The sequence below is a fragment of the Suillus fuscotomentosus genome, assembly GCF_016647785.1.
Source record: "Suillus fuscotomentosus strain FC203 chromosome Unknown F5891scaffold_76, whole genome shotgun sequence".
Taxonomy (NCBI): domain Eukaryota; kingdom Fungi; phylum Basidiomycota; class Agaricomycetes; order Boletales; family Suillaceae; genus Suillus; species Suillus fuscotomentosus.
In genome coordinates, this window is record NW_024539588.1 from 1 (window position 1) to 254817 (window position 254817).

At 47.0% G+C, this 254817-nt stretch overlaps 72 protein-coding genes and 1 non-coding gene across 73 annotated transcripts; 45 read left to right on the forward strand and 28 right to left on the reverse strand.

Annotated features, from left to right (window-relative positions):
- Positions 1-297: 297 nt before the first annotated feature.
- On the forward strand, positions 298-3108 carry F5891DRAFT_1194952 (uncharacterized protein; the record flags this gene model as incomplete). Its single annotated transcript, XM_041368023.1, has 7 exons — positions 298-465; positions 513-679; positions 730-835; positions 886-1305; positions 1356-1613; positions 2106-2752; positions 2805-3108. The coding sequence occupies 7 exons, from the start codon at positions 298-300 to the stop codon at positions 3106-3108; spliced, it is 2070 nt and encodes a 689-aa protein (XP_041220226.1).
- A 457-nt stretch (positions 3109-3565) lies between these two features.
- F5891DRAFT_1194953 (uncharacterized protein) lies at positions 3566-7136 on the forward strand (the record flags this gene model as incomplete). The annotated part of the gene is made up of 18 exons (XM_041368024.1): positions 3566-3659; positions 3722-3783; positions 3839-3862; positions 3914-4018; positions 4069-4158; positions 4220-4634; positions 4685-4737; positions 4783-4956; positions 5008-5184; positions 5235-5419; positions 5479-5488; positions 5615-5678; positions 5738-5784; positions 5827-6009; positions 6058-6313; positions 6362-6651; positions 6705-6969; positions 7018-7136. 18 exons carry the CDS (start codon positions 3566-3568, stop codon positions 7134-7136), a joined length of 2613 nt encoding a protein of 870 aa, XP_041220227.1.
- Positions 7137-10413: 3277 nt separating this feature from the next.
- Positions 10414-11358, forward strand: F5891DRAFT_1194955 (uncharacterized protein; the record flags this gene model as incomplete). Its single annotated transcript, XM_041368025.1, has 4 exons — positions 10414-10710; positions 10770-10961; positions 11015-11111; positions 11165-11358. 4 exons carry the CDS (start codon positions 10414-10416, stop codon positions 11356-11358), a joined length of 780 nt encoding a protein of 259 aa, XP_041220228.1.
- A 1729-nt stretch (positions 11359-13087) lies between these two features.
- Positions 13088-15029, reverse strand: F5891DRAFT_1281489 (uncharacterized protein). Its single transcript, XM_041370473.1, has 6 exons — positions 14546-15029; positions 14351-14469; positions 14272-14298; positions 14161-14219; positions 13885-14113; positions 13088-13828 (listed from the first exon to the last, which is right to left on the reverse strand). The coding sequence occupies exons 1-6, from the start codon at positions 14556-14558 to the stop codon at positions 13526-13528; spliced, it is 750 nt and encodes a 249-aa protein (XP_041220229.1). The 5' UTR covers positions 14559-15029; the 3' UTR covers positions 13088-13525.
- A 34-nt stretch (positions 15030-15063) lies between these two features.
- F5891DRAFT_710677 (S-adenosyl-L-methionine-dependent methyltransferase) lies at positions 15064-17313 on the forward strand. The gene is made up of 11 exons (XM_041372909.1): positions 15064-15578; positions 15630-15810; positions 15869-16092; positions 16148-16162; positions 16221-16281; positions 16333-16472; positions 16521-16625; positions 16679-16775; positions 16832-16893; positions 16942-17066; positions 17124-17313. Exons 1-11 carry the CDS (start codon positions 15336-15338, stop codon positions 17203-17205), a joined length of 1335 nt encoding a protein of 444 aa, XP_041220230.1. The 5' UTR covers positions 15064-15335; the 3' UTR covers positions 17206-17313.
- Positions 17314-17556: 243 nt separating this feature from the next.
- Positions 17557-18086, forward strand: F5891DRAFT_984816 (uncharacterized protein; the record flags this gene model as incomplete). The annotated part of the gene is made up of 3 exons (XM_041377501.1): positions 17557-17631; positions 17744-17923; positions 17976-18086. The coding sequence occupies 3 exons, from the start codon at positions 17557-17559 to the stop codon at positions 18084-18086; spliced, it is 366 nt and encodes a 121-aa protein (XP_041220231.1).
- An 840-nt stretch (positions 18087-18926) lies between these two features.
- On the reverse strand, positions 18927-20212 carry F5891DRAFT_1194958 (uncharacterized protein; the record flags this gene model as incomplete). Its single annotated transcript, XM_041368026.1, has 3 exons — positions 18927-19872; positions 19925-20126; positions 20179-20212. 3 exons carry the CDS (start codon positions 20210-20212, stop codon positions 18927-18929), a joined length of 1182 nt encoding a protein of 393 aa, XP_041220232.1.
- A 1336-nt stretch (positions 20213-21548) lies between these two features.
- F5891DRAFT_1254799 (uncharacterized protein) lies at positions 21549-23485 on the reverse strand (the record flags this gene model as incomplete). Its single annotated transcript, XM_041369964.1, has 3 exons — positions 21549-22391; positions 22453-23359; positions 23444-23485. 3 exons carry the CDS (start codon positions 23483-23485, stop codon positions 22039-22041), a joined length of 1302 nt encoding a protein of 433 aa, XP_041220233.1. The 3' UTR covers positions 21549-22038.
- Positions 23486-23529: 44 nt separating this feature from the next.
- Positions 23530-24871, forward strand: F5891DRAFT_1281493 (uncharacterized protein; the record flags this gene model as incomplete). Its single annotated transcript, XM_041370474.1, has 6 exons — positions 23530-23764; positions 23819-23860; positions 23916-24065; positions 24118-24290; positions 24364-24549; positions 24611-24871. Exons 1-6 carry the CDS (start codon positions 23632-23634, stop codon positions 24869-24871), a joined length of 945 nt encoding a protein of 314 aa, XP_041220234.1. The 5' UTR covers positions 23530-23631.
- A 73-nt stretch (positions 24872-24944) lies between these two features.
- F5891DRAFT_1194961 (uncharacterized protein) lies at positions 24945-25784 on the forward strand (the record flags this gene model as incomplete). The annotated part of the gene is made up of 5 exons (XM_041368027.1): positions 24945-24974; positions 25030-25179; positions 25230-25409; positions 25469-25650; positions 25703-25784. 5 exons carry the CDS (start codon positions 24945-24947, stop codon positions 25782-25784), a joined length of 624 nt encoding a protein of 207 aa, XP_041220235.1.
- Positions 25785-27764: 1980 nt separating this feature from the next.
- On the reverse strand, positions 27765-28871 carry F5891DRAFT_1194963 (uncharacterized protein; the record flags this gene model as incomplete). Its single annotated transcript, XM_041368028.1, has 7 exons — positions 27765-27812; positions 27865-27891; positions 27950-28049; positions 28099-28377; positions 28455-28468; positions 28531-28689; positions 28824-28871. 7 exons carry the CDS (start codon positions 28869-28871, stop codon positions 27765-27767), a joined length of 675 nt encoding a protein of 224 aa, XP_041220236.1.
- A 674-nt stretch (positions 28872-29545) lies between these two features.
- Positions 29546-33248, forward strand: F5891DRAFT_1194964 (uncharacterized protein; the record flags this gene model as incomplete). The annotated part of the gene is made up of 12 exons (XM_041368029.1): positions 29546-29747; positions 29836-30024; positions 30084-30466; positions 30527-30745; positions 30822-31001; positions 31064-31260; positions 31311-31512; positions 31562-31722; positions 31777-31873; positions 31929-32108; positions 32162-32743; positions 32799-33248. 12 exons carry the CDS (start codon positions 29546-29548, stop codon positions 33246-33248), a joined length of 3042 nt encoding a protein of 1013 aa, XP_041220237.1.
- Positions 33249-33843: 595 nt separating this feature from the next.
- On the forward strand, positions 33844-36389 carry F5891DRAFT_1175948 (uncharacterized protein; the record flags this gene model as incomplete). The annotated part of the gene is made up of 7 exons (XM_041365745.1): positions 33844-34020; positions 34074-34442; positions 34499-34559; positions 34695-34741; positions 34802-34930; positions 34990-35628; positions 36193-36389. 7 exons carry the CDS (start codon positions 33844-33846, stop codon positions 36313-36315), a joined length of 1545 nt encoding a protein of 514 aa, XP_041220238.1. The 3' UTR covers positions 36316-36389.
- A 1613-nt stretch (positions 36390-38002) lies between these two features.
- F5891DRAFT_961232 (uncharacterized protein) lies at positions 38003-38784 on the reverse strand (the record flags this gene model as incomplete). The annotated part of the gene is made up of 2 exons (XM_041375798.1): positions 38003-38560; positions 38620-38784. 2 exons carry the CDS (start codon positions 38782-38784, stop codon positions 38003-38005), a joined length of 723 nt encoding a protein of 240 aa, XP_041220239.1.
- A 943-nt stretch (positions 38785-39727) lies between these two features.
- Positions 39728-41307, reverse strand: F5891DRAFT_1194967 (uncharacterized protein; the record flags this gene model as incomplete). Its single annotated transcript, XM_041368030.1, has 8 exons — positions 39728-39812; positions 39866-40035; positions 40088-40282; positions 40334-40342; positions 40397-40484; positions 40571-40956; positions 41018-41194; positions 41251-41307. 8 exons carry the CDS (start codon positions 41305-41307, stop codon positions 39728-39730), a joined length of 1167 nt encoding a protein of 388 aa, XP_041220240.1.
- A 988-nt stretch (positions 41308-42295) lies between these two features.
- On the forward strand, positions 42296-45512 carry F5891DRAFT_1254818 (uncharacterized protein; the record flags this gene model as incomplete). The annotated part of the gene is made up of 7 exons (XM_041369965.1): positions 42296-42777; positions 42801-42811; positions 42834-43021; positions 43076-43363; positions 43423-44350; positions 44473-45108; positions 45160-45512. 7 exons carry the CDS (start codon positions 42296-42298, stop codon positions 45510-45512), a joined length of 2886 nt encoding a protein of 961 aa, XP_041220241.1.
- Positions 45513-48311: 2799 nt separating this feature from the next.
- F5891DRAFT_961189 (uncharacterized protein) lies at positions 48312-49828 on the reverse strand (the record flags this gene model as incomplete). Its single annotated transcript, XM_041375796.1, has 5 exons — positions 48312-48778; positions 48824-48892; positions 48947-49136; positions 49190-49385; positions 49452-49828. The coding sequence occupies 5 exons, from the start codon at positions 49826-49828 to the stop codon at positions 48312-48314; spliced, it is 1299 nt and encodes a 432-aa protein (XP_041220242.1).
- Positions 49829-54177: 4349 nt separating this feature from the next.
- Positions 54178-54399, reverse strand: F5891DRAFT_917385 (uncharacterized protein; the record flags this gene model as incomplete). Its single annotated transcript, XM_041373730.1, has 2 exons — positions 54178-54277; positions 54329-54399. Coding segments are annotated over 2 exons (171 nt in total), but the record flags the coding sequence as incomplete, so codon positions are not given.
- Positions 54400-54930: 531 nt separating this feature from the next.
- Positions 54931-55281, forward strand: F5891DRAFT_1194973 (uncharacterized protein; the record flags this gene model as incomplete). Its single annotated transcript, XM_041368031.1, has 2 exons — positions 54931-55120; positions 55175-55281. 2 exons carry the CDS (start codon positions 54931-54933, stop codon positions 55279-55281), a joined length of 297 nt encoding a protein of 98 aa, XP_041220244.1.
- A 499-nt stretch (positions 55282-55780) lies between these two features.
- On the forward strand, positions 55781-58423 carry F5891DRAFT_1130867 (uncharacterized protein; the record flags this gene model as incomplete). The annotated part of the gene is made up of 10 exons (XM_041364580.1): positions 55781-55912; positions 55966-55990; positions 56036-56340; positions 56388-56545; positions 56598-56974; positions 57033-57255; positions 57312-57625; positions 57678-57808; positions 57854-58017; positions 58090-58423. The coding sequence occupies 10 exons, from the start codon at positions 55781-55783 to the stop codon at positions 58421-58423; spliced, it is 2163 nt and encodes a 720-aa protein (XP_041220245.1).
- Positions 58424-60507: 2084 nt separating this feature from the next.
- On the forward strand, positions 60508-61293 carry F5891DRAFT_1194976 (uncharacterized protein; the record flags this gene model as incomplete). Its single annotated transcript, XM_041368032.1, has 5 exons — positions 60508-60566; positions 60623-60701; positions 60809-60858; positions 60934-60994; positions 61048-61293. 5 exons carry the CDS (start codon positions 60508-60510, stop codon positions 61291-61293), a joined length of 495 nt encoding a protein of 164 aa, XP_041220246.1.
- Positions 61294-64428: 3135 nt separating this feature from the next.
- On the forward strand, positions 64429-65416 carry F5891DRAFT_984830 (uncharacterized protein; the record flags this gene model as incomplete). Its single annotated transcript, XM_041377502.1, has 5 exons — positions 64429-64503; positions 64813-64892; positions 64941-65101; positions 65224-65315; positions 65375-65416. The coding sequence occupies 5 exons, from the start codon at positions 64429-64431 to the stop codon at positions 65414-65416; spliced, it is 450 nt and encodes a 149-aa protein (XP_041220247.1).
- A 542-nt stretch (positions 65417-65958) lies between these two features.
- On the reverse strand, positions 65959-68512 carry F5891DRAFT_1194977 (uncharacterized protein; the record flags this gene model as incomplete). Its single annotated transcript, XM_041368033.1, has 12 exons — positions 65959-66153; positions 66209-66355; positions 66404-66589; positions 66648-66681; positions 66735-67093; positions 67139-67192; positions 67244-67261; positions 67315-67439; positions 67489-67775; positions 67830-68104; positions 68150-68202; positions 68302-68512. 12 exons carry the CDS (start codon positions 68510-68512, stop codon positions 65959-65961), a joined length of 1944 nt encoding a protein of 647 aa, XP_041220248.1.
- Positions 68513-69252: 740 nt separating this feature from the next.
- Positions 69253-75342, reverse strand: F5891DRAFT_984832 (uncharacterized protein; the record flags this gene model as incomplete). Its single annotated transcript, XM_041377503.1, has 11 exons — positions 69253-69951; positions 70004-70164; positions 70221-70254; positions 70312-70750; positions 70800-71229; positions 71275-71972; positions 72197-72539; positions 72592-73435; positions 73535-74446; positions 74499-74789; positions 74845-75342. The coding sequence occupies 11 exons, from the start codon at positions 75340-75342 to the stop codon at positions 69253-69255; spliced, it is 5349 nt and encodes a 1782-aa protein (XP_041220249.1).
- A 1848-nt stretch (positions 75343-77190) lies between these two features.
- F5891DRAFT_1130869 (uncharacterized protein) lies at positions 77191-78600 on the reverse strand (the record flags this gene model as incomplete). The annotated part of the gene is made up of 8 exons (XM_041364581.1): positions 77191-77305; positions 77357-77502; positions 77553-77681; positions 77735-77846; positions 77926-78119; positions 78164-78272; positions 78324-78467; positions 78521-78600. 8 exons carry the CDS (start codon positions 78598-78600, stop codon positions 77191-77193), a joined length of 1029 nt encoding a protein of 342 aa, XP_041220250.1.
- Positions 78601-79183: 583 nt separating this feature from the next.
- Positions 79184-81418, forward strand: F5891DRAFT_1254821 (uncharacterized protein; the record flags this gene model as incomplete). Its single annotated transcript, XM_041369966.1, has 13 exons — positions 79184-79242; positions 79295-79680; positions 79729-79759; positions 79823-79860; positions 80025-80030; positions 80121-80131; positions 80189-80436; positions 80531-80600; positions 80642-80734; positions 80797-80853; positions 80903-80968; positions 81022-81166; positions 81324-81418. 13 exons carry the CDS (start codon positions 79184-79186, stop codon positions 81416-81418), a joined length of 1305 nt encoding a protein of 434 aa, XP_041220251.1.
- A 365-nt stretch (positions 81419-81783) lies between these two features.
- F5891DRAFT_1130870 (uncharacterized protein) lies at positions 81784-84301 on the forward strand (the record flags this gene model as incomplete). Its single annotated transcript, XM_041364582.1, has 8 exons — positions 81784-81846; positions 82231-82302; positions 82350-82613; positions 82661-82735; positions 82782-82857; positions 83012-83150; positions 83201-83285; positions 84281-84301. The coding sequence occupies 8 exons, from the start codon at positions 81784-81786 to the stop codon at positions 84299-84301; spliced, it is 795 nt and encodes a 264-aa protein (XP_041220252.1).
- Positions 84302-87091: 2790 nt separating this feature from the next.
- Positions 87092-88001, forward strand: F5891DRAFT_984837 (uncharacterized protein; the record flags this gene model as incomplete). The annotated part of the gene is made up of 5 exons (XM_041377504.1): positions 87092-87240; positions 87292-87380; positions 87455-87575; positions 87806-87870; positions 87898-88001. The coding sequence occupies 5 exons, from the start codon at positions 87092-87094 to the stop codon at positions 87999-88001; spliced, it is 528 nt and encodes a 175-aa protein (XP_041220253.1).
- A 4842-nt stretch (positions 88002-92843) lies between these two features.
- Positions 92844-95286, forward strand: F5891DRAFT_1194985 (uncharacterized protein; the record flags this gene model as incomplete). Its single annotated transcript, XM_041368034.1, has 11 exons — positions 92844-92906; positions 92956-92964; positions 93016-93096; positions 93145-93261; positions 93312-93398; positions 93451-93843; positions 93890-94187; positions 94241-94494; positions 94553-94744; positions 94795-94997; positions 95049-95286. 11 exons carry the CDS (start codon positions 92844-92846, stop codon positions 95284-95286), a joined length of 1935 nt encoding a protein of 644 aa, XP_041220254.1.
- Positions 95287-95982: 696 nt separating this feature from the next.
- F5891DRAFT_1254828 (uncharacterized protein) lies at positions 95983-97247 on the forward strand (the record flags this gene model as incomplete). Its single annotated transcript, XM_041369967.1, has 4 exons — positions 95983-96123; positions 96529-96673; positions 96727-96942; positions 96997-97247. 4 exons carry the CDS (start codon positions 95983-95985, stop codon positions 97245-97247), a joined length of 753 nt encoding a protein of 250 aa, XP_041220255.1.
- A 1653-nt stretch (positions 97248-98900) lies between these two features.
- On the reverse strand, positions 98901-102559 carry F5891DRAFT_1254829 (uncharacterized protein; the record flags this gene model as incomplete). Its single annotated transcript, XM_041369968.1, has 10 exons — positions 98901-99235; positions 99283-99920; positions 99971-100109; positions 100162-100742; positions 100799-100947; positions 101000-101165; positions 101211-101404; positions 101455-101829; positions 101878-102090; positions 102143-102559. 10 exons carry the CDS (start codon positions 102557-102559, stop codon positions 98901-98903), a joined length of 3207 nt encoding a protein of 1068 aa, XP_041220256.1.
- Positions 102560-102822: 263 nt separating this feature from the next.
- Positions 102823-103538, forward strand: F5891DRAFT_984840 (uncharacterized protein; the record flags this gene model as incomplete). Its single annotated transcript, XM_041377505.1, has 4 exons — positions 102823-102889; positions 102939-103046; positions 103098-103356; positions 103412-103538. 4 exons carry the CDS (start codon positions 102823-102825, stop codon positions 103536-103538), a joined length of 561 nt encoding a protein of 186 aa, XP_041220257.1.
- A 102-nt stretch (positions 103539-103640) lies between these two features.
- On the reverse strand, positions 103641-104380 carry F5891DRAFT_1194989 (uncharacterized protein; the record flags this gene model as incomplete). Its single annotated transcript, XM_041368035.1, has 3 exons — positions 103641-104040; positions 104091-104249; positions 104301-104380. 3 exons carry the CDS (start codon positions 104378-104380, stop codon positions 103641-103643), a joined length of 639 nt encoding a protein of 212 aa, XP_041220258.1.
- A 2437-nt stretch (positions 104381-106817) lies between these two features.
- F5891DRAFT_1061675 (uncharacterized protein) lies at positions 106818-108258 on the forward strand. Its single transcript, XM_041362930.1, has 4 exons — positions 106818-106911; positions 106963-107280; positions 107454-108075; positions 108133-108258. Exons 1-4 carry the CDS (start codon positions 106872-106874, stop codon positions 108149-108151), a joined length of 999 nt encoding a protein of 332 aa, XP_041220259.1. The 5' UTR covers positions 106818-106871; the 3' UTR covers positions 108152-108258.
- Positions 108259-110277: 2019 nt separating this feature from the next.
- Positions 110278-111049, forward strand: F5891DRAFT_1061677 (uncharacterized protein). The gene is made up of 3 exons (XM_041362931.1): positions 110278-110325; positions 110383-110935; positions 111029-111049. The coding sequence occupies exon 2, from the start codon at positions 110443-110445 to the stop codon at positions 110737-110739; it is 297 nt and encodes a 98-aa protein (XP_041220260.1). The 5' UTR covers positions 110278-110325; positions 110383-110442; the 3' UTR covers positions 110740-110935; positions 111029-111049.
- F5891DRAFT_710866 (uncharacterized protein) lies at positions 110957-112305 on the forward strand. The gene is made up of 4 exons (XM_041372910.1): positions 110957-111535; positions 111596-111793; positions 111845-111950; positions 112015-112305. Exons 1-4 carry the CDS (start codon positions 111311-111313, stop codon positions 112182-112184), a joined length of 699 nt encoding a protein of 232 aa, XP_041220261.1. The 5' UTR covers positions 110957-111310; the 3' UTR covers positions 112185-112305.
- A 2180-nt stretch (positions 112306-114485) lies between these two features.
- Positions 114486-115724, reverse strand: F5891DRAFT_710976 (uncharacterized protein). Its single transcript, XM_041372911.1, has 9 exons — positions 115601-115724; positions 115518-115542; positions 115429-115461; positions 115291-115367; positions 115174-115234; positions 115037-115123; positions 114863-114979; positions 114765-114805; positions 114486-114708 (listed from the first exon to the last, which is right to left on the reverse strand). The coding sequence occupies exons 1-9, from the start codon at positions 115634-115636 to the stop codon at positions 114667-114669; spliced, it is 519 nt and encodes a 172-aa protein (XP_041220262.1). The 5' UTR covers positions 115637-115724; the 3' UTR covers positions 114486-114666.
- Positions 115725-117889: 2165 nt separating this feature from the next.
- On the forward strand, positions 117890-119607 carry F5891DRAFT_1061703 (uncharacterized protein). Its single transcript, XM_041362932.1, has 6 exons — positions 117890-118481; positions 118540-118655; positions 118704-118847; positions 118905-119075; positions 119129-119497; positions 119587-119607. Exons 1-5 carry the CDS (start codon positions 118109-118111, stop codon positions 119453-119455), a joined length of 1131 nt encoding a protein of 376 aa, XP_041220263.1. The 5' UTR covers positions 117890-118108; the 3' UTR covers positions 119456-119497; positions 119587-119607.
- Positions 119608-122105: 2498 nt separating this feature from the next.
- Positions 122106-123103, reverse strand: F5891DRAFT_1061712 (uncharacterized protein; the record flags this gene model as incomplete). Its single annotated transcript, XM_041362933.1, has 2 exons — positions 122492-123103; positions 122106-122439 (listed from the first exon to the last, which is right to left on the reverse strand). Coding segments are annotated over exons 1-2 (877 nt in total), but the record flags the coding sequence as incomplete, so codon positions are not given.
- Positions 123104-129172: 6069 nt separating this feature from the next.
- On the reverse strand, positions 129173-130031 carry F5891DRAFT_1061735 (uncharacterized protein). The gene is made up of 3 exons (XM_041362934.1): positions 129974-130031; positions 129687-129921; positions 129173-129602 (listed from the first exon to the last, which is right to left on the reverse strand). The coding sequence occupies exons 1-3, from the start codon at positions 130024-130026 to the stop codon at positions 129570-129572; spliced, it is 321 nt and encodes a 106-aa protein (XP_041220265.1). The 5' UTR covers positions 130027-130031; the 3' UTR covers positions 129173-129569.
- A 1467-nt stretch (positions 130032-131498) lies between these two features.
- Positions 131499-134038, reverse strand: F5891DRAFT_711211 (quinon protein alcohol dehydrogenase-like superfamily). Its single transcript, XM_041372912.1, has 5 exons — positions 132616-134038; positions 132444-132560; positions 132308-132394; positions 131892-132248; positions 131499-131836 (listed from the first exon to the last, which is right to left on the reverse strand). The coding sequence occupies exons 1-5, from the start codon at positions 133633-133635 to the stop codon at positions 131579-131581; spliced, it is 1839 nt and encodes a 612-aa protein (XP_041220266.1). The 5' UTR covers positions 133636-134038; the 3' UTR covers positions 131499-131578.
- Positions 134039-135000: 962 nt separating this feature from the next.
- Positions 135001-135512, forward strand: F5891DRAFT_1061768 (uncharacterized protein). The gene is made up of 2 exons (XM_041362935.1): positions 135001-135212; positions 135269-135512. Exons 1-2 carry the CDS (start codon positions 135066-135068, stop codon positions 135431-135433), a joined length of 312 nt encoding a protein of 103 aa, XP_041220267.1. The 5' UTR covers positions 135001-135065; the 3' UTR covers positions 135434-135512.
- Positions 135513-136408: 896 nt separating this feature from the next.
- F5891DRAFT_984848 (uncharacterized protein) lies at positions 136409-138295 on the reverse strand (the record flags this gene model as incomplete). Its single annotated transcript, XM_041377506.1, has 7 exons — positions 136409-136591; positions 136723-136926; positions 137036-137179; positions 137642-137846; positions 137871-137925; positions 138040-138195; positions 138283-138295. 7 exons carry the CDS (start codon positions 138293-138295, stop codon positions 136409-136411), a joined length of 960 nt encoding a protein of 319 aa, XP_041220268.1.
- Positions 138296-144994: 6699 nt separating this feature from the next.
- F5891DRAFT_961219 (cytoplasmic protein) lies at positions 144995-146717 on the reverse strand (the record flags this gene model as incomplete). The annotated part of the gene is made up of 3 exons (XM_041375797.1): positions 144995-145647; positions 145737-145855; positions 145915-146717. The coding sequence occupies 3 exons, from the start codon at positions 146715-146717 to the stop codon at positions 144995-144997; spliced, it is 1575 nt and encodes a 524-aa protein (XP_041220269.1).
- Positions 146718-149863: 3146 nt separating this feature from the next.
- F5891DRAFT_984850 (uncharacterized protein) lies at positions 149864-150489 on the forward strand (the record flags this gene model as incomplete). Its single annotated transcript, XM_041377507.1, has 4 exons — positions 149864-150104; positions 150151-150185; positions 150277-150327; positions 150397-150489. The coding sequence occupies 4 exons, from the start codon at positions 149864-149866 to the stop codon at positions 150487-150489; spliced, it is 420 nt and encodes a 139-aa protein (XP_041220270.1).
- Positions 150490-151574: 1085 nt separating this feature from the next.
- Positions 151575-153331, forward strand: F5891DRAFT_711584 (isoprenoid synthase domain-containing protein). Its single transcript, XM_041372913.1, has 6 exons — positions 151575-151628; positions 151690-151737; positions 151798-152455; positions 152510-152798; positions 152854-153210; positions 153274-153331. The coding sequence occupies exons 3-5, from the start codon at positions 152034-152036 to the stop codon at positions 153187-153189; spliced, it is 1047 nt and encodes a 348-aa protein (XP_041220271.1). The 5' UTR covers positions 151575-151628; positions 151690-151737; positions 151798-152033; the 3' UTR covers positions 153190-153210; positions 153274-153331.
- A 4872-nt stretch (positions 153332-158203) lies between these two features.
- On the forward strand, positions 158204-158559 carry F5891DRAFT_1195004 (uncharacterized protein; the record flags this gene model as incomplete). The annotated part of the gene is made up of 2 exons (XM_041368036.1): positions 158204-158226; positions 158280-158559. The coding sequence occupies 2 exons, from the start codon at positions 158204-158206 to the stop codon at positions 158557-158559; spliced, it is 303 nt and encodes a 100-aa protein (XP_041220272.1).
- Positions 158560-162117: 3558 nt separating this feature from the next.
- F5891DRAFT_711685 (ferric reductase NAD binding domain-containing protein) lies at positions 162118-164875 on the reverse strand. Its single transcript, XM_041372914.1, has 11 exons — positions 164327-164875; positions 164151-164270; positions 164076-164101; positions 163936-164021; positions 163741-163884; positions 163648-163689; positions 163080-163597; positions 162984-163032; positions 162869-162933; positions 162508-162816; positions 162118-162451 (listed from the first exon to the last, which is right to left on the reverse strand). Exons 1-11 carry the CDS (start codon positions 164691-164693, stop codon positions 162324-162326), a joined length of 1854 nt encoding a protein of 617 aa, XP_041220273.1. The 5' UTR covers positions 164694-164875; the 3' UTR covers positions 162118-162323.
- A 969-nt stretch (positions 164876-165844) lies between these two features.
- F5891DRAFT_984854 (uncharacterized protein) lies at positions 165845-167015 on the forward strand (the record flags this gene model as incomplete). The annotated part of the gene is made up of 6 exons (XM_041377508.1): positions 165845-165996; positions 166047-166077; positions 166138-166150; positions 166272-166403; positions 166821-166891; positions 166947-167015. 6 exons carry the CDS (start codon positions 165845-165847, stop codon positions 167013-167015), a joined length of 468 nt encoding a protein of 155 aa, XP_041220274.1.
- A 1122-nt stretch (positions 167016-168137) lies between these two features.
- F5891DRAFT_984855 (uncharacterized protein) lies at positions 168138-170710 on the forward strand (the record flags this gene model as incomplete). Its single annotated transcript, XM_041377509.1, has 10 exons — positions 168138-168371; positions 168782-168813; positions 168865-168940; positions 168965-169245; positions 169298-169333; positions 169386-169809; positions 169935-170083; positions 170109-170141; positions 170276-170334; positions 170568-170710. The coding sequence occupies 10 exons, from the start codon at positions 168138-168140 to the stop codon at positions 170708-170710; spliced, it is 1467 nt and encodes a 488-aa protein (XP_041220275.1).
- Positions 170711-172051: 1341 nt separating this feature from the next.
- Positions 172052-177412, reverse strand: F5891DRAFT_984856 (uncharacterized protein; the record flags this gene model as incomplete). The annotated part of the gene is made up of 14 exons (XM_041377510.1): positions 172052-172272; positions 172305-172544; positions 172580-172825; positions 172878-173068; positions 173123-173405; positions 173456-173511; positions 173593-173639; positions 173692-173925; positions 173981-174297; positions 174347-175512; positions 175559-176698; positions 176850-176867; positions 176938-176989; positions 177043-177412. The coding sequence occupies 14 exons, from the start codon at positions 177410-177412 to the stop codon at positions 172052-172054; spliced, it is 4581 nt and encodes a 1526-aa protein (XP_041220276.1).
- Positions 177413-183826: 6414 nt separating this feature from the next.
- F5891DRAFT_711995 (uncharacterized protein) lies at positions 183827-185825 on the forward strand. The gene is made up of 15 exons (XM_041372915.1): positions 183827-184226; positions 184284-184293; positions 184352-184371; positions 184422-184454; positions 184507-184603; positions 184651-184673; positions 184727-184751; positions 184806-184838; positions 184897-184958; positions 185021-185081; positions 185131-185214; positions 185265-185375; positions 185431-185471; positions 185532-185557; positions 185615-185825. Exons 1-15 carry the CDS (start codon positions 184179-184181, stop codon positions 185787-185789), a joined length of 849 nt encoding a protein of 282 aa, XP_041220277.1. The 5' UTR covers positions 183827-184178; the 3' UTR covers positions 185790-185825.
- Positions 185826-186021: 196 nt separating this feature from the next.
- Positions 186022-188146, forward strand: F5891DRAFT_712150 (uncharacterized protein). Its single transcript, XM_041372916.1, has 2 exons — positions 186022-186572; positions 186626-188146. The coding sequence occupies exons 1-2, from the start codon at positions 186163-186165 to the stop codon at positions 187998-188000; spliced, it is 1785 nt and encodes a 594-aa protein (XP_041220278.1). The 5' UTR covers positions 186022-186162; the 3' UTR covers positions 188001-188146.
- A 2357-nt stretch (positions 188147-190503) lies between these two features.
- F5891DRAFT_1061875 (fungal-specific transcription factor domain-containing protein) lies at positions 190504-193739 on the forward strand. The gene is made up of 8 exons (XM_041362936.1): positions 190504-190651; positions 190711-190728; positions 190784-190894; positions 190945-191592; positions 191649-191718; positions 191773-192772; positions 192826-193029; positions 193088-193739. The coding sequence occupies exons 1-8, from the start codon at positions 190578-190580 to the stop codon at positions 193597-193599; spliced, it is 2637 nt and encodes an 878-aa protein (XP_041220279.1). The 5' UTR covers positions 190504-190577; the 3' UTR covers positions 193600-193739.
- F5891DRAFT_1152204 (aspartic peptidase domain-containing protein) lies at positions 193729-196411 on the forward strand. Its single transcript, XM_041365162.1, has 8 exons — positions 193729-194103; positions 194153-194205; positions 194262-194556; positions 194604-195048; positions 195102-195215; positions 195268-195536; positions 195708-195856; positions 195906-196411. The coding sequence occupies exons 1-8, from the start codon at positions 193892-193894 to the stop codon at positions 196130-196132; spliced, it is 1764 nt and encodes a 587-aa protein (XP_041220280.1). The 5' UTR covers positions 193729-193891; the 3' UTR covers positions 196133-196411.
- A 1226-nt stretch (positions 196412-197637) lies between these two features.
- Positions 197638-199791, reverse strand: F5891DRAFT_712325 (mitochondrial carrier domain-containing protein). The gene is made up of 8 exons (XM_041372917.1): positions 199297-199791; positions 199209-199244; positions 199138-199148; positions 198914-198991; positions 198208-198299; positions 198069-198153; positions 197935-198015; positions 197638-197879 (listed from the first exon to the last, which is right to left on the reverse strand). Exons 1-8 carry the CDS (start codon positions 199652-199654, stop codon positions 197715-197717), a joined length of 906 nt encoding a protein of 301 aa, XP_041220281.1. The 5' UTR covers positions 199655-199791; the 3' UTR covers positions 197638-197714.
- A 4070-nt stretch (positions 199792-203861) lies between these two features.
- F5891DRAFT_1061903 (uncharacterized protein) lies at positions 203862-205383 on the forward strand. The gene is made up of 9 exons (XM_041362937.1): positions 203862-204185; positions 204251-204296; positions 204349-204489; positions 204541-204606; positions 204666-204734; positions 204789-204835; positions 204894-204990; positions 205060-205067; positions 205123-205383. Exons 1-9 carry the CDS (start codon positions 203907-203909, stop codon positions 205153-205155), a joined length of 786 nt encoding a protein of 261 aa, XP_041220282.1. The 5' UTR covers positions 203862-203906; the 3' UTR covers positions 205156-205383.
- Positions 205384-207015: 1632 nt separating this feature from the next.
- F5891DRAFT_1166109 (ferric reductase NAD binding domain-containing protein) lies at positions 207016-209532 on the forward strand. The gene is made up of 11 exons (XM_041365416.1): positions 207016-207537; positions 207595-207711; positions 207762-207787; positions 207837-207922; positions 207975-208118; positions 208172-208213; positions 208264-208772; positions 208820-208868; positions 208920-208984; positions 209047-209340; positions 209397-209532. The coding sequence occupies exons 1-11, from the start codon at positions 207168-207170 to the stop codon at positions 209522-209524; spliced, it is 1830 nt and encodes a 609-aa protein (XP_041220283.1). The 5' UTR covers positions 207016-207167; the 3' UTR covers positions 209525-209532.
- Positions 209533-210490: 958 nt separating this feature from the next.
- On the reverse strand, positions 210491-211854 carry F5891DRAFT_1061916 (Pex19 protein). Its single transcript, XM_041362938.1, has 4 exons — positions 211759-211854; positions 210939-211678; positions 210713-210880; positions 210491-210651 (listed from the first exon to the last, which is right to left on the reverse strand). The coding sequence occupies exons 2-4, from the start codon at positions 211371-211373 to the stop codon at positions 210541-210543; spliced, it is 714 nt and encodes a 237-aa protein (XP_041220284.1). The 5' UTR covers positions 211374-211678; positions 211759-211854; the 3' UTR covers positions 210491-210540.
- Positions 211855-212278: 424 nt separating this feature from the next.
- On the reverse strand, positions 212279-220245 carry F5891DRAFT_712861 (P-loop containing nucleoside triphosphate hydrolase protein). The gene is made up of 12 exons (XM_041372919.1): positions 218534-220245; positions 217601-218483; positions 216977-217545; positions 216600-216927; positions 215828-216546; positions 214873-215775; positions 214708-214817; positions 214506-214658; positions 213967-214456; positions 213030-213916; positions 212368-212967; positions 212279-212301 (listed from the first exon to the last, which is right to left on the reverse strand). The coding sequence occupies exons 1-11, from the start codon at positions 219990-219992 to the stop codon at positions 212497-212499; spliced, it is 6972 nt and encodes a 2323-aa protein (XP_041220285.1). The 5' UTR covers positions 219993-220245; the 3' UTR covers positions 212279-212301; positions 212368-212496.
- A 594-nt stretch (positions 220246-220839) lies between these two features.
- On the reverse strand, positions 220840-229089 carry F5891DRAFT_712886 (P-loop containing nucleoside triphosphate hydrolase protein). Its single transcript, XM_041372920.1, has 11 exons — positions 229073-229089; positions 227396-228992; positions 226472-227345; positions 225851-226416; positions 225463-225799; positions 224518-225413; positions 223565-224467; positions 223400-223509; positions 223197-223349; positions 222651-223140; positions 220840-222596 (listed from the first exon to the last, which is right to left on the reverse strand). Exons 2-11 carry the CDS (start codon positions 228843-228845, stop codon positions 220924-220926), a joined length of 7452 nt encoding a protein of 2483 aa, XP_041220286.1. The 5' UTR covers positions 228846-228992; positions 229073-229089; the 3' UTR covers positions 220840-220923.
- A 700-nt stretch (positions 229090-229789) lies between these two features.
- Positions 229790-231021, forward strand: F5891DRAFT_1195019 (NAD(P)-binding protein; the record flags this gene model as incomplete). Its single annotated transcript, XM_041368037.1, has 9 exons — positions 229790-230050; positions 230105-230150; positions 230210-230362; positions 230413-230478; positions 230535-230603; positions 230655-230722; positions 230784-230880; positions 230933-230940; positions 230989-231021. The coding sequence occupies 9 exons, from the start codon at positions 229790-229792 to the stop codon at positions 231019-231021; spliced, it is 801 nt and encodes a 266-aa protein (XP_041220287.1).
- A 124-nt stretch (positions 231022-231145) lies between these two features.
- On the reverse strand, positions 231146-232594 carry F5891DRAFT_712831 (Cerato-platanin-domain-containing protein). The gene is made up of 3 exons (XM_041372918.1): positions 232435-232594; positions 231549-232378; positions 231146-231496 (listed from the first exon to the last, which is right to left on the reverse strand). The coding sequence occupies exon 2, from the start codon at positions 232106-232108 to the stop codon at positions 231572-231574; it is 537 nt and encodes a 178-aa protein (XP_041220288.1). The 5' UTR covers positions 232109-232378; positions 232435-232594; the 3' UTR covers positions 231146-231496; positions 231549-231571.
- A 1151-nt stretch (positions 232595-233745) lies between these two features.
- F5891DRAFT_984869 (uncharacterized protein) lies at positions 233746-235104 on the forward strand (the record flags this gene model as incomplete). Its single annotated transcript, XM_041377511.1, has 1 exon — positions 233746-235104. One exon carries the CDS (start codon positions 233746-233748, stop codon positions 235102-235104), a length of 1359 nt encoding a protein of 452 aa, XP_041220289.1.
- A 992-nt stretch (positions 235105-236096) lies between these two features.
- On the reverse strand, positions 236097-236312 carry F5891DRAFT_903883 (uncharacterized protein; the record flags this gene model as incomplete). Its single annotated transcript, XM_041373514.1, has 1 exon — positions 236097-236312. A coding segment is annotated over one exon (216 nt), but the record flags the coding sequence as incomplete, so codon positions are not given.
- An 820-nt stretch (positions 236313-237132) lies between these two features.
- Positions 237133-240018, reverse strand: F5891DRAFT_1061939 (nucleoporin protein Ndc1-Nup). Its single transcript, XM_041362939.1, has 7 exons — positions 239527-240018; positions 239298-239478; positions 239053-239194; positions 238701-239003; positions 237922-238651; positions 237618-237872; positions 237133-237564 (listed from the first exon to the last, which is right to left on the reverse strand). The coding sequence occupies exons 1-7, from the start codon at positions 239840-239842 to the stop codon at positions 237452-237454; spliced, it is 2040 nt and encodes a 679-aa protein (XP_041220291.1). The 5' UTR covers positions 239843-240018; the 3' UTR covers positions 237133-237451.
- A 351-nt stretch (positions 240019-240369) lies between these two features.
- F5891DRAFT_1061940 (uncharacterized protein) lies at positions 240370-241860 on the forward strand. The gene is made up of 5 exons (XM_041362940.1): positions 240370-240760; positions 240813-240957; positions 241005-241293; positions 241355-241473; positions 241515-241860. The coding sequence occupies exons 1-5, from the start codon at positions 240492-240494 to the stop codon at positions 241596-241598; spliced, it is 906 nt and encodes a 301-aa protein (XP_041220292.1). The 5' UTR covers positions 240370-240491; the 3' UTR covers positions 241599-241860.
- On the forward strand, positions 241824-241905 carry F5891DRAFT_t108. The gene has a single exon. It is a non-coding gene; the product is annotated as a tRNA-Arg (tRNA).
- Positions 241906-243600: 1695 nt separating this feature from the next.
- On the forward strand, positions 243601-244083 carry F5891DRAFT_1061949 (uncharacterized protein). The gene is made up of 3 exons (XM_041362941.1): positions 243601-243685; positions 243751-243967; positions 244019-244083. The coding sequence occupies exons 2-3, from the start codon at positions 243774-243776 to the stop codon at positions 244071-244073; spliced, it is 249 nt and encodes an 82-aa protein (XP_041220293.1). The 5' UTR covers positions 243601-243685; positions 243751-243773; the 3' UTR covers positions 244074-244083.
- A 1015-nt stretch (positions 244084-245098) lies between these two features.
- Positions 245099-247496, forward strand: F5891DRAFT_961247 (ferric reductase NAD binding domain-containing protein; the record flags this gene model as incomplete). Its single annotated transcript, XM_041375799.1, has 11 exons — positions 245099-245456; positions 245504-245623; positions 245673-245698; positions 245755-245840; positions 245887-246030; positions 246081-246122; positions 246174-246706; positions 246763-246811; positions 246867-246931; positions 246987-247313; positions 247369-247496. The coding sequence occupies 11 exons, from the start codon at positions 245099-245101 to the stop codon at positions 247494-247496; spliced, it is 1878 nt and encodes a 625-aa protein (XP_041220294.1).
- Positions 247497-250182: 2686 nt separating this feature from the next.
- Positions 250183-251842, forward strand: F5891DRAFT_1281528 (uncharacterized protein). Its single transcript, XM_041370475.1, has 4 exons — positions 250183-250736; positions 250792-251224; positions 251281-251543; positions 251601-251842. The coding sequence occupies exons 1-4, from the start codon at positions 250467-250469 to the stop codon at positions 251733-251735; spliced, it is 1101 nt and encodes a 366-aa protein (XP_041220295.1). The 5' UTR covers positions 250183-250466; the 3' UTR covers positions 251736-251842.
- Positions 251843-251992: 150 nt separating this feature from the next.
- On the forward strand, positions 251993-252742 carry F5891DRAFT_1281529 (uncharacterized protein; the record flags this gene model as incomplete). The annotated part of the gene is made up of 4 exons (XM_041370476.1): positions 251993-252210; positions 252260-252274; positions 252333-252441; positions 252497-252742. 4 exons carry the CDS (start codon positions 251993-251995, stop codon positions 252638-252640), a joined length of 486 nt encoding a protein of 161 aa, XP_041220296.1. The 3' UTR covers positions 252641-252742.
- An 810-nt stretch (positions 252743-253552) lies between these two features.
- Positions 253553-254809, forward strand: F5891DRAFT_1061979 (FMN-linked oxidoreductase; the record flags this gene model as incomplete). Its single annotated transcript, XM_041362942.1, has 6 exons — positions 253553-254064; positions 254135-254221; positions 254256-254304; positions 254325-254496; positions 254525-254543; positions 254598-254809. Coding segments are annotated over exons 1-6 (816 nt in total), but the record flags the coding sequence as incomplete, so codon positions are not given.
- Between the last annotated feature and the right edge of the window lie 8 nt (positions 254810-254817).

A 254817-nucleotide genomic window follows, 5' to 3' on the forward strand; every position in this document is an offset into this window, starting at 1 on the left:
ATGCGCAACTCACTGCCACAGAGAATTTTTTCACGCGCAGTGGAAGATTCTACTGGACGACGAGTTTCTCGAGGCATACGAGCACGGTATCGTAATTTGTTGCTGTGATGGCATCAAGCGCAGATTCTACCCGAGGATTTTCACTTACTCTGCGGACTATCCAGAGAAGTACGCAAACTCCTATTTGATATTGAACACTATTGATATGATTTCTCCAGGGTGCTTATAGCGACAGTTCGGAACTTAGGAGGGTGTCCGTGCCCTCGATGTCTGATACCTAAACATCGGATTCAGAATATGGGTAAGCCTCAAGATCGTCGACAGCGCGAGACTCTGGCTCGCGATGATGAAAGAAGACGAAATATCGTGGGCACTGCACGTGAACTGATTTACGACAAGAACTTAGCGGTCGGCAGTGCGCCAGTTGAACGTATCCTTAAACCACATTCATGGGTGCCTACTTCGGTGAGGCTGGAATCATTTGTAACAGACCATGGCTAATCATTTTTTAGAACGCATTCTCGGATCGCCTTGGTCCCTTGGGGTTCAATATTTTCCGGGCGCTTGTTGTCGATCTCTTACATGAGTTCGAGATCGGCGTCTGGAAGTCCCTTTTTACTCACTTGCTGCGCATCATTTTGGCGCATGATAAATCTCTTATCCATGAATTAGACCGGAGGTGTGTGTATCATCATAGCGGTGCTTCATTTATCTGATTTCTACTACTAGATACAGACAAATTCCAACGTTTGGCCAGGCGACCATTCGAAAATTCTCTGCCAACTCCTCAGAGATGAAGCGGATGGCGGCTCGCAATTTCGAAGACTTACTCCAGGTATTAATTCATCTTCGTTGGTGCAGATCAGTATCTGACGCGATGTGCAGTGTTCTATCCCAGTCTTTGACTGCCTTCTTCCGGAACCGCACAACACGATCGTCCTCAAGCTGCTATTTACGATGGCGCATTGGCACGGGCTAGCCAAACTTCGGATGCATTCCGATCTAACCCTTGACATTATGGACCTCGTCACTTCAGCAGTTGGGCAACAGTTCCGTGAATTCAAAGCCAAGGTTTGCGCCGCTTACACCACCCGCGAACTTAATCGGGAAGTCGAGTCTCGCACGCGACGCCATGCAAGACAAGCATCCAAACAAAATGGTGCGCGCAAGGGCAAGCAAGGCGCTCTGAATCATGGGCAGCGCACGAAGGTTTTCAACTTTCAAACATATAAATTCCACGCTCTAGGCGATTATGTATCTACAATTCGGCGGTATGGCACGTCCGACTCGTACAGCAGTGAACCAGTCAGTCCCTGCTCCTTGTGTATGAACATAACTAACTATTCAGCACTCAGGGTGAACTTGAACACCGGTCCCCTAAGGCCAGTTATCGCCGCACAGATCGCAAGTTCTTTGTGAGACAGTTGACTCGGATTGAACGCCGCCAGACTCGTATTCGTCGCGTGGGTGACAGGATTGTCCATCGCCCTCATATCGAAATCACGGAGTTAGCGAGAAGCCCGGACGTTCATCACCATATAGGCCTGACGCAAAAGCATCCTATACATATAGGATCCTACTTGCGCCTTCATGAAGGCGATCCTGCTATTAAGGTCAGTCTCATTATGACCACGCAAATATCCTTGACACCTGCTCTTGCAGAATTTCATGTCGAAACTCAAGCTTCACTTACTACGTCGAATAACGATGTCAAGGAATGTTGCAGAGCCAGATAACACCAATTCAATCATCATCAAAGACGAGCGAATGTATCATCACAATACTGCCAGGTTTAACTATACCACTTGACTCGTGCATGCTGCACATTGTATCATTTACCGTTGGCTCGTTCCAACGTTTCTCGGTCTCATTCCGCATTCAACCTTACATCACTAATCAGGCTCTGCCACCATCGTACCTATACCCTTTCCGTTTCCCCTTTGCCCTTACCCACAGTACGGTAGCCTTGCCCTTGACCCTTTCCACTTAGTATAAGTAGTCGGTCACTCTGTACTAGATTCCCTAACTTGAATCTACTCAATCTTCCCTCGAACATACTTCCCTCTGAAGCCCCCTCAGCTTCAGTCTCTAGTATCTTTTCTTAGGTGCTCATCGCGCCTAAGTCCACCTCGATCGACTACTCATCGTTCGGACAAGACTGTCCTTACTTTGAGATTGTCAGTGACTTTGAAGACATCCGTCTTAGAAGTCACGTGACACGCGCGTCTCTGATATCTGTCGACTCGACGTCGCCAGTCTCAGTCGCTACACCGGACCCTTCCGGTTACGTCACGAACGTTAGCGGACGACGCCCTTACGATGTTCGTCGAGCCCAAGACGTCATCAACCCGCGAACTTCCCACTGCAACATTATGGTCCTCCGCGCCGAAAACGATATGGGACCCCGAGGTCACAGATTTATTTATGGCAAGGTACTAGGTATTTATCATACTAATGTAATTTTCATTGGAGTCGGTATGATCGACTATACACCGATTCGAATGGAGTTTCTATGGGTTCGGTGGTACGAGCCCATAGATCGGATTTCTACCTGGGACACCTCAACCATGGATCGTGTTCGATTTCCGCCTATGGCCGATGAACACTCGTTTGACTTTCTGGATCCGACCGACGTCCTTAGGGGCTGTCATATCATTCCTTCTTTTGCTCGCAAAAGGCGACGGCCTGATGGATCAGGTCTTTCAGCATGCGCAGGAGATAAGGATGATTGGTGCGCATACTACGTTAACCGGTGAGTAATGCTACCGCTTCACGCATGACTTGTATTTAGTTCGTAATTTTAGGTTCGTGGACCGCGATATGCTAATGCGGTTCCACTTCGGTCTTGGAGTGGGGCATACTTACTCGCACCACCGTACCTTACAAGCTGAATCTCACGATGAATGCCTTGCGGGGTTTGAGCATAATGTTCAAGATTTAGGAGATGACGAGGAAGTTGAAAGTCACGATGAAGACGAAGAGGAGGATAATTCCAATTGTGATCGGGACGAGCTCCCTGAGCAAGAGTTCGGCTCCAGCAGCGAATCGCTGTCATCCGAGTTTCACGAGATGTACGATAGTGACTTAGAATTAGATTACGAGAACTAATATCTCAAGAGTCACATTACGTTGGCGTGAACTTAGGCCAACTCCCTGGCGCAGCCAACTTGAACAAGGTAGTATTGTACCGCCCCAATGGCGCACGTAATAAGGGCGGCGACTTCTCGATGGCACTGTCATGACCAGTCCTCGTTCGGGGCCTCGTGTCAACAATCTAACTTAATCCAATGTAACACCTAATAAGCCCTACTACTTCCATGACACCGCGCCGACCAATTGAAGTGCTAAGTGTAATAAGGTCGGCTAAATTAAGGTATGCCTATGTTGTCGCTCTAACAGCCTAATTCATACTGAATTCAGCAGGAACTATTCGACGGCAATATACAATCAGCATTCTCAAAATACAGATGATCGTGTAAAACTTCCGCTGGGGCCGTGCGCAAGTATTCCTTCTCAATAAGCCTTAAAAATGCATCATACTGATGTGTTTTTTTATTCCACCGCAATGTCTACCTTCGGTAATCACTCAGAGAATACGATGAACACCGATGCTTGTTATTTCGACCCCATGCTCTCTGGGTTCTTCTCGTTCTCTGCAAGTTTTCTTATCTTGCAACGCTGGATAACTTTACTCACTGGTTGCTTCAGGGTGTCCCTTTAGCCACTGTTGAGCTTGTAGGGTACTTGGCACTGGGCCATCAACCCATTGTTTTGCCTCTCTACGTAAGTACTATTCGATTTGCTTTACACCGCAATCCTCATCTATGTTATGGTTCAGTGTCCGCCTGTCGGTCTTGACCTTGTAGGTGGATTTTATCTTTATACGTGCTATGTACTTAGTACCTGCTCCCAGCTCAAGCAAGAGTTGTGTCTGTTCGCATATCTGCAAACCCCGATGGTGCATAGTACGGCATACGAGTTACTACCAAGCATCGAGGTCCCGGTGTATGTTTTAGCGGTAAGTTCCACCTCTACTGCACCACGCCTTCCCACTGACTTGCTGTGCAGCTGCAAGAGCTCGCTGCGCCGTTCTTGAACTTGCCGTGGCTGAAAGGTAAGACAGGCAATGATGAGATGATGCAGGGCGTCTATAACTATGTACGTCTGACTCCGCCTGCAATCATCTAATGTATCCTATCCTCATCCTATAATATTGTAGGTTGGTGTGGGCCAGGTCGACCTACCTTTGACCATCATCCATCTCGCGCAATTTCCTTTCGGGTACCAACACCTTCCGGAGGAAGAGGCAATCGACGAATTAGAGTCCGTCCTCCAGACTACCTGGGTCGAGTCGTCAGCCATGACCTCAGCACCAGGAGTTGAGCGTCAGGTCCGTGCCAAGAAGGTTAAGGCTGAACACAGCCTCCACAGAATCATGGCGGCCTGTCCAAACTGGTGCAGGTCCCTCGCATACCTGCGTATCTTTATGAGGATCTTTATATCCTGCGGTCACTCCGACAATCCTCACCTTCTCACTAATGCCGATTATGGCGAACGCAGACTTGAGCTCATTCGCAGTCTCTGGCCTGGGTGCTTAGATCGTGCAAACATCGCTTCCCATGATTTGGAAACGGGTGGGTGACTTACTTTTTATCCCTTTTTATATAGACTGAATCTTTTCTAGTGCTAAGCAAAGACTGCAAGCTTCCGATGACACACAACGAAGTATTGGCACTCGTACGTGTAACTCCTGTTTTCATTTCGTTGTCTTATTTCAAATAGGCGAGTCCGTGGATCACGCAGTTTCTCTATGATAACCGTCGGGTGATCAGCTACGCTATGAACGACGCTCGCATCTTTGGGCTCGGCAACTTCTTTGGCTTGACTCTAAAGCACAGCATCTTGAACCTCCTGCAGATGTTCACGCGGCCGCATGCACATTTGCTCCCAATCCGAGTGAGTTCTCCAAATTTTCTTTCATTATCATACTCTGATTGTATCCTACAGATTAATGGGTTTTACGTCTTCTTGGTTCATCAAGCAGCAAAAGAGATGGTTTATCATATCGCATACAGGACGACCACAACAAATCGTATTCGTCTCACTCTCGCCGATCTGGAGCCAGCAATTTTTAGACACGCTGCTCACTTGCCAGTAGATTTTTTGGCTTTGGTGGGGTCGTGTGTAAGTACTCCCTATTATATATGTTTCACTTGCGTTTATCGTCACACTAGTGCTACCAATCGTTTCTTACAAAGCTCTTGAGCATTTGGGGTACCGCAGAGGCCATGCCACACTATCCGCCTGTGAGCCAAGTGCACAGTGAACTCCGCGAGACTGCTGTGATGCTCCTCCAGCAAGATCAAGACCCTGACATTGCCACGTTCAGGACTCAAATGAGAGCTTTGTGCACTCTCACGTAAGTTGACATGATATGATTTCTATCATTACTGTGGCTAACGGGAATGCAATATGCAGTGAGACCGATGTGTTCCGCATCAGCCGGCCCAGGGGACCTTCGACCTCACACAGTTGAAAACGAGTCCTATATAGATCCGTGTTGTATATGTAACATCTGCTCCAATGAGCGTTCTGAAATGTACTTTGTTTTCAGTCGGACAAACATTTTTGTGATCGTGAAGTCATTGCCCGCGCTGCTGATTCCAAATATTTGCGAAGTATTTCCCGATTAGTCATTCAGGATACGTACTGATTATGTGCCTTTGCCGTTTTTTAGAGTTTGATCGTTTGATCGCCATCGTACCGTTTGATCGCCATCGTATCGTTTGATCACTATCGCTTCTTAAACGACTGAATAGGTTGTAGGCATCTAACGCTCGCGAGAACATCCCTCTAGCCTCTCTCTTACTACTCTCTAACTTCAACATGGTGAACACCAATTCCCCCGTTCCTTTTACATTCGAAACGTCTTCCTACTCTCATTTTCTGGGGACTGAACAGACTGAGACAGCCATGATACGTTGGCTCCAGAAACAGGGGCGTGACACTGTGAGCGTTGGCCATATGATTATTGTAGTATTCTAACTTTACTTCCAGCTTCCAGAGTCCCTCTTTGTCACAGCTTCCGTGCTGTTTGGATGGATTGACTCCCACGATCTCATAGCTCTCCTTGACGTGAGCCTCAGGGAGGTGGCAATGCAGCTCGAGCGAGAACATGACTGTTGTATCATATCCTGTTCGCAAGGGAGATGTTGGTTGGAGGACCGGATGCACCGGGCTCAAACTGAAATCTCATTGTTTAGTACTGCTATTGCTAACTTGTGCGAAGAGTTGGAACGTAGAAGTTCTCCAGGTGAGCAACACCTTACAAATTTTTATGTCGCTCAATATTTGTTCTCAGAATGTCCAAAGAAGCCACCCACAGTGGGTGATGTTACGTGTATAACATATGTATTGCCCAGCCCGGTCAATTTCGACGATGTCCGACCTTTTCAATACGCAACGCCCATCCCGGTCAATTTCGACGATGTCCGACCTATACAGGTCATGCCCAAATGCGATGTACGAGACAAATGCAACGCATGGCTTCTTGTGTTGCAAAGCAATGGTCTGGATGATTCTGACGCAAGCCGAATACCATTCGGTTCTCCACGTCCAGAAGCTGTTCATTTCCACGAATACCTTACAGGTGTGAGTGCTATTCATGCTAAGAGGGGGAGGGGTTCTAACGCGACGCTTTGCAGCCTGACGATCAATTTCTCTCCCTACCTCGCTTGTTGAAAACATGGGTCGATAACACCACATATCGTGCGTACATAAGTGCATCCTTGGCAGAATTCAAGCCCTCGTGCAATAACGATGGCTTCAAAACAAAGGATTGCAAGAGTCTGGTCGTCCTCAAATCCGATATTCATATCCTGGGCCTGAAGAAGCAGCGTGCGCAGGTCGAGGTGGAGATGCTTTCTGAAGCTATAGCCCGTATGTCTGAGTTCGAGCACACCGACGACGGTAGGCATGCAGCTGTACTTCTTTCTTTCGACACTAACGTCACTGTAGGTGTATCTTCCGGAAGTTCAATGGCGTGTGCGTCACGTCTGCCTGAAAACGACGTGGGCTCGTTCGATGATTGGCTGTCGACTTCATATACCTCTTCTGACATATCGTCACTCATGTGATACTCTTACTTGTAGTTGTACCCCCCTTTCCCCCCTTGTAGCCGTTCCCATGTCGCTCAAGTTGATTGTAAGTCAAACTACGTTATGTATGCTACTCCTATTCTATTTCTTGATAACCAATGCTATCTATCTTGTTGAATGTGTATGTCTCGACAGGTAATGACGAGGCCGGGTGCAATCTACAACTAGTATGTGCCAGACGCACGCTAACTGTCGCTTTCTAGGTCTCGTCCTTCACGCTCATATGCAATATCACAGAGCTGGTAGTTGAACAACAGCCATATCTAGTACGCCGTCCAGTGGTGAAGCTCTACTACGCATGCGGTTGTGAGTCAGGACATACAAGTTTTCAGGCACATTGCTATGTGCTTATCCGCGAGTCAACGATGGTTCTCATCACGGAAGTTCTCTCGGAGGTAGATGTTTGCACGCTGCTGCTCAAAGTCTTTCATGTGCGTGAACCTTCAAATTATTCTATCACCGAGTCATTAATCATCCGTAACCTACAGTGTAGATATCATCAAGCCATATCCCATGTTTGCACGCTGCTGCTCAAAGTCTTTTATGTGCGTGAACCTTCAAATTATTCTATCACCGAGTCATTAATCATCCGTGACCCACAGTGTAGATATCATCAAGCCATATCCCAAGAGTGCGTTTTTTATCCTGCATACCTATGTACTGTTTCTAATTCATTACCCTCGCGATCCTCGCCACGCACATGCACTTCCGTATCAGGCTATGGTATACAGACCGACATGCACGTGGCTCTAGCTCCCTCGTATTCACTCCCATGTCCGATATTTTCTGCCTCTCGACCAAACGAAGACGAAGTATAGTACTCGTCTGACGATATGAGTCGCAGCGGCGATGAGTCTGCAAATTTACATAGTGTCTCTTCCATTTCGATATTTACTCGTTCAACTCCATTTTCACATTGATAATGACAATCCGTTTGTAGTGGACGTTCTTGCTTCTGATGGCCCCCACCATGCTGGTCCGAAGTGAAACTTTAAAGCCCTGGGTATTTAATTGCATGCTGCAGCTCATGGTGCTTCTCCCAGAGGACATCAGTGACTTGGACGGGCTGATTGTGCACGACGAGGATGGGAAACTCACCAGTGTGTTCGAATTTTTTTTCCAAATCTTCGGGAGTCCTGCTCTTAGTGACGCGCTCACCATGAGTTTCAGCATAGCTAGTACATATTGATTCATATATTTGTCACATATTTCTAAGATGCAATCAAAATGATATACCCAGCATGGTTATATATTCCTTCATAAATTTGTTGCATACATGTAAGGTGTACCTCAGAATGTGATATCTGGCATAGTCATACGTTCATTCATAAACTTGTTGCATATTTGTAGAGTGCCCTTCAAAATGATGTATCCCTGGCATAGTCATATATTCCTTCACAAACTTGTTGCATAATTGTAAGATATACCTCAGAATGACATATCTCTGGCATAGTCATATATTCATTCATAAACTTGTTGCATATTTGTAGAGTGCCCTTCAAAATGATGTATCCCTGGCATAGTCATATATTCATTCATAAACTTGTCACATATTTGTAAGATGTACTTCAGAATGACATATCTCTGGCATAGTCATATATTCCTTCACAAACTTGTTGCATAATTGTAAGATGTAACTCAGCATGACATACCTCTAGCATAGTCATATATTCATTCATAAACTTGTTGCATATTTGTAAGGTGCCCTTCAAAATGATGTATCCTTGGCAAAGTTATATATTTATTTCATAAACTTGTTGCATATTTGTGAGATGTACCTCAGAATGACATATCCCTGGCATAATCATATCTTCCTTCACAAACTTGTTGCATAATTGTAAGATGTAACTCAGCATGACATATCTCTAGCATAGTCATATATTCCTTCATAAACTTGTTGTATATTTGTAAGGTGCCCTTCAAAATGATGTATCCTTGGCAGAGTTATATATTTTTTCACAAACTTGTTGGCCACTTGTAAGATGTGTATCATAATTACATGTTCTTGGCATAGTCATATATTCCTTCATAAACTTGTTGTATATTTGTAAGGTGCCCTTCAAAATGATATATCCTTGGCAGAGTTATATATTCTTTTCAAAAACTTGTTGGATACTTGTGAGGTGGACCTCAGCATGACATTTCTCTGGCATAGTCATATATTCCTTCATAAACTTGTTGCATACTTGTAAGATGTGCATCAAAATTACATGTTCTTGGCATAGTCATATATTTGGTCATAAGCTTGTTGTGTACCTATAAGGTGCCCTTCAAAGTGATGTGTCCTTGGCATAGTTATATATTTTTTCATGAACTTGTTGCATAATTATAAGATGTGCGACAAAATGACATGTCTTTGGCATAGTCATATGATCTTTCATCAACTTGTTGTGCAAAGATAATTCTAAATCTGGATGTATCATGATGGGTTTTATTTGTCAGCTCTACCTGGTCATATCAATTCCGAGTTGATTTCCTGATGACAGTGAGTTTGGTTATGGTAACCTAGAGGAGCAGTTGTTATCAGATGACAGCTCAGAAGAGGAAGGCTCGCAGGATGAACTAGATGATGCCGTTCTTGGTGCTGAGGACGGAGAGGGTGCCGCAGATACCGAAGAGGATTATGGTGACTATGCCGAGTATTAGAATGCATTGGAAGGACTTGTCTTTCAGCCGTGTGAGGGAAGAAATATCATATTACATTACTATTGTGTTGATAATTCTTGCATACATACATGTGCGAGTGACGTGGTTATAACATTACTTTGTGAGCATCTGGGAGCCTTACAATGCCTGGCACGACGCCTGTAAAGGCCTGTAGCCATGTTTGGAACTCTACGCAAGGCTTACGGCATTTGCCGAGGCCTTGTCAGCTTGCGCCACTTTTGCTGATGTCACTCAGTACGCGCGTATTTTCTTTCCTTGAGAATCTTATCACCACCTTGGAATGTACATGCCATCAGCATATGTGCCTTTCCAGTGTATATTTCTTCCATCCCCTATACTCATTGTATGTCCATTATAATATCACATTCTAGGTTCTGCTGAGCGCGCGAGTTCAGTTCTGTCCAGGAAAATGGCGCTGGCGCTTCTGCTAACCCCCCAATTGACACCACTTTAACTCTTTATGTAACGTCCAGTGCTACATAGCCTTGCTTAAACCCCGGTACGTATCAATTACATACTTCCCTGTGCTTACAGGCATGCATAAACCCTTTTCATTGCCTATATAACCTCATAAGTGTTCCTCTCAGGTATGTCGTCTGCCACCTTACCGCTACTTATGCCCAGCCCAAATCAGAGTAATCGAGTTGCCAGTGGGTACTCGCAGTTATCACAACTGAACACTCCCCCAGATGATTTTTTCGACGAATTTCCACCCAAATGGAATGCTCCAAAACCCTTTATTTCTCGGCATATCTTCCAAATATGCTGCTTCATATTCACCTGGCGCAGCGATCTGCACTGGTTACACGACCTCTTGAAAGAAGGAAACTCCTGGGAAGAGCTGCATAGTCGATATCTGACCCAGCTCAATCAAGTGAGCACAGTGGTAAGTCGATGATGGGAGTCATTCATTCAAATTGATCGTATTGATGTGTTCTTGCGCAGCAAGGACTCGTGCTTGCCACTGCGGCGGTCTTTATCTCCTCAAATCCGCCACTTGCGAAAGATGTCAACTATATATCTAATTCATCTTACGCCTGTTTGGCGGAGTCGCTTATCTTCTCGTTGTTTGGGCTATTGTTCCAGTTAAAGGTATCTGCCTCCGGAATCATTTTTCAACAACGTAGTGCTGCAAAAGTACGTGTCGTTCGTTGTCGGGGTGGCAGGTCAGAGTTGACCTCTCACCACAGATCATAATCGAGAGGCGCTGGAGAATATTCTGGCACCTCCTGGGTTTGGCAGTGCCAATCATCATCTTTACCATATCAGTGGTACTTCTGCTCATATGTGCGCAGTTCACCTCGTAATACGTGATCGCGACTTACACAGTTCCTCATCAGCCATCGTGCTCACGGGATTCGCATCTCACTCCGAAACTGTTCAAATTTATCTGAGCATAACATTCGCTTTCCTTGCCACTTGTCATTTGGTAGCGATTCTGGGTTCACCATTCTATCACCATTTTTCAAACTTATGCTTCTACATTCTTCGCACCGAGAGTGGCGAAAGACTTCAGGAAGATGTCGATGCTTGAGGATTCGGTGCTAGAGATTCCGCAAGGGCACTGGCCGGTGTTCTAGTAGCCATCGATCACTCCTGGATCTACATTCTTTGCACTCACCTGCCTCTCCCTTTTCTCTGATATCCTGTTTCACAGCCATTCGACTCTTTATCGCGTTCACTTTATATGCGTTTCATAGCATATTATTAGTTATCCCTTGAACACAATTCGACTCCCATTCCCAGTCAACCGTCATGTTAGCCGTAAACGTCAGCTTCCTCAGTGTCGAACATGAACATTGGCCAGTCACGGTCGATTGGAATCATTGCTTCCTGCCTCTCGATTATCATCATCACCAGCTCCTTGACCGCCTCGATCGATCCTTCTGGCGCGTCAGAATCAGATATACGGTTTTGAATCAGCCAACAAAGCGGCAAGTTGTTGCCCTTGCGTCCATTTCTGCCACGCTAACCAATCTGCTTAGGCACGTTTTTTGGAGTGAAAACCCTTGCCATCGTTCACAGTTTCCCATATGCAATGCTTATGTGGCTGCTGGGGGCAATTGATTAATGTGCCCTTCACCAGGATGATCCGCTTCACAATCGAACTTCTGTACAACGTGCTAAAGCTTACGACGAATATTGGTGGGTGTGTGGTTGTTATCATGTTCATATCGTGGTTCATCTAGGCAGTGAGACGTTCATAAGCATTTCCAAACGACTAACTGAGTCTGTTCTTCTGTCACTACCAAGAGATAGTAGTATCCAATCTTAGCGCTTTGGGTACCCTTACCACGTTGACCATGCCGTAGCACTGTTATTGAACGAGTTTTCAGCAAAAGCACATAGTAATGCGTGAACTAGTGCACCGTACACATTGGTTTATCAATAGCTCAAGTGCACATGTGCGCCACCTTGGTGTCCAAATTTGAGCCAAATCTTTCCAAGTCATGGCGTTTTCCAGTAAGAACCTGTGCCGCATCAGAAGCATCTACGGATTCTCAACGTTCAACAGCAAAGCGAAGTCATGCTGCCACACGGCCTTCGAGAGTTCATTTGTCTGAGTCTTCGATGATATACGGGCTACTTAAACACCCTGACACTACTCAATCACCAGACGATGAACTGGAGACATTGCTGACAAGCCCCCCAACTGGAGATTGACCGGGACCCGTGTCACCACGTTGCAAGAAAACATTGCCTATCCACCGTCTGGCGTCTTTGGCATCCTACCCACCAAAAATTTGTGGCAAAATGCCGCTGTTCCCGTTGCGCATCGCAGGCTACAATTGCATTACACCACATTCTCAGTCATCGAAACAGACCGTCCACGGTGGTATGATAAAGACCTGGAGATATATCTCACATATGACGACAAGACAGTCTCGCTCCGCGATCTGCTGATCATTATGGAAGATAAATTGATTCAGTTCTCGGGGACAAGGCGTACTCGGTGAACATTCATAATTGTTCGTTCGTTCGTAGAATCGTTCTCTCCTCGAGCTGCCTGACTCTCCAGACGATACGCCGAGCGTAGTAAACTGGTCTGTGGCCAGGTGTTCATTATCCAATTTCCCTGGGTCTCGGTCGGAAAGATCTTCATCGCGTTGAATATTCTAATTTCTCCTAGTAGGTGACGAGATTGAGTTGCGAAACGAAGATCTAGACGGAGAATGGATTGTGTACGAAAACAAACCATCATCTGTGCTAAGTTCCAGGCTTTCATCCTTCTAATTGATCTTACAATGCTTTTCTCGCAACGGTTGGTGTCGAGTTCGATGCATTACTCGAGTCTTACGACAAGGAAACAATGTTAATATACGTAGTTGCGAAATGATATGAAGAAAGAGATAAGAGTACAGAAGAATCAGAAACTAGTTCTGTGTCTATGTTTATGACGTTGATGTGTGTGGGAGTTGCACGGCAAAAAAAAGAGAACGAAACGACTCTTCAATGGAACCGTGGCTAGCTCTCTACCACTGACAAAAATGTTGGAACAAGATACTCATGCCTTTCAAACATGAAACATCGTTGCGAAGAACAAGTCCGAGGAAATGGTTTTGCAACGACAGGGTCACCCAAAAGGTGGCAGCGCCATCCTTCATTTTGTATTCAGGTGCTGCTGCTATGCATACCTGTCGCACGTCAGGACTCTAAGCTTGGACACAGGTATGACATTTTTGTCGCGACTGTTAGCATGATTAGACTAATGTCCCGATAAGGAAACAAGATTGTTGGAAGAGCGGAAGACGTGAAGAGTAAGATGATTGTACATGTGCTGCTCCTGTATCAATGACCATTGACGTGCGGGGAGATGCGCAACAGATAGACAAAACAAAACGAGCCCATAATGGGATGGGCGGTGACTGCGCAGTTGCTGCACCTGGTGCGGCAGTCCTGGTACCTTGAGCAGGTGTGGTAGTAGGCTGAGATTGCGACGACGAGCCTTGGGCATGCAACTGCCTTTGCTGCTGCGGCCGCGGCCGTGGAGCAACATACAATGCCTAGACAGAAATAGTTGAACCAGGGCAATAGGAAATGGACGAGGAGAAAGAAATACCTTTCTGTCCTGTACTGCAGCAACTTCGACGATACGAAGTCCACGAGAAAAGATGGAGCGCCTTGGGTGTTGCTGAAGTTCAGTTGCTCCATCGACATCGGAATGAGAGTGGTGGAAGAACGACGAAAGGTGTTCGAGAATGGCACGTGGAATGGCAGAAGGAGGATGGGTTATGAATGCGAGAATTGTGCGCAGAAAAGAGGATATGGATACCACGTGCTGTGGAGGACTGATAGAGATCAGAAAAAGAGCTGGTCAAAAAGGTAGAGGACTCACTTGGGTGTCGTCGAAAAAACCTGGTGGTATTCGACGGGTGGACGTCTGGTAGCATCAGTCTAGAATTCGATCTTAAAATGGTTGAACAGGGTAAAGAAATGTGGCACGTACGTCCTTTAACGACTTTTGAGTTGGGACCTGCAAGTGAAAGATTAGTGTGGTTCGAGAAGCACGAGGGACCTGGACTCACATGAGGAATGAATAGTAGGTCCTCAAGGCTAGCGTCTATGAGGATGGCGTGAATGTCCCATACATATGCGTTTTTGTCCCGGCAACCAGTGACCAGCACTTTTCCATCAGCGGAAAGGGCTGCATAGTTTCAATGAACTTCATGCTGGAGGGGTGAACCGACTGGGAGGTTGGTGTCCAGATTCCATCGACGTACCATTCCATCCCATGATGCACTCACAAGGAGACGGTCGTTCTGAAGCAAGGTGATGGCTTCGACTCGGTCTGCGTGACCCTCCAGAATGACGATCTGCTCTCAAGTGGTTGTCTCGTATATTCTGATCGGGCCAATATATCCCGCGGGAAAAAGTTTCTTTCCATCTGACGTCTAGGCCACGCTAGGAACTGTCATATAATCATGTTTGAGTGTGGCGATGGTAAGCGAGTGCTGAGCGGATCCTGGGACGGGGCAGCAAGAGTAAGCTTTCAAGACCGGGCACAAGTATGTGCACGGCGCCCGATCACAAATTGGGACAGGAGGATATCTAGGATGGAAAGACGGGCGAACTGCTCGCTACCGTATCACTAACTAACCTCAACTATCGGTTACGACAACCAACCAGTGTTTGGAAACGCTGCCTGTGCTGGCCATGGATGCCGAGCGGAGCTTGTCTTCGGCGGATGTGACTGTCCGAAGTCCGAAGTTGTGGTAGCCGATAGTACCTGAACGTTAACCTTCGGCTTATCTACTTGCTCGGATGACATTCAGGGTTAGATGTGCCGGCTCTTAGCGTCTGATACCGTTACACGAGTAGCAACCAGTATCATCCGAGTTGGAAGCGAGTCAGGGTTTGTGGGTGGTCAGATCTCAGACTAGGTTTAGCTTCGCTTCCACATGTCCATTGTTGAATGTCTTCGCCGTGGCAAAACAGCTAGATGATATATGGCCGAGGAATATAAAACCTGAGGCCTGAACGGCTAATAAGGAATCACGCACACTCCCAAATATGACGGAGCCAAATGAACTCAAGGTTGAAGCCCTCTTGGACATCATCAACTCCTCCGCACGCAAAGCAATGGCAGAATACAAGAACACTGAACATGGAGTCCCTAGTGTCGATGCAGGCACCTTCCACCCCCTCGACTTTGCGACAGATACACTTGCCCTCAGAAAGGCAATCAGGCTGCTCGAAGGTGCATGCGAGCAATTGAACACAATACTGGCTCCCCCCCAAAACACGGTATATAATGTACGTGCCGATTTATAGATCGCCCTGTATGCCTTTTACTGACCATCCTAGCTTGTTAATAATCACAATTCGGCATGCATAGACGTCGTTATACAATCACGTATTGCAGACGTCTTGGACAAACACCCGGAAGGTCTTAGCCTGGATGTGTTGGCTGACGCAGTCAACCTAGATAAGACCAAGATCGCACGTGTGTTGCGCGTTTTGACCCTCAGGGGTTGCTTCAAGGAAGGTAATTTGCATCATACTGTCCGTTGACAATTCTCTCTGAGGCCTTTCGTGTTCCGCAGTTAAGCAAGACATATTCGCAAACACACGACTCTCCCTCATGCTCAAGGCAACAAACAACGTCGGGTGTTATATAAAAATTCAGCGAGAACTCCCACAATATGGTGCGGTTCTCTATGAGACTATGGTCGACCAAGAATTTGCAAGGTCGGACAAGGTCGACAAAGCCCCTCGGATATTTACTCTCAGAAATGAAAGTAAAAAGGACAGCTTCTGGGTGATGGACGTGAGTTTGAGTCATCGTACTGGCCTTTCATGCCTTACCTTACCATATTGTACAGGATGAGGCACGCGATGTACGTGCAGATCTATCCGCTCATAACTGATTGGAGGCTCATAGAATCTCATACACAGGTGTTTCAAAAAAGCATGATGGGCTATTCTGAGATCCTGAGCTTTTCTACGGTGCTGCATTGTGAGTGACCACCGTTTTTTAACCGTCGGCATGACTGAAGCGGGCCATAAGATTACCCTTGGGACAATGTATCCTCTGTGGTGGATGTTGGATCTGGAATCGGAGCAATGTCCATTCCTCTGGCGAAAATGTTCCCTCGTCTCAGAATAACCAATCAGGAGCTCCCAGAAACTCTAAAGCTGGCAATAAATGTGAGTCCGGACATCCACAGCAGACAAGTTAAATTTATATTTGATCAGACATGGGAGAAGAACGCTCCTGAGGTGCTGCTCGATGGGCGTATAGAGTTCGTGCCACTGAATTTCCTGGAGGAGTTACCTGTCGTCGGAAAGGATGTTTACTACGTACGTGCTAAGTTTGTTCCCATTCAGCATAGACTGCTCAATAATTGATGAAGTTAAGGAGCATCATTCATAACTGGCCGGACGAGGAGTCAAGGGTGATTCTCCGTAATGTTCGCAAAGCAATGGGACCAAACAGCCGAGTGTTGATTCGTGAGTCCGCTGCATTTTGAAGTGAGGTTTACTCCAGAATTAATATCGTGTGATAGATGAGTGCGTACTCTCGCGCGCATTCGAAGAGCCTGATGTAGAGGCTAACGAGTCCAGCAAGGTAAGTTTAGAGTTCAGCTTGCTGGTTAAAGTCTGATCATACATTCAGGATCATAAGGCGCCCGAACCTACGTTACTGAACTTCGGTAGTCACCTAACACACAAAATGGACATGATCATGTGGTTTCTTTTCAATGGCAAGGAGCGAACCTTGAAGGAATACAAGGCCATTGGGCAAGTTCTTTCCATGCCTGAATACATTGACGATGTTTGATTTGTTATAATTTGCAGGGCCAGTGCAGGTCTAGTGCTCACCCAGACCTATGATCTTGTAGAGACAATGCTAATGGAGTTCAGAATCGCTCAGGACTGATGCGGAACATATTTTGTGATCTTCTGCTATTGTACTTTTACCCTCCCCAATCGATTGTTCCATGATTTAATCAAGACAACAATAATTCTATCCCAACGAGATATGATAGGGAATCAAAATCATCCAGATCAACTGGGGTGTTGTGAACGTCATTGCCTGCCGCTATGAGCGCTCAGCGTTCGACTGACGCTCCTTGAGAACTCAAATTTGACAGGTAGAGCGGGTAACATAATAGCTTATCTTCGGGTCTCTGCAGGTCACTCAACCTTCACATGCATTATACAAACTCTGCGGACACTGTTGCAGCGACTAAATTCCAGGCAGGTCTAAACTTTTCAAGTTACGCGCACGATGCCTGTTGGCAACGATGGCAACTTTTCTGACAGAGGCCAGCGAACATACTCTGTTGTGTTGGAAATGCAGCATGTGAGCTTTATGTACATCTTTTGCGCCGTCATGTAACACTCATGGATAGAAATCGGTGAACACTCTCAAACTTGTTGTCCACTGAGACATCATCCAGCTGCTCTGTGATCAGATTCTTGTGGAAGGTCTCCTCGACCTCAGACTCTTCAAAGGCTCAAATGGCAGCATTCTGCGCTTTGGAATCTGCGCAGCCTTTTTCCCTTACGGAATTGGACATTCGCTCGGGATGGACGTGCGCGTGTCCCGAGTCGGAGTGCAAGTAAACCACCAAACCGCGATTATTGTTCGACTGGTAAGTTCAAACCTTAGGCTTGCGTTGACTATCCACTTGCTTACTTGGATAGACTGCTGAGTTGGGCAATGGGGATCTACTTCCCTGGTCTCGTCACTACATTTACACCGCCCTGCTCAGCCCCACAATCAACGTACGACTTACAAAATTTAGTAGCTACTAGCACAATGGATCGCCTCGCTCCAATAATAAACGAAAGCAGTGTATTTTCGAGATTCTTGTCTCGATATGAAAATAGCTGTAAAGTGGGCTCGGTGGCTATTGCCAATCCACGACGTCATGCGGTGCGGACGCTGCGCTTGCTCGATTGCTGTGTTGCTGAGGGAGATTTTCTGCGGGAGTCCTCGGAGCATGAGATCTAGAAACAGCACTCTGGCGGCCGACACCCATGAGTGAAGTCATGACCAAATATTCGCATCTCCAGCCAATCCGCAGCGGCCGCAGCATCGATGACTCCCAGTTCGTGGCTTTGATGGATCGCATTCAATGGAGAACACTCTCATGGCAGCGACCAACCATTGTCTTCCTTTTCCCACCACATATTCTCTCAAGACGAGACGACCAAAGGCGTGTCCTTGTGCATAATATTATGCTTGCTTGGCTTGATCAAAGGCATGCCATCTAAACCACACTAAAATTGACAACAACTATCTCAACTATTGTATCGTATTAGTATACGAATACCCGAAACTAAACATCAACTTCAAGGGAAATCTTCACAAGAGTAAAGTATCCCCTAGTACCTAAACGCGAAAAAATCGATCATATCATAAGTAACAAAATAAGACGATCATACATAGATATTTTTGTTGACTTGATGTCGTGGAAAACAAGTAGTAGGTAGCCGGTATCGAGGGCGGGAATAAGAATAGGAATAGCGAAAGATATGCATAGAACGAACGACAGATTAGTACAGCGTGAAATCGTAAGATATCATTAGTTTCATGTCGGGCTCGAGTCAAAAACGCGGGACTGTTTGACTTCCGCGCCTCGAGATTTAGATTTATGCTTTACTAGGGACGATCATCAAGGCCTCTAATCTCTCTTCGAGGCCTCGTCCAAGACCCTCGCGCTGCCATTCACCACCGATATCATCGAGCATGGCGATGCTGTCACGCTCACGACCACTAAGACTCGCAGCATCATGTTGGTTGAGGGCGTAACCTTCCACACCAGGAATATGAGGTGGCGGTTCAGGAGTTGCGCAGGTAGTGAATGATGACAACGGAACCATTGATGCCGGTGTTGATGCGAGCAGATCGGCGTAACTCATGAACGAGAGACGCTTAGTGGGTCCGTGCGTTGGAGACGGAGGGTGGGAGATGGTGATGGGACGTATGTAAGGTGAAGATGTGTACGTTGATGAAGGCGAGAGTGTTGATATGGCGATAGGGGGGAGTGCAGAGGAAGGATGCTCCGCAGTTGTGGTCGTGGGTGATGGTTCAACTGATGAGAGCGTGGAGTAATATACAGATGCAGGCGTGCTGATAGAAGGTGCGGCAGACGCCTTGCCACTTGTACCCTGTTTTGAGGGGAAAGCGAGTGGGCTCGTCTGGATGCTCAACCGCTGCGGACTGCCCGCTCCCACACCCGGCGTAATATTAAGGGGAGTAATGGGCCCCTGCTGAGATGGGATGCTCAGCAACAAGCTCGTCCTTCCTGATGGACTTGGGCTTCTGCTTCTCAAGCTACCGATTGGGCTAGCGAAACCGCTGGTAGTGAGGCGATCACGATCTCGCGAAGGACTGAGGACAGAAATGTGATCTTCCTCCATGGGAGAGGAGGCTGCGAGAATTGAAGCAGCACTATCGAGCACAGAAGGTACACTGTGCTCGAGCTGTTCAGTGCCTTTTGCACGCGCAATGCGATGGGGATTAGGGTGAGAAGGGGGGGAAGGAGGGTGCATGGGCTCAATATCACGCTCAAAAATTGCGGATGACGATGAATGACTGTAGTTGCGATAAATATAGGTGAGTATTTGATGAAAGTGGAGTGGCTTACGCAGATGTCGGCGATGAAGGAATTGAAGAAGGTGAGCGAGAGCCCATCCTTGTTGTATTCAAGTGCTGAGAAGTATGAGTTGAGAGTCTATGTTCCCTAATTGAATCTTTCTGGGGAGTAAGCAGCGTCGAGTTGGACGCCATACGTCTGAGATCAACAGGGGGCGAGTGTTGCACACTAGAAGATGGCGACATAGTCATGGCTACCAACGAACGTCAGGTTTTTAAAGGTAAGAACAAAAGATAAAAACCTACGTTGAAATGGGTCTGGAGAAGGATGGGTGGACATTATACTGTGGATGTTGTCGGAACTGTGACTGTGTTGGATGAGTGAACAAAACGTTCGTTGAGTGTGGTTATAACTTTACCAAAGGCGCTGTGCAATGCCGCCGAAATGCTTCCGAAGGTCCACTACAGACCTCTAAAACGGTCCTTGGAGACCCTTCCGTTGGTCCCGCTAGTCCGGCATCTTCGATGATACGCATCAGTGATCACACGTTCTCCACGGCCACCCCAACAACTTGAATTAAGCGTACCCGGCCGCATGCCATCATTCATTCATCACCAACCATCGATCCCTGACCTCAGACCTACCGGATCTTCTCGTTCACACATTTAGCAGTGCTTTCGGAGCATAGCCCACTTCGTCCAGCCTGATCTCCACACGAGTTTCATGCAGGGCACTGGGTTTCTCAGCACCTTGCTTCGCATTTCTCATTTACAAGGGTCTGCTGACTGACGCATCCATTCTTCCGGCGTTCTTCGAGTCCATTGCGTGAAAAGAAGTCTTCTCTACACAAGGATGTGGTTATTTATCAGACCCACATGAGCTCATTATTGTCGATGATACTTCGCTATCATGATGCGTCTGTGTGTTGGTCGAATGCTAGCCACTCCGTTTTACATCATCGCGATTAATCCAGAACCTGCCCCATGGCCAGCAGTTGCTGTTGCTGTGCTTTCTGAAAGTTTGTTCTGACTTGTGAAGGTCGTATCGATATCAGCGGCCCCAAACCAGTGATACAGCCCATTCTAAGGCATTCCGGTAGTTTCGATTCCCGTATCTCACAGAGCCTCCAACATACGTTTACGACATGATCAACGTTGCTTGTTGTCACATGTTGGTTGCATCATTCTATCATAGAACGCGCAGTGCCTTCTTCTCGAAGTTTAGGTCGGCGCGCCGAATAACAATTTTTCGGGGGTGTGTTGATGTCACGATCACGGTCATAAGAATCTGGTGTCATTCCTATAGGGAATGGTCGCCGGACTCCATCATCATGTGCCCATTCAGTATCCAATCGTCGTACAGAAAGGTTGATCGTCATCATTGAACGTTGAACGTTAAATGACAAGCAGAGCTTGTACGAGCACCATCAATCTTGTGGCTGAAGCATTTAAACCATTGATGAACAGCCTGAGGAAGCCATGGATGGTCGCCGATTTTGCCCCGACTGATCAGTGGACATATGCGCCGTTCAACGTTTTACGACTACAAACAGTTGTTGTAGCGGTCAGATCTTTAGACGATGCAAAAAATATTTCTTGCACCTGAAAGATCTAGGGATGCGTTCTTTTCCATCAAGAAATGGCATGGGTTCGTAGTCCGCTTTCGGATGCGACACTATTAGCTGATAGGATGAAACTCATAGAACGTCAGGACAGGTACATCAGAGAGAAGAGAACTTGAAATGAAACTCATGCAGGACCCCCTACCTTCTTCATACTACGCTCCTTGTCCAATTCATTGTCATCGTCGACATAGTCCGTTGTCCTCCACATCTCATAAAACCGCGAATAAAAAGGCGACGGTAGGATGGTGGTGTCGAGCTGCTGACCGAAGACGTTCACGAGGTCACCATCGCCACTGACTTGATCATCTAATTGAGTCCACTCGTACCTTTCCAGTACATGAATGTACGTTACTGTAGTAACCTGTGGCGGACAGGAATCGAGGGGAACAGGTGATGGATGTGTAGTTCATCAGGGAAAGCCTCTGCCAGGAAATTCACCGAAATATTCAAACTCGAGCTTAAAACGGTTGAATTCCAGGAAATGTAGTATTTTCACAGAAATCATTGTATTTCAGATGAATGTAGTCGATTCTAGTACTAGTCAGATAATAGTTAAATAAGCATGCCTGTCGCTGAACGAGTTTACGAAGAAGGTAGAACAAAGCTCCAGAACGGTACTACTGGTCCATTCACGAGGTGCTACAGGGCCGAATTTTGGAATAAGATGTACACTCCTGCGAATATCAGAAATGTCAATGATGCTTGCCAGACGCTCTCCATTACGAATGAGGCGGGAAATTTTATACAAACCATGGTTTGCTTCAGGCTGCCCGAATGGCGTGAACCATTCCACATATGCAAAGTGGGTAGGCAAAATTCCAGGTGTGCGAAATAAGGCAGCTGTAGCCTGGCTTGTCAGCATGAAGATGATGCGCACTTGTGCAACACGATACCCTGATATTGATGATCAAATATTAGCATGATGTTACAAGGGATTAGTACAAAAAACATGCACCATCAACACCTGTCGTCCCACCACCATCTTTGTTAACTAAAACCGTGTCGAAGCGCGCAGGAACTATCTGCCTTCTTTTGTCCTTTCGTGGTGGCTGACAGTGCACTGAATCCATGGTAACGGTTGAATCACGATGTCCGTGAGCATTGATTGCGTGGAACTTGACCCTATGGAATGCGGCAACAGTCTGGAAGGGAAGGATGACATGGGAAGCTTCTTGTTCAAGTTGCGCTGGAGAAAGGCCAGGTTGATTTGTGCGAACGACATAACAAGCTAATGCTTCAGTGAAAAAAGTGGCGCCATAGTCGCGAACTACACTATCCAATGGAACATGTCTAATAGTTGGGTGTTTCGTCATCTTGATCGAGCGACGATAGTCCATGTCGGGCGGTAACCTGTCTTGTGGAGGAGGATCACCAGCAAGGCGCCATTGGACGAAATTATTGTGCCATAACATCTTCTCGCGTCTTTCAAGCCAGAGTGTCATTTGCGTATATTCGTCTTTATGGTTAGTAGCTCTGTAAGCATCCTTTGCGAGATCAATATGTAAGCGTTCGGTGTACTCGGTGTTGTAGTTGTCAGTCGTGCCATATAGTTTGATCATATGCACATAATGACGGAAGAAATGGAGTTTTGGAAGGTTGAAATTCGCTCGAATGCCGAGATCGACAAAGATGCTTTTGTTGTCATGAAAGCGAGTCAGGGCTTCAGTGAGAAGCGCGAGAGTTTGATTGGTGTGGCAAGGGTACTGAGCGAGGTAAAGGAAGTCGAGGATGGCACGAACAGCACGAATAAGGCGACCACTGTCAAGATTTCCAGGCAATCGGATATCAATGATACCGAGCAAAAAGCGGCAGATTTGGTTGTGTTCTGTTCCACTGACACGAGAAAGGCCACTGAGATCATTCTGGTGGTAAAAAAACAAGGGCCGTAACAAAGACAACCTACAGCCACAAACAAAGCTTCAAGCAAAGTTCAGCAGACTACGAACTTTGTCAACCCTGCCCCAGCGCAACCCTGCAACCCTGCCCATGCAAAGTTCAGCGGACTATGAACTTTTTTCTTTAACACTGCCCACCAACTTGACCACTACATTCTTTTTACCCTCAGCGTCCTGTATCATTCAATTTCGTAGCAGTACACTCTTTGAAAAGAGAAAACACTCATTCACCTTTTAAAATGCCTCCCCATCCATCTGAGATAGCTGCTCAGAAGCGGAATGCTAAAAAGAAAGAGAAAGTAGCGGCGAGACAAGTGTCTTCCGGCGCTGAGGTCATAACCCCAGACATAGCTGATGACATCGCAGATAGCAGTGAGTACAGAGGCTGTCATAATCAGACCCAAAAAAACTCACATTCTCGCAAAGAGCTGCAACGGTCTTCAAAGAAAAAAGCACTGGAGCGCAAAGGTGAGCGCCTAAACCCATATTGTGCAAAAAAAATTATGCTATATACCTATGTCAGTCTGGAATGATACAACCAGCAATAATCGCAAGCGTGCACCAACGGTGACTGAGCTTCTGTCTGCGCCTGCAACAAAGTCAGTAAGGAAGACACTGAAAGCAGTCGAAAAGACACAGAAAGCAGTTGAAGGTGGTGGTCATGAGAGAAGCAGTATGTGTGGCCTCTTTAAAACCGAGTCGAAGTGATACTCAACTTAAAATAGGTGTAGCTTCCACTCTCACGAGTCACAATGGTGTGTCAGTTGACACCGACGACTCTGCGAGTGAATATGGTATCAGCGACTCTGAATCCAATAAGTCAGATGTCAATGTGGAAGTTGAAGACGACAGTGATATCTCAGACTTACTGTCTAAAACCCCGGAGAATCTTCATGAGGTACTAATGAAAGAGGTGCATGAGATTTCAAATTTACTAGCTGATAGTCACTTACAAATTGGTACAATGTCAGATTCCGCGTTTTGTTCCACCCCGCCTTGCTTCACGTTACAGTGATAGTTCAGCCGCTGCATCAACATGGGATGATGATGATCCGGTGGGCCAACTCGTCACGGTCACAGCTGACTCAGTCAAGGTCAAATGCGAGCCTGACGAGAAGAAGAAAAGGAGCAAGCTCGAAGGACGACAACAGATTGAGGTGACCTAACAATCCCTTTCACTGGCCCGATTCACGATTATTTCTGATTTTTGCTTTGTAGAGACCACAGTTTGCACAGCCGTCACATGACTTAGATGATTCCATCGCTGTCACAACCCCCGGACTGGAACCACGTGACACATCCAACACTTATGCGCCTTTCAAATGGCCTGAGTTCACTAATCTAGTTTACGAAGCAGACAGCTCCATCAACCTCAAGGCTCAGAACACACGCGTACAGATGGTTTTGAAGACGGCTGTCTTTGAACTCAAGAAATCTGCTATCTTCGAGAATGCATTCCCTACTATCACCGAGAAATGAACCAAGGCTATGCAAGCAGTCAGTAATGCTGCCTACAAGCATAAAGAAAGGGCTATATTGAAGAGGCTTAAACATGACACTGACTTTGCAGTTGCTCTTGCTAGTATTGTTCGTGTTTGTTTTTGGTATGAACTCGACGCTGATGCTCTTGCTTGAAGCCTGAGGGACGGCTTAGTGCTTTCCGCACTGGTATCAAAAAGCTCGCTCATCAAATCGTTGTGTCTCGATTCGCACTTCGGAGAGGTTGTTCCAATGAGGTCGAAGAGCTCCTGAAAAGTCACAAGTATATTTTTCCGACTAACCAAAATGTGAGTGGTTAGTGTCATGTTTCATTGTCGATATTGATGTCACTGCCCAGGGTAAAGTCCTTGGTGATCAACCTTTCTGCGACGAGGCCATGATCGATACGCTACATCAGTCATTGTTCGACGGCGAGAACTCGATCGGAGTTCAATCACATGAAGATTTTGTGTCGGTCTTAGATGGCAATGATGAGCTGGAGCTCCCCATAGCTATGGTTGCCTTGATTGCAACTGTTGTATGTTTTTTATTTGTATTTTCTAGATGAATACTTACTAAATGTGACGGTTGTTGCAGATCTATGCCATACTGATGGACTGGAGGAGCGGCAATCCACCGTCAAGCTCTCAAGTCAAATCATTCAATGCTACTGTCTACATTAGCATTTACAAAGCCCATGAAGCAACCCTCACTCGGATCTTTGAAGGCGGTAAAAAGAAGTATCATGCGCTGATGGCACGGCTTTACAAGGCTGTCTGGTGCGTTTCATCATCCTCTGATTGAATGCCTGCCATTAACATACTATGTTAGTGTGTCGGACAATGTGTTGCTGCCATCTGGTGCGCTGAGCAACTTCGACTACCTCGATCTCAGTGCAATGTCCGAGGATTGAACTAAGGTTGTTGTGCCATGTGCACCCGCGGATACCCATGTATTACTGATCTCACTTTGTACATTTTGATAGTTGTTCGTACATACTGACAGGCCATTCTGATCCAATATAATGTTGATTTTCGTGTATTTTGACAATGACCGACGAGTGAATTCGAACTAATTCGTTGAAACTATGACCGGACTTAAATAAAACAGTAAAACATGATTTCGCTGAAAATCAAAGGAAAACCAGGGATTTACTGGAAATTACCTCGATTTCGGGGGGAAGGCTTTCCCTGATGTTCTTCTGCCCCCGCTGTACAGTGCCACTCACTCAAACACGGCAACTTTCCTTAGGCCGCAATTTTGACCCGTGTGTTAGATTGAGACTTTGATAAGAACCAGTGCAAAGGAGTGTAAGAATGTGCTACCTTTGGTAGGCGTGTTAGTTTCGGGACGTAGAAGGCAATGGCAAGGGCGCCGTTTGAGCTCCCCTGCACCATCCTAAGTCACGGGTATAAGCTGGATATATATATCAGCTCATGTTTCCACCATTCTTACCTGAGTGCTGAGCCACGGGCGATGGTTTCTCCTGTACTGAACCTTGAAGCTTGACTCTTCCAGGTAGTGTACGGTCAAATAGAGGGGTGTAAATTTACAGGCGTAAATTTACACCTGTAAATTAGTGTTAATCAGCATGTGAATCTCGAAGGGCATTTTGGGGGTGTAAATTTGGGTGAATTTGGAATTTGCCAATCCGATGGGCGTCTCCGTGGTGGTGAATCTGTGAATCTCGCAAAGTATCTGCACTAGGGCTAGGGCATAACATTCGCAACCATGAATTGTGAAACGAGAAATAAGCTACAGTTACTATCTCTTTATCTTCAAAATCTCCCCGAAACCATTCCTTTGATTCTAATGTGAGTAACATTTTTTCGCATGTTAAGTTCTCAGTCTCATACTGACTACACAGAAACTAAAAACACCATACAAACCTCTCGTCAAGTGGCATGATATGGAATCCACTATCCTTGGCAAGCGGTCCGCTGAAGATTTGCCTCCTGCTGGTCGAATGCCTCCTCCACCTGAAGCAAGGACAGTGGACTTGGACTCGGACTTGGACTCGGACTCGGACTCAGCAGAGTTTGACAATGACGCAGATTGGTTGGATGGTCCAGCTGCTCTTTCAGAGTTTAGGACAGTGAAGAAAGATTTGTTCGTGCTTGCGGCATCCAGCAGTATTGATTTGTGTGCACCAGTCGGGTTCTGCACCAACAAAGAAGGCCGCAAAAACCTTGTCTCCGTCCGTCCCTGACCCTTCTGCTTGGGACGAGTGGAAAGTTGAATAACTCACCTAATTCACTGTAATTCACAGTACATTTGACCTGATTCACCTGTAAAATAGCGTTAATTTACAGACATGTTAATTTACGGTAATTCACAGTGGTGAATTTGAAGGCCTTTGGGCGCACTGTAAATTTACCCTGTGAATTTCGGACAGTTCCAAATTGACCGTACACTACTTCCAGGCCATCTCGCCTGATTAGGATATTCGACACTGCCACTTAGCAGCTAGGCTCGTGACCAGCCTAAAGTTGATTACGAGTTTACTTAGAAGTTAGCGGCCATCGTTGAAACCCAGTGAAAATCGACAAGAATCGGGTAGATATACATATATAGATATCTAAAAAATAAAGGCCCATGAAATCTATCGATGTATTTCAATGTATTTAGACAAATGAGACTTTTCGAGACAGAAAAAGAATGACATCGAGAAACAATTTAGACATTTAGATACGATTCTCAATCTGTTTAGACCTACCGATACACATTTACATACGAAATATCACTTGATTTGATCCAAAAACAAATCTAATGAGAGCAAATGACATTATCTATAGGTATCGCTATCATTAGGTGAGTAGGGTATCGCTGTGCACCTCGTCCGCCATCCCGCCATCCCACCATCCCGCCATCCCACCATCCCGCCATATGCCCTCTAGTCATCGTGGTTGTCGTCCACTTGAACCAGTCCCGAGGAAGCCACCTATAGGACACTTGGTCAGTACATGTGATAGAATGCAGGCAACAGAACTCACCTGAACAGATACTTTGCGCTTGTATAACTAGAACAATTGTAGACAGAATTAAATAGATGTTAACATAAGAAAAAAAATGATGCACCTCTTTGTCGGCAGTAGACAACCCATTCCAGTAAGTCGCAAAGACGCTCGCTGGTTCCTTTTGAATGCCATTTGATTGCCACTTGAGGGCGCAAAGATTCCTAGAATGATAGAGTTAATCTTGCTATGAAAATAATATATAGAACTCACCGCGCCGTGATCTTGGGGCTCACGCGCATCGGCTTGGTACTTGGCTGTTGCTTCTTGATGGCATCAGGCTTCAAGTCGATCATGGGTTTCGTTTGTTCGGCATGGGTCACTCCAACGAGTTCCATTTTTACAGCAAGGGAAGCTGAATCAGAACTCGATGAGATCTCTGGCCTGGAGATTGGTGTGATGTTGGTGGAGGGCGGCACTACAGCAGGGTTGGATCCTAAACTTGAGGAAACAATAGAAGGTGGAGGGGGGTTTCTGTGAAATGGGTCTGGGCTGAGGTTTGAGGACAAGATTAGAGCTAAATGAATTGATCGCATCAGTGTAGCGCATCAATAGAATTGATGACTTACAGAGGGTTTTTAACCTGTAAGATCAGACACGTGAAATTAGTGCCAGGCACAACATGTACTACAATGAGAGACTCACCTCGACAGCAACAACTTCCTTCTCTTTGCCTTTGTCCATTCGTGGTGGAGGGGTTGGCTCGCGGTCGGGTGTAGTGCCAACGATGCGCTTGATGAAGATAAGTAGTTGAAGAATATTAATGAATTTGTAGAACACACCCGCAGTACAGAGATCAGAAGGCTGCTGTATATTAGTTTGACGAAGACAAAGAGGTTTTCGGGGCGCTATGCTATTGGGAAGCGCAGGGGACGAGATTAGTTCAAGCAAAGTAGAGAAATCTCAGGCTCGTGGTTGTCGAGTTGTGCTAGAAACACAAGGGAGTGATTGTGTTGAGCAGGGGTCGTGGCGGGGATGAATGACATGGTGGGCGGAGGAGAAGATGCATGTGGTTCAACTGCACCGACTCGGTCACTCGGATATGATAAAGTTAACATATGTGCAAATGCAAGAAGTTATGCACCTACAATATGCATGTACATGTGCAATATTGCATGCATATGCAAAGTTTGTCAAAAGTTCGTTACAAAGTGTGCAAACAAAGTTTGACATGCTTGCTTTTTTACCTTTGCAAAGGTTCTTTGCATTTTGCACAAAATTAGAGTTTTACCATCTCGAATTTCTTAGATTTCTATCTATCTCATTCTGTACTTAGACGTCTATTGCTACCTATGTCGGAAATTTCTAAAGGGGGCTTGGAAGGCTGCTATATTTGGACTGAATTGTGATGCCTTCCAACCTCATTGCATCCGAGTTTCAAGTCGGACTGAGTCTATTTCGAGTGTCTGGCAAAGGCACCGACTTCTTTTGGTGCCTCGCAAGATGCCGTGCTGCGTTTCAACAGGCTGACAAAGGTCCAAGGGGCTTGGAATTGGCTTAGAAGGACTATACAGTTTATATTAATAATCAGCCGCATCAACGTTCTTGGTGACATATCATAATATCATATTGCCCTTAGACTGCTGCATCACACTTGCAATCACTGATTCGCCTTCGATCATCAATCATCAATCAATCTCTTGTTATTTCTGTATTTTAGATGTCATCTACACAAGGACGGGCCTATGTACAGTCAACAACTCAATCCTCTGCACAGGTCCGATGTAAGCTCTGTCAGAGATCATTTTCTGCTCGTAGCATCAAGTCACACGAGGGGAGCTGTTCACGCAAGCGGGAGAAGAAACGGCGCGACAAGGAGTTTGCTGATATTGCAGCTCAGGTAGTTGAGGCCCAAAGGAAAGGTACGCCATCGTTCCAATTCATTTACTTAGTTCGTTGGACTTCAAACGTTACGATGCGTCAGATTTTATATTGACATATGTTGATCAGAACATCGAAAGGATAAACGACACCTCCGAAATGGACACAAGGTAGCTGTGGCTGACACTACTGGACCTTCACAGCCAGTGGATGATCAGCATGCCAATTATGACATAGAAAATGTCGAAGGTGCCGACGACAACGCGTTTGGTGACGTGGAGGATGGTGTTATGAGCATTGGGGGGGATTCCTGTCTACGTATGTGTATCACTCTTGCACGTTTTGTTTCTAACTTACATATAATGTTTTATTATTAGGATCGGGCTCAGACACAAGCATGTTGACAAGCAGGTCTGCGGTAGCAACTGCAGTCCCTATCGCTTGTGATACATTCAAAACTGAATATCACCTAAACAGTGGACGTGCCCCTGCCATTGAGACCTTTTCCACCTTTGGACACCCTGTTGAGGCAGAGGCCAGTTCCACGCCCATCGTCGACAACACACCTTGGCAACCCTTTACATGCCGCGCAGATTTCGAATTCGCAGAACTTGCCCACCAAGCGGCACTCAATAAGGATCAAACCGACAAAATGCTGCAGTTGATATGGCAGATTGCTGAGGGACAAGCGAAGTTTATGTTCAGATCTCACACTGAAGTGTCGAAGGCCTGGGATCGAGCAGCCACTCAAATGACGACTGTGAGATGTTTTAAATTTCATTCACTCTGCTTACTGAGTATTCAGGTATAATTCGTACAGTTCGAGAAGCACGTCATCTCCGTCCCTTACAAGAAGGAGGAAATCGAATTCGACGTACATACACGGCCGCTGTGGGATTGGGCTATGGACTTGTTGCAAGATCCCCTGTTGGCACCGCACTTCGTTTGGGACGCGCAACGTTTGTACAAGCACGATGGTACTGACTTTAAACGGTTTATTCACGAGCCTTGGACCGCAGATCGGTGGTGGCGAATTCAAGTATGCACTATTATGTATTCATGTTTTGTAGTATGCTGCTAATATATGTGTTATATCTGTACTCGATCTATCATAGTCATCGTTGCCGAACAACGGTGTTCCATTCGCCTTCATCCTCTACGCCGACAAAACACATCTCACTTCATCTGGGCACGTGAAGGCATACCCAGTGATAGCTCGTTGCGCAAATCTTCCCGTTCACATAAGAAACAGTGACGGAATTGGAGGAGGTCGTGTGGTGGGCTGGCTGCCGATTGTGAGTGTTCGAGTATCAATCATAATATTAGTAGGTCCGCATAACAAGTTCTAATTCAACAGGTTCCTACAGATTCCAATGAAGATGGAAAACTCAATTACACGAACATGAAACGCGTTGTCTGGCATAAGGCGTTCATCAAGTTGTTGGAATCCATCATCCTGTACTCCAAAACAGGCTTTGCGCACAGATGCTTTGACGCCATCATGCGATGGCTATACCCACTAATCCTACTTCTGTCCGCAGATTATGAAGAACAGTGTGTATTCTTGAGGCTTGTATTACATCATGCTAACTAACATTTTACAGATGCGTGATGGCATTAATTCGCGGGCTACATTCAAATTGTCCCTGCCCTGTCTGTTGTATTCCCTCGACGAAACTTTCTGACCTCAACGCAACATATCCTACTCGAACTGTCGAAGACGCAAAAGCTTTTTTAGAGCTGTATTTGAGGGACCGCATTGCTGGGGCAGAAGTCCTGAAGGTGCATGGTTTACGCCCCATTGCGGTTTGTGTTTTGATTTCGTTCATAAGCTCACTCAATTGACTACCATTAGAATGCGCTCTGGGAAGTCAACAACTCCGATCCTCATGAGACGCTCTCATTCGATCCCTTACATGTCAATGACATTGGTAACTGGGGCAACCACCTTTTCGGGGAGCTCAAAGTCTGTGCAAAGGCACTTGGTCGTGAGGCCGAGGCGAAAATCGATAAACAGTAAGTATATTTCATATTACCTTCTACATTAATATCGCTTACAAGACTCTGCAGGTTCGAAGCGTTTCCAAGATGGCGTGACTTGAATCATTTCAAGTCCGTCATGACAATATCATTTAGCGATGGCAACAAACTCAGAGATATTGCGAAGGTACACTATTCGACATTGTATATCAATATACCTACTAACATTCTCTGGACTCTAGCAAATGCTGTACTCAGCACAAAATGTGTTGAAGCGCAGTGAAGATCCTGTTGGCTATGCCCTAATGCAGTGTATAGGTAGCTACCTGCGACTGACTATGTACATAGCGCTCGATGTGCATACCGAAGCAACACTCACTGCTGGCGAAGCAGAGCTTCGAGTATTCGGGACATGCTTACATGTATGTATATACCATTTTCCTTTGACTTTTAGTTGTATCTAACATATTTTCAGGCATATATCGACATCCAGGGCGAAGATTTGACGAAGAACTGGAATTTCCCTAAGGTGCATGCTCTGACACATGCTTTCCCCGACATTCGTGCGAAAGGAGCGGTCCGCAACTTCAGTACTCGACCGAACGAGAAACAACATGGACCATTGAAGCGAGCATATTTACGCCAAACAAACCGCAAGGATGTTGCCAATCAGGTGCACAATTGTCCCTTAATTAAAACTGCCCGCAACACCAACACCAACACACAGGTCCTCAAGCTTGATCACATCAGTCTGGTCTCCGAACTAATCTGCAGTCGTATTTCCTACCTCGATGAAGATCGGCACAAACGCACAATGTCACAGGGACAACTTGAAGACGAGGATACACTAGACGATCAACCATTCGCAGGCCATCTTCATATTGGCGCTCCTCAAGTTCCTGTCACTCTCGCTGCAGTGGAGGAAGGCAACACATCTAACCGTGCCTTCCAGGATTTCCGAAAGAAATTCACCAAGTTTCTCAACACTTTCGTTGCATCAAACGATATTCCTTTGGCCGATGGTGTTACATGGTTGCGGCCTACAGCTAACGACAAGGTTCGTTCATTCACCCGCATCGTTCTGAATATCTGCTAATTATGGTTTATCATAGCTCCAAGAACATCGCTACCTCAAAGTAAACTATGAGTCTATTGTCGACTGGAAACTGACTACTGACTACCTCCGATGTAATCTGAACTTCCATGGGTGCGAACGTCGTGATTGTGCCTTGATCCGCACTCTAGACAAGGATGGGATCGACAAGTGCATCTTTGTTCGGCTATTGTTCATGTTCAAGTTCACGGTCAGCAATCACACTTTCGAACTCGCATTAGTCCTACCCATGGATGCTCCCACTGGTTCCAGAGGTGGTGTGGATCGTGATCTGGGGCTGACTCGCCTTCGCACACGACCTCTAGCCTCCTCGGAATTTATTTCTCTGCAGTCTATCGTTCGCGGCGCCTTACTTGTGCCAGATCATGATCATGATCGTGATTTCTTTCTTGTCGATCTCGTTGACACGGACATGTTCCTCCGTGCGAAACTTTTGAGGTCCTTCTAGGGTAATGGAGGCCCACACTTTCCTGCGCCCCCACCCCCAATCCTCATCTAACTCACAAGGTCAAACTCCCTCATGCCATCCCCAATCCTTGTCAAACTCCCTCTTTCATTAATACACCTTACACCGCACGAAACGGCGCTCATCCTTCTCCAGCGCCCAGATTCTTGTTTTCCCGGAATTCCACTGCCCAGGGATCCCCGGGTCACCACTTGTTCGTATCCGCTATCCTTGCCTCCAAAGTCACACGAACAATGACGTACAACTCTTCCTATTTGTTGCTCATTTGATGCAGTGTCAAGGTGTGTGATCCCGTATCTACAACTGCAGTCGTGATGTAGTAATAATCTCTGAATCCGCCAGGCACCCATCAAATCTTCAACACCCTCACCTAAGTATCGATTACGTCGTGCTTCCTCCTGCCAGCGATAAGACGTGTCTGGTCTAGACTCATGGAGGTAAGTAATAGGGTGTGCGTTTACATTACATTCAATGGACCACGAGCCTCAGTACGTGTTTGTATATTATACTGTATATAAACATCTTATGGAAAAATTGATAGTCTCAGGCCAAGTTGCACCTCATCGCCCTTTGAACCATGCCTCAACCACAGCGAAACCAATTTGCTGAAGATGATTCAGACTTCGAAAGCAATTCACACGCCAATGAGGACTCGACCGATTCTGACTCCACTGACTCGGATGAAGATCTCGTGGAGATACGCGCTGCTATTGCGCCTGCTAGAGATGGTGCAACTATTCAGGAAGTCCGACAGGTGTGTCTTGTGGTTGTGACCGGTGTCGTTTCCCGCTACTCACATACATACAGGCGCTTGAAATGGCACAGAATCTGCTGCTGAATATGCGTGGCAAATGTCGAGAACTATTGAAACGAAACGCCCTTCTCGAAGCTACTACAGCCAAAGGACGACGGGGGAAAAACTTGACTGCTAAGGATCTTGCACTCTCTGCCAAAGAAGACACTATACGGGCTCACGGGCGTAAATATTCTATGACGCACTGTCTATGGATTAACGCCGGGATTTTTCCTCTGCATGTGCCTCCTAACATTGAACTCTTTGGTAGCGAGCGTTGGCTGTCGCCACAGTCAATAGAGGACGGCGTAAAGGCTGAGTTATTCAAGTTCATCCCAGAAATTGATCATGAGTTGATGGGCTACAAGAACTTTGCACCGCATGTAGGGAATGTCTCAGCTTACTTCAATTAACTTGCAACTAATTTCAATTCTGACAGTTTGCAAAGGGTGTCAGTGGCATTCGCTCAGAGATGGTTTCAGACGTCAAGTCTTGCGCAGGTGCTATTTTCGGATTGAAATCTGAATTTTTTGTCCGAGGCTACCCTTGCGATACCCAGCCAGAGTGCTGAACTTTGCTTGTAAATCCCCACGGCGAATACACAAAGTTTGCGCCGGTACTCTTTCTTCATCCAGAGCGTCCCAACAAAGACGAGTTCCTCAAAACGGCTAAGCTTGTTCGGGTGCGTGTGTTATTCTATGTACATTAACGAAGTCCTGATCGCTTCTACAATTACACTTAGGTCTTAAAGGTAGCACTTTTCGGGAAATCCTCCCTCTCCGCCACCTACGCTCCAGCCCCAAAGACCAAGGGCAAACTTTGGCAATTATGGAATACGACTCCAGGTATGATTGCTGCTGCTGCTGTTGTTGTAAGTATTCATTTAATGTCGTATCTCTGAGTGTGTGCTGATTAATATTCCACTGATAGGCAATATTTGTTCTTTCAGGTGACAAGGATCTGTATGCGAAAGGCGAAAAAAGCAACATACTGTACCAACAATATCACAACTATTATCGCCAACGTCTAATGACTGGAGGTGCCTGGGCGCGAGACATCACAAACTTTTTCAACAACGCCCTCTTTCCTGAAACCTCATCCTCACATGCCGCTCTGGATGTGGCAGATACCGGCACCTCCTACAACAGCTGGGAAGAGGAACTCGAGCGCGCTATGGAAGAGGGAGGTGAAGGGCCTGCTTTTCCATTTGATACTGCCATCATTGCACCTCAGGATATTGCGCAATCTTCCTCTGCTGCGTACCCACCATCTGCCTCTGCTGCGCACCCGCCATCTGCCTTGGTCGCATGCCCATCTGCCTCGGTCGCACTACCAGCATCTACTCCTGTCACCACCCCTGACACACTGCCACCTGTCTCTGCGACAGCTCCCGTCATCTTGCACTCGCCTACTCCTATCATTGGGGCACAAACTCACTCCATTTCTTCGGCAATGCAAGATCTTGCGTTGGCAGACGAGGCTATTGCGGTTGGTGCTATCCCTCCAAAGCCCAAACCAAAGCCAAGGCATACTAAAGCCAAGGCGGTCCAGGACGAAACAGGTGCTGAGGTCTGTAGGTCTGGCCGCAAGAAATGATTCATTCTGATCACACGCTGTTTATCTCAATCTTTTTCTGCACGCTCAAATATCTTCTTTACTATGATACGACGTCAGTCAGAATCACTACTAAATTAGGTTAGAAGTACATACAACCAAACAGCTGAATAAGCAGCTACATTTCCAGTCATGCCAAGTTTACCTCGTCTCTTGAAATCCAACTACCACAATTTCTCTAAGTCCATCGACAATCATTATAATCACTACGATTTCGCTCAACGTCAACGTCGCTGCAGCTCTGAATCATCAATGTGCCTCTAGACTGGACCATCCACCAACAAACAACAGTCTAAGCAGCAGCACAGTCTACTGTCTTAAAGGTACTGTTAATTTTTTTTTAAATTTATCCCGTCGCCTCTGACCTCACCATTGTCCACCCGCTCTCATTGCCATCACCACCAGTCTGTGAGCGGTATTAGGAATCTGATTCAGCTCCAGCTCCAGCAACAACAGCAATAACAAAACAGGTATTTTTTCGTTTGAATTAATATTCTGCCTCTGACACTCCCGATTCAGATCTACACCCTCTCGTTGCTGTTGCTGTTACTCCCAGCTGCCCTCAATCATTTCTGGCGCTGGTGCACTCCATCATCATTATATCTTCCTATCCGCTCTCCTGCTATGTCTACCATACCATAAACAACTAGTCTATTAGTAAAAACCATTCTGTATTTTGAACCACCCGCAATTCAATTCTGAGAGTTTCAATGTGATTTCTATAGTTTGAATTTTACCGGTCGAATTGAAACTAGCGCTGCATGTCGAAATTCTCTTGAAATAAAAATAAATTATTGGAAGACACTTTAGCGCTTGAAACTGTCTTTCGATGCCTTGCAAGGCATGTCACTTAAAATTTTAGCACTGCCTTGGAAGGCAGACACAAGACCAAATGGGTCACTGCCAACCGGCTTATGGCAATTTCGGGTGTTCTTGCAAGTCAATCGTAATGCTGCCGGCAAATTGAAGCCTTTCAATCTATTTTAAGGAATGGCAACCCAAAATATGTATTTCCGACATATCTACCTCATTCTTGTCGATTTTCACTGGGGTTGAAAGCTTGAAGCTTGAAGCTTTGAACAAATTGAAAGTTACACATGCCGTCACTGCCATCTACTTGTATTAGAACAACCACCCAGTAGCAAGTGCTTCATTCGATAAAACAGCGCGTCTATGGAATCTCGTCATCAACCTCCCAGACTCCCAGTCGGACCACGCCTCCAAGCACAAAGAGGTTTTGCGCTCTGTAGCTCTTTTTTCCGATGGAAAGATGCCAGTGACTGGCTACGCAAATGAAGATGCGTACACATGGGATGTTCATGTTATCCCTAACAAAGCTGGCCTTGAGGACTTATTTCCTGTCGGTTTCAATCCTGTCAGTGACAACATATCACCTGCTTTCCCTTATTGATGATGTCTACTGTTAGGTACCAAAAGACAGATTAATAGGAGAGATCTCAAGAATACAGCACACGCACCGCTCTTCGCTCAGTGACAAGTCATTTTTGGAAGTGTGCACTGTGTTTGCATTCATTATAACAGTAGCATTTCAGGTTGATGCTACACGATGTCCTGGCCAGTTTGGCGGTGTCGATGAGCTCTCACTACTGTTTTTTGCTGAAATGGAAGCTGATGCTGATGTGCGTAATCAGTATTTCAATTTTTAGTTCTTATCTAAACCTGCGTGCTCTCAGGCCTCTCCAATGGGTGGTACCCACCCACATTCCCCTGCAAATGCACTCATTGCTCGCCTTTGTCTTCCCCACTGCTTTCGATCCGACAGTGGTGAAGTGACCAAATTTCCGCAACCCTCGAGGCCTTCGGCATTCCATCCACATGCACTCTTCACTTGCATGTCATCATTCATTCACTGCTCTTCATGTGAGAATAATGCACCAGATGCACTTCAGCAACCCTCCATGCCTTGCGGGTAGATCCACATGCTCCTAGTCCGCCTTTGCTCATTTTTATCTTGACCTCAACTCAACACTGACAAAGAAACCAAATATCATTCCACCATGCCTTTGAGTTGATGTCCAGATGCACTCCCCGGCCGGCTATTCTCACTCTTGTCAGTCAGTGTCACATAATAACAACTCAGGTTCAACTGCAATGAAGAGCGAGCAAGGAACTAAGTAAAGTTATAAAATGTCATAGCATAATGGCCCGTTAGGGAAAGCTGAATATAAGAGATTTGGGAAAAGCAGCAAACGAGGATAGCAAAGGTGTGTAAACGAAAAGAAAACCGTATATCATAATGGACTGTGTTGAAACAGGTTAATTTCCAACAAACACACAGTGCCTATAGCTAGTACCCACATGTGTGTAATCAATAAATTCCAGGAACAAGCCGATATCTTACTTTCTTTGCCCAAGTCTCCCATTCTTCTCCCAGAGCGCCGTGCAACATTTGGTCCTCCGGTGCAGGACGGCTGAGGGAAATCCAGGTGTGGATTATGACAAGTATGAAAGTGATACTCGTTAATGCTTTGATGAAAGGCACTTGCAAGATCCTGGACTGCCTCATCCATGATCCTTGGCTTCCGTACGCGACAATGGTCCCAGCACTTTGGAGAAGGAGACCAGCGTAGCTTGGGTGGCGCACCACTGAGTACGGCCTGCTTGTCACAAGCCTGTGCTCTTTTCTGACGCTGAGATTGAAGCTCCAAAGTTTTCCTAACGTCGAGATACAATGGAGCCTTAATGCGCCACCAAGCGCGATGGCAATACTGCCGACGAGGAAAGCGGGGGTGATTGGTGTAGGGTGGAGGGCATGCAAAAGCTGCACAGCTCTAGCACCACTGATGCCTTCTGGAATATCCGAGGGACCCATACGCGTGGCCAATATGTTTGCCACTTCAACAAGCGATATTGCCCATATATTGATCTGTTATATTTTCTACAGATTAATACAAACAATGACAGGTATTAAGATGGTTGACCCACCTTCATTAACTCCGGGCAGCGAAGTTTTATACACCATTTAATGATGAATTCGAACAATGATGGCACGACACTCTCTTTAGATGATGGTGATGGAGAAGGGGAAGTGAACGATACATGAGTTCCAATGGCCGAAGCTAGGATGAAGGGGATCTTCAATAAACTCATGGTGCTTGACCTGGAGGCGCTATGAAGATGTTGATAGAAACTGATCAAGTTGCGGGGGGCAGGTATGAGTTTTATATTGTAACGGTCTCAGTTACTTGCACATGATACTCATTCTTACCTAGTACAGGATGGAGTATCTTCGGGTCGATGTTTCTGCGCATGAACACCCGAAATTATCATATTATACATCAATGTCAGTGTCAGGATTTTGGATTGTTTGGCATAGCTCACCTGGGGTTGCTAATACGAACTTAATGTCGCGGTGAACTCGGGTTTGACCGAACACCAAGACAAATATACATGATGTACATCCACCGTCTCGAAGTAATTTTACAATATAATCCCGCTACTGGAACCGGCAAAGCTTTTACACCCTAATTACTAGGTCAAGGGATGTGACATTTTGTATACTGTCCTCTCTGAGCATTGAGCAAGCTGAGATATTTCAAGAGCTGTCCTGTGCCGTTCAAACCACCAGAATACATCAGGAAAACCCTCCCATGTAAACTTAGGTAAAGCTGCTTGGATTAGATCTTTTTTCGTGCAGTTAGCACATATTAGACAGTATTAGACATATTAGATGGGCTAGACTAAATGGCCAGACTATATTGCTGATTTTTAATTAGCCATACCTTGCTGTCATTTAAAACAATTTGACGTGTCCTAGTAGACACCTAGGAAAGCCTTTACGTGCCCTAGGAAACACTAATAGGAAGACTTTCACACTTTGAGTACATGAAAAAATTAATATCATTAAAATCGGGTATCAGGCTGATGCAGTAATGTACGACTCATATGAGCAAAACAAGCACGAGAAAACATAGCGAGTGGTGAGATATAGCGAGTAGTGAGATATAGCGAGTGGCGAGATATAGCGAGCAGTGGGGTATCGAAGATTAAGTCCTATGTCCTGCAAAATATGGCACAGCGTCAGTGAGGTATTCTACTCGTCATCCATTCCCTCAAGGTCCAAGAATGCTAGATCGGTATCAGTGCCATAGACTCCAATTGCGTCACGACAGAAATGCCTGTAAGCAACAGTAAGTCAGCAACATGTATACCAAATTGGATGTGGACTTACTGGACCTCCTCGTAAATATCGGCCATCATTTTATGAAATTTGACAGGAGCCATCCTTCGGATTCTCTCCAACAATGCCACGTGGTATGTATAGATATCACAGAATTGGTTACCAGTGAACTTAAAATCTTCACCTGCCTTGTTCTTCTTTGCAATGAGAACAGCGTGGATCTAACAACAAAGAAGTGAGTCAATGGACAGATGAGTGCGAACACGAATTTACAGCTGTGCTGACCATGGCCAACATGGGGATAGGGATTTCTGGTTGACCAGTTTTGTTCTCCGCAATGTCAAGAAAGCGCTGAGCAAACTGCAAACCAACTGACTTCGAGTTTTTGAAGAATGTCTCGTATAGAGTGTCGACTATGGGCTGCCCTTGATATGGCTTCTGTCGTTTTGGAGAAGGAAGACCCTCAGTCTTGATGCGAGGTGTCAGTGGGATGTCAAATTCTTGTGCAAAAAAACTAACATCAAATGTCTGCGGAAAAATGTAGGAATGACCCGCAAGGAGACAGTCAAATGATAGCCTTACAGTTACGGCCGAGTCGAAAGTAGCCTGGGGTATATTTATAGGCGACGTCCTTGATTTCAGTGTGGAAGAGGCTAGCACGAGCATCAATCTATAGCAGGTGTCAATATTAAATCAAAGTAAGACAGATTACTTACTAGATTGGCGAGTGCCGACAAATACTCATCATCAACATACATCCGTTTCTCAATTGGCACTGTCTCGTGGTGTTTCACAGCCTGAAGTAAGATTTCCCGCGCATATGAGTTCTTGGCCACAATTTTGAGGTACCCGTGAGTGAAGACAATGTATGCTTTGACTTCGAGGATACCATGTTGGACCACCTTGCGAAGCTCCACGTTCTGGTCTGTAAGTCGCACTGACCCAGTCTTCGTGTAGACAAGATCAGCCATCGTGTCAACATGCGGGGGCACATCAGGCTCAGGTTTGATATCGAGGATGGAAAGGTCTTCCTCATCTTCCTTGACTTGTATTATGGGAGAGGGTGTATTGCTCTTGCTACTGTGTTTGAGAGGCTGCGGTCCAAAGGATGACCTCGTCATTGGAGAGTCCCACATGGGGATCTATTGAGCGAATTTTGGTTTCAGTAGACTCGGAATACAAAGGAACAAAATATATTCTTACTTCGGCAGTATATTTCTTTTCTTTCACACTCGAAGGCCTGTATTGTGAGCCCCATACAGGTGGTGGAGGCGTTGGTGACCGGGACGAAGTATTTCTGGTCTTCCGAGGTCTGCCAGACTTACTCTTTGCAGGCTTTTTCTGGCGGTCTGCCGCCTGCGTATTGACAATTGTGGGAACCTTGAAAGTTCATGCAGATTACTTAAGCTTATTGAATGCAGTGCGAAGTGACTTACCTCTCCAAACAGAGCTTTTGCGATGCTCTCGACTGGCTCTGATCCTGAATCCGACATTTCAATTTCAGAGCTGGAAGCTCTATCAGAGACACTCTGCTTGCTAGCAGTGTCCGAATCAATACTGATGGTTCAACACTGACATGAGCTATAATTTTCAACCATTAGTAAAAGTGTCACGTGGCAACACGCAATGCTGACTCCTCTTCTTTAACCGTTGAGGTTGGCTAACCTCCACATTGTCCTCAGAGTCAGATGCGAGAGGTGGCGGCCGCTCTAATCTTTCTGTGAGCAAGTTTGGCTTTTGTGTGGGCACTGATACTTACTGCAGCTTTTGCTTTTTCCAGTTCTCAGGGGAGGTTCTGGTGTCCTTGCTTTCATTCCACCACCTGCATCCATCATGGCAGGTCATCACTACAGGTGAGCTACTACTAATCGCGACTTACTTTTGACTGACTTGACCCGTTTTGGAATAGGTGCAATATTGTCAGTGGGTGAGTGTTCGTGCTTGCGTGCCCATTTGTCCTCCGTTTACGAACTATCAAGAAGCATTTTCCTCTCCATTACCACCCTCTATGTTTAGTGTTCTTCCCTAGTAACTGTTACAGTCACTACGAGATCATCCCAGTTCGCACGCGACTTACCGTCGTAACAGTAACGGCCCCATCAGCTGGGAACTTTTGGCATTCCCCCATTTACGAACTATCAAGAAGCATGCTCCTCTCCATTACTACCCTCTATGTTTGTCGTGTTCAGCTACTGTGCTTCACAAAAGTCATTTATCTGATGTGCTTAACGAGTCTGATATCCAGTTCCATCACTGCAAGACTTGGATTTACCAATCTCTGAGCATGCGGAATACCGTCATCACTTTACTCAATATTTCTTACTTCAGCAGAGCCTCACAGCCTCTTACATGCTGCTGACACCACTTTTTAGCTCTGACTGTCAGACTCGCACACTTTATTTGTCCTTACTGTTGACTGACAAGTTGTAAGTGATTTTCAGGCGTTCAGTGTTCATTTGTTTTATTGAATTTACGCAGAACATGCCTGAAATAACATGTCCTTCCTGTGATAAAAAACTTGCGTCAATCACTGGTTATAGTCAGCATCTCGCGAAAACCTCCAATCCTGCCTGTCGTACCCTCTACCTTTCCTCACGGCGATTCACTCCAGACCCAGAAAATGATGTAGATATAGACGCACCTGATCCAAATCATCTGCTGCATTTTGAAGGTGATTTTTTTGGAACATACACTGAGAATGAGCTTGCATGGCCAGGGTCAGATGACGAGGGGGATGTTGGTCAAGCACCTATGGATGAAGAAGACTCAGATAATGACATCAATGATCATGACAAATGGGAGCCTCCTGCAGCACCAGCACCGCCAAGTCAGTCTGCGGAGCATCATGACACTAACGATCATGATGGATGGGAACCTCCTGTAGTGCCAGCACCCACGCACAATGATGCCTTGCACCCACCTACTGCAGATCAAAGCCAAGATGCTTTTCATATGGCGCAGCGGTGACTTCTTGAACACAAACAAGTACCTATAGTTGTCCATTACCCTGATCAACGAGCTGGACAACCCATCGACTCAGCCATCAAGCAGCCAAGCAATATAATCTACCATGCACAGCTTAATGGTTTGAGTGCAGATAATATTTATGCCCCATTCGCCTCGAAGCTTGATTGGGAGATGGCTCGATGGGAAAAATTACGAGGTTCAAGTTCAACTGCATTCTCAGAACTTGTTTCTATTGAAGGTGTAAGTCCGCGCTTCACTTGAATACTAGGATCAATCTAATTGTAGCACTTCCAGCTTGGCGAAAAGATTGGTCTTTCCTTCAAGAATACACAGGAACTGAACAAGATTATCGACAATGAACTTCCAGGCCGTCCGAAATTCAAACACAATCAGATTGTCATTGCTAATGAAGCATTTGACGTCTACTATCGCGATATCATTGAATGCATCAAGGCTCTTTTCAGTGATCCAAATTTTGCTGATGTTCTGGTCTTTGCACCTGAACATCATTATGCCGACGAAGATGAGACGATTCGTTTATATCATGAGATGCATACTGGACAATGGTGGTGGAATAGTCAGGTTGGTGTTTTCTACCTTTTGTGAGCTTCAATGTACTAATATTATTGTATTCTTCCTAGAAACACTTAGATCGCGAGCGCCCTGGTGCTACTCCCGTCATCATTTCATTGGACAAGACTCAAGTTACGATGTTTCGCAACAAAACAGTGTACCCCGTCTATATGACTATCAGAAACATCCCAAAGGATATTCGTCGGAAACCATCATGCCAGGCACATGTCCTCCTCGCATACCTTCCAACGACTTGCCTCGAACACGTTACAAACAAAGCTGCTCGCCGACGGATGCTTGCCAATTTATATCATGCTTGTGTGGGATGCATACTTGCACCACTCGCAGCTGCTGGCATCAATGGCATTAATATGCAAAGTGGCGATGGAATAATGCATCGAGGCCGTCCTTTATTTGCATGTTTTGCAGGAGACTACCCAGAGCAAGTTTTAGCTACCGCAGTCAAGGCAACTCCATGTCCAAAGTGCGACGTTCCCTCCGATGAGCTTGGACTAGCAACTGGTGTTGCAAATTGGCAACCACAAGATCTTGGTGCAGTACTTGATGCCCTCTGCGCTCTTGACCAAGGTGGATTGGCCTTTGTGCGTGCATGTGCAGATGCCGGCATTAAGCCTATTGTCCACCCATTCTGGGAGGGACTACCTTATGTCAATATATTCGACTCCATAACTCCTGACATTCTGCATCAGCTATACCAAGGGCTTGTCAAGCATCTTCTCGCTTGGCTTTCTGATGCATGCGGCAGTATGGAGATTGATGCACAATGTCGACGCCTCCCCCCAAATCACCATATTCAACTATTTACGAAGGGCATCACAACTCTTTCGCGTGTCAGTGGTACAGAACATAATCAAATCTGCCATTTTTTGCTCGGCATCATCATCGACATCAGTCTACCTAATAATGTGTCTTCCGCTCGACTCCTCCATGCCATTCGTGGTCTGCTAGATTTTTTATATTTTTCTCAGTACCCATGTCACAGCTCTGAGACGCTGGTTTTACTTGACGAGGCACTTAACCTTTTCCACGACAACAAGGACATCTTTATTGACCTTGGCATTTGGAATTCCTTCAACTTGCCAAACTCCACTTCACAGCTCACTACGCTCACATGATTCGGATGTATGGCACTACGGACAACTACAATACTGAATACACTGAACGCCTTCACATCGACCTTGCAAAAGATGCTTATCGCTCTACGAATCACAAGAACAAGTTTGGTCAAATGACGACTTGGCTTGAACAGAGGGAGAAAATTTTCCGTCACGAGAAATACATTCAGTGGAGACTCATTGAAAACACTGCACATCCGCATCATCAGCCTTGTCCCCCAGAAATGACATTTCATCATACTCAAACGATGACGAAGCATCCTACCATCAAGGCAGTCACATTGGACAAGGTCGCAAACGAATATGGTGCCACGCACTTTGATGAATGTCTCGCATGTTATGTTGCGAAAGCTACCCTTCCTGTCAACACTGCTGTTACGGCCAGGCAGCTCGAAGATCGAGCAGCTGATATACACATCCCATTTCAAAGACTACCGGTCTTTCATAAGGTGAAATGGCTCTTGGATAATGTTCATGGTGATGGGGATCCTCCGGTCACAGTCGATAGTGTCCATGCACGTCCTGGACGTTCAGGAAAATTTACATCTGACAGTGTTGCACCGCGATTTGATACTGTTTTCGTTAATGATGGCACAGGTGGGTCACTTGGCATCAAAGGTGAGTGCTCTGAATTGTGCTGTTGACTGGTACTCAGTGGTTACTATTTAGGATATCGAATTGCGCAAGTCCGTATCATATTCTCGATACCTCCCAAAGCCATCCCCAAACTTTTCCCGTCCACATTTCAGCCTCCAAAACACCTCGCATATGTCGAATGGTTCTCTCCCTTCTGCATACCTGATCAAGATCACGGCCTGCACAAGGTCTCGCGTGTCATTAAAAATAGAGAACGAATGGCCAGCATCATACCAATCAGCAATATTCATTGTAGTGCCCATTTGATTCCGCATTTCAGCTCTGTAGCTCCTCGTGAATGGACCTCTGCTAATGTTCTTGACGAGTGTTCATCATTCTATGTAAATACATACTTAGATCGATACAGTTTTGCAACACTGCGCTAGTTGCCAATGATTATCATTAGCTTGCACTATACTATTGGTCTTAGAGCTAGCTACTATAAAATTTCACAGCTTGCAAAAATTTGTCTAAGAACATCTAATCTATCTAAGTCTATATGGGAGGGTTTTCCTGATGTACGATATTCTGGCGCATTTACTGGCTAGTAAATGGCCCCATAACGAACTGACTGAGGTTTCATTTCATCAAGCGGCATGCCCTGGCCAGAGTAATATGTCATATCAATGATAAGGGTGTAATAGTGCCGGTTCCGGTAGTGAGGCCGAGTGTTGGAAAACATATTGTAGGTTGGATTGGATCGAGCATTAGCCCAGGAGTCCACGGACGCGAGCAGGTGGAGCCACTCTATATGGCTCTGAGCACGGGGATAGGGAACAGTAAAATATAAATTGATACATTCAAAAACTATAATACACTTGACTGACAAAGTATCAGGAGTAATTACTATGACACGACGAAATCTATAAGGGAATGGTGGGCAGGTCTAATAAAATATTGTTAGAGCACCAAGGGAGGAGTGCGGAAAGGGAAAATGAATGAGGAAGCAAATAGTGCAATCGCTGGACGCATGCTCCGTACCGGGAGGCTGTATTGCATCAGTGACCCCCTGGACGTCAACTTGAAGCTTGAAGGGTAGACCACTTATCGGACATGCCCAAAAGAGTTACATAACTAAAAAAACACTAGACTCAGATCTAGAATTTTAGAATGCACTTGGTCGGTCCCTATTATCTAACAACTTCGGACCCTTCTCACAAAGAAAAGACCCCAGACTCGACATTCAAGCTCAAGTTGCAACCACATCATTGAGCGGTATATGCTAAACAGCCTCACCTTTCGCATGTTTTCCTTTCTCCCCCCCCTCTTCTGCCTTCAGATTTGTCGGTTTGATATGCTCCTCTTCACACTTTCGACATGTTACCTTATCTTTCTCGAATTTTTAGCATATTAGCTATCCTTCATTAACACTGTAACCAATCCACACTTGATGACAATATGTATAGGATTCACCTCTCTGACGCCAGTTATACCAACTTAATGCCTATGATCATTGTCGCTGGTTCTACCGTCTATGCGTCGTCAATTTCGAGCGGAATGTGCTTGTGCTTTGAACACATGTTTCAAAAGACGTCTATATCGCAATGTTAAGCCAGATTTGCAAAGGACCTTTGACACCATGAATCAGGGTGGTAGAAAAACTCGAGGTATTGCAATCCTATAGAGCATAGCAGTAGTCTGACTAATGAAACACAAGCATGAGTGAAGGACGAAGTCAATGTAACGAAGGAAAGACAATGATAAAAAAATCACGGAGGAGCAAGCATGCAGGAAGTGAGACTATGTTGAGGAAGGCGGTCCAGACCTGAGCGTTTCGTCTACACAGCAGGGTCATTGCTGTGAAGTGATCACTGGATGATACACAGCTTTAAAAACGGCATGAATGACCCCCCGGCTTCCTCAACTCCCAACCAGACATTCATTGATTGCTGGTGATTGTGCACTGGGCTCCTCCAAATGGTGCTTCCTGCGAATGATACTCTATGCAGTCGAAGCTGATGACTCACTCACCAGCAACTTCAGATACTCTGACACATTCTCGAATTTTGCAGCACCAGCATATGTCATCCATCTTGTGAGTGAGGATTGAATCCTGTAAGCATGATGTCTCATGAACCATGCCTTCTGTGATTCTAACAAGCATCAATAATCATTGCCATTGTCAGACAATCCGGTCTAGTCATTCAAAGATCCCGACAGACTTATCTTGTATATGCAGTCCACGATCTGCCGTAGTTGAGACTCCAAGTGCAGACCATGTCTTCCTCTACCAGCAATACGCCACACCAGACGATGCGAGGCCATACACACTGGATAAATGGTATTGCGCATCTGCATGGTGGATATATAGTTACATGTTCATTGGACGGCTCACTCCAACTATGGGACCTAGAGAGTGGTACACAGATAGGCAGGGACTGGTGGGACAAGAATGATGCAGTGTGGTCCATGGTATTGTCCCCAGATGGAAAGACAACTGCCAGCAGAGGCGATGACGGGAATGTGAGGTTGTTTGATGTTGACACGACAAAGGTCATTGCCAATTGGGCAGGACACACCAGAACTGTGTATGCATTATGCTGGAGTGCAGATGGTGAGCGAGTAGCAAGTGGATCCTGGGATGGGACGGTAAGAGTCTGGGATGTCAACACCGGCACTACTGTCCTGACAATTGAAACTGGGAACAACTGGATGTATGCGGTGATGTACTCGCCTGACTCGTCAAAAATTGCAGTGGGTGGAGACCAGGAGGACACTGTAACAATCTGGGATGCAAAGACTGGCTAGCTTCTCAAAACACTCAAACACTATAATTTTGATCTTGGCATGGACATCGGACGGGAAGAAGCACCTGTGACTCCCACGTATAGCCTCTAATTAGACGTGATTATAGATAGGGCTAGCACATCTAAAATGACAGAGTTCCAGTGTTTCCAAGCCTCCTTCAATAACTCTTGCATAAAGAGTAACTTATAATATCAACAGCTCTAGCCTCTAGTAGGTAACTAAGTGTAAGACATCGGTGTTAACGTTCCTGGCATCGGCTATTGTGTACCTGTCATGTAAACCTTTGTGCTCACTGTCGTACACGATGAGCTCCTTAAACCATGCATATTGACAGCGCATTTTTAGACATTGGTGGAGCGTTTTTACACAGTGACAGCTACTAATTATTCAGATATGTACAGATCCTCAGAATATACATAAAAGAGCAGCATGGTGTACTACTCGCCCTCGCCCTCGCCCTCATCCTCATCAGATGACTCAATGAACTCCACGCTTTTAGGGACCTCACGATGCTGGGCACTAGTATTCTTTTTCACCTTTTTTGACAGCCTTCTGTTCTCCTTGTTTGCCTGTCCTGTGGTAGGTGGAGCCTTATGCTTGCGAGCGATTCCAGCATCAGAATGCTTCTTGCATGGCTGCCGAACAACTTGCCCCGCGGAACGGCACACATCAAGTTTGGCACTGTGAATCTTGACTTCTGCTGGAGTGAGAGCAGCCCAGTAACATGTTTGTGCCTTGAGTACATCACAGAGCTTGCGAATTTCACTGACTGTCCCAATGTTCGAAGGACTAATAAACTTGACACCCTCAGGCCATCCTACTAGCTTGACTGCATAAGTCTCGGTAATTGCTGTTTCGTAGCTGCTGTAGTTCATCGTGATGTCTCTTTTGCCAGTCATCGCAACTGTAAAGATGTCAGACAGTACTCATGCACACTACTGTGACATACCCAGTCCTCGGATAATCAGTTTTCGAGCTTGCTTGTGGACCGTTTCCAGGGAGTTGCGTTCATTGAGGTCTCAAAACAACTGAATAAGAATAAAATATCACTGTGAGGAGCCAGACAACTTACTTTGATTCTGTGTGCAGGCCCATTGTTCGTATTGTCGGAGAAAATCGGCCATTGGAGACCCATAAACATCCTCCCAGAAGTCTTCAGAATTGTCAGTACCATGCATCATGCTTTGAATGGTGTCATTGATGTGACCCTGAACGACAAACAGTGTTCCGTAGGTGCCTGTGTGAGTATGCAAATTGTCGAGCTTCGAAGTGAAGATAAGTTCAGTAGAATACATGTGACAGGCGGAGAGCTCACCTCCTTGACCACCCTTTCTGTTGTGACTAAAATGTCTCGTGCAGTAGCCATGTTATTTGCTCGCATGCTACTTACCTTTTGTTCACGGTGTTCACTGAGAGCAGCCATATAAGTGGCCTTCTCATCCTTCGTCAAATCTTGCATCTGGAGGTCCTGAGCAACCATCTCGTGCAGCTCAGCCAATGTGTACTGAAAGCTATTATGTTGGTCTTGTTGCAACAGAATATAAGTATGACAACAAGAGCAAGCAAATGAATTTCACGTACCACTGTTCATTTCCTTAGCTTTGGCGTGAATTAGGGCATTATTGAGGTGGACCTTGCATTCCGTGCGATACTTGGCCTGATTACTGATTATGTCATTGATCTGCTTCGGAGTAACATTGTGAGCGAGTGAGAGCAATTCAACTCCATTTTTCTGTTCTTGCAGATGTTTGGCGACAGCATCATGTAGACACTTTGCAATTTCTGTCCTCTGGTCTTTCTTGATTTTCTGAGAGGCCTTCTTGGCATCTGATAGCCGAGGCGGTGGGGTCCAGCAATGGATCATGGGATGAGTTGGGTTTCGTGCTGCCCAGGTAGACAAGTTTGCATCATGGAGGGGCTCTGACAGTGACTCTTCACCACCAGGTGATGACATGCGAGAGGAAGGTGTGGGTTCATGTGTGTCAGGTGAAAATTGAGCGATGATGGGAGTAGGAGGCTGTGGAAGGGCTGGGCCATCATTGAGGAATGCTAACTCATCACTCGTCAGCGGCATCAAGTATAGTGATGGGTCCTGCCAATCAATACCGTGCCAAGGTTGGGGTGTATGGCTCGATCCTGTTTTTTCAAAGGTCAATATAAAGAGTGGGAGATGCACATAAATAACATTACACCTTCATTTTCATCGAGCGACCCTGCAAGATATTCAGGTCCTCCGCTGTCGATGAAATTTCCATTGATATTAAAGTCATCTTCAGAGAAAATGTAGCTCATAGTTGTCTGTGTGGGTAAGAAGGAGGGGATGCGATTAAAAAAACAATGTGCTTGCCTCAGGAACCTGAAACCCATACCTATGGGATTAGGATGACACAGTCAGATCATTGAAACCCTAAAAAAAGCATATCAGAGTCAATAATAGAACAACTCGAATAGAAAAAAGGTGCTTGCCTCGAGAACCTGAGAATCACGCCAATGGATTAGGATGATGCAGTCGTCATTGAAGCCCTACAAAAAACGGCATTAATACAAATCGCTAGACATAAACAATCAAAAAACTCACAATACTTCTTGGGTTGCCAATTAGAGGGATGGGTGAATCCAAAGTCTGGAATATCTGGATGGAGTTGTTGTCAGCTTCCTCGGTTGCACAGTGGCAACTTTGTAATTTTGGGAAGAAGTTTTTTGATGGGGGAATCTCTGCTGGGATGACCTTGTCACAACCCTTTGATCCAACTTGAATGCCGATGATGTTCAGATAGTTTGGTGTATGACATTGATTCGGGGGTAAACATCCACTGAGAATGAACATTCTACAAAATGTATGAGGGGGAATCCCCAAGGTAAGGACACATTAATATTAGATCAAAGAAAATCTCACAATCCATTTTTCCCCCTCAAATCTATGGTAAGTCCCAATTTTAGACTCACAGTTGTATGATATTCACATATGTTTTGAGGTTAATCCTGCTGTTACTTTGAGCAGGCAGTGCATAGCTACCAAGCATTGGCTTGAGAAGCCAGGGTAAGCTTTTGCCTTTGACTGACACTGAGATTGTACTTCCCTGCTATTTCAGAGTTCGAGACATGCAAAATGCAAAGGCATGTGTTTGGATGGTGAGGTCAGTCCTACTCTCATTCTCAAGTTGAAATTTTGTGCTTAAATACATCTTTAAGCAAGCGGGCCAGGTTATATCCCTTTTGTTTATTCCGTCTCTTACTCTTGCTGACTGCACTCATAGCCAAAAAAAAAAGCCCCTGCAGAGCCAACTATACACATCCCTATGGTCAGTTCGCCCATGCTCGACAGTCTCAATTCTCACGATATCACTCCTGAGGTCGATGATGGATCTCTACTGACTATGGAGAATGACTTACCCTGTTCCTGTGACACGCCAACCCTGCAAGACATTGAGAACATGGCCAACCGGTGTCTTCTTAGATAGATGATCTATAGATAAACACCTATAAAAACAAATATCTCCACGGTCAGTGATTCAGACAAATACCAATGGCTGATAATGTGGTTGTTCGTGGGTGGCTGTTTACACTTCCCAAGCTATTTCAGACAACAGTACTTCTGTAAGGTCAGCAACAATGCAGTCAATCCAACAAAGATGAAACTGAAATGAAATCACTCCAACGGTATGGCAGTGATTGAAAGACGAAAGAAAACTAGTCAACCCAATGGTATGGTGATGACAAAAAGAAACAAAGAAAAAAAGACACCTCTTCAAACCTTCCTTCAACAACAATGCATTGTAACAATCATATCTCAAAAAGAGTTGTGTGGAACTACAGCAATCAACCCCCTCAGCACAAACAGGTAGAATCAAAGGTCAAGACTAATCAATGCTCAGTAGAACTATTAGCTCACTGTTGAACCTGCTGCCAAGGAACTCACGATGAGTATTAAACAGAATCAGGAACGGACGTCCTTGGTTTCAGTACCAAGTCCCCTATTCAACAACTAAAGTCTAGCAGACAAGGAAGATCCTGGCTCAGTATTGCTACTCAGATGAGTGAGGTCAAGCGTTACTGTCAATCCCTAAAGTCTCCCCACTAAACTACTCGGAGTCTAGATGGACGAAAGAGACAACACAAAAGCTTCTGAAAATATGAATGAAAGCTTAGCACCGAAACTTGAAAGAGAAGAAAGAGAGAGGATCACAGAGAGAAAAGAGAGAAAGAGCGAAAGAATGAAAAAAAACAAAAACAAAAACAAAAAAGAGACAGACAAGAAAGACAAAGTAAGAAAGAAAGAAAGAAAGAAAGAAAGAAAGAAAGAAAGAAAGAAAGAAAAGAAAGAGAAAAAGAGAAAGAAAGAAAGAAAGAAAGAAAGAAAGAAAGAAAGAAAGAAAGAAAGAAAGAAAGAAAGAAAGAAAGAAAGAAAGAAAGAAAGAAAGAAAGAAAGAAAGAAAGAAAGAAAAGAAAGAGAAAAAGAGACAGAAGAAAAATCAAAAAAAAGTTCTGTCGGTCGTTGAGCACAGTGAGCTCAAGGTCTTGGTCGTCGTTGGTGGTGATGAGCTAAGGGTGTTGCTGGATGCTGATGCTGATGAGCTTAGGGGCTTGCTGGTTACTGAAAGTTGCTGGCTGACTACTGGTTACAATGACTTTGCTGAAGGTACTTGACAGCCCTGGTCACTGTTGTTGACAATGATCACACTTCACACACAATTTTATTCTGAAAGTGGGGCTACAAAGCTCTCTTTTTATGGGCAAAAATTTGGGTCTTATATACAAAAAAAAAGGGTGGCTGTGCTATGTTTTCCCGCCATCTATGGGGGGTGAGCTTAGTCAGTGGTACCAAAAAATCATTTTGCAGGGGTTGCCTATATTGCAACAAATGAGACCATGATTAGTCAGCATTAGTCAGCATGCTTGGGCTGAGTGTTCTGTCATCATTTGTTTGGATCAAAAGTCACCTGACTTAAGATCATGTGGTTTAGCATCATGTGACTGAAGGGTCCTGTGACAGGCTGATTGTGCACTGCAAGAGAAATATTCATGATCATTGGTGTTCCGTTCTGATGTTACTTTGTTGAATGAGAAAATGACGCGAGGCAAGTATTTAAGGTTTTGAGGAAGTTTTCCCAGGGTAACCCATGCGAGAACTATTTTTCACAGTCACCTGACATATGTGGGATTTAGCCTGAGTCATTGTTGAGGATGACTAAGCAAAATTCATCGCAGAATTAAATATACAAAAATATTCAGCCTATCCGAGTTCTGTTGAAAAGATGAAATGAAATATTTGTCTGAGCTGCATTCTGGCTTTAGAGTAGAGGGAAATGGTCTCGTAGTGATTTCTAGGGTATTAGGCTCATGGGAGAGCATTAGTCATCCATGCACTGAACCAGTTTGGTGCAGGTCACCGGTGGCAAAAGGGATGGGCCCAGGAGTCTAAACATGTGTGGGATGACACATGAAAAACTACTCAAAGGTGCGCAAAAGAAGGGGGGACTAGAGACTACCATTTTTCTTGATGAATGTGGTTTACATGCTTGTGAGGGCAGGGGACTTCTCGAATGTATGGAAGACATTGTACATACCAGCTGCCCATATTGCAGGGAGCCCCAAACATGATATCATTCTACTACATGATTTGCTCCTTTGTATTGTTTTGGAGGTCAATTTCTTTGAAGTTAAGGTAGCTAACAGTAAAAATAAGTAGTCTGACTATATAATATGTCAAGCGATGTCTTATTGATGGCGAACACATATCAAAATACTTACATTATAGTGAACACATAGTGAACTGATGGCGAACATATAGCGAATGTTATTGTATCTCTAGCATATTGCACTTCCATAGAATTCTAAACCACCAACTGCATCCAAGGTTAGGTCATCTGTTATACTGAATGTGTGATGAGTGCAGTGGACCTTGATTTAGGGCTATGACTCTTGTATATCACTAGCTAATCACTAATCACACTTGTGGGATACATGCAGACTATTAAGGTAATGCAACTGTGCAGTCCAATGTCGTCCAATCACCGTTGCACATCAGCATCAATTTTGTAATCACGCAGAGTAGCTAGCACATTTTGTGATCCGAGTATAAAGATTCCATTGATAAAGAGTTACAAGCAAGTACTACATATACACAGCTGAGATAGTGAACTACTACAAAGGTATCTAAAGTTCATAGTGTGACATTGTCTCCGACAAGTCATCTACCTGCGACCACAGGTCATCCGAGTCAGTGGACTGAGAGGGGGAAGTTGGAGATGCAGACAGCCAGAAAGGACCACCTGGGGTTGGTACTGCTCATACTCTACCTTCATTATATTGTACCATATATACCTCAAGTGCCTTCTGGAATGAAGGGTACCACTTCTGAACGTTACCACTAACAAAGTTGGTGCGTTCAGCCACATCAGCCCTGATATAAGTGTCGATATTATCATAAGTGAGAGAGGACAACAACACTTACCAATGGTAGAATATACCAACTTCTTGGCCGACGGTAACCACCCAGAACCCTTCAGGTTCCAAACCAGCATGTGGAGGTGCAATCTCGCTAGGCTTTAGTACCTGTATTGGAAGAAGTGCGGCATTCATAGAAGATTGTGTGTGTGATGATGAGCTTGAAGGCAGCAGATGGTCTTGTGCGTGTGAGCTAGTAGATAGATCAGACATTGGGATGGTTTGATTGACACGTGAGGAGTTCATGTGTGATGCTTTTGAGATTGTGATAGTCTCTTCAACAGTCTTGCGCTTCCAGCTAATCGTGTCCAACGATGAACCTGTTTTAGAGTGAGCATGTGGGTGATTGTCAGATAATATAGACCCATGACCCACCTGATACGTTTATGCTTTCAACCAACTGACATAAGTCCCGGACATGATCATCATGGCAAGAAACAACAGATGGTGAGGGAGCACGTGACATGGTTGACATGAGAAACTTGAGGAAATGGTTAATCGAACAAGGGAGAATTGACGGAAATGTGCACTAATAATGTTTATGATTAGTCACACACAGCTCAATGTGCAAAAAATGTACCCATAGCTGACTTGTATGCAAGAAACAAAATGCAAAATCCAGGAGGACGTCAGACACAACAAGTTCACACTAACCTGTCTTTGCGGTCTATCCGCCACATAGGCTCCTTGCAAGATAAGGATGGGCTTCCTGCTAACCGTGTGTCGAAGGTGGTCAAACATAGAGCATTGGTTCTGCAAGCAGCCAGCTGTAAACAGTGGCGGGAGACTTGCCTACAAGGTAAGCCTGGTCCAAGTGCTCAAAAAACAATCAGAACACTAACCTGGTTTATAGCAATGACAAATGAAGAGCGTCAAGCTCTAGAAGCTCTCAGAGATCCCCTAACTTTTCCACCTAACATTGCTGAGGACTCCGAAGATTTCAATCTTGGCGACATCTAGGATGGTACTGACATGCTCCCCATTAGCCATGCTGGTGGGGAGTTTGGAGACCTGGCAAGAGGTGTTCTGGGTGAGGTCTGGAAATTGTGAGTGCGTGTTAGCAGACAATCAGCAACTGACACGCACATCAGAAAGGATCAAGATGGTACTCACAGGGTTCGACATGTTGACAATCGCACATAGTGTGATCATGTTCTGCGGCGGAATCTTGCTTTCAATGAGAAAATACAAGTGATGAGTGAATCATACCTTATATGGAGCCTGGAGAAATCACAGAAGGGCTTCAAGAATTTTTATGATTGCCTACACAGCAAAGAGACCAAGGTGACCGACTTGAATGGTGGCCAATGGCCTGTGACAGTAGTTGATGTGTTCTGTGAGTTACTTGCTGGTTTCAATGTCACGTCATTTCAAATTTGTTAAAGTTGCTGAGAAATTCTTACTGAAAATATCATTGACGGACTGTACAATTGCTTCTGCGCTGGTTTGTCAAGGCGTTATGCCTTGCTTCCCAATATCACCAGTGATGGGCATAACATTAGAAGCCCTCGAATTATATCGGGTAGCACACCTCAGGAGCCCTCACTTATCAATTCAAGCCTTCGTCAAAATGATATGTGATTTACATGGGGTACAATTTTAAGTTCTATGGTGCTCTATGCTCAACACTTACACATACTACAGGTTGAATTCCACCAGCACATCTCATGTCAATTTTAAATCGCACTCGACTCATATCTTCAAATCAGAACAGTTGTGGCCTCACTTATCACAGAATCACTCCGACGTGACTCACCTGACTGGTGCCTCAAACATGCGTGTCCAGCATGCACTTATACACTAACTGATGAAGAGAAGCTACACTTCAAGATTCTCTATGCTATGGATGGGAACGACTCATTGAAGCGAGTTCTGCGACACTCACTTGATGATGATGATGACTCTCTTGGTGTATCGTCTGAGCTTCCCACTGGCCAGGTACTCGTTAGCGACCATTACCTATCTCATAACTTTGTAGACCAGTTTGCATGGGATACGCCATGTGATATGGGAGCCAATGTGAGTAATTGATGTGTATCTTTTGTAGAGACAACTAACACAGTCAGAGTCTGGCAGAGAACTCATGTGAAGGCCGGTGGAAAAATATGGATGATGTGAAGACACGAAAGTCTTGGGGTATTTATGATGAAACTGGTGTCTTTGTTGCTGTATGCCGCCACAGCTTTTGTTTACTTATCACAGACATGGTGCAGAGCAGGGAGTGGTGAGTAGTATATAGTCATTTTGTTTTATATTTCTAACAGGTACTCTAACAGTGCAAAATACCCTTTGGCTATTGTTGCCAAGCTGCTGGATGCATTTGGTGACCGTTTGGGTGGTGGCTATGACATTGGCTGTCAGTTCCAGACTACTCTCGACAACAGTTCTCTGGGTTCCCTTGCACACTCGTTACGTCACACTTGCCTGGTTGGCGCATTTCACGGACATGCACACAGGCGGTTATGTCAACTTTTTTCATTAACGACTTATATCAAAGGTATTGGTATTGAGGATCTGGAGACTTGTGAGCGAATGTTCTCTAAGTCAAACTCCCTTGCATTGGCTCTACAGTACACTAGCGTTTTTCATCGTCAACAGGCCATTGATTCATACTTTGAGCATAACAATGAGCTCGAGGTATATGGCAATCTTTGTATGTCGGTCCCTTTATCATACATAAGTGCTCGCTGACATAACTATTGGTTGGCTAGCAAATTTCTTGCATGGTAACTACAAACAAGCTCTCGAGATCCTCACCAATGGCGAAGCTGTCCTACCAAAGGTTATGCAAGACCTCAAAGTCAAAGATGAGAGCGTTTTTGAATGTTGGCTTGAAGATGAAAAAATCTACCTTAAGGGTCTAACACGAGAACACGAAGAAGAGACACGTCAGATGGAATACTGGCAGAGATTAGTGAATCTCAGTGCAAGCAAGTAAGTTTTACTTTTGGTGTATGTATTTCGTAGTTACTGAAGCCCCCAAAAAACAGAGTTGCTCTTGAAACAGGAATGAACACGTTCAGAACACACAATACTCTATCATATGGCACAGACATTGGAAACACACGCAAAGTTGAAAGCATGCGGTGCCACATTCTCGAGGACTATGAGAGAAACCTGAAGTTGGTTCAGGTATTAGAATGCAGACTCGGTATCATTGCTCGCTGGGTTCCAGAAGATGGAGAGTGGCAAAGGGCAGGGAGGCTTGTAGCTGATAGGAAGTATCAACGTGCCCTGGACCGTCTGGAAGGTTTGGTTGTGGCTCGCATCTTTGAACTTGCAAATATGAAGAGGGCAGGGACAGGTGAGTTCGAGTTTAGCTTGACTTGTTTCAGCTAACTCTATCTATGTTCTAGGTTACAAACTACGAAAACACATTGCGAGGGCCTTACAGACACGCTCTGCCACCATCAGATCTGCCCTCAACACGTACAACAACCTTGCCAGTGCAGTGTACCCTCCCCGGCAAATACTCAAGTGGGAGGAGGTTGTCGAGTATGCCTTTCTTGCTGACTTCAAGCTGCTATGACAGACACGCTCCGATGTCTCTCAATTGCCTTGGTCATCACCAGCAGCTCGGAGTGGGATGGATCTTTATTTTAAGATGTGTCGAGCACGTGAGGAGATTTGTCGTCTAAATATCAAGGTTCACCGTCTGGTGACCTATATACGAGATGAAGACAAGTACCTACAGGTGTGCAAAGACTGACTCACAGTTGCTAACCCTGCCCTTGCCCATCAAATCGCTATACATCGGAAAATTTGTAGCTGGTTCAACTCCTGCCATATGAAGCAGCTCGATGATATCTCAAAGCTCCCCAGCTTCACTGGTACACTACTCCCTGGTCTAAGTGCTTGCACCGTTATCGGAGAGAGTGCCAGCATGCCAGATCCTCATATTCCTGCCAATATATTTGCTGCCCATATACCCACACACAACCCATTGTCTCCTATAGGTGCGGATACTCAAGAGGACCTAGATGAAGAGGAGGTGGCAGAGGAGGTGGCAGAGGAAGCCTCGAGGAGTTTGCAGAATATTATCATCGTCACCGATGACTTCTCACAGCTCCAGGTTGTTGACAATGGTGAAGTGGAGGAGTAGTCTAGTTTACCTGTCATACTGTTGCAATGCACTTCTTTTATTATGCTTGCTGTTAAGAATTGAAACACACTGTCAATATGCATGGTTTAAGGAGCTCGTCGTATATGACAGTGAGCATGAAAGTTCACACAACAGGCACACAATAGCCGATGCCAGGAACATTAACACCAACATCCTACGCTTAGTTACCTACTAGAGGCTAGAGCTGTTGATATTATACAGTGGCTCAAAAAAGTGTCTGAATGTTTATGTATTTTCAAGTAATTGGGCAATGGCAAGCCAGGATTCAATGATAACAAAATGATATAGGGACATGTCTAGAAGCCCTATATCCTGGCGCGAATGTGAGAATCCAACCATATATGGGCAAGATATGGTAATTTCAAATACATGACTCATTCGGACACTTTTTGACTTTTCATTAAAATTACAAAATCAGACCATTCATACATTATATTCTTGATTAAAGTGGTGTCATAATACTGATATGGTCTGATTTTAATATCATTTGAATATATAAACCCACATAAGGTTATGACATTCAACATAATCATCATGAAACCCGTCTCCTCTGCTCAAAAGGATAATATCCTTGTTCTCTGCACCTCTGGTTTATCTACTAGGCAAATTGCCTCCAAAACTGGTCTTGGCAAGTCCACTATTGCTACAGTCATAAAGGAACACATGCCAGAGAAGGAAAATCATAAAATGGGATGTCCCCCCAAGCTTACTCCACAGAACAAAAGAGCTATTGTTCACCAAATTCTATCTGGCAAGGCTTCAAATGCTACTCAAGCTACCAAGTTCATCAATTCCATCATCTCCACTCCTGTCTCAACCCAAACTGTTAGAAACACCCTCAAGGCAGCCAATCTCAAGGCTGTAACCAAGAAAAAATCTTTTCTCTCTGTAGCTCATAGGAAGAGAAGGCTAGCCTTTACTTTAAAGCACCAACATTGGACTGTGGAAGACTGGAAGAAGGTTATTTGGTCAGATGAAACAAAAATCAATAGAATGGGGTCAGATGGCCAGGAATATGTGTGGAAAAAGGCAGGAGAACCATTAAAAGAAAGAGAAGTCAAGGGTACACTGAAGTTTGGAGGAGGAAACATGATGGTATGGGGTTGTATGGGATGGAATGGTGTGGGAATTCTTTGTGAGGTAGAAGGAAGGATGAATGCAGAGCAGTACATCTCCATTCTAGAGGAGTGTCTACTCAAAAGCATGCAGGAGTCAGGGATTGATGAAGAAGACATCATCTTTCAACAAGATAATGACCCCAAGCACACCTCAAAACTGGCCACAAAATGGTTTGAAGACCATGATATCAATGTTCTATCATGGCCAGCACAGTCTCCAGATCTAAATCCCATTGAACATCTCTGGGAATTACTCAAAAGACTACTTGCTGCCTATCAAGATCCTCCAAAGGGGCTATTTGAACTATGGGAGAGAGTTGCAGCAGAGTGGAAAAAGATTGCTAAAGAGGAGTGTCAGAAATTGATAGAAAGTATGCCTAGGAGGATTGCAGCAGTTATTAAAGCCAAAGGGGGTAACACCAAGTACTAGAATTGTAGAATAGTCTTGGTTAAATATAAAGTCAAAAAAGTGTCCAAATGAGTCATGTCATGTCTTTGAAATTACCATATCTTGCCCATATATGGTTGGATTCTCACGATAAATTTCTCAAATTCGAGCCATGATATAGGGATTCCAGACATGTCCCTACACCTCTTTGTTATCATTGAGTCCTGGCTTTCCATTGCCCAATTACTTGAAAATGCATAAACATTCAGACACTTTTTTGAGCCACTGTAAGTCACTCTTTATGCAAGAGTTATTGAAAGAGGCTTGGAAACACTGGAACTCTGTCATTTTAGATGTGCTAGCCCTATCTATAATCACATCTAATTAGAGGCTATACGTGGGAGTCACAGGTGGGAAGAAGCTCATCTCCGGTTCAAATGGCCTAATCAGGATATTTGAAATCGCTACTCGGAAGCAGATCGCTATCTTTGGAGGTCACGAGGACCAGCCTCTGCCTGCCTCCTTGCAAGTGTATCATGGGATAAAACAGCGCGTCTATGGAATCTCGATACCAACCTTCCAGTTGGACCTTCCCTCCAGCACCAAAAGGATTTGAGTTCTGCAGCCCTTTTCCCCAGATAGAAAGGTGCTCATCACTGCTTGCGAAAACAGGAGTGCGTACACATGGGATGTTCACACCATCCTCAAAGAAGCTGGCATGGAAGACCTACTTTCCACTAGTACCAATATTGTGAGTGTTCAGATATTGCCCGTTCTCTCTCACTGATAATATCGGCTATTAGCCACCAAAAGACAGACTCAAACAGAAGGCATCTTGAGATAATGATTCTGATTTAGGAATACAGCACACACCCTGCTCTTCGCTCATTGACAAGTCATTTTTGGAAGTATGTGCCATGTTATAAATCCTCCTCACTCATTATAACAGTAACATTTCAGGCTGATGCTACTTGATGTCCCAGCCAGTTTGGTGGTCTTGACGAACACTTAGTTATTCTTAATGGCATGGAAGCCGATATTGAGGTGCGTAGCCAGTATTTCTATTGTTTAGTTCTTATCTAGACCTCTGTATCCAGTCTTCCTCAATGGGTGGTGTGCACCTTCATTCCTCTGTAAATGGACTTCTCGCTCACCTGTCATCATTCATTCACTGCTCTTCACCTGAAAATAATGCACCAGACGCACTTCAGCAACAATCCACGCCTTCGCTGCTAGATCCACATGCTCTCCTGGCTCGCCTTGGCTCACTTTCCCCCAATCTCAACTCAGCACAGACGAAGCAAATGAACCACATCCCACAACCCCTTCGAGTTCACATCTAGATGCACTCATCATCCAGCTGTCCTCACTCTTCCGCTCTCAACCCCACACCAATGAAGAAATTGGATTCGCACAATGCCCAAGCTGTCCTTGTGTTGTCGAGGTGGCTGCTATATGAGACAAGCAGGTAGGTGTCTCCTGAGCACCTTTACAATTGCCATGGTTTAGTGACTCTGTTCAGTTTTCGGTTGTTGCTTGGGGGCCAAATTTGATGAAAGCAAAACGAGCATATGATGAGCAACAAACACAATTGCATGGCCCAGCCCATGCATCATCATTGCCCAATCAACCTGCCAGTGCCTCAACATCTGCAATACCTTCTGCTTCAGGTACAGCATTCGCACAACCACCATACATCTCATGGTGGGCTCAGATCATACTGTTTCTCTGCTGTGCATCTCCACCGCATGCCAATGGTCGTTAATGCAGCCAGCATTACAGCATTTGTACGACTACTTGCCTCAAACCTTGGACCACTAATCAACCATTTACATTACGATGGTTTTCAGACTTCGCAGTCTCAATTAATATTCATGGCCAACAATACACACCCTCTCCCTCAATCCCCCAAGTAATGACTTGCTAGTAGCCCCTCTCTCCCACCCCATCATCCAGTTCCTGCATATCCTAATATTGTAAGTTTGGACCAGTTGTCACAACCCCTTAAACGAATTAACGCAGGGCAGAGACTAGGACTCAAACATAGAAAGATCACAACAAAGGATAAGGCAGCAGGTATGTCTTGGATTGCTCACTAGGAGATACAAGAGGTTTGAACTAAAGAACTACTGACTACGTCGAGCTACCTACATATATACACATATTGAAACTGAGATTGAAACTGAGTGTGAACTAACTAACCAATCAGAATAATTAAAGATATCATATGATTCTATATATAATTATGATGTCATAACACATGCCGTAGCTGCAGTAAGACTCTGGAACATTCCAAGAGTGTCGCGAGGCATGACATCAATATCTTCGGCATTGTCCGATAAATCATGTGACTCTGATAATTCTACAATGGACGCAACAATGGGAACCTCTTCAACGGTAAACATATTCTTAGGTACAGGCATTGTGACTGGACACTTAAAGGACTTGGAGTTTAAGAATGAATAATAATTTGTATTTGGAACTCGTGACACCAGTCTTGAGATGCATTCCAAGGGGAGACACTGTTTTTTTCAGCACTACTGCATTAAATGTTGGATGAATAACCTTTCGCCCATGCATTGCACATTATCTCCGAGTGTAAATGTGATTTCATGATAGGGAGCATGGGCGAGCTCAGCGTTGAATGCCTGTGTGAAGACTGACAAAAGCTTTTTGTATATTGAATAGGAGGGGATGTCTTGTCAGATGCAGGGGGTTTGGGCGCTGCTATTGTGGTCCATCTTGTGAGTAATAGGTGAGTCACTGTGATTGAGAACTACGAATCAATCTGCATACATGCAAATCAATACCTACAGCAAACAAAAGCTTTGTCAGGAAGGGGTGATCAAAACCTGCAAATCTCTGCACTGTATCAGTGAACCAGCGACGGTGATCAAAACACTAGTATTGATATGGGCTCGCAGATAGAGTGTGGGTGCTCTCTTGTATACATAATACATTGGACATGCTAATTGAGTATAGATTCAAAGATAATTAGGGTATTATTAAAGTAAGAACATTTGCTACAGGCTGTCAAAGCCAAGTTTCCTAGACAGACTAGCTTAGAAATCGTGGACCAGGAGGGAACTTTTTGGACCGGGAGTTGTCGAGAAAGGTAATGTTGATGAGCGAGTAGAGACAGAGCAGGTGATTCTCCAGGTAACCAGCATCACCAGGCGCAAAGAAGGTCCAATGGTGTTAGATAATGAGTAACAAACTATTCCTTAACTGACTGGAAGATATACTATTTGGTGAGTGGCGATTGAGGGCTTGACTCAATGTGCCTCATTTACTTGGAGATCTGGAGCTGAACTATTTCAGAATAGGAAGAATTGCATTATCAAAGTTAGGAATGGTTGCAGCTGCGAGCTTTGGTATCAGTTGCAGACAGCAAAGATGAACAAAGATGTTGATAGGAACTGATTGAATCCAAGGAGGAGGACAGTATGGTTTTTATATTGGATTGGGCTCAGTGGCTTACCCATAAATACCTACTCTTACCTCAGGGGATGGTGAACTTGAACATATTAGGCTGAAGTATCCTTGGTTTGGGTCTTGCTGCTCACGGTACCCGATCCAAACCGTTTCACCAGGTGAGTGGTTACATTATATCTTGACCAAAACATGTCACGGTTAACATTTCTGAGGGCTGAGCTTTGCTGGTTTTGCTATCTAATGGCATCTGAAAATCTAGAAACAAGAGCCTTTTTGATCTAAAGTTGACTTGTGTTGCTGCTAAGGCGAGTTGAGTCGAATTGAGACAGTATGTCAATGTTGGCAGTCACATAATTACGGTAGAACCCGAGTTCAATGTCCCACATCAATATTCAACTTGAAATTTATTACTGGAGAAACATGTCCAAGGCTCACACATAGACCAACTTCTCAATCACGTAGACAGGACCTGATGAATTGCCGCTGTTGCATCTACTAATACAACTTTTCAGTTTGGGATAGTCTAGGATTGCTTACGGACTCGAGAATGGTTCTGAATGAAATGCTACTGGCAAGTTACCTAGAAATTATGAATTTACATTTACTTTCATATTGACTGATCAGATTTTTTTTTATCTCACCGCTTCTATTTACTAGTGGACCAAAAAGCCGGGTCCTGTTTACCGCAGATGCTGTTCAGGGCCTGAGTCAGGTGAACAAAGGTCCAATACCCGACCGGGGCCCCAGCATACTAGAGCAGAGGAGAAATGGTGTTCCAGCATTTATCAGCTCCAGGGCTAGTGGTATGGTGCGCTAGTTTTTCCCCCAGGTATATACACGCTGACTCTACTTAGCTAACTGGATGTCCGAATCCGAGGATTGAGTTTATATAGACATGTCATTGGTGAGACCTGTCACCTGCAGATTATCGGTTTGCCGATTTGTGCTCCTGTGAATTGTAATTGTGAACTTGGGCTCAGTTCGCGTCCAGATGCCACTCTTTGGCTGGTTGTTCTCGCTCTTCCATTCTCAACTTCACACCAATGAAGACTTCGAACTCCCACAACGCCCAGGCCGTCCTTGTGTTGTCAAAGTGGCTGCAGCGTGAGACAAGTAAGGTATGTCTCCTTGGTGTGATTATAATTGTCGTGGTTCAATAATTTTTGTTCAAACTTTGGCTGTTACTCGGAGGCCACAATTCAGAAGGAAGAATGAGTATATGAGCAAATACAATTACATAGCCAACTTCATCGCACAATCAGCCTGCTGATACCTTAAAGATCCATGACATCAGGTTGTCAATAGTAACTGACGATGCCAATTGGCTCGATTAGCTCCAAGAATAGTGAAGTAGCCTCACAGTTGGAGCAATGATCTTGGTAGAGGCTCTTCTCTGTCACCATTTCAAATTTGCCGCTGATATCAAGCTTGAAGTGATCACTCGCATTGTAATAAGTGTGGACAAGCTCGTTTGGGGACTCAATACTACTAATATCAATGTTCCAAAGTAAGTTGCCATTTTGTCGGGTTGTGCATATTCTCTAAATACAACTAGGTATCACCTGACTGAGCCACCATTGCGGCCGGCCATGTTGTGTGACCACGATGATCTTGTGGTGGTGATGAACCTTGTCGCCAATGACGAGCATATTGGATTGATTGGTCCAGCAGGCATGGGAAATAATTCTCTTATGAATGCCATCCTCAATGAGCTGAGTGTTCTTTGAAATTTGTTGCCACACCATCAGTCATAGTGAAGCCAAAGTAGTCAGAGGACCTTATCAATTTTTGCCCTCTTTCCATCAACATACTCGCAAATGCTGCACAGTAACATGCAGGCTGGTCTCCAGCCGTGCTGCTCAAGAAATGGGACAATCAGTATACCAAGGTGCTCGACCAATATTATGGTTCAGCATGTATCGAGCTCATGGTAGGTGAGCATGACAGAGCCGAGTCTTATTTAAATGTCATGATTTTGGGCTGAACCAGGCATACAACACGTGGTCTAGAGGAGATTGCATTTGTGTGTAGTAGGCCATGGTTAAGATAGGAGTGCTTCCCCAGCATGCATCAGTAAACTACTTGGTGCTGTACAGTGCTGTACAGTGCTGCACAGTGTGCAAGCTCTACAGCTTGGTCCCAATTAGTCAGTTCATCACAGTAACACTTTGCGCTGTGGATCTCTGTACAGACACCCACAGACCACACAGTAATTACGAAATTCTACCTAAATTGCAATTTGTTTTGCTGTCCATCTTTGTACAGACACTCACAGCGCATCCAGAGAATCGGAGCTGTACAGACATTGCTTGCTGTACTGCTTACATTACACTGGACAGAATTTAACACAAAAATCATATTGAATCACATGACTATGACAGATGGTACTAGATCACGATTGGGAATACAATGATATGGTGCGCTAAAATGATAAATGCTCGGTTGATATAAAACAGGATGAAACGTTAGTTGAGAAGAATCTGCAGGTGGTCGTGCCTCGCCTCAACAACTCCTTCGAGATTCATAGCTGCAGCCCTGTACAAATGAAAATCAGTATGAAAATTTTCACGGAGTCAAGATCCTTGCCATCCTGCTGCAGCCCATTCTTGCAGTTGAGCTAACAGCCTAGGCCCATGATACACATCCTTGAGGATACATTTGAGCAATTCCAGCATCCGACGATAGATAGGTCCATAGTCCTTTGTGGAAAAATTCGGGTATGACTTTCCGTGTCCATTCTTTGCAAGGCCGTCGAGGACACAATTGAACTAATCATAAAAACGCAAAATTAACATACAATATTGGTAAAGGAGAGAAAGTTACTGCTGCAGCAACCAAAGCCAAACATGACAGCGGCAATTCCGTGTGGAAGATCTCCGGCATCCTTCGCACAATTTGGTATGGTCCTGTGTAGAAGAATGAGATGACGGTTTCATGAAGGGCAGGATGAGCAAAGTTTCGTGTTCTCCCCTGGCAATCTTCCATTAGTACAATTGCAATCAGCACCAGATCACTTACCTGTTCATCCACCCCAAACCGTAAGAAAAATGATCCTTTGATTAATTCAGCTGCAGCATGTTCGATCCAAGCAGCACATTCTTGAACGGGGACTGAAAGCGGAGGAACAAGCAAATATGATACTGGTACAGTGCTTATGGCGGTCTTCTTCAAGTCAGATCGCCAAGTTGAAAGATTGTCGTACAGCTTTCAGTATAGACCATCATTGAGGTATCAGCACAAAATGAATTATACACCTACCAACCGAGTCATATTGAATTTTTGCTCTGGCCAAACCCCTGCATCACAATATGACAGATGAGTTCAAGAACGAATAAGAACGAATGAGTACTTGCCAGCTTCAAATTGTTTGCCGTTTGTATCCCACACGACCAACACTGCAACAAGAACTTCAGTTATTGTTCCTGGTAGATTCTTCACCAAAGTTGGAAACGGGTTCTCCAGGGCGTGTTGCACACAACATTCTGCTTTGGCATCCTTCAGAAAATGTTTCCAGCGTGGCCCGTACCAAGATAATTGATCGGGCGTTGGCCCACCATGCGATGACCTGGATTTTTTGTTTTTCGATGGCTGAACACTAGACTCGGTCACTTGATCCAATAGTTTGAAGGATTCAGGCTCAGGAAGGCGGGGCTTTCCATTTTTCTTATGGTGGCATTGCAATACGTCGTCGGGCTTTGAGGTAATGGTCTGCTCAATCATGAGTGTCAATTAAGATGATCTCCCTGATCTTACCTCCATGTGTTGGGACCGTTGCCCTTGCAGTCCTGGTGAGCTGTCCGGAGGGCCCTTGAAAGAAAAGCAATGTAAGCATGATACAATTGAATGATTGGATCATACCTTAGAGCTTTTGTTCTGCTGAACAAACAATTTAAAATGAGAATTGGTCTTGGCCAGACTAGAAAACTTACTGAGGTTTTATCAAGGCTCATTTGGGCAATCACGTCATCTTCATTGCGCGAGTACTGGAATTCAAATTCAGGTGTGAGAGCGCGAGCGACTGCAGGTTGCGAAGGTAGTGCATCTTCTAAAAATCCTACAAAATTGAATTAGTGGAGAGAAAAAAATCGCTATGAAATATTTACCTGGATGTTCTTTCTGGCGTCGGCCAACCTCCCCCCAACCAAAATCCTGCAAGCCCTTAACCGTGTCGTTTTTATCGCCCTCCTCTTTGTCCTTTTTGTCGTCCTCTTCATCGGCATCTTCATCGTCGCTGTCGTCATTATCACCACTGCTGCTACTGCCTTTGGAGTCACTGTGCTCCTCGGATCCTAGCAGCCTCAAACGATACTGAGCCCTAACAGCGTCATCCTCCTGGCGTAGGGCTGGATCCAAGTTCTGCTCCAAAAACACGGACCTTGGCAATACCGGACTTTCAGGGACAACATTCTGGGCATGCCATTCAGCGATAGCATCCCTGGCTCACTGCTCTGCGATTGCGTCCCTAGCACTCTGCTCAGCGATAGCATCAGGAGTGCACTGCTCAACGACCTTTGTCCTAATGGCGACATATGGGTCGTTCGATGCCTGAAGATTGAGCTCGGTAGTATCGGAATGAGCGATTTCTGTAGTGCTTGGAGTAGCAAATCCAAACCTTCCACCAGGTTGCTGCAATGTAAAGCTGGGCCCTGTGTGAACGATATCCATGGCTGGGACATCTGGATGGGTATCTAGATGTGAGCTATACGGTGGAGGAACCTCCTGCAGGCCAATCAACGTAAGTAACAACATTAATTAGATGCTTACCTTTGAAGACTTCTTTCGACCTTTACGACGTGGTTCTGGGGCTTGAGGATTGACTGGAATGTCGGGGCCAAGAGACATCATGCCCTTACGTCCATAGGTTCAAGGCTTAGATTGTAGTGCTGATCCGATCTTCTCCAGCTGCGTGTTCCTACCTCCAGTTCCAGCATTAGGGCGGCCAGAACGCCAGGGTGCATTGTCTCTCACTTCTGCTGCAGTGAGGCCAAGGGATACAAGAGGTACCGCGCCGGGTACTTCAGCAACGTCTGCAGCCCAAGTCTTCTTGGGCAAGCCAGCCTTTGAAGCATCAGATCCTTTGCGCTTGGACCTTTTCTTCTTGGGACTGGTGACGGTGCGAGGAGGCATGACTGCAAGAAAGAACACAGGAGAAGGCGACTCTAACAAATTAGATTAGACTCACAAGGGTTTTATATCATGCGCGTACTGCGCGATATTTACATGGCTAGCAAGAGAAAACTTCATCATTCATAAGGCCAATAGTAATAAGGAAACACACCTAAGTCATCACAAGGATTTAATATCATGTCTCGTGCTCAATATTCGCATGACTAGGGAGAAAAACTTCATCATTAGTAACAGTAACAGTACTAAAGAAACACACCATGACCTGAGCTGATGTGCAGCTGTCGGGTCATCTTTGGAGGAGGAGAACTGCACATTTTTAATGTCCGAGTCCAGCCTGCGGTCCGCTAGAAAATGTACTAGAAAAACATGTCAGTTAGTAGTAGTACTCTAGTAAGTGCCAGACTCAGATTGCCGATCACATGAGTCAAAATCTTATGTAATCATGTCCGAACGTCACATAGTAGTAATCCGGCGCAGAGACTAGTAATAGATCGATTGTGAGCTTGAGAGAACTATATACTAGTAGGAATAAATGAGGTGCTGGTAAGTAAGTGTTGTAAGCACATCTTGCCCCAATCTCCGAGTCACTGGCAGTAGTAGACGATCAGCGAGGTTCTAAAAATACTAAAGTCAAGTGGCATGCTATCCATACATCAATAAAGAAGAATGACAGCTGAATATGTGTAATGAGTGGGTGCCCAAATTAAACGATCTTTCATACATACAAGCTCCATGTCTGGTCATGTGTCACTGCCTGATGCTGAGGAGTCGGACTCGGTATCACCATGGCGAGACTTTTGCCGCTTGGGTGTTGTGGCTGCCACAGAGAAAGACTCTGAAGCAATCTGTTTGCCCTTGACACAACATGTGAGAATGACAGCATCATTCATGAGCATGTTCACAGTAGATACGAGCTCCTTGTCGTCAGGAAGCTTGTCGAGATGAGAGTTGAGTACACCAAGAATGGTGTCAAAGGTGATGGGGTGGATCATGTTGTCCACCAGAACTCTACGCCACTCTATTGCGAAGGGGATCAGGGGGTTGAAGTAAGGGTGAAATTTGTCTATAAGACGCTTTCCATCTGTCGGATTCGCAAAAAAAGTGATCTTGAAGGTGGTGCATGACGCCAGGTCAAGGTTGGTCCATTGATTTAGTAACGAATTGGGCGAGCATTCCTTGCGCACCATGCCGTTGGGACCACAGAACTTGATGCAAACCCACATGAACACAAAAAAAAGGGACTCCAGGTCATCCGAAAAAGTTTGAAGGATGTATGATACAGGTAGCACTTTAGAATCAGAGGACGATTTCAGGGTTTTCGGTTTTTTGACTGATTTGCGTCCCCGAGTCGCTTTTTTCTCCTGAGATTCCAACTCAGCTTCCTGCTGGATGACTGAGACTTGATTAAGAAGCCCGCGTGACATGAAATGGACTATGCCCTGGCAAATGAATCAATAAACTGAATGTCTAATCAATACTAAGTATACTTACTGTACCACCAAGGGGATATTTATGATCTGCAGCGATGTGAACCGCAAACTCCCAGTCAATAAGAAAGCCTTCGCTGCCACTAATGTCATCTAGGATCATCGCGTTGTTAAGACTACAATCCCAATGCAAAATCTGATGTTCCTCCACCGCAGTTTGTTGAACTAACATTAGAAAGCATCAGTTCAAGACACCCCATGAATTACTAGATAGTACTTACTCTTAACAATATCTCTTAGTGCTCGCACAAACTCCTTAAGTATTCAGAACATGTGAAGGGGGCGACCACATGGCTTCAAGACAAGATGCACATGAGTGTGACTAGTGCCCTGGGTGCTCCGGCATTCCTTTTTCCGATATTTTTTGGTAACGTCAGGCGTGCCATCTGACCATTCAACGATCCAATAATCTACCAGCTTTGGAATGCCAGGGACACCATCCATCAACTCCAGCATCTTGATCTCGTTCAGGACTACCTGATTGTCCTTACCCACAACCCAATGGTCTTTGATGATATAGTCTTCATCGTCTAAGGTGACTAAGTAGCAAATGGTGCCACGACCAACGAGGCCCCGGCTCGCAAAAAGAATTCTCTTTATGGTGTAGATTGCCTGCCCTATGTGGATCTTGCCGCAGGGTTCCGGTGATTGAGTAGAATAGGGGAATTGGGAAGGGAGAGGGGTAATGGAATAGATGCTCTCGGTCATCTCAGCCTGGGGGACTTGGGATGCGAGGCTAACAAGGGGAGCACTGTGGGTTGCAGTGGGGTGCACTGGGGGGGGGAGGGGCAGGGAAGCACCCTTCGTCCATCGAGTCATGTGTGGGAGAGCTGCTCGGATTCCCTTGCGTTGAGTCATGAGTAGAGTCATTAGAAGACTCATCAGAGTTATTGGAGATTGACGATTCAAGAGCATCACTGGACACTCTGTCAGGATCCTCAGGAAATGAAAGAGAATTGGAGGTGGATGCAGCAACAGCATTATCTGTCATAATATGTCGGGCAGAAGCATTTTTGATGGGACGATAGACGCAGATATCTTTGCTTCGGGGTGCTGCAACAGTCCTCGAGAAGGAAACAGTGAGATCATAGCCGACACACTCCAGACTCCCAAAAGTAATAGCCGCGATGATATGCGAGAATATGTCAGGTTGTGTGTAGATATTGAAGCGAGGGGACACAGCACCACCAGAGTGATCATACATCAAGACTCTTAGGTGGTGATATTTGTCTGTGAATGATAATATGAGAGCAAAGCGCCTCCAGGGCTGCTCACTCATCATAAGGTAGGCATGGGTATCTGCAGCCTTCCCAAGTTGCATCGCAGGCCGGTAGCGACTGTGCGTGAGTTCAGCTGAGACTCTGATGTTTCCCCACTTTGCTGATATGTCGTCAGATAGAACGATATCTGGCTTGCGCTTGATGTCACTGCCGGGCAATGCCTTATGTGCATTGGCTGCACTCCATGAGCTAGTTGCAAAGCGCATGGCTACTAGTTTGGGCTGTGACGCCGCCAAGCAGCCAACCAGAGCATTGAGAAATGCTGCAAAAATTTCTTCGTGGGTTGCTTCCTGTGGATTGTTGCTCTCTGACGACTCGACCTGACCCGGAAGGCTGCTATCATCATCTCCAGGTGGGTCGACTGGAAGAGCCCAATTCCAAGTCTTCACTTCAGTGTCGTACAGTGGCACTAGGGTATCTGGTGATGTCTCGCTGAATTTCTCATTGATGCGATTGTTGCGATGAATGATTTTTCCGAAAGGTATTTTAAGGTCGCATACATCGGGAAGAGGTTCTGTGAAAGGCTGGAATATTTCAGAAAGTAGGTGTCCAAGCGGTTGTGAGGCCTCTGGTGAACCCTCGTGAGTGACTAGATGATTAAGCTTGTCGGACGTGATCTTGTTCATAGTGTGAACGTCGGTGACTTCTGGGATAGACACCAACGACAATAATTTGATTCCATTGTTAATGGTCCTGAAAAAGAATGCCATTTTTTGTACTTGAACAATGGACAAACAATGGGCGCTCGAGCTTATCGCCACATAGTGACAGAATTCTCAGAACTAGCGATCTAAGAATAAAACAGACTAGAATAACCAAAGGTTAGACCGCTCAACCAATCTGTTCGTTGCATAGTATGAAAGTCGTAAGAAACAAGGTAACCCCACATCAAAAGCTACATAGAAAGAGGAAGATACATGTTCTTGTCCCAATACTTGTTGAGCCAAAATTGTGAAGCATGCTCCATGCTGTTATATGGGGTGAGATGGTTGTCCGCACTTGCACTGAAGCGAGGGACAAGGTTCACAGGTGATCTAAGCTGCGTCACGGGTATGATGTCACCCACCCAAGTACCATTTGAGCGTTTCGCTCGTTTGAGCAAGTGGAGCTGTGTACTTGGCTCACGATCATTGGTGCCGGAGCTTTGAGGAACAATGTCAAAGTGATGCACGTATACCAGAAAATGGTCCTTCCATGACCAATTCGTGCCTCTCTTTCCAATAGGACACATGATAAGCCTGATTTGACCGATAGTATGACCTGTGACTTGACAATAAGTAAATATTCAGCATGACATGAGAGCATAATGTACCACGAAGACCACTTGTGGGCCATAAGCATCCCGCATCGTTGTTAATGATAACTGTATCATACCGGCCAGAGGTCCAGGGATCAGAAGGGGGTGCACAGTTGAGGGTTTGCACAGGCCGTATGATGCTAATGTCATGGAATTCGGTGTCCTGCAGCTGAAGTTTAAACCAGACCTGTAGCGTGTCAAAGGGAAGTGAAGCAGCGGGTCCAGCTCTTCTAGCCCCCCCAATAGTATGGACATGATCTCTCCCATGAGTATCCTCACAACGAAGAAAATCGGCAATGGCTGGTTGTAAGTCAGCAAGGTCAAACTTGATGGCAGCATCATCAACAGATATCTTTCTAATGGAGGGGTCATAAGTGAAGTGAAATCCTGTGCGTTCGACAACAAACAAACGCAATGGCATAGGGACCGTCCCGATTTCCCTGTACTGGAGGAACTTGGCGATTCCGAAGTAATTCGTGATTGGACGTGAATGTCCAGGGTATTTGATCATTGCCAGAAGGTCTATTGGGATATCGTGATTGTCGTCTGCATCGAAATCAACATTTTCATCGACATCTACATCTGAACCGTGCTGCTTTGAGTCTGGCATATTGTTGAGCAGACTCATAGCAAGGTCAAAGCGGCGGCATTTATCAGCACGGTCAAGATGGCGACATATTTGGGGATCATAGTTGTTGTTATTGCTTGAGCGAGCAGGATCTTTGATTTCCGTTATGTGCTCATGCTCCATGGTGTCGGCAGTCCATTGCAGAGGAACTCCAGTGTTCCTTATGCTCGGAACTATCGACTGCATGAGCTCTAGCTTCGGTATATACCAGTTCTCAATGACTCTGCCATGCTGACCACAATGAAATCCACCCTCGATAATTGCATCTTTGTTGCGGTGAAATTCTTAAAGGGCCATGGAAATCTGAGTGAGTAGGGTGTCGTCAATTACGGGTGATTGTACGAGGTACCGAAAGTCCATCAGAGCTCGTATGGCAGTCATCACAGTGTTAGAAACTGCATCTGCGCTGACTGCAACGATCGAGCGCTGGATGTCGTGTTGAGTGCGTCCTGTAACCTGTTTAAGCTTTGAAATTCCGCCATGAAAATGACGGAACCCGGTGATCGCCTGCAAGACAGAAAACCGAAAATCAATCTCTGTATGCCCGACTGCGCAAATGAGCCACTTCGCATCGTGGTCGTAGAACTTGCGATGAATGAGGTGAAGAAATTCGGGAGTTAGAAAATGCGATGGATCACTGAGGAGCCAGTCCAGCCAGAATGGTGCATTCATGCCATTCAAACGAAACTTCTGTGCTTCGCGAAAAAATGCCTCAATGTCGTTGTGATCAGCTTTACTCCATGCAATGTCCAGCTGGGAGAGTGTAGTTGCTCCTGTGCGAGGCTGATGACGAAAGGGGTCTCCAAACTGTTTGTACATGGCTGTAGTGACTGGGGAAGTTTTCCTGCCAACAGTGGCCAGCATCATGGCCTCCGGGGTGTCAACAATATAGCTCGCGAGCAGTGTAAAGCAATAGCAACTGTGCCCAACAGGGTCTGAAAGCATGATCCCTTCATGAGTGGCCAACTTGAGTGGACGTAGAACGATATCCAAGCATTCGTGAATGAGGCGATCTTCAAGTATGCCTCGCATGCGTTTGTTCTTATGGATGAATTTTGGGACAGGAAGTAGAGCGGTGAGTACAAAGGCATTCAAAGACGACTTGAGTCGCGTGGGCATGCGTATGTTAGCAAGACTAACTAGAAGGGGGTGTGCAACTCTGTCGCCCGTCATGGTTGATATATTCGTCTTGTCAGAAGATAAAATGGTCCCGAGGAGTGTTGCACCTCTTGGTAGGGCTGACTGTCCAAAAACAGATAAGTATAATGACTTGCACAAATGAAATGATACGTACCTGCATATTCCACGTGTCATCGCTGGTCATCCATTCCGAATATACACGGCACAGCCGCTGCGCAGTGGTATACACCCTGCGAGGTGTAAAGTCTAGCTCATCATGAAAGGCAGGGTGGTTGAGAAGACTTGAAACACAATCTAAGGGATCACGCCAATACAAGACAACAGGCGATTTCGTGGGATGCATTGTAGGTATTGTTTGAGACATCCAGCGTGGACCACTGGGTAACATTTCCGCTCTGCTGCATAGTTCCTTGGCTGAACTGAACGACAATGGAAGGGTCTTTATCTGAACGAGACACTTTCAAAAATTATATATTATCGAAGAATTTATTACTACCCACCATCTCGAGTGAAAGGAAACTATCTATCTTCCCCATGCTTAACCCTGAGCGAAGCAACCATGACCCAACCTCCCAGTCTCTCTGGCCACTGAAAGGATAATATGGATTCATAACACAGTGTTTGCTGTTCTCGTCCATATTGAATAAGTCCAGGAACGTGTAGCCCCTGCTGTATGATTGTGCACAGTCAGGATATGAGTCCATAACTTCCAAATCGCGAGTTGGTGTTCGCTCGTCATGAACCTGGTCCTCCATTCTACTCCCTTGGAACACCTCATCCCAATTTTCAAAACCACCGGACTCCATGTCAGAATTATTTACTCTGTCGTCTGACTTGTCCATATTCATGGGATTATTCGGTTCATCCAAGCATATCAGATTCTGCAGCCAAGTATTGCAGCCAGAGCGAGGTTGGCTCATATGTCGAGCGACAGCGACATGGTCCTTGAAACCGCCCTTGCCGCACAAAGGACATTCTAGAAGTTGGAGTGATGACATAGTATTGATGTGCGTGTGAGATTCTGAGTTCAAAGTAAGCTATGATATCCGGAATCAATAAGCCATATTAGTTTTTCCAAAACACTCATGTCCGAGTCAAGCCACACACCAATTCATCTAAACATTTCCAGTGAAGTACCATCAGCATCACGTATGTGCCCGCGATACTCCAACAAGAGGCAATCAAGCTGAACTCTGGGTGACCCTGGCAGTGGTGGTATTGCTGACTTGTATGATGTCATTGACGCTATTGGGTTAATGGTAAGTGACTGATATGCGAGTCTTACAATGCTTGTTAACGTGCATACAGACCATCGATGATGTTGACAACCTTGAAGCAAACCTCATCATGGACCTTGCAAGGGCCTGACGCGATGTATTTGTAGCAGAGAAAACACTTGCGGATTGTGTTGTCTGAGAACACGAGGTCATGACCAATCTTTCGAAATATAAGTCCGCCATTTCTAAGCAGAAGCTTGACAAGGCGGATGTAGGACTAGGTCATATGCGCATCACATTCAAAAAACATGGACTTTCTCACTGCTCAACGCCACCCAGTTTCCATGGTAAGTGCGCCTTCGTGTACACAGCACTACCGACTAACGCTTGTATTGTAGACTCATTCACCGCATCTCAGTGCCATGTAACCATACAGTTGGACTAATGTTGAGTATCTTACATTGTATCAAATAGCTTGTATTTTGCGGTACTGGTAATATAGTAAATACATCAGGTAACCGACCCGAAAAAGATAAATTCTTAGCAAGCTTTATCTAATCCAAAATCTGCATAATATCTATCAGAATTATACCCCACATGACAAAGCTTTGAATACCCGGACTTAGTTGGACAGAACCCGCCGAGTGTACAATTGTGAGTCTAGTTGCAATCACCTACCAGCCTATTGCCAAGATGATACATGTTGCAACACCCATCCACCATTGCAAAGCAAGATTAAGTCGTCGAGAGCGACCACCGTCGCCTTTTTGAGGACCAGCAACAATGACACTACAACTCTGCCCTTCACCGGTGATGGTATGTAGCTTTTGATTGTTTTTATTTTCTCCATAATCTCTCAACAAATTTCAGTGTTAGACAAAGTTTTAGATGGCCGGACTGTGTTGGACCAACACTGCCGACGGCCCATGGGTGGTGAGCATCTACAATGTATTGCCAAGCTCCCTCGATTCAGCTTGTAATTGCACCCCCAGCAAAATCTCTCTCGTCGCTGATGTTAGATATGTAGTTGTAATGCTAGTCTGTGTTGCTCAGATCTACTAACTACACAATTCAGGCAATGAGTAGTGATGCGTTGACATTCTACCAAATTTCGATAAGAATTTATATTGTCATATTATGCTCCGCATACTCTCTCTAAATGCTGGAGCCTTCCAAGGCCAGATTGCTTTGGTTGGGGGTTACTTTTGTCCCACGGTGCGGAGGCTTGACAACGGTGTAGTGCCTTCATCAGCTGATTGCTGAGGTATAGTCCTCCCATGTAACGTGAGAGAACCAATGTGCTTTCCGCAAACTCTCCCAGGATGACGTCGCCAGATAGATTCATCGAACCAAAGGCTGTGTTGTGCCAAAGGCGCCAGGACGCTGATATTGGTAACCATCAGCATGCAGCCAAAATATAGCTATAGCATGCAATCTTGGCTTTCTCAGATCTTATCCTGCAGAGCGTGCTTGAATACTGCAAAGAAGACAGATGCGGCATGCAATGGCAATGGCTACTATTTTCCAGCAGTATTACATATTCGTTCTCATCCGATCGCTTCGATGGTTTACAGAGGCCACAGCAGGTCATCATTGGGTAACATCGTACTAAGATTGTATACATGTAGACTACAAAGGGACGTTTGTAGCCTGTTTGAGGGCAACACACTTTTGTCGGATCTTGAATAAGGCGCTGTTGACACTGATAGCCCTCTTGGCAGCAAAGGAGGTAGGAAAAACTTGACTGAGCAATGTATTAGCATTGTAACTACATAGTGAAGGGTGATAGAAATACCGATTCCACCAGGTCAACAGCTCATCAACTTCCTTGAATTCCTCAGGGTCTTCTAACAGATCGAGGAAACTATGATAAAACATTTCTGAGTCTGTTGTTGTGTCGGTCCGCGAAAACACTGAGGATGAGCTCAAAGCGAATCGCACCTTCAGCTGTACATTAGAAACTCTCCGTTGCAAAAGGATACTTCACAAACCTGAGTTGCAATGTATGCAATAGAAGCGATGGTGACGGATTTCATCCCGTGGAGACGAGCGTTTCCGGATCGTGTAGCTTTCGGCTCTCTGTCAACTGAACTCGGAGAGGTGAAAACATGCTTGTAGGCCTGATAGAATACCATACAGTGAATGGACTCTATGAATACGAGTGCATACTCACACATACTAGTAAGTGGCTTCTGAGAAGGCCGCACCACGGGTCTTCAGGGTCATAAATGTGGTGGGTGTACAAGAAAATGGGCCATTGATCCCCACAGACCAGTATTTCACCACTTCACAAATTCTCCTTCGTCCTGTTTACAAAGAGCAAAAGGAATCAGATTTTTGATGTTAGCTCAAACTGAAACATACTGAGGGTCGTTCCAGTCCAGCCCAGCAGGACAGAGGAGAGATCCAGTAAGTGGATGGTTGAAACCGCGGTCGATTTTGGAGTTATGATGTAAAGGAGGCTGTATTGCTTCACCCTTCGGGGTCACCCAATTGAGTACCGCAGACTTTAGTGTTTTTGTGTTGTCGCCTCTGGCACCCGCCGCTCCCCTACCAATCTGTAAATCATAAGTAAGAACTGCATGGACAGATAAAAGTGTACCAGCTCTCCAACGTGAATGATTTCCTCCTCAGACCCATCCTTCAGTCGCTCCAGAAGGCCGGGATAGGAGTCCAACAGCTGCTCAAAGACGCGATGTTCCCGCCGCTCTCTGCCAAGCGCATCAGCAAACAAGTAAGTGGGAGAGATGAACGTCCTTGACTCAGCAGAGAAATCCTCTAATGGGGTGTCTTCCATTTGCTCCAATCTCAGGATACCATTGGTGAGCAAGGAAGGATAATTACAAAGTGTGAATACTGTTCGACCAAAGTGGCGTCCATGGGAGACAAGCGGATCAGACGAGGAGCTGAGAGGTAAAATGAGTCTACAAAACCTGTGGTTAACATAGGAACATCTTACGCCTTTTTTCGAGGCCCCATTTGAAGAGCTGATGAGCCACGTTTGCTCGGAATGCTGGGGGTGGCCTCCTGGGTAGCCATGATAGTTGGGGAGGAAGAATAGACAACCCGGGCTTCACCGGTACTGAATGTAGCTTTTATCCCTTGCGCTACGTGATGTTTGGGGGAAACTGGCGCTGAGAGGCCACCGTAAATGGCAGCAATGGCCCAGAGAAGAATTGGCCAAGGTGGACAGGGTGAATCTGGCCCAGCCCATTGACGGTGTGCCGTGATGTATCAACCTTATACTAAGATGGTCAGCCTGAAAACCAATAGCTAAGCAAAAGCGTGGCTGGTATAGGGCTCTTTCGAACTTACACCTCGTTGCATCTCACAACTAGAAAGCAGCATCCGCCATGCCCACTATACTGCAGCCCTGACGTCAAACCTATGACATCCAAGGGGGACTGGCGGAAAGTGGACGCTTGGCCCAGAAAAAAAATGGCCGAGATGGCCAGGATGGTTCCGGCCCAACCCGTCGATTGTGTACCTCGATGTATCAACCTTGTGCCAAGATGGTTAGCCTGAAATCTCATAAGTAAAAGCACGGCAGGAATATAACACCCTTGAACTTGCATCCAGTATTCTGCAACTACAACAAGACAGCGCATCCGCACAGCCCAATATGCCACAGCTCTGGCGTCAGACCACACTGCAAAGACATATTATCAACTTGAACCTTCGGTAAATCTGATGCGCCTACCTGGTGGCAGTATGTGCTGATGCCTTTGCCTAGGATAGAATTGGTGGACAACACTAATGAAAGCGGCAAGGAAATTGCCAGCGTAAAGGGTGCCAACACTATCAACAATTCTCAGAGCCCACCGAAGACTAGCAAGGCAAACTTTGATGACAATGGCCCCTCAGTACGGAATGATGAGGCTCCGCCTCTGGCAGTGAGAGAATATGAAAATGGCGAGGTGGACTCCATGGTGGAGCTCAAAGAGAGACTGCAGCTTGCGGAGAAGAACTGCTTGAGGTTGGAAGAGCTGCGTCAAAAGTACAGACTTCGTTGGTTGGAGGAAAATTATCAAGCAAGAGTATTGGAAGAATATGCACCAAATGAAATTGACACCTGCCCTCCCCACCAGATTGCATGGGATGCTCCCTCTCCCGCTCAAAGTATGTCGGATGCGCGTTCCCTTGAAATTAACTGACTGCACTGCCCAGGTGAATACAACCTCGAAGTTGAGGACGAAAGGTAAATACAGAAGGCATATCGCAGTGTTCAAGTTGTGCTGCTGCACAAAATTGTGGTTTATAGGATCAGAGGATGCGGGAACACCGGTGGAATATTTAGATGTGAGAAATGACGCAAGCATTTCTCTTTGGGTCAGCACTTGGCCAGGTCCCAGGATGGTACTTTCAGCCTGTATAGCCAAAGGATCACATGATTATGTATCGGCTGATAAGACAATTGAAGTATCGTTGCACTTGCACTTAGAATTCAATATTCAATATTTAAGGTGCAGGTAAGCTACCCATCCCAGCATGCTGATGACGTAAAGGGCTAACCGTGTTGCAATCGAGGCCGGCGTGCCCTGCTCGAAACCTTCCTGTAGGTATAACACTTGTACGTGTCCAGTTTAACCTATTGTCAAGCAGTCCGTAATGTGGTATCTCCTTACAGGTTCTGATGTTGTCTTCTTCTCCACTCCTCCTTTCCATGGTAGGATTCCCAAACATTCAACTTTTATTGATGCTTACTAGCTACCTTCTAGGAACCCTAACTCGCTATCACTTGCACCCTGCTGAGTGGCTACACCGTTTGCCTGATTCCCTTTTTTTTGAAGAAGGTTCTCTTTGCGAGCCTCTGGCTGTAGCTCTCGCAGGCATCGAGCGTGTTGGTCTCCGCCTTGGTGACCCCACTTTGATCTGGTGTGTTCGCATTAGGAATTTCATGTTATGATATATAATTGATTGACATTTGGACTGATCGGTCTCATTTCTCCTCTTTCGGCACGTGCTGCAGGCGCCGAGCCCAAAGTTGTAATCTGATCTGTTCCAGAACCGCCTCGACTTTGCAAAGAAGCTTGTTCCTGGTGTGTGTATGGTACTGATCGAGTGTGATTTGACGCCAAAGGACGCGACCCAAAAGATCAAAGCTGCTGCTAATGGCCCTGAGGTTGCGATTGAGTGCAGCAGTGTGAAGAGCAGTGTGCATACTGCAGTACATGTAAGAAACACTGGAGTCGTCTATGCCGTCAAGAGTCTCCACTTATGCTGCATGGTACCCAGGTAACGCAATTTGGTGGAAAGGTGTTCATCATTGGCGTCGGCAAGAACGAACAAGTGGTATGTAAAAGCCCAAAATTTTGTCACACTCAATTTGCCATACTTTCAGTTCCTGTTCATGCACCTGAGTGCCAATGAGATAGATGTTAGTTTCCAATACAGATATGCTAACCAGGTACATATGCTCCCTTCTGCAAGAATTTCGATATGCTCACCATATGTGATCAGTACCCTAAAGCTATACGCCTTGTCGCTGGCGGTCTGATCAACTTGAAGCCTCTGAGGGGCCGGCGCCGCCCCCGCCTGGTTAGGCATCGATTTAAACTGAAGGATGCTGTCTCTGCCTTCTGTGTCACTGCAGACCCTTCTCAAGGTGCGATCAAGGTGCAAATTCAAGACTAGAACATGGCGGCTAGTGGTAAATGTAGAAGCTTTTACATTGACAGCACGACCCTAAGTACTTTATCGCACTCACAAGTCACTGTCTAGTACTGTCAAGGTGTCAAGTCTCTATGTGTTTGATGCTTTAGCACATGCTGCCCGAAGTTATGCCACAAAGCGCGGTATCACCGGTGACACGAATTTGAGCACTGGAAACGCTGCCACCTTCCTATTCAAAAGTTGAAGGTGTTTTAGATGGTCTGTTCCAGGACATGACTGCGCTTGATAACAGAAGCGAAGGTAAGAGACAAGTAGATCCACTTCACAGACACAGGTCAGGCATACTATGTCTGGGACATCCATGTTGTCAGTGACTTGTACTCCAAGCAACGTGATTGCATAGCCTGATGTTGCTGTAAATGTGCCCTCAACTGACTGGCTCATATCTTCGAGTACCGATGCTGCCACAAACATATATTATTTTGCTGTTCTCTCCTTCGATGTTACAACACGGCCGGCTTACATCAGGAAAAAAAACAAAGTTTGCCATAACTTTTGAATTCGGAGTTTTGTGGCACCCGTGATGTGTAAGCTAGTCTTGGTTGCATCATGCACTTTTCAGAAGTGCCGCGTTTCAAATTTCAAGCCTCGAGTCGTCCAAGATCTTTACTGGTGAGTTGCCCGTTCTCAGAATGGCATGTACTCAGTGCAATAACAGTGATCACGGGAGTTTTCTAAGTATGCCCTGAGGGCAACGTGATAGCCTTGCAGCTTTTTTCTATAAACCCTCGCGTTTATCTTATGCTTTGCAGAGCTGAAATTTGACAACCTCTCTCCGAGTATTTGTTGTACAGTGCTGATACTATGGTGATATTTGCTCTCTGATTGGGTTCGTGCTCTCTTTTTATCTCTGGTTTTATCTTCAATTCAAACACTTGGCCATGATAGGTATTATCCAGCGCTCGTATTAAAAATGTGTGTTCAAAATGTATTCTAGCCGCAAAGAATCACGCACACTTCGTCAAGAACCCATATTCACAGTTCCATAACGGATAGACGGTTGAACAGGTCCTACAAGCACCTAAGATTACTGCTCAACTCATGAAGTTCATGTGCAGTCCTACATCGGTAACGGTCCTCCCGTTCTCAAGTACTCAATACTCACCATGCATCAGGATGGTGCAGCCTGCTGTATCATTGCATCAGAAGACTTTGTACATGCCCATGGATTGGAGAATCAAGCCATTGAAATAGTTGCGCAAGGCCTTGAGACGGACGACCCTGCTGCATATGATACTAAAAGCGCTATGGAGGTTGCCGGCTACGGGATGTCGAAGCGATGTGCTGACAATGTATTTAAAGACGCTGGCTTTGCTGATGGTGAAGGACGCGACTTGGTTGGCGTGGTTGAGCTGCATGACTGTTTTTCCGCAAACGAAGTAAGTACGCCTTTCCTCACATAGTCTGGCGCATGACCCTCCCTTAGCTCATTACATATCCTGCCCTTGGACTTTGTGCCCCTGATGAGGCCCATAAGATGGTCGAAAGAGGTGACAATACGGTCAGAGTTTTCTTTTTCAGTTGGGAAGTAACTGAACATTCTGTAGTATGGCGGCAAGTATGTTGTAAACCCGAGCGGCAGTCTTGAAGCCAAAGGACATGCACTCGGGGCTACTGATCTGGGTATGCATTTTTATATAACAAGTGAGCATTCTATTAAGTTGGCGATATTGTTCTCATCACATTGGCAGTGCAATTGCGTAATTGTTAGTGTGGCAATCAATCTGTTTGCTTTTCGTCGTATTCCTAATGCAATTGATGTGTAGTGGCATGCAAGCACCTGGCTTATTCGACATCCCGGACAAACGGGGAAAATTTGGTCTTGTTCACAATATTGGTATTGGGGGTGCAGTGGTCGTTAGTCTACTCCACAGGCCTGAGTTTTACAAAGCAGGGGGTATTGACGGCCAGGCTAGGTAAGCATACCCTTATTTTTAACATAGTCCACTAACCTGTGATATACCAGACTGGGATACAATCACACTTATGAATGCTGGCCTGTTACGCTTGCAGATATCGACAAAGTTAAGTCGAAGAAATCATCGAAGTTTGTTCTTCAGCATGCAAAACTTTGAAAAGCCTATGAAATATTTTCTATGCGACCCCGGTCCTCGCGACCTCTTCATTCCTAGTTTTATTTCGTCTCACTTTTTATACTTATCTTGTGCTTTCTCTTTAGGTCTTTACTGCTTGTCTTCTGGCATTCTATCCAGTACAATGTCGACGGTGCACATCACCTGTATCGTATACTACATCTCCATCACATCATTGCACTGACACAATTTGTACTTTGCATGCGAATCAGGCTCATGAAAATTCATTCGAGCTTGAGCACTATCAATGGGTGCACCTGTATCGCACTCAATGATGGCAGCTACATGGCTCGTTGGTCCAGACATATCGCTCGACTGGGATCTTGCCCAAGATATCGAGTCCACTGGAAATGGCTTCTGATCCCATTCTCGCGTGTCGTCCACTGATACACTGGAATCCTCGGAATCTGTTGATTGCGTTGACGTTTTTTTTTTGCTTCAGCAGCCAAAATTCCGAATATGTTGAGTGGAGTAGGTGTTACATTGTGTATTGTACATTCGTCCGATGTGCGCAGCCGCTTAACTCATCCCTAGTCTCTTAGAACTTCCCTCTTCATGCGTATGGTCTAAAATACTCATAAGTCCGTTCGGAATTTCATGTTTTGAACCGGCTTACCTGGCAGCGCTAACGCGCACCTCTAAGTCCCAGAAGGTATTCTAATTCTCGCATCTCCATCTCGAAAATTCGGCGCTCCCTAGCAATCCAGAGCACCAGCATCGCGCGCATTTCTTCTGACCAGTGCGGAGGCTGAGGATGGGGCTGAATTGGCAAGTCGGGGTGATACAGTTGTTGGCGCACATGGAGTCGTGCCGCCGGCCCATGTAACATACATAAGTTCCTTCAAGAATGTTAAAATCTTACTTTTTGAATGAGTCGTTACTCACGTGTTGTCCTTCCGTCAGCGTGAACTGCACATTGCGAGGCCTTGGTATGATTTGCAAATCGCGTTCAGGAATCTGTCGAGAGTCGGTGAGCAATAATTGTCAGAAAATATTCAACATACCTGGTGATCGCGGTTCCCATTTTGATTGCCATCTCCTCCATTTTGATTACCGTCTCCTCCATTATCATTAGCGTTATTGTTCATGCTAGTAGTAGAGTAGTAAATATAAAATTGAATCTATAGTGAATATGCTTACTTTCGTTGCTTTGACTTCTCGCGTCTAAGAGCACTGTCCCGATTTGGACTGAAAGTATATCTCCGGCATTTTCCGGAATGGCGCTACATGACACATCTTGATAAATGGTATGTTTATTAAACGATCATAGTCATAAGGCCACATGATCATATCCTGAGCGTACTGGAAGTATCTGCGCCACAATTCCAAAACTCTAACCAGGGTCTGTATCCCGGCGTCTTTGGTAAAAATGCACGTGTGATGTTCAAATATTTCCTGAAAAACAATGAATGTTGCTAATAAAAGCGAAACACACAGATTCGGTGCCTGGCGGATGATCAGTTGCAGGACGTTAATTGCTGTTAGAACTTGAGGAGTCTGCTTGGTCTGTTTTCTGTCAATGTATGTTTCTCTGACTTAGGTACAATATCTGTGCGACATTATCTATGTATTGTATGTATTGTACTCATTGTCAAATGTCGCGTCGAGGTGTTGATGACATCATGCCAAGATTCGTCACATGTTGTTTGTTGTATATTGACAAACTGTTTGCTACCAATTGATCTATCGTCATTTCTTGAACTTCGAAGTTGCAACGTTGAACGTTGAAACATTGAAGCTTGAAATCGGGGACTAGCGCTTCCCAGCGCTGCTACGATTGAGTATAGCAAATTGAGAAATTGAGATACCAGCCTAATTTTTTGAAGTATCCTCAAAGCCGGTCACGACACATCATTCTATTGAAGCCACACTACTTTACACGGTCGATACAATAATCGGTACAAAGATAGAATAAGTCATGGCGGCCAGTGCCCTCACAAGGGCTAAATATAAATAAATGCAGTTTCGCGCAGAAAGAATAATCCAGACAATTGGCACTACCAAACTTTCCAGCCATCGTCATCGTCAATGTTCTCGTCATGATGACTCACATTCCTGGGAAGTATATGTCGTGGGATGATTTGATCCCAGGATGTTTGTGAACCTGCAATATCATCAGTGGTGGAGGATGGTACAACCTGTTTTTGCTCACTATGGTCACAGTTAAATGCGTGTGTATTTTCAATAGCTAATGTATATAGCTCTATCTCAGCGTGGGCGCGATGCCTCTTGGCTTGCAGGATGAGTAGATCCAGCCCAAGATTGCGTAAATAGGCGTTGCTACGCCTCGCAACAAGAGATTTCGTCATCAGGTCTGACTGCATGTCCAGCTCAGTTTGGAATGCCTTGAAAAAGGTATCTTGGACGTCAGCGGTGATCCATGTACTGAGCAGGAGTGATGGAGGGCCAATATGCTATAGAGACAGACAGTTGAGCATGGCTTAACAGAAAAATACATTACTGATGTGCAAGTTATTGGACATCGTTCGTCTGTCCCACGCGGCGGGAGGCAGACCGAGAACCGAAGGGGTGGAGCCTTCCAAAGGTGAGGAATTTCTGATTGAAGGCTCCGCAGCTGGTTCGAGGTGCGCGCTGTTTCTCGTTAGCCAAGCTTTATACATCTCTTGTGTAGCAATCCAGCAGGCCAAAGGTGCGCAGGGTAATGGTGCGCAGGGTAAATGTGCAGTTGCATGCTTCAAGGTTGCTGAGGGGGTCCTGATATTGTGCTTGGATAGAACTCCAATATATGCTACAGAAGGAGTATTCAGATCGTATCTCATCTGAAGATCAATTAAACTTATGCATGCGGAGTTGTTCCAAGTTTTCGATAGCCTGGGAGTACAAAGACACCTCCATTTGACACCGTTTCTTCCTCTCTTCCATGAGAAATCGCTCTACAATCACATGCCTTCCCTCATTCACACCCCCACAGGTGATCTGGTGTCGGCGTAAGCTTTCCTCCTGCTTCGCCTCTATACTGCGCTCCCCAATCAGTTCCCAAAGATCGCCAGTATAAACTCGATCTTTGAGCAAGTAGGCCAGAATGTATAGTTCAGTTTGGAGCTACGGAAAGAATAAAAATCAGTATATGCATATTATCATGATCAACTGACCTTCTGGTTTGCTATGAGTCCCACGTAGGCATCGATGAATTGAGTGCCCAATAAGTTAGATAGTTCAAAAGTGCTTGCATGGGCAGTGGAGTAGTCAAACAGCTCTGGTGAAAGACAGGCCGACATCATGCATGCTCCTGACTGCTGGTAGTAGGGAAGGTGTACAAGCAGGTGCGTGAATCAACACTGGCTTATTTATACTACTAGTAAGTGACGGGTGAGTGGATGGTGAGAATCTCGAAGAATCCTGGGAATCTTCAAGTAGCTATGTAGTACGTGCATGTAGTGTATGCTCCTACCTGTGAGAACAAATAATGATCTGGCCATCACGATTTGATTTGGTGGTACAAAAGGCGTCTAGCTGCCTCCAAGTGCTACTGGCCATACCTCATGCAGCATTTCGCCATCTTGAAGCAGCACTATCACTATTAATACTTAGGTAAAATAAAATAAATAAATATTTACTATGATTGTTGTTATTGTAAACAGTCCGATTTCAAGTTGTCAGGAACAAATCAAACACGTACGACCCAGGACCTGTTATATTAAACACACCAGCATCATTTCACGATCACACAAGTATTTGCATCCATCAAGTCAAGCAATAATATGACGATGACGGTCCTTCTGCACCCCTTTTGAATGGCAGACATGGCGGTTCCTGACTCCTACTCGCAAGCATTTCTTGCAGCGTTTAAACAAAGCGCTAAACTCCTTTTCCGTGATCCCATTGCCGTCAAAAGAGTCAAGTCTGGTCAACAATTCTGTTTGCTCCTTGCGATTCCACTTGAGTTTAACCGGTAAGACAACCCGCCGTTCTTTGTTCAGTTAATGAAGCTGTAGTATTTCAGTAAATTAAGCTCCTACCTCTTTGAGGGTACTGGAAGGTGGCTAGAGACGATAGCTGGAAGTGCATATCAATTTTCACTGTATTATGACCGTGAGTTTAGGATCTCCTTGAGCATGAAGAGTGCTAACCTTTGTATCCGCATCTATCTGATGCACATCTTGCAGTCCAGTCAATCCTACTTGCACTCATATCCCACCAAGGATACACCGCTGCCTCTACATACGCCCCTCTTCCACCACCGTCAGCACAGAGGCAGCATGGGTATTTAAATTCGTATCCATTTCGGTGCGTTTCTAGACTGGATGGCGGAATCTTATTTCCATCATGGTCGACTGGCCTGCATTATATGCAAGCAGCGTCATGGCCCAGAATTCGCACAGGATGCAAGCAACATCTTACCAACACCATTCGATCATGGATTCGGAGAAGCTGTCATAATGTAGGATGGCAAAACAGCAAGTCATAGCTTCTGCAATAAGTTTACCTAACCTCTGATAGGTTTCATGATGATTCAGAGGGGCAGTGATGATAGAGGAGGGCGAGGACGGGGCTTCCATTGATAAGTCAGTGCGGCAGAAATGTGCGTTCTATTGGGATTATATATGAGGCCACTACCACTACCTTGAACCGCGTCTGGCCTGGCCAGTCTTCCCTGCCGTCATTGTGTCCGCCAGGCCAGAAGTTTTGGGCTGTGTGAATATCGCGCTGTGATGGCGATTTTCGTAATCATGCTAGCCGTCTTTAGCGCCAATCAGTATAATAAATTCAGAATCAAATGCAGTCGTCCTTTCAACTTCTCATGGACCTGGACGATTCATCGCTGACTTTACCTCCTTTCAGATGTAGCTGTACACGCCAGTTCACGCAGGAGAGCACCTACACCAAACATCAATGTTCGTGCGCGAAGGGCAAGAAGCGGCTGTTTTCTGCTTTATCCAAAGCAAAAGACCTGTTAGGTTCTGCAAAACGGTCCAGAGTGGATGGCAGTGGCAGACCGTATGCGCGCCTTAGCAAGATGCAGCCCCTCCGTTCATGTGACCAATCTCCATCCGCTGGCCAGGTTATTGCAGAGCCTTCAAGCACCGGCTCAACCCTGTCGGCAATGTGCCCTGCAAAGGAGGTTTCGTGTGCAGGCCTTTGGTCGCAAGAAAATGCACCTGCCTCGGCATCCAAATCTGATCTTGGTGCCATGACTTTGGACAACAATGAGAACCTATCGCTGGCGCAGAGAAGGGGCAGGCGTGTTGACGTTCCCATGCCGCAACGTTATAGGCAGTATGAAGACGTACTTCCACAAGCCCCTCCAAGTGTTCCGTTCGATCATACCATCCCAGTGCCAGATCCCAACCTACCAGGAGATCACACTGACACATCCACTGGCACTAATACATTGCTTCGAGCCCCTCCCTTCCGTACAGTTCGCAATGTCTTTGGACTGGTACACCAGTTCTTCTCATCCGTCCCCCCACATCACGACCCCGAAGAGGCGGTGACACTCCACAATATCAGCTCCGTTCCAGCTTTCACCTCCGATTCCCCGGTCGCGGATGGTGCATTTTACCCTTATCCCAATAAATCTTCTTTCGAATTGGGCAACTGGTACTGGAATGGCGGCATGCAGAAGTCGCAGGAGGGTTTCAAGGAGCTGGTTGGTATTGTCGGACACCCGAATTTTGACCCTGATGACGTGCGGAGCACGCCATGGGATAGGATCAACTCAAAGTTGGGTGCGAGTGGTAATGACGAGGAGGATGAATGGGAGGATGAAAATGCTGGCTGGTGTAAAGCACTGGTGACCATCGAAGTACCCTTCTCTCGGACGACTGCCCAGCCAGGCGCTCGAACTTACGTGGCAGCGGAACTGTACTATAGGCCTCTCATTTCCGTCATTCGGGAAAAGCTCTCGAATCCTCAGGACAATGAGTTTTTTCACTATGAACCTTACCAACTCAAATGGAACGCCGCACATCTTCCCCACGAAGTTAACATTCACGGTGAATTGTATACTTCGCCAGCATTTATGGATGCGCACCGTGAACTCCAGGAGTCTCCTGGAGAGGCTGGATGTAAGTTACAGCGTGTGGTCGTTGCACTCATGTTTTGGTCAGATGCCACGCAGCTGACAACATTTGGCAACGCGAGGCTATGGCCAGTATATATGTACTTCGGGAATGAATCAAAATATCGCCGTTGTAGACCATCGTGCAATCTAGGTAATCATGTTGCCTACTTTCAAAAGGTACGTTGGTCCTTACGAATCCCACTCAGCATTAAAGTTCATGCATTTGCAGCTTTCGGATTCGTTTAAGGATTTTGCGGGCACCTACACTAACGGCAAAGGGGTTGGCCGTGACTGCACAACACATTGCCAGCACGAGTTATTCCAGGCTCAGTGGAATGTCTTACTCGACGATCAGTTTCTAGAGGCCTGCAAGCATGGAATTGTGATTCTGTGCTGCGATGGTGTCGAACGCAGGTTTTACCCACGAGTATTTACTTACTCTGCAGACTATCCTGAGAAGTGAGTCGTGGGTGTTATCTTTTAGAAGTTGAAGCTCATCAAAGGCAGGGTTCTTATTGCGACAATCCGGCAGATGGGAAGCTGTCCCTGCCCGCGATGTCTCATACCGACCACACGGCTTCAAAATCTTGGAATGAGCCGTGATAGGCAGCAACGTTTGACGCTGGTACGGTCCGATACATCGAGGAGTCATCTGGTGACCACTGCACGCAGCCTCATCTATGAGAAGAACCTTGGCATGGACAGTGCAGCCGTCGGGTCGCTACTCAAGCCAGACTCCTGGGTACCAACCTCGGTGAGCATGATCCATGTAATCAGTCTTACCTGCCGCCTTTACTCACTATTAATTAGAATGTTTTATCCGATGGCCTTAGTGCCTTTGGATTCAATTTGTTTGCCACACTCGTCGTCGACCTCTTGCACGAGGTCGAACTTGGGGTTTGGCGTATGCTTTTACTTCACCTGCTGAGAGTCCTTTTCGCCTTGAATAAGGACTTAATACACGAGCTTGATAAAAGGTGCAGCATATGTATTCGCTGAATGCCCAGTATACTCACCCTCACCTGACAGATATAGGCAGGTCCCCCCATTTGGACCCGCGACCATCAGACGATTTTCAGCGAACACCTCCGAAATGTCACATATGGCTGCACGGAATTTTGAGGATCTTTTACAGGTATGTCTTGGGATGATTCCCATAGATCCTTGTGTACTCACCTTTTACAAGTGCTCTATCCCAGTCTTCGAGGGCCTTCTCCCCGAACCACACAACAAGATCATTATCGATCTCCTGTTCATTCTGGCACACTGGCATGGACTTGCCAAGCTTCGCATGCACTCCGACCTGACCCTAGACATCCTCGACCAGCAAACAACTGAACTTGGTGAGCATCTTCGTCACTTTAAGGCGAAAATGTGCACTGCATACGCCACCCATGAACTTGATCGTGAAACCAATGCGAGGTCTCGTCGGCAAGCAAAAGAAGCCGCTAAATGCACGGAGAAAGGCAGGGTGAAAGGTAGTGGGGCTGCAGTTCCGGGGCCTATGGCAGGTGCCAGCCTTAAAGGGAAGCAGAAGGCAGCGCCAGAGCAATCACAGGATGCACCTTTACCAAGGCAGCCCAAGAAGAAGAAGTTGTTCAACCTTCGGACCTACAAGCTTCATGCGCTAGGGGATTATGTAGCCTCAATCCATCGCTTCGGTACCACAGATTCCTACAGCACGGAGCCAGTAAGTATCAACCCTCTCACTGCTCGGTTTCCAACTCAACTGCCATCAGGGGGAGTTGGAACATCGTACACCGAAGGGCAGGTACCGTCGAACCGATCAAAAGACCTTCATTCACCAGCTGACGCAAATCGAGCGTCGTCAAGCAAGATTACGCCGCATCAAGCAACGGCAGTATAAACAGGCTTCTCATACAGCATCTAATGAAACTGCGTGCGATCCCCAGCTCCATCATCACATCGGTCAAAGTGAGAAGGTCTTTGACGAAATTGGTCATTATCTCCGCAGTCATGCGAGAGATCCTGCTATAAAGGTAGTTGACTTGACTCTCTTGCGGATAGCCATCATCCTGACGTATGACATAGGACTTCCTGCCTCGATTGAAGGACCATATTATTGATCGCCTTGACCCAGGGACTTCTGGGACTTCTGAATCTTTGTGCGAGAAACCCACCCGTTCTAACGCAGAATCTAGTTCAATTCTCTTCAAACGGAACAGAATCTACCATCATAATCTCGCCAAGTTCAATTATACCACATATGATGTTCGACGGGCTCAGGACGTCGTTAATCCGAAGACTGCTCACTGCAATATCATGCTGCTCCAGCGTGGTTGCGATGATGCTCTCAATGGCAACTATTGTTATGCCAGGGTTCTTGGCATTCATCACGTCAATGTGGTTCGTACAGGGAATGTGTACAATGCCCACCAAATCGAATTTCTTTTTGTTCGTTGGTATGAAACCGTACAAAGCCATGCTTGGCACACCCATACTTTGGGCCAGGTTCGTTTTCTACCTCTGGAAAATCCAAACGCATTCGGTTTCGTAGATCCAGGAGACGTCCTTCGAGCGTGCCACATTATCCCAGCCTTCTCTCGATGCCAACACAACCAGAGTAATAGTATTTCCCCTCTTGCCGGAGATAAACACGATTGGCATGAATATTATGTCAACAGGTGAGCTACTATATATTTTTGCTATCTTTACTGATACCATAACTCTAATAGTTTCGTCGATCGCGATACCCTCATGCGGTTCCATCACGGCCTTGGCGTAGGCCACTTGTATTCCCATAGGGCGGGGGTCTTTGACGTGGAACCACACTCTGTCAGTCAGACATCTACCCTGACCGAAGATGAACCTGTGGAAAATATCACAGAAGTCAATCAATGTCCAGTTGACGAAGAGGACGAAGAGGATGAGGATTATGTTGGTGCGGAGGAGCTGATACTGTTTGAGCAGGGACGAAATGAAAGCATGGAGACGGTGATAGACGCATTGGAAGAAATGTATGCAGATCACATATTCGATTATGAGAACTAAATCACAGCAATCTACCTAGCATCCTTGGAAAGGCCATTTTCCGTTGATTCCTGGCTATTTCAAAGTCTTGGTCATCGCTGATAAGTCCTGGCCATCAATGCTAATTTCTGGCCATTGCTGCTAACTCCTGGCGCGTGTGAATTTATGAACCTCGCCAGCCCATGCTAACTCCTGGCGCTCGTGTATATGAATCTCGCCAGCCCATGCTAACTCCTGGCCATCGCTCACTCGAGTCATCAATGCATCACTATCAACTCCTGGCACTCGTGTATATGAATCTCGCCAGCCCATGCTAACCCCTGGCCATCACTAATTCTTGGCCCTCATTAATATTCGAACTTGGCCGGTTCATGCTAACTGCTATGATTATAAGCTAGCCTCTCAATATATAATCATTTGCGGCTACTTTTGCGATACCTCAAGCGACTCTTGACCGACACCGTCTGAACCTATTCTGCCTCTACCACACAAAGTCAGACATGCACCCTACATATATGTATGTCCCTGAGTGCAAGGAGGTCCTCCGGCTGGTACAACTTGCGGTATGTGAACTGTCTATGCTGAATACTGCCACTGATGGTCTCCCTCTAGCACGAGGAGGTTTGACACCATCTTTCAGCCATTGTATCAGTTCATAACTGGTGATTTCAGCACCCGTTTTCAGGGTTCTCGGGCAAATCCTTCAAGACCATTGGGTATTTGGCTATCCACAAAGACATATACCCGATATACGTAAGTCTCCATCTTTGAAACTGTTCATTTCACGTTGCTATTTCATAGGTGGATGAAACCTACAGGAAGGTCAAGCCGTGGCTGGCAGTAATAAAAAATATAGGGACCCTGGGTATCACCGACAGTGTGGACATCACCCGTACTCACCCATTGTTTGAATCAACGGTGAGAGCTTTGCAGTGCTGGAAAGTTCGTTTTTGAGATCACGGACCTAGGATGCTGATGGAGAATTCATCCGGAAGGAGGTAAAGGCCTCCTATTGTAGGCCGAATGAACTGGGTGAGCCAAGACCTATGTGGTTGGTGAGGATTTTTCTTAGTGCTAAATTTCTGTGTATTTATTGCGCTTTGATAGCTTGCTGAGCTATCGCATGCCTCTGTAAAATTCCACCCGCCATTATTTCCAGATGGGTTCCCACCCCCCGCGCATCCTGTTCCTGCAGAGAACCTAATATCTGCGTGCGAGATGTCACATGCTACCCTTTCGACTGCCAAAGTCGAGACACACCCACTGGCTCCTCCTGCACCCATCTCCATTAACATGCCATTCACACCTCCCAAATCTCTTGAAATCCGGTACGCCTCTAGCGATGTGCAGGGTATGCAGACCCTCGATATGCAGGCCTACGACATGCCGCCCTTCGATATGCAGTCCCTTGATATGGATATGTCCCTTGTAGATCCTCTAGACTTGGGTAACCACATTTTCTGGCCACTACCCTCTGACATCTCCGCCAGCGGTATGACAGTACCTGATGTTTTTGAGGAACCTCATACTCTGGTTGGTGATCCAGCCCCCCCCCAATTCGGATATGGATTTGTATCCAGAGCTAGCCTGGAAAGACTCTACTAATCTATGGGGGAATTTGGCCGAGGACGACAAAAAAAGATACCGAGTTGTGGTGCAAAAGACAAGCTGGGAGCAAGCCTTGAAGCTCACGAAATGCCTGTTCTTGGGCAGTCTGTGGGTTGGACTCCATGGAAATCCATTCAGGGTTTCAGTAGTGGAAACACGACGCCTCATTACAAACAGCTTTCTAACCTCTTTACGGATTGATGGCAAGATGTACTCACAGTTTGTCGAACGACCATGTTCGTGCCTTGCGTTTTTTATGCTGCTTGTCGTTATCTTACCGTTTGATCAGTGGTCTTGCATCATACCACTATCGGGTGGTCGGTCATCCGCACCAGTGTGCGCTCTCCCTCATCCCTGCTCCAACTCATCCCTGACTTGTCGGTACAGCTAGTTAAAATGCTCGACAACGCGAAGGGTGAATTGCGAAAAGTCCTGAAGGGAGCCATGACCCACTATACTGGGTTTTGTGGTAGCTTGCCCTCGCATAGGAAAGAACAAATCATCTATTTCGTTACGCTTTTCAACTCAAAAGATCTTCGTGATGTAAGAGGCTAGATGCTCACACCTATAATGTTTTACCTCAAATCCTTTCGCCATCCAGATACAAAACACCATTGCCCTATTTATAGGACTGCAAGCCTTCAGGGAACTGATCTGGGCAGCGTTGTTTGTCCCGATTGAAGAGTTGGCGCATGGCAAAGAAGATGGTAGGGTAGCAGACCTTTTCACCGAAGAGGTCTGCACATCAACTGGGTGCTTAGCGCAGGATACTGTGTGTAATCTAATGACACTCGTAAGTCCTTTCTCCCTTCGTCTCATTTCAGGCAATCACAAAAGCCTCAGGTATACAATACGATGGTCCTTATCTTGAAAGAACTACGTCGCAAAGAAGCCAAAAAGGATGATTATTGCCCAACGGATGACCCTAAATACGAGGCGCATGAGGTCATGAATGGAATCATCATGTCTGTGCTTGGCCCGATGTATGAAAACCCGTGCGAGTTTGTTGCCTTCACAAAGGAGGTGACGCACCTGCCCTTCATCATGTCAGTGTCGTTTGTTTGCTGCTAAGGTCACTTATTGTTGTCTACATTCAGGTGTGTGAACGTACTGGGTTTTGACCCGAAGAAACAAATTCCTCGAAAGGGCACGGTCGGGAAGAAAAGGGTGTTGAGATCTATGGAAGATGTTGTTACCAACATCAGCCTTTCTCAATCATCGTCCAGTGCCGCATTAGGTGGCCTGCCGAACAATGGAGGCTTTAGGTGTTACAGGTCGTTCACAGATATTTCTTACTCCCTCGACTATTTCACACCTCAGCCTGCTGTCGAGTAATTTGAATAGATCATCGCTTGGATTTAATATCATCGTTATGGAACAGTCAACGCAGGTTTGACATGTGCAAAGTATTTGGCTTGCAGGGCATATTTTGGGAGAATACAAACGATGTGTTCGAGCACATCGTGATAGTGACTTTGGCGTACCTGAGTTGTTTACTTATTACTTCATCACGAAAATTTCAGATTTTACCCGATTTCGCAAGTTGAACTCGAGCAGCAGTATACTTACCCACTGCTCTTCCCACCACCACCACCACCCCTGCTACTTTACTCCAGCCTCTACATTCTGTCGGCGTGGGGGAAAAACACAAGCTGTGAGCCTCGCCATTTTGTTTCTTTGCTAATACGTCCTCTGTACATTGATCGGTAAATACTGACTGCAATAACCCTTCGCTTATTCAATGCAGAAATGGTTCATCTTATCATCCTCGTAAACACATATCTCATCCCTGCTCCCTTTGTGCCTATTCCCATGGCAAGCGACCTGAACTCAACCTGGTGGTCCTCTGTTCAATCTGACTCATTTCTTGCGAATGGACCTCCAGCCCTTCCCCGACTTTTTGCTGCATCGACCCTCTATTCAATCCCAGCCCACACCGATTTACAAAGCCTCGCGAACGACGGAAACTCCGCCCCCAATCCATAGCAAAAAGGGACAGATACACCCACGCCCAATGCACTCCTCAGTATTATGAACACGAGCATTAATACTCTCAAACGGGTCCAACGTATGCATGCGAATTTTGCTGCGCTCAACCTTAACGCAGAAGAAGGTGGCATGGGGGATGAGCCGCCAGATATAGGGGAAGAAGGCATGGTTGACGAGGTTATAGTGAGCGGCCTGTGGCTGAGCGAGATATGCTGGCCTTAGACAAGTGAAGGGACCAGTTGAACTAGAAGTCGGTGAGAAGAACACGGACGAATGTCTAAAATGGATGAATCAGAAGGTGTTAGATCACGAAGGATTTCAAGGCTCATTCCATATTCTCCTTTGCTCATCATCTTGTTTGATGTGATAGGCAGCTAAAGACTGGTGTACTTACTTTCACTTCATGTCCAGGGACATCGAGCGCTGCACTGGATGCGTTGGTACGGGTAACATCCGAGAATCTTCTCAATGTCGGTCGAATACTACGATTTATGTGCGACCAGTATGCAAAGAGTATGACAGCTAGAGGTACCTCTCACCTTGTCCCTTTCAGTTGTTAACTTGTAATTCACTAGTAGCGTGTTATAGGAAATCATCCTGCATACACTCTTCGAGAGTGGAGTCACAAGAATTCAAGATCTTGAGCGGTACATCAAGGACAATGTCGTCTGGCACGAGTTACGCCTGGTTGACCTCGAGAAAAAGCTTGTTGGAGCATACCGCGAAACTGTTAGTCAATCTTTCCTCTTACTCTTGGCTAACATCCCCACTACTTACCACATATAGAGACACAAGTAGAAATTCTCAATGATGATGCGCTGTTTGCTGGTGAAGACGACGAAAGTGCGTTTGTCATGGGTGGGTTTTCTGACACGCTTGGTGATAGTTTCCTCAGGTTACGGGAGCCTGGCATTGCTGCCGAATTGGGGTCATTGAGTCTCACTATCCCAAAGAAGCTACTCAGGGAAACTATGAGGAGCAGCAGGGGCTACTATCGAGTACGTCTTGTCTATTCAGTCTCCCGATTTGTTGTCTGATTTTATTCCACTCTTAAAGCAAAACCCAAAGAACCACCACCGCCATATCCACCACTGCCTCCCTCACTTCCTATCACGAGCAAGAATGTGGGCGACCAGATTGGGTTATTGCGTCCATCGCTTTGGACTCGCCGACCGCTTCTCAAATCACTGCATTTTCAAATTGGACTTTGCCTCGTGGCACTCATACTCTCACGTTGGGGCTTCCAGCGTTGTGCTTTCGTTACATCTGACATTGCTTTCCATGCTATATCAATATTCTCTCCTTGAGCGACATCCTATAAGTGCAGCAGCCTTGGGGCCTTTCTGGTCATGTTTTTTCGCGTTTTGATGCGGGATCTGTGTATTGCAAATAAAATGGCAATGAGTTTCCATAGTGCTTCGTGCACGCCCAACAAGTATTGTGTAGCACCTCATCTTACAAGAACACCGCTTGCACCAAATGTAACTTTCAGACTTCGTGTCGTATCTCCATCTATGTAACCATGTCTAGTACATCATGTTTGCACAGCAGGATAGTGATATGTTATCCTGGTTGTAGTAGAATCATCTCTATAGACCTTGTACTAAAGTGCAAGCCATATCAAGACACTGTCACGGTAGCAGACCACCAAATGATGCAAGCGGTAGGTCAAGAACGTAGCAGTGACCACTTGTGTTCACTGCGATAAACAATTTATAGCCTTTCGTAGCTCTATCTATCCAGGATCACACTTGTGTTGTTTGGCAATATGCTACCCTAGGCATATCGCAATTATAACTGATGACCATTTAGCATCATCATCACATGTATTTTGTAGCTCATGATTGCTACCTCGTTGGCATTGTAAGAAGCCATCATGAAGTCCATCTTACGCAAAGGATGACCACTATTATGGAGAGCTGCTGGACTTCCTGCAACAGTTTATCTATTATATATCACAATTGCGAGACATATATATCTTCATCAGGATTATTTTCCTCTTCCACCTTTTTATCCTTTGATGCTATTATGCTATGATTATTTATCGTGTTATCTTCAGGTAGACATGTGATCTGAATCTGTCATCTATACCTTCTTCTCGCCGGTTTCCTGATGAGATGACCATTGGATCAGAGAGATGCCGGACTTCCTACAAAGGTTTATCTATCAAGCATCATAGTTGTGAGGCATTGTGAGACATATATTCATTCATCAAAGTTAGGTCTGTATTGCACTTTGGATGGCATTATGCTTTGCATATATATTCATTTGTCTTCGGATATAATCTGGTGGACTTTCGGTCCGAACTTGCCATATATATCTACAAAAGCCAAGTTCTCGCCAATTCCCTGATGTATGGATATAAAATTCTGCTTCATGCGCTTGACTTGGTGGATGCTTCAAATTGTGTGACTTTAAATTTTAATTCTAAGTACTTTGAGGATTATGAGTTGAAGTAATACTTAGGCCTAGTAGCGCTCATGACTACTAGTAACTATAATAGTATCTTACTGACAGACACTGTGAGGCTGTATGTCCTGTGAGTGCTGTGCCTCTGTGGGGAGCTGTGGGGAACTGCAGAAAAGTGTCGATACCTGGGAGAAATTTGCTGTGAGCGCTGTGCCTCTGTGGGTTACTGTGAGAACTGTCGAAAATGTTGATGTCTGTGCACCAGTCCCTGTAGCTATGATGCATCGAGTCTGCTAACTACAAGTCACAGGTGATGCATCAAGTATGCTACTTAGCCTTCTTGTGATGCATTACAACATGCTAGTTAGCAGTCCTATAGTATATAGCTCGGTCAATTACTTTGCGGCTCGGTCATTTGTATTTCGGTCAATTTTCCAGTCGAGTCTTCGGCAACTTAAATCACTTTGAATGTCAAATAACAGCCGGTGATGGATTGAATATCAGGTACACTACTAGCTAGGAACAGCGATCAGGTACAGCACAGAAGTAGGTTAGAGAATGTCGGGAATCATGAGGTCTGGTAACGAATGTTCGGCCAACTGAGGTGGCAGGTCAATGGGACCTTCCAGCAAAAGAAAGGGTGCCCACAGCACCCGAAAATGGTCTGCAAGCCCGCGACGGATGTTAGCCTGTCGGGCAGCATAAGCTCGCAACCCTTCAATGTCAGCGGCACACTCCCCAACACATGCCTTTCCCTGTTCTTCCCACCGTGCTTGCTGCCAGGTAAAAAATTCCAGCACCCTGCGCATCTCTTCCGTGAGTAATTCGACCTCTTCCGACCACCGCAGTGCCCTCGCACGGGTTTTGCACCACTTGATTCGTACACCTTATAGTATGTTAGTTTGCAAAATATAGACCACAACGAGTGCTTACCATCGTCGTCACCTTCATTGCCATGATCAACACCATCCATCATCCAGATCCACGATACATGACGTCTCCCTTCGCCAGTAGCATATGGGTCCACGAGGGGCTTAATGTGAGTGTCGGCCAATTCCTGCAACCTGCCCTGCCAACCGGTCTTCTTCATGATTGTAGCTAGGCTCTTGAGCGCCATCCATGCTGACCGATAACGCTTCACGCAGGCCGTACGCCTTCGGTGGATGCGGGCAAGGGCATTCTGAGCACGAGTATTTGCACCTTGACCACGCACCCATTCCCTTTTGAATGTCAGTAAGGAGCAGTGAATGCGTAGACACTGCCGCAGTTCTTCTAGTGCATCATGAGCCTGTGCGTAGCGCAATTCCCATTCGTCCTCTTGTAGGCGTGGATCGCACGGCTTGGTTTTCAGTTCTGAAGGTAACCAGAGGTGTATACATTCGGCGTTCTCGTGGCATTCACGTGCGGCTGCCTGATCAATAAGGCCTTGAACGGCCGGGAGGTAAAGGACTTGTGTACGTCGCCACATATCGATCCTACGACGAAGCGAGTTCCGCATCTGTGTGAGACTGCCTTTCTGCGTGTCGGTAGCATGTTGACCCATCGACTCGGCGATATTGGCTAGACGATGCCTTCGAAAGTATGTCAGCTTGTTTGTGGCCGTCAGAGGGCAAATGCTCACTGTTCCTCTTCCAGGTCTATGCCTGAAGCAATAAGCACACTAGGCAAGATTTGTGGGTGCAAAGAGGAGTCTATACCTCGCTGAAGCTCCTCGGCCTCCAGCTCCGCGAGCTTTAGCCTTACTCCTGCTTGCGTTATAGCTAGACAAAATCATTAGTCCAAGGTAACTGTATAATAGCAGAAAATACTCACCCATGGCTTTGGCCTCAAGCGGATTAGAGATCGATGTGTCGTTTGGATTATCTTCCCAAGCTTGCATTTCTTCTAACCACGCAGAGCGATGCTCGGGAGTGATGACAGCGTCAAATTCCTCAAATGCGAGCGCATGCGCAGCCTTCTCAGCTAGAGCATCCTTCATCTTGTACAGGAGAGACGCGCCCAACCCGACGGTCTTTTTCCAATTCCAATCACCAAAATGGTCGTCCAGCGTGTCACGACGACAACCAGGACCCATCGCTTTCGTACTTGATGCTACAGGGTTGATATTCGACCAGCCCCTCTCTGGGGCTTCACCATCCGTCCGGCCGACATAACACGTGAAATTAAACGAGAAGATGGTCTGACATTTTGCAACATGTGCGGGGAGGTGGAACTTTGGCACGAAGAAGCGTATATACTTGGTGAGATAATCCAAGCCATGGGATCGAGGAAAGGACTTCATGCAGGCCCAGAGGTTTTTGTGCCATTGGCACGCAATATCGTAGGACACGTTGAGCATTTCGAGCTGCGTACCACGCAAAGTCGAGAAAAAGAGATAATCCATATTGATGTACCTGTCAAGCGCATGATAAGACATGGTAAATACAAACGCAACGAGACCGTGACTTACTTCTCGCCCTTTTGCAGATCGCTGACTCCATTTGGCCGTTTAAAATTATGACGGGCACAGTCTACTGTACCGATGCCAGTAGCAGCAAGCCCTTGCGCCTGCTTTGTATCTGCCATGTTGACAGCGCTGTGGCTCGAACATGTACTTTTCTGTAAGATAGTGTGAGTACACGTCAATTGATTAAACCAAATGGTCACATACCTCCTGCACCTCAGTGAGATGTTCGGCCAGGAAGGCCTTGTACTCTTTCTCCTCGACAAAGTAAGACCAGCCACTCGAAAGACTTGGGTCTGCGTGATCGCTCGATACGTTCCGTCTTTTCAATCGAAAATTCGCGTCGATCGCTAGAAATACTGCATACAACCACCTAAAGACATCAGCCTAGTGGATCAATATCTGTGGTACAACACACCGTTTTGCTTTCGAAGCAGTTTGCCAACCCTCAGGTAAATTCTTCCCTGGCTGCGGACATGCTGGACATAGCACCACGCATTTGCCCTGCGATGTACCATCTACGCCACTGGGATCGTGGCCACGTCCAAAACGTTTCAGCATTGTGAGATGCCGCCACTTACGCACCATCCGCATGAATCCATCATAGTGATCCTGAGGTAGACAGTAAGAGACTGAAGGAACAAAGGTAGATATAAGCGTACCAGCATGCGTTTCATCATCCCTGTATTATCCGTGAGTCGAACAAGAGAATGGTAGAATTCATAGGCTGATGCCTTCGACTCGAAGGATAAGATTTGGTAGTAATGCAGAAGTCGAAATGTTGCCGCTGTCCTAGGGTTAGTTGGCGTGGAAGGGAACCATCCGTGACGAAGGAGTTGTTTAACATGTGTCTCGGATGTCTCACAACCACAGAAGTCCAGTCCTAGTTCGTGTATTCCGTTCGTGTCGATAAGCACAAAGTCGTTGTTAAATGCCGGCTGCGGGAGGATGCATGGATGACCGATGGGATGCCCGAGTTGTACTCGAAGGCCTAGCATCTTCAAGGAAGAGCTCTCGAAGAATACACCATTCCATTGCTGCAAATCAATCAATATATTTCATCTTGCTCGTAAGAGATCACATACCTGTATGCGATGGGTGGGAGACCGGGCATGATTTGCCAGTGAGCATGTACCACAGTACAGTTGCATGTCGTCGCAATCCTGACATCGGAATTCTGCAGGATTGGCGCAACAGCCTGCACACAAGTCCCTTGCATTTTCACCGCGTCCATCCAACCGAATGATCTCCCGGAGATATGTATCACGTTCCTTTTTCCAAACAAGCAGAGGATTGTCCTGACGAAGACAGTGAGTAAGGAATAATGCGACAGAAATAAAGATAACTCACACCAGCTGTGCGCTTGCTTTTCTGACTTTGAGTCATTGTTCCGTCTTCGCCAGCATCCATTGAAGGTTCATCAAACACTGCAAAATCAAACTCAGTGCTTCCGTCCTCAGGGCCTGCAAATTGGGAAGACTGGTGTGTGGACGAAGGTGACGGGCGACAAATCAGATGGGCAGCAGACACCTGCATATTCCCATCTTGACGTCCTGAAAACCTGAAGGCGGTATGGACCGTCTCTCGCAACTGTGAGGTAGGTGGTGCATAGTGATTGAGCTTGGGTCGTTTTCGATTGCTGACTTGTCGAAAAGTGAAACGTGAAGGGGCACGTTGGACAGTTTGATGACTGGTTGGGGCAACACCCTCGGTGACACCATCAATTCGGGTGGGGCCTGCATTTGAAGAATCTCCAGCAGGTAACATCGCTCGGACAATGGGCTCCGGCAATGGGCTTGCACATGAGAAGGTGTGACACAAGGTGACACGTTAGCATGACAGAAGCTTGCAACTCATCGAACTCGAACTCATCGAACTCACTGCCAGTGCGATGCAAGAACTACGACTACAGCGGCGAAGGCTACCTGAAGGTTTTTGCATCACCCAATATGGATGGCTTTCAGTACAAAAAGCCCGAGGTCAGTTCCAACTTTTCAACATCATTCTCCTACCACTTACTACACCCAATGATGATCTCCCCCAGCACGATAACAGATGCCGTGCCTGTGGCGCTCATTGTTGATGGTAATGGCACTGGTAAGCAACAATATTTCTTTGCGCGGTCTGGTTCTTACTAGCAGGATAGATGACCTCCCTGCGGCCCCCATCACTGACGGTACTGGCGATCTTACTAGCAGGATAGATGACCTCCCTGCGGCCCCCATCGCTGACGATACTGGGGGTAATGGCACTGGTAAGCAACGATATTCCTAAGCACACTCTGCTTCTTACTAGTGTTCAACAGATAGTCTCATTGCGCTCTTGGCCCAAATGAATATCACTGGGCAGGAGGCGTCTGATGTGACGTCCAAGATCCATGATGCGGTCCAGAACGTGCTGGTTGCCGCCGTTTCTGCTATCAGTGCTGTTAAGACTACTTCGGCATCAGCTCCACTCATCCCAGCGTTGACTCCTGTTGTGACCTACAATGTGCCAGCGGCTGATGCTACGGGACCCTTCTACTGGGTGACTCGTGGCCGCTGTATTGGCATATTTTCTACTTGGTAAGTGATCCGCATTATTTAGATTAACGGCAACTGATTTGTGATCCGCCAACAGGCAGCAGACCTCGTCCCATGTCATTGGTGTGAGCAGGGCCTCTTTTTCGAAGGTCCGCTCAGTAGCCGAAGGCATTCAGCTGATGGAAGAGGCCATTGACCGCGGCGAAACGGAGGTGTTGACGTAACAAATGTATACCTGAGCTTTTACATAGTAGTGAACACGCATGAATCTCAATGAAAAATATGCAATTCAAAGTGACATTAGTGTGCAAGCCTCTTGAGCCTATTCAACATTCATTGTAGTTCTGGTACAAGAATCCCTTGAGTAAATGGACTACGGCTAACTGAGCATCTCCATCGCTGAGCGCATGACAATAGATGTCTTCCACCATAGCAATGGTGTCCCTCATGCTCCTGCACACTTGTTCTGCGGCACGCCACTCGTCACAAACACCGCAAAGTTGGAGGATACCGTCTTGTCCTCGACTAGCCCTGTCAAGGAAGTCCTCGATGCTTGACATCGCGCGCTTGAGAATCTCTCTATCTCCGTGAGTTCCGGGAGCATCTGGGATAGACTTCGCGTATTCGGCGAAGACACCCAAGGTGAATTGTTGCGGAGATTTGATGTGCTGCATGAAGTCGTCCTTAGCGTACTTCACCACGGCAATACAATCAGCTAATGTCCTTCTGATATTTATATTAAAAGCACAGCGACAATAATAATATTCAGCACGTACATTGATTCATCGTCATCGCTCGCACACTCGTCACTGCTATCATTGCCCTTATCCAAGTTGTCACCCACGCCCTTGTTGTCGCTGCCGTCGTCGTCCTTTCGACGATTTTTGTTGAGGTGGTATTTCTCTCTTCTTTTTGCAAGGATCTCCTCACGGCACCTGCATCTGTAATCAGGGCATCGTAGGCTGAACGAAATAGACGATACTTACTTAGCATAGTAACGCAAACGCTTGGCCCTTACGGCCTGAAGCTTAGCCGTGTCGGTTTTATATTTGATTGGAGGGGCCATAGCGTATGGTGAAGCAACGGTGTCGTTTGGTGTGGAGAGAGAAAAAAGAGGATGAGCTTCGGATGCTTCGATTCGTCGGACTGTATTAGTTATGAGCCTCCATTGGTTCGTCAGACTGTATTAATTACGAGCCTCCATTCAAATGTCGATGGCCCATGGTGCCGAGTACTACACCGCCGCAAATGCTGTAGATAAAACAAACTGTAAGTGCGGTGCATGACATGGATGATAATCAGCACATCTACTCATTGTGAGACAATGGGCATGCACCTGCTAAAGCATCGCTGCAGCGCAAGTGGAGCGTTATTGGTTGGACCTTAATCTGCAATTCAATATTGAAGTTTCAAGTTGTTTTTGGAGTGAACTGACCCTTCCGAGTCGTTATTCAGTGACTTATTGTGATACGAGTAGTCATTAATCATCACCGGAGTAGGTTGGACATGTAGGTCGGACCTTAATAGCTTTGACCTGTAAAGTAGTACTACTAATCATAATCATGGTAGGACCGCAATGAGTTTGAAGTTGCGTTTGTCCGGTTCAGAATGAACTATGCTCACATTTTGATGCTGAACATACAGCAGACATGACTGAGCTACTAGGATACATCATACCTCGACTGATTCCTTGGGCGATGATACGTCTGGAGGAGATATCACTGCATAGTAGTAGCATGGTAGGACCGTATTGACTACAATTCAATGTACCAATCACTAACTCTAACTTCTCACATAAGCAAGCGCTCTCACAAGCCGGCTCATCCGTAGGTGAATGATGCTGTTCAAATGTTCAAACACTGACGCTCACAGAGTATTTACAGGTAAGTATCATACAAACTAACTACTGGTATGCACCGACACTCACTAGGTTGAAGCACTGTTACCTTTCGGTCCAGGCCCTGCCGCTTCGATGATCAAGTGCTTCCGAGTCTGCTTCGGTGGCGCTTCCTACAGCGTCCCTCAGGTCCGCCTTGTCTTCCTACAGTGTGCTATGGGTCGGGCTGATCTTTTTCAGAACATTACATGTGAAGGTATGGACCATGCATTTTTTTCACCCAGTGATCACTGGTGGTCGTGAGTTTTATATATTTCACGATGATACAGATCAATGCCTTTATTTTTACAAACACTATGTACAGAGAGATTGTAGATATCAAGGTTGAAAATATCATTGTACTATACATAGTATCATTTTGCGAGTCTCCCGGAGATGGTAATGTAGATGTCGCATCTGAGAAACAAGGATTCTCTGAATTAAATTAGATTCAAAACGTCAAAAAAGAGTGACTGGTAGTGAGGGCGGTGATTTGGTCTAGCGATTCGGTCCAGCGATTCGGTCCATCGAAATGGGCTCTATGATATTCAAAGGACGAAGACGAAGAAAAACATCCCTCCCTAACTCACTACGTACTGAAATTATCACCCCATCCCTCAGGTCTGACCGCTGTATGTGCCAGGATGCTGTCCCTCTGCTCCTACTGATCTCAGTAATAGATGCCTCGGAAAAAAAAATGGACAAGCAACGAGCAAGAGGAATTTCTCACCTCCATGTTGGGAGAATTTCGCATGCACGCCGCAGACAAGAAATACGAGGAGTTCTGGAAAAAAGTCAACAAATCGTTTTTCGAGAAATGGCCAGAGCGAAGGGCCCTCTTTGGTGACTTGCCTGCTGACCACATCCTTACGCCAGATCAAGTGAAGGATCTGGCAGACGCTGTGGAAAGTCGTGAACAGGTAAGCACTACCATCTGTGAGTATGCGAAACACACGTACCAACTCATTTTGATTAGCAACTAACTACATGGTACCGTTGGCGGAAAAACCCTGCTCGCCTGGGCCGCACGAGTGGTGTTAAAGGAGCTTTGAAGTTCGACACTGTGTTAGCTGGTGGTGTGGAACTTAAGGGGACCCGCGCACCACAAAAAATAGACATTTACTCCTACGAATACTATGGAGAAAAAGTCAAGGACACTGCAGACACCGAAATCAGAGTACAGAATGTTACTGACCGCGGGCCAAAGCTGAATAAGCGCCGTGAGGTCACGCGCCGTTTGTACTCTGAAGAATGCGAGGACGTCAAGAATAAGGTTGAAAGGCGTTACCAGAAGGCAAAGGCAAAGCATGCGAAAGCACGTCTACGCCAGAAGTCGGGGAAGATGCCAAAAATTAACGACGCAACCAAGATAAAGTACGTACTTCTGTCGTTGATCACATGGTTGTATTCTCAAGCACATTTAAAAACTGCAGGGCTATCCGTGAGCTTGGTCCTATGCTTGATCGGATCCTTAAGTACCTTGCATACGCCACAGGTGGGTGGAAGTTCACGATCCTTATGGGAGGGAAGGATCCTAGCACTGGAGAGGTGTCTGTGTTCAAGTGAGTGATGCGTGATCAAGTTGATGAGGAAGTGCGCTTACCTAATATTATGAAGCTATCACATTGGTGAACTTGAGAGTGGGGCACAGTTTGATCAGACTTACGCCAATTTTGATGTGATGCAGGCTGCGTTTCTAGCCTTCGTCAAAGACGCTCTCGGTACGTCAATATATGTGTCAGTTCGAAAGCATACACTGACCTTTTCACTAGCATTTGAGTCGACACTGCCTCAAGACTCAGACGCTGAGGAGGCAGAAGATTCATCATCAGACTCGCATGATGGTTCAGACGAGGAGTGGGCAACAACGAGTGGCAGTGAGCATGGTGGTCGTGATGTGGAAGAAGAGGACTTGGATGATCTCCTGCCAAACAGCGCCCATCGAATCAACACTGCGGGCATGTACCGGATGACTCCTCAGTCTGAGTCATCCATCGAAGACGATTTTGGCGCCGCCATAGCATCAACTGATGCATCACTTCCATGTGCGCAAATCTTAGGTGACGCATCATCTGGTTCTCAGCTCCCGAGTGATTCCCACTTGGCTTCGTTCAACAACCCTCCCAACCTACCTGTGTTTGACCACGAGGTGTTTACTGCTCTCATCAATGACCCGGATTTCAATATCAGCATCTTGGATGCTCTCCCCGACGCCCCCCCCCCCTTCAATCCAACCCATATCCTGAAGTCTTTATCCCTCCAGCTCCTCGCACTGATGACGCATCATCTACACAATATCCTGAAGTCTTTATCCCTCCGGCTCCTCGCGCTGATGATACACCATGCATCCAATATCCCCAAGTCTTTATCCCTCCGGCTTGCATCCAATATCCCCAAGTCTCTATCCCTCCGGCTCCTCACGCCCATGATACATCATCTACTCAATATCCCGAAGTCGTTATCCCTCCGGCTCCTCCCGCTGATGATGCATCATCTGCCCAATATTCGCAAGTCGTTATCCCTCCGGCTCCTCCCACTGATGATGCATCATCTGCCCAATATTCTCAAGTCGTTATCCCTCCGGCTCCTCCCACTGATGATGCATCATCTGCCCAATATTCTCAAGTCGTAATCCCTCCGGCTCCTCGTGCCGATGTTGAAAATATGGTAACACCCAATGAATCTGATGGTGCCAGCGCGGCACCAACTTCATCAGTCCAAGCTGGATCTCAGCGTCATCGTGGAAGGCGCACACAACAACGTTCACAACTGACCGTGCCCACTTCCTCGGCAGATGAAATCCAACCACTCCCAGATGGGCATCGCCGAGTGCGCAAACCCTTCAATGCAAGAGAACGTGACAACGATATTGGCGGGCCAACGAAGTAAGTCGGTCCTTTATGTGCTTCAAGTTGCATCGCACTGATATGATTACATCCTAGGCGCGCTCGGCATACATAATCAGTAAATAGTGTCTTATCTACATATCTTGTTGCGAGCATCCATGTCAGTATTAGTGATTTAATTGAATGTTTCTTGTCGTACAATGTTCCTGCATCCAAACACTATGCGTGCTTCCATAGATACTTGCAAGTCGGCCTCAAGACCAATAAGATGACAATACCCCCTTCAAACGTTTACAGCCCGCGAGACTCAAACCGGCCACTGCAGGTATGAAGGCGAGATATGTCGAAAGTTCCGTTTTGCCCAGACACATCAATATATCGCAGCTCGCCACGGCTGAAGCGCTGAAGTGTCAGGAGAGATGGAGCTGGACTTGGTGATAAAATTTTGAAAAATGACGTCATGCACGTATTTGACTTGAGCGCAAGCTTCAGTGAAGACTGGAAAGGTAAGAGGCCTCCCAAAAATGAGTTAGATAGCCGGATGGCCAGACGGATGCCTGGATCTAGTGTAGGTAAGCAAGGTACAGCATAGGTAAGCAAGGTACAGACAAGCACATCGGGGTGAACGATATTTAAAAGAGGTTTATATGTTGTACAAAATGTGAAGACAATATTTAATATTTAAACTAACATAAAGATGGGTGCACGACTTCAAATTTTGGTGGTGTTTTGTGTGTAATCCAAAATATCAAATATTCACAACCATATTTCCACAGACAATATGTCAACAAACATAAGAAATATAGTCAGATTTTTCATGTCTGCTTCAACTTAAAGTTCAATTTCTATGTAAAACTTTGGAGAAAACTTGAAGTTTTACAGATGACATGACATTAAAACTCGATTTAAATGTCAAGCTTTGGCAAAACTTCAAGTTTTCTCCAAAGTTTTATGTAAGAATCAAACTTTAAATTGAAGCAGACATGGAAAATCTGATTATATTTATTATATTTGTTGACATATTGTCTGTGGGAATATGGTTGTGAATATTTGATATTTTGGATGACACACAAAACACCACCAAAATTTGAAGTTGTGCACCCATCTTTATGTTAGTTTAAATATCAAATATTGTTTTCACATTTTGTACAACATATAAACCTCTTTTAAATATCGTTCACCCCGATGTGAAGGGAAGCAAGGTACCAGGGTATAATGCCAGCGAACGGATGCTGGGTGCAGCCCAATTTGGTGCGGGAGGATGATGCATCAGTGATGCATCACATTCCCAATAGGGTTGGAGGCTGATGCATTGTGATGCACCACTGCTCGCTATCATAGTTGATGCATCATCAAAATATGCTAGTTAGCCTGTTTTGTTGCATCATTATGACAGTATAGCCTGGTCTGTGGAGAAATTTGTAGTTTACTGATGTGGTCGGTGTAACTTACGTCACTCATTAACAATAATTTCCTTTTTTGCATATAGCCCCTTTCGTTTGACTACCTCAAACGATCCCCGCTTCAAGCTTCAGGCCTAATTCCCCTGTTTCTCTTCAGTAGCCTTCGGAATTGCGCACACCCCACATCCATTCCCGCGTCTCATGATTAGAACCTCAACCTTGCTAGTTCAACACGCTAGGCAGGTACAACCTAAGCACTGTTCCCGCCGACTTCCTATCATAATCATTCTAAATTGAACAGGCCAATTTCTAAAGCTCAACAAGATCTCTGTGACCATGTATAACACAAATCCAGATAGCTTAGTTGATATTACTTCCTCGTTCGACACAACAACGGCGGATGCCGTCTCGCCTTCCGCAACTCGTGGAGAGAGCGCAAAACAGCTGCCAGACATTCCTGATAGCTGGAAACCTCCCTCAGATCCCTATTTTCAGGATTTTTTCACCTTCCTCTGTAAGTTCACTTTCAACAAGCCCGATCTCGATGAAGTATGGCAGGAGGTGAGAAAGGAAAATGGCTGGAAGACGTATAACAACCACATGTATGATGAGTTAGCGGGTCTTCGTATAGGCGTGAGTATACCATTTATTACCATTCTGACTTGTACGACTGACATATTCGTTTTTGCAGCAAGTACTAGTATTGTTTGCGAGTCTTGCATGCCTGATGAGTTCGTGGGCTGCTAAATATCTGCAAGGATATTCCCTGGAATTTTATCTCGTGTCCTTAATTTGGTCGTTTATACTGTCCTCTATAGGACTGCTTGTCCAGGTGTTGTTTGGGTCATCCGCCACGTTATTGGAGTCAGGCGATAATTGTGAGGAGGTAGGTTTTTTTCCCCAAAGCATTCAGCTTTATCATTGACCAAAGTTGTTTACTCAGGGTCAACAGCCGTTCGTGGTGGAGCGTTGCTATGTCCTGTTTCACGTCTGCCAGTTTCGCATGGCACGGTTTCTTCTTGCCTACTCTTTTGGGTGTCTCGCGGGCGGTAAGCATCCCTCGTTTTATTTCATGTCGGTACTGACTTGTCTTCCAGCTCTTTGCATTATTGTTCCCAGGACGCATATTTTTGCCTCTCTTATGGCGACTGTTACAATTGGTAGATTCTTGGACGCTACCTTTATGAAGGATCAGTCAAAGCTCACTTTGTTGTACTATCGACGATTTGGGTACGTGTGGTTCGGCATTTTGGTACATTATCTTCTATGGCATTCAATAGCAATTCATACTATTCCCTAGTGGAATACGTAGTATCCTTATGAGCTAGGATTTGAAGCCGTTTTCTTTACAAATTCAAACGTTTTGTACCATTCATGTCGATTCATCTTATCACTTGACTCAGTAGGAAACATCGAGTGACACAGAGACACATCGATCGATCGATCTAGCAATCAAACAAGCGCGACGGTTTTTCGGGTATTACCGGTGGGTGATCGTAAGTTGCGCGCTCCTCAGTGTTGTGTACCGTGCATGTCACAGTAATATCCTTGTCATTATAACTACACTCAATTTCCTTTTTTGCTTATAGACAGCTCATACCCGGTCCTGGTGCTGCGCCTCCTCGGAGATCGTCTACTGCGATGCTTCTACATACTAGGTCCGTGCGCCCCCTCAAATAATCTGCACTTCGGGGCTTTGTAAGTCGTTTTTCTGTGTCTTCTTCGCGTGTTCCTCGCCTTTGCAACTCACTTTGTATTTGTGAGTTAGCATAACTTGAACTCCGAGGTAAGTATACGCTGTTCCCATTGACCTTCTCTCACGAACGCTCTCCATTTAGATAACTTCTACCCAACAACAGCCACCTCCAATCATGTCCAACACAAAGTCAGGGAGTGTCGAGAAGCAACTCTCAGAACTTCCCGAGGATTGGAAACCTCCCTTGGGGTCCCGCGCTCAGCAGACCTTTGCGTTTTTCTGCACTCTCATCCTCAACCAGCCTAATCTCGAGAAATTATGGCGCGAGGTGGAAAAGGAAACGGGCTGGCAGGAGTATAACAATCGCTTGCACCACGAGGCGGTAGGTCTCCATGTGGGCGTGAGTTTACCGTTCATTCCATCATTGTTTGTACAAAATTGATGTGATTCGCATTCGTAGCAAGCACTGGTTTTTCTTGCGAGCATGGTGTGCATCTGGAATATACCACACGGCGCTCAAGATTTCGACGCCACTTCCATCGAGTATTGTTTTGTGCTGTTACACATGTCGTCCATATTCTCTGTCGTAGGACTACTTTTCCAGGTGTGCTTTTTCAGATCAAATTTGATGATAGAGCTTTGTGAAATTGGTAAAAAGGCAGGAATTTTTTCGATTCGTGCAGCTGTCATTGACTCAAATAATACTCAGGACAAGAAACCGTTTGGGTTGGGGCGTTACGATGTCTTGTATCACGTCGGCTTGTTTCGTATGTCGCAATTCTGTCTTGCCTACTCTTTGGCATCTATCCTGGGCGGTATGCATATTTCTTCGGTTTGGTTTCAGTTTCGGTGTTGACTCGCTGGAATTCTACCTGGCAGCTCTTTCTATCATCCTCCTGGGGGCGAATTACATTAACTCTCTTATAGGAGTTGTGACTCTCGGCAAATTCTTGGACGATTTTTTTATGCAGCGTCATGTCAGCTTGGTGTGTCTTCTGTCTGCTAGTGTATGGTTTGGCATTTTCGCCCATTCCAAATTTTTCACATAATCGTGATATACCTCTGGTGTTTTACTTTTCTAGTAGAACTCTTGATATTTAATACCTATGTGCTTGTTTCTTTAATCTTTATACACTTTTGATCGACTTGTGCCGAAACATTCGATCTTCTCATAGAGCCTGCCTCATCAACGTCTTCAAACAAGACACTACTTACTTGCCGTATCCAACACAGAATAGGATGGCTTGATTGCGATTCATTCCTCTCTTAATTCAGGGAGCGACTCGATATGCTAGTAGCGACCGCTAGGTGGCCTTTATGGTCAACCAAATACTCGAAAAGACAACACGATTGTTCCTTCCGTATGTTCATGTTACATCATGACTGTCAGCTCTACTCGATCATGATTTAATTTGCCAGCCACTGACGATGTCGAGCTATAGTACGTATCGATACATCACAAGCGTCAGGGCCCGCGGACTGAAGCTGCCATCAGGGGTATAAGTATTTCTATCTGCGTCCTTATCAGATTTACAGCTCGAACCTATCAGCCATTCAAAATCTCACTTGCAGGAAAGCCCTTCCAATCCTTCACCCATTTTTAGGTAGTAATGCCGAAATTTGAAGGCGGCGAGTTTCTAGAGCGACATGGCACCAGCGACATGGGTTAGAGTTTGCAAGTTCCACACGTATGTGCTCAAGCGCTAGCGCTCATATTTGACTCCTCATGGTTTAATGCCTCCTTTACATCAACATACACACATGCCATCACGAAGCTTCCACCGCATAAAGGGTTCTTCGATCGCAGTGCGCACGCTTGGATGCACATTTGGAGCAAGTGATCGAAACAAGATCGAAAAACCATGATGTAAATGGCTTGATGACGATCGGAAACGTTGAAGCAGGGCTAGCGGCCTGCGACGGCCAAGCAAGCTGAGGTGAATAACTTGAAGCTTACCAAGCTGTACATGAATAAGTTTGTTTAGAGCCTGTTCATTTTTTTTTTTTGTTTTTTTTTTTGATCAGTGTTTATTGTCCGCTGGGGCCGCGCCCTATAGTAGACAGTACATGCTGCGTCGTTCTGTATCTATATATGTAACTTGTCAGTATTCGTATGTGCTATGCAATGGCTCCCTCTTGGGGTGCATTAAGGCCAACTGAAGGCGATATGGGGTGGGGAAGGTTCTACGTCTGGAGCGCTCATCTCTCATCTCTATTTTCTCTCGTGTTCTTTTCTTTTCTATGTCTTTTTCCTCTCGTTCTTTATTCCTCCTCTTCTTCGTCATCGGTCGGCGGGGTTACGTCTCCAAAAATTGTCTCTAGGCGTTTGGACTTGGCTATGAATCTGAGTGTGGGTTTGATGTATTTTGGGTGGTTGAGAAGGTATTTCAGGTCTCGTGCGCGTGTTCCGACTTCATCTATGAGCGCGATTCTGAGTCTCGCGTACGCTGGGCATGGCTATTAGGAAGTGGTGAGTGGTTTCTTCTCTGTCGCATCTGGGGCATTTTGGGGTAGTGGACCTATTGATTCTGTTGAGGTGTTTGTTCAGCGGAGCGTGGCCGGTTCGAAACTGGAAGATGAGCGAGCTATGACGTCTCGAAAGTTTGGCTGTTAGGTTGGCGTAGTGTTTAGATGGAACGGAGGGGTCTATCTTGCGAAGGCGTTCATACCGCGGAGACTTCTTCATGACCGTGATGGCTTCATTCTTCACCTTCGCGTCGAATTGTTGTTTGGCTGCTGCCTTACTGCGGGGGAGTGGTATGGGGGAGTTTTGTAGTCTGAGTGATGTGGGGAGTTGATTGATATCTGACGTCTCTTTTCTTGCAGCGCGCTTCGCGTGTACATCGGCTGCTTCGTTCCCTGGGATGCCGCAGTGCCCTGGGGACCATCGTATGGTGAGTTTCCGTCGGTCAAATTCTGGAATGACGATTCTTAGGTCGTCGTGAAGGATATCCATCAGGTAATGCCCTGGCTTTGAATTGAAGGCCTGCGTCGCTAAAATTGCTGCTTGGTTGTCCACGCCTAGTGCCATCGAGTCCTTCCTGCCTGCTTCTCTCCTCAGCAGCTCTACCGCTAATATCATCCCTACGAGCTCTCCCTCATAGACGGTGTGGTTCTTGACCGAGCCGAGATGAAATCTCAAGGCGTCTACCTCTACCTTTCCTCTCATTAATACCGCAAGAGCGCCTGTTCATGGACTGGTTTCTACCTATGCATCGTCATAAAATTGTTCATATACTGCGCATTCGTAGTCACAACCAAAGAGGGCTACTCAACACAATCGTGTCCAATTCCGAGCACAAACCGCTAAGCTCCGAGTCGCCTCAAACTTCATTAGTTTCATCTTTGATCTCCTTCGTCTGTATTTGCGAAGGTTGTCCGTAGCAGGGAGCCGAAATCAATGGTATATCTGTCTCGTGGGCATGACTGTCGCTGCTCCGAAGGTGGAATAGAATCCGCGAGGCTAGGACGCTATGAATGACAAGTTGTAGCCTAAATGCAGTCAGTTCGTAGTTGGCAGCCGATATCAATTTAACCGGAGACATACGTATCAAACAGATTTGTGAAGCCAACCTGCAGCCAAGTAACAGAAGATAAGTGACTATAGTTTGACAGACATGTACACATACCGGAAATGCTGCATCGACAACCACGTTGGTCACTGTGATGGCTTCGCGAAACGAAATACACAACGATGTTCACTTTTGAGCCAATTATTTCCACGTACCGATGATACATAGCATATAAAGCATGCTACCGCCGTAGACGGTGGTTACGATCGAGCTCTGAATTTCCGAGTCTCGGTAGTCGCGGAACCACTTATACGCAGTAAGGGCTAGTATCACTGCCAAGTTTTGCTTGTAGGTCAGGTGCCCAACGGTATGCCTGCATAATCACTGACCACATTCGAAAAGTGCCAATATAGTATATACCAGTGCAGAGTTTCTTGACGACTCAAAGCCGCATGGGCCGGGTATCATAGATACATCTGATGGTCATATTAAAACAACACGTGTTGGCAAATATCAACGAACTCGCCTGTTGAAATCAACTGGTGATTAGGAAGGACATTCATAGCAACGGCGCCAATTACTGTGGCCTATCGAAAAGTCAAAGATCTAGTATACCCTTAAACCAACCCTGTGGAACACGCACGGTGCTATAAATCAATAATCCAATCAGCATTTTTTTGCTCTTTTGCCAGAATGCCCAGGTCCGAATAACTAGCAGGCCTGTCACAGAAGCATGATCTACCCTGTTCTTTGCAAGGACGGTGATGTATGCAACTCGCACCTTCCGCAGCAACGATACTTAAAATATGAATAACTGAAGATCGCATTGATAGGTTGAGACAAAATTAACCACTGGGTGAGATGACTTACTATTTTCCGCCAAACTAGGGGGGCACTTTGTGCCATAAATACAATCAGCTTATCGTTAGGATCTGTTTCCTGCGTATACTTACTGGACCACCGACACGCAGTGCAGCTAAGATAGCCATCAACTATATGCAAAGATAAGAATCACCAGAGTGGGTGACTCACCATATGCAGTCAATCCAGAGCCTACGAAAGGGAGATATCGAGAAATAGTGAAGACGACACGAATTAAACCCCATGGCCTGGACCAGGTCCAGCGTACCTGTAGGGAGTGGTTAAAATCACAATCATAGACAGATCATATTCTTGACCTCATCCTGAAACGTGATGCAGTAATCAAATACCTAAGACACCGAAAAGAGCCATCATTTGAGCTGGCAACATGACGAATGTGCTCGGTACTCACGAGAATTGCAAGACTACCAACTGAGGATACAACCTAATCAGTATCGTCACCTGCTTCGCGGACGACCCACAAGTACTTACTATTGGTGTACTGAATCAAATGTCAGGTCAGCATCAAACTTATCAAGTCGCAATTTTTGCGTACCTTGGATATCTGCAAATCCGCAACCTCTGAGACATAAGACATCTCTGAAACAAAGATCAAACTGTTATGCCTATACTCGCCTGCAAGTCAGAAAGGTCCAAACCACTGCAAACCTCACTTAAGTACGATTGTTGACACACGCGTGACCGAGCTTCCCACACATTCTGAACATCTGTGATCATCTTGAACGGGCGCTGTTGAATCGATATAACACAGAAAAAAGGACAAAAACGGAAACTTGAGGCGCCTTGTGATTGGTGACTGCATATGTTCGTGATCCTGGTTGCTACTTCATTGGCACTGCGGACAGTGCTATGCATAGCCTTGATGATGACTGGGGCTCAGTAAGGAACCATCAGACTCCACGGACATCTTTATCCTCGGATTCAAATACATCTTTACAAATGATCGTATCTTGCAATATTTTCTCAAAGTGCCTGCCCGGCCTATCCTCACCGATATCTTACCAGTTTGCTTCGCTCGGATTCTTGCTGGTTGCCGGTACTCTACCACGTGTTGCAATTGTAGCGTTTGGCCAGGCTGACCAAAACGCCTGCATTGTATCAGTTTTGATTCGCTCAGCTTACAGCAGGTACTCCGCCGCGTATTGCAATCGTCAAAAAATACATGCCGAGGACCATCCTATGTTACCGTTAACATCCGATACAATACCGATCATGCAACCAGAGTTAACTGACCACAGCCTTTTGCAATTGCCTAAAGAATTGGGTGGCCACCAGGATATACAAAACATTGATACTTGGACGGGTCAGGTTCAGCCGGTAAGACAGCAAGCACTGCCTGGAGTGGTGGTGATGGAGTTTGAACTCCGAATGATTGTTCGTCGTTGTGATTACAGTAGCCCAGCAAAATGATATGTACCCGATTGGTGCATTAGTGTAGTTTGCATAATTGCGTATATAATTTTGGGAGTTCGATTTCCTCATTGGTGTGGGGTTGAGAGCGGAAGAGTAAGCACGGCCGGCTGATGAGTGCATCTGGACGCGAAATCAAAGGCGTTGTGGGATGAGTTTCGGCTTCCTTCGTCAGTGCCGAGTCGAGGTGGAGGCAAAAATGAGCTAGGAACACGGGTGGATCTAACCGCGAAGGTATGGAGGATTGCTGAATTTTGTCTGGTACGTCACTTTCAGGTGGAGAGTGGTGAATGAAACGAGCGAGTAGTGTACGTAGATGGAATGCCGAAGGCCTTAGATTTGCGGAAGTTCGGTCGCTTCATCATTGTTGGGTCGAAAGCGGTTGAGGAACGATGAAAGGCGAGCGATGAGTGCATTTGCAGAGGAATGGAGGTGTGCATTACCCGTTCAGGAGGACTGAGAGCAGAGGTCCAGATAAGAACTGAGCAATAGAAATACTGATTACTCACATCAACATCAACATCAACATCAACACCGGCTTCCATGCCAGCAAAAAACGTTGGTAAGAGCTTATCGACACCGCCAAACTGGTCAGTACAGCGTGAGAACCAGCCTGCAGAATGTTACTGTTATGATGAATTAGAAGGATTGGAGACACGACACGTACCTTTAAAAATGACTTTTCATCGAGCGAAGAGCGGGGTGTGTGCTGTATTTCTGAAGCATCTCGAGGCGCCTTTTGTTCGAGTGTATCGTTTGGTGTCTAACAGCAGACGTTATCAGTGAGAAAGAGCGAGTGATATGTCGACACTGACAGTATTGGTACCAATGAGAATGAGAAGTACTTAGGTCATTCTCTTCAGGGCGAACATCCCACGCGTACATGACACGTATCAGTACTATTACTTAATACTATAGCTACTTACTACTTAGTAATACGCGTTTTGTTTGACTAGCAGTGCAAAAACCCTTGAAGCTTTGAAGATCTAGTTCGAAACAAATCACCCTCAACCCGAGGGCCGCCTAGGTGGAGTATCAAGCGAAAACAGCCCAAGAAGAGTCAAAAAAATCATCAATCGTGATCATAGCCGGCGCCCCATCAGTAACAGAGTCATAACTAACAACAACCACCCCGGCATCCTACCACAAATATTGTTCCAACGTCTCACATGCATCATTCACGAAACGCAAGTGACATCAGCGACTTGAGCGAAACCATCAGCGAACCTGAATCCGTCATCAGCTTCAATGAGGACGTGCATTTGGTCATGCAAAACGCTGTCATATCCACTGCGACTTACGTGGAGCAGGCTCGACAAATAATAGAACAGCTAGCGACTAATCAAAATAGATGGATCACGACTCCACCAAGCGTGCATGACGTGGATGCATCCAGGATTCTAGACGCTATGTTGAGGAACGCTCACGGGACTGGTGGCGAAAGCTCCGAGCGTTATACAGCCTGTGCTATTTGCGCATGCCAAAAGATCCACGAGCAAGTCAACCTCACGAGGACTTGGTTCATGTATCTGCTATGGCCATGTAAGTTAGAACTTGGAAATGTCTGCCACGGACACTAACACAGTTTTTCCCTTGATAGTCACAGCCGGGGCCCATCAACCATCAGATTTGGTTTCTGGTCGGTTCACATCGACTGTTGACGACACATATGGTAGCCTTGCTGGTACGAAACGGAGTAGAAAATTCAGGACCGATGCACGTTCTACTAGTTAAAAAGTAGCTATCGGCGTTAACTTCCAACAGGTTAATCGACGAGATGGTTATAAATGCGCTGTTTCAGGTATATGGGATGGAGCACACATACCCGCAGGTGTCGAACAGGGTTGGATAACCTTACAAGCAACGCACATCCTGAAACGGGCTGTCGGGGTTTTCACCATGGACCGGGTAAGGATGTCGGTGTTAGGTTATCATTAATATCGACCCTCAAGTTGGATTATGCAGGCACATAGCGCTGCTGCAACGTGGAATATCATTCAGCATTACTCAGGAATGTCCGAAGAAACTATTCAAAACATGGAAAGGCTTGTAGACGACCCTTCCAATGGCATGATGCTGGAACGGAATATCTACGATCATTTTGACAAGCTGAAAGTATACCTCGAGCAGACGGAGGTGAGCCTGTAGTCTGGCATCATCGCAATGCCTCATATTGATCAATGCTCCAGCGAGAAAATGAGTACGTGGTCAAGGAGGTCGGGGGCAGGCCGTGGATGCACCCTCGCGAGCTCCTCGGTAAAACTATCACCTTCCAGAATCACGATGCCCCTACGGAAGACCTGCCATTACCTAACCCTCACCTCATCGCACTACACGCAGGTATCTCCCAAATTTTGTATATGAGCGGCGCATCCGAGGTATTTGCGCAGATATTGGACAAATATGATGGAGCAGCAGGAGGCAATGCCGGAAGTCTGAAATGCAATGGAGATCCGGTGCATCAACTATCTTCAATGATGTCTGTCCTGTCTATATGCGCCTCGTTGATTGCTTAGTGTCTTACAATTACATGAAGTTCGGTGCATTGATATATGAACGTAAGTTTGAAATTGCATGCACTATTTTTGTCTCACGTCTGAGCTACTCGCACGAGTCGTACCAGTACTGAGTGCTAATAAAACCCAAGGACACCGTAGGAAGGTTGCTCCCCCCTTCCTGCTGTAGTCTCGGTTCGGCATCGCCAACGAGGGCCAATTCTACTTAATAGATATGCAGTAACACGCACGTGGTGGGATCAACAGTGCTAGTACGATTGTTGTGGTCCATCTAGCTCTGAACTATGTAATCTGTTTGACTAGCATCAGTGAACCGGACCTAGTGGTCTGGCGTCCAGTAGCAGTGACTAAGGGGAGAGCTCGAACCTGAGTGGGTCCCTTCATCGATATCGATCTTTGAAAGACGTCGAGATGAGGAGAGAGCCATTGAAGGTATATTAGTTTGCCCAGATTGCCAGTCAACTGGTTTCAAATGATATTTCGTCTTGTTTTGTGTCATGCTACGACTCCAATTAATTTTAGACACTTCCAATATTGATGTCCCTGGGAGAATATCGATAATGCCTAAACGATCATCCAACCTAGTCAAGCTGTATGAACCTAGAACGTGAAGCTGGGAAAAAACCTTTATGATCTGTTCAAAATGCAGCGCCGTCACCTACAAGGAACTCATTTTCATATGATTGAGCTACGAGCAGGTGGTGTTGACGTGGCTCTGATGTTAGGAACTGCCAAAGGAATAATATTGACGTCTCTGGGAGAGCATCAATAGCATCTAGCAGAGTCCGTGAGGTGTGAACCTAGAGTGAAGCTTTGAAAAACGATTATGCGATCTGTTCGAAACGCAGCGCTGCCACCTGCCAGGATTTCCTACATTTCAAATGCGGGCAGGTGACGACGTCTGCACATGCTCCTGCAGGTTCTACCGAAATTTCTGCCATTTGATAGCAACAACGATTCTGCCAAATCAATTAGAATCATGCCCCTCAGTATACAAAGCTAGCTGTCGTCTTACAGTGTTCCCCCATCCTCAGAGATATCATTCGAAATCTCCATCAGTAAATTCCATATCACCTCCTACTGGAAATGCGTTTCTTCTTCCTTGCCGTTGTTGTTGCTTTAACAGCATCTGTGTCTGTCAGTGCACATGCCGAAACACCTTGCGCACCAGATGATATATGTTGCGTAGACTTCGTTTGGATTTGTAACTTTGATGACGTGAGTATGAGCAGTGTAACCAGGATTGTAACTCACCTGCGCGCCTTAGAATACGGCACATTTGACCTCTGAAAATTGAAAAATTGAGCCAGCAGTTCGAGCGGCACGTCGCAGCAGTAAGCCATGGTTCGCTTTCGTTTTGATACCATGGTTGATGGCGATGGTGCAATAGTTCGGAGTCGATTAGTAGGATTGTCTTTGGACAAACTTTCGTACTGCTCGAGCAATGTGGATGCTTGAACTCAGCTGGAAATGAGACCTTGCCAAGTCTTGCTCGTGGTCCGCTAAGCTTGATCCTGCAGGTTCTACCGAAAATTTGGTCATTTGATAGCAATAACAATTCTGCCAAATCAATTAGGATCGTGCCCATCAGCATACAAAGATAGCTGTCGTCTTACAGTGTTTCCCCATCCTCAGAAATATCATTCGAGATCTCCCTCAGAAAATTACATATCGCCTCGCACTGAAAATGCGTTTCTTCTTCGCCGTTGTTGTTGCTTTGACAACATCCATGTCTGTCAGCGCATGTAATGAAACACCATGCACAGCAGATGATGATTGCTGCTTATACTGGGTCTGTAAACTTAATGTCGTGAGCATGAACAGTGGAACCAGGATTCAACCACGTGACTCACCTGCGCGCTTTAGACTACGGCAGCTTTGAACTGCACATATGGGTTGAAAACTAAACGTTGAGCCGGCAGTCCGAGTGGCACGTCACAATGGCGAGTCATGCTTCTACTTTCGCTTTGATACATGGTTAATAGTGCAATACCTAGTCCGGAGTCGATTAGCACAGTTGTCTTTGGACAAACTTTTGTATTGCTCGAGCAATGTGGATGTTTGAACTTGACTGGAAATGAGACCGTGGCTAGTCTTGCTCGTGGTTCGCTAAGCTCGGACAAATTTTCGTGCTGCTCGAGCAATGTGGATGTTTGAACTTATCTGAAAATGATCGACCGTGCGCAGTCTCCCTCGTGGTCCATCAAGCTTGAGTTAGAGATGGTCACGAGTCTAGAATTTCGACCGAGCGTTCAAGTCAGAGGTTGTGGCATCGATGAAGGAGAGTATGACCTTTTGGGATTCTGAGTGGACCTGAAAAAAGAGTTTCATGAGCCGTTCTTGATCGTGAGGACTCATCTTCAGCACAGCAGCTGTTCTGGTAGGAAAGATAATGCTTGATAAACCGTATGTACACTGCAATCGATTAACATCATGAATTCATATTAAACGGACACAAACGAGCGGTTGCTGAATGGGCCCTTGATAAATTAGATACACACTTTGCACGGACAAAGCAATAACAATAGTTACAAAAGCACCAAGTGCAAGAATGAGGGTGTCCAGACGCTACAGCTTTATTGCCTAACTGGCATGCGGGAGAGATCCATAGCAGAAAAAAAACGGAGCGTGTCCGCAATGGAAGGTGGAGTGGCTGCACCTGGCACAGTAGTATGAGCATAAAGAGCAGTAGGTGTCGCGGACATGGAGGGAGCAGCAGGTCGAGTCTGCGATTCACTGTATGATTGACCTTGCTGGTGCTGTGTTTGCGACGATGTGGCATGAGCCTGCGCTTGGCCTTCCTGCTGTTGTGCTGGGTATACATCGCCACCGACGCGCTGAGGGGATGCGCAGCAGAGAAAGAGCACGAGATGGGCCAACATTCGGAGGAGTAGCGAATGCGCAGGTCTTGTATCTGGTATTGTAGTATCACGAGGCTGGGTGGGTATACGATTTGGTCGCAGCGGCTCAGCAACAAACAAGACCTGCATAGAAATCATGAGACACTGTAAATTGACACACCAGAGAAAAACATACCTCCCTGTCCCGCATGGCAGGTACTTCGACAGCATGAGAATGCATTGTGCCTTGCGAGAGTGCGAGTTCATCTTCGGTGTGGGGTTGAGAGCGAAAGAATGAGGACAGCCGGCTAATGAGTGCATCTGGACGCGAACTGAAAGGCGTTGTAGGATGAGGTTTAGCTTCTTCGTCAGTGCAGAGTTGAGGTCGGGGCCAAAATGAGGAACGGTGAGCTACGAGTACATGCGGGTCTGACCGCGAAGGTGTGGAGGGTTGCTGGAGTTCGTCTGGTGCATCAGCTTCGGATCGAAAGCGGTGAAGGAGCGAGGAAAGGCGAGCGAGGAGTGCACGTGACCGGAGCGCCGAAGGCCTTGAGGTTTGCAGAATTTCGTTTGCTTCATTATTTTGGGGTCGAAAGCGGTGGAGGAGCGAGGAAAGGCGAGCGAAAAGTGCATTTACAGAGGAATGGGGGTGTGCACCACCCATCGGGGAGGACTGAGAGCAGAAATCTAGATAAGAACAATAAAAGTGATGAATACGCACATCAACCTCGGCTTCCATGCCAGCAAAAAACGTTGGCGAGAGCTCATCGACATCACTAAACTGGTCAGCACAGCGCGTAGCATCAGTCTGAAATGTTATTGTTATAATGAATGAGAAGGATTGCAAACACGGCACGTACTTGTAGAAATGACTTGTCATCGAGCGAAGAGCGGGGTGTATTCTGTACTCCTGAATCATCTTGAGATGCCTTTTGTTCGAGTCCGTCATTTGGTGCCTAACAGCAAACATTGTCAGTGAGAGTAAGAGAGCAGGTGATACGTTGACACTCACAAGTTTGATACCAATGGACAGTAAGTCTTCAAGGCCAGCTTCTTTGAGGATAGCGTGAACGTCCCACGCGTACGCGTTTGTGTTTTCACAACCAGTGACAAGCACTTTTCCATCAAGGTAAAGGGCTGCGGAATGCAAATTATGTTCATGCAGAAGGGGCGAGCCGACTTGGAGGTTGGTATCAAGATTCCATAGACGCGCTGTTTTATCTTGTGATACACTTGCAAGGAGGCGGTTGTTCTGGCACAAGGAGATGGCATAGACAAAGTTGGTGTGACCCAGACTCCAAACCATCGGCAGGTGTGAGAGAGTCTTCATACTGTTACCTTAGCCGAAAACCAAATATGTACAACATAATTTCAAACACCGCAACTTTGAGACTCTACACACCAAGCCGACTGGCAAAACTTGTAGTGGCGCGAGGTTTGTATGTATTTGTCCCACCGAAAAAGCCTTCCGAGCGCGCTGACATATCCCAAAAGAAATGGGAGCAATCGAATATTAACTGATGTCACATTGTTTATAAAAAGACAAATGGTATTGTTTAATTATGTGACGGAAATAATAATAATTAAATATTAACAGTGCAGAGAACAATGGCAGAAAATGCATAAAACAAAAGACAGAGTCCTAGCTTTCGTGCTGTTGCGCTCGTGATGGATACAAGTCTCGCAGACCGACTGGACAACGTGCTTGCATGTATGGAAGAAAATTTTCTCACTCCAGCAGACTTCATCAACCACATTCTCGGAAGCACAGAACACGAGAGCGCAAGAAACTCGCTAACAACGAAGGCAGTTAGAATATGTGCTGCCCTGTACAGAGAAGAACATGCGCACTCACATGTAACACAGTGGGCAATAACAATCGTGCGGGACATGCTGCGCACTGAGGTGACAGATTTGTCACTCGAAAAGCATGGACTTCGTTTCAAAGCCACGTCTGCAACTGTCGAACAACTGGAGAGTGCATTCATGCATCAGCTCGCAGAAAAAATGCAGGAGGTGGCACCTAACCTGTGGCATCTATTCTTCACGCTGCTCGACAGCACACTTCAGCAGCGGCGAGCTATGGGTGGGAATGTGAAGGTGGGCAATGAGGACATGGATATTTATGTTGAAGAGAGGGACCTTGGAGAATTTGGAGGTGACGACATTGGAGGAATGATGCGCGAAGAAGACGACGTGAATGAAGAAGCTGTTATTCCACCATTGTTGAATAACAGGGGAATCCAGAAGGTAAGAGTCTTTCCTGAGCCGGTGGGTGAGATGGTGAAGACATCTTTGTTCTCAAGCTGGTTGTGAGCGGACTGGAGTTGCCAAGTACAAGGAGTAAGACCCAGTTTCATTTCTGCAATGCGTTTCATTTCTGCAAAGCTCGGTACTTCGAACCGGCCAGCTGGCGATGACATCAAGATACATGACTTAGAAGATGTTAAGTCTCAGAAAGGGATTATCCATCATGTCACTAAAGGCACGTCACGCTAAAGATTTTTGACAATAATATTCGATTGCTCCCATTTCTTTTGGGATATGTCAGCGCGCTCGGAAGGCTTTTTCGGTGGGACAAATACATACAAACCTCGCGCCACTACAAGTTTTGCCAGTCGGCTTGGTGTGTAGAGTCTCAAAGTTGCGGTGTTTGAAATTATGTTGTACATATTTGGTTTTCGGCTAAGGTAACAGTATGAAGACTCTCTCACACCTGCCGATGGTTTGGAGTCTGGGTGTGACCTAGTGTTGCTGTCGAAGTGAGGTGACTTCGAGCTGAGTTCAATTCGGTTCGAAAATGAGGCAGTTCGATACAACTCGATTCGTTTACACCTCGTTGTGATAAGCATCGAACTAGGAACGAACTGCCAAATGAAATGCTAAATCTGGCCTGTGACTTGGTGATTCGTTAGAGTAGTTCTCCAGCAATCTCACATCTCCTAAATGTACTCTGCTCCTCTGTTGCCCGTCCTCAAACCTTTTGGTCTAGAACATAATCATACGTATTTTCATCGGACCGCAGTACTGCTTTAGCGCTGGAGGGCAGGTGCCTGCACAGCGCAATGCTGTACAATGAGCAATCCACAAGTGTGATTAGGCGATGGGTATCACAAAAGCACGAGAATGGATCATTGATGCGGTAAGGTTGCCAGTTGTCTCCAGATCTCCGACTCTTAATGACAGTTCATCCAGATGACAGCATTTCGGATATCAAAACACGAGTCCGGCAACATGCAACATGTACCAGCATGTGCTGCTACTACCCATGCAGCTCAGGCTCAAGCTCACGCAGTTCAATCTCGCCTGTGAAGCATCAATGTCACAATTCGACGCTCAGCATCGACATCATCAGTCACACATGCGGACATGACTTCAAGGACGCCCACCCCCACAATACAAAACCAGCCTTCGATTGAAGAGCGCGTGACTGATCTCGTTCAGTTCTGGGAGGTGAGCTCAACTCTTCCTTCACATAACGAAGGCACTAAAGTCAATTTCAGCGCATGGAAAAGTCTATCCACTACTTTTCTGTGTTGCTATGTATGTCCTGCGGCTCCTGCCAGCTCAGGCATCCTCCGTGCCGTGCGAACGTGTATTTTCATCCAGTAAAGAAACATGCACACTCCGTCGAAGCAGACTCTCACCACAAGTAATGGAAGCCCTCCAAATCCCCAAGTCCCCCTGCAGATAGGAGAGACTATGTTTCACTCGGGATTTGATTGCAAAAGAGGATGACTATCGGATTGCGGGGCCTGTGACACGAAGCGCTGCAGAGGAATTGATAGTTTTGGTGAAGTTCGACGAGCTTGCTAATCTATTACAAAACGTTGACAACGATAACGTAGAATGAAACATAGCCACTTCATATCTACTTCACTTTACAAAAACTTCTCATTGGCTGGAGCTTCGGACCGAATTCGTTACACTTCGATTCGTTTCACCTCGACCATCGAACCTAGAACGAACTCCCACTTCGATTCGATTCGGTCCAGTTCGCGGCAACACTACAGTGTGACCTGCAAGGATGGCGATCTGCTGCCAGGTGGCCGTGTCGAATATCCTAATCAGGCGATATGAACCGGAGATAAGCTTCTGTCCGTCCGTTGTCCATGTTAAGCTGCGAACTATATCATCATCCTGTTGGTCCGACATCCTTGGCGAGTCCCGGTAAACCCAGTCGTGATTATAGTGTTTTAGTATGTTCAAAAGCTCGCCTGTTTTTGCATCCCAAATTTTCACATTGTTTCCACCCGTCGCAAGTTTTGACGAATCAGGCGAGTACATCACCGCTCGCACCCATTCATGCCCCGTCTTGATTTTCAGGATATTTTTCCCGCTGTCGACATCCCAGACTCTTGCTGTCCCATCCCAGGATCCACTTGCTACTTGCCCACCATCTCCACTCCAGCACAATGCACACACAACAACGGTGTGTCCTGCCCATTTTGCAATGATCTTTCTCGTCTCGACGTCCCATAACTTCACTTTCCCGTCCTCGCTTCCGCTAGCAATTTTCTTTCCATTTGGAGACAATGCTATGGACCGCACTCCGTTTCCATCGTCTTGCCAGACTTCGCCTATCTGTGTGCCGCTTTCGATGTCCCATAGTCGGAGTGAACCGTCCAACGAACATGTGATGATGTGTCGTCCGCCAGGCAAGTGTACAGCACCATTTACCCAGTGAGTATGACCTCGCATCACCCGGCGTGGCCTGATAACTGGCATCTCACTGGTAGACGAAGACATGATCCGCGCTCGGAATCTCAACTACTGGAAGTTGTGGATTGTATACGAGAGAAGTTTGCTGGGATCTTGGATTAAGACTAGATTGTCCGGTAAAGCCAACGTTTGCTGTGAGTCCGGGGGGCTATCTCCTTTCAATTTGATGCTTATCAGAAGAACACAAACCATGGGTCACGATGCAGCGTGCTTACAAGATTCAATCCTCTCCCACAAGACAACGTATGCAAGGGCTACGAAATTCGAGAATGCGCTAAAGATCCTAGTAGGTATCTGAAGTCACTGGAAAGCAACTCGTTAGTTTCAAACGGCAGAAGAGTCTAGAGCATCACTCACGAAAAACAATGTTCATGCCAGTCCAGCCTGAGTGTCCAGTTACCAGTGATCAATTGGTCTTATCGGGAGTTGAGAGCAATCGTTCGGTTTAAAGTGCGTCTTATGTGTCATCCTCGTATTTGCTGCGGCACAGCTTCATTGCTGCGTAGATGCAGCACACAGGTCTGCGACTGGCGCTACGCATCGTGCACCCTCCTATACGTAAGGACTACGTTCATACTTCTAACAAACATTCAACAGCGTCTCGTGCTCCTCTCCATTCCGCACGTTTCGGTTGGGTACGCAAGTTGATCTATAGCGTCGATGGATATAGTATTCGGATGACCTACATGATCCCTCACCTATCAACTCCAGCGAAAATCGTCCATAGCCATTTTCACGTGCAGATTTACTGTAGCTATGACACTTCGTATGATGATCAAGCTAAGTCGAAGTAAAAATAGTCTACTTGTGGAAACGATCATGTCCGAGTTTCACTGTTGGCTGAAGCTTGAAGTTCAGACGTCTCCATGTCTTCAGCGGATCCTTGTATCATCGTCAAGGGAAAGTTCTAGGACTATATAATATCAGCACAAACACAAAAAAAAGGTGGAACTCGTATATCTAGATAAGCAATGGGACCGTTCTTTGAGGAAATGTTCTCGGACGACTATGCAAGTCCTGCAGCGAGTACAGATCTTCATTAGCTGAACGCCTTGGGACAGCGAACGCGCACAGTGAACGTGACAGTATCTTGACTCTGGGGTGAGTTTATATTCAGTTCTGTGCCAGACTCCGACAGTGGCATCAGGCAGGAACACAGCATTATTTAGAGTAGATTCAGCGCATTCGACATCACATAGTCATCAAAGTCACCTCAGAAGCTCCCGGAAAGCGGAAGAACGAAGGTGATGTATGTGTACCTCCTCGATGATACTTGTGTAATCTGCAATGTCACGCCTCGAGAAGGCGCTTGGAGACACATAATACCTAGATGAGGACGGGTTCTCCATACTGCAAGGTACCAATTAGAATGGCACGACAGAAGTGTGGCGTTCGGATGGGAACTCACATACAGAAGAGTCGACGGACACGTTGTAAGGAGAAGTTGCACAGACCCGATAGGTCAAAACTTCCACGCATGAAAGAGGGAGAGTCAATGGAGGCAAATATTGTGAGGAGACGTCGCACAGGCCCGACGAGTTGGAGCTTCCCAGTGAGCGAGTCATATTTGACACAACCACTTGGAAAGCACCAACTAACCGGCATAGTTCCATGGGTGTGCGGGGAGTAAAAGGATTATGCTGATCGTAGAAAATTTGATATTGATCCTCCATTAGGCGGTCATCCATGTCCATGGACCATGTTTCGTGGTGGGATGCCCATGATAAGCAGAAACGGGGGGCAGGTGGATCGTTGAGTCAGCAGTACTTGTGCGAGGCGCCGCTTCAAAAATTAAAATAGCCACTACTTTGGCTTCGAGCTTCTGCTAATTGCAAGTGCCAACAATTCCATGTCTTATCCTTTCTCCGAGTATAGAACAAGAACAAGTATAAAATCAACGCGATTGAATTGAAAAGGTGGCCGTTCCCTTCCTCGCTTCCACTTGCAATTGCCTTTCCAATTCCTTTCTGCCCACGACACTATGAACGACTCTACTAAGTGTCGTAACTTGCTCGGATCCCAAGTGAACGCGAACTTTGAGAATTGAGCAGCCCTTTTGAGTCCAATTAGTAACTAAGTGTCCACGTTCACCAGTGCAGACCAATCATGCATGCATGGACTTATACAGGCAGGATATATCACCTTGCAGTATGTCGCGTTCTGTATTTGCCTCGAGTAGCACTAACGGTGATCCAGGGAACATTGGCCAACCAGCCTGAGACGCTTGGATACTATCACGTACGGTTCACCATTATTCGCGTGTCAAACCTTGTCCCCGCTGTATCGAGCCTCATTCATGTCGTATCCATTCCCTCTCATACCTCAGCAAAACTGCATAAAGCTTTGGCTATGCCACGTCATTTTCACTCCATGATATGCCAAGGCTGCATCAAACCACGCGGAGACAGGAAGAGTAGGCGATATTATCAGGAATTAATATTGTAGGCCAGTTGGGTACTCTGCTAATAACTTTGACGTGGCATCTTTGCCTCATCACAACCGTGTCACTGGTGAATCATGACAAAGGCAGAACTTCGTGGCCGCCGGAATTGCTACACCCACGAAATGACCAGAAGGGATAGGTTTAACCATTTTGCGAAACCTTCTTGTTGATGATATAAAAGCGAGTCATCTTCCTACTGTCACCAGCGTCCACCAATCTCAGACTCAAAGAGATCATTCGAGTACCTCAGCAGATCATACCACCCTAAACAGACAATGCGTTTCGTCTTCCCCGCCATTATTATTGCGTTGACAGCATCTATAATGTCTGTTACAGCAAGGCTAGTCCCAGGCTGTAGTCCTGAAGGCGAGAGTTGCCAGACGGCTAGCGACTGTTGCGATAAAAATGTGGACTGCGTTCTTACGTGCGGGGGGCCCAACCAAAAACCTAGCGACAAACTGGTGAGTACTTTTACATTTGTATTGGTGCTGTTGTTAATATAGCAATATGCAGAACGCTGCTGAATGAGAAATGAGCAGAGGCAGTATTGGGTGGAAGGAGTACATGATATGAGTGTATGAGGGAGGTATTTACGTACTGTCCGGTCTGGGATAAATAGAGCACCATGGGTCGGACCGGCCAGCTATAACTCAAATGCTTGTTAGTTAAAAGACGCGCAATTTGATTAGATCAAAAGTGTACTCGACAGGGTATGCAATCATTCATACCATTTTTACCTGTGATACAAATCATAAACTGATTTGGCTTGCTAATTGAGAAATAAATAGAGGTGATATTAGGTGGAAGGAGGACATGATATATCCCGATCAATCAACAAGCATAGTATGGGCATTATGCGATGAAACATTCTCACACAGTTCGGCCGCAACAAGGATCTCGATGATCGAGAGGCTGTTATTGCGGAGAACTTCTTCGTCGAGCCGAACGTAACCTTCTTCGCGCTCAACAAAGGGCCGTGACGAAGCACGTCCATGGTCACGGTATCGATATTAAAATTGCAAAGTTGTCGGAGTGGACATATTGATGCGGTTTGCATGTCCCATAGCAGTCAATAATTCAGATCCAGACGTGGCGGATAAAATGAGGTGCGGGAGTTTCTTTTCATTGAAGGTGCCAAGGCGCTGGTTAACACGATAATCCGTATCCTGAGGCCGACCCGCATCCCCAATAACTTCCGACGACTTGAGTGCGTCGCTTGTGTGTCCAATAACCAAGGTATCAACAAGGTAGAGCGCGAACCTGGAACGGAGCGATAATGAAATTCAAAATGCAGCGCTGCCACCTGCAACAATTTCTCCATATTTCAAAATAGATTTGAGGGTGATGATGCTGCGATTCAATTCGGACACTTCCATTTTATTTTTCTGCCAGAATATCAATAGCATTCAAAGGATCAAGCTTGACTAAGTAAAAGTGCGAACCTAGAGTGAAACTTAGCTCTGCGAAACAACTCTGCAACCTGCTCAAAATGCAGCGTCATCGCCTACCAGGATTTCCTCACGTTTCAGTCGAGGAAAACAAGACCAGGCGATGGCGCTGCAGCTCCGATTTTAGGTGCTCCCAAAGAGAAAGGAACATCGCTGTTTTTGGGAGAATATTAACGATGTTCGAAGGGCATTTAAGCAAAGGTACGAACCTAGAGTGAAGCTTCGAAGAGCAATTCTGTCATCTGTTCGAAAAGCAGCGACACCAACTGTGAATATTTCTTGAAATACTTCTAAACAATCCTCTACAGGTTATGGTGCTGTAGCTTAAATGAACGCCTAATATCACGGGTGGCAAATAAGGGACTGCTCTTCGTATGGAGCATACTAACGGTGCAATATATTCAAAGTGCTGACAACGTACGTTCAGTGTGTGTGGTGTTTGCCCAAGTCACAATCTTCCTGCGGTGGGACCTTGCGACCTTCGGTGCAGAAGGCCACTCGTTTGTTTGAAGGCGAAAACGTCGAATATCAAAAATCTCGCATAGATAACGAATCAAGACGAGGAAAGTAGATTGACGATGTGCTGAAAGGCATAACGAAAGAAATATAAGTGCAGAATCACTAGAAGTAAAGGTGAGACAGGTAAGCATAAGCTACAACGCTAGCTGTATCAATGACTATTAGCGTGTGATGGTGATACGCAGCAGAGAAACAGCACGATCTGGGTCCACCATTGGATAAGTAGTGACTGTGCGACTGCTGTACCCGCTGTGGTAGTGCTAGCGCCTGGAACAGGAGGTATCGCGGGTCTCGAGGCATCGGTAGGCTGACTGTGCGATGACGACGCCTGGGCTTGGCCATGTGATTGGGTTTGCTCATATGCCCGTTTTGCTTTCATAAAATTTGGCCCTCGAGCGACAACCAAAGACTGAACAGAAATGATTAAACTACAGTGATGATAAAGGCACTCAGGCGAGGTATACCTGCTTGTCCCGTATTGCAGCCACTTCGACAACATGAGGACGGCTTGAGCGTTGCGGTTCGATTTTCTCGTCGGTGTGGGGTTGAGAGCGGAAATGTGAGGACAACCGACTGAAAAGTGCATCTGGACGCAAACTGAAAGGCGTTGTGGTATGAGGTTCGGCTTCTTCGTCAGTTCTGGGCCGAGGTCGAGGTAAAAATGAGGAAAGGCGAGCTAGGAGCACATGTGGATCTAACCGCGAAGGCGTGGAGGGTTCCGAAAGTTCAGTCGCTTCACCACTTTTGTGTCGAAAGCGGTGGAGGAGCGATGAAAGGAGTGCATTTACGGAGGAATGAGGGTGTGTACCAATTGGAGAGGACTGTCAGTGAGAGCAGAGGTCTAGACAAGAACTAAGCAATAAAAATACTGATTACGTACATTAACATCGGCTTCCATGCCGGCAAAAAACGTCGGTGAGAGCTCATCGACACCACCAAACTGGTCAGAATATTGCGTAGCACCAGCCTGGAATGTTGCTGTTATAATGAATGAGGATTGTAAACACGGGACGTACTTCCAAAAATGACTTGCCATCGAGCGAAGAGCGCAGTGTGTGCTGTATGTCTGAACCGCCTTGAGATGTGTTGTGTTCGAGTCCACCAAACTGGTCGGGATATTGCGTAACATCAGCCTGAAATATTACTGTTATATAATTTACAGAGAAGGATTGGAAACACGGCACATACTTCCAAAAATGACTTGCCATCGAGCAAAGAGCGGAGTATGCGCTGTATTCTTGAATTATTTTTGGATGTAAGGTTTTCAGGGCCAGCTTCTTTCAAGTTGAGGATGGCATGAACGTCCCATACGTACACGTTCTTGTTTTCGCAAGCAGTGACTAGCGTCTTTCCATCAGGGGAAAGGGCTGCAGAGCGCAAACCCCATTTGTGCTGGAGGGGTGGTCCGACTGGGCGTTTTGTCTGAGGATCCCATAAACGCGCTGTTTTATCCCATGATGCACTTGCAAGGAGGCGGGTGTCCCAGTGAGATAAGGAGATGGCGAAGACAACGTCGCTATGACCGTCTTCAAGTGTGGCAATCTGCTGCCAAGTGGCAGTGTCGAATATTCTAATCGGGCTATATGAACTGCAGAGAAGCTTGCTTCCATCCGACGTCCATGCCAAGCCGAAAGCCCAGCTGTGTGTTTCAGATGTTTCAAGTGTCTTGAGACGTTCGCCTGTCTTCGCATTCCAGATATGCACAGCGCTCTCCTTATAACCGCTCGTCGCAAGTTTTGAAGAGTCAGGCGAGTACATCACCGCATATACCCAATCATGCCCAGTCTCGATTGTCAGGATAGTTTTGCTGCTGTCAATATCCCAGACTCTTGTCGTCCCATCCCAGGATCCACTCGCTAGTCGCTCGCCATCTGCACTCCAGCACAATGCACACACAACATTGGTGTGTCCCGTCCATTTTGCAATGACCTTTTTTGTTTTGACGTCCCACAACCTCACTTTCCTGTCCTCGCTTCCGCTTGCAATTGTCTTTCCATTTGGAGACAATGCTATAGACCGCACTGCATCATTCCCATCCCGCCAGTCCTCGTCTATCTGTACGCCGCTCTCTAAGCTCCATAGTCGGAGTGAGCCGTCCAACGAACATGTTACGATGTGTCGTCCGCCCTGCAAGTGTACGATACCGCTTATCCAGTCGGTATGGCCTCGCATTGTATGGCGTGGTGTTTTACTAGCAGAGGAAGACATGCTCCGCACTCAGAATCTCGAACTACGGAAGATCGTGGACTGTATACGAGAGAAGTCTGTCGAGATCTTGGAATGAGATCAGATAATCTGGCAGTGGCAAATTTTGCTAGCGAGTCCAGGCCTATCTTCCTTTCAATTTGATACTTGTTAGAACCACGCGAATCACGGCTCACGAGACAGCGTGCTTACAGGGTTCAATTCTCACTTACGAGACAGTGTATAGAGGTGCAGGGAAATTCGAGAACGCGCAGAGGATCTTAGTGGGTATCCGAACTTGCTAGTAAGCAAGTGGTCAGCTCTAAACGGTAGAAGAGTCTAGAGCATCACTCACGAAAACAACGTTCATGCCAGCCCAGTGCTCTACCACCAGCGCTCGATGGGTGTCTGGTTGTGAGTTGAGGGCAGGCGTTCGTTCAGGTCGTTTTAAGGTGTATCCCATGCGGTGTCCTGATGTTTGCTGTGGGACAGCTTCATTGCTGTGTAGATGAAGCGCCCAGATCTACGGCCGGCGCTACGTGCTGTGCATCCGAGGAGTACGATCATGCTTTTAACAAATATTTGACAGCGTCTTGTGCTCCCTCTCCACTCCGCACATTTATTCCAGCATATGTTCGAACTATAACATACACTGGATGTTCCGATATCAACGATGGCGTTTTAATTGGGTACCAGAAGGTACCGCAAGCTGATACATGGATGCTAAATGGCTAGGTGCTTATAGATGTTGATCAACATGAGTAATAGTCACGGTGAGAAAAATGTGCAGAACTTTCTTGGCTGACGCTCGAACTTCTCAGTGACGGAGTCATGGAATACCAACATATAGAAAGCACCAACAAGGTTCATCGATGCATCATGTTGCCGCGTCCCATGTGCGTCACACTGCGTCAAAAATTCTCAAAATACTACTGTCTGATGCATACTTATACCAGATACCATGAAGCTCGTTCAAACCGTTTACCTCACAATCCTTGCGGCTTTCAGTGTCGCTGCCAGTCCTACTGTGGTGGAGGCAGCAGCTCATACATAAGTATAGGTCACAATCGTTTACTCCGTATATATTTCTATTTATGAAGGCATGCTCGTTTTCCAGGACACCCTTCTTAGATCTACTTGGCAAGTTGAGTTGTCGTACCATGTTTCATCAATTCGTCGATGTTTTTGAACGCTGATTGCGTGCTGAGCTCGTTCACTCAGCCATCGACGATCAACTGAAAGGTACTCTCGATCTCCTACTATTTTTTCCCAATGCCTTTCACCGTCTTGCTCGGTGCTCCCTGCGCAGGTTTCAGCACGTATTAATCTGCACAGCAGATAACGCCGCTGTAATTCACCTATTAAGACTTTGGGCTGATCTCATGATAAGCTATCCTACCAATAGCTTCGTAGCTGACGTCGACCTCGAGTGTCTGACCGCACTAGAAGCAAGGATGTTTGAGGATTCCGAAGAAGCAGGACCTGCAGGCAAACAGCAGTGGGGTTTGGATGCTGGTCAACATCACAGGCGATGGAATGTGTATCTCGGAATTCCTGATGAATGGGTTTCTGCAAGAGACTATAGCGAGAGTGAACTTCAAGTGAGGAAGACATTATCTGCTCCGTTCGATAGATATCTAACTTATGTGATTGACAGCGCGGCCCCTTATTCAGTGATAACTCTGATGCTACATCTTTGGAGTCTGCAGACGAGCTATCCGAAGCTGTAGTTCCTTCTCTGCCGGCCGAAAAATGTCTGCCCGTTAAACGTCGATGTGCTCCACAGGCTCGAAGGGTCCAGAGAGGGAGGAAAAGAAAATAGTCATTGGCTTATGTATACCTAGTTGTACATGGCCCTATGGCAAATAAAATAACAAAGGAATGGTCGTGAACTCATCCAACTTGATCTGGAAGTCGAATGTAGAATATAGGAATGGCGCGTCAGTGGGCGCGTCAAGGCTCGTCAGTGCCGCGTCACCTCCGCGTCACGACCGCGTCAAAATAGCTACGCCCAGTTGGTCATCGTCATTATGGGCTTTGGCCCATATTTATTGTGGTAGAACGTGCGTATTGAGAAATGAGCCGAGTCATCATACACACAAGCCTGAAGGAAGAAAGGAAGAAAGTCTGTTTGGACTCCGACCGCGTCAACGTCATGTAATTTGGCACGTCACACCCGCTGTGTCAAAATAGCCTTTCTGATTCATGTACATACGTGGCTGACTCGGACTAGTTCTGACGACTTAAAGGTGTTACTTGACCAGCATTCTTACCCTCCTCTCACAAATGGCCATCTTTAAGAACGCTCAGCTCAACAGTGGTCAATATTTCATCTCATCATCACACACTAATTTGCTGGGTCCTGACAATCCTTCCTGCTGGATCACTACAACCCGCTGGCTCGGTTCAACTTGGATTTGGCTATCAGCAACTTGGCACGTCTCAGGCTTGCCTGCGTATTACCAAGGAGATGGATTTAGTTAACAGAGCTGCATATCTTCTCGGTATTTTTTTCCGAGTATAGCTTCACTGCTCACGAGAATAAGTATAAAATCAACGTGGTTGGGTTGAAATGGCTTCAGACAATTCAACGCCTCCTGTTGCAGTGAGTAGCCCTCTTGCGCTACACTATGCACATTTTATTGATTTGACATGCAATAGCTCCTCTAAGACTCTTTCATAGCAACGTCACATACATTGCACAGCCAGACTTCTGTCAGTATGTGGTTTGTTCACACGTTCGCATCATATGCTGATGCATAGTTATACCAGATACCATGAAGCTCGTTCAAATTGTTTACTTCACAATCCTTGCCGCTTCCTGTGTTGCTGCCAGTGTCACTGGGGTAAACAGAGCCAGAGCCCTTGATAGTATAACCTGCGACTCCCCATGCGCCTCCTCTTCAAAATCTTTGGACTGCAAGCAATGGGCAGGGACATCGCCTGTCCTTTTGGGCCCCGGGTGCTGGTCGTGCTGTACCTAAATTAGTTGAACCTCTCGGTCATTTTTGCTCTCAATACAAGCAACATGCGTGTCGTGTACCGTTCCCCAAAAATATTGAATACTCAACATCGATATGATCCCTCTGTGAAGCACAAACAGAGATGCACCGTTAGCTCTCTTTTGACCTGCATCCCCAACAACCTCCGACGACCTGGGTGCGTCGCTTGACCACTATCCACTATCCCTGCGCTCTGCTCAGAGGTGACCGACGGTCGTGCATTGATCCAAAGCCATGGTTCGCGTAGTGGGGCGTAGCTGACGTCGGTATTGCTCATTATAATTGCACTTTTACAGGCAACTGGAAGTATAGGCTACAATCGTTTACTTCGTATATATTTCTATTTATCTGAGGTATACAAAGGCATGCTCGTTTTCCAGGGCACCCTTCTCAGACCTCCTTGGCAAGTTGAGTTGTCGTACCATGTTCCATTGATTAGTCGATGTTTTTTGAACGCTGATTGCGTGCTGAGCTCGTTCACTCAGCCATCGACGATCAACTGAGAGGTACTCTCGATCTCCTACTATTTTTTCCCAATTGCCTTTCACCGTCTTGCTCGGTGTTCCCTGCGCAGGTTTCAGGACGTATTAATCTGCATAGCAGATAACGCCGCTGTAATTCACTTATTCAGACTTCATAATTTCCAGAGACCGATATGTACAATCCAGGCCTGGTCGGCTGTTGAGTTCAGCATGAGAAATCGTTTGAGCACGGTAGGTCTATGTCATCTCCAACCAAGCACGAGAGCAAATCCAAGGCAGCACGGATCTCTGGGCCAGATGACGAGCCTGGACCTAAGTTAAACCCATTACAAGCGCCGGGCCGCCGTTTCCATCAGGAACGTCATCACTACATAGATCAACAAGAAAGAACCGTTGCTCTCGTTTCCGGACGCACTTATTCGTACTTTGCTTTTGTTTTGTTATCTATCGCTGTCGTTCTGAATTCCACCGCGCACATGTACTGCCAGCCACGTCATCTGCCCTCGTCCATCCCTGGAATGTTTGGATGGATTGCAGTCCACGTACATCAGGTAAAGTCAAGCCAAAGCTCAAGAGAATGTCCCGCGAGGTTCTAGCCATAATGTCATGCTTGACCACTATCCCTGCGCTCCGCTCAGAGATGGCCGATAGCCATGCATTGAGCCAAGGTCGTGATACGTAAGTCCGAAGGAAAAACAATACTGTCGGCGAAATTGACGCGGTTGCGACGAGCCAGTACTTGGTCAATATTCTGTGCCAAAATATTAAGATTTACTTCTGACCCGCGTGGCTCTCACAGTCAAATATAAAGGTGTTGCTTGACCACATCCCTGCAGAAACGGCGATATCAAGGCTCCAAGAACGCTCAGTGGTGACTAATATTGGATCTTGTGCCAATAGTAAATACCCGTCAATTTACCCTTTCTGTGGTCGCTGCAACATACTGTAACCCGCTGGCTTAATTTCACTTGAAGTTGACTTCTTCCAACTTGGTGCGTCTTGCGTCACTGTGTGCAACTTGAAATTACCAAGGGGATGAATTTCATTATCGGAGTGTACATCAGCTTGGTATAAAACTTTCTCCGAGTATAGTCTCAGCACTAAACAGAACAAGTATAAAATCAAACTGGTTGGGTTTAAACGCCCCAGAGGCGAACACCTCATGTTGCAGTGAGTAGCACACTTACGCCGCACTATCATGGGTATTTCATTGAGCAACATATAATATCTTCTAAGATTTTTTCATAGCAACACTGCGCACAACGCACAATCAAACTTTCTGTCGGTGTAGTTTTCCTAGCGTGGTTCGTCGGTCGCATCTACTAGATGCCATGAAGCTCGTCATCAGGAAAACCCTCCCCAGACAAATTTACTTAAAGATGTAACATTAGAACTAATCCGAACTAATCCTGCGTTATTATATCTAAATTTTACAAATTCGAGTTTTAGCTAGCTTAGGTCAGTTTTTTTACCCCCTAATAAAAACACAAGAATTAGCAACTATTTTCAGTAATTCAAACACATTAGCATGACTTTTAGAATTGATTTTTTGATCTTAGACGAGGGTTCCAACCGAATCAGACAGAATAAGATACAAGAACAAAATTAAATTTGATTAGAAATGGGTATATGGGCAGTAGGCTAATTTAAATAACAGCGCGCGCTATGACCAACTGGGAGACTATGTATCAGCTTCACGATTCCGTATTGTACACTATGAAAATGAGCGGGGGATGATTCAGTCTTCTTCCATATTGTCGAGGTCAAGTAACTCGAATGCTTCGAGCTCAGCAGCATGGCCACCGGCAGCGGCGCCGCTGTATCGCAACTTCCTGCAAGCAGAGTGAGCATCGAGGCAATACTACCTAAGTGGAACTCACTGTGCAGCCTCATAGATGTCGGCCATCATACAGTGGAATTTCGCAGGTGCGTCCTTCTGAGCTCAAACGAGGATCGACAGACTCACTTCCTGTGAACGGTGGGTGACGACATGGATCAGCGTGGCTCGAGCTCGAACGAGGATAGACAGACTCACTTCCTGCGAAAGGTGGGCGACGACATGGATCAGCGTGGCTCAAGAATCGACAGACTCACTTCCTGCGAACGGTGGGCGACGACATGGATCAGCGTGGCTCAAGCTCGAACGAGGATCAACAGACTCACTTCCTGCAAACGGTAGGCGACGACATGGATCAGCGTGGCTCGAGCTCGAACGAGGATCGACAAACTCACTTCCTGCGAATGGTGGGCAACGACATGGATCAGCGTGGCTCGAGCTCGAACGAGGATCGACAAACTCACTCACTACAAACAGCGGACAACAGCTTGGATCAGCGTGGTTCGAACTCGAACTCGGACCGACAGACTCACTCACTGCGAACGGCGGGCAACAACTTGGCGAACTCGAACTCGGACCGACTCACTCACTGTGAACATCCTAGAATAAATAGTTTTTAGAATAAATAGGTTTGCTTCAAACAAGTTTAGAATTTAAAAAAAATCATTGCGCACCTTAATTGTATGTAGTGCATGAACACCAGCAATGAAGCTTGAGGCCTCTTAAGCTTCGAAGACGAGAGTGAGAGTTGAAGATCAGTGACATGGCGCCACTTCGCTCAAACATTTCAAACTACAAGTCACATGATTCAAACAAATATGTACAAATGTTGGACTTAAGATATTTCTTCGTTCAAACTACAAGTCACATGATACAAACAAATATGCACAAATGCTGGACTTGGATATTTTAAAATTTTGTTGCACACTCACGGCATCAATGATCACACTATTCAGGTGTCGAGTTTCTCAATAGGCATGGTTTTATGACCCTTAGGTAGTACTCTATAACTTAGCAATAATTACATGCATGTTATGAATGATATTGATATCTAGCTCTAATTTGTAATAGTTTATCTGACTTAGAAGAGTTAGATGTATTGTAGAAAAAAACTCGTCTAACATTATCATCTTTAGCTACTTTCTTCATAAATAGCTGTGATTGTGCTAATGTTACGAATTTTTGTGAATTCTCCCTAATTTGCCTTGGGAGGGTTTTCCTGATGGTTCAAATCGCTTACCTCGTACTCCTTGCAGCTTCCAGTATCATAGCTAGTGCCACTATGGTGACGACAGTACCTTTTGCTCAACATCTTGAACGTTTGTTCCACTCAACCGCGGCCTTCGTGCCAGCCAGGGATGGCGCCTTACCATATAGACCCTACGTGCTGCTCAATTGGAAATGACTTCTGAACTGCTCGACAGGAACGGTACCTTATAATTTGGGTCCCTATGCGCTGGCTGAGCTGTATCTACATCGCAAGAGGTTGGTCAAACTGAGGCATTTTTGCTCTCAAATCAGAGTCTCAATACAAGCAAAATGTGCGTCATATACCGCTTATCAAAAAGATTGTAGTACGAATCAAGGACATGATGAAAGCTATGAGTATCGTAGTACGGGCTCTCTGAAGCTGTAAACCTCACAGTACTTGCACAGAACACTTTCTCTAGGCATTTTTGTCATGTCGTTATGACAGAAAATCAAGACACCATCATTGTATCATTGGTAAATTGTCACTGATTCACTGAACACACTAGCTGGGAAGGCGTTGTCCGTCGACCGCCTACTCGCTTATGTGCGTGGAGTAAAGCTGGTGATAATAGAAGTCGAAGATGTGGAACAACGTTTGACGCTGCACCCATGACGAAGCACGTGTATGGTCACGGTATCGATATCAAAATTGCAAAGTTGTTCAACAGGACATATTGATGCAGTTTTCATGTCCGATGGCAGTCGATAATTCAGATCCAAACATGGCGGATAAAATAAGTTGCAGGAGTTTCTTCTCGACAATTACAATTGAAGGTACTAAGGCGCTGGTTAACACCGTATAGGCCGATCACCGTGGTAAACGAACTGAAGTTGGTCTTCGTCATTATGGGCTTCAAAGTGGCCCGTATGTTTGTCTCAGGCTTGCATGCGTATTACCAAGGCCGAGATAGAATTAATTAACAGGGCTGCATATCTTCTTGGTATAATGTTTTTTCCGAGTATATTCTCACTGCTCACGAGAACAAGTATAAAATCAACGTGGTTGGGTTGAAATGGGCTCAGACAATTCAACGCCTCCTGTTGCAGTGAGTAGCCCTCTTGCGCTACACTATGCACATTTTATTGATTTGACATGCAATAGCTACTCTAAGACTCTTTCATAGCAACGTCGCATACATTGCACAGTCAGACTTTTGTCAGTATGTGGTTTTGCTCACACGTTCGCATCATATGCTGATGCATAGTTATACCAGATACCATGAAGCTCATTCAAATTGTTTACTTCACAATCCTTGCCGCTGCCAGTGTCGCAGCCAGTGTCGCAGCCCCTAGGGGTGCCGGTGAAACCTGCGAGAGCCCATGCGCTCTCTCTTCAACTCTTTTGGACTGCAGTAATTGGGAAGGGACATCACCTGTTTGGGTGACCAACTCGTGCTGGGCGTGCTGCAAACCTAGCTAGTTGAACTTCTCGGTTATTTTTACTCTCAATACAAGCAACATGTGTGTCGTGTACCGTTCTCCAAAAACATTGAGTACTCGACATCGATAAGGTCCCTCTATGAAGCACAAACAGAGAGGCACCGTCACGGTTAGCTCTCTTTTGACCTGCATCCCCAACAACCTCCGACGACTTGAGTGCGTCGCTTGACCACTATCCGTGCGCTCCGCTCAGAAATGGCCGACGGTTGTATATTGATCCGAAGCCATGGTTCACTTAGTGGAGCGTAGCTGGCGTCAGTATTGTTCATTATAATCGCACTACCACATGCAACTTGAAGCATAGGTCGCAATCGTTTACTTCGTTTCTGTTTCTATTTATTCGAGGTGTACTAAGGGATGCTCGTTTCCCAGGGCGTTGGTCGTCTTTGGCCTCCCACCTCCTCAGATATACTTGATAAGCTGAGCTGTCGTACTAATTCGTCGATATTTTCTTGGACGCTGATTGCGTGCTGAGCTCCTTCATACAGCCATCGACGATCAACTGAGAGGTCGTGATGTCCTTTCACTCTGCCTTGCTTGACGTTTCTACCTGTTTCTCCAGGTCTCAGGACGTATTGATTTGCACAGCGAATGGCGTCGCTGTATTTCACCTACTAAGACTCTAAATTTCCGGAGATCGATATATACAACTCAGCTCAGGCAGGCTGCTGAGTTCAGCATGAGAAATCGTTTGAGCACGGTGGTCTATGCCATTACAAGCGCCGGGCTGCCGTTTCCGTCAGGAACATCATCACCACATAAATCGGCGACAAAGAACCAGCTCTCGCTTCCGGACGTGCTCAATGATTCGTACTTTGCTTCCTGTTGCTGTCCATCACTCTGTCGTTCTGAATCCCACCGCATGCACGTACCAGTCACGTCATCCATACCCGTCCGTGCCCGGAATGTTTGGATGAATTGCAGTCCACGTACATGCAGATAAAGTCAAGCCACAGCTCAGGAGAATGTCCCACGAGGTTCTAGAATCTAAGGGCCATAGTGTCAGAAGGTTACTGCTGGATATAAAGTTGCTGGCATCGATTGTATGGGTATATGTATCGCCGAGACTTGGCAGTGAAGCATAAGGAAACAGTGTGTCAAATAGGACAGCGCATGATAGGAGAATCATCGTGCTCTCTTTTGAAGGGTGCGGCTACGTGTGAGTCATTGTACCAGGGTGGTCTGGTGCAGGTCCTCGCATCCCCGCACATTCGTCTTTGGTGGTGCAACCGCGGACGGTTGCATTTGGAGGGGTAGCATATGGAGCGGGGCGCTCAGACTCTGGCAGGACAGGTCGGGGGTGACAGGGTCCTGGCGCGGTGGCAGGAGTCCTGGCTCGTAGTCGGTAGTCCTCGCGCGTGTCGTAGTCTGTCTTCGATAGACAGAGCCTACGGTAGCCTCCCGCCATAGAGGTCTGGCCTTGGTTCCCTTGCAGTCCATGCCCGTTCCATCGTGAAAGCTGTAACTCAGTGCTTATCATCCAAGTCAAGGAATCCACACTAAATCGCCGCGTATATTTCGCATGGTGGTATAACGAGCTCAAGCGGGAGAAGACCAAGGTGGCCTGGCTTGTGATTGAGTTGGTTGAAAGGAGAAAAGAAGTCACCGGCAACGCCCGAGAAAGTGGCTAACGTAATAGCAATTGGTTCTCTTCTCCCACCGGTTCCATGATTGTCAAGGTCGGTGATTTCGCTACTATGCATGTTCATGTTGGAATGTCATATTTCTGAATATCCTCACACAGTCTGCTGCATATGATCCAGCATACTGATGTTAGATTGTCTCCCCGATTGGCATTTTACTGATTGTTGTCCAGGTAATTTGGACTGTTCCCAGAGGTAACACCAGTGAATACTTGGGCTTGCGTGTTCACCCCGCTCTTGGACGATGATCGATGGTCTTCGAATATTGGCTTTCATTCTGGAATCTGTGCTTTCGCGTCGCCTTGGGTTACTCGCAACACAATTGTGATGGCCATTCAAATTAGTCGGATACTTTCAGCGCCGCTGCGCATGTATGTTCCCCCTCCCTCCCCGTTGTTGAAATTTTCGTGCGCCTTGACACAGTCCAAAGACAAACATCTCTTGTGTGGGTTGTACCGTCGCCCTGCTCCGAGTCTCGGATGCTATTTTCTGGCAAGGTCTGGTGGTGGGGCCTCTGAGCACATGGGTGTACCGTCAATCCCCATTATAATCATGTTTCGTGACACTGATCTCCACTAGAGAATTACGAACTTTGTGCTAATATATCACGCCGCCGTGGTGCACTCTTCCCGAGCTCCTTGTTCATAATCATGGGTGAACACGAAACAGATCTTCAAGTTGGACTTTAACTTGAGACTGGAAATGGCCCCTTCCAGAGCGTGAGCATCGACCCAATTCCTAGATTACAGAATTTTCGGAGCGTAGACTTCTATTGAACCTCTGAGTCACCTCGCTTTCTCATGATGCATCTTTCCAGATCCCACTGGCACTTGCACGTTTCTTGGAACACGGGGCCTCTACCAGGCATACCACAAGACCTTCGCGCTGAATTTCAAGTTCTGTGTGTCATGCACCGACAGGTGTTTCGAAAGAGCACATGCATCTCTTAATGCCTTTATACTCCCCTAGCTCTTGATCGATTATCAACCCATATCGGCAGTTCTGCGCCTCCCAGTCCACACGCACATCCCATCCACTGAAACGCGTTTTGCGTTTTGCGTGATTCTGATTCTGACTATGTACGTCCCCCTCCCCTTGTCAATTGGAATGGATTTTAACGATATATGCGCCGAATTTTCAGTGCGAGTTAAACAGCGCCGCTTCTCTCTCCTACCCCTTTGAGAGCCTCTGAAGTTGAAAGATCAACAGATCTTTCAGCAGGGCGACCATATCCACGCCCGATTTGGTGTAAAGCGGCCAATGGTCCAAATTCACAACTCAACTCAACTCACATGGGCATTACAACAAGCTTTATTAACATTTCGTCGTAAAGGAGTGTCTGGGGGAAAAACGAAATATGTGGGTAATATAATATCATGGGCAAGTGGAGAAGAATGAGAACGAGAATGAAATGAAAGGAGATATAAGTGTACGTGTGTAAAGTGATGAAACTGCGATAAAGGAATGAAACTGTGATAGACCTATAGAACTGCGTTGAGCCTATGTAAGAGTACGTATAACTTGTGATTTGAACCCATGCAAGTGCAATACCGTGCGATGTCAAAGCTACATGTACAACACCATAGTAGGCTCCAGATATGGTGAACAACAACAAAATAAGATAATCTCCGGATTCCGGCCACTCGAGGCAAAAAACAAAGGAAAGAAAAGGAAAAAGAAGAAAGGTAGCGCATGCTTATACAAGCGCCATCAACTCAGACCCCATCGTTAACGTTTCCGCTTCACACTGATAACGCCTTCCCCATCCACCATCATGGCCACCCCTCCCATCCCGCTCTCAATACCCATTCCCTCTGCACTCCCGTTGCCGCTCCCGTTGCCGCTCCCACCTCTCACAAACACCCTCGCATCTAAATCTCCCTCGTCCGAATCTACATCGACATCTATCAGATCCATCAACTCTTCGTCGAGATCTGCATCGTCACGGGGTGGATGAGTTTGGGCGGTTGGGTAGGGGTGTGTTTGACACTGTGGATTTGATTGTGTTTGTGGTTGGGATTGAGGATGGATGACATGTCCCGCAGTCCGTATCCTAGCGCGCGGACCTCTCGCATCGCCCTCTACCTCCGTCTCAGCTCCATCTCTCATCATGGGAGGCGCCAGCTTATCCTTCTCCCCACCACTCCTATCGAGCTCGTCATCGTCATCCTCTTCAGGTGACGAAACAGCCTCGGCTTCGAGCTCAAGATCAGGTTCAATCTCAACTTCGACGTCTTCGTCGAGATCTGCGAATGTGCGACAAAGGGGACAGCTGAATGCGGAAGTGTGAGCGTCGAGGAGAGGGCGAATGCATTTGTAGTGGAATGCGTGACTGCAGGGGGCTATGAATAGGGCTTGGCGGATTGTTACTGCGAAGAGGCCTGTGCGTTATATTAGCGTGTGAGATAGCGTGCGGTGGTACGGGGAGATAAGGAAGGAGGGAAGGAATGAAGGGAGAGAATAGACGTACAGATACAACAATCGGGGATGTTAGTCTTTGGCATTCGTTTTTTGCCATGGGCGCTTGCGCTTTGTGGTTGGCTGTGGGGGTCTGCGGAGAGGGAGCGGAGTTGTGAGAGGGCATTTGTGCTAGAACACATATCAATCAACATCAACTGAGATACATGAATCGATGGGGAAAAACTCACTTGAAAGCGTTAGGAGCAGCCTGCCACTCCCTCCCTACCTCGATCCTAATCTTTACAGACTTATAAATATCCTCGGTTCCTCCCTGGTAATCGACCCCCAGCTGAACGATATCCCCATCTTTAAGCTGATGGGGTTTACTCTCCGAGCCCGCGGGACTGAGGCGTAGATGATTGAGGAAGGTGCCTGAAGAAGATTTTGTATCTTTGATATAGAATTTGCCATTGTCAGCCCAGATCTCAGCATGGGCACGAGAGACGACTTTGCTCTTGAAGGCGAGTTTGTTCGTGTTTAGAGCATTTACTGCTGCGAGACCTATTCCTGAGCGATCTGTGAAGCGGCCGATGCGGAGGGGGATGTCGTTGTCCTTGAGGTCGCGGGTTATGGGTTCGAAGCGGAGTGTGCGGCGAGAGTCGAGGTGGGGAACTAAGCGGATGCGGTGGGTTTGGTTGTTGTTATTGGAGAACGTTGTTGCTCGGAGGAGAGGTTGTGGAGCGGGCATTATTGGTTGGTTGTTGACGGTGCCGGCTGACCGCCTGCGACGTAGAATGTTTGAGATTGGACCAAGGCTTGTGGTGTTATTTGAAGATGAGTTTATTTGAGGTACAAAACTTCGTCGCCTTATTGCTGACGGGGTTGTTGGAGAGGGTGGGGAATCTGCTGGTGATGGTTGTTGCTGCGAAGTGGAAGTTCCTCTTGGGCGTCGAAGAAAGGATCCTAAAATGGTCACTGTGGACCGTTGCGGTGCAACAACAACTGGAGAATCATGATTTGAAACAAGACCACCACCAGTTATCGGCGTCATTGTTGTCGATGTCGTGGTCGCTCCTTCCATCTTCCTCGTCGTTGAAGATGACCGTTGTTGTCAACTTGTGTTGTCGTCGCAATTTGTCGCTCAATTATTTTCCTATGCCTGATGGAGGCGCTGCGAGCGGCGCCGTAGTTCAAGGCACTTGTCCATTTACGGTATCAATAAGGTCCGCTTCAACCGACGCGACTCGGACTTCACTGCTTTTAGTTAACAACTATCCTCACACCGTACTACTGTCAGCAGTACTGAGCTAGTGTTGTCGACCTAATCAGCATAGCTTCTTTGCCACACAGGAATCCCTTACAACATCCATTCAACTTCGACCGAGATGCCCTTTGTGAGCCGGTTCAGGCCCACTCGCTTGCTCCGGTCGGTTAAGGTTTCACCGTTACGTGCCTAGATGATTTCTGTCCGATACTACCACCTGCAGTCTCCACCAGCGCTACCTCGCAAACAAAGGGATCCGCCCATTGTTCTCAATTCACATTCAATAACCTGTCACAAAGGCATTTGTCCGCATATATACGATGCCAACTGATCTGATTTGTTATCGTCGCGAATACTTTCAGCTGCAAGAAAAGTTTTCACCTTCAAACGAAGAATGTCCCGACCAGATATATAATTGCAGCTATTCTAGAGATGCTACAGATCGTTCTAAACTCCCAATTCCAAACTTCACTCCTTCAGCGCTGTACTCCATGTCGGAAGCCAATGCCTATTACGGCTTTGGGCAGTGCCTACTATGATATCGAACAAAGTTAATCAAGATCACAACGTCATTACCTTTGAAGCTCACTTGATGAGATCATTGCAGTTGGAACCATTACCCTTCGAGTTTTGTTCTTCAAAGCTTCTCTCTCCAGGTTCGCATCGTATCTTAGCTTGATGCCCGTCGTTGATTTCAATGTTCTCCCAGAAAATCAATATCATTTTTCTTTGCAGCACCATCACCTGATGTCATTTTTTCTCGACAAACGGGAGCAAAAATGCCAGGTGGTGAAGTTGCGTTTCGAACACATCACAGGGTCGTTTTTCAAAGCTTCACTCTAAATCTGTATCTTTGCTTCGTTGTTGACATTCTCGCAGAAGCGTCAAATATTTCTATTCCTTTCCCTTCAACAGTGCCTGAAATCAGAGTCGCAGTGTCACTCCCTGATCTCTGCGCTTCTGATGTCTTGAGAGGGCTTGATCAGGTAGCGGCATTGCGTTTCGAACAAGAATGGATCACATTCACTATCACTCTCTAGGACCTAGGTTCGCGCCTGACCTTGTTCAGATCCTAATAGATCCTAATACACGTAATGACCACGTATCTTTGACCGCCCCTCACTCTTTCACTGGTACCGCTGTAGAGAGGCAGGCAATACCACCCTCACAGCCAAACGAGCATCATCAGTCCATTTGCACTCGTTATAGACCCACACGGTATCCCCGATATCAGTATCTTCAGTGGCAAGGGTCATTCGGGCAGTACCTAATATCGGGGGCTCATCGGAGTCGCACTCTCATCACCTGTAGCGGCAGCTGGAAACCATCCAAGAGATCTTCGCAGATGACGGCATTGCGTTCAAGTAGATCGTAGGGTTTCTCTTCACTACCTCTCTAGGTTTGTGTCTTGGTTTTTAAGACACGGTATAGCACTGACCACGTATTTTGCCCCTCCCAGCGTAGGAGGCTTATTTAGTTTATTTCATTAGAGGTTCTCTGAGGTCGTTACACCATTTGGTCTTGAACTTGTGGCAGACCCAAGAGGTACCCACGACATTGAGCCTGCACGTGTCAAGCTCCGGGCAGGCCCAATATTAGGCGTTCACCGGACTCGTAGCGTCATCGCCTGCGAGGTGTATTGTAGAGATTCCCGCAGGTGGCGTCACTCCCTTCCAAACTCACACTTCAGACGTTCACTCTCCCTACGGTACCCCCAATCTGATCGGAGCCGTAGCGTTATCACTCAAGAAGGCCCTCTTCAGAGTTACAGGACACTTTTGCAGGTGGCGGCGTTGCAGTTCAAGCATATCATAGGGTTAATCTCCACTAGCATTTTCTAGGTTCGCATTACCTAACTTGAATAACACAATACACGTGCTGACCACGTATCTTGGGGAGTCCGCCATTCGTCTACGGTCTGTCTATCCTACCGCGTCAAAGCTATTCATAAGCACCGGAATTCGGTGCTGCATAATAGATGGGAGTGCATTCCGTTCATCACAAATTGTATCTTATCACACGAGGTGTTATGCTAGATCAGTATCGTGAAACTTGATTCTAATCGTAAGAGTGATCACCTTTGGCTCCGAGGCAACCAACTGGATGCTAGGGTTTCCCATACACCCTCGTATATTCCGCGCTGGTGCCAATAACGATGTATGCACCCGTTGCTACATCACTTGGGTGGCTGCTAACTTGTCGTCTCGGACCAGATAGAGTTTCCGTGCGATCAAATCTCTTCCTGCATCGAGGATCTATTTGTTGCAATTGCAAGATGACTGATTGGTCCCCGATCATTACACGCATCGGTTCACATCAACCCTATTCCTAGCTATTCGAGCTTCTTTGTCCCTGGAGTTGGTTCTATGACACGTTACAGCACTGGCCACGTATTTTACCCTCCCAGCACAGGAGGCTTAGTTATTGAAGGTTATCTGGGGTCATCAGATCATTTGGACTTGGACACGTTGCAGGCCTAGTATCGGGTGTTCATGGAAGTCGCAGCTTGTCCAGCAGCACCCAGTTGGGCAACATTACAAGTAAACTATCTACATAAGCAATGGTCTGACTGCGGGAGCTGATAATATGACGTGCGGAGGTGGTCGTAAGGATTGACCCTTCTGAAGCGTGCGTGCGATGATTGGCTCTAGCTTGCTTATTAGTGCTTATCATTCACTGCGGACCGAGAGAATGACTCTATCCTAAGATCGACCTTCGTGAGTACGAAGTATCTTTTCCGGACCTGGCGAAAATTTTCACGTTATAGACCTGTGAGATCAATTACATGAATCGTACGTTACTGGGTGACTATCCGTAGGCAAAATAATGCGGAATAGATTATAACGGACTTTGAAAGATATTAGCAAAATTTAATATGTACAGAAAACACAACCGTAACGCATCTGGATTAAAATAATTCGGTCAAAACTGCAATGGACGACCTGCTACTACAGTACCACAATCTGGTGAACGACGGAGAAGAGACGGGTTTTCTCGACGACGAAGAAGACGCGAGGATGCTAGCAGCTACCCTCGTCGCTGGAATAGAGTTAGCTCGACTTGATCGTGTCAAAACCCGGAACCCTAAGCGACTGTACCTTTGTCGTGCCCACTTACTTCCTGACCCACATCGAAATACCCCATGGCAAGTGCTGTATGCAAGTCACAGTGATCGTGCGTTCATTACCACGAGTCACCCGATGACTCTAGATGTTCGTAGTTAGTAGAACGACCCTGTGGTGGTTGCAGGAATACGTTAGTACACACAGTAAAATAAGTCTTTAATGTTAAAAAACAGTCGCGGTAGCTTGGGGAACGAGTTGTTTTCGCAAGTCTAGACTTATAGGGAGAGAATGGTGCCGGCACTGCTCACCTCGTACCCTGGCCGGTCGCAGTGGTACGTGTCGGCGTCGTCTGCTGAGAGCAATCTTAAAACTTCAGCTGAAAACTTCGCCAAGGACCTCAGGGATGGGACTGCGTATATTGGAAAATGTTTGGACTAGGTGGCGACCTTCGCCATGCTGAACATGTGTCAGGCGGACCTCAAGTCTTGGATTAGTCAGCAGATAGCTTAGGCGTAGTGGCCCAAAACGGATTTAATCCGTCGTTTATAATCCGGATTAATCTGTAAGGGGGGGGGCCCCCCCTTCTAGATTTAGAGTTTGTAAGAGCCTCAAAATAATATGTTTTGAACATCCGACGCAAATGAACAGCGGCATCGCGGCACGACTTCCTTATATGGTCTTTTTTATTCTATCTTATTTTATTCCGCATTATTTCAGCCTACGGATAGTCACCCACTAGTTAGAGCAAATACGTATCAGCCTAAAGACTAACGCCCATCTAACTCTGGCCAAACTGGCCCTTTTGATGTACACAGTGACGGTTTTGGGACTCCATTGACGCGATTGTGATCGATTTGGCAGAATTGTTATTGCCGTAGGGCAGAAATTCAGAACATGCAGGGGCGCACGTGATGATTTAATTGATTAATACGAGCATTGCCAGCAGGCATGGACAATGTTTCTTCCACCACAGTCTTGGGCCACAGAACGTTCGCTCGAACCCCCGGTATCTCATATATCTCCCTTATCGCTCAATGGTTTGAACCTGCAGTGACCCTGCGCAGCGACGGAGTTGAGAAGTTGATGTTCATTCTCACACAGATATCCATGAGCTAGCCTCCAAAGCCAACGTTAGGCGGACAGATTCAAGAGACTGAGGAAATTTTTGTGCAGTGCGTTCCATCTTCGCGAGAAGCACACAAATTTGTCAAAAAAACAACCGTACTGATTGACTCTGAATCAGGTATTGCGCCATCAACCACAATACCAAAGCGAATGGAGAAACGTTGCTGAGCGTGCCGCTCAGGTTTCTGGCTCAATTTGGAGCATGTGTGCTGGCCAAAACTACATTCTAATGTGCACAGGTGAGTAATGTGGTCGAAAGCTGGTTGCATGGTGACCTGCCCATACTTTGTCAGGCTCACACATTCCTTACTCGAGCCATGGTTCAGGCCAGGGCCGGGCCAAATCCGCGGCTTTTATGCCAAGCAGGGCCCGCAACATCACTAATCGAGGACATTGGTCTTGATGTGGCGGCGATGAATCGTCGAGGCAGTCCATTAGCTTTTGCCGCGTCTATAATTTGATTCTGAGTTGCATAACTCCATGGGGTTTTGGCGGTTTGCAAACCTGTGTAAGTCGATCAAGAACTCGTCTTTACTCTATAAACTCATGCGCGACCATGTAATTACTAGTAACCCATAGCAGAATTATACAGTGCTCGTGATTAATCTCTATACAAGGTGATATATGTCCTTCTCAGTTTTTCCTCAGTTCACTAATGCGTTGTGTTCTGCCGATAGATCAGTCGATCACCGGACACAACGAATCACTCGCTAGTGGCGCATAAACTGTACATCATGATGGAATGCGCCGTCGGTATTTCCAAAAGCACACAATAGTCCAAGCCAAAGGCCAGCAAGATCAGCATATGTATAAAGGCTGACACATTTCAGAGCCCTTATCTCATAACTCAGGTCTCTGATTTTTTCGAGTGTTCCCTCATCTTGACGTTCACGACACGAGTCCGATAACCTCCATGACTTCTACCGTAACCCACACCGTCACTTGTTCTGACTCCGAGCCCACAGAGTTCATTTTACCTGACTTCTTCAGCAATTGCCGCTATCCCATGCGACTAAATTCTCACCACGATCAAGTATCTTATGCTTCTGATCAATGGGCTCGTAGCGAAGCCAATCTACCAGAATCCAAGGCTCTCAAATATTCTACGTTATTGCGCCCAGCTTACTTCGCTTCATCTTGTTACCCTGATGCAGATGCTTTCCATCTCAGAGTCTGTGCGGACTTCCTGGGCTGGACATTCATAATAGACGACTGGCTCGAGCTCGATAAGTTTGAAGTTAATGATGCGTTGGAGATCCGTGACTGCTGCATATCTGCGTTCCGTGATCCTGTCAACTTCCAGACGGAAAATCATATTGCAAAGTTGTGCAAATCGTGTGTCTATCTTTCACTATCGCGCACACATTCTAATCATTGTGCGCCTTGTAGATTCTTCAGCCGTTTTAAGGAGACTGCCGGCCCTGGCTGTACAGAGCGCTTTATCCAGAGAATGGAGTTGTGGTACACCTCTGCGGCAAAGGAGATGGACAGCCGCGCCAAGGGATATGTTTATGATGTTGAATCCTACATCGAATTGAGGCGCGACTTGAGCGGCTGCAAGCCTTGCTTTTCCTTTATAGAATTCGCCTGTCGGATTGATCTTCCCGACGAAGTGATCTCGCATCCGGTCATCATAGCCCTGGAGGAGGCTACCAATGACTTTGTTGCTTGGTCAAATGTAATACCTCATTCTGTCGTCGAAGTTGGGGCACTGCTGACATCACTGCGGACAGGACATTTTCTCCTATAACATGGAGCAATCTAACCATAGTACGCGTAATTTAGTTTATATCCTCATGGTCAAACAAGGTCTCGACCTGCAAGGCGCTATTGACTACTGCGGCCGGCTATGCGATATCTGCGTCCAACGCTTTGAAAAAAACCGTGCTATCCTCCCCTCGTGGGGAGAAGAAGTTGACAAGAATGTGGCTATCTACGTCCAAGGACTGCAGAACTGGATTGCCGGTTCGGTTCAGTGGTCCTTCGAGTCCACCCGCTATTTCGGGAAGGATGGGCATATTGTCAAGCGGAACAGAATCGTCAAGCTGTCTCCCAAGCGACCATTCTGAAATCCACAGCTGTTGCTCTATGTAAGACTGTTTTCACTTCTTGCTCTCATTGCATGATTCTCATTGCGATGGTTACCATTATAGAAAGTTACATCATTATTATCTATGTCTTGCTATCTGTGAAGCCAGAGCTGCTTTTTTATTACTGAATGCGCATCATGTTTCGCCTTCCTTCTTACTCATAACGTTTTTAACTTTTGCTGCTGTGTGTATGATAGTATTAGTCTGGGCCCCTAGTCAAACCAGAAAGGAAGATGTATGTAGAATTGTACATCAGCCCTCGGATTATGTTGGGGTTAAAATCTTGTTTCTGCACTGCTGTAAGCTCGTTGCTTGCCTGAGTTCCTATAATCAGCATAAATACTGTCCGCGATAAACAAAGCGTGCTTTGTTTATCACTGTCTTTTGGCGTAACGATTACTAAGGGACGACAGTCTTGACTATACTTACAACTGCGCAGTGAACGTACATGTACCATTGACATTAATATTCCGAGCACTGTATCACTAGGCGAAATGCATGAAGTCCAGCTTGCATATTGTGGATTGACTAGTGGTGCCGAAGTCCGGTTCGGTTCGGTTCTTAGGCCTCTAAATGCGAACGCCGAACTGGACCATCGGTCGCGTTCAGGCAAGGAGGGCGAACGCTGGACCGGACCCTTATGAACGCGTTCACAAGCGTTCGGTTCAAGTTCAGAACGCGTTCGAACGCTCGAACGCTACATATAATTTGACAAAAATTGCAAGAAATACATGAACCGTAAATGAGTAGCTAAATTTCGTCCATGGCATAGTGTTCGTGAGCAGCAGCAAACTCAGCTTGAACCGTTGCAGAAATGTGGCCTTGACGGTACCCACTCTTCAATAACTGAAGGGCCTCGAATGTTGTTGGCAACAAACGATTACGGCGCGCAGTCCCAGTGATGCCGCCACTCGAAAAGGCTCGTTCAGATGCAACGGCAGAGCCTTGAATAGCGAGGTAATCCTTTGCAATGCGTGAGATGGTGGGATATTGAACGGAATGGTGCTAAAGGCATAATGAGTCAACTTGCAAGGAAATGCGATGCGAAAAAACTCACACCCCACCACGCCACTATATTCTCAACATCCTCTAATGGGGCAGCAAGGTAGTCGTCAAGCTCCTGGCGAGGTCTTCGATTTGCGGTGTCATTTGCGACACGAGTTTTGACAGCATCGCGCATCCAGCTATGGCCGTATGACCCATGGCGAGCAAGCGAGGCAGGAGCTGCAATAGACGGCTCTGCAGCAGCGGGCGAGGAGTTGTGATGATAATATTTGTCAAAAACCTTCCGCAAGCTTCTCATGCCCTCGTCGAAGTCGTGAGGCTCCCATTTACCCTTCGCATATGCCACCTTATAGTTAGGATCAAGCGCTACATTGTGCATTAGATAGGGCATCATAGTAAATAAAACACATACCGAGGCAAACAAAATAAACATCAGTTTCGTCAATCTTGTGGTACCATTTGCGAATATTGTCGAGGCCAGAGTTGATTGCGGATGAAAAGTCGTCAAACTTCGAAGAACTAGCCATGTTTTGCCAAGTTTGTTGGAGATACTCGAGGACTGGAATTGCGCGCCATACAGTAGGTTCACGAGTCGCCGAAAACGATTGTTGTGCATTGGCAGGTTCCTGGTTATACAGTAGGTTAATACAACATTTGAGACTCGACTGGACACTCGCACATACCTGAAGCACGTCGTGCATCAATTCCAACTTCTTCCATTCTTCGGCTGAAAGCTTGAATGCTCCATATGACTTGCCCTGCAAGTTTGGGACTTCGTCACTGTCATCCGCCAGTTGTATGAATCTATTCACCCCCTGCGGCAGATCAAATTGAGTTAGTATTGGGCATAGGGATAGAAACCAACTTACTTTGCGTAGCTTAAGGGTGCGCTCCAACATACCAAAGAGTGAGGCCCATCGCGTGCGAATCCATTTCAAAAGCTCAAGCTTCGGCTCATTGACCTCGACACAACACTGTTGAAAAAAAGTGCGTGCTTGGGGAGATTTCCGAATCTGCGTAACAAGTGCGAGGGCTTTTCCTGCGGTGTCGGCAACCTCGAAATCAGTCGTTTCATCATCGTCATCTTCATCGGCCATGTTCTTGAGGAGCACGCTTGCTGGTGTGGGTGCGACCTCCTCGACAAAGTGTTTCGCAGCTAAGTGCAAGGCGTGCTCCATACAGCTGAATAGTAGACATCAATATATATAAATCACGATATTAAATAGTTCACTTACCACACACGGTGTTCCCCAGCAATCCATTTCTTGCCGGAAGGGTCGATAGCAAGCGCGACGGTCTGAATTGCTGTGTCGTTGTTGGTAGCATTGTCAGCTGTAAACCATCCAACCTTAGTGCGGATGCCATAGTTATTGATAGTTTCAATCAGGATTCGTCCAATGTTGCTCCCACTGTGATTGCCGTTGATGATGGTGAATGCAAGCTGCTCTGTCTTCAACTCCCACTCATGAGGTTTCCCAGCTGGGGAGTCAATATAATGCGCGGTGACGGAGAGAAAAGGTACCCCAGGTTCAGAGGTCCATGAGTCGAACGTGATCGAAATCTTGCTATCAACTTGCTTAAGTTTCTCCTTGACACGTTAAACGGCAAGCTGCGCCCGTTCAAGAATTTCATCTCGAGTTTTGGTGTGGTGAGGAATATCCCTGTCTGAAAGGGAAGGCCGGAGGTATTGAAGGAGCCGGCGAAAGGGTCCCTTGTCAACGAGTTGGAATGCCTATCTATGGCATGAACATCCTAAGTCACGATTACAAAAAAAAACACTCACCTCGTCCTCAGACACGATAAGCTCAACAATGTAATCCATTAGACCGGTCTTGGTGAATTCAGGAATTTTAGGCGTGAGGGAGGCATCTAACGTTTTCTGCAAGTCGTCGGTTGCTTTGCAGTTAGGAGGTATCGCCCGATCATGCATCTTGATACCTCGTTCTTTGCAGCGGTCGCGGTATATTGGAAAGTGACACTTCGCATTTCGAGCGATATGGGTGCGGCGAGTCGAAACACTGCCTTTGAAAAAGCACTGATTGGTGGGTACATCATTGGCTCTTGAATTGACAAAGTTAGTTATGTGTGTGACGTTCAAAGTAAAAGTAAAAACATACCTGCATATCTCGCACCACCAGCCATCTTCGGGTTCTTGGGTGTGCGGATTGATGTGTCCCTTCTCCTGAGTAAATACTACCTTCAAATCCCCACTGCGCTCCTCTTTCTTCTTATGCTTGCGATCCTCACGGTCCTTGTCTCCAAATACCTTGGTCCGCTCGTAAGCTTCCTCCCCGTCATTGTCTTCGGCCTCTTCTTCATCATCTGAACAATCCTCTAGTGCAGGAGGTTCGTCGTCATCGTCATCATGGTGACGGACCAGACGGGACCCACGTTGCACTCGCTTGGGTGCAGGCTGTCCTTGGGGAGGCGCTGGAGCCACTCGTTTGGCTGGAGTCGTGTTGCCAGCATCGCGGATTTTTTCTGTCGGTTTAACAGCTCGGCCTGAGCGAGACACAAAGGCAGTTAGCTTGCCATTGGATGCAGGAGGTGGAGGTGGAGGAAGCATGGGCGTGTCATCGTCAGGATCATTGTACCAATCGATGGCACTAGCATCCTTGAGTTGGCCGTCAGATCCAAGTGCGCACGACATTTGTGCAGCAAGGAGGGTGAAGATTGAACCTGTAGTAAGTAGCTCATTTATTCCAAATTTTATGATAAGAGATCAAAAAAATGACGCACCTTGAACATCCTGTTGCCATGCAATTACTTGGTGTTGAAGCTTGAAGTACCAGAACGAGAAACCTGAGAATATGTTCTGAAAATAAAGACCATTGAAGTCTGAATAAAGATTAACATTTGTTTAACATTAGGCTTACCAGAACATCGAGTAGATTACCAGGGAAGTCAGATCTCGCCAATGGAAATGTGTTGGGTGTTTTGGCTGCGAAGTCCGATCCGCTATTGATTGTCCCGAGATCGATCGACATGCCGGTTGCCAGAAGATCAGAGCAGATATATTGGTGGATCATGCAAAGAATATGAGAACACGTTCAGACGGGTTCGAACGGGTTCGAACGGGTTCACAGTATTCAGGCAGCAGCCGAACGCTGAACTTAATAATCAGTTCGGTCCTTATACTATTTCGAACCCAGGACCGAACCCACGGTCCGGTCCGGGAGGGTTCAGGTCCGAACCGAAGTTCAGAACCGGACTGCGGCATCACTAGGATTGACAAAGTGAGCGACTGTCCCTGCTTTCCATACTTACTATGTGGTAGCGTACAGAAAATGACCGGCTTTACGGTTACAGGGCCATGTACTCTTCACTACCAAGAAAATTCGGTCCCCAGGGACTATCCTCCTCTTGCTCCTCTAGACTGCCCTAGCTTCAAACAATCCAACTCCAAAACATGCTCCCAGTCCAATTTCTGTCGCTGGCAGAGGACCCGCCCTCGCTAGTAGCACGCTCCCATCATTATGGCACTCCCCATATTTGATAAAACCCCCAGAACACCCTCATCAACCCGGTTCCACTACAAGCGTCCACTCGTACATCTATCCCAACATCATATTCGTGCTTGATCTTATTATATAAGAGGAGGGCAGTTTGCGCGTGTGATTGGACGAAGAGGACGGACTGAAGAAACGGTATTACGAAGCTGCTCAGTGGGCACTCATTGGAGAACTTTCACTGAGCGATGGTGTTCTCTGGACGATTAACGGGAAAAAGCCAAGGCTGTTCATGGACCGAAGAAGGATACGAAGCTCAAGTTTGTCGTCGACTTTAACCATCGTCAAAATCACGCTTTTTAGATGTGGCGTAGAACAGGTCGTATTGAACTGGCGCAGCTTACTGCACATGGAGCATTCAGAACCAAGGAGGATTCTAAATACATGGAAGGCGAAGGATAATCCGTTCTCATAGTCAACCCTGCAGCATGGTTCGAAAGTGACACCCAAGACACTTTCTGGGACGAAACCTTCTCCACATGGACAGACACAAAACCCAAAGGTACGTCCCACACTCACTATCAACACTGAGACTACGACACTCAATGCCCACAGGCCCCGAATCTCTATCCCTCGACATAACCTTCCCCAACCACGCCCACGTCTACTACGGAATCCTAAACACGCCACGGACCTCTCTCTCCCAAGCACAATAGGCCCCACCTCAAGATATACAGGCCCCTTCCGTCTCTACAACGCAGACATATTTGGATACCCCTTAGACTCGCCGACTTCTCTCTACGGCTCGATTTCGCTCATGCATGCGCATTTTGCAACGCCGACGGTGGCTATTTTCAATGCCATTGCGTCAGAAACATGGATCGAATTGGAGTGAGATACATGCTCATATTGTTGAGATCGTCTGCTTTGCGTTGCCGATGTTCATCGCTTTCATGTGTTGATCGATCGTGCAAGGCTGTTTCGGAACGATATCTTGAGGCATACGACATTTACTTTTTGGACTTTGCTATATTGACAAGTACAGTTTGTCTTTACAGGATTCCTACAGCGCTGTTACATTCCCGCGTGGTGGTGCCATACATGGCTTCATGAGTCATTGAGACGTTCTCACCCATCATGCTGGCATCTACTTAAGCATCTACTTCAAGTTACATGGCCGTACGTCTGCTCGTCTTCTATGCCTAATGCCACGATTCTGCTCTCATTCTTATTTTTGTTCTGCAGTACGGAGGAATCGTGCTTGCCCCATGGTAGACATTTGTAATACCCTATAGATAAATTTTGTTTTCTCTTTTCAGTCTACTCGCATCTTCAGGGCTCTAAGGCATTGGTCTGCGGAAGATATCAGGTTCAAATCGCACCACGCATATGATGTGCTTGATGATTGGTACTTCTTGTGTGGTGGAATGTGCTATGGTTCCGTCAACGAGAAGTTCCAACCCTTGTGAGACAGCGATAGACGGTCAGTGGATCTTTACATTGGCGATGACCGTACGTTTGGGACGTCGTTGCGTTGTGTGGTGAGTATCACTGGCTTCATTCTTATAAACCAACTGTCCAAACTGATGTTGCGCTTCGAAGTTGTCTGATGTCGGGTCCGTGAGACTCAAAGTCTTACATTGCATTATGCAACATGCACCAATCACCTGAACTGCGTCAGACCATACCCAATTCTCATTCCAACATCGTTTCTGCATGGAGACAATCTTTTTTCGGTTCGGAAATGACTGAAACAGCTCAAGGCCACGAGACTTGCGATATGAAGCTTTCCACCCCCTTCCACAACCGTAAACTACCCTGCCGGTGGGTCACGGTTACTGAATGCAGCTGAGCGGTCATCGGACGCGGTTTCAGTCGTACGACGGAACCTATATTCCCACTAGGTATGTAGGTTCAGTGGTATCATTCTCAACAGAACGAGAAGGTCGGCGCAATTGGGGTAGTGGTAGCCCCTTGATGAGAACTCACAGGCTCGAAACCGCTGCCATCCCCGCCATCCTACCGTTCCTCTTACCCTAGCTAACGGACACTCTTATCCTAGGAGACGGGTGACTGCAGTAGGTGCTAAGACCGTGGTCTACCTCGCGACACTCTGCTAGACGCTCTGGGTTGGGCTTCGCTCATCCAAGCCGGTCGCTATGTCCTTCCTTTCCCATGGGCCCTGTATCTTTCGCGCTAGCACCAATAGCAAGGTATGCATCTGTTGCTGTATCAATTGGGTAGCTGCTGACATGTCATCTTGGACCAGAGGGGGTATAACCATGCATGGAATGTGCGTACCGTGGACAAATGGTCATATCTTCGGTTACAGGTGTGGTGAGTAGCATCAAGATTTTGCCCATAACCTATCTCACTACTAGTTTGTGTCAGCGTGGGCATGATTTTCACTTCTTCGTGACCGCCACTTCACTATTCACAGCTGAATTTCCATTTTTTTTCTCAAGTCAAGTGAATTGTCGGGTAGGATACTTTGCTGTGACGTGAGGAACGCCAACGGGTTTCAATGAAAACATTCGCCATCATATTTACAAGGGAGCAGGGTGTTTTTCAAGCCAATATATGTCCAGAGCTACACTCGAAAGTCGTAGAGTTGCTCTAGACATCAGAATTTACTAATGTGGATATCTATCTTATCGCCACCTGGTTGATTAGTGCCTTCCTTCTGATGGTGGCGGAATGGCGCAATCGCTGAGAAGCATTGATTCATGACGCTGATGCTTGCGCTGATGTATTCTTAGAATGACCTCTGTGCGTCTTTTCTTCTATGTCATTTTCCCGTACCATTATCAACCTTCCGCTCTCACTCTTATTGTCCTGGATTATGCATGTGTTATATCATATAATATATGCCCAAAGGTGTGGAAGCGAGGTTTTTCGCCTCTACGACTGGAGGAAAGAGTGTTCGATCGAAACGCTATGAATAAGCTACAGGAGGGTGAGTCAGACTTAAAGTTCTCAGAAACGAGCAATTCTGCTACTAGTACTTACTATGTATCGCGTTTTTCTTCCGATCCGGAGGCGAAGTATTAGATACCCTAGAAGCTACTAGTATGATGTACCAGCTTGTGGGGAGGTCCTCTTTTGAGCTTGCCAAATAGAGTTAAAAACTAGTATTGGACAAGGTTGGCCTGTGCCTTGGCAATTTCCCTCCGCCACATCTGCAGTTCCTGGACTACTTCAAACTACACCATCCCCTGATGCGTAAGATACCAAGATGAGATCGTCGACCCTTGTACTCGGCACGGCGTGGATATCACCGAGACAGCTTCGAACAGTTTCTCCCCACGGAAATCACGAAACCTTTACCCGAGATCCAGGATGAGGCGCTGACGGTATGCCAAACATGCTGGGGAACTGTGTTATCAGTTCAATGCATGTCGACAGAGGAAACGAGTAACTTTGTGTGAAATACCCCAGTTTGGAACTCTCACGACATCACTGATCTACTAGTAATTCCTTTCATAAGGGTTTATCGTGTGCTCGTGATACTGAAGCGGGCGCCAGCCAGTACTTGGCGCTCTGTTTGCTGTTTTTGCGATATGGAGACGCAATGTGAGTCATAGACTTTCTTACTACTCGGCGCCTTTTCGGAGCACTGGCAAATGAGGTTCCTTGAAGCGGAAAAGATACAGCAGCTTACGGATTCAAAGTTTACTAGCTCATGCATTGATGAAATCAGCACTATAGAGCCCTTGAATAATTATATGCTGTTGGCTCTTTCGAGTGCTAGCATGTGGCGTTGAGTACAAATCGGCCCCGAGGGAGAGTCTAGTTCTGTAAGTAATCGACTCTCGTGTGATCAAAACGCTGACATCTCCTCCTGCATGATCCATTGTAATCGCAAGATTAGTACCATATCAGATTGGTCGCCAATCATTGCACGCAGTTAACGTCAACCCTACCTCGAATATCAATCACTCTGCGCATCTTTGTGCCTGGAGAAATTTAGTGCTGTTTCTCAACTTCTTTCCGTGATGTCTGAGGCGCTCGAATATAATGGGCGGGGCTCCCGGTTGTATCGGTCATGGCGCTCAGACATTCAGTGCTGATCGGATCAAGCGTGTGATGCCAGAAGTTTAATTCCGCTCTATGGGTATTTGCGAACTGCGCAACATGTGTATTGGCCATTCTATAGCCAGCGCGAGCCGCTCAACTCTTTTCCGCAGCTGATGATCCAATGTTGACAATTAAAATAGAGTTGACGGGGCAATGCTCTGGGGCGCCTGTATGAGGCACCGGCGGAAGAGTTGCAGTATGCCTGTGTAGCCTTCATACATCACACATATGTATATATATGTACTTGCTCTGACTCGGAGCAGCCATAGGGCCGAAATTAAGGTTATTTGATGATACCTCACATGGTATTGTGGAAAGACTACGAAAACGCGTCGACAGGTCGAATACTTGTGCTCACCGTTGTCTACAACGAGCACGAACTTCATAAAAGTACATAACATTTGAGGCAGATTTACAAGTATACGGTATACTAAACAATGGTCCCATCGAGTACAAACATCCCTCGGACTTCCATGGCAACGTAAACCGTACTAGCTACAGTATCAAATCGCAAGAAACCCAGGTGACAAAGAAAACAGAATAGGTCATACATAAAAGTGAACCAGGTGGCTCAGGAGACCATCAGGCATATCCGAACGATTCGACATATAGGGTCACGCTCGGTCCTCCACTGAGAATACTGGAAGGTCCAGAGACAGGGAAGCGAAGTGCATGACGGACTGCGCGCGATATATTCTGAGATCCGCAAACTAATGCAGTACCCGTAAGTTGCACACCATTGGAGGCCGGTGGAAAGAGTACTTACCGCTCACCGACATACTCCCCGAGGCGATGCTAACTTCTTCTTTGAGCAGTCCATCCAGATCCGATCGTCCACTTTCCATCTTGACCCCGCGTAAAGATAATAGCATTGACGACGTTAAAGAAGTTTTCCTTGTCACAACTTGTTCAGGAATACCGTTCTTCTCTGTTGGAGTTGAAGGGCTGTAATTCTCTTCCATGGATTGTGCCTTTGATAGAGAACCGGTGTCAAAGATACGGATGGATATTGTCAAAGAAGGTGGGGCAAGCTGAATAGCCTTGATAAGTGCTTCTTCGATCCATTGAACATAGCCTATAAAATATGACGTTAGTAGAAGCTATAGATGAGTCATTAATCTGCGCACCAGCTCCGCGTATTGACCAAATGAACACAACTCGTTTGCAGGAACTTTTCCCCTTGCGTACGCTCCTGCGAGAACAATGAGACATCAATGACAATAGTAAAATTAATCCCCGTACTCAATAACGCTCAGGAAGACCGGAAGGGTATATGATATACCAGACCCTCCTGAATTTGATAAGTACTGCGTGATTACGAGACGATGCACAACTCACCTGCCACAAATACGCACGTGTCGTAAGAACCTAGGTCAGGAGACGGTCCGTAAGGGCCGTCTACAAAAACCTTAACTATGCCCTTTGTGTCAGCTACTTCCTTTAGCTTTTTCGTGAACCCTCCATGTACGTTAATCAAAAACACGAGCTCTTTCCAGAATGGAGCGCTTGATCCCAAAACCTGAGTTTCATCATTTCCAGATTGATCCTCCGTTTGGGGGGTTGAAAGCAGACTAGAATCGAAACTCGCAATAGTAAAGGGGTGCGCTTCGAATGGCAGTGTCGACACCGAGGGCATGATTAGATATGCCGTTTGTCCTGGGGACCAATGGAAATGCGCGGGCCGGCGTAAGCGCAATCGAACGACATCTGCAGAAAGCATTTCAGTCGTTGCATCCATCGTCCCAGATCCTGACTTGAAGCCAAAGTAAGAGTGGTTGAATACAACAAGTCGAACCACTCGGATGAAGCGGTCGAGAGCCCAGAACACAAACGATGGCCATATCCAGTACGACCCGCTGTTCACTACAAGTCAGAAACCAAGCTGTCTGTATTGATTCGCACTTACTAAGCACCCTTGGTGTGGTAATATCCTCCCACCAGAAATATCCTGTGCTCTGTGTCAATGACAATTACAAGCGAATAGAACTGCTACACCAACAGGACGCCAAGGAAGTGGACGTAAAAGAAGACCTCATAGATATCACTACGAACAGGACGCAGTGATACTATGATCAGAATAGAGAAGGCAACCATGGCAGTGATACCGGCACGAAGCCATGGCTCGCTCAAAGTCTCCTGGAAGCTTTCGGTAAACTCCATTAGAAAAGCGCAAGCATAGATCGGAGGTACGTACGAGGGAAAGCATACTATTTCGCCCGCTGCATGTACCCAAAGGAGCATGAAACATGTCCTAGCCATCATTCGATGAATATAATTGAGCTTCATATCCATGAGTAATTAAAGTGCCGTATCGAGAATAATTAAGGGCCGTACCCTATCGTAGCTGATGCCCGTGACCACTGACGCAAAAACTCAGCGATACGTCTGATTCGTAGCTTTTCCACTTACGAGACACGAGATTGTTCTTTGTGCCAAGAGCGGTGACAATGGGAAATTGACTGCTCGCCAGCATGGCTATGCGGTTGCTCCAGTAGATGATATCAAGTTTCTGACCCTCGACTGAGGTGGCTGCGTGATTTAGTTAATGCAGTGCAAATGGAACACACGCGATTCCGTGAGCTCACTGTTAACGAAGGCATAGATCAACAGAAGGGCGATGTATGCCACAGTGACAAAAACCTCTGCCATATTGAGAGTATAAGATTGCCCTATTTCCAGGGTCCACCGAAAAGTAACAACACGATAGACATTTACGATCGCGAGCGGGATACGGCGGAGAGAGAATCTGTATTGAATGTCATTGGTGGCAGCAGTTTCTTCGTCAGACTCGTAGTGTCTGCGCCTGGCGAGTTTGGAGTGGATGCGTGAGCCCCACTGGAAGCAGCCTACTACGAAGAGAAACGCAGCAATAGTATACCACACTTGTTCAGGGTAAGCATCATTTTCATGCACGAGTGCAATTATGTCAGCTTCGGATAAATCAGAAGACATCCTAAGTGGCAAGGGAGGGAAATGGGCTGAGGCAAAAGGATAGGGACGAGTAGATTAAATATGAGGACCATAGTGGTGCGACTTTGCATAACCGACCCTCAGGCATGCTGTAGGGATCAATTCTCAGGATTACATCACCGAGGTATTCGCCTTGTTCACCGTTCAGGACATGATAGCTGTTGAACCTCGGGGAAGTTTCCTAATCCTAGGATTATCAAATAGAGGATATCGGGATTTGATCTGACCTCAGCCTATCCGGAAAACAATCTGCGGAACCGAAGCATTTTAGCAAAATGAATGGGTGCCGGTGAGATAACCATCAGAGATCTTATCTAGACACTGCGATTATGATAAAGGAAATTCAATGCAGTCCAAATTCAACTTGACGTTGAGTCAGTGCTCAGGGTTACTCTTTCCTGCGCGCTCAGGGCGAGGTGATGCTGTCATAAGTAATATAATTGTATAACATCAGTTATGCGTACTTGCCTGGGACCACCAACCCATGGCCTGCAAATTCAACAAACCACTTCGCGGAACCTGAAAACTTCTTGAATTGGGCTACAATTTATGACATCTATCGATGTGTTGCCAAATGATGATGTGAAAGTCTGTGAAGTGAATTCAAGGTACGACTTGCGCTGTTGATCTGAAGTGAGTGTTGTTACCTTTGTTTACAAGGTCAGTGACTGGAACTGAGTCCAAGCACCCGCTAAGCACTGAGTATTTCAAATAATTTTTTAACATGTGCAAATTCTGAGTGGCGCAGGGTGGATATATATGGTATTTATTTCCCATCACCGGAAAGATTCCATGTCCGAGCCTTGTCCCGAACCTGTTCGATACTTTGAAAGCATCATTTCATGCACACGCGCTCACACCGTACTAGGCCTGCGGCAAACTTCCGACTTGAAGCGCTGGACTCTGTTGCGGTGAGACGGTCTCTGACAGACAGAGAAATATGTTACTGTAAATGGAGCGCACGTTCGCCATCAGAAGACAGCGGCTGCCTCTCCCAACTTGCCAAGAACTCACCGGTTCACCGATCCGGGCTAGTCACCAACCAATGTGGAGGTCGTTTGGAAGACTTGATTCATTCATATCAGCCCATTGCCAGCATATGATGAGAACCACGTTCTCATCCCGCAGTTCACATGGCTTTTTGGTGGCTATCCGAGGACCGAGTCATCGCCGGTCAACAAATTGAGGTACGAAAACTCATCGTTTTGACACCGCCTGCGGTAGCTATGCCTTCATGTTGCTGTTTCAATGCATCACTGATCAGAGGCTCTGAATCTTCACCTCGGTATGTGTTTACTCCGATCATTGATGTCCGTACATTAATTGCCTTCATAGTAACATCGCAGAGGCTATCCAAAGCAGGATCGTACGATGTTGTACTTATACTATTACAGATTATCAACATACTCGATATTCATCACTGAAGGATTGCAGCTCATGTAAGTTCATACAAAGTTGTATTTTACTGGCGCCGTCGCCATTACTATTTTACACTGCTAAGAAACGGTGAGCAATGTTCCTGCAGATCGCACATTACTATGCGTTAAATTGATCATCAAGCATACTTCGTGCCATTGTTCTCGGTCGCCAAGAGTTGGCAGACCCAATGCGTTACTTTGCTGTATGAACCAGTAATGGCTCGGATATTTCGACAACCAATAGGAGCTGAGCTTATTGTCAACCTCCCACTATGTGAGTGGAGGCAGATACGACCACGACCCGGATCAGAATCAAATTTGTTGGATATAGACTCATCTTTTTCCTCTATGATTTACTTCTTTTCTGTACACTAATTAGTTTGGGGGTCTCGGTCAGAAGTTCCTCCCGCAGTAATCTTCCCGTGAAACCCGCACCAGCCCTATCAACACTGCATATCGCACCATGCGTACGCTGGGTTTTGTGGATTACTATTTCTCGTGCGGTGGTGCTAGATTACTCCGTCGCCGAGATCTCAGAATCTCACCAGCTCTTGTGGCCACCTTCCACTTTTACTCCTTTTGCTGAGTGCTCGGTCGAGCGACAGAAACATCCTAAATCGCCTTTGTTCTCAACCTTCCGATGGTTTCTCTGCGGTGTTCCGGTGAACAGCGACGCATTCGATGCAAACAGGCTTTCAAGATGTTCTAGATGACCCTAGAAAAGGTCGTTCGTCATTCTTGACCGTTCTGTCCGCTATCGTAGTAAGCAGGGGGTCTAGTTTCTTTGTCTTCAGTGAATTGCGATAGGCTTCCACAGATTCTACTAGTTACCTTCATTATCCTGCGGTCATGCGTTGACCCTGTGTTCCAAACCGTGCCTTTTTGACCCTGGAATAGATCAGAATTAAGCATCTTACAACCGTCGGTCTCACTGGTAACCTGACTCAAGCATCTCCATGCTTCCCTTAGTTTCCTATATGTTTCTTAACTGACACCCCGACGACTCTCATTAGTCCAGACATGAAACCGTACAGAAGGCACTTCCGCACTTCTAGTCAGGACATGGATACGGATGCAAAGGATTTTTGGGGAATCGGGTCTGAGTCCAAGAATACGAGGGGGGGCAAAGGACGCCTGCACTCGCAGCTCGTATGACTGTATCGACGAAGGGTGAACAGGCAGGACGCGGGTAAATCGAGTTTGGGAACGCAATTGGCTCTCCAAAGGGCTTTGTTGTTTGTTTCCTCTGATAGTAGTCGACATGACGAGGGTGACAGGGATAATCATATCCAATTTGAGTGGCGTGAAACCGCACACCGTGACATATGGCTACATAAATTGTTCCATGCAGGTACTGCCAAGGGTTGAACGAGATATCCCCGTTCTTTGAAACGGCAGCTCTACGGTCTCGATGAGTCCATCATGTCATCGATAGTGGCCATGTCCCTGAATTGTGTTATTATATCGTGATCTGACGCAATGTTCTAGTGCTCCCCGACTCGGAATTGGCACACTACTAGTAGTGCGCTAGCAATAGCTATGCGCCACAGGGCTGTCCCAGGAAGTCAACTTGAATGTTTGCGACTGAGCAACAGGTACATTTTCTCCTCGAATCGACTGCACTGTGGGCATCCTCTGAAAAAGTTAGGCAGTCCGAGGTCATAACGGTGCTACAGACAGACGAGCAAAAATGTCTGTCGAATAGGCGTCTCACAGGCTTGTCGGCGAGACTTGAACTAGCTTTTCTTCGGTGGCGATCAACGTGTCTTTCAGCCCATTTGCCTTGACATCATAAATGAAACAGAATTCTCGTCCTTGGCCAAGCTTGTGACAGGAAACGTGATGCAAGGCAGTTGCAGTCGGGAGTTCGCGAAATGAGGAACGAGGAACGCCGAGGTTGTCAAGAAGGGTATAAGATTTAAGGCAGGCTCCACCGCCACACTGTTGTTTTGCGACTCGGAGACAGCTTTAAAACTCGGAGGATTTTCCGACCCAGTCTAGGGCAGCAATGTCACCCGAGCGAGCGACAATCTCCTGTAAGAGCCGACCGAGCGCATTTTGTCGAGGACATGTAGGAAATGGCCGGTCTATGTTAAGTTTCAACACGGAGCAGCGTGACTTGTCTGTCACATTAATAGACCCTCACGCAGACCAGACTGGCCAAATCCCGCACTTTCTGATTTTATCTAGTCTCGCCGTAGATGACAGGTACACGGTGGACGCGGAAGATGCCAAACAATGGGTATGCAGGGTCATCCTACGACGTCGTGACACGTGTCGACGCCCATTGCAATTTCTCTCGCGCACCATTCATGCCCGGACGAAAGGTGACAAAAGCCTGTGTATCTAAGCAGTCAGCGAAGGGCCGAAGGCTAAAAATGAGCGCTTGAGCGCTGAGCCTCAGAGGCTACTCAACGTGGATTTTCGACTTTCAAATACTACTTGCACCCCACATCCGAGTCGCTTACTACAGTAATCCACCACTCGTGATGATCGAAGACCATAGGCCAGATCCTCCTCCGGAAACCTGCGAGGCAACCGTTCGTGAAAGCTCGGCATGTATTCTCAAGGCTTATTCACTGTGGATGAGCGTTTATGAAATTTATCGCTGCTTCTGATGCTTTCTTTGTCCAGAGCTGTTGAACCTCGTAGTCGCGTCAAGCAAACCATTCTAGAAACTCCCTGTAAGTAGACTGCTGAGTTGCCTGAATCTGAATATGGCTGACATTGTACAGAAACGCTTCAAGCAACCGCATTCCTGCGACCCAGAATGTAGAACTTCAAGATGCTTCACCGAATCAGAATATCGAGGTAGGTGCTCCAAATCCTGTTCAGGTTTCTTATCAGGCGCCCAGGACACATCACATCCGCACCCTTTCACCGATGACAAGCATCTCACCACAGCTGAAAAATCCAGTCGCTGCGTCAACCAAGGCACACCCGGAGGACATGATCCCTCCCCAGCGGCACCACCGACTCATATACCCCCATCTGACCCCTTCATGCAACGTTTCAAGAATTCCTGACAGACGAATCATCCAGCAGAAACTTCTTCGTGGAGAGAACGAAGGCGCGACAACGCGACCTTGCATTTGCATCACTACGAGTGATGGAAGGTGGTTTTTGATCAACCAGTAGCTTTTGTTCCACCTTGCCTTCGACTTTTAGTTTGAGCGATGACGAAACCTTTGTTCAGATCTGCTTGTGCGTATTCAAATTCACACTTGATTCAAAGTATCAACGTTGTCCACACCAGACCAGACATAGATTCTTACTCTTCCTGTGCACCGAGACGCCCCGATCATGCAATGAAGGCGATCTTGACGGAGGAAGCAGAAGGGTGGGGTGCCCATTATGGAATATCCTGGATGCCATTTGCCACGAGCTCGAGCTTGGTCTACCTCATTCGAGACGATGGGAATCTTGACGTGTGCAGGAAGATTCATGCAAGAGCAAGGACATTCGCATCTAATTCCATTCCTCTGCGAAGTTTGCCGTTACCGATGTATCCTGGGACCCTGCCTGGTTGTGACGATGTCAATCCCGGTGGGAAGCCAAATGCCACTGGCCAGAAGACTTTGGCTGGTTCATGGACTACCTCGATGATGTTTCGGGCAGCAGGTGATGACGTCCTTTTGCTACTGGGTAGCATGGGAGTGAGCAACATCATGCCTCACCATGTACGCCATGCTACCTTTCGCATTGGGACCTCCCATGTATTATGACTATCATGATTCGTCCGTTCGCGATTTCGTTCCTTGCTTTCGTTCTCATCTATTTTACCACCACAGTAAAATCTATTTAGTTTTGTCTCTCTGAAATTTTGCGGGAACTCTCAGATACTGACAAGGACCTGTGCAGTGACATAGTGACGGCGAGGAAAGCGGCCATGGTGCAGACAGCAGGCCAGACTCAGAGCATTCAAGAGATCATACTGTCCACTTATTTTCATTCGTCTGTGGTCTATCTATCTTGCTAGGGCCAAGCTCCTTGGCATAAACACCGGATTTCGGTGGGTGGGAGTGCATTCAACGCCCTCAAGGCTCAGACACTCGTCCATCGCAAATTGCGTCTTGCCACATAAGGTGTCATGCAAGATTAGCGTTGTGAGACTTCATTCTTATCCACGAATCATCAGCACTTCAGTGCACAGGAGCGATCACCTTCGCAACAAACTGAAAAATACAACTTCAAGTCTAAATCGTGTAGGTATACAGTCTCAAAGTCCAGAATATCAAAGTCTTTGGCAAATAACAGGTTGTGCGTGACTATGACTGGATGATACACGGGAAGTCGTCAGATTGTCTCAAGAATACTTTAATCAAGGTGAAAGGACGCACGGAATGAATCATATGCCAATATGCACGAACACTATGCGCTGGTCCAAGGTCATTGAAATGTCCTTGTCACAAGCCAACGACTGGACCGCTTGGTGCAGCGCCCAAGCAGCTCGTTTGGGATTCATTGGACGGGTCACGGTATCGATATCAAAATTGCGTCGGAGTAGACATATTGATGCGGTTTGCATGTCCGATGGCAGTCGATGATTCAGATCCAGACATCGCCGCACGGATAAAATGAGATGCGGGAGTTTCTTCTCGACAGATTTAATCCAAGGTGCCGAGGCGCTGGTTAACACGACATAATCCGTTTAGGCCGATCACCGTGGTAGGCGGAGTTGGTCAAAGGAGATGGATTTAATTAACAGAGCTGCATATCTTCTTGGTATAATTTTTTTTCCGAGTTTATTTTCACTGCTCACGAGAACAGGTATAAAATCAACGTGGTTGGGTTGAAATGGCCTCAGAGACGAACGCCTCCTCTTGCAGTGAGTAGCCCTCTTGCGCTACACTATGCACATTTTATTGACTTGACATGCAGTAACTCTTCTACTAAGACTCTTTCATAGCAACGTCATACACATTGCACAGTCAGACTTTTGTCAATGTGTGGTTTGCTCACACGTTCGCATTATACTATGCTGATGACATAGTTATACCAGATACCATGAAGCTCATTCAAATTGTTTACTTCACAATCCTTGTCACTGCCAGTGCCGCTGCCAGTGTCACTGGGGTAAACAGAGCCACAGCCCCTAGGGGTATAACCTGCGACAGCCCATGCGCCCCCTCCTCACTCTATTTGAACTGCAAAAATTGGGCAGGGACAGCACCTTTCTATGTGGGCAACGGGTGCTGGGCGTGCTGTACCGGATTGAAGTAGTTGAACCTCTCGGTTAGTTTTACTCTCAATACAAGCAACATGTGTGTCGTGTACCGTTCTCCAAAAATATTGAGTACTCGACATCGATAAGGTCCCTGCCAGGTGGAGTAGCTTGCTTATTTATTGGCGAACGTGAAATCCTAGCCGTCAGTGTTTAACGAACTGCAATTCACGATACCAAAAGACAACGTTCATTATGACGGTCGAGGGCATAGAGACGTGCATAAAATCATTACTCTTCGTACGTACTTTATCCATTTGAATCTGAGACTACACCGTCAAGCACAAGATTAGGGATCAAGACTTCAATACCTCGAAGATGCGAATTATCCTACACTCATGGCTCAGAGAATGCAAGGCAGAGTGAAATTCGATTGTTATGCATGTAGGTCTAGCAGTGCTCGAAGTAGAGGCTCCACGCAGGTGCCATTGATAATATGTGAGATTCCTGTTCTTTTTCGAAACTACCAAATCTCCAGATCTATCATCATGAGTTAGTCCTGAACACCTGGCCTTGACAAGTCCATTAAAAAATCAATGTTAAAAGTCTCTAGCTTGACATCGAAAAAAGGTGTAGGACAATAGATAGGGATGGCCATCTCGGTATCGACTACGAGTCCATGTAAATGCGAAATGCACAAGGGTGTTGCAATAAGATGTAGACAGGTTAGAACGAAAGCAAGGGTGAGTACAACAGTTTCACAACGTCACTCCTATGATACATCGACATCCAGCAGAAGCCAAAAAGACCTCAGAGAACCCGCGGCTCGTCCCACGCCAGTGAGCTGTCTGCCTGGTCTTCTTGATCAGATTCTTCTGGTCGATACCGACCTTCGCCAGCGTCGTGATCATGAAGTCTCTGGCTGAAGTTGGACGAGGGGTTGCCGTCCAGGTGCCAAGGAATGAGGGTGCGGAGGGGTCTGCAGACGCGAAGGGGATTGGGACCAATCACGCGAGGGGCGTGGATAAGTCAATATAGGAACGGGAGGCTCAGGGCTCAGGGAGTGTGAGCGCGACGGCCCGGCAAATGTTTGGCTGCTTATTTCTCCTGATGAATACTTGTATAACGAGGGTGGTATGGGCGAGGGGGCAGGGATGTCAGATGGCGAGTAGTAAGAGGGACTGGGCGAGACACTATCTTCCGTGTTGTAGGGATTCGGTAGAGCGGCCTGGGGGACCAGCTCGATAGCATCTGCGTCATTGTCGTCAGGACTTTCCTATCAGAACCTGCGGGGGATCTTGAAGATGTCGGCTCGTAACTTTGCTGCAAAGCCAATTCTGACGCTGAACGAGCGTGAGGTTCGCGAAACATGGGTGCAGTCTCAAGGTCAATAACATGTTTGTTCTTTGATTCCTTGCGATGGCGGATTCCTAGACGATCTTTGAGATCCCCTATAACCCACATCTCGCGAACAATGTCTTTATCCAAGGGCATATACGTCGACTTGAAGAACTTGGTGAGGAACCGAGGCGCTAATCGATCGTCAGTTAGGATAGGGTTTCCAAAAACACCATTTCGACTCACCCAGTGCCACCAAAACGGAGAAAACAACTGTCGTCCAAAACGTGACATTGGAGAAGAGAATCTCTACCTCGTCTATAAATCCATCCGTATTAGAGAAGAAGGTGTTGACTGGAAGGAACGAGTAGATCACGATCCAAAGCATCATGACAAGGGATGATCCGACGATGACTATCCAAGTGATAGAGGTCCAGCTAGAATAAGCAAACATTTAGCGTCATAAAACCAGCATGACAAAGCGCGCTCACTAGTGAGTGTTCATCCCGACATATGTATTCGCTGCAAAAATAGCAGCAACCGCAACGGTTGTCCCGAAGTCAGCTAAAGAATCAATCCCTCTGCCGTTGGACGCCACAGCCAGTCCAAGCTGCCAGACCAAGTAGGGAATGAAGAAGACGACCGCAGATTGGTAAAGACCATCGAGCATGTAGAACCAGAACTTTGTCCGCGTGTACTCCAAGCCCCTGATGCCACGAACATAGAGCTGAGGGAAAGCAAGGGCAGCTTTAGCATTGATATCTTGATCGAATGCTAGAACAAACAGTTGAGCGGGGCCCAGTAAATAACGAACAAAGGCTCACATCCGAGCACGATGACAGGCAGTGAGGTAAAGATGAGGTTGTAAAACAAAATAAAGCTGTAATCATATAGATAGGTTGCGTCGAAGCTTTCAAAAGTGTTGTCAGCTAGTGCATATAAACCAAGAACAGAAACTCACTAGCAAAATGGCATAAACCAAAACATGGCCAACGTCCAGATAACGTTCTGAAGCGACAAATTAACGGCAGGTACAATCAAATAAAATCGCGCAACATACCTTGTAAAAGAAATTACTATGCATATCAGCAATACGCTGGTACGACCACCTCCCATGGACGAGCAGCAACTTCGTCAAAAACCTGAATTGACCAAAGGCATAATCGGCAGACATAGCAGCTTGTGAACCTTCGTGTCCAAGTAGACCACAACCAACATTGGCTTCTTGAATCATTGCGACGTCATTAGCACCATCTCCTATGGACAACGTCATCGCCTTCCGACCCTCCTTGACCTTGACACCGAACTCGAGGTCAGTAAGATACCTTAGGAAGTGACGGTATACTCACCAGCTTCACGGTCAATGCCTTCTGGGCAGGGGAGACACGACAACATACGACTGTTTCGCACTGGGTACCAAGGTTCAGGAACAAAGGCTTGATATCCGGCGTCAGGGCATGACGTAGGGTGTCACCATCGATAACGACCGCAAAGGAAACTTTAGCGCCAATGACAAACCCACGTTCCAGTGTTTTCGAAGTAGGCGGACCCAATATCGACGCAATCTTGTTGAGACCCGCTTCTATCTGAGCAAGAGTGCCTTCGGGGGTATCAGCAGACAGGATCATGACTTCCATATCTTGCTTCAGGAGGTTACAGCTGAAACCTAGGGAACGATGAAATCCAGTTGTGATAACATGGAAAATCCCACTTACCAATCTCGATCGCGGTCTGGAGTTTGTCGCCTGTGAGAATCCAAAGCTTGATTCCAGCGCGATGGAGCATTTCAATAGCTTCCGGCACTCCTTCTTGTAGCTTGTCCTCAAGAGCCGTAGCGCCCAGTATCTGCAACGAGTGTTCCACTTCAGCAGCCGCGTTTTCAATGGCCTCGTCACGGTTGTCGATAGCCGATTGAGCATCTTCATACGTCCGCACCCACCTCAAGAACTCATCCTCCTCGAGCACTCTATAACCAATGCAGAGCGTGCGCAAACCACCATTAGCGAAAAAGTCCATGTCCTTCGTCGTCTTCTCCTTCAAAGCAGGGTCCACATCCTCGGCAAGCCGTTCGTATATGACGCTGTCCGCCCCTTTGCAGTATAAGATGAGGCGTCCATCTGATGCACGAACGATGACGCTCATGCGCTTACGTGCGCTAGAGAACTCGAGCGTCTTCATATGCGTGAACCGTTCAGGTTGGCCAAGCACTTCAATGTCAATCGTGTCCTTCTGCTTGCCCACAAAAGGAAAGCCAACATCCCGCGCAGCAGCAACCAACGCCGCCTCATCTGGAGACTCAGCCTTATACTCCAAGTGATAAGGGCGCTCCTGTGGCTCAGGCTTATCTGCCAAGACCGAGTGGCACACAGCCAAGGCACGGAAAAATGCGACGATATGAGAATATTGTTCCGTCGAGCGGTCTGCGAGGTCCTCTGCAAGCTTGGGCGAAACAAGCGTGAGTTTGTTGACTTGCATATAGCGGTTCTTGAATAGCTTTGTCAGCTTGGTAACCATAGTATCCTTGAGCGATGCAAGCTTTTCTGCCAGCTCTTCTGGTGCTACTGCGTCAGCCTGGCCTTCCCTCGTTGCAGCCCCGCGCTGCGCTTCTGTAACGCCCTCTCCGTATATGACTCCGCGCACCGAGCATTTTTGGAACTCCATCACGTTTTGGGTCAGCGTTCCAGTCTTGTCGGAGAATATATATTCGATTTGCCCGAGATCGTCAGAAATACCCCAGTTCTTTGGGACACAGGCGGTGTTGAAGGGCTTGTAGTACATATCCAAATCTTGAGCGATGAAGTAGGCTTGGATGGTCTTGACGATCTCAATGGAGATGAACAGGGAGATTGGGACGATGTTCTGAAAGGCGATGAGACATGACCTGAAAGAGTGTTAGCGAGCGTGAAGATGATGCTACAAGGACATACACGAAAGTAACTAGTGCGTTGAGTGCATTGGAACTGGTGGGTTCAACACCTTGCTCATATATATACGTGCTTGTGGCCGTTAGCCCATCCATGACGCCGTTGATGGTCGCCGACACCGAACAGATGATGACCAAGAACAGGAAGTTCATTATGACATTAAAGTTTGTCTCCTTCGCGATCTTCGATTGCTTTGATGGTGTCTGTCCACCGTTCAAGTATATCTTGGTGTCCGGGCCGGTGAAGACGACCAGTCCGATGATCCATGCGGTGTTGCGCACCGTGCAGCCACGAAGGAGCAGTTCATTGATAGTGACACCCTCTTTACGAGGTTCGCCCGTGGTAGCATCCGTATATCGCAGAACCCCATTGTATACATACAAGTTCTGGTGCGGAGGTTCTGAATCAAGGACAAAGGAGGATTTTTCGATGTCTTCTTCTGAGCTAAGGGATGCCGTAGCCTGTATTGCCTTCCGTACCTTGAGGTTCGTTTCGCCGTCAAGGTTCTTGGTTTCAAGATAGCACAGTCCGCTTGCATCTGATGTCGATAATACGACGATATCAGCAGGAACCTGTTCATCTTCCCGTAGAAGCACGATGTCGCCGACCTCCAGCTTCTTCCACAACGTCCTCTCCCAACGGGCTGTCCCATTCGTGCGCCTGCTCCAATCTACCACGCCCAGATATGACCGTGAAGGAGATGACTGCACATAGTTTGATAGGGACATACTGTGCTGGCCCCATCCTCCAAGCTCGTTTTCCGAGAGCCCTGGAGGATAGGTATGTAAGTCCACGCTGCCTATACTGCCTTCAATGTCCTCCAGTTGCCGGCCACCTGCCGCTGTAGGAGGGTGAGATCCGCCCAAGGCTGTAATACTATCGTTCATGTCTGTGGTACTCATGCTGACCCTATCCTCACCGCCCTTGCTCAAGATGACCTGCTTTCCTTCGCCTGCTTCCTTCTCCCGTAATTTCTGCACTCCACGAGTGATTTTTCCAGGAGCATTTATATGGAGCAGTCGTTGGTACCATGGTCGGGGATCAAGGGCCAAATTTACATTGCGCCACTGCCCGAGTCGCGTTATTGCCGAAGTGTTCACTTCCTCATCGAGTCGGGCTCGTCTATAATCCTCGACAGGCGTCCTTGACTGCTGTCACGACTAAGATGAACAACAACGGAAGAGCTGCCGTCTGCGGAGATGCGGCACCGAAGACGGAGAAAACTGCGCAAGTCTCATCAGCAATTGTTGCTCCACAAGGCACTGCCCTGGTTATCCATATGAGCTGTACTCACGTTGAAAAATCACGAGCGCTAAAAAGTAAATATTGGCGATTCTAGGGGCAATCAATGGGGCTACTGTTTTATCGACAGTGACACGTACCGGTGAAATTGTTCAAATAAGTTCTTTGGCAGAAAGGTCAAGAGTGTATACCCTATGAGCAATGTTACACTCGAATCGGAACTGAAATTCAAATATGAAACATACTGCTTGTGCGAACTTTGTTCCTTGCATACCGGGCGAGCGGTTCGCCATGATGGTCTGTCTCCATAGCAGAGAGTGGTTGATTAACGTATATGTTCCTCCGGGCGCCTGGAATCCGCGATTGCGGGGCTGAGGGCGCCTCAGCTACTTGGGACGTTGATGGGCCTGGTTCTGAAATCTTTGGTTTCTTTGCATTCTTGCGAGAAAACAAGAATCTCTTCTGGGTCCGCCTCTTTTGCGCTCTAATTTCTGAACGGATGGATTCTGCGATAGTGGAAGCCGCTGTGTGCACTGTGCGGAGACGAAGTTGTGGGTCTATGGTATCATTCTCGTCGATGTCGGACGGCGGTGGATGCCGCTTGAACAAAGACATTGAAATGGTGAATTAGTGACCAGGGGTATTGTGAAAGGGCCTGAGGGCCGAGAACCAGCACGGCAAGGTAGAAATCAGGGAAAGAACGACAAGTGGAAAGACAAGCTTGATGTAGCTCGTGTTGTAGCCTTCGCAGCTATGCAGTGCCGCACCAATTTTGGTCTGGTGTGTGATTAGGACCCCGATCACCTCTAATATAAATCGAATTCTGATAGATTTGGATTAGACTCTTGACGTTGAAGCTGTCGAGGACGGTGGTGAAGCAAAGAGTTCAAGTTGTCAACGTGGCCACCGTCAAGCGACTCAATCGAATTATCTCCGCAAGTACATTACTATAGGTACGTTTGACATGATGGCCACGGTCATAATTAACTTCATTTCCAATCGCAGTGATTATTCTCAGCACACGTTGATACATGCAGGCTAAACCATGCAGTGACCATGCCGCAGGGTAAGTACCCCGCATAGTACTGCGCACTGCGGCCCGGGGATGTAATATTGTTTAGGTGATCATTTGAACGAGCGGGTCCCCGACTTTGTCGATGAACCGATGAACATTGGGTGTTTTCAGTCAACGTTTACTAAAATGACCCTTATAGTTTAGTAAAACGTTTCAGAATTGTACTTTGAATACCGTAGTAATTGCAATATCTTCATTAATGTTTTTCATATCTGCCGCTCCACTATACAAGTTAGTGATAATCAAAACTGTATGGAACCTGCTGAATCTGATTTATCTCAGTCTTCCATCTCAGACGTTCAGAGTCTATTGGGTTCATATCGACGCTCTTTCGCCTGAACTAATCAATGTTTTGCAACTAAGAAAGTCTCATCAAGTGAAGAGCTACTCTATGTACTAGATGTCCACTAGAGTTCGCGCATTTTTGGGAAAACATCTATAACTCTACAACACATCCACATAAAAATATGATTTTTTGACGGATGGATAGCCTGACATCGAAAGTACAAGGCCTGCTAGTTTTTTCTTTTAAAATCGACGTGTTGAGTCCAGCGGAGACTTACCGCGCAAAAAGTGCGGGTTTCCCTAGAGTTCGCGCATTTCGTCACACCATGTCACACGTCTGCCGCGGTGCCGTTTCACATTCCGCACCGTTCGAAAGTCGACTGCAGCGTATTTCGGCACAGCGGAGTTTAGATGTGTGTAGTCTCATTGTAACGCTTTGGATAGATTGTCACGTCTGGGCTGTATTTCATTCACAGCAGATGATTCTGACAAGCATGTAGCCCCGGAGAAATTTATTTTAGCATTCTATAATCATGTATAATCATCATATCGCATCCCAGATTTTTCCGTGGTGATCTGACCTTCAGAGGGAGTCATCTATGCACAAAATGAGCCGCGAACACCTATAACTCGACCATGGCACGAGATCCACTTCATTTCTTGCCAAAAGAATTACATGGTCATGTGTATTATGTTTGGAGAAACCTATATACAACATACATAAGGATTCTGTGCAGAATTGCGTGTGCTAGAGCCAATGCGCGAACTTGTGGGACTATCTAGTATACCTTTAGGTCCAGTTTGGACAACGACTCCGGGTTCAAAATTTCTGGCTCAAACCGCACGTGATGACCTGACTGCGTTAATAAGCATCTATTATCTAATAAAACAAAAGATACTCTAGTATCATCACAATGTCTGATAAATCAAGCGGCAGCTCTTCGCATTCCTTACGTTCCCGGGGTACTATAGATGTGACATCAGCTGCTGCATCTTGCGGAACGACCAGGAAGGCTCCTGTGGTGTGGACGAAGGCAGAAGAAACCACCTTTCTTGAGTTCCTTCTGCAGGCCCTTCCTGCATCAGGTGATGGGGGCTTCAAGGCGCCCACCTTCAATCAAGCATATGCGCACCTCAAGATAAAACACCCGCATCAAAGGGGCGCAGAAAAGGTTGGCACAGTTTGCAAAAATAAGTGGACACCGGTATGTTTCCAGTGAACTTTCAGCTGCCAGCAAATCAATGACATATATTTTTATAGTTAAAGAAAGCATACTAAAGTGTTGTTGAAATTAAGTGTACTTCTGGTTTTACTTGGAGTGATGATCATGGAGCGGGTATCATGGACAAAAAGGATGACGTATGGGCACGCTTTATAAAGGTACGTCATCGCAAATAGACTGCATGCATACCCCTCTACTGATATTGTTTTCAGTCGCATCCTCATGTGAGGCCCTTCATGATGAAGGGCTTCGACCACTTCGATATCATGCAGCAGTTGATGCCAAGCAAGTCAAAAGGCTCTCACGTCTTCCGACCTACCACTGCCACCAATGCCACCACACCATCCTCCATCCCCACAGCCACAGACAACACACTTCCAGGGCCGCCACCATCCTCAGTGGGCCCGCCACCATCCTCAGTGGACCCGCCACCATCCTCAGTGTACCCGCCGTCATCCTCAGTGTACCCGCCACCATCCTCAGTGGACCCTCCATCTACCTTTCTCACTCCTTCCACGGAAGGGTCTACCTCTGCCGGTGGCTCGGCATGGACAAGTATAAGCCGAGGAAAGCGAAAACGCAGCGCACTTTCGCCTGCGTCAGCTGCAGGCTCTCAGAAATGAGGCCGGCCACCATCTGCCACGCTATTGGCACAGCAGGAGGGCACCGAAATGATGAAAAGCCTCGTAGAAGTAGTACATGAGATGCAGAAGACTCTTGTATTAGCGCTGGCGCTGCCGCCAGTGCAGCCACAGCCTCAGCCTTCCACGCATGTTGGAAGCGCCATTTCCCTCCTCAATAAATATACAGACCTCACGAGCAAAGAGCACTTGGGCATTGCCAACTTTCTAGCTGAACACGAGAACCAGGCGATCATTTTCTACTCGTTGGATGAGGTGACAAGGCTTGAGTGGTTGGAAGAGAAGCGAGTCCTTTGCGGTGGTGCACCACGGCGATCAATTGACTCACAAGAATATATGATTGTATTGTAGCGGCGTACAGATCATTTCGTAGTACAAAATTCATGTATTACCTACAACTATGGCAATGGGAGTCCCCTTCGTGCATGTTCTGCGAGATAGTCAGTCCACATTGCTTGCGCAATTCCGTCCCTATGAGCATCTGCGCGTCTGTGCTCAGCAGCATCCGCCAGTCCCTCTGAATGTGCGCCAGATCCAACACCATCATCCTCTGCTAGATCGTGCCCATACTCGAGGGCAAGATCAAATATATCACCATTGTTTCTTCGCATGAAGTTGTGAATGGCACAAAGCGCCGCTGGGATCCGGGACTGGATGTCCATGGAGTATTCAGGCGCGCATATTAAGATGCGCCATTGTCGTTTCATGACGCCGAATATCCGCTCGATGATGTTGCAAAGTGCAGCATGTCGCAAGTTGAACAACTCTTTCGGGTCTTTAGGCCTAGAAAAAAATTAATAGACAGACTGACAAAAGAAAAAAGGAACTCACACGAGATTAGCTTGATGCCATTCCTTCAGGTGGTAGTGGACACCTTGATAAGGCACGAGAAGTGCGTCGCACATACCAAAGCCAGCATCGGCTAGAAGATACTTGTCTTTGGGCACACGCAAATCATGAGAGCATGCGTCGTTCCAAAGGGAAGCATCGGCAACTGAGCCGTCCCACCCTGTGAGTGAGTAAATGAAAAAGAAGTCGAGGTCGCAGATAAACAAGCAGTTCTGCGATAAAAAGCCTTTCCTGTTGCGCAGGACAACATGGTCTTCAAGCGGCGCAAAAACGCGGATGTGGGTGCCGTCAACAGCACCGATACAGTGGTCGAAGAATCGGAATCAAGGGTCAGCGTGAATTGCCGCAGAAAGTGGGGTGTTTTGGTCCGGGAAGCGGACGTTCAAGGTGTAGAAGGGAGCCGATGAAAAGAACATGAGTAGGTGTTTAAAATATCTGCAGAAATCAGCACAACTTGAACAATAGTTATATCAAAAGTTAGGCACTTACCTTGTAATCGTATCGGGAGAGCACTGGAACCTTTCTCCGACGTGGCGAGACGAAAGTCCAGTAACACACGTGTAGAGAAAAATGCCGAGTTGCTCTGACACGCTTACCCCATTCCAGGACTGGACAAAGCCGTGTCGGTTAAGAACCGCTAACAGCTCATCGAAAATTTGAAGGTCGACGCCGAAATTGTGTCTGATCCTGTCTGGATGACCACTGATCAGTTCATATACCCATGCTTGCCCGGTAAGTATGGATGTGTGGTAAGGAATTCTTTCAGCGCGGGATAAGAATAAAAGATGGTATAGATGTGTGACCTGGGCGACCACAATGGTGATGATAATGACCACGATTTTGTGTCGTCAATCGTGTTGCATTTGCGCTTCAATATCCATGGCAGTGATGGATATGACACGCATATATATGCCAATTATCTATCTATATACTTACACGCCATCTGGACCTATCACGTGCAATCATCACGTGCAGTTTGAATCAGAAATTTCGAACCCGGAGTCGTTGTCCAAACTGGACCTTAGACACGCACCGTGCCAATTATACTGCATGTCGTAAGGTTGCCATGGGTTTTGGTTCATCTTTGCGCCCAGCCAATTGCATCTTGAACATGTTGATGTCGGAGAAAGTGTCGGCAATAACAGACACTGATTGTGGATCATCGACATCGATCATCGTGCAGAGCATCTGCAGTGATTTGATGTGCAGTCCTGGTCAAGAAGACTATGACCAAAGAGCTAACAATACTCCACGATCAAAGCGAGAAAGCGCTTAGTAGCATCGATGAAAGGCAAGTCTGCTGGAGATCCCTCGGTGACCGACGGAGGGGTCAAGGAAAAGACCCACGAGGCCGTAATCACGAATCACAACAAATACGTTCTCCTGGATTACAGGGTGATATATTTCGATGCCATTGCGAAGAGGATGTCGCCCTCCAAATTGGAGGTAGACCCGTTCAACTCCCAACCCAACGGATCCAACCACGGCGCAAACATGTCGGCCCCGAGATCGCGTACGTCGGAGTCGGTCGGACGCCATGGCAGGAGTGCAGTTGGGAAAAAGGACGAGGGAGAAATGAGTAACGAAGGACACACTGTCGGAGGTTTGAGCGTAGTAGGATCGTACGATAAACGAAGAGCTGTATGTATTGAAACAGAGAACATGAAGAGAGTCGAAGGTCCAGCTTCGTCTAGCTCTAGGGTCGCTGACATGTTGAGCTGGGCCGAGCGTTAGCTCGGGGTGGTATGCGAGTAGGTGGAGCCACGCGGGAAGGCGGGATACCTGCTCACGAAATTCGAACATGCGAATGATTTATCAAGTAGCTGTGCAACGAAATATGTATTGAAGGGTTCTGCTAATACGATGACGGCTCAACATTTAACAAAGGGGGGAACTACTGTGCGTGAATTGAGAATTAAAGGCAATTATTTAAGATAAGGAGAGAGGTGAGCGGGTCTCGAGAAGTCGAAGTACGAAGCGGAGTACGATGAACTCGACAGTACAGGTGATCTTACATAAAGGAAAGAACCGGATCTCTGGCTGAGCCGAAATCCTTGTTCCGAGACATTCCGGCGGGCTGCATGACCCGGCACGTGCACCATTAAACCATGTGCCAACTGCCGCGACCAAGTCTTTCTAAATAATGTTTCATGTTAACATTAGTAATATTGTAGTTTGAGTCCTCCCCATATTTCTTTCTTCAAAACGAGTGACTGCGCAATCGGGGGCGTCATCTTAAGACGCGGTCAGTGCCACCTTTCTTCGCTTCTGAAGGCCTGACTTGTGTGTTGCTTGATATTGTCACCATCACTCCCGCGCTAAGGTCATCGTTATCTAGGACTGTTCCGGAAAGTGGATCACAAGCTCTTTCTCATCATAATTCTCGTGGTTCCAGTGGGATGGAAGCCCAGTATATGGGTCCCAGCATCCATTCCCCACTGATGGTTTCCTGCACTGCGAGCCCAACCGAGCTGACTTTGAACAGGTGTTGTTTAGACATTCGAATCAACATCACTGTGCCTCTGCCAATCTGCTTCAAAAGGGTCATCATGCAAATTCGAGAATGAATTCCTGCATGATGCCATCTCTGGGGTAGTCAGGATCTTTGCGCGTCGTATTGCGGACTCACATTGTGATACATGTGTTGGTGGCAGCTTTTTGAGAATCCAGAAAGCCGAAATCTGAAATAGGCCCGCGGAACGCACTATAAATTAGTCTTCAGTGCACCAGGAACCGAGTGGGTTATATATATGATCATGTAAAGTCCAAGGCGCTGATGTAGAGTCCAGACATGTGCATGATGCATGACGTTGTGGTCAACAACAAACAAATTGTATTTTTAGCAACGTGAAACTCGAGTTTGGAACGTCACAACAAACACGGCAACAACAGTTGCAACAGTGATACAACAGTTTCCTGCCCAAAGGTAGTGCTGTGAACACAGGTCACTATCTCCTGGCCTGGCAAGCGAATGATAAAACCTGTCACTGCTTTAGCTGGCCTTACGGCGTAGTAAATATTAACATAATCATAATCCGTTGGACTGCACAGTGCCAGATTCCTCTCGACGTCACGATCACCATATCGTAAGGCGTGCCAAATGAGTTTCTATTTTTGCCTTCCCAAGTGCTGATCTAAAGGCGCTGCGTTTCATGATGATCACGACTTGGAGTCTCCACTGGGTGGAAAGCTCTCATACGTGTGTCGACAACTGTACTCAAGTCGTGTCTGCGGCGACGCTAGTCCCTCTATAACTTGCAAGCAGGTCTAATAGAAGGGAAGGGCAGCGTTTTATTTTTGTTTTCAAAATGTCTTCTGTTTTATTTTCGGAGATTGCGGATCTGCAGATATCCAAGGTGTGTGAAGATCGCAGCTTGATAAACTCGAGGTCACTAACTTGATTCTTTACTTAGTTTGCCAATAGTAAGTGTCCTTTGATCGTCCGTGAAGGAGACGGCGACTAACTGCGTTGTATCGTCAGTCGGTGCTTTTGCGATCCTTGTAAGCATCAAGCCATTCATTGTTATCAATGACTCTTTTCGGCGTCTCAGATATTCGATTTCTGCATCACGTTCCAAGATGAGGTCAAGATCAAAATAATATGTCCGTGGCTGCTGTTCTCATCACTGTCTATAGGTAAAGTGGACCTGGACCAGGCCATGGGATATAATTCGTGTCATCTTCACCATATCCCGATATCTGCCTTTCATAGGCTCTGGATTGACTGCATATGGTGATTCATTATCCTTATCTTTTGCGTATCATTCACCGTTGTCGTAGCTGCACTGCGTGTCAGCGGCCCGGTAAGCATGCACAAGAAATGGCTTCTAACAATAAGCTGATCCCATGACAAAAGCCGGCCCCCAGTCTGGCAGAAAACAGTAAGTCATCGTTTAGTCGTTCATTGTCACTCGACCTAACAACGCGATATTCAGTCATTCATATCATAGGTATCGTGGCTGCGGAGGGTGCGAGTTGCTCTTATCACACATACAAAGGACGGGGGTGATCATCCTTCTTTGACAGGCTTGTTGGTCGTTCGAACATGGGCTTTCTGGCGAAAGAGCAGAAGGGTGCTGATTGGATTGGTAACTTATAGCGTTGTACGTCTTCCGCAGGACTGGAACATTGATCTTTAACTTTGCAATAGGTGACAGTAATCGCCGCTGTTTCTATAAACGTCCTTCCCAATCACCACTTGATATCAGCAGGTGAGTTCATTCGTATTACCAACACGTGTCGCTTTAATATAGCTATCAGGTGTGTCTACGATACCCGGGCAAGACTTCTACTCGTCAAGAAATGCTGCTTTGGTATATGCTATCCTGGCACTCTTCCAATGTGGTTAGTTGCTGTGTAGGGCGTACTGTTGTCCATCTGACCCAACCTGACAGTGATACTGGCCCTTACTGCGTACAAGAAGTTCGGCGACTATCGGAAAATCGAGAGCTCCATCATAAACACCATTTACGGTGGTAGCATATTCTACATGTTGTGCATCATCGGTGCGTAAAATTACTGTGCTTCGACGTTATTGTTATTTAAATTCGTTTCGCAAAGCCATCACAGTCGCCAATGTGATTATTGACGCTGTATTTCCGGTGCGTATGTCTATTAAACCCCAGCCATTCGGCGACTTATCTTTTGTTTCTTGGCTGTAGATTGGCTATACAAACATGCTTGATACGTATGTCACCGGTTGAACTGCCACTGTTGACTATGAACTCACTGATGGGCCATGAAGGCTACAAGTTGTCATTCACAGCGTCCTAGCCTCTCGAATTATGTTCCACCTTCGGAGTAGTCACCATGCCTGCGAGATGCACGCATCATCGATGTTGATGATGTCAGAAGCTATACAATATGGACAGCTTTCGCAAACGCAAACGAACGACTTGGAGAGAAGGAGTAATGTTTGATAGCATGCAAGCGAGCTTAGTTCATCGTCAAGATTGGACATGCTTTTGTTAGAGTCCACTTTAATAAAACGTTCATGTAGCTACGCAAGTAGTATTTGAATAAGTCCTTTGAAAGGACGCCTCACTGCCGTAGACACTGCACGGAAGTAATTCGCTTCCCGTCGGATCCGACCGAAACAATTGTTTCGTGATGTCGTTAGTACGGCACGCTCTCATGACAATTGAATCCCCCTTCTCTTTTGTCTTGCATGACAGCTGAAACAAAGGGAGTGGCATCGCTGTATCGCAGAATTACAGCCTTGCTTAAGTAGGCGTAATAAGTATGGCATGAACGTTCACCTTGACTGCGATCCTCTTCTGTTCTCAAACCATCATGAACTACCAGATTCACCGTTCACAATGTCATATCAACGTCCTCCCAGTTGAGATACTATCGTACATATTCACGCTGGCCACCCACCACACCATATCCACCGATATTGATCCCAAACGAAGATATGAGGTGCCTTTCAGTCCTGAAAGCGTCACAATGCCAACTGTACTCGCTTCTGTACATCGCCACTGGAGACATATTGCACTATCCACCTCGACTTTGTGGTCAAGCCTCTCAATGAGTCTTGAGCAGGTTGTTCGTTGTAAGGTTGGATCAGATGCAGCTGACGAACGCGCATACACCACTTTCCTCGATGTGCAGCGCCTGGCCGCTCATATCGCGCGGTCACGAAACTCCCCAGTGGACATTCTCATCGACACTCGAGATCCAGAATGGGACTTTGAAGAAGAGTAAGTCATGCTTTGTTTGAAGCTCGCATCGGTCCCAACATCTTCGCGCTCAGGGAAGAATGCTCATCTCACAATGCTGCGACGTTCTTCCAATATGCCACTTTCATCCCTCAAATTCTCGACCTCCTGTTCCCGCAGATGTACAGGTGGCGTTCGCTGACGATCCTCAGCGACACGTGGGCGCCTCTTCGTGTCGCTCTTGAACGTCTCAGTGTGCCCACTCTGATAAAGGGCTCGGGTGCTCCGTGCCTTGAAACTCTGATACTCATGCGATGCAACGAGTTCTTGGGTCACTCGGATGTCTTTTCCCCACGCACACAACATGTGTTCGACGGGATACCATTCGCTGCTTTGACGGGCGCGCCCCACCATGATCTCTCTGCACAATCACACCCCCTTCCGAAGCTGCGAAACCTAACTCTTGTCGGCGTTCACCTAAACTGGACACATCTCTCTCGTTATACTCTTGGTGTAGCCCCCAATGAGCCGCTTTCACATGTTTCCAGCTGCATTCAGTCATTAGAGCTTTCGCAACACTGTCGTGAAGTCAGGCCGACAGTTGATGAGTTTACAGGAATTATCAAGGCTTGTCCTCTCTTGCGAAAACTCGTGATCAGGGTTTCTGGACCGAAGTTTGATGCAGGAGTCCCATGCAGCGATCGTCCGGTCTCGCTTCCCCTGCTTGAAGAGATTCATTTGGGGTATACCAATGTCGAAGATGCTGCCATGCTTCTCAGTCACATCCATGCCCCTAACCTCATCTCGCTTTCCATCGAGGATACCAATCATATCGCCAGTCCTGATATCGAGGACTCTGGTCCTCTCCTGACTTATCTCGCAACCGGCTTTCTTGATTTATGTGATATCTCTGCAGAAGCTGGCCTGAATCATGGACTGTGCACCTACTACTTGGCCACGTCCAAAGATTCAGTCGCCAAGACGCCATTTCCACACCTGGAGCGGTTGTCGCTCAACGGTGTTGCAGCATGCTTGATTCCCTTCAGTCTCCTGATGGCTGTCATCCCGAAACTCCGTCATCTGTCGCTATCTCGCACCCCGAATGCGCTGCTAGCTCTGTTACCCATCCAGACTCCTTTTGCGGACGCCTGTACGCGCACCATACCTTGCCGTGCCCTCGAGTCCATCGAAATATTCTGCATGGAAGAACAGACAAAAAACTTGCTTGAGTTCGTGCAGAGGGAACGCGAGCAGAGCGGTGCTCCACGTGTATGTAACATCGACATGCACCTCGAGGTATCCTCCGCGGATACCGGTGAAGAGATCGAAGGGTACCAGATTATTGAAGACGACATGGTTGAGAACCAGCCTGCATATGGGGAGTGGGCACCAGACGAGCACGATCCATTTGCGCCTGGTGGTGTCTTCAATGATCCCGATTTTGACGAAGCATATCATTATCTATCGTAAGCGTCGATATCAAAGCCTTCTGCGCACACTGTACAGCCCTTTGATCTATATTACCTGTGGTCGTCGTAAGCAGCGGATAATGTTATTAACCTTGTCGTGAGCTATCGATCCGTTCAAGAATCACGCTATCCGCTGGGCCGGATTTGACTCATCCGGCGGCAATATTAATGCGTGTTTAACACGGTGCTACGGCCGCATGTCACCAAGTTACGCACGAACGCTTCTCGCGTCGCACAGAATCTTTACAAGTTTCAGGAATTACTTGTTTCGGTGAGCTCCACGTTTGCCCTGATGAAGTTTCTGTCAGAGTTTGGATTTCATTACTTGGAGTGTGAGAGAAAGTGGGGAAAGAAAGATAGACTCGTAACCATCATGATTCTGCTTGTGTGTGTTTCAAGACAGGGAACGTGGGGCAAGTCATCTGAATGTCGCCACTTGCTGTGTAGTTGACGGTCAGGCTCGGCAGGTCGGGTATCGTTTCCGATGAGTCGTACGTTCAGGGCCTCACCTGGGCAAGCCCAGTCCAGCCCACTATGTAGTACAAATCACAGCCTAGCAGAGACTGAGTAGCATAGGATGTCAAAATGGGTCTAAGTGGAAATGAACGCAGAAAGGGAAGACGTCGATCGAGATCCGAGTGCATGCTTCGTCATTATTGCATCATGTGCGGCGGATTCTAGAATCAAGAACGTTCGTCCAGCAGCGCGATTAAAGCTGCGTTGTCACACATGAATCACATTCAATTGAACGAACTTCGGACCTGTCGTTGGATTTCATTCAGAGGTAACGTCATCTACCTGCGTGTCACGATGCATGGGTTTTTTCTTTTTTTGAAGAGCCGGGTTTGTGTGCATTTAGGCCTAGGTCGTACCCGGGTGGCCGAGCGATTTTCGGAGATACGGGTCATGGGACGTGGATCTTCGTCCGAAACATCCCGAACGAATGCTGACTGTTTGTCTACCAGGACGTCACCAACAGACGATAAACAATGATTAACAAAAAAAATCTCCGAGAGGTGTGATTCGTCCAATATATGGAAATAAGATCTAGCGAACATATATATTCTCATAGATGGAAAAGTCCGCGATTTGTCGCGTTCGTTCAAAATATGGGCCCAAACAAGCGGCGCGCGAAGCTAAATAGGGACTCCGCGTCTGATATCAGGGTAACTGGAGACTGATAGGCTATTTGGCAACGACGCACTATTGAGAAGGCCGACTAAGTCCCTATGAATTCAAGGATGTCACAAGGAACTGTCTTCAAGAGGGGGCTGCAGATCCAAGGCGCAGGACGTATCCTCCCAGCGCATAGGCCCGGGAAGTTTCGACCGATGGGTGGAGAAAAGTCAAAATTTATGACGGTGGCAGGATGCTGACCTTCACGGCGTGATGTTGTGAGCCTTTTTGGCTACAAGAGCTATGCTTGGTTAGGAGAAATCGGGTCATATATACATCAGCTTGACGTGTCCATCACCTCAATTAACCCTTTACTGTTACCTCGTGTTTTGCTTTTAACGGCATTGAAAGCTCGTGGCGCCCATACTGTGACGTTGCAAGGACTTGACTTGCCTCTGGATGCTATGGATTGAAGATGCGTGTGAGTCGGGCCATCATCCTGGTGTGTTTTGGTTTTCTTGGGTGTTGGATGAAATGGTGATGGATCGGTTCACTGTTGAGATACCGCGCTGTTCACGAGTTTATTTTCAACCTGATGTCGTTAGCGTTAATTTTTTTGTAACCATCCACTCCAGATTTACGTTAGACGACACGTCGAGGGGCTGTCGAGGATGTGTTAATGGTTCAGGTTCAGAAGAACATTTATTGAGCGTCTTTGGCGTACGGGTCAAGAATGAACCTGTATCAGCCAATCAACGTCAACTATGATGGTTCACCAACGTAATGTTATGAAAGAACTTTATAATAACTGACCTGATGACTCGAGTTATAGGACCCTGGCACAAAGTTCAGATCGGGCAACAATTATAGCGTCCGTTGTTACTCTTGGACGTGGTCGCGTCAGGGGGTAACTCAGAACAGGAAACTAGCATCTTACACACCTTTGACAGCACCTGGGCAGAACCAATGTCCGCGGAGTTATCCAGTAGCAAGCGCTGAGTTGCACAAAGTACTGAGTACTCGGGTGCCTCAGGCTAGTCAGATGCAAATTTTCATGCAGTGTAGTAGCTACATGTGGTCTTTTCAATTAGCTGTGTAAAAATTTAGTGGTAGTCAGCAGGAAGATTGAACCTTGAACCTATAGCTATAGGATGAATGATGTCGATCTTCACTTCATGATGCGATCTGTAGAAGAGTCGAGTCCTGACACTACTCGGTCCGGATGAACAACAAATGTACAAAAGTGATTGGGCAACCACTCCAATACCCAGGAACAGACCGGGGGAACAGACCATAATTTCCCGATCTAGTAGCTACACTTAGCTGCCGATGCGGGCCGGCCATGGGAAGGATCATTAATATTGGGCCGCTCCTGCCAGACAAAGTCCGTTGCACTTGCTCTGATACTTATTACAGACTGCCAACCCATTCAATTCTCTTTTCAATCCTCATCTAAAAAATCATGTCCCCAGCTCAGGAGGAGCAAGAAAAGGCTTCGACGTCCATCCTCAAGGAGAGACGTTTCAAGCTGAGTAGGTCAGTCGTACTCTCCGTCTCCTGGTATACCGATTTACTCACCTCGGCCTATCTCAAAGAGCGTGTGATCGCTGTCGGTCAGTGCCTACTTCATATCTTATCTGTGATCAGCCATCGCTCACCATACTTCAGGCGAAGGAGAATCAAATGCGATGAGGGTCATCCATGTCAGGCTTGTCTCACCGCAAATTCAGCCTGTACGTTCGAAGAACCAGGAAAGCGAACACATCCTCATAAATCAAAGTTCGTGGTCTATCCATATCGTTCTGAAATAGATACTCATCAGCTTGCAGAAGAACTGCGACGCTAGAAGATAGAATGCATCAACTCGAGACTCTCATTCAAGCCATCCCTCCTGCTGTTTTCGCTGCTGGAGGTGCGGGTGCATCTGCACTCACATCCTCCCAATTGTTATCTTCAGATAACATTGCTAGCCCTTTGGTGTCTTTCGCCTCAGCAAACCATAGCTTTCCTTCGGGTGTCCCACCCCCATCTCTGCACGTTTTCCCACTCACCAATCCATCTACCCACTTCAGGGCATCTCCATCCATGAGTTCTCCACGAGCTCAGAGTCCGAACACGGCATTTTCCGCCATGCTTGGACAGTCATCTCATACCCCAAATGGATCAAACTGCGAACAACCGGAAGAGACCACACGCATGTCTATATGTGCCTCCTATCTGTACTTCGATGATGAAGGCTACACCCGTTGGCAGGGAGAGACTTCTGGCCTTCCTCTCTTAGACCTTTTGGTCGAAAATCACACCCAAGTCAAGTCTGAAACGGAGAAAGGCTCCCCAGATCCGGCATGGGCAAATCCATCCCCTCATACCGCCAACCCAACATGGTTTCCGAATAGGACGCCTAGACGCACAGACGTCAATCCTGAAACATTGTGGCGCCTTATCACTTCATATATAGTTCCAGAGCTTATGGACAGGTGGGTTTTCTATTTTTTCCTTTTAATCTCGCTTGGGCTAATCTTATAATCATCAGTCTAGTTCAATGCTTTTTGTGTACTTCCTACTACCTGCTGCCATTCCTACATGTTCCGACATTTCTGGCGGTGTGTGACATTCACATGGTATACTTCCCGTACTCACACGATCCACAATTTCAGGACTATGGAAATCCCAGAAAGTGGGGTGAACCCGGTTTCGCAGCGTTAATCGTAGCTATATGCTGCCTTGCGTCCCGTCATATCGATGATCCGAGAGTACGATCAGATCCTAGTGATGGGATATCTGCCGGCACTCAATGGTTCGAATTGTTTGGACGCCTACGTACTCTTCCGATTGCGGACCATCCCACATTGTACACTATCCAGGCCGATCTAATCGCCGCGGTCTATGCTGTTGGTCTGGGAAAACTTTCAAAAGCAGCAGCACTCTTATCAGAGGCTATCACCGTGTCGATAGATACTGGCCTCCATCGATCGGCCGACACCTATGACCTCTTTAATCCCATCGAGGACGAAGTCCGCAAGCGCACATTCTGGTGCGTATACCTATGGGACAAACAGCTATCTGCCCACTTTGGCAGACCCCCGATGATTCGCCTTCGGGACACAGACATTGGAGAGCCTGCTGTCGTAGATGACGAGTTCATCACACATGATGGGATGCTCCCACAACCCGCAGGAACAGAGAGCCGTATGAGTGCGTTTATCGCCGCTGTGAGGATCATGGTCGTAATGGAGTCGGTGTTGGACATACCGCCTCCACGCGACCGGACGGGTGACACTTCTCCATTCCTGTTACGCGCTGCAGGCGTACTGTCTGGCCACGTACGTCCAAAAGACCTGCGCGAAGAGGAAGCATTGCTAGATGAAATCCGCCGATCAATACCCCCGTACTGGGCGCACACGTCGGCAACATTAGCGAGTGATGATGTGATCAGGGTCACCCAGGCCGTGCGTTTGCACTGCGCTGAGCAGTATGTCAGAATGTTGATCCATCGACATCGCTTCTCGAATTTTGTGGCGGAGAGAGCATACAATGCGCTGATGGAGGAGGATCCCGCGGATATGGAGAAGGAGGAGATGAGTGCGGCGCAGTCATGTGCGCTGCAGATTATCTCGTCGCACATGCAGGTAGCAGGCAAGGGTCTGATGACGTACTGTAAGTGTTCTCATTATAGATCTTGTCTTGCATTGGTTGATCATTCGTGTCAGATGGTGTGCATGTGATTCACCAGCTCACACAAGCAGGAAGAACCCTTATCACCATATTGATTAATTGCAAGACAGAGAAACTCCAATACTTGATCCAGCCGGCGATTGACGCGCTCCGATCGTGTGTTGGGTTATTAAGGCGATTCAGTGGGCGATACGTGTGTGGACAGAGATCAGGCGATCTGATGGAAGAATTTTGTCGTTGTGAGTTTTTTTCCTTCCTGACATCAGTGATCCTCTCGGCTGATTCATGTGACTAAAGTGACACAAATTCCTCTGGAGCCCTCTCGCCCAGAAGGTCAGGAACAGCCAAATTCGCGGCCTCCCTGGATCAGACCCATCCGCAAGAAAACACCCAGCGTGGCTGCCAAGGGTGCAGGCAGTGACGGTGGGTCGCAACATAGCAGTCCCGAGGCTTTCTCACCCTCCGAGTTCTTCGTTGACCCTGTTCTTGGAGCCACGAGCCCGCAAACCATACCGCAGAGCGCCTTTTCGCCTGGACCTATGCCCTCATCATCACAATATTCACGGCGGCTGTCGCTTTCGGCGCCGAGTTTTATGGACCCAGGTAGTATGGGCATGGACGCGTCTGCGGCGATGTATTTGTCGTCACCGGCAGATATGATGAATATGTTCGGGGACGGATCTGTAGATGTTGCGGCCCTTTTTTCTGGCGCGTCTGATTTCAATATGGGTCAGAGTCTTGCTGAACCACATGAACCGTTGTACGGGCACATGAATGGGGGTAATAATAACCTGATCGCGTCCCCTTAAAACGGTCGCGTGCACTTAATATTGTCTTATGCAGTCGAGCTGTATGATTTATTGCAGGCTTTTCTATTACTGTATTCCCATTATTACTTCGTTGTATGACGCCAGGCTTTCGCGAAATATGATACATGTGTTGCTTGAAAGTTGAAAGGGGGACGCGATCACGTGCTGAAGGTCACTCAAAACAATCAAAGTCATTACACTCACTTTCAACATATTCCCCCAATATTCGATTTTGGCTGAAATCCGCTAAAGTCAACTAGCTGCTGCCGACTCGGTGATCCGTGCCCCGGGGATGCACAAACGCGTACGGTCCATTCTTGCAGCGTTCATTCTCTTGTACTCCGCCGCCGCCGAACTCGCTTCGAGGAATTCTAGTTATCCTCCACATGTTGGGAAGCGAATGCAGGGCGGTTTACACTTGCCCTTGAGCCGGAGGCTTATTCCCAAACGGATCACGCTTGGCGCGGATACCGGCGTAGCGGGACTTGGCGATTTCTTCGACGTGTGAGTCTGTACTTGTGAGAACCTCTCTTCTGGACTGACGCTCCACCAGCACGTACAGCGTCCTCATAGATATCGGTGGCACATCCTTGCCTGTCGTCCTAGGTGAGCCTTTAATTAAACAGCGGGAGCACTGCATCTGAGGCTGAGGAGCGCACAAGACACGGGTTCCTCGGATTTGTGGGTTCTGTCCAATGTATGCCAGGGAACATGCTCTTCAGCAGATACGGCTCTTTACCCACCGAACACGTTCCATGGTATAGGCCTGGATGCTGCCCTCGTGTACGGCGATTCAAAGACTGGGACGTATGCGAGAGGGATGATTGGATATGATGCGGTGTCACTGGCGGGTCTTACTTTGCAGGATCAGTATTTCGCGGCGATCAACGATACCAATACGTCTGTGGCTCAGACTCGGTGCTCTGGGATCTTCGGGCTTGGGTTTCCTCTCAATAGGTGAGCGACTACCTGAGACAAGTGCGTCGTACTGATAGTCTGTGGAGCGTGATCTGGACCGACATGTTCCTGAACCAACAACAGATCTCGAGACCGCGAAATCTTCGTGGTGATGTAGTTTCGCGTATCGCTGCTATGCGGAAGCGCTGGTTTGACAAGTCCGTCCTTGGAATTTCCTCGTTTCGACATATCGATCCTCCCTCTTACCAGTCTATGCCTCAGCTGAAACGTCAGGTGACGGCCTCGTCTGCAATCGTTTCTTCTTTTAGAGTATCCGGTCCATTTATTCCTCGCCTTGTTTCGCTCGGAGGGCTTGCGTCGCCCATGTTCGCGATTGCGCTGCAGCGAGATACAATCGAGATTGGAGGGAACGAAGGCATGCTCTCTATAGGTGGACTGCCATCTGGGGTCCAAAATGAGAGCCTGACGTGGGTTCCTGTGCGCCAATATACGCTTCAACAAGAAGGCTTGACACAAGATGCTTCTCTTGAGGTACGTTCCACCTTGGGGTGTTGTACATCAAGCATCTAATCCGTCCGCGAAAGGCGTATCCTGTTGCTTGGGAGATTCCGGTAGATGATGTCTTTCTTGACGGCGTGAAACTTCCCCGGTCGCAGTTGTGCTCTAGTAATATCTCGTTGTCAGCGCTGATTGACACAGTTCGTCGTCCATAGTCCACTGGCTCGTACCGGGTCTAACGTCTCTTTGCAGGGCAATTCTTTGATTCGAGGTCCGCCTGACGTCATTTCGTATATCCAGAACATGCTGGGGGGACCTCACTTTGCCTGTTCATCTCCTCATACACTGGCATTTCAGATCGGTGGTCGCATGTTCCCCGTCGACCCGAGAGACCTCGTGAATCAAGTGCGCTCCGGAGACGCACAAGTGTGCGGGGCGAATCTTGCGCAGACTGATGTGCCTGTTCTCGGTGGGGGTGGATACCTGTACAGCTGGAGTCTAGGAGATCCGTTTCTGAAAGGGTGAGTGACCGTCATATATGTATTTGTCTGCAGCTGTGGAGATAGAGAGGACGGATGCATGCGGAGCTCCTCGCGTATTCCAAGCGGGAGCTGCGGCTCACCGTTTTTTGGTTTCTTGATCCTTCGGTTGTCCTTTAGGTTTGTTGTCCTAGATCGCTCATTTCTTGCTAGCGTGCTCGCAGCGTTCTATTATGGTTCTTTCACAGGACTTTCGCAAGACCCTCCACGGATCGGGTTCCTGTCTACCGTTCCTTCTGATGCCGGTCAACGTTTAGAGGATGCTGTTTCAGCAGCATCTGCAGAACAGTATGATCTTCCTGGTTGGTTCTCATCCTGACATTAGCAAACCGTCTTATAATTCTCCTGCAGGAACGAAAATGTTGCCGCCATCTTCCCTTTCTTCTCCACTGAGCACCGGAATTGGGGGAATTGCTATGGCATCTTCTTTTCCTGGATCTGCTCATGGTATAAGCGGGAGCAACCAAGCTGGGCAGGTAAATAGTGCACGAGAGCGCATGCAGGTGGGCCCCGCCGCCACTTTGTGGTGTTCATTCTTCACTTTAGCGATGTGGACATTTTCAAGAATGTTCGCATGAACGTTATGAGCAATTCGCATTTCAAGTTTCTTCCATTTGTATCATGTATCCCGCATTTGATATACTGTAGCCCTATCTACCCGCATACGTTTTTTATTTCATTTGGCTACCAGTGACGTTCAAGTTGTATCTACTATCGCAAAAATGGCGCCTATCGACCATTAATCGGTGGACAAACCTGTATCATTTCCTTTCCGAGTGCTCTGATTTCGATGTTTTTGGTACATAGGTTTGTGTAGCTTAGTCAGTCACAATGTCTAAACCGTGTTTGATATTGCTAACATGTACACGCAGTTTAGTTTCGTTCCAACTTCCGTCGTGGTGTCATTTTGCGTTAGGTGGTAACGCATAATGCCGCAAGTTTACTTCAAGTTGAAATGTTGAACGTCGAAGCTTGACAGTCGTTCAGCAGGAGTACTTGAGTCGTGACATCTATCACTCGGCTGATCTGATAGATCAGTGGAAGGATTCCACGACTGTCTTCCTGCTATTGATCTAGATGTGACTAGACTAGTGACAAGGCTCACTTCATAGACAGACTAGACTCCTTCAAACAAACGCTAACTACTCGCCTCCACCGACTCCTAAGCCTTATCTACCACTACAACGGGCCGCAGATATCCATACCCCTGAATCGATAGCTTAAGCTTCTTGAAGAACTGCATCATCGCCAAGACCATTAATCCCTTTCCCACAGCAAGCACGAGCGTATTCCCAGACATTCCTGGGAGATTATGATGCCAGCCCCGGATCGCCGAGGGACCGAACAACGTCCGTTGGCTATTGTGGTTTCTTCGCCAACGATCGGACAGGGTCGGTACTAGTACTAAAGCGTTCCTGGCGTACCCACCCGTGGCCGAAGGAGAACGCGAACAAAGTGAGTCACTCGATGCAGGGTTGCACTTGGTGACAGTTCATATACATAGAGGATTGGCGTTTGACATGGGCATGAAAATCCGCTTGATCTACGTATCGACCCCTAAGTGGAGAATGGATAATTCACAGGCTGTGAAAATAAGGCGGTGTCCACGGATCAAATCGAATGTTTGGACGTGTGGATAATAAGAACCATGGCTTGACAAATGCGAGAATGATTACATGTAGGTACTCAAAATTCGAGATCGATCCATACCCTTTTGCTAATCTTTTTCCTGGTCCAGTATCGCAGTTCGTTTTCAGCATCCCCTCTGACACGAATAATTCGTCAGATCGACAGAGGCCTCCGACCTCTACCCCACGTTATAATACGACTGGTCAGCGAATTCTCATCATCGCGTTAGTGGGTAGGTCGCACTACAACAACGACAATCAAACACCATCCCCTATAACACGCTCACAAAATACGACCCAATTTTCTAACAACACAAAAACGCGTTGTGCAACTAAAGTAAAATACAAAACCACAGCGTGGCGCAACGATATAATCTAGCGAGCGCCTAGAAATCAAAGATCAACAATTCCACTCGGTGATATCTCCGGGATAAATCTATGCGTGGTATCGCACACATGGTCCCTCCAAGCAACAAATTCAAATCCGCATTCAAATATTTTGATCATTCAAAAGGGATGGACCGCGATCACTTTATAACGATCCACGCTTCCAGTCGACGAGTTGTTTCAGTTGTTCGAGGGTTAAGAAAATCAGGATTGTGGTGGGCTGGAGACGCGACCATGCGGGGAGCCAGCCTTTAAACATGAACATTGGGCCTTCCGTTGCTAGAGAGGACCGGATCACTCCAATCGTCGACTTCAAGTGTCTCAGTGTCACGCGTGGCCGATTAATCGCAAAAAACGAGACTCACGCTCGATCCGGGTCCAGAAGCGTTCATGATACGGCTCTTGAGCACGTCTGCAGGTGAGCAAACAGTGGTTGCAACCGTTCCCTAAAAGAGAGTTGAAGATAAGAATACAGGAAATGAGAAAAACTAAGACGTACTGCTGCAAAACTGGCTGTGAAATGACAAGCAATGTTGTCATCGAAGTACTTTGTCTTCAAGAGCTCAGCCTTGAAGAAGTCGTACCTGAATGCAGGTTAGACATGTGACACGGATGAGAAGGTAAGAAGGGCAACTTACGAAGCCAGCTGACTGGAGTTCATCAAGATACTCCGAAAGACATTAGGGCCCACACCTCGCAATAGCGATGATGGGCCCTCCTCGCGGACCATCTGCAATAATGACGTCAGCACCTCGGCCTCGGAATAAACAAGATCGGATATCAGATAGAGTCCAAAACAGTTGGGAAATGACTGGAAGTGGATACTAAAAGGTAAGGAGAAGAAAGAAGTAGACTACAGTGTTGCACAATGCGGTGTTCCAGATTGGTATCCGCTGACCTCCTTTGAGCGATCGGCAATTTGATGTCATATAAACGCATCAATCCATGTGTCCATCCGTAATGCATTATAACCTGGCCATCAATGATAGTACGCTTTCCGTATACCAGTCAGAACCGTCCAAACACGGGTGAATGCTCGGCACAACCAATAATATCACAAGGTTGACGAAAATGGCGGAATAGGCAAGATAGGAGATAGAGCGGCGCATGGGAGTATAAAGGATGAGCAAGCGAGGGACAATACACTCTTTCGCGTTCCCATTCTCCCATCGCTGCTACGCAGCCAGTTTAGATCCGTATGGCTTGCTGCGTTTGGATTCACGCCCCCCGATAATACTGTCCTTGAGACAAAGTCGACACTAGGAAGACCGACGACCAAAATAAAGAAACGCGGAGCACGGAACCGCGCGGGACACGTCTAGATCAACTGGACATGACACTTACTCTGAACAATGCGTCAAAGCAGTGCTTATAATTAAACCGCTTTTCGGGTGGTTTCGCGAAGTCGCCTTGCAGACGGACCTGATAAATATGGCGCGATTTGAATCAGAGGGGGCGAAGACGTTCCGGGCGGGAGCGGAAATCATGGTTCGATGGCGAAATTGAAGATCACGTAATGGAAGACATATTGTGAGCACGAGGCAAAGGTGATAGAGCAAGACACGCACCATGACGACCTCTAATCAGGAGAAATTGCTGCTCAGCGCATGGGGTGACAACATATGTCATCGAGACTTACCGCCAGGGTTACCAACGACACCTGCGATGGAGCCAGCTAACTCGGATCTCAATATTATGGATCGTACGACATAGGATTTCGTACTCACCCATGACACCTGCTGTGGCGAGAACCCATGCAGGGCTCTGGGGTGTGGCTCCCAAGATCCTCTTACTCTCATCGTATGCCCAAAAGCGACACAAGCTGTAGCTCATCTGGCGCATCCATGTTCCAGTGATACCATCGAAGAGCCCCCGGACGCCGGCAGTGCGGACGGTCTTCTTTATGGAATCTATCATACCCTTGTCACCCGACGCTTGAAGGCGGACCTTGGTAAGGTCAAGGGGGTGGGTGATGGAAGCAGCAATTGTTGCTGCAACACCACCGAGGTAGAAGGGGTAAGGTTGCTTCTTGGGTTTCGAAGCCACGAGAGGTGGCGAAGAAGGTGCTGCAGCTTGTGTGGACATGGTGGTTTGTGAGAGAAGATGTTAGATTCAGTTGGAGTGAACCGGGCGCAACTAGTTCTTCCGATGAAGGCCTAATGAAGCCAGGTCTTGATTTATCAATAGGGGATCGAACATTACATTTCCGCTGACTAAGCCTTCCAGTACTTAATACCATCATGTCCAGGCATTCGTCATCGTGCTAGCCTTGAGCTATCCTTCTTCAGATTCAAATGCTCTACAATGGGCTTCACAGTCCGTTCATCGCAGGTGCATCACGCAACCCTGCAAGACCCTGCCATAGTTTAGAATTCATCAGCTGCAATAGACAGGCGTTGTCACATTGTGGCAAGTCGTGTGACTGCTCTTCCCGTCATCTCCCGACTCATGTTATCTCCGCATCTCGGAGTCCCTTCTTCGTCTTTCTACCACCATCGATGGCGTAAAATCATCGTTGTCCTAAGCTACCTTTCATCCTCTCTTCTTTGCACCTCATCTATCTAGATGACCTTTCACACCTTGAGCATATTTGTCATGGCACGTTCTATCCAGTCGGCTTCGTGAAATCGAATCGTGGGTTTAAGAATGGTACGCGACGAGGCGCCAAGGCTCACACACACTTTTGCGTGGACGATGCGCTGGAAATTTTATTGCGGCCCACGGTGTGTGCGATCACTCGTACTCGTAGTAAGGGAAGGCTCTGTTGTCATTCGGTATGTTTTACAAGTGGTATGAGACAATTCGCTTGATCGTATCGATCACCCTCGATATTGGACGTGTCGGTGTGAAATCTACCACCCACGTTTGTTCTCAACACAGGTCCTGTTGCAACCACTCTGAACCCTTGATCTTCCAGATGCTGTGCTACTCGAGGTTTGTTCCTTGTCCATGTCCTTGGCATCCATTTGAAGGATGGATTTCATTCCAGCTTTACTTGAGGATATTTCCCAACTCACGTACAGTGGATGACCATTTCCCTCATTCTGAGCAAACCGTTGCTGTGCAAGGGTGCTCGGAATGACGTGAATGACGCATTTGACTGGACCATATAATTCAGACCAAGTGTTGTATTGAATCTGTTGACACGACGCGAGCGGAACACGTCGACGACTCATCTGCATCATATATCCACGTCCAACGGTCCCGGTCCGTCCTGATAGGAATGAAGTGTTTCTCAATGTTAAGAACTTTTCAATATTGCCCCGCCGACTGATGAGGCACATCTATTCGCAGCAACAACATCTCAGTGCGCATACATGCCTAGCTGAATCTGCCAACACGACGAGCGGAACACGTCAACGACTCATCTGCATCATATATCCACGTCCAACGGTCCCGGTCCGTCCTGATAGGAATGAAGTGTTTCTCGTGGCAAAGAACTTTTCAATATTGCCCCGCCGACTGATGAGGCACATCTATTCGCAGCAACAACATCTCAGTGCGCATACATACCTAGCTACAACATCCGTACTTGACGCAACACATCCTGCCCCTCTGTCAGCGCAGGCTTACGACCGTCCCACGTCAAACTCATCGATCGGCATTAATTTATGCATGGAACTCCCACCCGAGAGTTTGTCATTTCTTTTGGCCGTACCTTGTTCTGACGTCGGCTATTGTTCAAGATGCCATGAGAATGAGAGTGAAACCAAGCCCGGAAGCACCATCGATACCAAAGGTAGGTCGTGTTTTAACCAGAAGGTGTTCCGCGGTTTGCTTAAATTCCCTCCAGAAGTAATAACCAGAGTTCGCCATCTTCGACACAACCTTTGTTAGTTGTCACCGTGGACGAAGACTAGAACTGAGCGCTGAGCGCCGACTTGCATGTCTTCGTTTGGAGCCGCATAAAATGTTGATAGACAAGCAAGAATGATCTTGTCACACTCGGCGTCTGCATTTGCCGTTTGTGGCGTCTTCTGTACATTCCCCCTGAATGGATCGATGAGCTACTTTGAGAGTCATAATATAATACCCGGCCCGTTCATCCACGATGTCGATGAACGTTGGAAAATCAAATGTCAATTCCCTTATCTTCTCTTCCAAACCAAGGAGCATACGATATGTACAAGCACGCTAACTTGAAGGAGTTACTGAATCAAAGCTCCGACAATTAGTGCATCCCAACGACAATGGAATCACGAGGCAAACTCAACCTTGGTTTGTGCGTCCATTTGGCTGAGATCACTAATTATAAACGTTTCATGTCCATGAAATGGTCAAGGATGGCTTGATAAGTACATGGACCTGCTTACGTGGCAAAGCGCTCGGCGTAATGATCGACTCAATTCACGAGGCGAATGATATCGATAAACCCGGACAGTCTGTGCCAGCACTACACTGAGATAGTACACTTTAATATGACCTTATCCAGCGCACGAAGGTTTTCTTGGCGATTCGATATCTGTAGCGCCAACGGGAATCGACGTGGACTCGGAGTGGCGAGGGTCCGAGGGAGACGTCACTGTGCTGCGAACACCAATCGAATCGCACGTCGACAGCAACCTGGCCCAAACTTTGGGTGACTTCACTACTTGCAAAGCAATTCCATAAGGAAAGTCTGGCTCTGCATAACGGTGCTCGGCCGCACCACCAGTCCCCGATAACAGAAAGGTGTCGTTGTCTGCGGCAGAATCAAGCTGAAGTCACAATAAACGCTCACCTATTCGAGAAGGGAAGTGATTTCCGTGCACTTCCTTGCCAAGGCAGTGGGAATAATGCGACCTATAGAACGACGAAATCAACGGAAAGTTGCTGTCGAACAAGGTTAGTAACTAAACGAGGCTTAGAACAGTAGCACGCAATTGCAAGAGAGCAGACACTTCAATTGCAATGGGTACATGTTACAGATCGGCGGCCGACAGGAGTCATTTCCCGGGACCGGGAGACTACGAGCCCTCTTCGCTGTGTATGTATGTGGTCGATTCACCGCTCTCTAAGCTTTCAGTTCGTCGACGTCGAGAAAAGCATCAAGGCTCTGTGCACAGGCGTCAATGCATGATATATATTCTTGAGCCGATATCGGAGCTCAAAGAAAAAGTTCAATAGACACGCGTCTTGTACATTCTCTCCAAACTTGGAAAAGGGCAATAGGCACCTTCGTGAAGCTCATGGTGGAGCGCAAGAGGGACTGACACTTATTGTAGACGCGCGCTTGCTTGTTAATAGCCAAAGTCTGCCAAACACCTCCTTTTCTTTTTGACGTCATGCTGGTCTTTTCTCTCAGCACTGAGGTCACTGTTGGTTATTTTTGAGTCACGGCTCGATTCTGATATGTTTGAGATACTGTGTGCGTCTTGAAGTCCGACGAGAGCAAGGTGTAGGTGTACTGATTTTGTATGCAGGATTTGCAGGGCTTGGAGTGTGGCAGTAGAGGATCGGGTTCGACACTAGGATGCAGTTCGGCTATGGGATACAGTCAGCCATGGGGTCAAGGGCTAGCCGCATCGAGTTTCTCATCAATCATGCTGTCAAGACTAAGTTCCCTGGATAGACGAACTTAAAAATCCGAGGGAAAAGTGGACCAGGAAGGGACTGTCTGGACCGGGAGTTGTCGAGAAAGGAAGTAATGTTAATGAGCGAGTAGAGGCAGAGCAGATTGTGCAGGTATAGAGTATCTTAGTCACAGGGACGAAAGAAGGTCCAACAGAGTCAAGTGACAGGCTAATCCTTATACACGACTAGAAAATATATTTCATGAGCAGTGGTCCGACAAAGTCAGATAACAATAACAAGCTTTCCTAAAAATATTCTTGGTGAGCAGTGGGCCGACGGAGTCGGATGTCAAATTTCAAGCTATTCCTTATAAATGACTAGAAAATACACTTGGTGAGTGGTGATTGAAATCTTGACTATTCTGCCGACACGTACCTCATTTACTTTTCATCCAAGATGAATTCATTTCGGCCTCGCCAGATAGCAAGACGATGGTGATGACGGGGCGAATAACAACCAAATGGAATAACTGAGTCGCTTTTGTTTCAGTGGAAGGACAGATGGGCCCGACAAAGAATCCCTAGCACAGCTCAGCTCTAAATGCGGTGTTGTCGTGGAATGGTAACGTGAACAATGTACAGGAAGAGGACTAGGCACCTTTGTGAAGCTTCTGGTGCGGTGCAAAAAAAACAAGGTTAGAAGCTTATAGTCAGGTGGCTCGCCGTATCTACATTCTGAACAAATCAAGACGTCGGCATTGGCTGAGTGTTGGATACAAAAGGACCTGCGCCCCATGAGATGATAGCAAGAAATCAGCGTTTCCCCATATCCCAGGTCAAAGAATATGACGTCCACACAATCCAACTCCAAAGGTGTCGCAGTCGTCACTGGATCTGCGCAAGGAATTGGGCGCAGCATCGCAATACGCCTTGCAGGGGATGGCTACGACGTCGTGATCAACGACTTGGAAAGCAACAAAGAGAATCTGGAGGAAGTCAAGAAGGACATCACTACCGATTTCCCGGAGCGCAGAGTCTTGATTGTGTTTGGGAATGTCAGTGTCGAGGAGGATGTCAAAGGCTTGGTCGAGAGTGCAGTTAAAGAGTTTGGCCGCTTGAATGTTGTGAGTTGTTTACGACTGGTTCAATCGCCAACTATGACTGCATGCCAAACTTATCTTATTCATAGTTTGTTGCAAATGCAGGCATCATCAGAACAAAACCACTTTTGGAGAGTAAGACTTCGTAGTCGACGTAATGCCGGAGCTTACTGAAAACTTTCCGCAGCGACTTCTGAGGACTTTGAGTCTGTGCTTTCCGTCAACGTCACAGGCACCTTCTACAGCTACAAGTATGCAGCGCAGCAGATGGTAGCTCAAGGTGAGGGTGGGCGAATTATCGGTGCGAGCTCCCTTGCGGGAAAGAAAGGCAGGTCCATATATGCAGCTGTTTCTTCTCGTATGGTGACGTATCTTTCAGGGCACGCTTCGCTCAGCGCTTACAGTGCGTCTAAGTTTGCTATCCGAGGGTTGACGCAAACCGCAGGTATGAGTGTACTTCTATAGTCTTAATAAGTGCCCGACCTCAGTAACATTCTCCGTAAGCCATCGAACTTGGTCGCAATGGAATCACAGTGAACGCATATGCGCCAGGAACAATTCAAACACCAATGCGTAAGTTTCATTATCTGTGCGTTAATATATGGTGGTAAACTTTACCTCGTGTAGTTGTTAGGTTGGCTGGATCAGCCGATTATAACGACGTTTACGATGAGGTGACCTTTTTGCCAATGTGCATGAGATACTAATTTTAACACTTTTTCTTCCTTTAAGTTCAAGCGGTTGTCATCCGTAGGCGACCTCGGAACTACCCAGGATGTTGCGAACCTGGTTTCATTCCTGGTGACTCCGGAAGCACGTTTCATCACAGGTGTGTATATCGTACATGGCCGGGTTTCATAAGATCAGCAACTGATGGGTGTAATGCGCTGTTTTGCAGGTCAAACGGTAAGCATGTTCTCACTCATACTGAGGGACGCAATCTGATATGATTCACGGACAGATAACGATCGATGGTGGTATCTTCTTTGATTGATGGTGAATTGCCACACGTTATATTCTGAACGGCAGAAATCTTCTCACATGTACCCACGGCCGTGTACGCCTTCGTGTCCAGTTTTGTACCTTTAAACTTTAATGATGGTACGCCTCCCGCAGCATGTTACATCCTGATCCATGCGAATCGTGTATCCCCAGACGAACATTCATAAGGAACACAGTAGCCCTACTAAATAAAAATTTACTTTGCCAAATTTTTCTGGAGCGTGCAGTACGAAATAAAGTACGATAAACTATGATGCAAGTGATGTTCCGGTCGTGGAGAGTGAGACACGAGCAGCCGAACGACTTGAAGGATTCTGCTTTCCATCTTCGTTCCAGTAGTCGCTTATACTGGACGACGTTCATGTCTTTCCCGTAAAAAGTAACTACCGGAACGAAGTACTCTGCCATGAAGGAATGCCCAGTATACTCATTATGGTGCGCGATAACTCAGTACATAGACAACGTCAGCACAGATGGAGCAGTAAGATAGAATCTGGAACGAACCTCTTGAAAACTCTCGCAGTTGCGATCTTCGCTGAGGTAAAGGGTTGGAGATCACGACGAGAGCGACAGGTAGGGCAAAGAGCTGATCAGAAAGATGATGACGTGGTCCCATAAAGCAAGCTCGGGTTAGAGTTCTTGCCCAGTATGCTTATCATGGCGCGATCACAGCAATGGTTGAATTTTTGGAACAATCTGATGCTTTTGAGAAGGAAGGCAGAGACAAGACAAAGAAGATATCGAAGAAAGAATAGAAGAGAGAGAAGAAAGGGTAGCAGCAGGGGAGGAATGAGTGGAAGAGGAAAGAGGACAGCAAGGAGTAGCGCTTGGAGCTCGAGCCTCAGTATGGATTAGCGCCCTTTATTGCAATCGTGACCGTGTCTTACATAATAGTTTCGGTTGAAGAAATTCTCTCATCGCTTATCTACAATTGCAATAAATTGGGTTAATCCGTTTGTCATATCGGTTCAGCGTAGTGGCCGCCTACACTCGGATGGTCCATTCAATACGCTTATTCGAATCACACATTCCTCGTCAACGTGCCATCAAATCTCAACTAAATCAACGGCGACCATCATGGAGACGATAATATCAGAACTCAATCACTGAGATGGCGGTGAAAAGCTCATCCACGACTCGAAAAGTCTTCGTCCATTGTCACACACGGATGAGTCCGATTATTCACCTCACGGAACTTTCTGACCTCAACTTTCATGTCCGCTATATTATCGGTAATCTAGAATCCTCAGCTTGGACACCTTGTGAACCCGCGAATCCAGGACGGAATATGTCAAGGCTGTCACGGTAATGAGTCAATGATTCAGCAAATACGGAATAGGCCCTCGAGGCGTTGCCTTTGCATCCATGCGTTCGCAGCGTTCAGACGTAAATTAAATGATCATAGTTGAGGCTGCGGAGAGCGCTCGATGAGCGGTCGAGAATCAAGCTACAAGCTCAAATTGTAGATCCATCTCCCCGTTCATACACCCAATGGAGACAGAACACGACATAATGTGTAATACTGGCGTGCTCAAACATGATAGAGCAAGTACCAAACCAATTGTGACAACATGCGACGCTGGACGAATAACCCGAGCTGCGCAATTACGGTAAAGCTTACTATCGCACTGTTTTCGACTTTCGAGTTTTATGTAACTCTTCGAGCATTCGTACCTTGCAATTGCATCTTTGCTACATAAGATTTTTGATGGTTACCCACTTAATCCACTGAAGTACTTCCGCAGCACATTCACCCGGTTTTCAGCAAGGCAGCCCGGAGCGATCAATCCTCTCTTGGCCATCCTTCAAACCTTCATTCTTAGCCAGACGTGGTATGTAGTACGTGGCGTATGAGTATCGATTTCGGCATACAGAAACATCATTCCCTCGCGAAATCACATTATATTCAAATTTGTCAAACCGCACTGATATGTTCCTCCTATTTAGTCTACTCTTTTCTTAGCCTTCAAGTTGTTGGAGCCCACATTTTCTTCACAACTTGGGATGTCGAGCTCTCAATTCTCTGAAGCTGACCTAACCTTGTCCAGCGATGAAGATATCAAGTACCCTGAACAAGTGTGGTATACTCTCGCCGCCTTTCTCTTCGTGATCGGCTGCTTCCAGTGGGGATTGTTCCTTCATTCCAAGTTCGCCAGGCGGGGACACCACGAGTTCGACGAAGAAACGACTATCACCAATGGCGTTCATCAGAAAATTTCTCTTCGTCGACTTCCGCTTGCGGTCATAAATTTCTACCGCGTTGTTGCCTTCCGATGGACCCTGGAAATAGGACAATCCTATACCCTCAACATGGCGGAGGTCTTTGTCACTGTGGCATACATCGTCCTTCTGTTGATATATGCTTTCATTAATAGTAAGCACGCAACATTGTGGGCAGCGGTCACACCACATTAATCACTGAATCACGCAGCCACCTCAGTCGAGGGTCAGAAGCTTGATATCTACTGGAGCAACCGTATAGCAATGCTGGCGTCCAGTCAGTTTCCTATCGTCACGGCTCTTGGCACCAAGAACAATCTTGTATCTCGTAGGTGGAAACGCTCTTAATCCAATGTTTTGCTGAGTTTTTCGCATCAGTGGTCACAGGCATCAGTTACGATAAGGCATGACACTTGATTACCATCCACGTGGCACCTACTTATGAACGCAAAGCTTAATTATATCCATCGAATGACGGCTAAGACATGTTTCATGCTACTTTGGGTACATGGGGCTGGCAATATTGTATCCAATCCCTTGTACGTATCTTCAATTTCATATTTGCCATTTTCTGATAGAAATTATCGAAAGCTTCAAGGAGAGGTTGAGCGAACCATGGCTTCGCGCCGGTGTCACTGCCATGGTCGCTTTCTCTATCCTGATCATAGTATCACTGCACCCCGTTCGCAGCAACATGTATGAGGTCTTCTTTTATGTTCACTTCCTTGGCGTCCTGTGGGTGCACCACGTCTGTTCGCTTGTAATTGTCATTGACAGACGAAACGCAGTATATTTTTGGTGGGAGGATATTACCACACCAGAGGTGCTGAGTAAGTGCAAACGAATACAGACAGCTTGGTTTCTGACTTGCAGCGAACAGCGGGTCATATTGGATATGGCCCTCGTTTGTGTTCTGGGCTCTCGACCGCTTCATCCGGGCGGTTCGACTAGTTGTATTCAACCACTCTTACTTTGGGTTCAAGTCAGGAACTGGGACAATGGACGCAGCGACAGAATTGCTTTCCGAAAATGTCGTTAGATTACGTCTATGTCGACCCCCGCATTTCCATTGGTCCCCAGGACAAACGGCGTATCTAATTATGCCTTCAGTTTCGACCCTGCCATTCGAAGCGCACCCCTTTACTATTGCGAGTTTTGATTCTAGTCTGCTGTCGACCGCATCGGCGGAGGATCAATCCAGCGCTGAGGTTACGGGATCTAGCGTTCCGTTCTGGAAGGAGCTGGTATTTTTGGTCAACGTGCAGGGAGGTTTCACGAAAAAGCTAAAGGAAGTAGCCGTCAAGAAGGAAACTATCAAAGTTTTTGTAGATGGCCCTTACGGCCCATCTCCTGACCTCGGTTCATACGATACCTCTGTATTGGTGGCAGGTGAGTTGTGTATTGTCTCGTAATCACGTGGTACTGATCGAATTCAGGCGGGTCTGGTGTCTCGTATACCCTCCCGGTCTTCCTTAACATTATCGAGTACGCGCGCTCATTTTGATTGTTGTCATTGATGATTGATCCTTCTTATAGACGCGTACGCAAAGGGAAAAGCTCTTGCACACGCGTGGTGTTCATTTGGTCCATTCGCGGGGCTGGTGCGTGTATTCACAACAATCCGCAGCTTCTTCTTTAAGGTTATTAAAGTCATGCATCGTAGAGTATGTCCAATGGATCGAAGAAGCACTTATCAATGCTGTTCAGCTTGCTCCGCCATCTTTGGCAGTCTCTATCCGCATCTTTATCACCGCATCTTCATCCAGGGAAGACCATTCCAGCATTTCAAGTTCGACTGAGAAGAAAAGCAATCCAGAACACATGGTAGTTAGGAAAAATTCCTTATCACTGTCATTCTTGTCGCTGCGCGGCGTTAAGACGGAAAATAGAAGGGCGGATCTAGATGCTCTGCTCAAAGAAGAGGTCAATGTAACCTCGGGGAGGATGTCGGTGGGCGGTAAGTACTTATTACCCCGACCTCCAAGAACGAGCAACTTACGGGTGCGACACTAGTTTGCGGATCGCAGGGCATAGCACGTGCGGTCCGTCATGCGCTTCGGTTCCCGGTCTCTGGGCCTTCTAGTATCCTCAGTGGTGGACCGAGTGTGACGCTGCACGTTGAATCGTTCGGATACGCTTGATGGTCTCGAGTCCCTTTTTCTTAAACTTCTTATTCACTTATCTTTGATTACTGCGTAATCAGGGTCGCTCGCGATTTGTTACTAAAGGTCTCAAGGGCTTTCAGTATTGTATCTGTCAGCTGCGAAAAAAGTTTAAATGATTCGCAGCTAGAGTAGAATATGTATTGATACATGGGCGCAACCAACATCAAGAGAACTTCTGACTTTGTTCAATCACGCCATCATCCGTCAGTACTTTTGATCCCGATGAGCGACACTAATAGGAAGGGACCGAAGTGGCCGATCCTATAGTATCGAAGGAGTTTGTCAAGAAGTTACAAAAATTATAGCCACCATCACGCTCGGAGACATGGGCGCAAAGAAAAGCAGCATCAACTTGATGGCCGTATGTATTGCTGCTATTTCAGTCCTAGATGAGAAGTTTGGCCAAGTACAGTACTAGGGATAATATGATGCACTGGCAGGAGGACACATTGAAATGTTATCACACCATACCAAAGGTCTGGAAGTGACTCACAGATCGGAAATTAATGTCGACCTCGGACTGATGCGCACTGACAGCCACTAAGCACAAGCCTGTTGGTAAAACGCGTGAAAGAGCTGACAACGTACGTATGTGTTGCCTTATGTTTCATATCCACATCCAGACCTCAGGCCTCAGGAATAGCCCAAAGAGTTTTGCGGTCGAAACAAGAGGGATGGTCCTTGTACAGTCTTGTAGACAATCTTGCGTGAACATGCGATTAACAGTTCCAGATATACCTTCGGTTGGGCGTTCGGTACCGATTTCATCATGTGCGTGATAGATGAGTTGCGACTCGTCCCGAAGAACTCTGGAGCATGATTCAAACCCCAAGTCGCTAAGCCATAAATGTAGCATCAGAGAGCAAAGGGTCCACCGGAGATTGAACTGACATGAACCGAAATCAGAACGTTTTCACAAGTATACGATGTTGATGTAGCCTACAAGCTCAGGTATTCCCTTAAAGTTATTCATTCCCTCGGCCGATATGCATTCAACTGATAACACAGTTATCTGGCATATTTGGCATACCGTCAGCGCCCATGCTCAATCCGGGGGGCAATGGGCCCATGATTTCCTCTGGGGGAGACCCGTGTTTTTGAAGCTGTGATTGTACCGGCGATGTCAATGCTATGTCGAGTTTAGTAGACTTGGGGCTGACGCACCTCGCCCATGAGGTCGACGATTTCAAGTCTCGTCTTGTCGTCGTCGTCAGCGTAATCTTTCGATTCAAAAATTTCGAGGAGTTGCTTCATGCAGATAATCTGTGCACCGTAGCGTGACTTATCATCGGCCGTTAGTGTAGCTGCATTGGCCTTGAGGTAGTCCGGGAACTGCAGATATGACGAAGGGGAAAAATCAGAGGTTTCGCTATGTTAAGAACAGGCCTACCTTGTCCGAGAGTTCTTTTAAGGGCTCGTACAGGACATCCTTGCCCATAAGCTGGCCCATCATGGCTTCTAGGACACCCTGCATCTCTTCTTCATCCTCGTCTCCAAATTGAGATAGAAGCGCTTCGAGTGAATCAGCACTAGGAGCAGAACTGCTCGGATCCGATGACTTCAAGCCTGACTCGCTCTCCTTGAGCTTGTTCATAGTGTTCCGAATGCGTGATTGGAAGTCGTCCTTTTCGCCAGTTTTCGGGGCAATAGGTGCTCCCTGTGTGAGCGATGGGTCGGTCGCGCCATCCATCTCTTCTATCAGCATGGCTTCCCAAGCTGCTGCAAGGGTATGCTCCCGCTTTTCTCGTTGTTCTGCGGTCTCGTCTTCATGGGTTATACCTTCAGTCGCTCCTTGTTGCGCAAAACCGCGCCAAAGAGCCTCCATTTCTTCAGCGAGCGATTTCGCAAAGTCAGCTTCGAAGTCGGCATTTGATGAAGACGTATTTCGTTTTGACGAGGTTGGTTCATTCACAGCACGTGATGACGTCGATGGTTGGGATAAACTGGACGCGGGAGCCTTGGACGGAGTAAACTGATCTAGGACATCTGCTAGCCTTTATGAGCGCATCTAGATTATGAAAACATGGTCGGCTTCTGACCATCGAGATTATCGACGTTGTCCTCATCGTCAACACGTAGTTTGGTGCTGTTGGACATGAAGTACTGTGTTGCACTCGATTCAAGCCAACGGTGAGTACATGTCAAGTTGTAATCGACGTTTCTCACGGTTGGGCACCATCTTCATTCCATTGGCGACCGCATTTTCTTAGTGCATCTCTGAGACCAAATTTACCGCACGCTGACTACAGCTGTATGTAACATGCAGGATTATGAAGGACGAAACCACAGGATGGCGTGCAACGCCTAGATAAGTCGAAAGGACGGAAGGAACATATCAATGAGTTTATGTAAAGACTTTGATTACATAAAATAGAATTCATCAACTTAACTCAAAAACATATTACGAAGCCGCACTGCTCGGATATCACCGGTGTTGATATGGACTGTTGGGCGAGAAGGCACGGAACAGTACTACGTTATGAGTGTAACTTGCTTTGCTGCATGGAATACTAGAAGCTCAGGCTGTGCCGCCACAGCTAATTCGCCACAGCATCAGTCGTACGTTTTCCATCAGTAAGCATTATATGATCCCATCTCATCTCACTGGCCGCTCAAGATCATTCGTATCTTCGAAGTATTGACCATAGCTTTGATCCCCAATCTTGTGCTCGACGGTGGATAGTTCAATCTAGTCTTTGCAAACTATCCTAACGTTTCCTCAATGATTTACTCGAAGGTTTCAATGACGGATACTATGATCATATTAAGTCAGGTAACATTGGATTGGCATTTGATTCGTCAGATTAACAGTAACTTACAGCGGAGAGTTCAAACAAGTTCAATGCATACAAACAAGAATAGAAGGAATGTTCGTCCATAACTCGCCTTGGGAGACTAATGATAATGTAAGGCCGTCCAAGTGGGTTGGCCAGGATGTCGAATCTGACCTAGATACCCAGCTGGTCATTCGAAATGAAATGGGCACCACCAGCACATCGATAACCGTGCGACTGCTTGATCCAGCGAAAGCCTGCAACGCACACACCCATTTCCTGCAACTTCCGCTGTACTTGAGCCTCCTCGCGCCTCCTCCTCACTTCCTCTTCCTGCTTCTTCTTCAGCGCGGCCAAGGCATTCTCTCGAGCGGCCTTAGCCTCTAGCTCTCGGATGCGAGCAGCCTCTCGCTGGCGCATGAGCTCTTCGTTGGCGGCATTATCATTCGCTTTTTTCTGCGCGAGTTTTCGTGCAGCAGCTTCTGCAGCTCGCAGCTCGTTCAGGGCATTCTGCTGCGCAATATTATGCTTTCGTAACTCTTCAGCGGCATCCTTTTCGGCTGCTTCCGCAGCTACTTTGTCCGCCTGTAGCTTTGTCCAAGTAGCATCATCTACGCCGGGATCCCGTTGCACCTCATTATTTGTCTGGGTAAGCGATGAACTTTGTTTGAGTAACCCTTCGCTGTCTTATGTCGTGTGACACTAACCTGAGATGAAACCGTGGTGTTTGGTGGAGATGGCCCGCTGGAGGCAGGTTTGGGTTGCTGCTGTGTTCGTTGACGAGATGGCTTGGAAGCAGGGGGCTTTGGAGGAGCTTTATGAGACACATTCTGAGAGGTTGAAGGAGGAGGAGGTGCGATATTTCTCGACATGGCCATCTGTGGGATACCAGGGGTTGATGAAACTGTCTTGTCTGGTAAGTTGAGACGTTGTCGCTGCTCAGAGAGTTGATCTGTCATGATACGCAATGCGTCTTCTGATGAAACGACCAGTGAACTCCTTGGGGCTTTCCCAGCTGAGATGAACGCAGGGCGAGCCAACCGTTTCGCAATAGATTTTATGTCGCGCGCATTACCCCAGTTTTCGAGGCTCGACATATCAGCGATGATGTTGAGCATCTCCTCGTACAGTGATGACGATGGATCAGACAGCCCTTGAATGACGACCTTTGACCCGCGCAGATCCTTGTCAAGCAGTTCGAGGCATCGAGTTGGCGACATATTAGGCAGAATGAAGTCCTCGGAAAACCGACTGGAAAGCCCAGGGTTCGCACCCAAAAGTTGGTTCATCTCCTTCTCATATCCTGCCAGGATGATGACCATCTTGCCCATGAACTTCTCGTTGGTCATCAGCCCTACAACTTCGTCAATGGCTTCCTGCGCAAAATGACCTTGGCTGAGTCGATAGGCTTCGTCCACGAAGAGGACTTTGCCGACGGCCTTCTCAAAAAGTTTCTTCGTCTTGGGACCTGTTTGGCCAACGTACTCGCCAACGAGATCCGATGCGGAACATTCTACTAGTTCTGTAGATGCGAGGAAGCCCATGTCATAATAGACTTGACCAAATTTCCTTGCGATGGTCGTCTTTCCAGTTCCTGAAGAGAAGGCATCAATATGTGGACAACTTAGGACATGATTTGATTACCAGGTGGTCCCTTGAAGATGAAGCTAGTAGGTATTTGCTTGCGCATATCCAGTCCCGATGCTTTCATTCCTTGCGCCATGTTCTGGTAATCTCCCAGCTTTTGAATGACAGCTTCGCATCCAACCATATCTTCGAATAACTGAGTCAAGTTTGCTGCAGCGTGCTGATCACGGTCCCAATTGGGATCGAAGTCCTCTGGTTCGAAGACGATATCCTGAGACAGATGGGAAGGTTGCGATGCCTGCCGTTTTAAATATCGATCTTTCGCAAAAGTCAGCATGTTTTCCACTTCCCCTCCGTTCCCAAAGTTCGGACGGTTCTTTCTTCGGCTCAAAAGACCAAGCGCTATTTGCTTGGCTTTCTCTGTTGCACTAAGGTCTTGGTCGTTTAGCTTGCGTTCAAAAATCTCCTGTAGTTGAGGTTCAGTAAAGTCTTCAAACATGAACGCGTCCTCAATCGCAAAGCGCCGAGCAAAGCCGGGATTAACATCCTGATTCGTGTGTCAGAGCTGGCTTTTAATCATGAAGTCGTGCACTTGCCTTGAACATGTCTTCCATTTGCTCCTTGTATCCCAATAACAAGACACAACGATCATCTCCCGGTACGTTCTGTATCTCCGCAACCATGGTATCAATGACACCGGTCTTATAGGGATCCTGGACACTGCCATTCTTACTGTGCAGCATGTATGCCTAGCGGGGCGTTGAGAACCACAAGTTGAAGGCGGACGTATATGCTCACCTCGTCAATGACCAGGACCTTTCCGACAGTACTCTCCAAGATGGCCTTAGTGTTTTGTTCAGATTGGCCGAGGTGTTGCCCGGTAAAATCTGAAGGATTCTTCACCACAACTAAAGACGGCAATCAGGTAATGATCCTCAGAGATTCTTCAGCAGAATTACATACCTTCGCCGTTACTGAGAAGCCCTAGGTCTGCCAGTGCTTGACCATAGAGTTTAGCGACAGTAGTCTTGCCAGTGCCTGGGGAGCCCAAGAAAACTCGGTTCAGACCCATATTGAGAGGCTGCTTTTCTGCCAATTCGCGATGATAGTTCGCCTTAATGAGGTTGAAGAGGTTGCTGACAGATTGCTTCACGGATTCAAGACCAGTGAGTTTTTGCAACTTTATCCACGAAGAGCAGTGGGGGAGAACTGAGTCTGGATTGGGACCAATAAGATCTTCTTTAACGAGCAAGAAATCGTCCGGTAATGATCCATTTTTGCGTTCTTTTCCTACCCTTGCAGCCTGTCGTTGACGTATCTGTGCAAACATGTTTTGCAGTGCACGGGCATTGCCAAACCCTTCGCGGCCACGACCGCGGCCCAGGCGTCGAACTGCGATTCGACCATAAAGACCCCGGATGCCCTCTTCGACCTTCATCCTGCCTCCATACTGTTTCTCCACCATATCAGCAAGCATATCAAGAAGCTCTTCGTCGGTGTAGTCCTCGAAGGTGAATCTATGCGGCACACGACTCGGAAGACCAGGATTATGACTGAAGAATTTCTCCATCTGACGGCTGTAGCCGGCAAGAATGAAAACAAGGCTTCCAACGCGGTTCTCCATCTCTGCCAACAGGAAGTCCAGAACATCGGTACCAGACCCGCCCTGTGCGCTAACTAGCTGATAGGCCTCATCGATGAATATGGCGCCACCACCGACTTTCATAACGTCCTCGATGAGCTTCTTTGCACCACCGACGCCATCATGTGCCAGGCTCGCTCCTGTGGTTTCCTTGAATGCGTTTCCTGGAAGTACTTGTATTGATTCGAGAAACTGGGCGTATAGCCTTGCGACCGTTGTTTTCCCTGTGAATTTTTTAAATTAGCGCAAGAAAATTACACGAAGAAGGGTTCCTACCTGTCCCTGGATTTCCCAAGAGCGCAAGATTCAGACGCTCCTTGTTCGCAGGTGTTCCTTGACGTTTCATCAAGTCTAGCTTCTCCTTGGTTTGTAGAACTTGCGACTTCACTCCTTCCAGTCCAGTCATCGCCATAATACTATCAATCGCGTCATTTTGCTCGCCCATGAGCCTCTTCTGCGATTCCCAGTCGTCGCGAGCAGCAGAACTCTTTTGGCTACCAGAAGGTTGCAAAGGAGCAGATGAAGGATGTGGGGATTGCTGTGAGGGAGAGGTCGTTGGTTTGGATACGTTTTCACTGCCATCTTTCGAGGAACCTGCTGTTTTCTGCACGCGAACTTTTGCCTCTTGGATCTCTCGTTCCTTCTGCTTGAGCATAGCCTCTCTTTGCTTCGCAGTATTGGCATCCGCAATAATTTCAACCTCGACTTTAAGTTGCGCATCCAATTCAGCCATTTGGGTATCATGAGCAGCTTGCTCGGCATCACGTTTTTCCTGGAGTACTGCATCACGCAGTAACTGCTTTGTAGTGCGCTCCGCATCCTTCTCGCATGGAGTGCACTTTAGGGAAGGCCCTTTATGACACTTCCACGAAACTTTGTGGACGCCCGCACCACACTTCCCAAATAACGGCTGTTGGCAAGGTACTTTGGAGTGATCAGAAAGTTGATGGCACTTTGAAGGACAAGGGTGCACGTTGCAACTGAGCATGGTGCCACTAAAATACCCACGTCAGCGAGATGCACTGAACATTGTTGAAAGAACACTCACCAAGGCTCCGCACAACCTCCATCTGGACATTGATCGTCGAAATCATTAGCATCTCGCAGAATAGCCTTCCGCGCAGGATGGCGCTCGCATTTAACGGGGAACCCTTCATAGATGTGTGATGCCTGTCTGAGAAGATCGAATAGACGATTCCAAAGGGGCGATTTGCTCTCGAACGTGTTCATATTGCCAATGAGAATGAAACCGTCACGGGCCCGAGACAAGAGGACGTTCAAACGTTCAGGGGACTTCATGAAGCCGATAGCGCCATCAGGATTCGATCGTGTCAAGCTAGTAACCACGATATCACTTTCCTCTCCCTGGTAATTGTCTACTCCAGTCAGTCAAACGTCAGGTATTCGTTCTAATGGAATTCATACCTATAGTAGCGAGCCTTATCTTCCTTTTGGATGACTTTGCAGCGTCAGGAGAGAGCAGCCCCGCACGGACCAAGTCATAAGAATCGAGGTCGTTTAACACTGGGTCATTGTCTGCCTTGAGAGCTTCCCGAAGTTTGGAGAGCTGTCCGAGATAAGGTGTTAGGATGACAATATTATCTGTCCCATAGCCTTGTTGAGCGAGGTATCGGACGATCTTCAGAACCATGCCAACTTCGTAAGAGTTTTGTTTTGAAGTCATGGAACCAAGATCGCTGCGATCGCTGACCCTGCCCTCGTTATCCTCAGGGTGCGCATGGTTGACGAAAATGATATTATCTTGGATACCACGAATATCAGCTCGGCCGCGAGTGCTGGCAGCATCAGTGAGTTCGGGGTATGTGAGTTCGCGCACGAGTGCAGAGATTTCAGGCCGCATACGATGTTGCTCGGTGAGAGTAGCATGAGGGAATCCTTTTAGAACAAGGCGCTCAAAAAGCGACCTGTTCAAGTCGTATCCTTGGTCACTCTCGACCTGCAGAGGATAACTATTGATTTTCGGTCTCAATTGTCTAGATTCACGACTCAGAATGAGGCGCTAAAGGTAGTGATTGAAAGCATGCTTACTTGTGGTCTCCAACAAGGATCAGCTGACTTGTGTTTGCACCAAGAGCAGTCAGAATATGGCTCTCCAAAATCTCTCCAGCCTCCTCTACAAGGACAACGTCGGGAGCGGCAGTTCGAAGGTCTTCACTAAATTTCGCAGCTCCTGTTGTTGTACATGCAATGATCCTTTTCTCCTTGAGTGTTGCGACCAACGACTCGCCGAACTTCCGAGTGAGGTCTATCTGACAACTATTGTATTCTCTGCCAACGGTGCCAATATCATCTACCATCTGCTTCTGAAGCTCGTGCTTCCACTTCGCCAACAAGCTCTGACGGACAGGCAAGGGGGTAGTCCAAATCCGAGCCGATTCTTCCGTCTTGAGGTGAGCCGCATTTTTGAAGATACCCGCATCACGGCCTCTTTCCCATAGTGCGATTAGATACGTTGGGTCAATTTCCCGACCTCTGCGGCCTACAACGGCCATGCCATCGTCTGAGCTGGGAACGCGAAACGCTTCAAAATGAGCCTCATCCTCGAATTCGATATGCGTTAGAATATCCTCGTAGCCAATCCTATTTCTCATGAACTCTGAAACAGAGCTGTCAAGGCGACCGCAGAGATATTTGAGTCTGTTCTTGAATTCATCGATCATCGTCCAATCTGCTTTAGTCCGTGAGGGCTGGGACGTTCTCTGACTGGGATTGAAGAGGTTGAGATGCGCCAGCTGCGGTTTGGCTCTGCCTCCAAGTCGAACCATATTGTTATCAGGAATGCCGATTTTGCGAAGATCTTCTAAAAACTGGTCCAGAGCATGGTTAGTATAACAGACAACGAGAATTGTCTGATCGGTGAAGTCGTGAAGAGCTTTGGCTAAGAGGGCGCCCACAAACGACTTTCCGGTCCCTGACCCGCCACATAAGCATTTACTTAGCATCCAGCGTCAAAGAACATACCTGGAGGGCCCTGTATCAAAGATACCCTCTGAGTCAGGCCAGAAAGAATAGACGAGGCTTGCGAACGATCTAAATGTATGGGGTCGGGAGTCTGAAGCAAGTGTTGCAAGTTTCCAGAGTGGTTAGCTTCGATAGCCGTAATAACATGATCAGCCATCTGCGGAGGGTTCTGCAGAGTAACACCACGCTTCCAGAACAGTAGTTCATCTGATACTGAGATGTACTGCGTTTTCTGCAATGCCTTGAGCACCGGCTCAAAAGCAAAAAGAGCAGTGTCAATCTGGAGGAGCTTCGCGTCTTTGGCATTGCGGAGCTGGAGAATGGTTCTGCTTGTACTCGCCCGCCCATCCAGTTGAATGACGATAACAGGAGGACTGCGGATCAAGAGATCTTCCACTCGATTCACAGTGCCAAAGCCGACCACTTCCTTATCAACCACCACACAGACGAGTGATTGATGACGAAGGATCTTGGAGCCAGCATGATCATCTGTGAGATACGCTTTCCTATCCTTGAAGGGAATGCGCTTCAGAGATGGCAGGTCGTCGACACACTCTAATGTTATTCCCCACAACATCTTCCGATCATCAGTGCCATGGTAAACGCCTTTGAGTATAACACCATCTATCAGGTTGGCGCGGTGGCGCTTGACGTTCTTTCCTTCTAGCGCTTGAAGTTCCTCTCTCATCTCTGCTATCATGTCTTCGCGAAGAAGACGAAATGTATTATCGAGGTAATCCGCGGTACGAGTGCTTTCTCCAGATTCATCTTCCAGCTCCGAGCTATGGCGCAAGAATGGTAGCTGTTTAGATCTGATTTCGTCTGCTGTGGGAAGGATAGCAATGTCGCGAAAATTGACAAGATCATTGTCATGTCGTCCGCCTGGGCCATTGACAGCTGATGGAGGGGTTGACGAGCCATATGTCGAAAGGATATGCTTGATCTTCTCTCCAATAAGCCGGACTTCCAAGTTTGCAGAGCTTGTAAGTTTTGGGAGCACAGTTGGCCTGCCAGCTAGTTCGAGATAAGGTGTTGTGTCGTGGTTGGAAAGGTTCAACAGCCGAAGGAGAAGGCCAGCAAACGCATGTTGAGCCTTTTCGAGTAGCTCTTCACGAGTAAAAGCGCGGCTAAACGCCGACCAGAAGAAATCTGGTTCGACTATCTGAACAAGCAGGTGATCCAGCACATTACTGCTGATGCTTGTGGCCTGGAGGAGATATCCAAGAACGTTAGCACCAATGCCATTCATAAACTCTACCGACAAGTCCAGTCGCATCGCCTCCTGGACAATAGAGGGTCCTTTTGATTCTCCCACTATCTTGTTTACGCATAACGCAACATCCGGTTGGGAGCATATGGAATCGAGAAATAAGTGACAGTTTCGTGGCTCGATAGGGACTTTGCCCTTGAGAACATCATAGAACCGTTTGTTCAATAATGCGGCTCGTCGATCAGACATATTCTGGGTGTCCTTCAGCGGCAACAGCGGTGTTGATGGTAGTGTGGAGAAAAAATACGTTCGAGATTGTGTGGTAATAGAAAGGTCTGATAGGTTGAACTTTGAGGGTTAGACTCGGAAGTGCACGTGATCGAAGGACACCAGTTAGCACTAGTATGTGTTGGCGAATCCTGGATCCTTCACATGATGATAAGAGAGCGCCCAAGAAGATCCGAGCCCGTCGGCCTGTGGAACCCTGGAATTTGATCGATAAGGCCTCATCGTCGCGACGGTGTCATATTATTATGTGACCTGTGGCCAAGGCGTAGTACTCCAGCTAGCGCTCAGCGCTCATTTCTTAACAAGGTTTTCAAGTTGTCCCAACGCCTGCCACTACATCACTCGTGATGCATGATTGATGATTATAAATAGTCGATGCACTCGTTTGAACATCTAGGTTCTAGTTGAACGTTCAACGTTCAACGTTGAACGTGTGTCATGGACGGATGCGGATTCGAAGCACAGGTTTCAAGTGCTCAGACCTAGTTGTTCCTGGGGGAACTTGTGCACTGTGTCCCGATTCCTGTTTATTCAAACCAGGCCGTCAGCCTATACAAACTTTGGAATGCGAACAGAACTCACAGTGAGTGTAGTGACAGTGTAATCATTGGACTTGATGCATTGATGCATGATGCTTTGTGACGATTGCAGTACCACGCTAAGCTCCAGCTATTGTGAATTTCTGATCGCATTGAGCATGAGATATGTTTTTGTTTTGACGACATGTCTGCAAATAGTAGTAGCTTCGACAGTTCGACTACCAGAAACAGTGTGACAGTCACACGAAATTCGTCATTACTCTAGTAGGCCTACGTACTATCAACGTCAAGTGCCGTGAGTCTAAAACACAATCATCTAAAGAAAATGCTACCGTACGTAGAATCGACACGGACTAGCGCAGCTGGAAGTCGGGAATAAAATGGAATCCGCCCGCACATCGGTAACCAGATGATTGTTTGATCCATGGGAAGCCTTGTACGCAGACACCGAGATTTCTCAACTTCTGTTGTATCCTCTCTTCTTCGCGTTTCTTCTTCTCTTCCTCCCGACGCATCTGTAAGAGTGCAGCAGCAGCTCTCTCCCTTTCTGCCTTTGCCTCCGCCTCTCGAATTCGAGCCGCCTCCTGCTGGCGCCTGAGTTCTTCCCGCTCAGCCTGGTCTCGTGCCCTTTGCTGAGCAAGGGCCCGAGCTGCAGCCTCCGCAGCTTGCTGTCTTTGAGCGGCTCTACTCAATTCAGCATCACGCCTCTTGATCTCCTCGATCGCTTTCTTTTTTGCCTCCTCCGCCGCTGCTTTATCGGCCTCCAACTGCCTCCAGACAGCGTTGGCAACTCCTGGGTCACGCCGAACATCATTGGTAGACTGGGTTCGCGGGGTGCTTTGAACATGTGACTGCATGTTTTTCCCTCGCTGATCTGGAGTTGGCGGGATACTGCCATTCGAAAGAATAGGAGAAGCAGTCCGGGCACCTGAAATAGAGAAAGGAGGAAGACTGTTTGAGCTGGATGGTGCAGGCGATGCCTGCTGGGAGCCTCTGGGCTGTCTTGAGCGACGAGAAGTCGTTTGTGGAGTGACTCTTGCAGTAGACGAGGGTGTTGATGATCGGGGAGGTGGAACTTTCGGATGCGATGTGGTAGATGGTACGCTGGGGCGTGAAGGTGGCTTATTAGGTGGTTGGGATCCGCCGGGTGTAGAGGGTGGCCCTGATTTCGGAGGAGGCTTTGGCGGCGACTGGTTGGATGAAGAGCTCTTTTGGGAAGGTGGTTTAGGTGGTTGAGATCCATTGGTTGCGGAAGAAGAACCTGATTGGGAAGGGGGTGGAGGAGGGGCGGAATTGCTGGATGATGCCACCGGCAGTTGGGTTGACGGGGGTGAAGTGGTTATACGTGGAATATTCAGTCGCTGGCGTTGCTGATTGAGTAGGTCTTTCATGATAGCTATCGCCTCGTCTGCAGTGAGTGATGGGGTACTCCCAGGAGTATTTGCCACAGTATTGAATGCGTGATGGATGAGTCTCTGAGCAATAGTCTTGACGTCTCGGGCATTTCCCCAGTTCGACAAGCGTGACATTCGGTCGACTATAATCTCCATCTCGGAGTAAGCAGAAGAGTTGGTGTCAGCTAGCTCGGACAAGACGATCTGCGTCTTCTGCAATTCCTTATCGAGCACTTGAAGACACTTGGCCGCCGTCATGTTGGTCAAAGTGATTTCTTCAGAGAAACGACTGGCGAGACCCGGATTAACACTCAAAAGAGCGTTCATTTCTTTCTCATAACCTGCAAGAACGATGACCATCTTGTTCATGAACTTCTCGTTGGTCATGAGGCCGACAACTTCATCGATAGCTTCTTGTGCAAAATGCCCGTTGCTAAGTCGGTACGCTTCGTCCACGAAAAGTACTTTGCCCAAGGCCTTTTCGAAAAGTTTCTTCGTCTTTGGGCCGGTGTGACCCACGTATTGCCCTACGAGGTCGGAAGCGGAACACTCGATAAGGTCAGACGAAGAAAGAAATCCCATGTCGTAATACACCTGACCAAACTTCCTCGCAATAGTTGTTTTGCCAGTACCTAGGGATAAGTAAAGCATCAACATTCCGTTCTAGATAAGAAATTGTTACTTACCTGGTGGTCCTTTGAAAATGAAGCTCGTTGGAATTTGTTTCCGCATATCCACACCAGTAGCCTTCATCGCACGAGCAATTTTCTGATAGTTGCCCAGCTTCGTCACAATGTCATCACAACCAACAAGATCCTCGAAGAGTTTCGTCAGATTAGCTGCAGCGTTGCGATCGCGATCCCAATCTGGATCGAAATCTTGAGGCTCGAAGATCACATCGGAACGTTGATCGGGAGGGATTGATGCTTGACGCTTCTGATAGCGGGATTTTGCCAGACCGAGCATGTTCTCCACCTCACCAGCATTGCCGAAGTTAGGACGGTTCTTGGCTCTGTTCAGGAGATCACTAGCAACTTGTTTCGCCGAGTCAGTGGCCCCAAGGTCCTGATCCTTCAGCTTGAAGTCCAAGATATCCCGCAGTTGGGACTCAGTGAAGTCCTCGAAAGTGAACGCATTTTCAATGGCAAACCTGCGAGCGAGCCCGGGGTTCACGTTCTGAGTAGACGTATCAAATTTTACAACCGGTAATTCAAGTGAACTGTTGAACGTACCTGGAACATTTCTTCCATCTGTTCCTTGTATCCCAATAACAAAACGCAGCGATCTTCTCCAGGTACACTTTGAATCTCTGCGACCAAGGTGTCGATTACAGCCGTTTTGAATTGGTCTTGGGATCCAGAATTCTTGCTATACAGCATGTAAGCCTGTTAGATGAGGTCAATATTAACACCGACTAGAATCTGGGATCGCATACCTCGTCTATAACTAAGACTTTACCAACAGTACTATCCAAGATAGCTTTGGTGTTCTTCTCTGAGTGACCAAGGTATGCGCCCACAAAATCAGATGGATTCTTGACGACGACTGATAGAATGTCATCAGTCAACGGGCAGACAACAACACAAGTATGGATTATCACCTTCATTGTTGCTCAAGAGTCCTAGTTCTGCGAGTATTTGTCCATAGAGCTTCGCAACTGTCGTTTTGCCGGTTCCTGGAGAGCCAAGAAAGACGCGGTTCAAAGACATCGCAAGAGGCTCTTTCTCTTGAAGCTCTCGATGATAGTTTGTGTCGACGATGTCAAAGAAATTACGAACAGAGTCTTTCACGGAACCAAGGCCTATCATTTTCTGTAGCTTCTCCCAAGGAGCGCACTGCGGAAGGACCTGGGATGGGTCAGGACCGATGAAGTCCTCTTTGGTGATTAGAAAATCATCTGCGATCCACCCCTGCTGGCGTTGCTTCTTAAGTCGTTCGGCTAGTCTCTGAGCGACCTTTGCAAACATATTTTGTAATGCCCGAGCGTTTCCGAACCCCTCGCGACCGCGACCGCGTCCAAGTCGACGCACTGCAATTCGAGCATATAGGCCCCTGATACCATCTTCCACCATCATCTGTCCCGAATATCGTTTCTCAACGAGTGCTTCCAGCATCGTTAGAAGCTCCGGGTCGGTGTAGTCCGCAAACTTGAGAGTGTACGGAACACGACTGGGAAGGCCAGGGTTGTGCTCGAAGAACTTCTCCATCTGCTTGCTGTATCCCGCGAGAATGAAGACCAGAGTACCCACTTGGTTCTCCATTTCGGCAAGGAGAAAGTCCAGCACCTGACCTCCTGTGTGCTGGTGTTCGCTGACGAGCTGGTATGCTTCATCGATGAAAATAGCGCCTCCTCCAACCTTCATGGCGTCTTCTATAAGCTTTTTTGCTCCACCCACCCCTTCATGCGCCAAGCTTGAACCCGTCGTTTCAATGAACGCATCGCCTGGGAGAACTTGAACTGATTCGAGGAATTGCGCATACAATCTTGCGACTGTAGTTTTTCCTGGAGGGATATGAGTGGCTCATTCACTAAAAACCTCGACCATTACTCACCAGTTCCTGGATTTCCGAGCAAGACCAGATTGAGACGCTCCTTGTTTAGAGGGACGCCTTGCCGTTTCATCAAGTCAATGTGGGCCTTGATACGGAGCACTTGGGCTTTCACATCCTCGAGCCCTGTCAACTCCATGATACCATCGATGGCGCTATTTTTTTCTCCATTGACTTGCTTCTGATGCAACCAATCCTGATGGGCAGCCGACGTAGGTACTGCATTCATCGGGGACGTCGAGGAAGGTCCGGGTTGTTGAGGCTTCGATTGCTTAGAATTCGAAGGAGTCTGGGTAGTTGAAGGTTTCGTTTTTGGTGGTGGGTTCGGCGGCGGCGGCGATGACGGAGGAGTAGCGTTTGGCGGAGGTATGTTTGATTGCGGATTGGATGGAGGTGTGGGAGGTACGGGATTTGTCGTCCTGGATAACGAAGCAGAATGGGCGGCATCAGCATGCGCCTGCGCATTTGCAGCTGCCTTCAGTGCGTTGGCTCTGGCTGCCTCTATATCTTTGATTTTCTGCCTCATGGCATTTGCTCGCTGCTGCGCGACCTGGGCATCAGCTACAGCATCCACTTCCGCCTTCAACTCAGCATTCAGCTTAGCCATTTGTAATTCGTGCTCCAACCGCTCCTGTTCGCGTTGTATTTGACGTTGCAGTTCCTCTTCTTCCAGTTTCTGCTTCAGTTCGATTTCGCGTTTTCGCTTCTCCTCGGCACGTTCGGCTTCCTTGACACAAACCGGACAAGGGTCTGGCTTTGACTGATGGCACTTCCACTTCAACTTGTGGTTGACAGGGCATGTGTCCGAGTACGGGTGTTGACACGGCATTTGGGAATGGTCTGCGATTTGATGACATTTAAGTGGACAAGGATGGATGCCGCAGTTCAGCATGGTGTTACTAGAGATAGTGTGAGCCAGAACAATGTTGACAATTTCCAAATTCTTACCATATTTCTGTGCATCCACCGTCGGGACAGAGAGTATCAAATTCGGACGCAGATTTAATCAGGACAGTTCGATTCGGGTGTCGTTCACATTTGATAGGGAAACCTTCGTACATGTGGTCGCCTTCTTTGACGAGCTTGAAAAAATTCCCCCATAGCTCCTTGCCCTTCCTCGCATTCATAAATGTCTGCGAGTTCCCGATCAGGATGAGTCCATCTCGAGCCCGGGATATAAGCACGTTCAGACGTTCGGGGGAGTTCATGAAGCCGATGTCGTTAGATTTATTGGACCTCGTCAGACTGGCGATGACGATATCACTCTCTTCACCCTGATAATTATCTATTTAAACAATGTTAAATGTGCGCTATGAGTCGAGTAGCAGATCCATACCAATCGTGGCAAGCCTGATGCGCTTCTTGGACGTGTTGTCAGCTGCGGACATGAGTCCGGCACGGATGAGATCATGTGAGTCGAGGTCATTGAGCACAGGGTCATTGTCCTTCTTTAGGACATCTCGAAGCCTCGAAAGCTGCCCAAGGTAGGGTGTGAGAATGACTAGCCTCTCCGTCCCATAGCCTTGCTGAGCGAGGTAGCGTACGATCTTCCAGACCATTTCTACTTCATAGGTGTTCTGTTTTGACCCAGACGAAGCCCCATCACCTTTGTCTGAGATACGAGAGTCGTCATCCTCAGGATGAGTGTGGTCAATGAAGATGACGTTGTTCTGAATACCGCGAATATTGTCACGGCCTTGGGTCTTGGCAGCATCCGTGAGGTCAGGGTACGTAATTTTCCTGATAAATGCTGAAATTTCTGGACGCATACGATGTTGGGCTGTCAGAGTTTCATGAGGAAAGCCTTTGAGAACCAGGCGCTCGAATAGTGATCTGTTGAGCTCAAACCCATCACCCTTTTCAACAGTCAGTTTGTAGTTGTTGACTTTGGGACGCAGTTGCCTGTAAGGAGTCAACTTCAGCGAGATGTACTGAAAATCACTATTGATTCACGTACTTGTGGTCACCGATGAGAATCATCTGGCTTGTGGTCTCACCCATCGCGGTGAGGACGTGGCTTTCTAGGATCTCACCAGCCTCTTCAACGAGAAGGACATCAGGATTCGCCGCACGAATGTCCTGCGCAAACATAGCTGCTCCAGTCGTTGTGCATCCAATGATTCTCTTTCCCATAAGGGTTGCCACCCTGGCTTCCCCGAACTTGCGTGTCAGTTGATCCTGGCATCCGTTGTAGTTTGTGCCAAGTGTGTAAATCTCCTCGAGGATCAATTTGCGTATCTCTGACTTCCATCTCTCTATCACGTCCCGGCGAGCATCTGGAGGCATTTTCCAAATATCTCGAGCCTCACGTACATTGGGCTCGGCTTTGAACTGCCCGGCGTCAAATCCTCTGGCCCATCGAAAGATGAGTTCCTCAGTATCGACAGCTTTGCCGTCCTTGCCGACACGAGTCATTCCCGAAGCGTCGTATTCAGATACGTGGAATGCGTTGAAGTAGGTCGGTTCTTCGAATTCGATGTACGTGAGGATGTCCGTGAAACTAATCTTCGAAGCTATGAATCTATCCATGGCGGTCTCTAGAGCTTTGCAGTGAAACGTCGACGACTTTTTCAAATCGTCAATAATAGTCCAATCAGCTTTGGATCGAATGAAACGCTCTTTCTTCTGGCCCGCAATGCCAAGATGAGCGACCTGCGCATTTGGTCTGCCGCCGAGGCGGACCATGCTAATGTCCGGAATCCCAATCTTCATGAGATCTTCCAGGAATTGATCTAGGGCATGGTTCGTATAGCAGACTACAAGGATTTTCTGCTCGGTGTGATCGTAGATGGCCTTCGCAAGCAGCGCACCAATGAATGATTTTCCAGTCCCTTTGGAATGTCAACAAGACAGATATGAGTGAGTGGCTGATGAACACTACCTGGAGGGCCTTGGATAAGGGAAAGCCTCTGCGTAAGTCCAGCCAATAGCGATGCCGCCTGCGACTTATCAAGGACAATACTAGATGAAAGCCCTAGAAGCTGCTTCAAATCCATGGACGGATTCATAGCAAGTGGACGCGTAACCTGAGCCGCGGTTACCGCAGCGCTACCGATGGTGTTCCCGTCTTTCCAGAACAGGAGCTCCTCCGACAGCGGAAGGACTTGCGTCTTCTGCAGAGCCTTCAAGACCGGCTCGAATGCAAAGAGGGCAGTGTCAATCTGAACGAGCCGGATGGCATTGGATGATTGCAACTGAAAAAGAGTTTTTGTGATGCTAGCCTCCCCTTCTAGCTGAAGTACAACGACAGGTGGTTTCTGCGCAAGAAGTGCCTCGACGCGATTGACGCTTGCGAGACTGATTACTTTATTTCCCGAAAGTATGCATACGAGAGACTGATGTTTGAGAATTCTAACGCCTGCTGGATCTTTTTCAAGATAAGTCTTGCGCTGCTTGTCGGGGACATTCTTCATCGACTTGAAATCATCTTGGCATTTGAGTTTGATGCCCCACCGAGTTTTTCTATCATCCGCACCGCTGTAAACGCCGTTGAGTGTGACACCGCCGATGGTGATTCCACGGTGACGGCCTTTCTTCTGCCCTATAGCGGTCTGGAGCTCTTCTCTTATCTCATATAACATGTCTTCGCGCAGCAAGCGGAAGGTATTATCCAGGTAGTCAGCTGTACGAGTTGCCTCGCCATCAGGATCCTCCAATACGCTGCTCGGGCGAATGAAAGGAGGCTGCTGGCAGAGAATCTCGTCTGCAGTTGGAAGAATGGAGATCTCCCTGAAGTCGTTGAAATCATTATCATGGCGACCACCAGGTCCCCCGACTGCAGTGACAGGTGTACCAGAATTGAATGTGGAAAGGATGTGTTGGATACGGTAGCCAATGTCTTTGACATTCCATTGCGATGAGTCGAGAAGCCTCGTAAGAATACTAGACTTCTTTGCGATGTCACGATAACACGAGGTATTCCCCGTAGTGAGGCACATGAGGCGAAGGAGGAGTGCCGCGAATGCTTCCTGGGCTGGCTCATTGAGATCACCTTGATCAAATGCTTGGGTAAAGGCAGTCCAAAAAATGGGAGGATCAACTATGGCGATGAGTAAGTGATCCAAGACGTCACCGAGGTCTGTTGCTCGGAAGAGATATAGCAGAAGCTTGGTTGCAGGACCATTGAGGAACTGGGAGTTAGTATTGTGACGCATGGCAGCCTGAACTGCGGTTGAGCCTTGGGAGCTCTCAACGATTTTGTGGATGCAGGCTGCAGGGTCTTGCTGTGCACAAATCGCTTCCAAAAAGTGAGCGTAGTTTTGTGCATTTGCAGGAACTCTGCCTTTGAGAATGTCGTTAAAACGTTTCTCAAGTTGAGCTTCACGATTCATGAGAAGCAAGCTAGTAAGTGATTATGACTCGTTGTAGGTTGTGGGTAGTAGTTGAGTGTTGAGAGCAAAATTGCGGGCGTTCGTACGTGGGTACTGGGCCTGCTAATCTAATTATAGGGCCACTTTTGGATTGGCAGTGCCACAAACCTAATGAATAGTAAGCACTCGGTACAGTCGTTTGAATGTACGCGAGTCAATTGGCACACGAGATCCAGGGATCTACGCACCATTGACAATTTGGCGAGAGTCTGAATGTTGTTCGCAAATGATGCATATAAAAACGCAAATCCGAGTACTATTAGAACAGGAAATGCAGTTAATTATGAATTCAGCGCTCAGCTGGGCTCATACTAGTACTAGTACACACCATCATGTATCAGCCCTGGCTAATCGTGATATGACCATCCATTGGTGAACGAAAACCCTGCAATGAGAATGCTAGGATGTCGCCTATCATGCAGAGGAGCGGTGGGTGACATTCCTACAGATAATTTATCAGAGCTGATGGAAATTTGAACTTCATCAGCGCCAACTTCGATGCCGTCTCAGCGAACGTAGAACTTGCACTTGCAGAGCCACTGTCAGACTTCGGTGAGTTGTAGTTCTTGTGGATGTATATGATCAATGGACGAGAAATTCATCTTTGAAATACAGGTCTCAGAAAGGTCAATCATGATATGATAATCCAATTCCTCGGTCTCACTAATATTATTGATAGATCATACCGCTTCATATGTTTTGTTCGTTCAAGAAAATCACTCATATCATCGACTACAAAGCTAGTTATACCCTGTCATAAGGCCGTATCTCGGACCTTTGCTACCGAGTACTATTTTTGACATGTTCGAGGACTGAGACCCATGACCTGATGGACGCTTGGTCTTACAGTTATAATCTCAGGTTGCAGACATGATTCCCATCATTGACTTACATCGCTGGCTACCATGTCTAAAGGGGTTGCTCTAATCACCGGTGCTGGTCAAGGCATTGGCCGTTCCATTTCTCTTAGGCTGGCCGCTGATGGTTTCGACATTGGACTCAGTGATATTCCTACCAACAAGTCGAACCTCGAGGAAGTCGCACGGGAGATAACGAGGACTTATGCAGGACGAAGGGCCTGCGTACTTCTTGCAGATGTTACAGTCGATGACGACGTTCGTAAGATGATGGACAGCATTGTGACCGAGCTTGGTGGTCTGGATGTCGTGAGTATAGATGCCAGAGCATCGATTTATTCTCACCATTGATGCCACTTTAAGATGGTTGCAAATGCCGGTATCATTGCAGTCGCATCATTGGTAGAAAGTAAGAAATTTGGCTCTGTAAATCCTATCTGCAACGTCGTACTGACTTTGCTTGACTAGCTACATTGGCAGACTGGGAAAAGATCTTTGCCGTCAATGTCACGGGCGTGTTTTTAAGCTACAAATACGCCGCTCGAAAGATGATTGCCTTGAATGAGACCCACAAACGAGGTCGACGCATCATCGGCGCCAGCTCCCTAGTAGGGAAAAGAGGTGTGTGTGTCCATTCGTAGGGTTTAACACTAATACATTCTTTCGCACAGGTGAACAATACCTTAGCGCGTATTCTGCTTCCAAGTTTGCAGTCCGAGGGATTACACAATCTGCTGGTATGGTGTCTATCTACATTGCATTCCGACAAGCTTGACAAGTGATCACATGTCAGCTATTGAACTCGGATGCCACGGTATCACCGTGAATGCCTATGCTCCAGGACCAATCATGACGGCTATGGGTGAGTAAGGCCATAAACAAGATATCTCGTGATGCAAGCTGAGCTTCAAAGTCGACGAACTAAATGAGGCAAGCATGAAGCTGACGGGGTCATCTGACCCTAGTTGCTATAACGAAAAGGTAAGACAAGATAACAGGGCTGTTCTCATGACTTCGCTCAAGTTTGCTTCTTTCTTGGTAGTCTAAGAAGAATACATGTGTCGGGTATTTGGGGACTCCAGACGACATTGCAGGACTGGTCTCTTACATTGCCTCCGCAGAATCTCATTTTATCACAGGTAAGCATTATAGAACCTTCTTGCAGCCTGTCTTGCTGATGTGAAACAACAGGGCAAAGTGTAAGTGCTACTTTGAGAGCCTGTGCACGAAGACTGACAACTGTGTAGATCACGATCGATGGTGGGATGCGCTTTGATTAAATCTTGCTAGTCAGTGGTGTAGGATTTATAACTTACACACGCTAAAGCCTGCAGTTGTATTATTTCATGTACAATAGCCTACTATAGGCAAGCTCTCGCTAACGTTCAGGAACATCATGCCATTGATATTACCTCGCATGTCGGGGTACCGCTCAAGTCAGGTCCGCATCATCCTCCTTCGAGTTTTGCGCAAAATGCTGTCTGGAATATGCTGCGATATCTACAATTGGTCTGTAACACTGTCAACTCTATGACACTATGTAAACTATCCATGGACGATGCAGGTAAGTACAAAGTCGATAAGTCCAAATAACCGTAGTCTACATACAGAAGCCACTCCACAAAGAACCCGTTGTCCGTTTATTCAGTTAATTTCGATATGCGATTCAAGTCCATCGAAACCGTAAGTTCCAAGTCTCAGCTTGAACATTGTTGTCTATCTGGCACTCAGAGTCCAGACGCAGAAGGAAACTTCCTGAAGAGGTAAATGTTCAGCTTGCATATCAGACATGCAACAGCATACATACCGATACACTCCGACACAATGCAACTACAAGCCACATACTGACGCATCCACTTGGGTTGCCGTAGCATCCACTCTTCCCAGCTCAACGGCCAGGCCACCGGTCAAGGTGTTCATGGCCGTCTCTGAAACAGTGAAGCCGGTTTTGGATACGTCCACCGCGAGGATAGCAACAGATTTATCTCCGTATGTGACGTTATAGCAAGCCCCGCACGCAGCGGAATTCCACCCCGTCACGGTGTAGACACCGCCGACGTTAGGGAATGTGGGAAGTGATCCAAGGGTCGTGTATCCCTTTGTCTGAAGCCCGTTGGCACCATCTGAACAAGCAACGCTGGAAAGGGAGAGGGAGCCGTTATCGTACGTGCTATCATACGAAAGGGTTTCTGTCGTTTGTGCTAAAGCGGAGAGGACAAAGACGGAGATGGAGAAGAGGACGGATGAAAATTTCATGATGTGCTTGTGAGATGTATGAAGTGTGGTAGTGTAGCTGAGGAAGGAATGAGCTGAAAGTTGAAGCCCAAGGTGCAATTTGCTTTTTAAAAGTCGCCTCCCTTTATGCATTTATGTTTCGACTTCTCCGTTGGATACATGCACCCTAAAACGTCAGTACATGTGGTCGTATAGTGTCTCGAGAGAATCGTCGCACTCGGGAAGTCATAACCGCATCATTTGGGTCATTAATTCGCGTTAGGAAGAGTAATAGTCAATGCAAGAATCAAATATACTCGCGAGTGTGATAGAATTATGGAAGACTGAGCTTCGGCGATTGATCATAATTTTCCGATCGGCATGGAAACCACTGTCTAGTCTGTAGATTCTACCCTGCCGATGCTAGAACGTGTCTTATTGTTTAACGGAAATGATGGAATCTGCATTGCCACACTCACTGACTGAAGGAACACGATGTAGAAAAACACAGCTTGACCGGCAATAGTGTGGCGCGAAAACCATGGAACTGGTGTCAATGAGACAGCTAAAAGAAGCGAGCCTGTCGGGTAAATTAGTCACAGACCTACTGAGGTGGCGGGAGCCTGAGTGACAGTCAGAGAAGCAAGGCCTAGTAGCCAGATATATACAAGCATACGGAACAACCTGGTAGCACCCGGGGTTGGCCTTGTATACATTGGGAACGGGCCTTTACAGCCCTCCGGGCACTTGGACCCGACAAAGTATATATCATGAGAGAATTCGCACACGCAAGAGACTAATCCACTATTTTTTTTTGCAAGTGAATGAGCAGCACTATATCCATGCAGAGAACGGCGAGTGCGAGAAGGCGGCCCTGCGCACACCTGTCATGAGCTGGCGCTTCTCATGATGATTTTTGTTGATAAGAGGTCTGTCAACCAGTGCCAATTTCCGGGAGCTCCTTTCTATCCGAGATCAAGCTTAAGCTTGATTGTTGGCTTTTTGGTAGCATATAAAGCCGCATGTATAGATGGTGATCGAGTGCTAACCTGAAGGATCTAAGTGCAAGGCTATGATGGAAAGTTCGGAAGCAATGGAGCAAGCTGGACGTTGTCGTGCCGATGGTAGCCTCCCTTAGACCGAGCTGATGACGGACGTTTAACTTCTTTCTAATGTGTTGAGAGGTTTGAAGGGATGGTGTAGGGATGGCGCGTACGAAGATGAAGGTACTTACAGTACATCATGTACACATGAACTTTCAACAACATATGTGGTCTCTGCGACCTCGGCTCAGTGGCTGATAAAGTGACAGGCATCCCGATCAAATCTCGAGAATTTGCCAATGATGGCACCAACATCAGCCCGAGGTAGCCAGCCTGCGCCTGTTTCAAACATATACCAGGGAGAATGTGTGTATTACACTTACATAAGAAGTAGTCAATCATGATGCAAAATATCAAAAGTAAACTTGAACGCGTCCAGGTGCTGTTATGAGTGAAAGATGATCATGAGAAGATACGAAAAAGGATGATAATGAAGGACTGACGATAGCACAATTTAAAGGTACTTGAGACATATGATTCCTACCAATTCGTGCATGCGACGTGTGCACTGTCGATGATCATTGTAAGACGCAGTGTGTATCTCGTTGTCGTTGTCGTTGTCGTTGTCGTTGTCCAACACATCTTTGATGGAGTAAAATTACATCCCAACTGGAAGTTAGCGCCTAAAGGCTAGTATGTAAATGCCAAATGAGCATGTTCGGCTCGCGGAGATAGTTTCACAACACCATGAATACCACCATTCTGCCCACCTTTATTGTACCCATTAACCAGTCGAATTTCAATCTCAATACATCTAACGTTGCTGGATTCCTTGGTGGCGATGAAGTTATCGCTGCGATGGCTACTGTGCATCTTTATCGTGGGAGGCGCTGGCTAGGCTGGTATAATTCACCGGGAAGCTATACCGTCGCCAAAAAGTTCGGGCAGCTCTCAAGCTCAAGATTCTGGGATGGTCTTTTCCCTGGCCCAAATCTCACACCCGCAGAGGTATTTGGGCTAGATGGAAAACCTGGCCCTCGTTATTGGGGTGTTTTCTCGGGTACAGAGATGATCACCGGTCACCTGGCGTACCTCATAGTACAGAGGTCGAAAGAAGTTGAGCCAGAGGCGGAAGTGGAAGGGAGGGAGACTACACCTCTGTCCGTCACCATCGTCGATGTCGGAGACGCAGATGTGAAGCACTTGGACCGGGCGCCTATGATGAGCATCCATCATGCTCTCTTGGCTGCTATTCCCATTACCATCAGTCTCGCGACGTGCATTACTTCTGCTGCTTCAGGAGATTGGCTAGCATTTTCCCTCATCATGTTAGGAATCATTTCAAGTGGCGTATCTTGCCTTGTCATGGGCACTGCCCAAGTCGAATTTGCTTCCGTTAAGGAAGCAGCTCCGGGTGTACCGCCTGCAGACGGGATACTCCTCATGCGAACCGATGTAGTCATCCTCAGAGGTGCAGAGAAAGACATCGATCCAATAACCAAAGGGAAATTTGATCTGAAAATCCCTGGCGGCCCAGAGTTCAGACGAATCGGACTCTGCTCGCTTCTCCTCCTCGCACAGTTCCTTCTCCAGCTCCTTCTTATCCCTCAGGCAACGACGTTCGGTCAGATCATGTTCATCGTATCGCTTGTAGCCTCATGGGCATACAACTCATTCTTGTCGTCACTGGAGCCGGAGAAAATACAAACCGATATCCTATTGAAAGCGCTTCGTCATCCACCCATGTTGAAAATTGCACTAAAAAACAGAGCTGCTCAGGCAGTTTTTGCATGTTTGGTCCTTAGCGATAATACCCGGAGGCCTCCGAATTCTGACTTCAAGCCAAAAGAGGTGTTACAATGTTTCATTCCAAACGAAACAAGAGTATGGAATACATGGAGAGACAAAGTAGTGGAGGAACTGGAAAAACACGGTGAAGACAAGTCGTTCGACCTTAGCTCTAGTGACCTGTCCGAGTTTAAAGCTGGTGAGAAGGAACTCCTGAAGTCATTGCTTCGTGATGCCCGCAATGCGTATCAAGGTTACCAGAATCACATACACAAAATCAGGTCGATTCCTTCGTCGAACGAGAAACGACCATCTTAACCAGATTACTATGTCCGAAGTTGTATTTAATACTTGTTGTAACATAGCATCCATTCCGCAATAAGTCCAATGATTATATGGCCTTAGATGAAATGACTCGAAACTCCTCATCTTCAAAAACTGGATGACGCTATGCATCGGGCGTGCTCCAACTCATACCACCATCTCCCCCCATCGCCTCCACGACCCTTGATTCGATTTCACTCTTGTTCTGCGAGGCCGTAGTTGACGCGCTCGCACTACGGGCCCTAGGAGTGAGAAAATCGACAGCAAGCCTAGACCCTGTGGGAATCATCGGTAGTACCTGCAGTATCTTCTCTGCATCTGGCACGAATTCGGCAGGATCGACAACTTTCGGTGCAGCGCGCCCGCGTCTAAAATGGTACTTAGGGCGTGTAAGAGTGACATTGGCATCGGATTGAGCACGCTTGAGATTCGAGACCTGCACAGGCGTTGTAAGGCTTGTCTTTTGGGAGTGCGAACGGAGCATGCGGGTAGGTTGTGCTGTGGGTGAAGATGCAAAGGGGAGGCGAATTATAACCTCGCGCGGATGAGAGTTGTTTCTGGAGAGACGAGCACTGCGTCGACGCTGTACATTCCCTTGAGTGCTGGTCAGGGAGCTAACGACCTTCGCTGCTGTCTGACGCAAGCAGAGGAGAGGCTGAAACATCAAGACTCTCGAGGAGGCGTGAGCCCGACGTAGTAGGCACACGACCAGGTGGGGTATTAGCATTCTCTGGTGAAGCACGCCTTCGTTTTTTCAAAGGTTCCTCTTGTTCTTGTTCCTCCCTGAGCATTTCCAAGCGCGGGCGACGCATGGCAAGCGGGCTAGAAGGAGAAATGACCGTTCGTTCGTCCGTTGCACTCGAGTCGATATCCACATCCCAGGGTGCTTCATCTAATATCGCATTCATGCTCTTTATCCGTACCGCTCTAGGTGCGCCTGGAATAGGTGGAACTGATTCTCGTGCTGTCTCTGCGCGGATCCCAGTTAGGACTTCTATCGCTCCCCGAATATCTGCATCTTCCACATCATCACCGCATGCAATTTGCAGTGCCTTTGGCAGACGTCCATTGATATCCTGAGCAACCTGCACAAGTTCAGAGCGAGGCATGGTAACAAGGTCCTCATGGCAGCAGAATGGTGCACGCTGGAAGGATGTAATGATGATGCTGTCGGTGGAGAGAGACGCAGTCTGAAGAGCGACTGCGGGGGGAGGGGTGTAATAAATGGGGCGACTGATTGTTGGCCTTACATTGTCCGTAGAGTGTGAACGTGGACGGGAATGTATACCGATTTGAAGCGGTGAACGCAAGAGAGAAGTTACACGCCGAATGGGAGTCTGGGATTTGGCGAGAGGGACGGAAGAGACAGGCATAGACGAAGATCTGTCGGTGAAACGCATGGCAATCACTGAGAAGAGGAAGTTGGTGGGACGTTATCAACTTGAAGAGCAGCCATGAAATATGACAACTGATTCAGTGGAGGCTGACTGCGAAGCATCGCGCAGGAGTGGTCAGCCGCTACTTGCAGTTGATAATGTCCTCCAGATTATCCACGGGGTGTCGGTGTATTCTAAACCTCAGATTACGCGTATGACTGTTGGGAATTTAGAAACGATCAATGCAGGGGGCCTTCAATATCAAGAAATGGTTCAGTACCTACCCTCAATTGGAGCGGTTGGACGATCTAGTGCAGTGGGCTACTGGTACTTGTCAACTTGCCCACCAAGTGCATTGCTAATATTGTTCGTTCGACAGATACCATTCTGACATGCAATGAAATCCAAACAAGTGGTCCTTCGTCGACGTGAACAAAGGAGAATCACGTGACCACGTTGTGCCATCGGATGGGAACGTTCACGCAACTACTTCACTCAATCTAGCCTGCTGTTCGGCGATAATCGATAACAGCCAAGAAGTTATGCCAGGTTAGAGCTTCACCCAAAACGTGCTAAAAGATATGTCGATGAATGCGATAAGCACACGTTCACGACGCACGTTCTCTCCTGTCGTCACTCATGCACATGTTGGGCAAAAAAGTACTATCGAGTTCTTGTCCGCGGCTCGTCGATAACTTCTTGAATTCTCCATGTTTATTTGGCAAACTGTATTTTTGTGACTGTAAAGCAAGCGGTGCACAGGATTATTGATTGCGATAGATAGCTTGACGTTCTGAAGCTCGAAGGATAGATACAGTGTAGGGACTGCTTGCCCTCAGTTACCGAAGTGTCAACAACGCTGCCCATTATTACCTCACGAGATGCAAATACGGGAGCAGTCCCAGGGTGCCTGGGATTTATAGGACATAGGGATTCATCATCCACGGCTCCAACTCGCCGAGACACTAAGTGTAGTCAACAAATGACTGTAGTTTCCGTGCAGTCCGAGGGGGAAACTTGAAAGCAACTAGCTTATCGCCGAACGTCCGCGATATGTTTGCCACCCCAGTTTTCAGTGCTGTAAAATATGAATTATTAACCAATTTCGGGGCGAGGCATGAAGTCACAAACCATCTGAGACAACGACCAGTACGTCACCGGCTCTGGCAACTTCTAAACGCATCATCTCCTTTTCTTCCAATATTTTTGTGTCGCCTTGAGAGAGTTCATCAGGCGTCGGTGGTGTATATTTCCCATTCACTTCGATCTGATACTCTTCGATTGCAGATAAAAACGAGAGGAAAGCTTCGATGATGCGTGGTATGTCCCTTTGAACCACACCATACCGATCTTCGCTCAGGGAAGTACAGACGAAGTGCGATAGCGCTGTTGCTGAGTTCAATAGCTGCATATAAAGTATGGAAGTCGGCCGCACCTTCAATAATGAGTGAATCAAGCTCCCTGTTTGGCAGGCAAACTTCAACGGCCTTATTCAAGCGCTCTCGATAAAACCATTGATTCCATCTCATCGCCGACTCCTTCAACCAGACTGGACAATAGCCCATAACAAGACCCCTACTGTGCGATTCCACCTGTGCAATGAAGCTTGATATAATACTCGATGCAGGTTTGGCCACAACAGCATTGGCTGATGGGGCAGCCGCAGATGATGGCGCTACAGACCGGAAGAGTTCTGGAATGTGCATTTGACTGGCCCGTCCCTCCATTTCGCCTGCCACTGCATCAGCAGCCTTCGAGAGCTCCGAATCTGACGAAACCGAATCCAGCATACTGCTAAGAGGAGATTGTCGTGGAGCCCTGAAAATAGCCTTTCGGATCAGAGGGGTCGATGGCGGATCCTTGGGTTTGGGGATTGTCGGCGCTACAACGACAGGAGGAGTGATCGGTGCGCCGCGTCGCAGGAATGTTTGATAATCCTGTCCAAGACGGAGGAGTGATTGGCGGGCCACGACATTCCACAAGCTCGGGCTATATTTTTGGTCACCAAATAGGGCTATTCTACGTGCGTTCCCTGCCGAGGATTCGTCCGAAGCCAGCTCTGCTAACTCAGAGTATGCGAAATGTGCGAACACCGCGTCTTGAGTCGTAATCCCCGAGACAACTGTCACATTGGAGTCTGCAGTAAGGTTACCAACTTTGATCGGCTGAAAAAGACCTCAGAATGCAGATTTGCCGTTGCAAAAGGATAACTACCTGGGGAACATATGCGTCGAATAGCGACTCCGCGAACTCCCAACTCATCAGAGTCACAAGGCCCATCATAAATGAACGAACCAAAAGCGACCAGTGTAATATAGGTAGAGTTAGAGTCCATGTACCCTTTGCATAATGTGCAACAAACGGTCGGATGATGTTGCTTACCGCTGGAAGCTTTAAGAGCAGCGGAAGAACAAGCATCCGCGATAGACCAAAAGCGACGCTATACATCATCAATGAAAATGAGGTGAAGAGAGCCATTGTTAAGACCAGCTTCAGAAGATTGCTTGTGGCATATGGCTACGAGTGGATCATCAAACTTGGTTCAGAAAGGAACGAAAACACTGACAAGTTCCGACGAATTCAAAGGTTTCGTCCACTTGAACACAAAACGGTCTAACATGATATTTCGAAGCAAGAAACTAGCGGCCAACCACAACTGGGCCAGGATGAGGAAGAGCAGTCGACCATTGAGGTAATACGGATGTTTCCTGGTAAAAGTCTCAGCCTCCAATATTTAACAATACTCGGGATGAGATCGTGCACGCGCAACTCTCTTTCGAGCACATCCAGTAAGATTGCTGAATCACATACCTTGACTTTACGAAGACATTCAGACGAAGGATTTCGCGTTCTTCCGATGTAAACGAGCTCATATAGAGCGTAAAAAGCATCAATGTACATGACATGTACACTGCCAAGCACTGTCGTGTGCTTGGTTTTGCAATAGCATTCGCGAGCATTTTGGCTGGTGAAGTTGCAGGTGTGGCGGCAGCTATGCAACAGATATAAGACAGCATGCCCACGAGGTGAAGCAACTCACAGGTAAGGTAAACCTTTCTCATAGCAATCACAGGCAACACGCCAACGAGCCACTTGAGGCACGCTATCGTCCAAGTTCCAGGTGAAAGCAACCTGGCGAAAGCACTCGTCTCATCCTCTCCCCCCAAAAGAATGCTGACAACTAAGGTAAATGCAACAGAGAACACGAATATATTGTGGGTGAGTCGCTGTCGAAGGGCGGACCTAACAAGGGGCTCGTAAGTTTGAGAAGCAGATGGCACAGTCGGGGACAAGCGTGCAGTCAATGTGGATGTTATTGCTCGTGTTCGCAAAGTTTCTCCCATTCCCGCAGACATCGTAGCCTTGAACTATTCCAGTTTCTGAGTATCTGTCGCCACAGTAAAAGGATAGGCGACGGTAAAGTTCTTGTGAAACTTTGATGGAACGAGACAAATGAAGTTCACGTTTGAAGCGCCTGGTGATGCGTAGGGTTAGGGTCCCCAGCTGGACTCGAACTTTGCAATTCCAATACATAAACAATTACTGTAAAATTGAATGCTGCAGAGAAGAACGCGATAATTAAAGTCGATAACGCGTAACCAATAGTATATTTACTGGTGAATCACTTATGACCAAATTTTCACATGTAGGACGTGGCACGTTCGTTTAACACGAACAACGTGCACAGTCAAAACTCAGTAGCAGGCGTTCTTGGGTCTTATTACTAGTAGTACTGTCGCTGTCAGAAAGCTGTACATGGCACTGTGTCCCTTCACGTTGGTGTAGCAGACTCTAGGGTGATGCAGTCCCCCCGAGTGCGTCCGTGTGACAGCGAATGACTGCATTTTGTATTGACGAAAATGGCTTTTTCAGGCTGCGAAGTTTTTGCCAGGGCTTGGCACCATATCGGTAAACGTGCCATAAACTGCCATTATTAGGCTCTTTAAAATTACAGCTCGATGAGCGGGACGTTGGTTCCTTCTCTCGCCCCTTCACGTCCGTGCCATGTTCGACGTGTCCATCGAGGATGCGATACCCCCTGCGTTTTTGTACTCACTTCTGGCGCTGACAGTGGCTTATCACATTTTTGCACCTTTATGTTCCACCGTGAAACAACAATCATGGATATTGACCACAATCAGTAGCGCTGCGATGTCTCTGTCAAGTTTACCTCTTTTCTTTCTCTACGCCAGTTCTCGTGGAGATTTAAGAGGGATAAGGTCAACACCCTGGACGGAGAGCACCGGTCGATTCTTTCAAGCTTATCTTGTCGCGTAGGTCCGAGTTTCCGCTTTTGAAACGTGCGCTCATATGATGTATTTATAGAGACCTATTGATGGGTGTAATTTACTACCGTAGCAAGGTTAACTTGCTAACAGGCTGGATTCATCACACGATATACATTTTCATCGTCGAGTATGCCTGTCGTCAGGGCTGGAGTCATTTGTTTGCACTGTGTGCTGTGATGGAGGTGAAACTCCAATTCTTATAGCTCACAAGAGCGCTAACTTAATACAGATACCTACCTTCCTCCTCGCCATTGCGAGTCTCAACCCTCGCTTCCGCTCGGACGTGGTTTTCGCAATGTCATTTCTTGCGACTCGTATTGTCCTGCATGTATTTCTATGTGTATCGATGGTCGCCAGCCGGCACCATGTCACGAATGATTCGTATGGTCCAGGCCTGATTATGGCTTGCATATTCCCTCTTCACGCATTCTGGTTCTACGGGTCCCTGAAGGGGTTCGTCAAGCGCGCCAAATCCCCAAAGCCTCAGCCCGTCAGCCAAGGAACCGTCACGGCATCAGGTCAGTATCGCCGCTTGTACTTCAAATATAGTCACTGAGCCCTAGCGCTACCCTTGCTTAGGCTTTACTTCCTTGCGTGCAAGGTCTTGGATGCTGCCACGCCGCCGTGGCTCGCTTAGGCAGGCTGTTCGTGCTTGGGACAGGCTTGAACTCAGAAAGGCAGCTGGACGTTTCGGGGATGTCAGCGCCGTCTGAGGGCTTCAATACCTGCGGCGCGCGAGCAGGTGTATGCTTATGTTGGATTAGAGAGGCTCCCGAGTGGAGAGCCGCAGCAGACTGGTGCTAAGACTGAATCCTCTTTCTGATATAAAGACATTTTACAAGGTGTAGTCTTTTTCATTCTTTATACCTCGATGGTTTATGTGGGATAACTTTATGCTAAACAATCCTATACCCATACCCCTGTAATAACAGTATACCAGGCCAGTAACGGCCTCTACCCTTTATCCAGATGCTACCACTGTCTTATGTACTCATGTATTCCACTGGACATTTTCCCTGAACATCTAGAGGTCTATCCATCCACACATGGCCGCCTGGCGAAATGGCATCGCGTCTGACTACGATGACACGGCGATCAGGAGATTGCAGGTTCGACCCCTGCGGTGGTCATTTTTGGCGCTTATTCTGTTTTCGATCAAAACGTCAAAACATACCTAAATTGCACCTCAAGCTCAAGTGCTAAATAGCCTCTGACACACCTATCCGAAGAAAACGCTCTTACGGTGTGTAGTGCACGGCATGCTATGGGAATTTTTGACCCGCCAGGCCTGGTTGGTTATCCTTTTGGAAGGCTTACCAGCTCGTAAGATATGTCAATTTTATATTCCAGGGTTGTCAGGTAACTAATAAGTTTCACTGTCAAGATCAGTAAGCTGATTCTGAAATAAGGGTCCTCAGAAGGCCCTGGTGATTGATCTTGTTGGGAGCGGGTCAGGGTCTGTCAGAGCACACCATAATATTTGTTTTTCTCTCTCTTGGTTCCTCGGCGGTGTCTTGATTGACCCGCAATCTGAGTTGTGCCTCAGGGTTCTAACTTCTGGCAAGGGGCCCACCCATCTTGGGAATTCATATTTGGTCGGCCATGTTCGATATGGCGTTCGATGCGCCGTGGTTACTCAGTAGTCAGTGCTCGCGCTCAGCGCTCAGTCGCTGACTCTGACACTGATCGGTGCTTGTGATTATTCTGGTTCATGCAGCAGCGCGAACTTGAATGCCCCACGAATTCAACATCTAAGTATTACCGTTTCCAAAACAAGGAAGTTGAACAACAAAGGCAAACAACTCAATCCTGGCTGGGGCGCGCGTTTCCAATTTCTGTCCTAACTCTATATCATGATGTAGAATGCAGGGCGCGCTTGCCAAGCGTCGTCTCACGTCTGTAACGCTCCGTCTACTTACTCGTCAGCCGGTGCTAATCGCATGGTAGCAGGATACACCGCGATCACGTTCAAACGAACGGCAAACAAAGATTCGACTCCAAAATCTGTGTTCACATCCTGGATGGGCTGCTGCACGAAGAGCCGTGCAGACAATTGAAAGCGGAGGCATCGTGATGATTCAGAGAGTTACCTCTCAGGTACAATAATATTTTTATTTCCTCTTACCGACATATTCCTTCCAGAAACCTGTTGCTGGACTTGACACTTATCAGGTACGTGATGCATCGACTGCTCGTGCGCGCTTGATCTGCTATATTGAGACATCTTCATCAGAAGCTCAAGGGTCTGTGTTATCGTACTCTTAAAAGCTAAAGAAGGCACGCATGGCCTATCAAGCTGTCAGAACCCATGTTTGCGGTTCAGGCAATTGACGATGTGCCTCAGGTAGCCCCTGTCACCGATAGTTGGTTAAACGCGTACGTTGTGGATATCAAGTTGATCACACCTATGATCCGATCCTAAACTTGATACCTATCGGACAATCCCACCCTCAGTGACCCCAAGGCAGTAAAAACGAGCTCGCCGCGAATGCGATTTACGACGGATGGACATGTCAGTAAACATATAGGATTCCACCTAGTCTCGAGCTAGACGTTCCGGGATCGCTTGGGGACCACCTTAGGTTTATGTAAGTCTGTTGAATGAATGGGGTCCAGGGGTAATTAAAGGTTGACTGACCGATCAGTGCTGATAAATATTTTGGCTTGACAGCGCCTGGTGCTATTGATATGTCTTTAACACCAAGGGTCGTTTTGCGTTAAATGACGAAAGAAAGCGTCGCTTAGGGCATAAATTGCGATTCGCCACATGTCTGTCTTCTGTGCATTTAGGGGGCTGAAATGTCGCATCATTCCGGTGTGCTCACATATTCTTCCAGGTTACAATATCAATGTTGGTGGATCAGTGTTGATGATACGCGTTGTTTTCGTTCTGCCGTGGAAGCTATGTACCTGAGATTGTGATGAAACGACGCATCAAACAATGGCTCTGAGAGAAACTAACATGTCAGTCGGACCTTGGCTTGGTTTTTATAGACCAATGGCAATAATTAGCACATTGTTCGGAAAGATACCCATCTTCAGAATAGCCTGCACCATGAGTCTCGTGTCGTCATCGCTAGTTACCTCCATGGCAGACCTTTCCACTGGATGCTTGAAGACGAAGATGTCCAGCGCACGAGACAAGACATCTTGTCAAGTCTGTGCCCGGGCAGCCCGGCAAGTGCTCGACATCTGTCATTATGAGGTGGACACGTATCACTGTGGGATATTTAAAATACCTACAGATGTGAATCTTGCCTGTTTTGGAGCAAACAAGTTGCCCTCCGAACGACTCTAGTTGATGCAGCCAGTCGCCTCTATTTGCAATGTGGCAAGCACGGGTGCCGAAAGTGTTAACCTTATTATTATGGTATTGTGCAGTTGGTTGGTTACAATGTAGTAAACCGGAACTTCCTGTCATGGCTGTCATGTATGTACCTTATCAGATAAGAAGACAGGCTCGGACAGGGGTGATGCATTTCGTACATCCATCTAATTCTATGAGAAACAGTTACCTACAGGATATCAATGAGGCGACGATGAAGCAAGTTAGAAAAGGGTCTGATCGACCCACAAGGTGCGCAGACACGCACCCAGAGATCTGGCACCGGAAAGATTGAGGGGGAACGTCCGTCGAAGTAGAACTCCGAATGGCCTTTAAAGCCGCCCGATTAGGGCCGATGAGCTTCGGACCACTGCAGGTAATATCGATCGACCCTTGAAAGACTTGCCAAGAAATGGGGACAACAAGTCTGCTGAGAGCGCTGACTCGGAGTCATGAGCATGTGGACGCGTGTGAATCCGATATTTCTTCTGTTTATCCAATAATAAGATTCTTTGATGCACACAGGTGGCTCTGATGAAATGGATGTAAGGTTCGCCGCGCGCGATAGCGGATGTATGATCAGCATCCTTGTGCGCGAAATAGTGTACCAACAAGATGCATTATGAAGGTCGGTTGCTGGGTAAGTATGCAGAATAACGAGCAGATCGCCGTTTAAACGTTTATGAGTTGTCAATGGATGCTGAAGGGTTTCGACGGGACCGGCTGGTGCTTTATTAGGCAGGTGGAGGTCGAAGACGGTCGTGTGCAATTCAAAAGTTTCGCGGAGTGCCAATTGGTGCCAAGCAGAAATTGATTATATAACCTTACGACCAAACATGGGTTTGCACGATAACACCATCTGGGTCATTATCAGATAATTCTTATTTTTTCCAGGCACTCCTGTATACATACAACTTATGTGTGGACGTCGACTATAAAGGGGGCCATGCTTCGAGGGTGTCCTTGGTGTGAGTTTACTTGGGCTCTCTTTTTCATTCATGGCTGTCACCGACAAGTCTCTGCGATCCACCCGAAACCAGCTGTACCCGCAACAAGCATGGTATTGCATTGGACTCTTCATTTTTATCGTTGCAATCTTCCAATGGATCTCTTTCTTTCACTCCAAGTTCGCCGGGAAGCGTCCAACGTCCAACGCCTCCGACACAGAACATGCTTCTGAGCACCGTCGTCACGCTTTTTCTTGGCGTCGCATTCCATTGGGACTCATCAATGCGTACCGCGTCATTTCTTTCCGCTGGACACTCGAATTTGGAAAGTCATACACCCTCAACATGGCTGAGGTTTTTGTGACGGTGGCGTACATTGTTTTCCTTTTTGTATGGGCATTTATCAACAGTGAGTTCCCTGGCAATGTCACTCGCACATTCTGAGAGAGCTTCTAGCAACCGACCTCGAGAGCCAAAAATTGGACATCTCATACTGGTGCAACCGCTCAGGCATGCTGGCGTCGAGCCAGTTCCCACTGATCACTGCACTTGGAACTAAAAACAACATAGTATCCTGTACGGCTTCTGTGCTTGCATATTAACTTGCTTTGCTGACTGCCTGCAGTAATCACCGGTATCAGCTATGACAAGGTAAATCTATTTACGATATTCGCCATTGCTCTATTCTAACGTGATATATCTTCAAGCTCAACTACGCTCATCGCATGATGTCTAGAGTTGCCTTCGTATTGCTCTGGGTTCATGTAGGTGGTGAGGTTGTCCGACGTGCACCGTACGTGCAACATGTATAAAGGATTCAATGCATTAACACGACACAGATTCCAACCATACTTAACGCAGCCATGGCTCTTATGGGGCTTGGTTGCCATGGTCGCATCTACCATTCTATGTATCGTCTCCTTGCGCCCCGTCCGATCCCAAGCATACGAGCTTTTCTTCTACGTTCATTTCGCTATGGTTTCGTGAGCCTATTCCAATTCTATTGCTTTGCCACACTCACAAACTTTTTCAGCATTTTCCTCATCGGCGCTTACATCCACACACAAGATTCTGAGTGAGTTTCATCAAATACACAACTTACATGTTCCACGCTGATAATCACCAGCGTCGCCTTCTGGATCTACCCCTGTTTCGTAATATGGGGATTGGACCGGTTCATTCGGATCCTTCGTCTAGTGGTATTCAACCACTCATACTTCGGATTCAGGTCAGGGTCTACGATGGACGCGACCGCTGAACTCCTATCAGATGATTTTGTTCGGTTGCGTTTCCACCGCCCGTCTCATTTCCACTGGACGCCCGGGCAAACTGCCTATCTTATCATGCCGTCCGTCTCACGCTTGCCATTCGAGGCCCACCCTTTCACCATTGCGAGCTTCGATTCGACCCTTTTTGATGTGCCTAAGGAACAGAAACCAACAAGTGAAAAATATGCTGAGATCGGCCTTGCAGAAGAGAATCTCGGTTCTAGTGCTCCGTTCTGGAAAGAGCTCGTATTTTTCATAAACGTGAGGGAAGGATTCACTGCCCGCTTGAAAGATGCTGCCTTGAAGGGTGACAAAGTAAAAGTTTTTGTCGATGGGCCATACGGGCCTTCTCCTGACCTGGGTTCATATGACACATCTGTGCTCATTGCTGGTTAGTCGCTGAACTTTCTACATGTCGAACATTGCTCATGCATGTCCCTCTTTCAGGTGGATCCGGAGTCTCGTATACACTACCGGTATTGTTGGATACAATAGAGTATGTCGACTGGATTACCGATTCTGTATATTTAACCTGATTTTTTTTGTTTCAGGCGTGTCCGCAACGGTGAAAGCAGGTGCCGTCGTGTTGTTTTCATTTGGTCAATTCGGAGTGTCGGTAAGAATTACCAATCCGAGGCTTGTGGCGAGATTAATGTGTCTATGCTCCTTAGATCATATTCACTGGATCGACGATGTGCTTATCCGGGCACTACGGCTTGCACCTCCTTCTTTATCTATTTCAATCCACATTCACGTTACCGACACACCAGCAACTATTGAGACTTTTCCACGATCGTCTGGTCGAACTGACGACGTCAAACCTGTGCGCGACGATTCCCGCTCTGAGGTGGTCGAGCTGCAGGATGGAAAAGCTATGGAAATAACCAATGACTCCCTTTTCGCGATAGAGTCGGTCAAGCTTGCACATCAAAGGGCCGACCTCCGGGCTATCCTCAGAGACGAAGTGACAGCGGCGACGGGCAGGATGTCTGTTAGCGGTCAGTTTTCGCCTTCATACGCTGCAGATTACAGTAACACTGACTTTGTTTTCAGTGTGTGGCTCACAAAGCATAACTCGGTCTGTTCGTGGTGCTCTTAGGTTCCCAGTTTCTAGTCCTCTCAGTGTAGCCAACGGTGGGCCGAGTGTGACTCTACACATCGAGTCGTTTGGTTACGCTTGAAAGAGGATTTGAATGTCTACACTGAAACAGACCTTAGATATTATTGATATTTACGAAATGATAATATGCCCATGTACTTCGAGTGATTCTTGCGGATCTCGGACAAGGGATATTTAGATGACCTCGGGGCTGACTGCAATTGATGCCTATCTGTATTGAAATTCTACCCTTCTGCATTCCCATGAACTGTTCCTGCGATGTAGTCGACTTGTGCTTGGAAAGGTGCCCCTGGAGCTTGATCGTCGATCGTATAACCTTACCGAAGGAATGGGTCAGTGGTTGTTGCCCAGGAAAAAGACTTCACACGCAAAATCATGCTAACTCAGCTTGTCAACTGGACCTGAGGGGAAGGGGTATCTAGTACGGCATCACAGATGCCAGCACAGTCCCTGGAGGTGGGAGTCCGCGGTTGGTGCGGTCCAGCAACTGCCCAACTACTAGCATGCACCGTTGTCGCTACGTGTGCAATTCTTATTACAGGTCGTATGGCTACTGCCGTGATTTGAAATAATCATAGACCCATTGTTCATGCCGTTGCTTCCTGACCGGCCCTTGTTGCCGTGGTCGACTTGGCGCCGGCGGTGTAGACACAGGCAATAATTATTCAAGGTGACCTACCTGCACTAGTTCCGTTCTGGTGGTTACCAGGTAGCGAGTGGAAGCACGTATTTGTATTAATCGTCTGTAGCTGCAGGGGATCTAAAGCCTAAACCCCGCGGATGATGATATCTGTAGAATCTATGTGCATTGTGCGATTAGTGCAAGAACCATTATCAGCGTCACAGTGACCAAAGAAGAAGCCGATCACGAGAATAGTAGAGTGGTGAAAGCGTGTAATCATAATATGTGCCTGACAGTGCTGGTACTCACAGATACTTTCATAAGTGCTATGTATGCGACTCTGGCATGACAAAAATCCCATGTATGATGTCGCTCGCTCGAGCCTCGAAGCCACTGTAAGTTTTTTTTGCTTGCCGGGTGCCTTCATAATGTCGTGGACTGCTGGCCGACAATTTAGGACAAATTGTAGCATAAGATCGACCGTAGATCCAGGCATATATGAATACATTAAGGAGAGGACAAATCTAGCATCAGAAGTGACTCAAATACCTTAAGATGCTCTTGTTCTCCTAGTTTCATAGCTAGGCAGTCTTTTGACTTTGCATCCGCTCGTTGTTCATGATGTGTGGGGTTTGAACGGATATGCGATCGCAGAAGGCGTCATGTCGGATCATACAAAGCCATTGTACCTTCCGCTCACGCCATGCAGAAGAAACAATTATCAGTGAGGTGCGAGTAGTATTACCTGAGGCCCACACTAGTAACACTGGCGGCTGGGTGAAGGAATTTTGAAGTGTTCAAAGGGTGATGTCAGAGCAGTGGCGGGAATTACGCGACCAAGAGAGGTAACGGTTTTGACTGCCGAAAGACTTGCATTCAACTGGTGGGCGAGACGTTTTAGAGGTCGAATAGAGATACATATAAGCACCAAAAGAGAAAGGGCATCCCAAGTGAAAGTCTTGAAACGTCGGATATTCAAATCAGGATGTGAGGTATGGTGAACGTGAACGACTATTACTCACCATACAGCGCCGAAATCGAAGAGCTTGAGACAGGAAACAAGACCCGTATGCTGTTTCAACTCAGTAGGCTGATGACGAGAGGGTAGACAAGTTCTAGCAAGGCGACCATAGTATGATCATCTCCTGCAGTTCTTTGATCTATGGAATTCACTCGAGGTTCTGGATTTACTGAGAGTACTTCCTGCTAGCGCGCAAGTACTTCGAACGACTTTATTCCGTTTTTTTTTGTGATACCGGGATAATCTTCAGAGCACTCCTGAAGCTCTTGCCAAGATGCGCACATCTGACCAGCTGAAATATATACTCAATAACCTCCCTTCACAGTCATAGTTCGAGTGGCGACTCTTGTTGTGCCTCCCACCTCGAGTTGCGCAACCTAGTAAGCAGTATTCCCGAATTTGACGAGGGCTTTGAGAGTCGTCCGCGATGGTGATTCTTTCTATCGAGAGAATCCTTTGTAGCCCTGTCGTAGGGCCAGTGTGTCGATTTAAGATGGAAATGGGGTAAAGCTCATCCCAGAAGCATAGATCCGCAGACATCAGTCTGTTTCGCGGTGGCCTGGGACCCTCTTAGGATACGTGGTATCAAGGTTCGGGGGTCCATGACCACATTGAGGTCGAGAAGGACAGCGATGTAGGGGGGATCTGATAGGCACTGGATCGTCTCATGCTTGCGCGTGATATGACTTAGTTCTGCATGGTGATGCCTCCACGTTTTGTCGGAAATAAAAATGTGTGACACGCGTTTCATATCATCAGGGCCAAGGTCGGAATCCATTTTATCGACTGGCGGCTGCAAATGGCGACATTACACCGCGCTTATGCGATGCCAGCGTTGCAAAGTTCATTCTTGGGCTTGAGCACTGCATCTAGCACTTTACAGCGATATCTTAGAAACGATATCGCTTGAACAACGTTTGGAGGCTTACCTTGACCGTTCGGTTCGTCAAATTCCGACTCATGCATCGACTCGGAGAATGACAGACCATAATTGATAATTACTGACACTGTGGTTGATGTGCAACAGCCGGTATACCGATTGTTTGAACAGGTCTCCAATTGTGGGCCGTGGCTGTGAAATATTTATAATCGATGATGAATAATCTAAAATCCAACTGGGTGATAGGCATCAGTTCTTCAGCTTCTGCCATCGTTACTCAGAATCAGTCAGCCCAGCGCTCGCTAAGCATGTCTTGTAGTGCTGTGCACTCAGGCCTGTCGGTGCTGCGTGCCACCCAGGATCTCCTGATGATCCACAACCAGCCTGACAAATATATCTATTTCAAACTCGTTCAGCCTGTCGAGGTTGGCTATAAAATACGCGATGTGGATTCCCGTCTCAAGATCTCCAATCAATACCATTCAAAGCATTTCATACCTAGTTCACCATGTCTGATTCTTCGACCTCCGCACTCTTCTCCCCGATCCGCGTAGGCAACATCAACTTGCAGCACCGCGTCGTCCTTGCCCCGCTCACCCGTATACGTGCACACGCAGATCACGTCCCAACCCCACAAGCGTCAGCGTACTACTCTCAGAGAGGGTCTACCCCCGGAACTCTTCTTATCACAGAGGGCACATTCATATCTCAGAACGCTGGTGGTTATGATCATGTCCCTGGGATATATACCGATGCCCATGTGGAGGGATGGAAAAAGGTATGTTGTATCTTGTTTAACAATGATGAGAGCTGACTCACGCCACGGACTGCAGGTGACAGAAGCGGTCCATGAGAAGGGCTCTTTCATTTTCCTACAACTCTGGGCGCTCGGCCGTACCGCAGACACAGCCGTTCTTGCCAAGGAAGACAATAGTCCCCACGTCAGTGCCTCACCCATCTTCATGCCTGGAAAAACAGACGTGCCACGCGCACTCACCACGGATGAAATCAAGGAGTACGTTGCCACGTATGCCACCGCCGCAAAAAATGCCATTCGAGCTGGTTTCGATGGCGTTGAAATTCACGGCGCAAATGGCTACTTGATCGACCAGTTCATGCAAGACGTCAGTAACGAACGCACAGATGAATATGGCGGAAGCATCGAGAATCGCGCAAGGTTTGCACTTGCAATAACGGATGCCGTTGTGGAGGCCATTGGTGCTGAGAGAACGGGGTTCCGAATGAGCCCCTGGGGCATATTAAGCGGTACGTGTCACATCATTCAATACTAGCGATCTTTATTTAGCTGATCTGCGGTGCAGGTATGGGCATGGCAGACCCCAAACCCCAGTTCTCCTACGTGGTTGAGCAGCTGCGCAAACACAAACTCGCATACATCCACGTCGTAGAGCCGATGCCTGCCGAAGTCACTGCTGAGAAAAACAGCGATTTCCTCCGTGATATTTGGCAAGGGGTTGAGGGCAGTACGTTCATCAGCACAAACGGATATACCCGGGATACCGCAATCGAGACGGTAGACAAGAAAGGCGGCCTCATTGGATTCGGGAGGTTGTTTATGCCAAACGTGAGTTATTTGTTTCCTAGACTAGGTAGGCAGTGACTAATACATCCCCTCTACTAGCCCGATCTTCCATTCCGTCTGCGAAAGGGCATCGCGCTTGAGCGGGGTGACCAAGCAACATGGTACATGCGCGGCAATCTCACACCAGCGGGTTATTCGGATTGGCCCTTCGCGCCGGAGAATGATCAGCAATAGAGCAGCAAATTCTGACATGGTCTTGTAAGCAATATACCTCCGAATAGAAGTTACCTTACTGTATGCACCCAATATTGTGCTTAATCTTTGATTCTTTATCTCAGTCTATCTTACGGTGCGACTTAAGTGGTGACAGTTCACCGTGTTTTTGACCAAGAGGCACCAAGCCGGAAGTACGTCGGATATCAGGTTGTCGGACTAGATTGTACACATCTTACTTTCCAGCGTCAGTCTGAAATCATCTCTCAGTCATCATTATGGCCCGTCGTCGGCCTGTCACCGTTGAGTCTTCAAGCTCATCAGAATCAGACTCTGATTTAGACTTTTCTTCGGCGTCATCGCGCAAGACTTCCCCAAATCCTCCAGCAGAGAAATCTGCTTCCAGCACTGAACCCTTGAAAGGGAGAAACTGTAAGCGTAAGTCGTTAGGCGACGATAATAACAACAATACGAAGAGTTCAGAATGTCCACCATGGTAAGTCGTATTGTATAGCACATGTATGGACTTAATCTCGTGTTTTCAGGCAAAAAAAGGACAAGTAAGCATATAAAGCACCGATAATCTAAATTCATCTCGCACAAGCACCCGCCGGCTAGCATCCAACTCCATACCGATCTTAAAAAACTCCAGGAGCTGGAAAAGAAACTCCACCGCACAGGTAATCCAGCGTTGGAAAAAGCATTGATAGAGTTGTGGCACGACATCGTCTGCCCGGTGGTGAAAAGTCAGCAGAATTGCACCGCCAATATTTCGCATATAGTGGTGCCCGACGTTTGTCTTTAGTTTCTTGCTGCTGCACGCTGCTGGCGAGTACAAGAAAGATGGGCGGTCCCTTTCGCAGCTCTACATCTCTTCACACACTCTCTCCATCGCTTTCCGCGCTGATGAAGGCTCGCAGAAATGATAGGTCCCTGTCAATGTCCTTTGGCGCCGCTGGCCAGGATCACCCGGCCGGTTATTCATTCACTTTGGATAATGTGGAGCCTGAACTGGAATTACTACGGAGTCTTCTATTCCCTATCCCAACTGTTTTCTTCACGAAGATAATGAGCGTTGATGCAACGCGATCGAGGGCACTGCGCACGCTGCAAGACAACGCATGGCTCCATTAACTTTTTCAGCCTGTCGGGGTTCTCTCACTGTTGACAATTGGAGAGTCACGCACCACCTTCCAAGATATTGGTCTGAATAGAGCATGCTCAGACTGAATTTTTCAATACTGTTTACACACCACCGACTAGTTTGGAGTTTGAGGTACCAGCTGCTGCTTGCCGCCCTATGCTATTCGAGTATGCAATGAGTGTGACAGGTACGCCTATAATCCGACAGCCAAATAACTAAGCAGTTGCGGCAGCAGTCGCAGCAGTGGCGCAGCATTTTCACGATGCCCCTTGGCGTGATATGACTTGGTTCTGCATGGTGATGCAGTTCACCGCTTTGTCGTAAATGAAAATTTGTGACATGCGTTTCATATCATCAGGGCCAAGGTCAGGATCCATTTTATCCACTGGCAGGTGCAAATGATGCGTTGCCAGAGGTTGCCAGTGTCGCAAAGTCCGTTCTTGAGCTTGAGCGCTCGAGCACTACATCTAGCACTTTACAGCGATATCTTAGAAACGATATTGCTTGAACAACAACATTTAGAAGCTTACCTTGACCCCTTGGTTTGTCAAATTCCATTGACTCGGAGAATGACTTAATCAATCATTACTGAAGTTGATGTACAACGTCGTGAAGGCTGGCCCTGCAGTTAACGTTGTGGCTGTGAAATATTTATAATCGATGATGAATAATCTGAAATCCGACTCGGTGATGTCGTTACTCAGAGTCAGTCAGCCTGGCCAGCGCTAGCTGAGCATATCACAACTAATTTCGCAGCGCGACCTGCCGGTGCTGGGTGCCATCAGGGTTTCCTGATGGCCTACAGCCGGCCTGACAAATCTATCTATTTTAAACTCGTTCAGCCTGGATATAAAACACACGATGTCGATTGCCCAGACTTTCAATCAATATCATTCAAAGCCTTTCATACCTAGTTTGCAATAGATCACATGTCTGCTTCTTCCATCTCCGCACTCTTCTCCCCCATCCGCGTAGGCAACATCAACTTACAGCACCGCGTCGTCCTTGCCCCACTCACCCGTATACGTGCACACGCAAATCACGTCCCAACCCCACAAGCACCAGCATACTACTCTCAGAGAGGGTCTGCCCCTGGCACTCTTCTTATCACAGAGGGCACGTTCATATCTCAGAGGGCTGGTGGTTATGATAATGTTCCCGGGATATACACCGATGCCCATGTGGAGGGATGGAAAAAGGTGTGTTGTATCTTGCTTAAATGATGAGAGCTGACTCACGCCCCGGACTGCAGGTGACAGAAGCAGTCCACGAGAAGGCTCTTTCATTTTCCTACAACTCTGGGCGCTTGGCCGTACGGCAGAAACAGCCGTTCTTGCCAAAGAGGATAATAGTCCTCTCGTCAGTGCCTCACCCATCCCCCTCTCGGGAAAAAACAGACGTACCACGCGCGCTCACCACGAATGAAATCAAAGAATACGTTGCCACGTATAGCACTGCGGCAAAAGAATGCCATTCGGGCTGGTTTCCGATGGCGTTGAAATTCATGGCGCAAATGGCTACTTGATCGACCAGTTCATACAAGACGTCAGCAACCAACGCACAGATGAATATGGCGGAAGCATCGAGAATCGCGCAAGGTTTGCACTCGCAGTAACGGATGCCGTTGTGGAGCCGTTGGTGCTGAGAGGACGGGGTTCCGAATGAGCCCTGGGGCACATTCAGCAGTACGTGTCGCATCATTCAATACTAGCTATCTTTATTTAGTGATTGCGGTGCAGGTATGGGCATGGCAGACCCCAAACCCCAGTTCTCCTACGTGGTTGAGCAGCTGCGCAAACACAAACTCGCATACATCCACGTCGTAGAGCCGATGCCTGCCGAAGTCACTGCTGAGAAAAACAGCGATTTCCTCCGCGATATCTGGCAAGGGGTTGAGGGCAGTACATTCATCAGCACAAACGGATATACCCGGGATACCGCAATTGAGACAGTAGATAA

Excerpts from the sequence above, each read along its gene's own strand:
- F5891DRAFT_711995 (XM_041372915.1), top strand. The coding sequence starts at position 184,179 with ATGTCTTCTGTTTTATTTTCGGAGATTGCGGATCTGCAGATATCCAAG. Across the intron at positions 184,604-184,650 it reads CTCTGGATTGACTGCATATG|CTGCACTGCGTGTCAGCGGC; the intron begins GTGATTCATTAT and ends CCGTTGTCGTAG. Across the intron at positions 185,082-185,130 it reads TCACCACTTGATATCAGCAG|GTGTGTCTACGATACCCGGG; the intron begins GTGAGTTCATTC and ends TATAGCTATCAG.
- F5891DRAFT_1061939 (XM_041362939.1), bottom strand. The coding sequence starts at position 239,842 with ATGTCTGCGGGAATGGGAGAAACTTTGCGAACACGAGCAATAACATCC. Across the intron at positions 239,004-239,052 it reads CTTTGAATTCGTCGGAACTT|CCATATGCCACAAGCAATCT; the intron begins GTCAGTGTTTTC and ends ATCCACTCGTAG. Across the intron at positions 237,873-237,921 it reads TGATTCACTCATTATTGAAG|CGCTATCGCACTTCGTCTGT; the intron begins GTGCGGCCGACT and ends ACTCAGCAACAG.
- F5891DRAFT_712861 (XM_041372919.1), bottom strand. The coding sequence starts at position 219,992 with ATGTCTGATCGACGAGCCGCATTATTGAACAAACGGTTCTATGATGTT. Across the intron at positions 218,484-218,533 it reads TTTGATACAGGGCCCTCCAG|GGACCGGAAAGTCGTTTGTG; the intron begins GTATGTTCTTTG and ends GTGGCGGGTCAG. Across the intron at positions 214,818-214,872 it reads GCTTCTCAGTAACGGCGAAG|TTGTGGTGAAGAATCCTTCA; the intron begins GTATGTAATTCT and ends TGCCGTCTTTAG.
- F5891DRAFT_712831 (XM_041372918.1), bottom strand. The coding sequence starts at position 232,108 with ATGCATAAAGGGAGGCGACTTTTAAAAAGCAAATTGCACCTTGGGCTT.
- F5891DRAFT_1281489 (XM_041370473.1), bottom strand. Across the intron at positions 14,299-14,350 it reads ACCTACTATTCATTCCTCAT|GTCCCAACTCAAAAGTCGTT; the intron begins GTGAGTCCAGGT and ends TTTCACTTGCAG. Across the intron at positions 14,114-14,160 it reads GTTTTTTCGACGACACCCAA|TCCTCCACAGCACGTGGTAT; the intron begins GTGAGTCCTCTA and ends GATCTCTATCAG.
- F5891DRAFT_1061768 (XM_041362935.1), top strand. The coding sequence starts at position 135,066 with ATGTTTGAGGATTCCGAAGAAGCAGGACCTGCAGGCAAACAGCAGTGG. Across the intron at positions 135,213-135,268 it reads ATAGCGAGAGTGAACTTCAA|CGCGGCCCCTTATTCAGTGA; the intron begins GTGAGGAAGACA and ends TGTGATTGACAG.
- F5891DRAFT_1061677 (XM_041362931.1), top strand. The coding sequence starts at position 110,443 with ATGGCACGGTTTCTTCTTGCCTACTCTTTTGGGTGTCTCGCGGGCGGT.
- F5891DRAFT_1152204 (XM_041365162.1), top strand. The coding sequence starts at position 193,892 with ATGCACAAACGCGTACGGTCCATTCTTGCAGCGTTCATTCTCTTGTAC. Across the intron at positions 194,206-194,261 it reads ATCCTTGCCTGTCGTCCTAG|ACACGGGTTCCTCGGATTTG; the intron begins GTGAGCCTTTAA and ends GGAGCGCACAAG. Across the intron at positions 195,537-195,707 it reads GGAGATCCGTTTCTGAAAGG|CGTGCTCGCAGCGTTCTATT; the intron begins GTGAGTGACCGT and ends ATTTCTTGCTAG.
- F5891DRAFT_710976 (XM_041372911.1), bottom strand. The coding sequence starts at position 115,636 with ATGGCTATCTTAGCTGCACTGCGTGTCGGTGGTCCA. Across the intron at positions 115,235-115,290 it reads GATTATTGATTTATAGCACC|GCCACAGTAATTGGCGCCGT; the intron begins GTGCGTGTTCCA and ends ACTTTTCGATAG. Across the intron at positions 114,709-114,764 it reads TTGTCGATGCAGCATTTCCG|GTTGGCTTCACAAATCTGTT; the intron begins GTATGTGTACAT and ends ACTTGGCTGCAG.
- F5891DRAFT_1281528 (XM_041370475.1), top strand. The coding sequence starts at position 250,467 with ATGTCTGATTCTTCGACCTCCGCACTCTTCTCCCCGATCCGCGTAGGC. Across the intron at positions 250,737-250,791 it reads ATGTGGAGGGATGGAAAAAG|GTGACAGAAGCGGTCCATGA; the intron begins GTATGTTGTATC and ends CACGGACTGCAG. Across the intron at positions 251,544-251,600 it reads GGAGGTTGTTTATGCCAAAC|CCCGATCTTCCATTCCGTCT; the intron begins GTGAGTTATTTG and ends CCCCTCTACTAG.
- F5891DRAFT_711211 (XM_041372912.1), bottom strand. The coding sequence starts at position 133,635 with ATGTCTTCCTCTGCTAGTAAAACACCACGCCATACAATGCGAGGCCAT. Across the intron at positions 132,561-132,615 it reads ATGGCAAGTCATTTTTGGAA|GCTGATGTTACGCAATATCC; the intron begins GTATGTGCCGTG and ends GTAATATTTCAG. Across the intron at positions 132,249-132,307 it reads GCATGGAAGCCGATGTTAAT|TCCTCTCCAATTGGTACACA; the intron begins GTACGTAATCAG and ends TCTCACTGACAG.
- F5891DRAFT_712325 (XM_041372917.1), bottom strand. The coding sequence starts at position 199,654 with ATGTCCACACAAGCTGCAGCACCTTCTTCGCCACCTCTCGTGGCTTCG. Across the intron at positions 198,300-198,913 it reads GCTTTGACGCATTGTTCAGA|ATGGTCCGCGAGGAGGGCCC; the intron begins GTAAGTGTCATG and ends TCATTATTGCAG. Across the intron at positions 197,880-197,934 it reads CTTCTGGACCCGGATCGAGC|TCGACGATTGGAGTGATCCG; the intron begins GTGAGTCTCGTT and ends AGACACTTGAAG.
- F5891DRAFT_1061875 (XM_041362936.1), top strand. The coding sequence starts at position 190,578 with ATGTCCCCAGCTCAGGAGGAGCAAGAAAAGGCTTCGACGTCCATCCTC. Across the intron at positions 191,593-191,648 it reads GTTCCAGAGCTTATGGACAG|TCTAGTTCAATGCTTTTTGT; the intron begins GTGGGTTTTCTA and ends TATAATCATCAG. Across the intron at positions 192,773-192,825 it reads CAAGGGTCTGATGACGTACT|ATGGTGTGCATGTGATTCAC; the intron begins GTAAGTGTTCTC and ends CATTCGTGTCAG.
- F5891DRAFT_1061675 (XM_041362930.1), top strand. The coding sequence starts at position 106,872 with ATGCAGGCTGCGTTTCTAGCCTTCGTCAAAGACGCTCTCG. Across the intron at positions 106,912-106,962 it reads CTTCGTCAAAGACGCTCTCG|CATTTGAGTCGACACTGCCT; the intron begins GTACGTCAATAT and ends CCTTTTCACTAG. Across the intron at positions 107,281-107,453 it reads ATCTGGTTCTCAGCTCCCGA|CTCCTCGCACTGATGACGCA; the intron begins GTGATTCCCACT and ends TTATCCCTCCAG.
- F5891DRAFT_1061916 (XM_041362938.1), bottom strand. The coding sequence starts at position 211,373 with ATGGAGGCTCTTTGGCGCGGTTTTGCGCAACAAGGAGCGACTGAAGGT. Across the intron at positions 210,881-210,938 it reads TAAAAGAACTCTCGGACAAG|TTCCCGGACTACCTCAAGGC; the intron begins GTAGGCCTGTTC and ends TCATATCTGCAG. Across the intron at positions 210,652-210,712 it reads TCGTCGACCTCATGGGCGAG|CTTCAAAAACACGGGTCTCC; the intron begins GTGCGTCAGCCC and ends GTACAATCACAG.
- F5891DRAFT_1166109 (XM_041365416.1), top strand. The coding sequence starts at position 207,168 with ATGTCGAGCTCTCAATTCTCTGAAGCTGACCTAACCTTGTCCAGCGAT. Across the intron at positions 207,712-207,761 it reads CAAGAACAATCTTGTATCTC|TGGTCACAGGCATCAGTTAC; the intron begins GTAGGTGGAAAC and ends TTTTCGCATCAG. Across the intron at positions 208,119-208,171 it reads GTTCACTTCCTTGGCGTCCT|TATATTTTTGGTGGGAGGAT; the intron begins GTGGGTGCACCA and ends GACGAAACGCAG.
- F5891DRAFT_710866 (XM_041372910.1), top strand. The coding sequence starts at position 111,311 with ATGTCCAACACAAAGTCAGGGAGTGTCGAGAAGCAACTCTCAGAACTT. Across the intron at positions 111,794-111,844 it reads TTTGTGAAATTGGTAAAAAG|GACAAGAAACCGTTTGGGTT; the intron begins GCAGGAATTTTT and ends AATAATACTCAG. Across the intron at positions 111,951-112,014 it reads TTTGGCATCTATCCTGGGCG|CTCTTTCTATCATCCTCCTG; the intron begins GTATGCATATTT and ends TCTACCTGGCAG.
- F5891DRAFT_1061940 (XM_041362940.1), top strand. The coding sequence starts at position 240,492 with ATGTTCGACGTGTCCATCGAGGATGCGATACCCCCTGCGTTTTTGTAC. Across the intron at positions 240,958-241,004 it reads CACTGTGTGCTGTGATGGAG|ATACCTACCTTCCTCCTCGC; the intron begins GTGAAACTCCAA and ends AACTTAATACAG. Across the intron at positions 241,294-241,354 it reads AGGAACCGTCACGGCATCAG|GCTTTACTTCCTTGCGTGCA; the intron begins GTCAGTATCGCC and ends ACCCTTGCTTAG.
- F5891DRAFT_711685 (XM_041372914.1), bottom strand. The coding sequence starts at position 164,693 with ATGTCTTCTGATTTATCCGAAGCTGACATAATTGCACTCGTGCATGAA. Across the intron at positions 163,690-163,740 it reads GTCCACTTCCTTGGCGTCCT|GATATTTCTGGTGGGAGGAT; the intron begins GTTGGTGTAGCA and ends CACAGAGCACAG. Across the intron at positions 162,817-162,868 it reads TTGGTCAATACGCGGAGCTG|GCTATGTTCAATGGATCGAA; the intron begins GTGCGCAGATTA and ends CATATTTTATAG.
- F5891DRAFT_710677 (XM_041372909.1), top strand. The coding sequence starts at position 15,336 with ATGACGGAGCCAAATGAACTCAAGGTTGAAGCCCTCTTGGACATCATC. Across the intron at positions 16,626-16,678 it reads TCGGAAAGGATGTTTACTAC|TTAAGGAGCATCATTCATAA; the intron begins GTACGTGCTAAG and ends TAATTGATGAAG. Across the intron at positions 17,067-17,123 it reads AAGGAATACAAGGCCATTGG|GGCCAGTGCAGGTCTAGTGC; the intron begins GCAAGTTCTTTC and ends TATAATTTGCAG.
- F5891DRAFT_1061703 (XM_041362932.1), top strand. The coding sequence starts at position 118,109 with ATGCATCATTCACGAAACGCAAGTGACATCAGCGACTTGAGCGAAACC. Across the intron at positions 118,482-118,539 it reads CATGTATCTGCTATGGCCAT|TCACAGCCGGGGCCCATCAA; the intron begins GTAAGTTAGAAC and ends TTCCCTTGATAG. Across the intron at positions 119,076-119,128 it reads TATACCTCGAGCAGACGGAG|CGAGAAAATGAGTACGTGGT; the intron begins GTGAGCCTGTAG and ends TCAATGCTCCAG.
- F5891DRAFT_1061949 (XM_041362941.1), top strand. The coding sequence starts at position 243,774 with ATGGCAATAATTAGCACATTGTTCGGAAAGATACCCATCTTCAGAATA. Across the intron at positions 243,968-244,018 it reads GCCCGGCAAGTGCTCGACAT|AGATGTGAATCTTGCCTGTT; the intron begins CTGTCATTATGA and ends TAAAATACCTAC.
- F5891DRAFT_1061903 (XM_041362937.1), top strand. The coding sequence starts at position 203,907 with ATGACGTCCACACAATCCAACTCCAAAGGTGTCGCAGTCGTCACTGGA. Across the intron at positions 204,735-204,788 it reads AACAATTCAAACACCAATGC|TTGTTAGGTTGGCTGGATCA; the intron begins GTAAGTTTCATT and ends TACCTCGTGTAG. Across the intron at positions 204,836-204,893 it reads ATAACGACGTTTACGATGAG|TTCAAGCGGTTGTCATCCGT; the intron begins GTGACCTTTTTG and ends TCTTCCTTTAAG.
- F5891DRAFT_712150 (XM_041372916.1), top strand. The coding sequence starts at position 186,163 with ATGAACTACCAGATTCACCGTTCACAATGTCATATCAACGTCCTCCCA. Across the intron at positions 186,573-186,625 it reads GAATGGGACTTTGAAGAAGA|GGAAGAATGCTCATCTCACA; the intron begins GTAAGTCATGCT and ends CTTCGCGCTCAG.
- F5891DRAFT_1061735 (XM_041362934.1), bottom strand. The coding sequence starts at position 130,026 with ATGTACTCCTTCCACCCAATACTGCCTCTGCTCATTTCTCATTCAGCA. Across the intron at positions 129,922-129,973 it reads ATTTCTCATTCAGCAGCGTT|CAGTTTGTCGCTAGGTTTTT; the intron begins CTGCATATTGCT and ends AAAAGTACTCAC. Across the intron at positions 129,603-129,686 it reads GGTACTCGAATGATCTCTTT|AACCTATCCCTTCTGGTCAT; the intron begins GAGTCTGAGATT and ends GCAAAATGGTTA.
- F5891DRAFT_712886 (XM_041372920.1), bottom strand. The coding sequence starts at position 228,845 with ATGAATCGTGAAGCTCAACTTGAGAAACGTTTTAACGACATTCTCAAA. Across the intron at positions 225,800-225,850 it reads CATCAGGCTTGCCACGATTG|ATAATTATCAGGGTGAAGAG; the intron begins GTATGGATCTGC and ends TTGTTTAAATAG. Across the intron at positions 225,414-225,462 it reads GGTGGATGCACAGAAATATG|TAACACCATGCTGAACTGCG; the intron begins GTAAGAATTTGG and ends CACTATCTCTAG.
- F5891DRAFT_711584 (XM_041372913.1), top strand. The coding sequence starts at position 152,034 with ATGACTTCTACCGTAACCCACACCGTCACTTGTTCTGACTCCGAGCCC. Across the intron at positions 152,456-152,509 it reads ATTGCAAAGTTGTGCAAATC|ATTCTTCAGCCGTTTTAAGG; the intron begins GTGTGTCTATCT and ends TGCGCCTTGTAG. Across the intron at positions 152,799-152,853 it reads ACTTTGTTGCTTGGTCAAAT|GACATTTTCTCCTATAACAT; the intron begins GTAATACCTCAT and ends CACTGCGGACAG.